At 38.4% G+C, this 287216-nt stretch overlaps 20 protein-coding genes, 1 long non-coding RNA gene and 2 other non-coding genes across 34 annotated transcripts; 11 read left to right on the top strand and 12 right to left on the bottom strand.

Annotated features, from left to right (window-relative positions):
• Positions 1-4765: 4765 nt before the first annotated feature.
• Positions 4766-11035, top strand: LOC122668964 (digalactosyldiacylglycerol synthase 2, chloroplastic-like). The gene is made up of 4 exons (XM_043865563.1): positions 4766-5247; positions 5520-5783; positions 9388-9737; positions 10482-11035. Exons 1-4 carry the CDS (start codon positions 4966-4968, stop codon positions 10993-10995), a joined length of 1410 nt encoding a protein of 469 aa, XP_043721498.1. The 5' UTR covers positions 4766-4965; the 3' UTR covers positions 10996-11035.
• A 7850-nt stretch (positions 11036-18885) lies between these two features.
• On the top strand, positions 18886-21945 carry LOC122667020 (probable auxin efflux carrier component 1b). Its single transcript, XM_043863173.1, has 6 exons — positions 18886-20072; positions 20446-20719; positions 20824-20909; positions 21007-21164; positions 21272-21348; positions 21564-21945. Exons 1-6 carry the CDS (start codon positions 18917-18919, stop codon positions 21628-21630), a joined length of 1818 nt encoding a protein of 605 aa, XP_043719108.1. The 5' UTR covers positions 18886-18916; the 3' UTR covers positions 21631-21945.
• Positions 21946-25146: 3201 nt separating this feature from the next.
• Positions 25147-25218, bottom strand: TRNAP-AGG. The gene has a single exon. It is a non-coding gene; the product is annotated as a tRNA-Pro (tRNA).
• A 5536-nt stretch (positions 25219-30754) lies between these two features.
• On the top strand, positions 30755-32019 carry LOC122669174 (transcription factor bHLH106-like). The gene is made up of 2 exons (XM_043865860.1): positions 30755-31099; positions 31588-32019. The coding sequence occupies exons 1-2, from the start codon at positions 30809-30811 to the stop codon at positions 31987-31989; spliced, it is 693 nt and encodes a 230-aa protein (XP_043721795.1). The 5' UTR covers positions 30755-30808; the 3' UTR covers positions 31990-32019.
• A 4451-nt stretch (positions 32020-36470) lies between these two features.
• On the bottom strand, positions 36471-55982 carry LOC122667871 (CDPK-related kinase 1-like). 2 transcript variants are annotated; one of them, XM_043864322.1, is made up of 11 exons: positions 54682-55982; positions 53310-53440; positions 47740-47781; positions 47538-47646; positions 46838-46916; positions 46462-46758; positions 46261-46373; positions 40585-40692; positions 40435-40497; positions 40166-40333; positions 36471-37011 (listed from the first exon to the last, which is right to left on the bottom strand). In XM_043864322.1, exons 1-11 carry the CDS (start codon positions 55156-55158, stop codon positions 36874-36876), a joined length of 1725 nt encoding a protein of 574 aa, XP_043720257.1. In that variant the 5' UTR covers positions 55159-55982; the 3' UTR covers positions 36471-36873. The 2 variants fall into 2 exon arrangements, with proteins under 2 accessions (XP_043720257.1, XP_043720258.1); XM_043864323.1 differs by lacking the exon at positions 36471-37011 and having other exon boundaries at positions 40172-40333; positions 40422-40497.
• Positions 55983-79313: 23331 nt separating this feature from the next.
• LOC122666692 lies at positions 79314-86896 on the top strand. Its single transcript, XM_043862739.1, has 6 exons — positions 79314-79780; positions 80202-80294; positions 80468-80698; positions 81376-81478; positions 85687-85916; positions 86225-86896. Exons 1-6 carry the CDS (start codon positions 79461-79463, stop codon positions 86445-86447), a joined length of 1200 nt encoding a protein of 399 aa, XP_043718674.1. The 5' UTR covers positions 79314-79460; the 3' UTR covers positions 86448-86896.
• A 777-nt stretch (positions 86897-87673) lies between these two features.
• LOC122666690 (HIPL1 protein-like) lies at positions 87674-90869 on the bottom strand. The gene is made up of 6 exons (XM_043862734.1): positions 90664-90869; positions 89710-90498; positions 89374-89590; positions 88676-88854; positions 88301-88539; positions 87674-88120 (listed from the first exon to the last, which is right to left on the bottom strand). Exons 1-6 carry the CDS (start codon positions 90715-90717, stop codon positions 87718-87720), a joined length of 1881 nt encoding a protein of 626 aa, XP_043718669.1. The 5' UTR covers positions 90718-90869; the 3' UTR covers positions 87674-87717.
• A 5328-nt stretch (positions 90870-96197) lies between these two features.
• On the bottom strand, positions 96198-101803 carry LOC122666689 (HIPL1 protein-like). Its single transcript, XM_043862733.1, has 7 exons — positions 101667-101803; positions 101374-101531; positions 100380-101177; positions 100078-100294; positions 97763-97941; positions 96843-97084; positions 96198-96760 (listed from the first exon to the last, which is right to left on the bottom strand). Exons 1-7 carry the CDS (start codon positions 101755-101757, stop codon positions 96370-96372), a joined length of 2076 nt encoding a protein of 691 aa, XP_043718668.1. The 5' UTR covers positions 101758-101803; the 3' UTR covers positions 96198-96369.
• Positions 101804-104116: 2313 nt separating this feature from the next.
• LOC122670165 lies at positions 104117-104229 on the bottom strand. Its single transcript, XR_006334142.1, has one exon. It is a non-coding gene; the product is annotated as a small nucleolar RNA snoR100 (small nucleolar RNA).
• Positions 104230-112261: 8032 nt separating this feature from the next.
• On the bottom strand, positions 112262-117609 carry LOC122666688 (HIPL1 protein-like). Its single transcript, XM_043862730.1, has 7 exons — positions 117447-117609; positions 117148-117305; positions 115715-116503; positions 115416-115629; positions 113766-113944; positions 112836-113083; positions 112262-112719 (listed from the first exon to the last, which is right to left on the bottom strand). The coding sequence occupies exons 1-7, from the start codon at positions 117535-117537 to the stop codon at positions 112320-112322; spliced, it is 2079 nt and encodes a 692-aa protein (XP_043718665.1). The 5' UTR covers positions 117538-117609; the 3' UTR covers positions 112262-112319.
• A 7042-nt stretch (positions 117610-124651) lies between these two features.
• Positions 124652-125870, top strand: LOC122666694 (F-box protein SKIP23-like). Its single transcript, XM_043862740.1, has one exon. The coding sequence runs from the start codon at positions 124670-124672 to the stop codon at positions 125867-125869; it is 1200 nt and encodes a 399-aa protein (XP_043718675.1). The 5' UTR covers positions 124652-124669; the 3' UTR covers position 125870.
• A 3252-nt stretch (positions 125871-129122) lies between these two features.
• Positions 129123-132605, top strand: LOC122668323 (protein LNK3-like). Its single transcript, XM_043864910.1, has 6 exons — positions 129123-129247; positions 129395-129775; positions 129930-130203; positions 130495-130620; positions 130713-130861; positions 132297-132605. Exons 1-6 carry the CDS (start codon positions 129123-129125, stop codon positions 132565-132567), a joined length of 1326 nt encoding a protein of 441 aa, XP_043720845.1. The 3' UTR covers positions 132568-132605.
• Positions 132606-134199: 1594 nt separating this feature from the next.
• LOC122666691 (putative disease resistance protein RGA4) lies at positions 134200-143228 on the bottom strand. Of its 5 annotated transcripts, XR_006333702.1 has the most exons (4): positions 135569-135930; positions 134917-135201; positions 134626-134810; positions 134200-134290 (listed from the first exon to the last, which is right to left on the bottom strand). XR_006333702.1 is itself a non-coding variant. In XM_043862735.1 (3 exons), the coding sequence occupies exon 1, from the start codon at positions 142936-142938 to the stop codon at positions 141697-141699; it is 1242 nt and encodes a 413-aa protein (XP_043718670.1). In that variant the 5' UTR covers positions 142939-143228; the 3' UTR covers positions 135073-135201; positions 135569-135690; positions 138974-141696. The 5 variants fall into 5 exon arrangements, 4 of the variants coding, with proteins under 4 accessions (XP_043718670.1, XP_043718672.1, XP_043718671.1 ...); XM_043862735.1 differs by lacking the exons at positions 134200-134290; positions 134626-134810 and adding an exon at positions 138974-143228 and having other exon boundaries at positions 135073-135201; positions 135569-135690; XM_043862737.1 differs by lacking the exons at positions 134200-134290; positions 134626-134810 and adding an exon at positions 142856-143228 and having other exon boundaries at positions 135073-135201; positions 135569-135690.
• A 2890-nt stretch (positions 143229-146118) lies between these two features.
• Positions 146119-183788, bottom strand: LOC122667590 (rhomboid-like protein 20). Of its 2 annotated transcripts, XR_006333817.1 has the most exons (10): positions 183628-183788; positions 183362-183462; positions 175589-175729; positions 172294-172360; positions 167282-167430; positions 167076-167177; positions 162539-162664; positions 160042-160265; positions 157754-157757; positions 146119-146128 (listed from the first exon to the last, which is right to left on the bottom strand). XR_006333817.1 is itself a non-coding variant. In XM_043863924.1 (8 exons), the coding sequence occupies exons 1-8, from the start codon at positions 183650-183652 to the stop codon at positions 160095-160097; spliced, it is 882 nt and encodes a 293-aa protein (XP_043719859.1). In that variant the 5' UTR covers positions 183653-183788; the 3' UTR covers positions 159737-160094. The 2 variants fall into 2 exon arrangements, 1 of the variants encoding a protein (XP_043719859.1); XM_043863924.1 differs by lacking the exons at positions 146119-146128; positions 157754-157757 and having other exon boundaries at positions 159737-160265.
• Positions 150111-158484, top strand: LOC122667589 (dual specificity protein phosphatase 12-like). 3 transcript variants are annotated; one of them, XM_043863921.1, is made up of 7 exons: positions 150111-150206; positions 150468-150950; positions 154944-154996; positions 155211-155275; positions 155394-155472; positions 157284-157595; positions 157985-158484. In XM_043863921.1, exons 2-7 carry the CDS (start codon positions 150511-150513, stop codon positions 158137-158139), a joined length of 1104 nt encoding a protein of 367 aa, XP_043719856.1. In that variant the 5' UTR covers positions 150111-150206; positions 150468-150510; the 3' UTR covers positions 158140-158484. The 3 variants fall into 3 exon arrangements, with proteins under 3 accessions (XP_043719856.1, XP_043719857.1, XP_043719858.1); XM_043863922.1 differs by having other exon boundaries at positions 150123-150202; positions 150467-150950; XM_043863923.1 differs by having other exon boundaries at positions 150137-150202; positions 150453-150950.
• A 3442-nt stretch (positions 183789-187230) lies between the features above and the next one.
• On the bottom strand, positions 187231-191825 carry LOC122669240 (F-box protein At2g32560-like). Its single transcript, XM_043865955.1, has 5 exons — positions 190488-191825; positions 190154-190233; positions 189736-189914; positions 189436-189510; positions 187231-187581 (listed from the first exon to the last, which is right to left on the bottom strand). Exons 1-5 carry the CDS (start codon positions 191151-191153, stop codon positions 187394-187396), a joined length of 1188 nt encoding a protein of 395 aa, XP_043721890.1. The 5' UTR covers positions 191154-191825; the 3' UTR covers positions 187231-187393.
• Positions 191826-200173: 8348 nt separating this feature from the next.
• Positions 200174-200980, top strand: LOC122668322 (protein MIZU-KUSSEI 1). The gene has a single exon (XM_043864909.1). The coding sequence runs from the start codon at positions 200174-200176 to the stop codon at positions 200924-200926; it is 753 nt and encodes a 250-aa protein (XP_043720844.1). The 3' UTR covers positions 200927-200980.
• Positions 200868-219888, bottom strand: LOC122667535 (arginine/serine-rich coiled-coil protein 2). 2 transcript variants are annotated; one of them, XM_043863834.1, is made up of 8 exons: positions 219818-219888; positions 219664-219721; positions 213592-213739; positions 206705-207658; positions 206417-206593; positions 201599-201690; positions 201402-201476; positions 200868-201223 (listed from the first exon to the last, which is right to left on the bottom strand). In XM_043863834.1, the coding sequence occupies exons 3-8, from the start codon at positions 213725-213727 to the stop codon at positions 201062-201064; spliced, it is 1596 nt and encodes a 531-aa protein (XP_043719769.1). In that variant the 5' UTR covers positions 213728-213739; positions 219664-219721; positions 219818-219888; the 3' UTR covers positions 200868-201061. The 2 variants fall into 2 exon arrangements, with proteins under 2 accessions (XP_043719769.1, XP_043719770.1); XM_043863835.1 differs by having other exon boundaries at positions 201402-201470.
• An 8702-nt stretch (positions 219889-228590) lies between these two features.
• On the bottom strand, positions 228591-230019 carry LOC122669336 (heat stress transcription factor B-4b-like). Its single transcript, XM_043866084.1, has 2 exons — positions 229667-230019; positions 228591-229178 (listed from the first exon to the last, which is right to left on the bottom strand). Exons 1-2 carry the CDS (start codon positions 229913-229915, stop codon positions 228600-228602), a joined length of 828 nt encoding a protein of 275 aa, XP_043722019.1. The 5' UTR covers positions 229916-230019; the 3' UTR covers positions 228591-228599.
• Positions 230020-238939: 8920 nt separating this feature from the next.
• LOC122668157 (pentatricopeptide repeat-containing protein At1g80270, mitochondrial-like) lies at positions 238940-247308 on the top strand. 3 transcript variants are annotated; one of them, XM_043864751.1, is made up of 4 exons: positions 238941-239104; positions 239744-240146; positions 240177-240374; positions 245846-247308. In XM_043864751.1, exons 1-4 carry the CDS (start codon positions 239070-239072, stop codon positions 247091-247093), a joined length of 1884 nt encoding a protein of 627 aa, XP_043720686.1. In that variant the 5' UTR covers positions 238941-239069; the 3' UTR covers positions 247094-247308. The 3 variants fall into 3 exon arrangements, with proteins under 3 accessions (XP_043720685.1, XP_043720686.1, XP_043720687.1); XM_043864752.1 differs by having other exon boundaries at positions 238942-239104; positions 239744-240138; positions 240172-240374; positions 245846-247307; XM_043864750.1 differs by having other exon boundaries at positions 238940-239104; positions 239744-240374.
• An 8282-nt stretch (positions 247309-255590) lies between these two features.
• LOC122668321 (TIR-only protein-like) lies at positions 255591-259018 on the top strand. Its single transcript, XM_043864908.1, has 3 exons — positions 255591-256081; positions 256186-256286; positions 258996-259018. The coding sequence occupies exons 1-3, from the start codon at positions 255591-255593 to the stop codon at positions 259016-259018; spliced, it is 615 nt and encodes a 204-aa protein (XP_043720843.1).
• A 458-nt stretch (positions 259019-259476) lies between these two features.
• LOC122666555 (NADH dehydrogenase [ubiquinone] 1 alpha subcomplex subunit 6) lies at positions 259477-286571 on the bottom strand. The gene is made up of 2 exons (XM_043862568.1): positions 286276-286571; positions 259477-259820 (listed from the first exon to the last, which is right to left on the bottom strand). The coding sequence occupies exons 1-2, from the start codon at positions 286480-286482 to the stop codon at positions 259635-259637; spliced, it is 393 nt and encodes a 130-aa protein (XP_043718503.1). The 5' UTR covers positions 286483-286571; the 3' UTR covers positions 259477-259634.
• Positions 260160-260844, top strand: LOC122666556. Its single transcript, XR_006333676.1, has 3 exons — positions 260160-260207; positions 260618-260732; positions 260768-260844. It is a non-coding gene; the product is annotated as an uncharacterized LOC122666556 (long non-coding RNA).
• Positions 286572-287216: the final 645 nt, after the last annotated feature.

Raw genomic sequence — 287216 nt, 5'->3', positions numbered from 1 at the left:
GTAGGGGTAAAAATGTCTAAAAAAGTAAGTGTGGGAGGGAGAGACATTATTTTGTCCAGTTTTGTAAACTTTAACTTATTTTTATCTATTTTTGTTAATTCAAACATGGGGTGGACAGTTTTGTAAATAAAAACCCAAAAGTAGCTAATCATGTAATTTTTCCCCTTAAAAAAAATGGGTAAATTTCACCCATTAGGTTTGCAAAAAGGATGTTTAAGATATCTTAAGTTTGAACAATCATGTTTAGGGTTTTTTATTAGCAAGTTTTTTTCTAAATTAGATTTATTTCCAATTTTGCCCATGCAAATCAATATTTGTCTATTTGGGCATTCCAAACACCTGTCATCACCTTCAGAGGGTGTCAATTTTGGACCAAAACCAGTAACTGGACCGAAACTGGCCCACTAGGAATCGGAACCAATCCACCCAAATAGCTTATTGGTCCGATTTCGAATCTATCAATTAGGAACCGGTGGAACCGACAGAACCAGAATAAATTCACATCCTAACCTTAATTTTTAAACCTCAAGGTCATGAGAGCTAAGGTCAAACCCTTTTATTTTTTGGGTAAAGCTGTTTGTAACCAAGGCGGTTACAATGGATTTTTGTAACCTCTTATTTATACCCTTACCCACATCATTTTACATCCTTTAGTAGATAAGGTCATTTTGGTACTTTCATCTTATCTTCTCCCTCTCCCTCTCCCTCTCCCTCTCTCCCACTCTCCAGCGATATTTTCTCTCGCTCTCTACTCTCCTCCCTTGCTTCCCGACCTCGCTCTACCCCCTCCCCAACTCTGCAACCCCACCCCCCACCTCCTCCCTTCAGTCTCACTCTTTTTTGTCCAATGCTTCACCCTCACTCACCTCATCTATTCTGCAAAATCAAAGCCAAATCGACTATTTGACACTCTCAACAGATTCATATTATTCCCAACTTGAACAATCTATTATGGAATGGAGCTAATAGAGCAGCAGCTGAAACAATTCGACCGCTCTAATCGAAGCATACCCATATAGGTCGCGATCAAGGGGAGGATCTTTGACTCGTTCGCTAAGAACTTCTATGGTCCTGGCGGTTCCTGCTACATATTGGATGGTAGAGATGCGAACTGAGGTCTGGCCAAGATGAGTGAGAACGAAGATGACATCTGTGCTTCCCTTGATGGGCTCTTTGAAAAAGAGATGGGAGAGCAGCAGATGCATATAACGATTAATCAAAGCTATGCCTTCACTTTGAAAGAAATCAATTGTTTTGATGCGATCTTAGAAACCACCCATGTGAAGAACGCAATCAGAGAGGGCACATTTACCTTCCATACTCTTTGATTTGGAAATCTGCATCTGCAATTGGGAGAATAAATGAACAGCATGACCTGACGGATTCGTTTGCAACTTTGGTCCAAACCCATCTATCATGCTGATCCGGGATGATTTAAACAGAGTGCAGTAAAGAAAGCAAAGTCGCAACTTGAACAACCTCATCAGAGAGAGAGAGAGCAAGACAGAGGGAGCAAATGGGTAGGACGTTGTCACCTCTACCATCATAACCATCTCCCTATAGCCAGCATCATCTCCTACAACACCTTCGGTAACCCCATCTCCTTGCTACCTGCATCATCTCTCCACCTGGATCACAATCCGCACGGCTACACCTCCTCCGCCCTGCACGTCTCTCGCCTCCACCTCTTGCCGCCCACGCCCATTGAATGGGTTCCCCATACCATTTCGATCGACGAAATTTACGAGGGAGGAAGGCAGCGAAGTTACAATAGTAGCCCCTTTAAATCATTGACACACCGCTTCATAGGGGTTAAAATTGTCCAGTTACAACTCTGTTTGTAACCTTCTTGGTTACAAACAAACGCACCCTTATTTTTTTAGTTTTTCAATTTTGGTTGTTAAAGTTGTCTCATATACTATTTTATCAAAGATTTGGTTGTAAATTTTTAAGGTTCATTTAGGAATGTTAACTTAAGAACATACCTTAAAATACTCCTAACTTATGAGGGTGGCGGTGTTCCTACTTATTAATTAATACCAAACAAGAGGTAATATAGACTAGTTATGTGATTAGAGAAAAAAAAAAATGAATCATATCGCAAGTGATTGAAATTAGTGTCTTATTATAATATTATTAAATATATGTAGCATGTTTTAGGGAATTTAAAAAAAAAATTTGATTGGACTGCTTGGAACCGAAACCAACCCACCCATTAGTTAATGGTCATGGATCTCAAGTTTGAAACCGATTAGCTCATTGGTCCGGTTCTGGTCCTGACCCCTTAGGATTAGAACCGTTAAGGAACCAAACCAATAGCTCTGAACTGGACCAATTGATGCCCTAACCTTCACCACCCGTTGTAATCATCCCTCTATTCCAATCAACGGAAAAAAATTTGTTGGTACACTCATGGCAGGAATGTTCCTGCTACAAGGCTGGCAGCCAAAGAAATTGAATAATTCACTTCCCTTATGGATTCATAAATATCATCATAGGTTTAGTATTTTCTATAATACCCTTTAAAATCCCATTTTGCTTGGGTGCCACCCTTGTGGCATGAACATTCTTGCTAAAAGTATAGCACCAAAATTTCGCCTGCAACCCAACTGCAACTGCCATCAAACATTTGACTACCAATTCCCATTACACATGAGGTGGTACTCATGTGTAATAAAATAATCCAATAGGAAGGGAAGTAAAGGAAAGGATGGGAAGTTGATTTTTGTGGCTCCATGTTGGAAAAATAACCCCCCCCCCCCCACCCAACAAAATCCTACCTAAAATGGTGAGATTTTGGGGAGGGATAGGGTGGAAAATTTGACTACCACATCAGCAGACAACTTTCTTAAATTATAGGAAGTCGTCTCCACATTTCTCCTATCTCAGCAATCAAATAAACATGAGTTTTGATGTGTTATAGAAAACTTACCTTTTTTCTTACCTCTTTTTTTTTCCACCCCACCTTTTTCGCCAAACAAATGGGCCCTTAGGGTTTCTTTTGTTTTGTGAAGCTCCATTAGGGTAGCCGCAGCATCGAGGTTGCTTCTATGAACATAAATGCCATCAAGATGTAGTCATTTTCCCCATTGGCGTGATTCTCTCCACCCCAATGGCACGATTTCTTGTTTTTTTCTTCAGTAATCCTCCCCCTCGCCCGCATCCGAGACATGGAAGAAGATGACATCAAGGTTGTAGCTCTGCCAGTGTCTTTGGATTTCTTGAATGTAACTACAACTGCACCCAACTCCTTCTCTATGAGCATCCTCATCATTGCATGCCCAACCGCTACACCCCTGCCCCTTGTGCATCACATTATTGCTACTCTTGCGCTGCTAAGACCTGCTAGTGCTCCTTCGTTGCCAACATCTACATTAAATCTAAAGCCACCTCTGACCATAAACCATTCCTCATTGTACCAAGTTCCAACACCGTCAGCTCCAGCGCTGCAACAGTCGCACTAGTGGTTTGACTCTCCTTTCTTCAACCTGTGTTACTATTTGGCATCTCACGAAACCATCAAGCTCTATGCTACGTTCATTCTCTCTATCATGGAGAGAAGTGGCAAAAACTTTGGGTTTCCTCCGGTCAACGCTTCCCCTCTTTTTGGGCTTGAAGACTTTTCCTCCTATCAAGGGAATTTGTTGATTTTGCGTATCTTGTATCCTAGAAGACCCTATCAATGGCATGTAAGACAAATTAGAGAGTATGGTCATATTCCCTTTAATCTTGTGTATCTTTAAATGAATTTCTATTTACAAAAAAATAAAAATAAAAATTTGATTATAAATTTAGGTAGAAAGTTTTTTGATTTGTTTGTCAACTAAAATTTTTTTGATAGAATTTGTTAGTCAACTAATAATTGAACAATAGTTTAGGACATCATATCACAAAAATCGAATATTTCTCCTTATGATGTCATTCTTTTGTTTAATAAAAGATGAAAAGCGTGCGGAGTAGAATCACGTGCCGAGGGGGGATTGAGTCATTCGTATTTCATACTTCGCCTGTCAAAACTCCCCGCCCTTTGTAAGATTCTTCAAGCTAACCTCTGCACTTCGCCGAAACGGCACGACAACCCTTTCTACTAATTTTTGTCCTTCCCACCTGACCACCTCCACTGCTTCCCCTCAAGCCTCCCTCAAATTCTCTTCTTCTAATCCTTTTACCTGCGTTAAATTCGTCAAACGACGGAGTTGCAGATTCTGTAATCACGGACGGGGTAAAGATTCATGAACACGCCTTCTAATCTATCTCTTAGATTTATATGAAGCCCAATTCATCCATTAATAGCATTAGCATTTAGTGTCAAGACAGGGTAGGGGAATAGTCTCCCCCAGAAGTTGATGTTTGCATCATTAGAAATTTTTATAATATCCGTAGTTGCTTTGCTCCTTTTCTGTTCTTTCTGCTATTAATCCTAATGAATGTGGAAGGATTTTGGTGAATGATATTTTCTGATGGTCTTCAATTAATTTATTTCTCATATATTTGTATTGCTCATAAAGTCTCTGAATGATGAGGGTATAGACCTTTAATCAGAACCTTTCCTCTCAATATTTATCTAGAGGAAGTGAAAATTTTGGTACCTTGTGTTGGCTTACTAATCCTCTGAAAGGATGGGCCTTTATTAAAATTTGGAAGATTCCAATTTGGTAAAATCTGTGGAAGTTCGTAACATGGACATGGGCTCAGAACCCTTTCTTAACTACATAGTTGGTTTCTTATTCCTTCCCCACCCCCTTCAAGAAAAGAGGTACCAGTTAACTTCATAGTTATATACTTATATCAATCAATTACGCTTTCTAATGATTTCTTCTGTATTCTATCAATGTATTATGAATATCATCTTGTGGTTTTCTTCAAGATTTGGCTTCCTGATTGCATATCAATTGCAGTTGAATTATAACTTACAAGGTAGCTGATAGGCATCCATACCTTCACACAGTTGAACCTGATGATTGAATGGATAGGAAGCAGCATATTGCAATATTTACTACCGCGAGTCTTCCATGGATGACTGGAACGGCTGTTAATCCTCTATTTCGTGCTGCATACCTTACAAAAGATGCAGAGAGAAAGGTTACTTTGGTGATTCCGTGGTTATCTTTAAAGGATCAACAGCTAGTTTACCCAAACAAGATCACATTCAAGTCTCCTACAGACCATGAGGCTTATGTCCGTCAGTGGGTTGAACAAAGGACTGGATTTATATCTGGATTTAATATAAACTTCTATCCTGGAAAGGTAAATTAGAGCTTTACATCTTTTTTTGTTTAATAACTTTTTTCAACATAAACCTATTGTAAATGGTTAAGATTCATTGAATATAGGAATTATTTGACATTTGGAGGTTTGGATTCAGTACAGTGCCTAGCCATTCAGTACACAGTTTTGTCCTATATTGCTTCTTTATTATGTTTTTGTATGCTAGATCAAGTACCTACCAATTTGCCTGGGCTGAATATCTTGCTTGAAGTTTATTTTGTTTGACATTCAGTCATTTTATGAACTTCCAGTTCTCTGAAGATAAAAGGAGCATTCTAGCCGTTGGGGATATTACGGAAATCATTCCAGATGAAGAGGCAGATATTGCCGTCTTAGAAGAGCCTGAGCACCTGACATGGTACCATCATGGACGCAGATGGAAAACAAAATTCCGATTAGTAATAGGGGTTGTTCACACCAATTATTTGGAATACGTGAAGAGAGAAAGGAATGGGTTGCAAGCATTTCTTTTGAAACACATGAATAGCTGGGTTATCCACATCTACTGCCACAAGGTACCTTTTTTTTGTGTGTGTGGGGTGGGGGGGGGGGAAGCTAGGTTCTTTCTATACAGTGATTCATGCTTTCATACTCCTTCAATTGAAATACAATAAATTATATAAGCTGGGTTCTCTCCATACAGTGATTCATGCTTTCATACTCCTTCGACTGAAGCACAATAAATTATTGAACTCCATGATTGTGTTTAGTCTGCAATGTGTTAGTTTTTGCTGGAATGGATAAAGGCGGCATCAAATTGTTTCATCTTGTATTTGGTATGCTGATACTTGTTTGGTATACTGTTATGTATTCATGTTCAAAATTTAAAATTTGTGCTCCTTCAGTTGGTTATAAGGAACTATTACGTGCTGTGGCTTATATCTCATTGATGGAGAACCTCTCACAGTTGATAACTGACTATGAATGGCATTGGATAATTTTTTCCCTTGCAGTTGTGATGTAGCTTTCAAAGGACAACCAGATCCTGTGAATTCAGTACTGGATTAAAGATAATGAACTTTTGATCAAGTAATGTAATAAAATAGAAGCAGGACCTATTAAGGGAAGGGTCAGTTACCATATTTTCGAAGTTGAGGGTTGTGGAATACTGTAATTGAGGCTTTGAATTCTTCAATTTGAGAAACTTGGTTTTTAAGAAATTTTGGAATATGAATTAACTAATCAGTTGCATAAACCAGGTCATTTAGGCTTGTAAAAAATATGGAACAGATGGGTGGTATAGGGCTGGCCAATTGGTGTTAATGCTAGGGAGATGATAATTGGAAGGCTTGCTGATGATTCATTAGACAATCAGCTCAAACGTATCATCTAAGGTTTTTAGTGTTTTGGGGTCTGTACAATTGGGAAAGGATTTAGAAGGTGGTGTATGGTATTGGGAGAAAAAGAGGGGAAAAGTAGTTTTATTGGAACCTACAGGTAACCTTCCCCAAACCCTGATTTGATTAAACCTATCCTATTCCATTCATTTGCCACCTCTTTCCCTAAACTTTTACTCTATTTAAGCACTCCTAGCCCGTGTTTTAAAGGAATGGTGAAACAGCATTTCAGTCATTCAGGTTATCAAACACTGGACCTGGACAATTTGATATTAGTTAGAGCAGCCTTACATGAAAAACGCAGATTGGTCAAAGTAGCGGTTGTCTGGCTGTCCGGAATACACAGGTTTTCTGATCCTCATGTAAACAGTGGGGCAGCAGGAGTATGACAACAGTTTTTGAACTCAAAGCTTGAAAACTTTTCACTTCTCCCTTTGCCATTTCAGTTCCTTGTAAGTGCTTATCATGGGTCAGGTAGCTATTTCCTGGAGCAGTGGAGCATGTAGCCAGAATTGAGAGGTGATCTTAGGTCTTTCTCCCGTACTCTGTTAGTACTCGGTGTTCTCTCCAAAATTGTCATGGCGCCTAGGCGTTGGAGGAGGGGAAAAAAGTAAGGCGACACCTTGACAATTATGGTTCACTCTCTCTCTTCCTCTCTGAGTTCCATATTCTCAGCAAACAAACTCTTTCTGTAACAGTTTTCAGGCTTCAAGAGTCTGGCAGACTTGCTTTTTGAATAATAATTCAAACTAAAGTTGCAGGTGGAAAAATTGAAAAATTTACTTTAATTTTGTAGTCGTTCTGTGATTGAGGGCTTAGTGATTTTCTGTTTGGGCATCTCGGTGTTCATGGTTAATGGTTGAGGGATGTAGAAAATCAAGGGGCGTATGTGACTTCCTGGAAACAGTTGGAAAAGCATTTGGAATGTGGGATGTCAAACCCCGGGCCAGAGAGTTTTAGGATCCATTCTATTTTTAACAACACTACTACTGTTACTTGACTCTTCTTTCCCTGCAAACAGCAGCTTTGAGGTCCTTATTTTCCCAGAGATACTTGCTTTAGCTGCACAAACTGCTTTCCATTCTGTGCAGGCCATATCTACTGTTAACTCAGCAGCACTCATTTCTCATGCCACCACATCAGCCCTAGTCATCCACAGCATTTCCCTAGCGATTTAATACTTCCAAGTGCTGCCTTCGTGGGTCTACATTGCACCTGGATGAATAATCTTAATTGACTTTCTCATCTTGTTAAATATATCCCTAAATCACTTCAAATACATTTATTTCTGGTTTTATCCTTCCTAGTCTTCCTTATGATTAACACCTCAGCGTTCTTATCCTAGCTACAGCCATTTTATGTGTAGGTATTGTTTTTCTTCTGTTTCCTTCTGCTTCATACTTTTGATCATTTACTGTCTTGTAAAATTTGCTCTTTTGTGCATCATTCTAATCTTAGCTACAATCGTAAAGTTTTCTGTATATAGTTTTTTTTTCTTTGGGTGGGGGTGGGGGTGGGTGTTCACCTAGTGTTCTGCTCCATAGAGAATTTCTCATCTTGTACTCATAAAATCCAGTTATATTCTATTAGTAACATCTTCTTCAATTTCTCCTTCCTTTTTTATGATTGAACCAATACAGTAGGGTCCTTGGTCATCAATCTACTTGTCTCCTTTTATACTCTTATTTTTACTAGAATTACACTCCATAATCCATATGTTCTATCCTACTCCAGCTTTTGTCCGTCTTATAGGTAGTTTGTCTCATTAGATTCCAATGCTCATGTCAAACACCAAAATAAATAAATAAATAAAATGAATCCTGTGGTAGATGGTACTGTGCCAGTAATTTGGTCTTAATTTTCTCAAATAAAAATATTGGGAAGATCTTGGATTGTTTGGTAGGTACTTGGAATTGCCATGATACCAAAATTTACAGAAATATGCAAGTTTTGGCCTTTACCATTTGAAATAAACTGAAACACAGACATCAGAAAAAAAAAAAAACTAAGTTTGGACCTAAATTTACAGTTTAATAGCAGCTAGCATATTAAAATTAATTTAACTGGAATCAGAGAAATATGAAGCACAGAATATAAAAATGTCTGTGAGACCTCAAAAGAAGATATTTTGAATTGCCCTAAAAATATAAACCCAAGTAGTTTGAGATGGTTCTGACATGTGCAGGCAAGACCATTGAATGCTTTAGTGAGAATATGTGATACGATGCAAGTTAGAGGTGTTATAAAGGGACCAGGGAGGTCCAAATATGGTATGAGTTGAAGTGGTGATCAAAGAGTATAGTCCCAGGACAGGATTTGTCTAGCCAACCTCAAGTAGTTTGGGATAAGGTTTAGTGGTGGAGTTGGGGTGATCATGTCTTTTTCATATTCATGATTTTAAAAAGTACTCTCCATCTTGAATAGTCTTCAAAATGATACCAACTAATTGCTTTCACTGGTTTCACTTTTCTCTTTGTTGTTAGATAGAATTCATGGACTTCTTTGTATTGTTCCTGATTAGCAACCTAGACCTTGCTTGACATTACTTTCTTTGATGAGCTTTTCGAGCTTCAGTTTTTTCCTCCTTGTCATTCTTGGACTGTTTTCCATAATGATCTCTTCCACATTTATGATATCTTCCACATTTATGATAACTTATTCTCATATTGGTTGGTTGACAATCATTTTTGTAAGGAAACCAAGTGGAAGACAATTCCACATATTTCCTTTGGTCCCCTTTTGCTTGATACTTAGACTTACAAAGTAGCTCCTTCCATGACAGGTCATAAGATTATCCGCTGCAACACAGGATCTTCGAAAATCAATTATATGCAACATCCATGGGGTCAACCCCAAATTCCTTGAAGTTGGTAAGAAAAAGCAAGAGCAGCTGAAAAATGGAAATAAAGCCTTCACCAAGGGTGCGTACTACATCGGGAAAATGGTGTGGAGTAAAGGCTATAGAGAGCTCCTTAAACTACTTTCTGATCACCAGAAGGAACTAACAGGCCTTCAGGTTGATTTATATGGAAATGGAGAGGACCATGATCAAGTTGAAGCAGCAGCTAGAAAATTAGAACTCACCATTAAGGTCCACCCAGGCTGTGACCATGCTCACCCTCTATTTCATGAGTAAGCTCTGAAAAGATCACTAGTCTTTACCTAACTCCCTTCTGATCTTAACTTCAGCTTTCTTGTTCTTAGCACACCTCCCTTCTCTCCTCTCTTGGTGAAAAAGGGGAGAGAGAATTTAACTCTGTTGTTGTAATTGTTTCTGAGAGAAAAGTAGGAATTTGAAGTACACACACAATGCACGGTTTCAGTGATTGAAAAGACACCGTAGAGCTGGCCTAACCTGCTCTTTGGTTTGGGTCAACTGATTGATGGATCCTGCATATGCGATTATCCCCGCAGTTAAAAGTCAATCCTATGGAAGGTTGTAAACATTCAGTCAGTGTGCACATGTCGTTCCTCGCCTTTTTTTTTAAACTGCTTTCGTCTCCTCTTTTTCCTTTTTTATTTTGGGGAAGGGAAGGGGGGAGAAGGGTCAGATCATAATGTAATTTGACTGGGTTGATTGTTAACCTAAGCAATCTCCAAGCTACAAACTTAAAATGGTGGTCAGCTTCACAGCGTCCATTCTTCTATCAGTTTTTTTTTTTTTAATTTATTTATCCGTATGTTATCTGGGCCCCATTCTTCTATCAGTGTGTGCTTAATATTCCTTCGCAGGAATACTGTGGAACATGTCTTAAACACTCTTCTTTCCATTTTATTTAATTGTCAATTTTTCCTTAAATTAGATTTCTTTATTTCATATATCAGAATGCATGAGGTTTCTATTTTCTAGTTCATTTTCTTTTCTTGTTCTCTCAGTTATAAGGTGTTCCTAAATCCAAGCACAACAGATGTTGTCTGCACAACTACAGCTGAAGCACTGGCAATGGGAAAAATTGTCATTTGTGCCAACCATCCCTCAAACGACTTCTTCAAACAATTTCCAAATTGCCATACATATGATGATGCTAAAGGATTTGCCAAACTGACATGCAAGGCACTGGCTGAGGTGCCAGTCCCACAGACTGATGAACATAGACATGAACTGTCATGGGAGGCTGCAACAGAGCGGTTTCTGAAGGTAGCTGAGCTCAATCAGGGGTCCACAAGTAAACCAGAGAAAGCCCCGACAAAGAATTTTATGTCACTGTCATTGAATTTGAGGAGGAAAATTGAGGATGCCTCAGCATTTGTGCATTACACGGCTTCTGGGATTGAAGCTGCACGTAAAGCATTTGGTGCAATTCCTGGAAGCCTGCAACCAGATGAGGAACAATGTAAAGAGCTTGGGTTGGCTGTTCCCAAAGGGAAGCATGGTTCAAAGCGTGGTTAAAGACACTGATACAGTGGATGTGCTCTCTTGCAACTTATATTAAAATTCATCAGGCACACAACAGAATACATGTGTATCAATCTCCCCCTGTAAATTATGTGGCCAAGAAGTTTTAAATGGGATATAAGGTATGAAAAAGTATCCCATGTTCTCTTTCTAAATGATTATTGTATAGGCATGATGTTGATGTAATTGATCATACTACATGAAGTGCATAGGCACTTAACCGTAATTGAATGTATGATAGCAATTGTCAATGAAGCAGGATGTCTGCTTCACTTTCTTGTGTTATGCATCTCTCACAAGTTTCTTGGTTAGCTTCTTAATTGGCTTCTCAATGAGGCTATCTTGACAACAATACTTGGTGCAATCTTATGGTCTGGTTCTTGTTAAACATTATTGATGCAAAGATTTCTCTTGAATGGTTTGATGAAGGCGGAAGACCTTGAAATCACTTTAGGGGGGTCATTCTAAGAGAAGTTGAGAAAACAGAATTGAACAGAGTGTCCTAAATGAGTTCATTTAAAATTCCAACAATATATAGTGTTAAAAATTGTCAAATATACAATGACAGGTTCTTCTTGTTCTTGCATTGATTTAATAGGCCAAGGATTTGGCTGAAGCCTGGGACAAAGTTTGAATTGCCCCCATTTTAAGCACTTATTTTTTATTGACTCCTTTACCTTGGCCACTGGGTTGGACTTAAAAGCCTGAACCCGCCCAATGCTGGCTGAAGATCTGAACCGGTGAATATCTTTAGGCATTAGTCCATATCTGGGCTACTGAAGACTCTAGCTGCATCAGCCGGCCATGGGTCAGTTGTCTTAGCCTGTTTCATTGGGATTCATAACAATTTGGGTCAAGGATACCTGGAGTAGGATCTTGTGCAGCTGTGGCGGGAGCTGCACCCTTCAGCTCGAAAAACCACCCCAAATACAAGGGGGGAGGTGGTCATTTCACATGTGGGGCACAGGTGGGACCCATCTGTGAAATGACTACCTTACCCCTATCTTTGTTGTCGTTTAGCGGTGCTGCACAGGTGCAGCTCCCACCACGGCTGGATAAGATCTTCTTCCAGGATACCTTAGATGTTTCACTTCAATGTTTTCACTGGGCTATTATGTTCGTTGTCAGAAGATACTGAAAAGTTAAACCTTATGATCTAGTTTTAATCGGAAAGCCTCTATTGTTATTCATTGGGGAGAGAAAAAACAAATCCAAAGTTCTGGTTAGAAGGTATAGTCCGAGGATCAAAGATGCAAACCTGCTGTAACCTATCAGATTCTAGCATCAATTACATCTCCTTGTTCTTGTAGATTTTTTTTCTAATGAGTAAATCTTTTTTATTTTTTTAATTTTTATGAAAGTGTAATCACACAAACCACATACCAATCCCAAAAGATTAACCAACTTTTAGGACCGTAGAATGACGGATATACACAACACACACCACACTCATGCACCCAATGTGGTAATGAGAGTAAATCTTGTCATTTAACAAGGTTACTCAAAAATGTGTATGATTGACAATTTTTTATTATGACAATGATAAATCATTTACATATTATTTTTGAAAACTTTATTTTACCCCTGACATAAAGAACAATTAAAAGAAGTGATAGAATTCAGAAAGGCAACGTGGTCTTGTGCCAGCATACACAAGGACCAATGGAAGAATACACGAGAACATCAATAGAGGCAGAATTTTCACCTTTCATAATGTGGAGGGGGTGATCATTTCACACCCCTTGTGTTTCGGTGTGAGGATCTCACTGTCTTTCAGATTCTTTTTCTTTATAAGAAGAAAATATCAAGTTTTTATAATTACAAATGAGTCGTTTATTATTATTTTTTTTCTGTAATAATAAATGAGTCATTTAGACAAGGGTACCCTTTAGACAATCCCTTCGAAAGTTTTTCTCCATTTTAGTATATAGTTTTTATGGTTAAGCTGACAATTTGACATAAAAACGGAACACTAATTCCACCGGCCACCGGTAAATTAATTATGGAAAAGAAGAGAATCAGGTCCACCCTACTGACCAAAGTTCCCCTACTTTCGGTTGTCCTGTAGTGGTGGTGGTGGGCTCACCACCTACCACCACACCACCTATGGGCCATGGCCACTCACTGATGGATCTTTTCTGAACATACCCACAATTATTGCAACACTCTCTGATCATCAAAATCCAACTCAACAATTAATGATTGAATCCCATCAATTTATTAGAGAGAAAGAGAGAGTAATAAGGCGTGAAACACACAACAAACCACACACCCCTGTCCCAAGGGATCATGTTGGGATTGTCATCAGTCTTCTCTTTATCTTTAAGAACGAACGACAAAACGTACACTTTGTAATGACGAGAAGAGAAGAGAAGACTTGGGAAAAGATTCTCACGGCATCTCTAGATCTCGACTGTACGATCTAATTGTTATTGATGAAGTCTGATTTTAGTTTCAATATACGGTTGAAATTTTTAGAGGTTCATTTCGATTTCGAAATGATTTTGAATTGTTGAAAAATGACGTACTTCAGCGTTAAAGGTTTTAAGTTTTGTTGGACTTGTCTAGATTTTTTAAATAATATATTTTGGGATATTAGGTTAAGTTTTGGTCTAACCTTGTCTAGTTTGGTAATTTCTGGGTCAAAGGGTATTTTTGTATTTCTTCGGGTTAGGACTTCTCTATATAATATTTTTATCTTTGAGAGGACTGTAAGAGTGATTTTGTAATATTTTCAGAAATTCGTTCTATTACTCGATCGTGGATATAACTTCTATTTGGGGGTGAACCACGTAAATCCTGTGTATTTGTGTGTGCTTGTTCTTCTCTATTTTTCGTATTTCTTCAGTAAATCCCCACTTCTGAACGTTGTTTTCTTAACACTCATCTTCCATCAATTCATCTAAGAGTTGGGAGGTGCTGGGCCTGGGACTTGGGAGTTGGGACTTGAGAGCAACAATAATATGTGCCAGCCAGGCTTAATGATGAGCCAAAAAATCAGCCCAATTTTGAGCCCATATAATTGGAGAACCTCTATCATTACAATTTTGATTGTTTGGCCTCTAGAAGAGTTGGGTTCAAACCAAACTCCATGCACCTCAAACATTGATCTTCCTCACTCATTTGTATATGGAGATTAGGATTTAATCGGAATTTTTTTTTGCTGTGGAAGGAATGTTTCTTGTAGACTAAAAGCCAAGGAAATGGAATAATTCACTTCCATTTTGGGTTCATAAATACCCTCTTAGGTTATAGTATTTTTTAAAATACCCTTTAAGATCTCATTTCCTTGGTTGCCAACCTTGTAGTAGGAACATTCTTGCTAAGGGTGTCAAAACCTAGCCCGAACCGATCCTTATTGGATTGGTTTTGGATTGGGATATGACGAGAGCGGTTGAAAATCGAATCGCACCGGACCAACCGATAACAAATCAAAAACCGAATCGAATGAAACCGATAAGAAAATAATGAGTATAAGGTTATGAATCATTGAATTGATTTCAATGTTAGTGAGCAAATTTATGGTTGTAAGATAAATTGTTACAAATCAATGAGTATGAGGTTATGAAAATAGGAAAATTGATTTGTAACAATGCTTGTTCCATTGATCTCCTTTTTAAGTGTGGGGCTAATGAAATATTTTATGTAGTTGAATAGAGAAAGAGAAGAAAATAGGCACAAATCGAACCCAAATTGTTTAAAAAAATCTGGTACCAAATCGATATCAACCTGTTATCATAAATCGAAATCGACACAAAATCAAATTGCACCGAAACCGAAACCAAAAAGTTCTTATTGAATTGGTTTCGATTTTTCTAAAAGCCACACTAAAACCGAAAAACCCAAGCCAACCCATTGACACCCCTAATTCTTGCTAAAGGGTAACGCAAAATTTTCGTCTGATTTAATCACACTGAATTGTAATGGACATTTCTTATATCGATTCGTTGGTCAAGCATTGAATTCTACTCAAACCTTTTTTGGGCAAAATAATTAGAAAATATAATAAGAAAGATTTTTTTTTTTTTGGGTAAAAAGAATAAGAAAGAATAAGAGTACCTTTATTGATGTCTATAGAATTTATTTTCCTTCATTTTATTATAAAACTGAATTTTGACAATAAAAATACAAGGCCCTTATGAATCACATGATCCTTATAACATGGCGTCAGTGCCTTAGTGAGTAGATCTGCTAGCACCACCCTACCGCTGATAGCTTCTATGTCAAATATATATCACTTTTCCACTTTATCCTGTATATTGAGATATTTGAGCTCATTATTATTCCACCCAAAAAAATAAAAAACTACATTATCACAACAAATCTTTAGTGGTATTGAGATGTTATATATCACTTAAAGACTTGAAATGAAGTTCCTTGCCAACATAGCATGAGATGTGGTATCATAACAAGCGACAAATTCTGCATTTGTAAACCTGATCACCTCAAGGTTGTTTGTTTGTCTGTAAGTGAGGATAAGATCTTTGGTACCCCTGTAAATAACTCAAAATCTTTTTGGCAGCTTTCCAAGGTTCAATTTCATGAATACTTTGGTATCTACCAAACATACCAACAATAAAAGATATATCTGGACGAATACAAATCTGAGCATAAACCAAACTATCCACAATAGCATGATAGAGAATACCCTTCTATCATTTCATATAAAATATTTCAAACACCTTCTCTATATATGCTTTTCTAAGATAAGTTCGAGACATCAAGTTTTCTCTCTCTATGAATACCAATACTGAGAACAAAATGTTTCACCCATATCTTTAAGTTTTTTATCCTAAAAGCTGCAGGTTTGATATGGCGATCGAGTTTGTCATGGCACAAACATTCAAATTTGGCACCACTCTTAGGTTTCATCCCTCCTAGGTTTTCGTATCAAATCACCTCAACCTTAGAACTGTCCAATACAAAGGGTATCTCAACTTAATGACCATACAAATTGGTCTTGGAATCGGATTCTGTTGGACTCCCTCTTCAGCCCAACTGAAGTTGTTGAGATTATGAAAATTCAGCTACCTTTATTCCCACAAGAGGGTCAAAAAGTATGGGGGAGCTACTGAAAATGATTTTTTTTTTTTTTCTCCAGTCAAGAGCAAGGTTTAAAGTATTGGTATTGGGTATCATATCAGTCGTGTGATTTTAAGAGATGTATTGTATTGTATCGTAAAATGTATCAGAGATACGTATTAAACACTACAAATACGCATAGTAATGGTCAAGATACATATGAAAATATACTTTTGGAACAAAAAACAATATGTATAAGTAATATATAACAAGTATAATGCATAAACACTAAAATGGATAATAACGTATAACCAAACAAGTGCATTAAATTGAAATTGTTACAAAAATGGGGTTTCTTACATGTTATAATCGTCTATAGCCATGCAGAGTATTGGATAATGCAAAGGATGATGTTGTAATTAACACTCCTTGATTCGTTTTTTAGTCAAAAAATGTAAAAAATCAAGATTAAATCTATGATTTTAGCAACAGTTGTTTTTCCCCCTATACATGAGAGGCACTTATTGTTGCATTTATACATTATGCGTCTATAGTGTACCAATGGTTGATGCCTACCGATCGGATTGACTATATATTGGTTCATTCGGCGTGCACTGTATGAATGTGATTGAGGGCAACTCTCAATATGATTTTCACTACTCTTTTAAGGAGAACATCCAAATGAGTGAGTCGTCTAACAATAACCAGTCAAAATCCGGGTCCGTTATTTGCTTTGTAAAGAATATGCAAAATAATTTTATTTTATTATTATATTAAATAAGAGAGAAAGAACGCTACTTGGGTGTGTGTGGTGCACTACCCCAATGCCCAGACATAGGGATGTGCAAAATGACTACCACACCCCCAAGGAAATGCAAAATTTCTCAGAAACGCGATGGTCATTTCGTGCACCCTTATGTTTGGATGCAGGACAGCGTGCCACACACGCCTAGGTAACCTTCTCTTTTCTATTAAATAAATATTATTTTATAAACTATTTTTAAACCCTTTAAGGTCCAATCACAAGTCATGATGCTCCAATAATAATATGTAATGGATTATGATTCAAGGTAGTGATGAAATTCCATATCTAATTCAAGGAGGCACCATTACTATTACTACGAGTCTAGAACCCTTATGACCTTATCCAACATTTTTTTTTCAAAAAGGAACCCTCAAGATATGTGTGCAATCCAATGGTGCAAAAGTAATACAGGCACAAAAAGTGTAAGCACAACTAAACACTATTTTTTGAAGGCAATTTACCTTCATCCACGGTCCCTTGACCCCGAGGGGTTCCAACGGTGTGCAAAGGGTATTAAAGTGCAATGGAATATTATCGACTTCATATTACAAGGACAGAGCATTTATGATCCTAGATAAGTAAGGGTTTTTTCACCCACGTCGTGGAAAACTTTCTCCTTATTTTTTACTTTTCCAATCATCAAATGAGTCTGGATGAGTTTTCTGTACATGGAGTGCAACTATTCTTCACGTACAATTTCGTGATAATAAGTGTTCTTTTTTTTCAACAAATGCCCCTTCTTACGAATGAGTATTTATAGAAATAAAAGACACGGGTTATTTCAGGGTTCAAGAAACGAGAATGGATTCTCGATTTCCACCGTTCATAATCATTACTTCATGAATTGAAATCGGATCGGCTGATCAGATCCTAATCGTTCGATCTCTAATCATTTTCTTTGTAATCCTCGTTGAATTGGAATGATTCTTGAGCCGATTTTATTTTCATTTTCAGCACAAAATATCTTAAAATCAGTTGAATCGGAATTAGCTATATTCCCGAATATGAGTTTTAAGCCCTAATTATGAGATCCAGATCTTCTACTACCAAGCTGTCCGATAAGATCGTACTGCTTAGACACGATGCTGCGCATAAAAATTGCTTTACCCTCACTCAAGTAAGGCATTTGGATAGATGTAAAGTGCATTTTGCACATAACATAGTGTTTAAACAGCACGATCTTGCTGGGCAGCTCAGCAATAGAGGATCCAAATTCCTGATTATGACGGAAACCATATTCACGTACGAGGAGCTGTCCCTCTCCGATCAAGCCCTCCAAATTGGACGCTCCAATATAAAATGGACAAAAGTGGAGAATCAAAGAGCTCTCCCGAGTCCTGCCTGCCTTCTCAGTTCCTACTTTTCGGCTTTTCGATCTTTTCCTTCGCCCTTTTGATACTGTTGGGTCGTTTCCTCTGGCTCTCTGACAGAGACAGAGAGAGAGAGTCTTGACATCGTTAAAGTGTGTGTGGGAGGGTATTTTATGTCTGAAAAAGCATTCGAAACGACCTGGGCTTTTACTCCTTTGTCTGCCATTAAAAACCCTTGAATATAACTCTCCTCCTCTCACAGGTCCCAACTCTACTACCCTCTTTTCCCGGGTTTCAGCTCACAGGGTTGTTTTCCTGGCATTTTGGTGGCCTTCATTACTACTTCCATCCTTTGAGCTTATAAAGCTCTCATTTTAATGTTCATCTCTCACTCCTTAACTCTGCTTGGGCTGATGTGTGCGTATTCTTAACTGGGTTCTTTACTTCATGTCCTGTTCCTACTTGGATTCTCGCTGGAAACCCTGTTCTTCACGGCATTACCTGAGTGACTTTGCTTGTATGAACAGTGCCTCTGCTGTTGTACTGTTCTAGCTCAACACAGTCCTTGTGTCGAGCAAATAAAACCTGGGTTCTGTTTTTTACTGCTTTTCCTCACTTAGGCAACCGTTTGTTTCCATTACAAATCACCGTGATTTAGCTGGTATTCTCTCTTGTACGAACAGAGCCTGTTGAGCCTGCTCTGTTGTACTGTTCTGGAGCAGATTTAATCTGGGAGCCGTGTTTCCTCACTTGGGTCGTCGTTTGTTTCTATTGCAAAATGATCACCGGAACCGACTTGTATCACGTCCTCACTGCGGTTGTTCCGCTATATGTCGCAATGATTCTTGCTTATGGTTCAGTGAAATGGTGGAAGATCTTCAGCCCTGATCAGTGTTCGGGTATCAACCGCTTTGTTGCTCTCTTCGCTGTTCCTTTGCTCTCCTTTCACTTTATCTCCACTAACAACCCATTCACCATGAACCTGCGCTTCATAGCGGCCGATACGCTTCAGAAGATCATAGTTTTAGTGGTTCTCGCCATCTGGTCTCGATTTAGCTCCCGAGGTTCTCTCGAATGGTCGATAACTCTATTCTCCCTCTCCACTCTCCCAAACACTCTCGTCATGGGTATTCCTCTCTTGAAGGGAATGTATGGAGACTTCTCAGGGAGCTTAATGGTTCAAATCGTCGTTCTTCAGTGCATAATTTGGTATACTCTGATGCTGTTTTTGTTTGAATACAGGGGAGCTAAGCTCCTCATTGCAGAACAGTTCCCTGACACGGCTGGTTCTATCATTTCCTTTCGAGTTGACTCGGATATCATCTCATTAGATGGGAAAGAACCTCTACAAACCGAAGCAGAGGTTGGTGAGGATGGGAAGCTTCATGTCACTGTGAGGAAATCTACAAGCTCTCGCTCTGAGATCTTCTCGCGGAGGTCTCATGGGCCAAACTCAGGCGTTTCTTTGACTCCTCGGCCATCGAATTTGACGAATGCAGAGATTTATTCTCTGCAATCTTCGAGGAACCCAACACCGAGGGAGTCGAGCTTCAACCACACTGATTTTTATTCAATGATGAATGGGAGGAATGTGAGCCCAAGGCAATCCAATTTTTGCAATCTAAGTTCTGACAATGAGACTGGAATGACTGGGTTCACAAATCCAAACAGGGCAAATGGGATCTTTTCACAGGGGAATTCCGTTTCTGGAGGTGCGTATCCAGCACCAACGAGTGCCGGAATATTTTCTCCTGTTGCAGGACCTGGAGCTAAGAAGAAGCCCAATGGGACTGATGGAGGCAAGGATCTTCACATGTTTGTCTGGAGCTCTAGTGCTTCTCCGGTCTCTGAAGGTGGGATTCATGTCTTCAGGGGAGGAGAATTTGGAAATGAACATGGTGGGGTACCTCATCCTGTTGACACTCACCCAAAAGGTTAGAAAAATTAGAACACTGATTTAGTTTTTGTCAAATTGTTTGTCTTCTTTTTATTGCTTTGGTTGGTTAATGATCATCCATGAAAAACTTTGGATTTTTTCTGTGTCTGATGTAATTGTATTTATCCTGTTTTGATCTGTTTTTTTGGGGAAGGAACCTTTTATTTATTTGTTTGGTTTCATCAATTTGTCCTTGAAATGGGCTTCTTATAGTGGTTCTTGTCGCCAGATTTCTATTATGTTTTGGTGGCATTTGTTGTAATTTTTTTTTGCAACTCTCCTTGGGAGTGACTTCTTGTTTTGTTGATCTCTCATATTGTTAAAAAAAAGAAAGAAAAATTAACCATTTCTTGATGGTCTGATCATTGTAGAATATGAGTTTGGGCGAGATGAGTTCAGCTTTGGGAACAGACAGGCTAATGAGGGTGGTGACCGAGATGAGCCTAGTTTGTGCAAGCTGAGGTCAAGTTCTACTGCTGAGCTTTACCCCAAGACTGAAGCTAATGGTGGCTCCAAGCCCACATCCATGCCGCCACCAAGTGTCATGACAAGACTCATTCTGATCATGGTTTGGAGGAAGCTCATTAGGAATCCAAACACATATTCCAGCCTCATTGGCCTTATTTGGTCTCTTGTCTCCTGCAGGTCTGCATAACCTATTCAATTCTCTCTTCTTTTGATTCATAACCCAATTTCTATGACAGTGAAAATTGGTGTGCCTCATTGATAGATGATGGGTTGCTTTGCAGATGGGGCATTGTGATGCCGGCCATAATCGATGGTTCAATTAAGATCCTCTCAAATGCTGGGCTTGGAATGGCCATGTTCAGTCTTGGTAGGTTCTGATTATAGTAGGGTTGACGGTTTGATTTTAAGGTTTTGAAACTGTTTATAACTGATGTGCTTTGACATTAATTTTGATGTTGTTACAGGTTTGTTCATGGCTCTACAGCCAAGGATCATTGCTTGTGGGAATTCAGTTGCCTCCTTTGCCATGGCTGTTAGATTCCTTACAGGTCCAGCAGTCATGGCTGCGGCTTCGATTGTTGTTGGGTTACGTGGTGTTCTCTTGCACATTGCTATTGTTCAGGTAAAGTAAAAGGGACCTTAGACAACTGGTTCTAATTATGTTTGAACTTTAAACAATGTTTTTCATACTGAGAAGCAAATCTCAATTTCGCTTTTCAAATCTTTCAGGCAGCTCTTCCACAAGGAATTGTTCCCTTTGTCTTTGCTAAGGAATACAATGTGCATCCAGACATATTGAGCACTGGGTTTGTATCTATTAATCTTATACTCCACTAGACTCTTTCCAGCTAATGACGTATTTATTGTTGAATTTAAAAGATCCCCATAAGAGTAAGAGAGGGTTTTGTTTATCCATCCATGTCACAGGGTTGAGTCTGCCAACCATGGATTAATAATATATATGTATTGTAGTATTTTTCATTTCTCATCATCTTTGTTTTGATGTTGTTGTTGTTTGCAGGGTTATATTTGGGATGTTAATAGCTCTTCCCGTAACACTAGTTTATTACATCTTACTGGGGCTTTGAAGCTTGAAGGAGAGGAGAGCCCACAACACTTAGAAGGCTATATTATGAAGTTTCACCCTTTTTTAGGGTTTTTTTTGCTTCTCTAACAGAACTGCTGAGATCTTCAAAAGTAAAGTAGTTAGCAGACAGAGAGAGAGGGGTCTCTGTGCTTCACTTCAAAGTGCAAAGACTAGAGGAGGAAAGAGGGACATGACCGTTGAGAGTAAAATTTTTGAATATGTACTCTTCTTTTTGTTGTTAATGGTTACTTCTTCCGTTTTTTGAAAAGTGAAGCTTGTTGGCAGGTTTGGAATTTTGATGTTACTATTGGTTGGTTGGTGGGAAAAAAAGGTTAAACTGGAAACTATAGATTCACTTTTCTTTCCCCTTTTGGGAAAAGGTTTTTGGCTTTCACCTATCTCCATCATGTTCAACTTTCAGAATATTCAACCATCAAATAAAAAAAACCTTTCAGAATATTCAGTGAGAGAGAGTGAATCATTTGAGCGGGTGTTTGATGTCAGATTGGAATCAACTAATCAACCCACCTAAGTTTCTTATCCGTTGGATATCAATCTAGTGCTGAAAAAAAAAAGGGTTGCATAGTGAAGGGGCTTTTGTATGTAAGAATTCACATCACTTTTGTTATCATCTTTTAACAGAGCTATATTATCCAACCATGTATTGCAAAATAGGTGAAAAAGAAGAGAACTAAAATCTCTCATCACTCATCATGCATGCTTCTCCACGACTATTTCTAACTCAGTTGGTTTGAGCGGTTCGAATTCATATTTTTCATAGAATTCCTAGTGAACAAAATGATCCAGGAATGCGAAGAGGCATGAAGGCTATGTTTGGATGCCAAGAAAAGAAAAGAAAAGAAAAGAGAAAAACACAATGAGACAAAAATCATGATATGCAATGATTGATGTATGTGTTTCTCTCCTCAAATTCAAAAAATTTTCTTTTGAAAATTTTATCCAAAAGCTTGGCAAAGAAGGATTGGTGGAAAAGAGCTTTAGTTGTCATGAAATAAGAAACCATTATATTCTAATGCATGTATTTGATATTATTAAAAAAAACAAGCATCCACTTTCTCTTTAAAGGATGTGAGTATAAATAAACTGAATTAATGACACCACCATTTCTGGAAACAGCCTCTCTACCTTGCAGGGGTAGCGTACATTATAACCTCCTTAGATCCTGTAGTGGTGGGAACCTCTTGCACTGGATGTGTCTTTTTTAATGGCAACATCATTTATTTTGAGACTCTTTAAATTTCCAAAAGAGGATTTACTATTCATTTTAAGTTGAAATTTTAAATCCACTAATCTTATTCATTTTAGATTGAAATTTAAAACTTCACCAATGAGACAGATGCATGATCCTTTATCATATTGACCTGTCATTAACTCTATATGGCAGGTTAAGAATGGCTGGTCATCTTACATGGCAAACATGAGTGATCAGGTGGTTATCTTACCAATAAAAACCACTGAGTGGGTCCCATGCAACTAGCAAAGTTTGAGCCCTCACTCTTTTTTTCACCAGTGAGATATTAAAACATTAGAGTTTTTGGTAGAATTCATTTAGAATTGGAAAGGGTTTAAAACCTCTTGGTAGAGAGAATCTTAGGGTGTTTCCAGTACATGAGGCTTCCATCATTGAGAAGTCTAGGGAAGGTCATGGTATATGTAGAGCCTTTCCCCTACTTTGAGGAGACTCTGTTTCCTGTCTCTGGAAAAGAAAGTACCCAACAATATTTTTTAGAAGAAAAATGAGTGTAGTATATGGAAAAAAAAATAATTACCAATGAATGCTTAAGAAGCTTTTTGGGTTCTCAGTCAACTTCTTTGTGCTGCTTCTTTTTACAATTATATACCATAGGGAGTATGAATTAAAAACATTTGCTAAACTTTAAGAAAAAAGTTTTAAGCATCCATTCACTCTATTGAGTAGAGAGTGATGGTTGAAATGATGAAACTGCATACTTTTAGATGATCTACCAGACTAGCTACCACCATGCTCATCACATGTGCCTTTCAGGAACTTGTTCCCTCAAAGCTTTGAGTCATAACTTTTACTTTTAGTCTGGGGCTCTCTTCCCTAGAATAGTAGTTTTTTTAAGGAGAAATCTTTTTATGTGAGTGGAAAGTCACAATTTGAAGGGTTAGTCTAATCTCTATTATATAGCTGAAAGTAAAAAGTATGGAACCAACACTACCTATATAAACAACAGAAACAAGTACAAAAGGGAAGCTTACATAAATATAACTTTCAGTTTAATACCCATCTGATTACCTAACAATGTCTCCTCTATTAACAGCAAAGTAACACTATTTTGTTGATCTTTTCTAGCTACTTTTAAAAAAAAAAAAATTTATTTTCCTTTAATTTGGAAAAGAAAACCTTTGTTGGACCTCAAATGCAATACTAAATTATCAGAAAAGTGGATTCACCCATGACTTCTCCCCTTTTGAATGGGGTAAAGTGGGGAGATAGTGGTGGTGGTAGTATCTGGGATTGCTTATTAATGATCAATTATCAGTTCATTTGTGGGGTTTGGGCAGGAATCAAGCTGCTTTCCTGCAAACTCCTTTTAACCTTACAAACACTCTTCAAAATATTAATAGATGGATATAGCTGATTTGTAGTTATTTCCTTCATCTAGTTCTGTTCCAATATATGAGAGAAGCAGGCCTTGGACAGGCTTTCTTAGATATCTTTTGATGTTCAGGCCCATATTAAACCTTAGAACAATCATAAAGCCCAGCCCATAATTAATCTATGCATATCACTCCATGGGCTAAAAGTTACTAAGCAGCTCTGGACTACACCAAACCAAGTTTAGATGTTTGAGCCCATTCATGTAGGAAATAAATAGCAGATCAAGCCCATTGAAACCAAAACAAATCCATGAACAATTGGGCAAAAAATCCAATTAGAGTTACATTAATGCTTCTTTGATAAGGATCTATTATTAGTTATCATTTACTTTCTCCATAATCAATCTTGCTTAGGCATTCTAAATGCCATATTAGTGATATCTAAGCATCATTTAGGTCTGTCTACTTGTCAAGCATTATCCAAGTCCAATCCAGTCTGTATGTAGATCCTTCAATTTTAAAAACTCTACTTTTGACATGTGAGCATGCGAGGGGATAAGTGAATTTACTTTTTTGGATAAAAGCACTAAAATATGTTGAGATGTTCCCCCAGCTCAAAAACTTCCATTCCATGGGTCAACTAAAAGGAAGACAGAAAAAGTGGAAGTGTTGATTTAATTACAATTTAAGTTTGAGTGGGCTTTAGAGGTGAGAAGAGTCCAAGAGTCCAAACACTTTAAAGGAATCAAACCTAACTACCTAAGCATCGGAACTGGGTCATAAGTGAACCTCGAGAGCCCAAAAAGTAATCAAACTGGGTCCGATGAACCTTAAGCCCCCTGAAGATATTTGGGCTAGGCTGGAAGTGAACCTCAAGGGCCCTGTAACATAATTGGGAATTGGGTTGGGCTGATAGTAAAACAAAAAGAAAGGGGCATTCCGAGAATTGAACTCGGGACCTCTCGCACCCTAAGCGAGAATCATACCACTAGACCAAATGCCCAAGTTGTTTATTTTGTATATAAAATAATTTTAGTAGCTTTGGCAGCGCAACGCATGAATTTAATTGGTTAAAAGCGAGAAAAAATTTATTAAAGGAAATCAGCAAAGAAGAGCTTTTGCCAATAGGGGCACACAAAGAAATGAAGGGGGGGGGGGGGAGAGGTGGGTTGGAGGTGGGACCACCAAATCCTACAGAGCTTGATGAACATGGAAGCTCTCAAAGCTATTAAATAAGCTAAAATGATTAAAGGTTCATGGAACATGAATCAAAATAACAATAAATAAAGACGATGAAAGGAAACAATGTTATCCACTAAAGAAGCAGTATACCAATCCAAAGAAGACTCAAGTACTCATATGGCCTGAGGAGAACAGATGGAATTCAAGAGAGGTGCCACACATATGTAATCCAAGAGTGGGACTTACCTCTCTTGGATTCCATCTGTGCGACTTAGGCCATACAAGAATGGTTCTCGTACAAGAAATTGAGCTACACTTGAGAGTCGAGACTCGAGATATGAGTCCATGTAATTATTCATAGAATAAATTTTAAATTGATCTAAAACATTCTCATGGATCTTTGAGAAGTTTAAAAGAAAAAATTCAGTATAGAAGAGCACTTAACTCTTACCAAAAACAACAAAAGAAGAGAAGTCAACATGATTAAATAAGAGCAAGGAAAGATTATTTCCCCCTACTCAAATTGATGTGAAATATATTTTGATAAAAATTACCAATTACTTCCCACCTTCAACTATTGTCGTGGCCGATAAGCAAAGAAAGATTATTTCCCCTTTTTGAAATAATAAATCTTATTATTATTATTATTTGTTGCCTTACATGTCTATAAATGTTCAGATTTTTTATATAGGGTAAGAAAATATATGGAAAATAAAGAAGATATTTTATTGATTTTTTTAACCAATTATAGATCAGAGTGTAAAACCTAACATGATGTAGAGCAGAATGGAAATCGCAAATACAATCACACAATGAGCACAAAGATTTACGTGGTTCAACAAAGTTGCCTACGTCCACGGTGAGATGAGATCTGTTTCACTATCAATGGAGAATAGAGTTACAATCGCTCGTTCCTCACACTTCTCTCAGATTTTCAATGCAGAGAAAGAACTTTCACTACAGATTTATGGTAAAACCCTATATAAAAAATTTACCAAAACACCCATATAGTCCTTAAAAGTCGATCAAGACATCAAAACCTCAACACAGAACAGAGTAGAGAGCATAAGAGGAAGGGTGCACGCCCTGCCTCCCTAGTGTGGTAATATGAGTAAAGGACAGAGAGCAAAACAGAACCAACCATGGCTGTCACCAAACCAAATCATCTCTTCCCAATATAAGAAAATCTTTTGTTGAATTTTGATTATTTTTATGCCTTACATAGCATCTACCTACCACAAAAATCCAATAAAATCTTTTCTTTAATACCTTAATTAGCTTGTCTTACCATTTATAATAATCTTAGAAAATTTCTTTTATCCCCCATATTTATGTTTGCTTATGCCTTATATAACACAAAACTACTACTTATACACCAATATGTACAACCATACAATTCCTAAGTGATAACTCTATTTAGCTATTTAAACCCATACATGGGTAGGGTAAACCAACACCTTTGGTCAAGTTTGAATTACTGCAAACAGGTCCTGTTCATCGCACTTCATCAACTGTTCCTGCAACCAAAGATTGATGAAATGCCCTGAACAGTGATCTCTTTGTAGGATTTTTATTTTTATTTTTTATTATTATTATGGGAGTCGACAAATCAGCAAAATTTACACTTATCAATGACTTATTTTCACTGTTTCGGCCTCTCCAATTTCATTTTACATGGTAAGTGATCTTTAGTTTCTTTGATTTAAATCACATTCTGATTTTCTTGAATCTGATGTTCTGATTTTTTTTTTTTCTTCATCCATTTGCTTTTGTATCACAGTCCACAGTTTTGACAAAGATTTGAAACGAAGAGGGTTCTCTAATTTCTCTTTATGTGGGCGGTTCATACTAATTACTAACAGGTTTTCTCTTTAGTGTGTGCTGGCATCTCAGGGATAGAATCAGAATTTCTGTCTTTCATGGGGGCGGGACGGTCATTTTACCTCCATTGTGTCTGAGTGTGTGGCCTAGGGGTGTCAATTCCAAGCCCGGCCCGGTAGAACCGACTGAGCCCGACAGCTTAAAGCCCGGCCCGGCCTGTTTAAGCCCGACACGTTTAGTAATCGGGCGGTCTTGGTGTGAGGTTCTAGTCCATCGGGTGCCCGACCAAACCGACCGAATGCTACCCCGACCTAGCCTGACCTATTTACTGGTTTTGAAACCTTGTGATTGATTCTAGCCCACTTACCTATGAAGGTTATGGCAGTAGATTGGGTGTTGAGAAGGGAGCCATTCTTGACTGGAGTGACTATTTCTTTCTTCAATACTTACCCAACTCCCTTAAGGACCATAACAAGTGGCCTGCTCTCCCAACTCCGCTCAGGTAAAAATTTTAATTTTAAAATTAACACATTACTGTTGTGTTCCTACTGTACCTACATGAGCTGACCCAGCTTTTTAACTTGACTTATCAGATACTTGGAACTAAATCCATATTATGTCTTTTCTTACTGACCTGAATTGATCAAGACATTTTAACAAACACCCATTAATTGTAATTTTTTTTTGAGTGTAGGGAGAATCGAAGAGTACTATGGATAATTGGTCCTCTATGGCACTTTAATGAAACTCTTCTCCATTAACTTGGATTTGGGAGAAAATCATGTACAGAAGGTGTTTGGAGGAGACGACATCGGTGCGTGCAAGAGGGCCAAACCTCACACTTGGACTCTCCTCCCACTCTGACCCTGGTGGAATGACCATTCTCCTCCCAGACGATTAAGTCTTAGTTTGAGTTAAACATGTCCATAGTCAGGTTAAGGCCCGATTGAGGCCCGGTTAGAGCTAGACATGCCCATAGCCCGGTTAAAACTCGGTTAAGGCCTGATTCCGAATAAGGTTGCCCCGATTAAAGACCGAACATCGATCGATCGAATTGAAACCGTACCATGCCCGTCCAAGACAAGCCCGAATGCTTAAACGGTCGGACACAGTGCAGCCTATAAAATTGGTGAGGCTCGTCCAGGCCCGACTGAGACTGACCGAGCCCGACCGGTTGACACCCCTAGGCCTGTACCCCCCCACAGAGAATATTTTCCCATTATATATTATATATAATATATAGAAATATTACATATATTATATATTATATATTATATTATATAATATACGTTAAGAGAGAGGGTGGGAGCCTGGTTGGGGGTTGGAGAGAGGGGGGCAAAAAAAGCTTTGTTCTAATGTTCATTAATTTTACCATATTATCCTCACTTAAGTAGCAATTCTACACATGTTCATTAATTGTACTCGCATAAACAAATGTGATAAATCATAAACAACTCTTGAGCTTGTATGTTTATATTGATTTATTTTAATGAGAAATAGGGTCATGAATCATATATGGTTTATGTTAAGGCTCTCTTTGGCATAGATTATATTTATATTTATGATATCTTTATGATAATAGGTTATGGGTTATAAACAATAATTGTTTGGTTACTGTTAGATATAATATGTTATATAATGAAAAAATGAAACTTATATTATGTGTTATGATGGGGTAGGATGAGGGTTGGAGAGAGAAAGAGAGAAAAAAATAGAAGTTTTGTTTTAATTTTCATTAATTTTACCAATTTATCCCCACTTAAATAGCAATTCTGCACATGTTCATTAATGATAACTGCATAAACAAACTTTAACATTTTATGGTGACAAATCATAAACCACTCGAATTTATGCTTATTAATTTATTTTAATGAAAAATTAAGGAAAATTATACCAAAAACAAGCCTTAGTATAGTAATGATGAGAATGCAAACAATCATTAAAGTCATAGCAATAAATAGAATTTACAAATCAAAAGCTGCAACTCAATGGGTCAATCAAACCGAGCTACAAGACAGTCATAAAAATTATTACAGTAAAATACCCTTCCAATACCATTCTTGTCCTCTCCTACCTAGGGGTATAAATGAATAGCCGAAATCCGTTTCTGTTTCCGTATCCGTTTGGCATTATCCAAATCTGTCCGAAAGCTAAATGAATGCGAATACGGATAGGCTATAGCTATCCGAAAAGCTATATTTACATGTAAATGGAAAAAATATCCGATCCGTATCCATTTAGCATTATCCGAATCCATCCAATAGCTAAGCGGATGCGGATGCGGATGCGGATATAGCACTATCCGAGCCGAATCCGATCCGTTTACAGCCCTACTCCTGCCTCCTCGGTGAATGAGACGAGGAATGAGATCCCATTCACCGTAGGTGGAGGGAAACTTGGTCCATTTTTGTTTGTTGTTTTCGTTTTTATTTTATTTTTTTCTTCTTTTTACCTGTGTATCAATCATAGCCTTAGTCCCTCATTTAGAGAAGAGTGCAGCTCAGGTTCTCGTACGGCCTCCCACCTCTCATGGATTCCATCTGTGCGACTTAGGCCTGTAGGAGAATGGTTCTCGTAGCAAAACCTGTGCTAGCTTCTTCGAAGAAGGTCAAGAAAGAAAATATAAAAAAATGGAAAGATAATGCCACCTTGTAGCGCATCGCACGCCACTCCTGTGCCCTAATATAGGGCACACGAAATGAGGAATCCGGATCAGCTACCCACATGGGGACGGGTGGGGACAGATCTAACCCCTCCATGGGTAGTGGGTCCCACACCCCCATGGAGGGTTCAGATCTATTCCCACCCGTCCCCATGTGGGTAGTAGATCCAAACTCCGAAATGAGTGCCACATCCTCTTGAAATTCCCAAAATGATTAGGGGTGCGGCAGTCGTTTCGTGCCCGTGTCAGGCACAAGGGGTGACGTGTCTGATGTGACCAGGTGGCCTTTTTTCTCTTCTCCCCCCCCCCTTCGGATTCCTCCCCCCGGATCAGGATCGTCTATGGCCTGCTGCCCGTAGCAGCGCACTAATGAGGTGCAGGGCAATGACTGCCTTACCCCTGCCCGAGCACCTTGCCCGAGCAAGGGTAAGGCGGTCATTGCGCCATGCCTCATTAGTGTGCTGTGGACGCTCGAAAAGGGATAAGGCAGTCATTGCGCTGCGCCTCATTAGTGCGCTGCTATGGCTGCTACGGGCAGGCAGGCCGTAGACGATCTAAATTCCTCCCCCACCCCCACAAAAAAAAAGAAAGAAAAAAGAAAGAAAAAAGGAAGACTTATCCTGATCAAATTTGACTCGGCCCACAAACCAAGTTTTGAAAACGGGTACAGGGAAAATCCTGATTTTTCAATTAATGATGCCCTAGGCCCAAATTTATACTCCATAAATTCAAAAGGGTATAGTGATCTTACACCAGGGGCTGAACCCCTGCAATTTTTTTCATTTACTTTATGGAGTTTATGGGCCTAGCCATATCCCAAACACGATCAAAGACTACAAAGTTGCAGACACGGAAGCCCTACAAAAGAAAAGCCTCACTCACTCAGCTCAGTACAGTCAGTTAAATTGAGCTCTTCAGTCATTGCCACATGCAGTCCAACAACTCGCAGGAAGGTTCAGAACTCTACCAGATTATCACCGGAGCCGCTAGGTTCGACGTTGGGTCTTATGGGTTTCCGGCGAATTATGAATTCACGACAATTCCGAACGTTTCTGGTGGCTCCCAGTCTCAACCCTTGGAAATGTCTAGAATTACAGAGATGCCACAAGCGAGAGCTCTCGTTGCTTCAAGGAATCATAAAGAAGCAGAGAAACGAAGGAGGGAGAGAATCAATTCACATCTAGATAGGCTCCGTGGCCTCCTTCCCTGCAACTCCAAAGTACTCTCTCTCTCTCTCTCTCTCTCAGAAAGACAAACGCAGACGAACAAAGTTCAGGAAGAATTTCATTTATTTTTTGGAAATGAAATGTTTGTTCCTTTTTCCTTAACAAATTTTGATTTCTAGACGATATTGAAGTCTTTCAATTCGATGAGGAAAGGTTTTTATTTTTATTTTTTATCTCAATTCTTCGAACTTTTTTTGGGGAGGTAAATGAACTTCGAACATCAAAGGGCATGAATTTCTTCGAATACTTTCGTTTCTGGAACTTCGAATTCTTCTTTTCTTTTTCTTCGATTTTTGTATGTTTATGTTCTGTTGCAACATTATGCAGTTCTTAGGGTTTATTGACATCTTTAGAGGACAAAAACTGAAAAGAGGATAGATAGATAGCAACCTTTCTTGCTGTTTGGGAAAGTTGTGGAGCTTTTTTCAGTTTTGGTTCGATGATGATTAGGAGGGTTCTTATCTTCCTTTTTTTGGCACAGACAGACAAAGCATCACTGTTAGCGATGGTGATTCAACACGTGAAGGAGTTAAAGCAGCAAACCTCAAAGATCACAGAACTGGAGCTGTTCCCTTCTGAAAACGACGAGATCGCTGTATTTTCAGGTGATTTTTGTGGAAGATCGATTCTTAATGTTACGGTCTGCTGCGAAAATCGATCCGATCTCTTACCTGACTTGATCCAGACATTGAAATTGCTTCGGTTGAAAACTCTGAGAGCAGAAATGGCGACTTTAGGTGGAAGAATGCGAAACGTTCTAATTGTGACCGGAGAAGACTGTAGTAGCGACGAATCAATCGATTTCTTACGCGACGCTTTGAAATCTGTCGTCGAACGATCTAGTTCCGCTGATGTTTCTAAAAGGCGTCGCATCGATCTCTGATAGAAGATGATGAAGATTTTCTGTTCTTTCATTGTTTCCGTATTAATTGTGTTTGTTTATTATCCTTATGAGTGGATTTGATTTGAGTGTTAGGGTTTCAGTCCTTTATTAGTTTTTTCTTGTACAGTTGAGAAGTCGAGCTTCCCCATTTATTATTATTGTATATATTTCGATTCTAAACTATGGAAAAGATGGTATGGGTTTCGATAAATTTGATTCTCCCTGAAATCTATCGAACTCCATCAAAAGCTTTGATTCGAATCAAGAAATTGGCAATCGTGATTCGTGAGTGAGATTAGTAAGAAGAATCGGTAATCTCAACATGAAAGGGGCAAAGAAAAAAGTCAAGGTAGAAGTAGGAGAGAAATTTTCCAACTTTTTAGGAACATGTATGTTATCGATAAACCCAAGCGACGACGTGGAATATCCGTGCTGCTGCACTAGACCAAATTGCATCCGGTTCAGTTCAGCAGGACCACGGGCGTACTCTACTTAGTGTATTATAATTTAAGAAAATATTTTTCTTTGGTGCGTGCGGGGCCAATGAGAGCAGGCATTGAAGCATCTTGGGGGTGGGATTTTCGCCTTTCACAGGCCAGTGAGCGAGGGTGATAACCTCCTCCCCCAATCTCAAGAGAGAGAAATTTGGTCCCATACTTGGACCACTTTCTCATCTTGAAATAATTAGCAACTGGGTCGATGGGTTTTTGGCTCTTGTATGTTATGGGATTGCTAGATAAGTATTACTACAAATACAATAGGTGGTCGGTAAGATTCAAGGCGCTTGGGTTGGGATAAAGCGATCATTTCCCGTCTTGTTGTGTCTCGATAATACCATTCTACTGGACAGCTTAGCAGCAGAGAATCCAAATTACCCCAATTCTTAAAAAAAAATTAAGTGGTTGGTGAATGAATAATTCTTCACCAGGCATAGTAAACAGTAGCAGGACCAGGATCGTGTTTTCACGTAAGCAACGAACACGTGGATGCATGATTTACGGAAGCCTTGAGTGGGAAAAGAATCAAGGCGTGCCTGGAGACACTTTGTTACAGAATACGGCAATGATGGGCGTACAGTGTGATAGAGAGAGAGAGAGAGAGAGAGAGATTGAGCACACAACTGTATGAACTTGTCGTGGATTGTCGGCACGGGTACCCTGGGACCTGGGTACTGGCGGACCTGGGGTTGAGGTAACGTGCGTTCTGTGCGGTGTCGAGTTCTCTCTCTCTCTCTTCCTCCGGAGTTTGGATCCTCTGCCTTTCGTTTACTCTACTTCCTCACCAACTGTCCTCTTGTAATAGGTCCCAACACGATAGTGAGAAAATAGGTAGGATATTAAATCTTAATCATTCAACATTTCATCTCGATTAACTTGACACCAATCGTGTGGCCATTTTTAATCTCAAATCTTATCTATCCTCTGAAACTCCAACCATGAAATTTTACTGCTGTAACTCTATCTCCACTGGCTCGCTACCTCCTTTTCTTCCCATGATTCTCTCTCTCTCTCTCTCCTCCACCCGTCGATTCTTATTTTACCGCGGAACATGCCTTTGAGAAGGTTAGTTTTCGTCGCAAAAGAGTAATAAATTGTATTGATTGTCCTATTTTGCCACGAAACATATCCATGACAGTTGTACAAAAGGCTAATTGTTACTTGGACGGTTCATTTCCATGGCTATTTATTTTTGCTTGCCACGGATATCTATCGTGGCAAATGAAAATCCTCCCGGGACGGCTCCTATCTATCTCAAAAGATGAATAGTCGTAATTTCTGCTATGTTGCCATGGTCATTGTCTGTGACAGATGCACAAAAGGCTAAGGGTGTTAAAATGCAATCAGAATCGGAACCGACCATTTACGATAGATTTGAACCACACCATGGAAAAATGATCCGATTTTGATTTTGTAGGTTCTCTTTTCATTTTGGTTTTGATTTATATCGCAAAATCGATGTTCTAAACCAAATAAGAAACTGGTACCTCTTACTCGAATACTTACCCATGCATCAATTGAATTACTTAATAACATAATAATTAATTTAATAAACATAATTATTGTATCATACTTGAAATATAAAATAAGTAAAATATCATGGATTAACTATATTTATATTTGTTCAAGTATGAATTGAAAATTATGGATGATGTTAAAATAGATTAATAAAGCCCTACTTTCTAATAGAAGAAATAGTTTGTTTATCATGAGAGAGTGGAAAAGAAAAAAAATGGAAAAACAAAGAATAGGAAAAAGAAAAGGATGGGTGAATATAGGAATTTTTTTTTTTATCACATAGGCATGGGAAATTTGATGATTGTGGGAGACCGGGAGAGAATGGGAAAACACGTGAACATAAAAACCCTTGAAAACCGAGGTTTTCTTCATTATTGTTTCCCAAAACCGATACTATACAAACCGTATGTAATCCTATTGTGAATCGGATAACTAAAACCGAATAGAAACCAGTAAAACCGAACCGTATGCAAAACGATTCTGATTTTTATTTTTGGTTGATTCCTATCCGATTTGATTTTGATTTCACCTTATTAAAATGTAAACCACACCGCAACCGAATCAAATAACTAGAACCGCACGGATTGACACCCTTACAAAAGGCTACCTACCTATTACAGGGACAATTCATTTCCATAGCTAGTTGATTTTTTATCCAGGAATGTCCACCGTGGCCAATTAAAACCCTTGTAGGATGGCTACTTTCCATCTCAAACGAGGAGTATTTGTGTTTGTGCTATTTGGCTACGAATATTATCCGTGGCAACTGCACAATAAGCAAACTGTTACAGAGACGGTTCATTTCCATAGCTATTTGTTTTTTTAGCCACGGATTTCGACTGTAGCAAATGAAAATCCTTTCCTACTTTGATGAAAGGTGGTTGGGCGTGGTAATGCATGGAAGTGAATGTCTTTAAAACAATACATATATCACCATGATTCATGAGTTAGAATTTTCATTTTGAACACTAAGTTAGAACTTTCATTTTTATTTAACACCCCCCCCACCCCCCCAAAACCCCAAAAAAAAAAAAAAAAAAAAAAACCGTAAATATTGAATCTAAATGATACAATATTTCTAAAAATCAAGTTTGCAACTAATAGAATATGTGATTGTGTTGGCAAACAATTGAAACCTCATAGAGATTAGCCATCCTAGTTGCTTTTGAGAACAAGACAAGAATGGGATCCTATTAGAGGTAAGTTTCTGCAACCTCCATTAAGTCGTTAATTCTTGTAGTTATTCCCTCCCTAATCATCAAGAAGTAACAGATACTTAATTGGTACGCTTTTGAATGGATGTCAATACTTTCACTTCCTCTATCCTAGTAGTTTTAAGGATCAAAGTCTTCATTTCTAAGGTTCCCGCATTGAAGTTACCATCTCAGAATTGAAATTAGGGATCTATGGGAAGAAGCAGTACTTGAACTTCGATTGCTACACTTTCCCTTCTCAACTTGTTGAGATCCGGAAGGAGTTTCAGTGGAGGTGGTACTTGACTGTTACAAAAGAATTCATCTGCTGGACGAGGCGGGAGTTGGGAATTTCAGTCTGAAAACTTGACCATTACCAAAAAGTTCATCTGTAAAGGATATCATGGCAGAAGGGTCTTCCCCAAACACCTGTTCTTGCTTCTGCTGCTACTGATGATAAGTGGGCAATGATGGATCTTCCACAGCTGACTAGTTCTGAATGCGAAGCCATCAGAATCTGAATAACAAATTCTAGTGCTTGTTTTTAAGCCATAAGATACATGATGTAGTGATGTTTGTAAGTTGGGGTATTCTCTCACTTAATGACCAGACCAAACCCAAATAGACAGGCAAATATAATGGCAAGTTGAGGATGGTTAACAGCATACAAAGAAGAAATGGTTCCTGCAACAATAAAAATATGACACAACAGGTACCACCACGCATGAGCATAGGCATGCCTCGTACTATCGCTAAGCCCACTGGAGGCCACATCACAAGTCAAACATTATACTGATAGATTAAGATGAGCAGTACACAAAGATCCTCTCATGTAATCCAGACACCAAAAACAACTTATACAAAGAAAGTTTCAAAAACAAGGTTTCAAGAATAATTCCAGAATTAGAATTTAATTCTTCATTGCAGCTCCATCGATCCCGGATTCCCGCCTACCATATACTTTTTCTCTGCCCTCTTTGGTAAGCATGTGTTCACTGTGAATGAATATCATGTGGCATAATGCAAACCACTGAAGGATTGTTCCTCGGTCTTTAGTAGCAGTCCCAGAACTAAGGACAACAGAAGCTTATGTACTTCCATGCAGTTCATATCCCAGAATTCCTTTTCACCATTTTTAGTCCAAACTGAACTTCATTGCTTTCAACAGACAGCCCCGAGGGCCCAAGTCTGAACAAGAACAAGAATTGGTGCTTTGATATAAAGGAATCTGTAAGTTCTATACTTGTCGAAGTAACTGTTTATGCCATAAATTAATAATTTGTTGAAGGAACTTATTGACAAACAATGTAATGGGTACAGGTGGAATAAAACCCATGAAACACAAACGCGCTTCATTTTGAAACTCTCATAAATCCTAAAACATTTTGATCCTAATCTCATCTGTACATTCCTTAGAGCTACATGCACAAAACATGGGAAAAATATAAAAAACAAAAAATACATACCGCACATGAGAATATGCCAGACATGGCTTAAACCCCGGCTCAGACAGGCATCAGCTCCATTCTTGACTCAGTAGTTCTCTCCAGCAAGCCTAGAGGTTAGACCCACATGCTTTTCATCAACTAGCACAAGCATGCGTCCGATTAGACTTCTCATCAAAGGAGAATGATAAGGATAACATAGTAAAACCCGGTACTAGCTGGAGTTCTATTTCAAGATTTCTGCAATGCTCGTGAAGACAGCCCGTGCAGGAGTCTGACAAAGCCCAAGAAACTAAGCTTCCCATCTGAATGTCTTATCCAGTCTTGGAGAACCACATGAACAGGTACTGATGGGCTAAGGCCAAGTTCCTGATGAAAATAAATTATAAAAGGTTTAGAATTTTGATACAATTAAGTGGTGCCAAAATAGGGCTGACAAGGATTCAAATAAACACACGAAAATGGAGGAGCTTTCCAACTACATCAAACAAATAAAATCAGCATGATGACCCAGAAATGTTTAAGAAATTTCCAGGACACCCATGCACTATTGTCCAATAACAAGCGGCATGTGGCTGATAAAGTTGCATTAGACACTGATCCCGCATGGAGACCCAGGCACAAGCTTGGGAGGCCCATAAAGTTCTGGTGGAAATCCAATGGGCTGAAAACAAGCATAGAGTAATTTCTTGGAACTAAATCTCGGTTGAAACTGACCGAAATCTCTGAGCTGTCTCGGTTTTGGGCCTGCCCAAAACGAAACCCATGGTCCAAACCCAAACCCAAGTTTGGGTTTCGACCCTGGTTTTCAAACCAGGGAGGCCCAAGAAGGTTGAAACCTCGAAACGAGATAGGCCCAAGGTCGAACCCAGTGTCGAAACCTTGAAACAAGATCCAAGACATCTCGGTTTTGGGCCTGACCGAAACCGGCCTCAAAACCGAGATTTAGAACCTTACGTAGTTATGGTGTAGGTTGGGCATTTTATTTTCTTGGTTCTCATTTTAATGGGCCTAATTAATAAGACCCTAAAATGGCGATAAATATAGTATATGACCATCCCCAGATCCCACAGTGGCGGAAGCCTCGTACACTAGGATAAAGTGGGGATAAATATAGTATATGAGATTAGTATGTAAGTTAAGTGTTTGAATAAGATTAGGATACTTAAAAACTTTCGAGAGTTCTGTTTTGAGTCTATTTACTTTATTCAGTGTGTGAAAGTGACAAGGAGTCCTTTTATGAGTCAATTTAGGTATTTCAGAAGGTCTTATATATGTAGGCAAAAAGATCCCTACAATGTTGGACTGTAGATTCCATCCCACGCCTGCCCTCATAATGACCTGTGGGGCCAACACTAACATTCTCCTTCCACAAAATGTGGGCCTCTAATGGACGAATCCCTGGAAACCTCTGCCCAAGTACATAATACAACCTCATCAATTAACCATGTTTTAAGTGATGAACTTTGAATTATTTCACGGGTTTTGGAGTTGTTGAGCTATGCATACAGGATAGGTATTCCAGATCTGATCTCCCACATTCCTTCTTCTACCCTTTTACTATTCTGAGATCAAATGTGATCTTTCGTCCCTCTTCTTTGTTCTTCTTATTCTCTAATATCTTCTTCTAACTCCTCTAATTTCTTTTAATTTTTTCTCTCTCTCTAAATATCAATTTATAGTTTGAGCTATATATCTGTCGAAACTAAATTTCTTCTGGCATATTTGAAGTTCTGCAATTCATTAGACTGACCCCAGTTCTGTTCCTTAGATCTGATCTGATTTTCTAGACTTCAAGATCAATTGATAGTCAATTCTGTCCACAACCTGATTCTATGGACTTCTATATTGATCCTGGTTGTAGTTCTTGCTTTTAGATTCCTTCCAGAACCTTGAACTGCATTAACGACACACCTTGACAACCATTTTCAAGATGAAATGTTTTTTCCTCCATAAATATGTGCACTTAAACTGATACTCATATCATATGCTTCTATTCTAGGAACTACTTGATATAGCGAATTACAAAACAGACAGCATAGCACCAATACATACACCAACAGATGTACTAACTAAACATGCGCACTACAGTAAAATATATGCCCTTGAATGGAATTACTTTCCTATAAACAACTAATAAACTAAATTATTTTCCCATAGCTATATTAAGAAGGTAAGTTGTGAAAAAACAGTGATTGATTTTGCTCCCTTATAGGAAGTTCTTATACAATAAAATTTTGCAAAAGACCCAAAACATAAATATGAGAACTTGTCTGCGAAAAGTACATTTTCAAAGACTTTAAAGGCTTTTCAATCTTAATACTTTTATCTAATGATGGAGCTAATATTTTAATACAGTAATCAGATCTAAGGATGTAGAGGATCTAAAAAGGTATAAATTTGCTAGAAATGAAGCTAAGATTGTGGGAAAAACAAGGGCAAAGAAATATGAAGATCTTTATAACAATCTAGGCATAACGGAAGGGGAAAAAACTATCTATAAGATAACTAAAATGAGGGAAAGGAAGAGTAAAGATCTCGACCATGTTAGATGTATTAAAAGTGAAGATGGTAAAGTACTAATAAGGGATGAGGACATTAAGGGGGAAAGAGCATTTTTGCAGCCTACTGAATGAAAAACACTTCGAGTAATAGCGTCACGAAAGACTGCATTACCCATCAAGACATCATATTACGTAGATATATATGAAAAATTAGGGTGTCTGAAGTAAAAGAAGCTTTAAGGAGCACAAAGAAAATGCCAGATGAATGGAGAAGAAGCATTGTGGTTCCGATTTACAAAAATAAAGGTGATATTCAAAGTTGCAATAACTATAGAGGCATAAAACTAATGAATCATACCATGAAATTATTAGAGAGGGTTATTGAAACCCACTTGAAACAAAAAACTACAATTATAGAGAACCAATTTGGTTTTATGCCAGGAAGATCCACGACATAAGCAATTTACTTACTTAGGAGACTCATGGAAAAATTTAGAGAAAGTCATTTGAGGTGGCATGGCCATGTTCAACAGAGGCATTTGGATGCTCCAGTACGGAGGAGTGGTTTGATTCAAATTAAAAGAACTAAAAAAGCCAAGGGCATACATAAAATGACTTTAGGAGAAGTGTTGAAGAAAGACATGCATAGCCTAAGCCTTGTATCAAGTATGACCTCGAATAGAGTTGATTGGAGGGCAAGGATCCATGTAGCCGACCCGATTTAGTTGGGGTAAGGCTGAGTGGTTGTTGTTTGTTGTTGTAGTAATCAGAACTACTCAGTGCATTGGGACATTCAAAGGCAATGTCCAATACCCTGTACTTGTCTGACTCCAGACAGCCATGTTTATTTTTATTCCTGAGCCGACATAAATTCAAAAATTATCCTATATTTCTTTGTGCAATCTAGAAGCATCAAATTAATAGTATGAACATTCATTATCCTATATGCTTTTGAATGCAGCCACAGAGCACACAAGCAACAGGCACTCGCATGCAAGCACCAGAAAATTAAAACATACCGAGGCAAGTTCCTCAATCATTATCGGTCTGTTCCCATCCTTCTCAAAATGCTCATATGCAGAACATGCATGTTGTTCCCAGCTCTCAAGTCCTTCCAGCTGATACACACTTATGGCAGCAGCGCAAAATTCTTCAAAGTCTAATTTTCTATACTGAAGAGAACTGACCTGCAAATGAACGTGAAATATTCAACATTTTTACCAATTTAGGTGGTAACCCACTGGCTACAAACGAAAAGGTAAACAGCTAAGAAACCTGGGATCACTACCATGTAAATATAATCAATAACCCGAGAATCCTTCATGGCATCAGTGGAGTTCTTCATCAGGGCCTGGCAATTCTAGCATCAATTAGAATGACATAACTACTGAAACAGAGAAACAACAAAACAAAGAAATGGACCAAAAGTAGGACTTACTGTCTTAAAGTTCTGCATAGAGATGAATCCGCATTTATTTGGCCCCAACATTGTGAATTGTTCACGGAGATAAGTTAGCTGATCCACTGTCAATGTCTTTGAAAGAGCCTGTCAGAGAAGCTGAACTATATTCAGTATGAAATTCTTTCCAGGATAATTTGAAGACTATTTTGTTATAAATATGACTGATAAGATCCATAACCCTGTGGCCTGTGCAAGTTCCGCTTCAAGGGTACTGACCTCCTTAGAGAGGTGGATAGGGGTCAGTCCTAACATTTGCCATGTTTTGCACAAAGTAGCCCCATAGTAAGCTCTTAACAGTGGGAAAAAAGAATTATTTCAAAATCACCCTCTTGAGCTGATTTGGTTTGATTTCTATTTCAATTTCATGGGATCATAAATTGAAATTAGGATGTTTGGTATGATTTTTTTTACCTTATTTATGAGAAAATGAAATTAGGGTGTTTGGTATGAATTTTTTTACCTTATTTATGAAATATTGAAATCGATTTCACTCTTGCTCTTTAATGAGAACATGGATAATTTGATAGGCAAAGGAGTAATTTCATATTAAAAATAAAACACCACCCTTCTTCTCCTGATGGTCTCACCACCTCCATGCCCCCATCCCCATGCCACCATAACCACCCCATCACCGCCATCGCCACCACCACCACCACCACCACCACCACCCTCTCCCAAAGAACTATAGAGAATTATTCCCAGAAATTGAACTACCAAATGGTATCTTATTCTGGAAATATTTCAGATTAATGCAACCAAAACAATTTCAATTTCTTGACCGTGCTCCAATCCTCTTACATTTATTGGTGCGGCATCTTTATCATTCCTAAAGCCACCATCAAAGCTATGGAATCCCTTTTTGCCGCCTCCCTTTGGAAAGGGAAGGAATCCACCAGATTTCTCCACCCAATCAGTTGGAAATCTATTTGCCTTCCCAAATCCGAGGGAGGTCTTGGCATTCGCCGTATCCGCAACTCCAACACTGCCGGGACTCTGAAGCTTATTTGGAAAATCTCCACTAATCATGACTCCATTTGGGTTCAGTGGGTCTACTCTCACCTCCTAAAAAATGACTCCATCTGGACTGTCCCCATCCCCAAGGATTCCTCCTGGATCTGGCGCAAAATTCTCCACCTTCGCCCTCTGGCTCTCTCAGCCATCTCCTCCTCCATTTTTGATGGATCATCCACCTCCTGATGGCTCGATCCCGGGCACCCCATTGGAGTTCTCTATAACTACTTTGGATCTAGGGAAATCTACGCCTCCAAGATACCAAAATCTGCCCCTCTCTCAACCATAATCTCTCATGGCAATTGGTCCCCCCCTCCCCCCTTACCCCCCTCTCTCCCTGATCTGGGCCTCCCTCCCCCCTTCCCCCTTCCCCCCCCCCGGGTCTTGCGGACAAGGTCTGTTGGCTACCCTCCAACAATGGCCTCTTTAGCTTTAAATCTGCTTGGAACCTAGTCAGGCCTCAAGCTCTTTCTGTCCTTTGGCACAAGCTAGTCTGGTTCAAAGGCCACATCCCCCGCCACAGCTTCCTTGCCTGGAGAACCGTTAACCATTGCCTCCCAACCCAAGCCTTCCTATCCCACCGAAGAATCCCTGCCCCCCCCCCCCCTCTTGCATTTTCTGCTAGAATGGCTCTGAGGACATTGACAACCTTTTTTTCGCCTGCCCATTCACTTCCACCATCTCGAAAAAAGCCCTGTCGTTCATCTGGCCTCGTAGCAGGAGTACTCTTCCATTCGCTATAGAGTGACTCTGGATGGTCATGACGTTCCCTGGATGCACCACCTGCGACATCATTGGCAAGCTTGTGTTCAACGCTACTCTTTATCACATTTGGATGGAGAGGAACCTTAGGAGATGGACTTCCAACTCTTGTTCCTTGACTTAATTTGGAAAGCCATCTCTTGGAAGGTCTCCTCTAAGCTTAGTCTTCTGCCCCACAAGGCCTTTTTGGATTCCCCAAGGAACAAGCATATTATTGTTTCCTGGGGCCTAGATAGTGCTCTGATGCTCCCCCTTCCCCCTTAGCGGGGCCCGGGGATTCCCCCCCTTCTTATCCCCCTTTGTACATTCCCCCCCCCCCGCTTTTCCCTCTCGCCCCTCTCGGGCTTTGGTAATATAATTTTTTATTCACCAAAAAAAAAAAAATTCTTGACCAAAAATCTATTTGTTGACTATTTCATGTAATAAATCCGAAATTGAAATAGAAATCATACCAAATCTGGCCTTGGAGAATCCGAAATCCTTTTTTGTCGTTTTAGGGGGGGGGGGGGGAACAGAGCAGTAGATTTAACTGAAGTTATTTTATTTTTTATTTGCCGGGGGGGGTTTATATTGGTTGAGATGTGAAACCCATATCAGAGATTTGTTTAAACAACACAACCTAGATATCTAACCAAGTCACCCTTTCTCATGCAAAACCACTACTCAAATTGAGATTCAACACGGGCAGGTTGAGTTAGTGAAGGTCCACCACAAGCTCAAACCTGAGTTGAAAAGCCAAACTATAACCAATCAAACTGAGATGCTCAACCCAATAAAAATTGGGGCTTCAGCAGGCTAATCAGGTTATTTTGGATAATAAGTTCCTATGAAATTTAAATGAAAAGTAGTGGAAAGAATATCCTAATAACTGAACTCAAATTTTCAGTCTCAGTTGTGTAGGGTTACCAAGGCCCGAACTGAATCCAAACCCAAATTTCATTCTTTCTTTTAATTTGTCACCAGCTCTTTTCCTCAACACAATCCAGATGGAAAATACATCTAAAAAAAAAACCCTTACTTCCCCCCCTCCCCACAGAGTTCCAACCTACCAATACAAAAGGCCTTTTCCCCCAAAACCTATGCTTAAAATCTTAAATAAGGGTTCCAAGACTAAGGTTATGGAGCAAGTGAATGGTTTCCATAGGTAGGCTTTAGCATTTTATTCCAAAAGCTAGGAGTGGAAGTTCAATAATTCTCAAGTCCTAAAAGGAATTGGAAAAGTTAGGCAGCAGAGAGCACACCATCCAGTCCTGGACTTTAAGAGAGAGGATGTGAAAAGAGTAAATTTTGATGAGTTGAGAGAAAAGCTTACAGGTGTATAGGATTCAAGGGTCTCAGGACCATGCAAGTGCTTGACAGGGAGTGAACTCTTTATCATACACTACTGAAGTCAAATACTGTGTCATTTACATGCCAAACCACAACAAATCTTCAGTGGTATTCTATGTAGCTTCAAACGTTAAGTACGATACTGCATTTGTTGAGATTGGTCTTGGGCTCCATCTACGTAAAACTGTTAGTTTGTGATGCAAACCAGTTTGCATCAAAGAACCAATATTGCTTTGATGGTTTCAAGCAAAAGGAAGAGAAGTTGATTGAAATGCGATATAGGGCAGAAGTAAGTTAATTCATGGAGTTCTATGGGTCTAATCAATTGGAGAAAATAGAAAAATACTTATAAAGACATTGGTGGATGTTTGAGACCAAGAGAAATATAGGTCAGTGGCAAGGATAGAAGTCTAAGAATCAGCAGCAAAGCAATCCTTTATTTTTATTTATGGCTGATTTTGGGTAATCAAAATTATCTGTTTAGCATGATTTTGGTTCCGCTTGAAACGTTTTTCAATTATCCCTCCAACGAGACCAAGAGCGTGCAATTCCAAGCTGTATTAGGAAAGTTATGACTGATTTACCAAAAGGGGAGTCAATTTGTGATGGAATTCTATTTTTTGGATGTTTAGTTAGCTTAAGAATTTAAAGAAGGAAATTTTGTCATTTATTTTATTTATCATATGGATCTATAGTAGCCATGAGATTACATTAGAATAGAGGATCAAGTTCAGTTCCTAGTAGGGTTCTTCTTATATTGTAATGACCAAAAGCCTGGATAGTTGTTATTTTCCTAATATATTGCAGAGATTTTTTTTTCCTCATTTGTTCCTCCCCACCAACTTGAGTTACGAAATTTGGGTTCTACTATCAATTAAATTCCATATTATTGCAGATTTCCTTGGTTCCCTTGTCTGTTACACCTACTATGCTTATCTATCTTGAGTTAATTTGACATTCCAATTCCGAACTATATGTAGTCTGTGGAGGTAGAAGTGTACCATCATTCCCAACAATCAAAGAGTGTGTCAACCATAATTGTCTTACCACAAGAGAAGAGAAATGATAATCAGAAGACGTTCAGTTAGGAGATTTTAATGTTGGAAATTTAAAAAATGTGTTTGGAACCAGGGGCTTTGTAGGAGTCCCATTGCATCAGGTTACATCAGATTCACCCTAGACCAAGAAACATGTAAGACACACGATACAAGACATTACAATCCCATACATTACTCTTGTACACCTGTTCTTATCTCAATAAGGATCTGAATGCCTTTCTTACGTTACAATTGTGGTCATTGGAAACACAAATATTGAACAATTTTGTACATAATTTGGGTTAGATTAAGGGTAAATAAGAAGGATACAAATTAAAAAAGGAAATATCTATCATTAATTGTATAGTATAAATGTGAGTCTTCAAATATTTTTAAGTTTCTTGTTCAGTTGCTAACTTAGAATCTTATTTGGTTTCTAATTGGAGTTATTCAATATTCAGGAATATTTCTCATCTGACTCCTTCAATCATTGTTTAGTATTACGATTTAAGCAAATTAGGTTTTTAGGTCAGTTATCATATCTTAATATCATAGTTGTCACGGCATCTCAGCGACCCAAGGCATTGGAGAGAGCCCAAATTCAAGGCGGCACCAATTAGGCGGCCAAGGCGCCTGGATGCCTAGGCATCGACTAGACGACGCCTTGACAACTATGCTTAATATTGGTGTGTATCCAACTTTTTAAGTGAGAAGTGACTACACAATTTTAGTAGTTGAAAGAGTCCCTTCCAGAAAGTCAAACTCAGATTGGAGTTTTTCACATTCAAGCTGAAACTGAATGAGGTCACAGCTCTTCCCTTAATAAATACCCCTGCATTCCCTTATTCACAAAGTGAAATGGAGAGTTCCTTAATTGGAAGCCAAGAAGACTGCTAGGAGTCATTTTGTGCTTGTATACAGACTATGAAAGCAGAAGTAATGAGCGATTCAATCTCATATCATATTTGGTACTTTCTGAACCAGTATTTATTTCTTCAGGTTGCAATTTAAATTAAATTCACAACTACCCCAATATGAAAACAGTTTAATTGAACCCTAGACCAATCATTCATCTACCCCATTATTCTGTCCCACTAATCCCAACTTCAGTCCGAAAACCATGTTCTTCCTAGAGAAAAACTTATATGTCACATAATTATTTTTCCTGCCTGTCACATTAGTACACCCTATATGTCTTGCAAATTACAATGATAAATACTTACATATATACATATTAAGGAAACAAAAACAAATCAAAATGTTTTCTTTTATTCATTAAGAGGATTATTGATGAGATTTCCAAAAATAAAAAGACTTTGGGACACAAACACAGAAATTAATGTAGCCATAGTGAAACCATTTAAACCATTTTGCCCTTTTGAAAACATTTTCGTTCATGATATCTTAAAAATTTTATTACTTGTTGGCAGCTATATATTCTGCACACAATTTTCATTTCTTTCCTTTCAATAACCACATACGCCAATTATTCCTCATAAACAGAGTGACGTACCCTCAAAGCTGCTTTCCGGAGAGATGATGAGCATATATAAGCTTTCACAAGCTTATAAACTAAAATATCCAAAGGGATCTTTATATCTTGATGATTCGACAGCCATGGATGACCTAAGCACAGAATTAGGCAGCAAGCATCAGAATTTCGAAATTTTGAGAATAATTTTCAACGATTACTTAGAGTAGTTCATTAACTTACTCAGAGCCTGAGCAGCAGTAAGTCTCTTACGATAATCCTTGTTCAGCAATCTCTTCACAAAATCTTTTGCTTCAGATGACAAGGAAGGCCAGGGGGCCTCTTCAAAGCTGGGATCTGCTTTCAGAACAGCTCGGAAGATGCCAGATTCTGTTCTGGCCCAAAAGGGGCGGCTCCCACATAAAAGAATATAAGCAATCACACCAATACTCCACATGTCTCCCTCAGTGCCATATGATCTATGCAAAACTTCTGGAGCTACATAGTATGCACTTCCTACAATATCATTCAACCGTTCATCTGCACAAGGCCAAAGAAGTCAGACAATAACTCAAATTCAGGAATTAAAAAAGAAGAAATCCCACATAGTAAAACTAACCTGGCTTTACAAAGTCTGACAATCCAAAATCAATGGCCTTCAGAGGAGACTCCTCATCTTTCGTACTAAAAAGAAAATTCTGCAGCAACAAATAAAGTATCAAGTTAGAGATAAGTAGAAACATCATGATAGAGGACTAATATTCCAAGAAAAATATTTTTGAAATTATTTTCATGAATGATGTCATTTTTTACGACCACCAGTAGAAAGTAACTGTCAGCTAAGAGTTCTATTTCCATTGTAATTCTGTTTTACTCATTAATATGAAGATTCTCTCTCTCTCTCTCTCTCTCTCTCTCTCTCTCTATATATATATATATATATATATATATATATATACTGGTTCTCTAAGGTGCTGATATTATCACAATTATGTCCATTACCAATCAAAACAAATTTGAATTTCATAAGTATTATTTGTTCAACAACAATGATAGAGAAACCATGTTGCACAGGATGTACTGAGATAATAGATCTAAAGTGGTGTAACAATGATGAAATAGGAGGAAAAATAGCAGGAGCAAAAGAAAATTTTGTAGAAGTATAAAAGCTGCAAGGATTTCTTCTATGGCGTTGCAGCCAATCTAGGTCACATTTGGTCGAATTATATCCACAATTAAACCACCATGAAAGATACTCAAGTATAACATATTATGAATTATTATTTGGATAGCCTAAAAAGTCAAGCTATGGCAGTTACCTCTGGCTTGAGGTCACGGTGAACCACGCCTTGGAGATGACAGAAGGAAACAACACTTAGAATCTGAATCATGATAACTTTGGCATCTTCCTCTGAGTATTTTCCACCCCTGAAAATATTAATGGAATTTTTTATTTCACATTAGAAAGTGGTGGTTTCTGAGTGCAAAATTTTAAGATCAACCCTTCACAGCCCAAAGTACCTTGACAGTATCCTATCTAAAAGTTCTCCTCCCTTGCATAACCTGAAAAAAAATTGGACAATAAGAAAGGTTAAATTTAGCTGTTGACTCCCAAAAATATGATTCAATTAAATCAAAAAATTGCAAGAATCAATATGATCTCTCACAATCCTCTGAGTAGAAGGGTCAAGACATTCCAGACAGTCCAGAGATAACAGAGTGGATGGCTATGAAGAACATGAAAAGTCAATTTACTCCATTCATTGGTTTTAACACTCAATTTATTTATAAAAGAAAAAGTGTTAAAATCAATTTTATTAAGAGTTTTCAACTTGCCTAAGAACTGATGTTTTCCCCAAATGTCTTCATATTCCATGAGTTCCAACAAGAAATAAGGTAAACTCCAAATAACAATTTAATGACAACAGGATTTTATCCTCCTTTTATTTTCACTTTGTTACTTTCTTACTCTTTCTATATATTTTCTAATTCTACACTTACACTCCTAGCTCTTTTCAGGTTTACGGGATTAGTTAAGCATTCTAAGAGTATTTGTCATGGGCACAAATGGGAAACCCTGGAGAATGAGCAGTGGTGGGAGACGGGGGTGAGGGACAAATGGAAACAGTGGTACCGATCTTATTCCTAATCCATAGAAGTATGCACTTGCCCATACCCCTGCTAGCGCATTCAGATGGATAAATCCCCATGTTTGTCTTTTTTTCATTTCAATAATGTAGCCTTCTCAATGAAAAGAAAGAGGAAGGGGATTGAGACCCACAGATTGGAAGCAAGACATGGAACTACATGGTGTCAGCCACATGGATCCTTGCTCTCCAATCAGCTCCATTCGAAGTCAAACATGATACGAGGCTTAAGCTAAGCATGTCTTTCTTCACTACTTCCCCCTTGGTTATTTTAGGCCTGCCCCTGGCTCTTTTGCTTCCCTTAATCTGAATCAAGTCACTCCTTCGTACTGGGGTATCAGAAGGCCTTCGTTGAACATGGTCATACCACCTCAAATGACTCTCTCTAAGCTTATCATGGATAAGAGCTACTCCCAACCCAGTTCTAACATGGTCATTCCTTACTTTATCCTTCCTAGTTTTCCCACACATCCATTTCAACATCCTCATCTCCGCTATGCTAAAGGTTATTAATATGACACTTCTTAACAGCCCAGCTTTCCGAACCATACAGCATAGCTGGTCGAATAACAGTCCTATAAAAATTTCCTTCAAGCTATAAAGGAATACATCAATTACACAATACTCTGGAGTTCGGACACACCTCTCCACTTCATCCACACTATTTTAATCCTCTAGGCAACGTCATCTTCTATGTCATCCTCCTTATTTACGATTGGTCCCAGATATCCAAAATAATCACTTTGCGATATCTCCCTCTCACCAATGTTCACCACCTCATTATCCGTCCTAGTGTTGATCCCATAGTTCCACCTTATAATCAATCTTAGTTCTACAAATATTCAGAACTTTTGATTCCAAGGTTGATCCCATTGTTCCACCTTGGCGTTAATCCCTGCTTTTGGCTCATCCACCAAAACAGTATCATTTGCAACAATCATACACCACAGAACCTCATCTTGTATGCCTCTAGTTAAGTCATCAATGATAACTGATAAGAGCAAACAAATAAGGGTTTAAGGCTGATCCTTGATGTAACCCGATTGAAATTGGGAATTCACTGCCTTGGCCCCCCGCAGTTCTCGCACTAGTCACCACACCGTCATACATATCTTTAATTATGTCCACATATTTACATGCCACCTGTCTCTTCTCCAAAATATTCCAGATTAACTCTCTAGGCACTCTGTTGTAGGCTTTTTCTAGGTCTATAAAGACCATATGGAGATCCTTCTTGCCTCTCTGCATCTTTCCATGAGTCTCCTAAGTAAGAAAATAGCCTCCATCATGGATCTTCCTTGCATAAAACCGAATTGGTTTTTTGAAATAGTAGTTTCCTTTCTGAGGTGGCTTTCAATAACCCTCTCCCATAACTTCATTGAATGCTCATTGATTTTATGCCTCTATAGTTATTGCAGCTCTATATATCACCTTTGTTTTTGTAAATCGCGACCGCAATGCTTCTCCTCCATTCATTTGGCATTTCCTTTGTGTTCATAATCTTGTTATAGCTTGGTTAGCCACGATAAACCACAGATCGTTGTCATTTCAGGGCGTGATAGTACAAGTTTGCTCAAGTTTGAAAGCGGAAGGTCCTTCCTACGTTCCACACCTCAATAGGGACCTCGTCTGGGTTTGGTGCCTTGCCTACTTTCATCTTTCTTATAGCTTCTTTTACTTCAAACATCCTAATTTTGCATATATATCTATGCTAAGTGGTGTCCAGATGAGTAAAGTTGCCTTCCACAGCCCTATTATTTGATAAGTCTTCATTAAGAAGGCCGTAGAAGTACTCGTTGGTGCAATCCGGGTTGGATCAACCCTTATTGGATCACATGTGGGCCCACCCAAACAATAGAACTCAATTAATTCAAAACTGATGGCAATTTTGTAATTAAATGAAATTCAAACAAACAAGAGAAAAGGAACCATGCATGGGTGGAGGTGACTTGCAAATAGGAAGGGCAATTCTGGAATAAAAATTGAAAGAGATACTGAATGCGATTAATAATAACTAAAGGGCATATTTGTAAATAGATCAATGGGGCTTTATTTATTATTTCAAGAACCCATCTTTTTAACCCTCAATGAACAGAAAACCAGCGTACCAGGAATCACTCTGATTCAGTGCTCTCCTCTTTGTGAGATTCAATCGATTAAATGCTTCAAGCATCAAATCGCTTTACTAAGCCCTATTGAATCCAGCCAGATGTAGTTCCAATCATCAACTATCAATTGACTGGTAAACCCTGAAACCATGGACTGGCGGTAAGCTTCACACCTGAACTGGATTTTGTTAGGAATCTCACACAGGAGGGGTTTTATAGGAAGAGATGCCAAAGATTTAGGTCGCCTAGAGGAGCACAACCAGTAACCAGATTCTCTAGTTGAAGAAATGACAAATCAAGAGAGCTCAATTTCACTTTCACTGTTCTACAACCCACGCCAGAAACAGAACCGCAAGCAAGACATAAGGGAAGAATAAGAAGAACAAGAATAGAAAAAGAGGAGGAATCGCAGGGAAGAGGGAGAGAGGAGAGAAAGGGCAAGCGGAGAAGAAGAAGGGAGGGGGGGGAAGGAATCGCACAAACCAGGACACGCAGGCACACAATACAAACTCAAACTTCACTTCATTCTTTCAATCAAAGTTCACTTCATTCTTTCAATCTTTTCTTCCAATCGTCAGTTACACGTCTATTTATAAAACCCAAAAAAAGAAAACAAAGACTCCTAATTGCTTCCTAAAACTTAGACTAACAAAAATAGAAACTCAATAAAACTCAAATCTAATAGCTACCCCAAAATAAAAGATTACATATCTTTCCCAAATATAATAAATCCTAAATATCCTACTAAACCAGAACAAGATTGGGACCCGCCGACCCGGTTCATCTTGGTCTTGGTTCTCAAACAGGTTCGGCCCGGCCCATGGAACAGTTCCTGCATCATTCTTTCCACCTCTCCTCAATGTCCTCATCTCTTATTAGTATTCTATCATCCTCACTTTTAATACATCGAACATGGTCAAAATCTCTAGTCTTCCTTTCTCTCATTGTAGCTATCTTATATATAGCTTTTTCCCCATCCTTTATGTTCAGACTATTATAAAGATCTACATATTTCTTCACATTTGCTTTCCCCACAATCTTCTTAGATTCTTTTTTGGCGAATTTTGTATCTTTTTAGATCCTCCACCTCTTTAGTCATTTGTTATGTCTTCAAACTAGTTTTCTTAGACTTCATGGCTGCTTGGACCTCATCACCCCACCACCAGGTCTCCCTAAGGTCAGGTCGAGATCCTTTCGATTCCCGTAGAACCTCTTTAGCAACCTTCTTAACACAGATTACAGGCCATCTCGTTCCACATCGTATTAGTGTCTCCCTCCAAGCCCCACTTTCCTTGTTTGACCATGTTATCAGTAAATGAAATCAAGGACTCTCCTTTTAATCTCCACCACCTTATCTTAGGGCAAATAGGCTCTCCTATCATACACCTCTACGGAATGAAGCACATGTCCAATACCACCAGTCTATGCTGAGTGGTTAGGCTCTTCCCTGGAATAACCTTAAAGTCCTTACAAAACAATCTGTCATACCTTCTTGTTAGGAAGAAATATATTTGGCTGATATGATGCCCACTTTTATAGGTAATTAAATGCTCCTCTCTCTTTTCAAAAAAGGTGTTCACAATGGATAAAACATAAGCTACTGCAAATTATAAAATTGATACTCCTCCTCAATCCTTTCTCCTAATCCCTAGCCTACATTTACACCTTCATAGCCTCTGCGATCTCTCCCAATATGACCATTTAGATCACCCCCTACAATAGTATTTTCTCCCTGACTAAAGCCTTGCACTAATCCATCCGTGTGTTCCCAAAAATGTAACTTACTACTTTCATCCAATACTACTTGGGGTGCGTCGGCGCTAATTATGTTGACAACCTCTTTCTCCAACACAAACTTGATGGATATAATCCTATCTTCAACTCATTTAACATCCACCATATCAAGCTTTAGATCTTTGTCCACTATTATACCCACTCCCCTCTATTACTTTGGTCTCCCATATACCAAAATTTAAAGTCATCCAACACCTTAGCTTTTTTACACTTCCATCTTGTCTCTTGAATACAAGCAATATTAATCCTTCTTCTCCTCTTAACATCTACCAACTCTAGACTCTTACCTGTTAAGGATTCAATGTTCCAAGATGATAGTCTAAACCTACGGTTTTGAACTAGATTCTTAACTCACACTTGTCCACTGTGCGAGAGCCCTTGCCTGCTTGTCACCATATCCAGATGGCAACGCAACGCATCGCATACAGGGGATGCCTTAGGGAAAGGTTGATAGGACATTATACTAAAATAATAAAATACTCATGAAATACTTCGCCAAAAAAAAAAAATACTCATGAAATAGGATTCATGCAGAAGGTGATTGGCTGAATATAATAAGTGGTGCCAGCTGCCTATTTGATGCACCAAGAAAATTAATATAAATATATATCAGATAGATAAAGAATATAAAGAAAGGGGCACCTAATGCATTAAACAGATAATCTCAACACATGAAATAAGGCACATAGCATGGTTTAAAAGAAAAAAAGATGTCTCATAACTCATGTAAACATATAGGAAGGTACTAATATAAGTAAACTAAAAACAATTCAGCAGAAACAGTAGAATTCTATCAGAATTGTGCTCGAGTGAGACAATGGCGCCTAAAAAGAAAAGGCATTAAAAAAGCCTTTTTATTTTGCTGTTGGCCAAGTCACAAACTGAAACCAAGTTTTAATCCTTGACAGATCCCTACAACCAGCCCCAACCCTGCCATTTTGTTTTTCAATATCATAAAATCATGCCATTGGAAACTTCTACATCTAGAGCATCAAATATAACTCTCAAACAAGGCTGTAGCACTGAAGGAAAACAAACTTACTCCATCACTATATACACATTATCCTCATCTTCATAAGCATCGTAGAACTGCACCAAGTTCTTATGTCCTGTTAGAGCACGCAAAATTTTCACTTCTCTTCTTACATCCTCTATAGCAATAGCTGTGGTCATCTGCAAGAACAGAAAAACACACCATATTAGACAAAAGCTGCTCTGGATTTCTTCCCTAAACACATTTGCAAGAATAAAGATGCATATAGATGGAATCACAAAGCAAAATTGGATATATATATATATATATATATATATATATATATATCTTTCTCACTAGACAGAGATATTAACTATTACTCCACAAGACCAATGAGAATAATATATTCCTTTAATAGAACAAATAATTTTTAGGAAGAAGATTCTCTGTGGAGAGTATCGGCCACGCCTAGCCACAGGAGGGCAAAATGACTGCCCCACCCCCTATAAAAGGCAGAAATCCTGCCCCATGATGCCAACGTGCATGCTCTCATTAGCCCCCCGTGCACGCGCAGGGGCCACGCTCCCCTACAGAGAACACCGACCCTAATTTTTATGACTTGGAACCTAATTACCAAATAACTTAAAAATTCATAAATCTATAATACCGTAATAGTTTATCTCAACATAAAGGACACAACCAGAGGGCGGGCCTTGGTGCAATGGTAAGGTTACTCCATTGTGACCAAGTGGTCACGGGTTCGAGTTTGGAAACAGCCTCTCTGCGAAAGCAGGGGTAAGGCTGCGTACATTATGACCCTCCCCAGACCCCGCAGTGGCGGGAGTCTCGTGCACTGGGTACACTCAACCCTTAGTAAGAACTGTATTCAAGTATTAATTGTTAAAATAAATGGAAATACACCATCGAATCCCATAAACCTATTTCTCTCAATAATTGGATCCTGACAAACGCACAAATGAAACATAACTGGCTAAATACAAACTTCCTCAATCTTGAAAGAAGATAACTCCCACAATCCATGACAGTACCAACATGGTCCTAAACAGTTACACGAAAATGCAATGCGAACACAAGCAATATTGGAGACCATTTAGATTAATAGTCAAAATCAGGAACAAATACCATGACCAGATTTTACCAAAACAACAAAACCATTAGGTCAAATCTGAAACAGTAGGTGTACAACAAACTAAAAACAATTCCAACAGAACCTTGGGTGGATGAGAGAATTCCTAACCAAAACTTCCCAGAAGATCGAATAACAACCAAGTGGAAAAACAGAAGTACTCAGAAGCAAAAGTCGCATGCTCCTATGGTAAACCAGAAGAAATTCAATGAAAGCTTACATTGGGCAGACTTTCTAAAACAGTAGATAAGCTTACTGAGCAAGACCATTAGAGTTAGGCAATAAAAAACAAACCTTTGCTTTGGAAATAACCTTGACAGCTACTTCTTGCCCCTTCAATTCCCCCTTCTTCCCCTTTGCAGTACAAGTATAGCCGAAATGCCCACGACCAACCTCCTCTCCAAGCTCATATTTTGTGGAAACCTGCTTCAAGAACCCGAAATTCTTATCCAATCCAACTTCACACTCACTTCCTTCAGGGATTGTGGCTTCATTCGGCTTCACCGAGCCATGCCTGCGAGCAAGCAATGCTTTGATGTGCTTTGCAGGAGAAGGAGGAGGGAATGGTCGCTTGAAGATCCGCAAAGGAGTTGAACTCACACTGGAGTTCGCAGGCGAGTTCTTGAATCCACTAGGCAATGGACTTGGGCTGTAGAAGGGGAAGTTTGAAGTTTTAGTGGGTTCAGAATTGGCACCAGGGACAGCATCTTCAGGAATTATTGGATTATCTAAATCGTTCGGAGGGAGGGGTCTTCCATGACAGAGTCCCATGGAAGCCAAAAATCAACAGAGGAACAAAAGAAAAGGTCACGAAGCTCAGAAATCAAAAACCCAGAAAGGAAGAATAAAAATTTAGGTGAATATTTAAGTCAGCAGAAGAGGGTACAGAGGAAAACCAAGAGATCAGAAGGAAAAAAACCCACAAACGGTAAAGCTCAAATTTAACCAACCCTAAGTTAAAGTTCTAAATTTAAACCTTAATTCAGAAATTTAAGCGCCAAGAAAAGAAATCGCAGACTGAATTTTTACACTAGATATAAGCAAACACGGGAATGAACCAAAATCAGGAAAAACTAAAAAATAACAGAGAAAATTCACTGCCCAAAAAAACATCAATTCTGTGAAAGAAACCTAAAACCAGAAAATACCCACTCACTAGAACTCCCAAAGGACTCCAATTTTACAGTCAAAAGAAGAACTTGGAACCAAAAGACCTTAAAACTATGGAAAGGAGAATACAATTTAATGATCAAGCTAATAAAGCCGAAGAGAATGAACCCAATAAAGATCTCTGATAAGAGAATCAGATTCAGTAGCAGCAAGAGAGACAGAAAACCAGGAGCTTGAAGCAAGAATCCTAATAAGAATAAGTCCAACAAGAAAGAAGAAAAAGAGAGGCCTCAAAGGTAAGGGGGGGAGAATAAAGATGCTTGGCAGAGGCTGCAAGGAAAGCAAATAAAGCAGGAAAGGAAGGAAGCCCACAGCTTCTTCCTTTTCTTGCTTTTTAGCTTTTCTGAAGGATCTTGGCTTCTTGGGTGGAAATTTTTTAGCTTTTATTACAGCCCCTCTAATAATGTGAGTTTTGGAGTGGATGCTCGTCCTCACCCAAAACCAAAAAAGACTGGATGCTCGTCCAGCCTGTCGCTTTGATCCCCAAAGAGAACCTTACTAAGATTTTATATTAAATAGAGGAACTACCTAAGAACATTTTATTACATTTTAAAGCTCCATTTCTATACGTCTCTCTATTCTCTCCATCTCAAGTTTGACTTGCTTTGGAGCTTGAAAGGTCCTTTCTCACTTGTAGGGATTCCACTTCTAGTTTATATCCTTGTATTGTAAGGCATGGTGCCTTTGATATTCATATTTAGGTTGCCATTTAGGTAAGATTAACTAAATTAAACTAATCAAGAAATTCAATGACAAGAAGCAAATGTTATTTATTAAAGTATATCTCATTGTCCATCAACTTTGACTCATTAGTACGTTTCCTCATGAGGGAGACAGCTAATCCTCCAAATACATATGGAAGAAGTTTTCTTCACCAACATTAATGGCCATAAAATTTACCCACATATTTATGAATAGTCGAACATACCCCCTACTATGCGCAATTTTCCTATGGACATCGATTGGATTCATGGATCAATGAATAACCGATTTGTGACTGAAGGAAAACTCGGTCCAATAAATATTATATGGGAAGATGGTTTTCCGACAACCAATGATCCCTAATTAGTATGAATTTGACAGTGAGCTGATGATCCAATCCTCTCATCAATATACAATGGGGATGGTGTTCACTTAAAATAATTAGTGAATTCATGTTTATATACTATAGCTTTAATTTAATATGGTCATCAATTGCATTAGTAACCAACTACTCATGATCTCTCCCAACTAAATAAGTTGTTAAATTGTTAATGAATAGGGTCAACTGGGTTACAAAATGCATAGGCTGGAGCTGTGGTTTTTTAAGCAGTAAGGTGTACATTCCTGTGCTGGCTGGGAATTAACCTAACTGATTGAGAAAATTGGGCTACCTATAAGAAACCGACAGGTTTGGTAAATGAGGCTAACCTAAACTCCCAAGCATATCTTAGTAAATAAAAGAACTTGCCAAAGATTGAACCCTAAATTATGACTCTTATGGTGGGTTACCTACTTAAAATCCCCAATGATTTGTGCTATAATTTTGAAAAGTAGTTGAAGCATGCATTCAAATTTAAAGTACAGTTATTATTATTATTATGGTAAAGTTTAATAGTTCTTTATATATAAGCAACAACAACAATAATTCCGCCCTATCCCAACTAGGGGTGTCAAAAAAGCCCGCTCGGCCCGAACCCGCCCGAACCCGCCCTAAGCCCGGCCCCCGACCCGACCCGATTTTTAGCCCGAAGGGCGGGTCGTGGTTTAGAAATAGCTTGACCTGGCGGGTCGGGTCGGGTCCGGGATAAGGCCTCGGGCTTAGCCCGGCCCGGCCCGGCCCGACCCTATATTAATATAAGTATATAATACTATATATATCTAAGACAAATTAAATAGGAAAAGACGAAAAAGTCCTAAGGGCAAACCCTAAATGGCTAAATCTCTTTACAATTTCATTTTCTATCGAAGCATCCTAACACTTAATGGCTTAAGGGACTTAGGGCGCCGCTGCGTTGCGGTTGCCTTCCTCTTCCTCCTTCCCGAGTAGTGAGTAATCGGCTTAACGCCTTAACCTCGATTCGTTGCCGGAGATGTCGTCTGCCTTCCCTACTACTAGGTAACTCCTGCACTTCACATAATCACATCTCAGGTTCTCAGATCTTCCCTACTACCTGATTTGGGGTTGCTTGCAATGATAATGTCGATAGAATGAGCCTTGAAATGCTCTTGCACTGCAAGTACTCCTTGGCAATGTACATCTGCATACCAAAAGCCTTGGTAATTGCAGATAAAATTTTCAAATGCTGTACTTTCCTCTTTTGGAAGGCTTGAAACGATTTCTTTGTACCTCTGGAATGTAATCTCATTTTCTTCCTCTTGTTCTCTGGTTTTGCTCACAAACAAATTTCTGTAGGAAGAATAGTCTGCCATTGTTGGTGTAATAAGGTTGGTTTCAGTTTATGTCTAAAAAGGGTACTACGTGTCGTTAAATGATTGTTGTTGATTTCAATTTATAGGCCTGGAGTGGTCATGAAGAGACTTGATTTGCGGTGGATAAGGGATAAGGAATCGGGCTTCCCTTCCCTTCCCGTAGGCCTACACTCTGGATTTTTCTTTGTTTTTGGTAGAACCCACACTCGGATTGAAGCACGAGATATGCGAGTTAATTAATTTCCAAAGATATCATTGAACTTTTAGTCTTTTAGGAGAAAGCTTTTTGTGATTTGCGAAGCTTTTGAAGCTTAATTAGCTTTTTGAAAGGGATGAAAGCTATGACAGTGCCGCGTACGGGCTTTGGATCGTCGATCTCTATTCCTCTCTTTCGTTTTTTTCACGTCGCCGCGTTTTGCTCCACCGCTCGATCGTGGTTTGGACTTTTTGACACTTTTTAGAGTTTAGTTTAATAAGACCGTTTGTTGGGGCCTAGAATTTTCTTGGCCTGCCAGTGTCGGGCCGGGCCGGGCAGTTAGGAAAACCTTGGCAGGGGTCGGTGGTCGGGGTTGAGGGTTTCTTGGCCTGCCAGTGTCGGGTCGAGGTCGGGGTTTAGGTTAAGACCTCTAGGGTCGGGTCGGGTTTAGGCAGGCCCGGCCCAACCCGACCCATTGACACCCCTAATCCCAACTAAATAGGGTTGGCTAAATGGATTTTTATTCTCCAATCAGTTCTATCTAAGGTCATACTGTACAAGGCTTAAGTTATGCATGAGTTTCATCACTGTTTCTCCTAAGGTCATTTTAAGTCTGCCTTTGGCTCTCTAAATTCCTTTGTTTGGAATCAAATCACTCGTCCATATTAGAGGATCCAATAGCCTTTGTTCAACATGGTCATATCACCTATTGTGATCATGTTTAATGAATAACTTCTTTATAGGACAGCAGATTCTTAAGCTCTTCCACACTTCTATTGGGACTTCGTTTGAGCCTTGTACCTTACCTACTTTCATAATCCGTAAAGCTTATTTATTTTAGACATTCTAATTTTTCGTATATATTTACAACATATGGTATCTTAATGGGGTGATACAGTCTTCCCATCAAGACAAAACAATTGTTGATCTAGATTGTTAGTAGAGGAGGATGGACCACAAGAAGTAGTTAGCTAGAGGAATAGGTGTTTAAGAAACAAATGATGTGCAAAAGCTATTTGGTATTTTATGCTCTATACTCTAATCCCTTCAATGGGGTCTCTCTTATAAGTTCTAGAGGTTAAGACACACACTTCAAACCGACAAAAGAAATTAGAAGACAAACACATCTATATAAAACCCTCTCTATGGCCCTCAAGAAATGGTGACAATTTGATTGAAAGGGAAACTTCTGAACTATATGATCAACCTGACCAAAGAAGATTTTCTGCAAGGTCTTCTTCTTCTTTAATTTGGCCCCACCAGAGATAAGGAACACTCTCCAAACCTTTTTCTTCTCAACATTGAAAAAGAGAGATGCTTTATCTATATGATTCCCCTTTACGAAAGATTGACAATGGTGGAGAGATAAAGAATTCAATTCTTTGACATCCATTTGTTCCCTTACTACTCCACCTTATTAGGGTTTACTTCTTTTCATGGAATAAAGCTAATAATTAAACAAATTAAGGGTGGTTGAGCATGGAAAGAGAAATAGTACCCTCTTTTGTAATAGTAGTATTAGTAGTTGTGAATAAAAAAGATTTTGTTGAACATGCAAGAACATGGGATACAGGTTCTTTCTTGCTAACGCAAGAAAATCCTTGACTAAGAGCTCTCAACAGCCATAGATGTCAATGTTGACGCAAATCAAGTGTAATATTGGCTGTTTACACTATTCTCTCCAAGGAGGTTGGACAGGGCAAGGGCAAGCTCTCTCTCTCTCTCTCTCTCTCTCTCTCTCTCTTGTACATATAACAATGAAACTTATTATGAGAGATAAACTTACCTTTGCACACCAAATGGTCACAAACAGAAATTACTACTATATATAGTTGTTAAGACGTCTAGGCGAATCAAGGCAGTCGAGAGGGTAAAAAGCAAGACGCCACCAACAAGACGACACCAGAAATCAAGGCGCGAGTAAGGTGCCTGGACACTTAGGCGACGCCTTGACAACTATGTTCACGAATAGTTTTATACATGTCTACTACAATTAGTCTCCAAGATAAAACAACCGCAATCTGCCCCTCCAGTAGTTGTTGCATGCACTTATATATATTGAGCCACGTTCAGATACACTTAATTGGTTCATATTCAATCAACAAGACATGAATACAAGAACACTTCTCAAAATAATGAAAACTGTAGGCAAACCAGATGATGTGAGTGAGAGAGTTCAGAAAATTTAAAATAATTATTGATCCAAGACGTGCTTTATTTATAGACGAGAGATGCCCTTTGGAAACAAAAAACTAGCCATTGCCGACATCCAATGTATTATGGATGTCACAATTCAATGGAATATCATTGACGCTGATAAAGCCTTGTTCAACATTACCTTATCCAACTCAGTGAAAGAATATCCAAAAACAAGTCCGGTGGTAAGAAAAAAAAAATTCACATAGTAAGACCACACAACACCACGCCATGACCCAATCCAATCTGATTCAATGCACAAGTGTGAAAATAACCCTCAAACCCCCCCCCCCCCCCCCTCTCAGAGACAAGTGAGCATAGTGAGACTTTCTTTTATAGAACTCTACCATTGTAGTTCCCACTATACAATAATATAAGCTTCACTCTACTCTCTTCCATAAGCAATGTGGAAGTAAAAGTTTTCCGCTCCTTTGCTATACTAGAGGCAACATCGAGTAGATCATGAATTCAAACCGAACGGGAGGTGCAACAACCAAAACCCTTTTAAAAATGGTATAGAGGTATTTGAAACTTTATTTGCATTAAACACAACAAAAAATGAGGAAAAGATTGATAATGTAATTTTGTAGACTCTTGAGTCCTCCTAACTCCTAAGCCACCATTAAAACATGTCAATTAGTCCTCTTTGACATTAAATCTAAATTGTGTTTGGTAAATACATCTTTGACAAATTGATATCGTATCATCACCGGCATATATATATTCACTAAAATTTGATTTGGGCATTTTGGATACTTTTCCTTTCATGTGACTTATTAAGCTTCACAAGACTAATTAACACCTACAAAGAAAATCATAGTCTCCAATCTCCATGGTATCCAACAACCATGGAGTACCACAGCAAAAAATATAAGATTTTTCAAGTTCTACATATATCCAACCACATCAATCTAAATAGATACCGAAAAGTTTGAAATTTTTATTTTGAATAGTTGGTGTTGAATTGTGTATGAACCCACAACTGTTTTGCCTTTGTTCAAGGATTTGAAACTTTTTTTTTAGGTATCTATTCAGTTATTCTATGGGGGATGGAGGGAAGATGAGAACCAAAAGGCTTAAACCCAACACCTACTGCTAGAGTAGGTTTTACGCACCACACAGTCTATCAATTGCACTAAGCAATTGTTCTCGGAGATGTCACTATTACTTGTTAATTAGGTGACCAAAACCTTCATTTTTTGTGTGAAGAAGTGTAGAGAAAAGTCTAAACTTCCAAAAAAAATAAAGGAGGCAGTTTCGCTTAATCCACGGTAATCGTCGATGGGTCTGGTTGTTTTGGAATGGACATCAGGAACAATAAATATTATTGATTTTGTACAGTTAAGGAGACAGAGTAACTATGACCCTAGATGGGTATACTTTTATTTCACTCACGATCGAAGAAAAAAAAAACTCTCCAAAAATAAAAATAAAAGATGCAGAGAAGACCATTAACCAAGTTTCGCGGTTTTAGATTTGTTAATTAGTGAGTCTCTTGATATTGCTAGGGTTTTTCTATGGGATCCAAACCCAAACCAACAGATTATTAAAGAACCTAACTGACCCACTTGGTATCTTGTAGGTCAGGGTTTGAGTTGTCTTCCCATGGTTTTTCATATTCTGATCAATGGATTGACCTCACACTGACACTCTCTCTCTTCCCACATACACCAAATAGACTCCAAGCCTATCTAAGAATCTAAGACAATTAAGCATTACATTTTTTTTTCTTGGATTGGGATCCACTGGGTAGTAAGTAGTATACAACATGATCACTTAAATGGGGTAGTTCAGTACTGTTCAAGTTGTTGTTGATTTTATTCTTTGTATTGCAGTAAGATAACTAAAATGTTCAGTAACCAAACTGTTGTTTAGTTCAACAGTTGTTGGATTTTCTCCTGACACTATAAATGGGTCACAATACAGTAACTAAACAGTTTGATTTTCTCCTAATTAACTTTATAAAGTGGTAACAGTACAGTAATTATTAAAATGTTTAGTACAAAAGAGAAAAACAACTAATAGATATTTGTTTTAGTTTTCATATTATTGGATCATCCATGATCCAACCCTAATCCTTAAGCCATTAAGTATAGATAGCTTGAAGTTACCAAGGGCGTGAACCAATCAATGTGGAACTACTTAAGTTTCAGCTTACAATAAGCATGCAAAGAGTAAAAGAATGCACTTTTAAGTATGATAATTTACAAGAATACCATTTTATTATTAAGGAATCTAGCAACTTTTTATAATTTAGTATCGGTTTAAACTCAATTTTAACCCAACGGCCTCCTACTTTGTTTTAAATTGAATTTTGACCAATAAGATGGTTATGAATCCTCTATCACATGGACGCACCCGTATACTACCAATGTCATAGTTTTGTGAGATGAGATACATCAACAAATCAATATTTAATATTTGAAAATGGGATTTCAAATATAGGAAGGCATTTAGGGCAGCCCACATATTTACCATGTGGCAATTCAGTCGTGACTCAAATTATGTGGACATGTAGACCCCAAGATCTCCTTCTCACATCAAATTTCAGCATCAAAAGAGTTTGACAAGTGACAAAACAAAACCTTACAAAAATCAGGACTATGGGAGAGAGCATAATAGTGGTTGGAGATCCATAAATGTGTATGGACATAAATGGAGATGCATATACAAATATGGGTGGCGTTTGATTGAATTTAAGTTTTGAAAATGACATGTGACTAACTTAAATCATGTCCCAACTTTTCAACAGTCATAACAACCTATTGTATTTTTAAATACTATCTTAAGTTTCAAATTTTAGATTCTCTTTCACAAAATGTTTTGTTCTTTTCTTTAGTTTTTGAGGTTTGATCTCAAAACCTTTTTCAAATTCATGAGCAAAGAGACCTTTATTTAATCCCACATTAGGGTAAGAAGGATGACTTGCTCATATATGGAAGAGGGTACATAGGTTTTTGAGGTTCCTTAGAGAGAGGTATCTCTCCTCTAGGATGTTGGGGTTGGGTATAAGGTGTTTTTCACACACACGCATGAACCCCAAGCTGCGTTGGGCAAGGTGTGGGTATGAGGTGCATGTAAGATTACTTATGTTATAATTTTATATTGGGAGAAAGTTCTCTATCCGGGAGTGTGGCCTATGCCAGCACTCCCATGAGTCTATCTCTCTCCTCTCCATATGAAAAGACACCTCTGCCCTTTTGTTTTGAGGAGGAGAGAGATAGACACATGGGAGTGTTGGCGTAGGCCACACTCCCGGACAGAGAACTACTTCCCTTTTATATTTTTATTTTGTAAGAAAGTAGGCTTTGTACAGGAATATGTCAGGGACACGTCTATCTTTACAAATACATCCGTACGTATAGGGATTCACAGTCATACCTGTACATATACACCTTTACATACAATCATACCTATATGTGTACTATGTATACCTCTTCACATTCGATCATACTTGTACAGTTGTACATATACACCCCTTGTAAAACTATAAATACCCAGCTGAGATTGGACCATTAATTTGATGGAAATTTCCTCACAACTCTTGCCTTGTATTCTCACCGTATAAGCACTGTATTTCTGTATTTTGTGTTTGTTTTTTAATTTTGGGCATAACTTTCACATTCTCTAGTGATCTAAGGTTGAGTACAACAACACTTTGATTGATCTCAGAGGTTGTTTTATCTTGGAGGTAAAACACCAAGACACCCTTTGACCTGAAATAGAGAAGTGTTTCAAACCGTAAGGAAAGTATCTATTGGTACAATTCAACCTATATTTATTACAACTAGATTCTGTTTAGACATGATCAAAAGACTATAATAAAATGTAGGGAAGCAGTTTTCTGCACGGGAGTGTGGCCTACGTCAGCACTCCCATGTGTCTATCTCTCTCCTCCTTAAAACAAGGGGGCAAAGGTGTCTTTTCACATGGAGAGGAGAGAGATAGACTCATGGGAGTGCTAGCATAGGGCACACTCCCGGACAGAGAACTTTTCCCCTAAAATATATTATATCACTTATTTTCTATATGATATAACAAAATGTGGGTCACATTTAAAGTTTATAATATATAAATTATATCAATATATATTTAATAGTATAACTTAAAACAAGGTCGGGTCGGTCCGGGCCAAGCTCAGGCTGACACCTCAACCCTGACCCGACTTGACCTTGACTCAGGGCAAAAAATTTCCAGCCCCGCCCTCAGGGCCAAGATATCTCAACCCAGACCCTGTTCGGGCTCAAGGCGGGTTCAGGCCGATAGAGCCAAACTTGCTCCCCTAATTAAAACGCAACAATGATGTCATAGAGTTGTCTCACAGGTTTTTAGAGCTTTCTTTTCTAATCTCTAAGGTGACCTTAAGCATGGGAAAACCTTTATTTTATAACTATGGGCGTTCTAACCTCTTAGTCATTATTTTACAAGAAGTCCTATTGAAATCCATTGGATTCGGTTGAGAAGGGAGATAAAATCCCTTTGGCTTATTAAGGGGAAAATATCTCTAGCTACTTGGTGTTGTTTCCTACGCCCTTTCACAAGGCACCGTGAAATGATGCCTCTACCCCCCATTGATCTAGACTTTTGTGTAGAGACCATGCGATCAAGTAGAGATCTCTTGCTCTAAATGTAGAAAAGATTTTGGTTAGTCCAAAACGTGTTTAAGATAATAATAGAGAATTCCTTGTGTTATGTTTGACTAGATAAAGTGTTGGGACCCATTATTTATCTCCAACAAGAAATTGGCTCAGGACCGATTCTCTTTAGCAGCCTTCAAGTTATGGTACATTTGGCGAGCTAGGAATGAATTAATTTTCAATAATCACTATTGGAAGCCAGAGAAGGTCATCTCAGTTGCATGTAAGGCTCATTCGGAGTTCTTCGAAGCCACTTCTACAGGTAGCTATTTCAACCACCCGGCCAACAGTTTGGTTCCTTCTTCCCATGGTGCTGTAAGTACTACTTGGACCCCTCCACCTCCCCTATGCATCAAGGTAAATTGTGACACCGCATGGAACCCTGATTCGGGTTATGGAGGTATAGGTGTTGTGCTGCGGGACCATTTTGGAAAGCTTGTCTCTACTTATTCCTGTGGAGTTCAATGTGGATCATCATTGGTGGCTGAGTCTTTGGCGGTGCGAGCAGGGCTTCTTCATGCGATCAACAGTGGTATCACTGAGATTATCATCGAGTCTGACTGCTCCTCACTTATCAATCAACTGAACTCAAGCTCCTTTGACTTCGAGATTCTTAACATATGCAAGGATATCTCCCACTTACAGAAGTCATTCTCCTCTTGCATCTTTTTGTATGTTCCGAAGTCCGCCAATGTTGTGGCGGATTCCTTGGCTAGGTCTGCCTTGTTGGCCCCATCCCCGATTATTTGGCCTAGTACCACCCAATGGCTTATTCAGCTTGGTTTAGCTGATTCTACTACTTGTATGGATGTTGTTCTTCAATGAACTTTCTTTCTATCCAAAAAAAAAAAAAAAAAACTCAAATCGAAACTCTAGAAGTAAAAAACCGCAGTAGTTAAACAAAAGCATGTTTATGGGGAATCTTTAGATGGGCCTGGCCCGCCATTGATGGATGGGGCTAACCTTTCCGCCCAATGCATCCTTGACATATATGCTCATTCGTATCTTGTGTTGGCTGACCCACACTGAATATTGGCAGGGGTCAGCTGGTCGGTCGGACGAAATTGGATTGGGTCAGCTTAAATATGATTTCTTTTTTTCTTTCTATTTCTTCTTAATTTAATTTTACCTTAAAAAAATATCATAATCTTCAAACCATAAATCCAAATTTCGTGATCGTTGGAAAGTTTGTTACAAGTACAAATCATTTTAAACAATTTTTAAATACAAAAAAAAAAAATTTATTCATGATAGAATACTGCTAACAATAAAATTTAGACCAATTTTAAGGTTGTTTGACCAAATTTTGGCCCAATGACCTTTCTAGGGGTACAAAATTCCATTTGGGACCACTAGTAAGAAATTCAAAGCTAAAAATTGGGCCCCACACTTCGTTTTTAGGATACCAATCATTATCGTTGTGCACTCCTCCAAGGCAAAAAAAAACAAAAAAATGACATGTCTATATTAAGGACTCCTACTCACATGTCAAGTTTCACCTAAATCTAAATTGTCAACAAGCAAAAATAAGGTAATGAGAAATAATAAAGGGTTGCTAAGGGATATTATCATGAGGTGCATGGACATACACGGGAGGGTATACTTACATATTAAAAGATACATTGAATTTCGATCCAAAAATTGACATATAGTCAATAGAACCACATCATTTCATAAACATCTAGTGGTCAAATTTGCTCGATCACTATTTCACACAACAAATAATAACATGGGCATGTTGCTTTCTATTTTTTTTGGGGGAGGGGGGGGTAAAAACATGGGCATGTTGATTTACTTCTAGGGTGAGTGAATGTTGTAATATTTTTTCAAATTTTCTATTATCATTTTGACTTACGTATTTATTTCATGGGAAAAAGATCTCTACTTGGTTGTGTTTCCTAAGCCCTCTAATAGGGCACTATGAATTGATGCCTCTACCCCCTGGGTAAATTCCCAGGCGTGCTCCCCCATTGACCCAAGCACTTGTGTAAAAACCATACGACCAAGTAGAGATCTCTTGCCCTTATCTAATTTATATATTATGTGGGGGTGATGAGGTATATAGCTGTGTTACAATCTACCATATTAATCAATATTTTTATTTTAATTTTGAAAAAGATGTTTAGAAAAAAAAAAAAATTTGTTTTGAATATGATCCAAATGGAAAAAAATTTACAGAATAACACATCAAGCAGCCACTCTTGTTTTGAAAACTAAACCACTTGTCCTTAATTACATATTACTTAGAACAAAGATCTAGTTTATTAAAATTAGATAGTGGAGACCATTATGTCTAAATTTCCATAAGATCATTCTATGGTCATAGCTTTAGTACCCTCGTCAAGATTTCCACCTTGTAATGGTATGGAAAATGTTAGTCTCCTGAGCCTGATCGAGAGACTCCAGAACCTGGCCTGAGGAGGGCCTTGGGCTCATATTAGATTATGTTTAAGTTACCAATTAATCTTTAAACTTAGTGTATGTACACAAACATGCACATTCCCAGGTGTATGTGTCTGGCGTGCTGTATAAGTGTACCTTGGTAGACAGATGGGGCCAATGAACTTTTGAAAGTTTTTCCCATATAAATACATAAGGCAAAAGGTTTTATGCACTTAGATGGAGGAGAGAGAGAGAGAGGGATATGTAATTACACTTCTATGACTTTTAATAGATCGCAGTTGCCTCAATAGGGTGAAATAGAAAGCCAATAAAATCGGCGGTTTTCTAATTACGAGATTGTTGGTCTATCAATTCTGAAATCCAGAAAACCCCGAAGATTCAAGCTACTGTATGAATTGAATTAAAAAAATAAAGAAGGAATCCAATTATCCTCCCATATGAGAATCATATTTTGCTTTCTAATTTTTCATAGCAAACCTGCTTTAAGAACCTTCATCCCTTTCAAAATACTACTACGCCACGCCCATGATGGTTGGTTACCCTATGTTGCAGATAGAAAATCCCTTAAAAGGTGTAGATAAGGGCACTGTTCTGGGTTTGTTCAAATATTCAAAACACAAAGACAAACGTATACTTGGGTCATCATGCATAATTTACTAGGACTCCATGATTCAAGGAATTGTGAGCATTATCTATTACTAATGATTAAATGTCCTAGTGATCTAGCTAATCAACTATATAAATATTTAACACACACATACCATCCCCATGGAATAAATTAATTAATTTCTGATTTGGTAATTAATGTGTTCTTTTAAATGTAATATTAGGTGGGTTTTTAATGGGGACCCATCCGAAAGTAAGGATTCCCCTTAGATTGGGAGTAAAATGCGCTTCATTCTGTCTCAGTCTCATAACCAATCACCAAGCTGAAGCTATCCCTCTTGTTTAAGGTTTTCCAAATTATCTATAAGAGAGGCTTCCCTTCCCCACTTGGATTATAAGAGCAAAATGTTCTTCAATCCATCTTGTTTAAACACATTTCTACTACATTCTCTTTTCTCAAGAGTCTAATAATTAGCTTCTTCACCAATGGATTTGGTGTCATGTGAAAGCTTTGGTGTTTCTTCCTATGTTAGTGCTCCAACCAGTCCAGGGAGAGCTACTTTAAGCAATGGGGTTTACTTCTACAGTGCACCAACTAGTCCCACCTTATTTGATTTGGAATCAGAGCCAGGTACTGATGGCTTTGAATTCAGAACTAATCAACAGCAACAGCAGCAGCAACAGCAACAGCAACAGAAGGAAGAACAGAAGTGTGGGGAAGATCCTTCTGCCAAAATTATGGCATTTGCAGATGAACTCTTTTGTAATGGTAAAGTACTACCACTGAAACTCCCTTCTCATAACAGTCAAATACCTCCATTAAAACTCCCCCCACGTCTTCAACAAGCTGAGAAGGGGAAGTATAGCAATCGAAGCTCAAGTAATGCTTCTTCCCCTAGATCATCCCCAAGTTCACTTCTAAGAAGCCCCTTTTTGTGTTGGAACCTCAGGAATGAAGATTTTGATCCTTTCATGGCTGCTCTACAGAATGTAACAGAGGAGACAGTAAAGGAAGTAGTAACATCTACCCAAAACAAAAAAACTCCTCCTCAACAACCTGTGCAGCATCAAGAATTAATTCCAGGAGAGGCCACAGAGATAGTGAGATTGGTCTCTGCTAGACTGGTTGGGCACTCAAGGTCGAGCCATGGTGGTTGTATCAAAGCTACCTTCAGAACATTTTCTGATTCAACAGAGATGAAGAGCAGTGAGTCCCTTGGCCAGTTTGGAGGATCTCATCATAAGGTTTCAGCAAAACATAGAATCAAGAATTTTCTTTTTAGTTCCTTTGAAGGATGGGTAGGCAAAAAGGAAAAACTGAGAGATCATACTACAGTCCTAAGAAAATCCAATTACCTCAGGAGATTCAACTTTAGATCTATTTATGCAACTCATTACAGTGCAAAGAAGGGAGTGTATGAGGAGCTTTAAAAACCATCAGACCTTACAAGGGTGTTTGTTGAATTAAAATCCTCTGCAGTACCGGTGGGGCGCCGGTGCACATCCCACGGTATATGAAGGCATTGAATACATATGTTGTAAGGAGGGTTACTTGCATTTCTACTATGGTTAACCAGTGTAACGAATTTGGTGTATTTTTTTTCATAAAGCTACCGTAGCATGCTACCAAGAACTATGGGTGGCTTGCACCTTGCCCCTATCCTCAAATGAGATCAGCTCCCAAATTTGATGGATAGTTTTAAATCGTCGAACCCAATTCTTAAGATTCCACTTCATCCAGATATGGTAAATGACTACCCCAAACACAATCTTACCAATCGAATCCAATAAAGAGTTCCCTTTAAATTTCTTCTGGACTATTGGATACCTAACCGATGATTTGGATATGCTATGTGCCAATTTTTTCCCCAAATTTAGTCATAGACCCTCTCATATAATGTATGTCCAAGTCTACTAATACTTTGTTTTGCAACTTCTACTTGGACCGAAACTTAATACGACTTATAAAAAGGAAAAAAAAAAAAGTTTTTAATACGTGAGGAAGGGACCTTGGAGTTTACCCGACAAATATAGGTAGGATCGAGTTTTCCTTAAGCCATGGTGAATGGATTCCCATTCACCACAAGCATTCAGATGCGCATGGGACGGTATCAGGAAGATATTTTGCGGAACATACTGAACCCTATAGGTCTGTGAACCCTAAGATGGTGTGATGAACTTTCACCAGTGTTCCTTCTCCAATGACCACAACCCAAAGCTTGTGCCAAGCAGAAGAGACTATCTCTTTCTCCCCAATCTTGTAAAAAAACACATGTCTCTCTACAAATAATTCTTATAGATGTAGAGATTATTTCTTTCTCTTCCAATGTTTGAATGTGAAGAGACATTCTCTACGTACAACATTTACTACATGAATGTGAAGATACATTCTCTATCACATCCACTTCTATTACTTCCACTTTCATGAAAGTTGAAGAGATATTCTCTACCACTTCCACTTAGAAGTTGAAGAGACATTCCCTACAACCTTCACTATCTTGGAAGTGTAATTAGGGTTTTGACCTTAGCACTTATTAATAATAAGGCAAAATAGAAGAGCATACAAATTAACGATCTAGATCATTTCTACATTTTTTTTTTATAACATCTAGATCATTTATACATGATGTGATTTTAGGAGGTTTTGATACACTAACCAAGCTTCGAAAACACTCTTAAGTGAGCAATGTTGAACCGCCAAAGCAAGGTTGGGAGTAGGGGTGTAAATTTGGTGGCCCAAGCCCGCCTTGAGCCAGAATACGGTCTAGGCTGGATTTTTCAACCTGAAGGCAGGTTAAGGTTGAAAATTTTTAGGCCGGTCTAGGTTTGAGGCCTCGGGCTGAGCCTGGTCTGACCCCACCCTGTTTTAGGTTATGCTTTACCTTTTACAATTTTTGTTTAGAGTGTAATTGTCTATTGAATGAAAGTTTGACAAAAATATTGTAACATTTTAAGTTTTAAACCAAAAAAAAGTCTAATAATCTAAGTAAGAAATCCATAGACCTCCCTTCTTTTTCTTTCCAATCAGTGTTATCGAGAATTGAGTATTCATTAAGAAAACCATCTCACATATAAGATATCCATTATTTCATTACCTGGCCTCTCCTTCGATTTATGGGAGCCATTGTCATCCAATTTCATGTCAAAAGTCCCATTTGAGATGGTTTATACCATACCTCAGTTCTACAAATAATTATAAAGTGATTGTAGGACATGGAAAGTTAGAGATGTGTCCTACAATCCAGATTTGACAAATATCAGGGTCAATCAGGGCCAATCCGGCCCAGACAAAAATCAGGGTCAATCAAAGCCAACCCGACCTAGGCCAATCAGAGTTGGGTTGGGCTGGGCTGAACCCAACAGGATTGGGTTGGGCTGAGTATCTCAGCCTAGGCTTCAGGGCCGGTTGGGCTTGGACTGAGCTGAGAGGACTTAGAGTTGGGCTGGGATTTTAAAAAACCTGGCCCAGTTTCACCCCTAGTTGGGAGTGTGTGGGGCTTTTTAGAATCATTATTCCCTACAATTCCCTACTCGTCCATTTCTTGCAATTCCTCTCATAGGGGGCAGAAATGACTACTCTACCCCTTGCCTGAACACACTGCCCGGGGTGGGGTCCACCCCCTCTATTAGAGGAATTGCAGGAAATGGACCGGGCAGATAATTGCGGGAGATAATTTTCCAGCTTTTTATGTGTCTGGAAAAATAAGGGAAAATATCACGTACCTCCCCTGAGGTATGACTTATGTACACTTTTACCCGTGAGGTTGGGAAATTCCACGTACCTCCCCTGCTTTCCAAACTAAGTAACATAAAGGCCCACTCCGTTAACTATTCGTGTTAGTTGCGAACGATAGGCATTTTTAGATCTTCTTATGACCAATATACCCTTACAAGGGTTGGAGTAAAGAAAAGGCTTCCCTCTTCCATTTCTCGACTCAAACCCCTGCCGCTTGAACGAGCACCTGCAACTGCTCAAGCACACCTGCAAATCCTCAAGAACATCTGCGATTGGTCTTCAACTGCAGCAAGAACTTCTTCCATTCCTCTTCCACTTTTCAAGAAGACCTCCAAATACCGCATCGTCGCGCCATTTTTGCACTGGAAGCCATTATCTAGATATTTGCTCTTTGGAAGCTACCCATCACTGGAGGAGTGATGATTTAGCAGCATAGGTCTTCATCACAACCTGGAAATCTTCGACCAAAAACACAGCAGCACCGGAATAGAACTTTTCTAGGTAAAACCCCATCCATTAATTTCAGTTTTGTTAGTTTACTTCTGCAACTTTATATCGAATAAACCCTAAACCCAAAAATTTTGATGTCTTGTACAGGATTCAGTTGCAGCAAATCCTCATCACAGCCTGCATTTCATCTTCGTGAAACCATCTCTGCACCAGAAGTCTTATTTGTAAGGTAAAACCCCAAAAATTGATTGGGTGAAACCATCTCTGTTATATATTTCACACCCAAAATTTAGATATTTCACACCCAAAATTTTTGAAACCATCTCTGTTATATATTTCACACCCAAATTTTTTTATGTCTTGGCTCTCATCTTGGAATTCTGTTTATTATATAGGCAGTTGTATAATTTCCATTGGATTTTATAGTGTTATAACATTATATATACTATCTATTGGATTTGTTTAGTAACCATATATATATATGTGTAATGATGTATTTTATATACTGTATTTGTACCATTGGTTGTGTTTATGTTGACAGGCATAATTGTGAAGAATGGACAGAACAGTGTGCAAAATAGTGTATCACTATGTCAATGCTCAGTCTCGAGTGGTAGATGTGGACAGATTTGGCTATCTTGAGATGATTGGTGACATATATAACACAGTACTAAGTTATATACCCAAAGATAGATCAGTGACTTTTTCTGTGAAATATATAACAGCTGATCAGAAAGAAGTAACCATGGAGACTGACAGGGATGTGATGAGGATGTTTGAAATGGTTGCCAAGGAATTGGATGACCTCAACCTGTATGTGTACGATGTGGTAGTTAGTGAGCAAACTACAAGTATTAACATAAATGGACACTCACTTTCAGTGATTGGTGGTGATGTTGTAGTTGATAGACCAGAAGCTGGAGAGCTACTAGTTTCTCCTGTTGATGAAGAGCAAAACATAAGTAGGCTTGGTGCCAATAGGAGATGAAAAGCAAGTATAAGGAGGGGTGGTGCTACTCTACATACACCCAACTTAAGTAGGGAAGCTGCCAGTGCTAGTACACCAATTTAAAGGAGAGATAGTGTCAATACATCTGGAAAGAGAGATACTAGTACCTCTTATGTAAATGCGGGAAATACTACTGTGAAGGCTGATTTTACTCACACTGTTGTGCTTGGGCCAAGGAATGGTTCTCCTGATGGGGTTACATTTTACAACAAGAGCACAACAAGTATGATGGAACAACATATGTCATTTGAAAAGGTTGACATGTCTAGTAGATGTGTAGGCATGGGTGGTGGATTTATTAAAGCTTCTACCATTGGTTCTACCAGTATTGAGGAAAATAATGCTTCACCTAGCAAGATGTCTGTCAAGGATAGTACTGAAGTTCAAGAGATGAGTGAGTCAACAGATGAAGATTGGGAGGTTGGAGAATCAGATGATATATCTGAGAGTATAGATGACAGTGGAGATGAAGGAAGTGATGATGATGTGGAAAAGGATGAAGGAATAGAGGACAATATTGATGAAGATGATGATATTTCAAAATGTCAATCTGAAGGAAGAGATAATGGAAGTGATGAGGATGTGGACAAAAAGATCAGATTAGAAGTTGGTCAAGAATTTAAGAATGTGACACATTTTAGGGAGGTACTAGTTGATTATGAAGTGCAAGAGGGCTTCCATGCATTGAGACAAAAAAAATGAGAAATCCAGGGTTACTGCAATCTGTGAGGGAAAAGGATGTACATGGAGGATCCATGCATCACCTCTGGCTAGGGATGGGATCACATATGTGATCAAAACACTTATTGATAAGCACACTTGCAAGAGATTTGGGGCCAACAAGCATGTAAATTCGGTATGGATAGCTAAGAAACTTGCTCCCAACCTGAGGGTAGACCCAGACATGAGTAACCAGGTCATGGAACACTTTTTGAAAGAAAAATACAATGTGGAGTCTAATAGAATGAGACTATACAGGGCTAAGTGGAGAGCAAGGGAAGAAATTGAAGGAAGTCATGTAAAGTCCTATAAGAAGGTGGAAAAATATGGGGAGATGGTCCGGGAAAAGAACAAGGAAAATGCTTATGTGATCCAATACCAGAATGGATGCAAATCTGGACATGAGATTGGTGGAGTCCCTGTAGTACTTCCACAGTTCAAGCGTTTGTTTATATGTTTTGATGCTTGTAAACAAGGCTTTTTGAAGGGTTGTAGGCCATTCTTAGGCCTTGATGGTTGCCATTTGAAGGGGGCATTTGGTGGAGTGTTAGTGGCTGCTGTTTCAGTTGATGAAAATAATGGCATATTTCCTGTTGCATATGGTGTTGTTCAATCTGAAGACAAGGACAGTTGGTTATTCTTCCTCTATCACTTAAGAGAGACCCTGGAGAGGAATAGAGATATAGTCACAGCCCCTGATATACCAATCACATTTATGACAGACAAACAAAAGGTATGATTCCAATTTATTTCATTAGGTCACAAATGTTTAAGATTGTTTGTTATTCCAATTACAATTGGTTTGTAATATGTTGTGTATTATTCTGGTTTATAGGGTCTTATTGAAGCAATATCAATCTACCCTGAAGCAAACCATAGACACTGCAGTAGACATTTATACAATAACTTCAAGAAGCAATTTGGAGGTGGGCCAGCATTGAGGGGTTATTTCCGGGCTGCCATCAAAGCATACAATGTGTATGACTTTCAGAAAGCTATGAATGGGATGAAAAAAGAAAAGAAAGAAGCTTATGATTGGTTGATGAAGACTCCAGTTCAGATGTGGGCAAGATATGCATTTGATCACAGAGCCAAAAGTGATCACATAACCAACAATATGACTGAGTCATTCAACCAGTGGATTGCACCCATACGGAGCAAACCAATCCTTACAGTGATTGACCAAATTAGGCTGAAGTTGATGTGCAGGCTACATAAAAGGTTGGTGAATGGCTGCAACTTTCCTGATGTCCGGACTCCTAGGAGTTCCTCTAAGCTTGAAAGTTTACAAAAGAATGTGAGGTTTTGCAGACCATCAGTTGCTGGAGGAGACAAGTATGAGGTACAAGATGGCTCTCATAGGTATGTGGTTGACCTAGGAAATCTAACATGTGAATGTGGGATCTATATGGCAACTGGGTTACCATGTAGACATGTAGGTGCATGCACTCAATTTAGCAGGGTTCCAGTCCGGCACTATTGTCATGCATATTACACAACAAAGACATATCTCTTGGCTAATGGGGGAGTAATTGATCCATTTTCTGATCCTAATACTTTGGAAGAGACTAATCTACTTCTTCCACCACTGAAGAGGTCAATTGGCAGACCAAATAGATCAAGGAGGAGGGAACCTGATGAAGCCCGTAAAGAAGATATAAGGAAGAGGTCCACCACTGTTAGATGTAGTAAATGTCATTCCTTTGATCATAACAAAAGGACGTGCAAAGGAGGACCAGTAAAAGGCAAGAGACCATCTACTTCAAAAACTATTGGTGTCAAGGTACCCAGACTAACTAACCAAATTCTATTTCAATTTAAGTCTGTTTATTTAAAGTTAAGGTATCCTTTTGATTATTTGTTTTGTTGATGCAATTGTAGAGGAATGCAAGTACTGATATACATGCTGATACTACACCCTCTCAGAGGGTAACCAGATCATCTCAACAATCTTCTACATCTGCACTTACGACTGAACAAGATAAGGTTCAGAAAAGAATGGAAGTCAAGGCTTCTAAACTGAAGGCAAAGAGAGATGGCCAAACAAAGCCATAACCAAGGTGGCTACTTTCCTGGAAAGGTACGGGTATGACTTTTAATTGTTTCAATAATGAATTGTTTCAAGTCTAACAGCAAAGATTGTGATGTTAATTTGAGGTATTACTTCCTTGTACAGAGATGGAAGTGATTTGCTAAGATTGCCATCTTCAAGGAGTTAAGTTGCTTGATCTGCAGAGTTCTTGGTTTCATTTGCTTCATTGCTGAGTTGGTGATTTGTAGAGTTGCTGAGTTCAAACAATGAAGATGGATGTTTAATGCTTCATTGCTGATCATGTGCTGATGTTTGGAGTTATTATGAAGGAATTTAGGAACTGAGTTGGTGATTTATGTGTTAGAAAACATTAGTCTAATTTTCTGTTTTAAACAATTTGGTTGTGGATGTAAGTGTTTGAGAATCTTGATCATCAAGGGAAGTGAAAGAGAAGGGCGTTGTTTCATGCAATTTTGGCGCCTGTAAGAGAAAGCATGCATGGAAGGAAGAGTGTGAGAATTGAATGATGATGGAAAAGAGTTTAATTAATTACCTCTCAAGGAAATAGGCTACAGGGCCTAACAAGAGCATCATGACAATTAGGTGTCTGTAGACTATAAAGACAAATTGACTGAGTCCCTTGTTGATGGCAACCTTCATGAGGATGTTGGATCCACCATAACCGAATTGTACCACCACCATGGCCATGTAAGAACTAAATGTACTTAAAATTGCCATAACTTATTTCTTCCTTGGTCCTTGTTATTTCAACTAAACATTTATAGACAAACACAGAAGTGACATAGAAAGAGATTGAATAAGTCTCCAAAACTTATAATGGAGCAAAAGAGAGGTAGTGAATAAACTTTGCTGTAGATTTTACTATTTAAATGGAATATCAGCTTTGGAATTGGGGTTTAATAGTAATGGAACATCAACCTAAACCACTAAAAATAAGTCTCAGCCACTAGAAACACATTCATAGAAGGCTTTAATAGTTATGGAGCATCAACTTAAGCCTTCAACCTTTGGTAGTGAATGTGTGTCTGTACCTTTTTGTCTGGAATACATTGAAGGATCACACTAATGCCACATTGCCACCTTTGGTTTTTTTCCCCCCCTAAATTTATGGAAATTAACCAAAAAAAAAAAACAGAAATGTAATCAGCCAAACATTGATCTTCCAGTACAATGGGGCCAAAATCTTTTTCCATCATAGCTTTGGAAGCATAGTGCGCAAGCTTCACATTCCATTCTACTTCACCATAAAGTTTTAACATAAAATTGTCCACTCCCCTTCCCAAACATACATCACTTCTTCACAACAATTACAACCAAATTGAAGACAAACAAAGCAACCATTATTAGACATATTGTTTTCATTTCAGCATTTGATTTTTCCAGGGCCTTCACTCTAGTCTTCAGACTACGTAACTCTTCCTTCCTTTGTTGTTCCCTCCTCTGATTGTCTTCTAGACTATTTTCAGCCACAATATTTGGTGCATCATTGGTGTTGGTCACTCTTGGTTCATCCATGTTAGTATACCATTGGAAGAAGTTGCAGCCACCCTTGTTTTTGTCTGCATAGTTGTAATAAAGCCTATTCGGATTGTCTGTCGAGTTTGAGATCCTCACAGCAGCTCTTTTTCTACAAAAACCCTGCTTGTTTTTCAAACCTCAAGTACCTTGAATTGCTCTCATTCACACTGGTAGCAGACATCTTACCTGCAAAAAAATACCAATTTCAAACTTCAAGTACCTTGAATTGATCGTTGGGTATAACTCAAATTGTTGTACACAAGAAGCACTAAATATTTTCTACAAGTTTTGGGAGCAGGGGTATAAAGCAAATGAACATCAATGGGAGCCATAATAAAATAGTTTACCTTTTCCAGAATATTAGGGGCTTTTTTCCAGAACTGAACATTGCTTACAAATGTACAAGATGGGTTTTGTCATCTTGGGGCAAGTTGTTTGGATTCTCTCTAGCTAGCTAATTGGTCAAGTACTCATATCAATAATAATGCAAGGGATTAATAAGCAACTTAACTCATGACTGTATTTGTTCATTTAATTTAGAATGATGGTTTAAAAGAACCACAACCCTTTTCCTAACACTATAAGGCATTAATCAGAGATGTTTATTCACAGCTAATATGGATCTCCACAAACCCTATTTCAATTCAAGTGAAATATCACAATTGGTTGAAATACTTACAGCCAAAATCCTTTCAATTTGCAGGTGCCAAACCGAAGTTGGAAGGAGTTGCTGCAGCCAAATCGAGATTTTATGAGTTGCAGTTACCAAACAAAAATTGGGAGTTGTAGGTGGGTATGAGTTGGAGGTGTCAAACCTAGTGAGATTGCAAGTAGGGATGAGTTGGAGGTGCCAAACCGACTGAGGTTGCAGGTTCCAAACAGAGGAACGAGTTGTAGGTGACTAACGCGATTCCTTCAAAGGGCACAAATCCAGGTTGAATCCAGGCTTTCCTCGAAGGTGTAGTAGCAGCGGCAAAAAGAGTATGTTGTTTAAGCTCGGTGGCAAGAAGCTCACCATCAATGGTGGTGCCCTAGGTGGTGTAGCAGCGGCGAATTTTAGTCCGTTGTGAAGAATGGAGCTCAACAGAGGAAGTAATAAAGAAATAAGGGATGAAACTTTAACGTTTAATAAGGGCATTTTGGTCAGTCAAAATAAAACTTTAACGTTTAATGCCCTCAGTTAACGGAGTGGGCCTTCATGTTACTTAGTTTGGAAAGCAGGGGAGGTACATGGAATTTCCCAAACCTCACGGGTGAAAGTGTACATAAGTCATACCTCAGGGGAGGTGCGTGATATTTGATACCAAAAAGATCCTATATGCTTGCTTTTATTTTAATTAAGAAGAAGAAATCCAACAACGAACCAAACAAAAATCAAACTTAAATTGAACTGAACCAATTCAGTTTCGTTTTAGAAAATTGATTCAGTTTTGATTTCCACATGCTGAATCTTCAAACAAACCGATACCGAACTGATTGACATCCATAGACCCCACCCAAAATAATAATAATAACCGAACCGGTCCATTGAGCCGGTCGAACAAACGAAGTGTCTTCCACTGTCAATTGAGCTTGGGCCGTACTGGGGGCGGTCAAGTGTGCACCGCCCATGTGTGCACAGTGGATCCCACCGTGCACACATGGATGGTGCCCAGCCGCACGATGGCACTTGATCGTCCCCAGTACTGGGGCGATAAAGATCCCCATCTATACTCTGCCTCCCCTAGTCTCCTGTATTGTTTGAGAGTCTTGAGACGAGAGAGAGAGAGAGAGAGAGAGACAGCGAGGGAGGTAGGTGTGGCACAGGATCTAAATTCTGCAGGGCGCTCTAATGGTAACTTCTGCCTGGCTTGGTACACCTGTCTAGAAGTACTTACTCCATTTGGACATGCGAGCCCTCAAAGCTCTTCAACTTTTCTCCTTTCTCTTCTTTGTTCTTCACTCTTCTCCTGTCTGCAACCATAGTAATGGCTATTCAGAGGAATCCAAAGTACAATAAATACAAACCCAGATCCCCATTTCTCATACTAATCATCTCTATTGCTTCCATTTTGTTTCTCTACCTTCTCTCCACTTCAATTTCTATTGCTGGGTTCTCCTTCCCTTCTGTAGGAGCCCTAGGGAAGGTCGTGAAGAGTAGGTATCACAGGCATCATGCATTGGAGAAGTACTTGTACTGGGGTGACAGAATCGATTGCCCTGGCAAACATTGTGATTCTTGCGAGGGTCTGGGTCATCAAGAATCTAGCTTGCGTTGCGCTCTTGAAGAAGCCATGTTCCTTAATAGGTAACTCCATTTTCTGGGATTTTGATTTTCTTTCTTTTTTGCTGCTATTTCTTAAAACTCTACATTGAAACGGCTTTATGGTGTGTTTAGTCTTCAGGATTTGGGCATGCGGATTCCTTTTTCTTTTACTTTTAATTGTATTTAACAATTGCTTGATCCGAAGGAGAAGAGATCGGAACCCATTTCCATGTTTGCATGCTACACATTCTGTACTCTTTTCGAGCCTACTCCCAAAATTTCCCGTTGGTCTTTCCTTTGTCTACAATATTAGTTATAGATTTGTTAGAGCAGCTCGACATTTGACATTGAATGCATGCAGAATCAAAAGTTTACCTATATAAAGGGGTCGGTTGTTCCTTTTCTATTTTTTCCCCCTTTCCCCTTGTTTTGTACGTAAAATAAAAATCCTTCTCTGTTACAGAACTTTTGTTATGCCTTCGAGGATGTGCATTAATGCAATACACAATAAGAAGGGGATCCTCCATCAGTTCAGTAATGCAAGTTCAGAGGAAAGGTAGGTTTTGTTCAGAAATCTCTCTCTCTCCATTTCTGTGTTCTAAATTGAACCTAATATGTAGAACAGCTTCCACTATTTTCCTGTTTGGAATAATTTATTAAATTTTTTGATCCATTCTTCGATGTGGGTTTTGTGTCTGCGATCTGAAGCTTTCTCATATTATCTGGTAGATGGGCGGGGAGCTCCTGCGCTATGGATTCATTGTATGATTTGGACCTGATATCTGAAACCGTGCCTGTAATCCTTGACAATTCAAAAATGTGGTACCGGGTACTCTTAACAAGTATGAAGTTGGGGGCTAGGGGGGTGGCCCATGTGGAAGGACTAAGCCGGGCTGAACTGAACAGCAGTCAATATTCAAATTTCTTGGTGATCAATCGTACCGCGAGTCCTCTTTCATGGTAAACTATAAATGGTTCCTTTCTTAAAGTCTAGTTATTGTCATAATTTACAAGAGCTAGACTCTTGCAACATGAGGCCAATGATTTAGTTGTCAGTTTTACTGGAGGATCATTTTATTAACTTCTAATTACATAATTTCTTGGTTAATTAATACAATCACAAGTCAACTTGACTTAGTTGAGACAATTTAAATTGGGAAAAACTCATTTGAGCAGCCCGGCCTTGATAAGCTTATCAAAGTGGCCCATCTTTATTGTTCCACATGGAGTGCTGATTTGGCAATTCTGACTGTCAAATAAATAGACACATGGCAAACCTTGTGTGGGCTGAAATTTACATTTGAGCAAGGGACCTACGATCTACCTGGCCACAAAATTTGGATCTTATCCAATCTGCTACGTGACAGATATTTGGGCTTCCTTGATAAGTTTCTCAAAGTGGGTCATTCTGAAAAGTTTTACCCATTTAAGTTCAACTGACTGACATTGCACTTGTTGTGACTATGATGATTTCTATAGACAATTAGACACATTATGCTGATGATTGTTGTAACCTCTGGCTGAGACAAGAGTCAAATAGTTTGTCCTCCTTGTGCCCTTAGAGACAGTAGATGACTTGCCAAGATGTTAAAATCTTGCTAGTTCGCGAATTGGTCCTGATCATAGTAACCATCCAGGTTTATGGAGTGCAAAGATCGAAAAAACCATAGTGCTATAATGTTGCCGTATTCATTTCTTCCTTCAATGGCAGCTATGAAGCTAAGAGATGCCGCAGACAAGGTGTGTTATCTTCAAACTAACTTTCAAGTTCTAAATCATTGTCAACTCTTTGATATAGCTGTACAGAGTTTAATCGGCCCTATGGTCGCTTGCTCTTTGAATTTGCTGTGAGGTGTTTTGCTTTGCTGCTGGTCAAACTCTATTTTAATAAATGAAGCTGGTTTTATGTTGCATTGTTAATGCTTAAGGGTTCATTTCACCTTTATTTCCTATAAATTTTCATTGTGTTCTTAGATAAAGTTGTCTGCACAGTTGTGAGTATCATTAGAAGGAATTTTTAGGGCGAACTTCCAAAAGCTTGTGACTAACCATGTTTTTGGAAGCTGGGAAAAATTAAATTAAAAGGGTGGTACCCCAAGGGTATGACAAAGATTTGGTCGTTAGGAATAAAATCACACCATTTAGGGGTTTAAGGTTTGCTATTCAGTAAAGATCTAGAATCTTGGTATCGAGAATTAAGATCGGGGTTGGTTATAGTAAACGATTTAAATTAATAGGAGAAGGAAACAAATACAATAGCACCTAAATTTGCAAAATGTGATTTCCAGATCTGGACGCCTACACAATTCAGAATTTCATAAATCAAAACCATTCTCAAGTTTGTACTGATTGCCAATAAATCATTTGTTATGACTTTCATCTTATTAGAAGAGGCGGATGTCGTAGTACTTCCAAAAATATCTTTCTTCAATGAGGAGCCTTTTCCATTTTGTAGTTGTTGGGTTGTTAATTTTTCTGTTTGGCCTTGGGCCAGTCTCTTTTGTTCTTGTCGTACTCTATCTCATTTAGCTTCTTGCTTTAATAATTTTTTTTTTGTTTGTGAAATTTTTGTTTATACGACTGAACTGTGCTGTAGTAAGAAAACCCGATTTAGTAAAACATATTTACTTCCTATACTAAAATAGTAAAAATACAATCCATGTTTAGTAAAACAACAAAAATTGTACTTATTACTGAACATTATTTTTTTCTTAACTTATTAAAATAATAAAAGACCAAGTTATTAGCTTAGTAAACAATGAATTTAGTAAATGGACAAGGTTAACCTAAAACCAAGGTTCAAGATTTCGGTTTGACCCGGCTTCGAATGAAACCAAAGTTTCGGTCAAAACCTGAACATTTTTTGCCAGCAAGTTTCTATGAAGGGTTTTGAGGCCCAAATGTCAAAAGTACGTCCTGAAACTTCTAGGAACCTCTATTTTAGGCTCTCTAAACATAGTGGATTCCTTAGATTTTAAAAAATCACGCCCAAAATGGTGGTTTGACTTCGGACCCTAGGTTGTACGTTGTATTTGACCTATACCTCATAATGTATTGATGTAAACCCGAATGGGTAAGCAAGCCAAGATTGAATTCTGGTAGAGAAGAGGGTAGGGCAAGGCCACGGTTCAGGGGGCTTAGAAAAGAAAGGCTGTAGGTGGAAAGGGAAAAAGAGAAGTTGATGAATAAAATGATCGCATCAAGTTCTTGCTAACCTGTTGAAAGGAGTCGGTTGTTGTTGAAGTTTGATGACTGATTGTAGATGATAGGATGAATAACTTAGACAACTAGAGTCCCACTAGTCTCCTAGCCGTAGGAGTCCCACCTAGGCCCGCTGTAGGAGTCTCACCTAAGCTCGTTGTAGGAGTCCCACCTAAGCATACTTGAGTTACACAAGTAGTCTCACAAGAGAGTAGAGTTTTTTTTTAAAAAAAATTGTAGCTGCTGAAAGAGCCTCCACGATTTCAATATATAGAGAAGGAAGAGGCTAAATAACCTCTTGGATACATGAATTTGCAATAATGAGACTGTTGGAATTCCTAAGTCAAATGGAATTCCCAACACCTAGAAACCAAAACCAATGCATAGAAATTAATTCCTAAACTTAGAAACTAGACCCAAGAAATAGAAAAATGTTCCCAAGACTTGGGAACTACAAACAAGGCTAAATAAAGGAAAACATTAAAGCTGCATAGGTAATGTAGTCCTAGGTAGGAGTAGTCCCACTAGGAACTAGGGTAATAGGATCACCAAACAAGGCTAGCCGATTGGGACAGCTTAGGCTTATTAGGGCAGAATTAGGGTTAGGGTTAAGGTTTCGAGCTAGGGTTTATTTGGTAATGATGTGCAGGTTTTTAGGAGTCTATTGGTGTACGTTTGGATTGATTTGGATGAAGTTGGAAATCTAGGGTTTCGGGTTAGAGGCCTTGTAAAAATGGAGTGTTTTCAGGATCTAGGGTTTAGAGATGGATTTTGGGAAAGGGGTTTATAGGGTATTAATGGGCAGGTCTAGGGGGTTATTTTGGTATAAAGAAGTTAGGGTTTGGATGAGTTACGAAATTCTGCAATTTAGGGCAGAATTGGATTTAGGGTTTTGATGGACAGATTGGGCTGCAACTGAGATCGAGTGGAGGGATAAGGCTGGATAGATTTTAGAGTGAGGCTAGGGTTATGGGAATCGATAAGGGTTAAGTGGAGGATTAAGAAGAGGAATTAAATTGCAGAATTATAAAACTACTTACTTGAATTAACACTGATCTCCAACAGTAGCAGATTGAAGAAAAGCTAAGAGAGGACCTCTCGATCTACAAGATGCAAGGAGTCACTGGGGATTCCAGTCCTTCAACCTTGATATTACTCACAAGGGGGGGTCTTGATATGACACATAAGACAGTCTCTGAAGAGAGAAGCAGCAGCAGCAAAACAATATTTTTTATTAATCAAATTCGTGTTCAATGCTGGCCTCCCTTACAAATTTATATAGAAGACTCAAAAATAGACTTAGACACTAAAAAGGAATGGCCTAACCCTATCCTTAACCTATTAGGTAACTTAAATTGACTAGGAAACTAGAATACTAAAGGAAATAGACTCAAAACATGGCTGGACTTATAGAGTCCTAATCCAGCCCAACTTACATCACATGACCACTTAAGTTGTCACATGACCACTTAACCAAGTCACATGATCACTTAAATTGAACCAATTGGATGCAACTAATTTGAACCGGTTCAATTAAAAAACATAAAAATAAACTAAGTATTGGGCTAATCCCGTATGCAACCTATATACCCCTAGTTTAGGCTCATTAAAGTGGCCTAATACATAGAAAACCCGTGGGAACAAAGGCCCAACATGTATATAACCCAACCCTAGGCCTATTTCTAAAGAAATAAGCCAATTCTTATGATGAACCTGCATCACTAGGAATATGAAAAGACACAAGATAATGCTAGTCCTTGTGGGGCCAGACTTGACTGTCCGAAGGAGTCCACGATTGGGCTGGAATGGCCATAAATGAAATCAGTCCAGGTCTGGACTGGTCTTGAACTTGGACTGGGCCGTGGGCTTAGCCAGGGACTTATAAGGCCTGGACCTGGGCCTAAGCTGGTACCTCAGGGGGTGCTTGACTGGTACTGGCCTGGGCCTGGTAGGGGCTGCCGATGGCCCTGCATCATGTATAGTACTAGAAAACATATAGTTCAAGTAAAACAACTGAAATATGCATTAAAAATGAAGACATTAAATTATTAACCATTTCATAAATCGTACATTATTCTTTGCTGCTGTTGGTAGGTTATTTCTAGGGGTTTGAAGTGAATCCAGTTCTATAGCTGTATTGCTAGCTTTAGAATGCCCGATTTAAATTCTACCATTCTTGGTTTGAGATTCTAGGCCTCCCTTGAGTAGTTATACGGTTATACTTGCTGTTGGAGGTAGGCTGTCCGTGATCCGGGGGGGGGGGGGGGAGGGAGGGTTTGAGGTTTTCCACCCCAAAAAAAGAAAAGAAAAAGAAAACCCTTTGAACTGCTAGTTCTTTGTGCCTTTTTGAAACCTTACATTCTATTGAAGTCTAGACCTAGTGACTCCTTTGCTCACATTAGCCAAAGGTGGCCGTTGGGATAAAACTATTCCTGCTTGCCAGATTGTATCTCTTTTCTTTTTTGGTTCTGAATAAAGTCAGCACTTCCTTGTACTTTTTAAAACTTTTGAGTTTGAATCACTTGATCAATTTCCAAGGTTTTGATGAATTGATTGACTTGTTGAATATGTGGCATGCTAGTTGACATATCACATTTTTTATATCTGGATGTCGATGGCGCAGTCTCATTATTGGTATTACAGTTTTCTGTTTACATGTTTTGTAGTCGCATTTTGAGTATGAGTTTTAACTTTCTTTTGCCATTGTTATCAAACGTTTCATTTCTCAAGCCATATTTATTCTACAGAGTAAGGGTCTTCTTGGTGATTATGACGCCATCCATGTGCGTCGAGGTGATAAGATAAAAACCAGAAAAGACAGATTTGGTGTTGATAGAAGCCTCCATCCTCATCTGGACAGGGATACCCGTCCTGAGTTTATCCTCCAGAGAATTGAAAAATGGGTGCCCCCAGGACGAATTCTTTTCATTGCTTCAAATGAGAGGACTCCAGGATTCTTTTCTCCGCTCTCTGTCAGGTATTTTTCTTAAGTTTTGTATTTAGCTGTTGTTCTATGTCACAGATTGGCTGAATTTTGGTCAACTATGATATGGAAGAATTTATATTCTTTACTTTTCTAATTGTTAGATGGATCATTCTATTGCGCCCCCCCCCCCCCCTCCCCCTCTTTCCCACCCAATTTTTTTTTAACTGAAAAGAAAACGATTTCGTATACCTTCTTTTTCTTATGTTACTCTTGAAGTTCTTGTTTTTATAGTCCGTGTACAAATGCTTATAAGCACGTATAGTGAAATTGATTTTGAGGCCACACACTAATTTATACAGGTACAGATTGGCGTATTCATCAAACTACAGCAACATATTGGATCCAGTAGTTGAGAACAATTATCAGTTGTTTATGATAGAGAGGGTAATTATGACTGGAGCAAAAACTTTCATTAGAACATTTAAGGAAGATGATACTGATCTCAGTTTGACAGATGATCCAAAGAAGAACACCAAGATTTGGCAAAAACCTATTTATACAACGGATGAAGAGGGGAGCTGAGTTTTTGAGTTCGTTTCATCAAGCCTGTTTGATTAAGATCTTATATCTTTCGGATTCTTTGCTCTCATTGCCTTCTTCCTTGAAATTCCCCAAGTCAATTGGATAAAACAGTACTAAACAGAATTTCTTGTCTTCTGTGCTGAGGGAAGGTAAGATGGGGAGAATAGAAAAGCAGTCCTGCGGTTGATGTTGTAAAGTATAATCTCATGCTGTCTATTGGAGAAAGCTTCCATTGAAGCACACCGTCAAGATCTTTCTACATCCTTGTCCTCCAAATACTTCATAGGTTTTATCACTTCATTCTGTTTCTTCTTTTTAATTTAGTAGTCCCCATTTTTTTTGTAATATATCATTTATTTGTAGTTAACACAACATTACTATGTATTCTTGAAATACCAACTGTTTGAGCCTGTTGTGTTAATTATCCAAAAATGCAGTTTTGAGGGTTATTTCAAATATAAAAAAAAAAGTACAACATTTGGTTATGATCGAGGATCAAATCTCCTGATGATACACAAGTTTGATTGCAGGGCTTCTTCCTTCTGCATCCCCCTCCCCCCCCAACCCTTTTTTTTATTTTTTATTTTAGGGAATTTTTGGCTGACACCTCGGGAAGGTGTCCCTTAATTGTCACCATTCTTTTTTGGAATTTGAGGGGTAAGTTGCTTATTTCTTCCCTCATCTTTCATCTCTTCCCTATGCACAATTCCTGGACTCTGCAATTCTGTCACAACTCACTCCATCCCTCCTGTCCTACATGGATGACAACGGCCACTGAAATATCGATGGTGATGGCAAGTTTGATGATGATGGCGATAGCAAGCAACAACTTTTGCAACATCAGCAATGGTGGGAGGTGAGATGATTTCGGCAACCCTTCTCTTTTTGGTGTCAGTTTCACGATCTTAAGTTCTCTATTTCATGGAGAATTCAGCAATATTTCTATTTTCCAGTAAGGTTTCTAGGTTCATGGAAATTCCAGCAAGTTTCATTGTTCATGGAGATTCTGGCAATATCAATTATTTTCCTGCAAGAATTCATCATTTCGTAGTTTCTTTTTTTTTTTTTTCTTTCACTTTTTTCAGTTTTGATCAATAACCATTTTTACCCTGGAATCGATGTGCTTTGAAAGACAAAGGCTTTTAAAGCTGAAAGCTGAATTAGGATCTCAGTTTTGAGTCAGCACAATCTGATAATTAATTTGGACAAATTTAATCATGGAATATAGTATTCCCTTCCATGCATATAGAATAATAAATCTGGGAGCGCTTTACAACATAAATCCTATCATAAGCAACAACAAAGAGAAGAAAGCTTCCAGAACATAAGGTTGTCTTCTCAACTCAGTCCCAGATGAAGATAAATATGAAGGACTGGGTGCTGGACTCCACGCTGCTGTAACCTTTTCCTGTGAGCAAGCATAGTTGCAGCGGCTTGGTTGAACAACTCTGAACACACCGTTGCTGGATAACATAAAAATATCCTTCATATTGTCCTCCCCAAATGAGAATACGAAACCCAAATCAGAGAGACCATCTGATGTGGAGCCACATTTTATCGGAGTATCATGAGCACAACTGAAAGGAAGCTGATTACGAGTGAAGTTTCCACTGTTCTCTGGGCTTTCAATACCCGAAAAAATAGCAGTACCATATAAATCTGCAAACAAGTACCTGAAATTCCATTGACAGTCAAGATAAGATGCACATATATAGGTAAGCTATTTTGCGATTCAAGTGTATATTCATATTATTTTCAGATGAAAACTTGGTGATTTTGAACAGAGAGCTCCAAACTTGTGTAGTGTGCAGAGCAAGACATTAATTGAATATGATAGGAACAACTGAACTAACCTTCCATGCATGCATGGATCAGCCATAGACCGATAGAAGAAGCCACCCATGATAGATGCTGATCCGTCGTTTTTATTTACCTCAGAGAAGCTGTATCCCGTTACAGGGAATATGACATTTATTGAACGGGCTGATGTATTTCCTCCAGGTGATTGCTGAGGATTGAAAATATAGGTACCCTCGTAGGTACGCCATCCATAGTTCCCTCCCTTTGTTATAATGTTCACCTCTTCATAGTGCTGCAAGATTCCAACGATACAATCATCAAAGATTGTTTATAGACACTTAAAACAAATACAGAATCAGAAGAATGATAATAGAGAAGATGCTTCTGTCATTTCTACATGATTACAAGAAAACTAATTAATCTCTCACCACGCCCTCATCTGTGCACATAAAGTAGGAAGGCCTTTCCACATCAAAACTGCAACGCCAAGGATTTTTGAATCCCAAGGCCCAAATTTCAGGTCGCAATTGCTTATCTTCTGAAAATGGATTATCTTTTGGGATAGAATAGTTTCCCCATAGACCAAAGTCAGTCATTTCTTTTGCACCTGGGAATGCATAAGCCAGAGTGAAAAGTTAATAACTATATGGTTCTAGGAAGTGCAAGAGAAGACTCAAGTAGATAAATTTTTCTGTTTTAACTCACTCCTGTTGTTTCATAAGAAAGAAGGGGAGACAAAAGATCTATCCTCTATCCTTTAAAGGAAAATACAGTACACATGATGTTGGAGAGCAGAATTACAAATTATGGGAAGGCATATTGTACTATTAGCAGCCTAGCTGATAGATCGATCAAAAGCAAGATGACACAATTCAACACTCTTGTGGGATGTAAGTTTTGAGATCTACTACTGTGCACACACCTAGAAAAAGCTGAATTGTAAATTACAAATAAGATTAGAAAAAAAAACTGAATTCTATTTGTTTTTGTGCTTCACTTTGTTTGCTGTAAAATTGCGACACTTGCTATTGCTGATGGAGAAAGGTGAATGCAGGAATTAGATAGTTGTAACAACATGAGAAAAGATCAAATCTACAGAGGTTGTTCACTAGTAATTTGTACTCACTTGGAACGTTATCGACATCAAGCCTCATAATCTTCCCAAGCATAGATTTCTTGTTTTGGGCAAAATTGTAGGGATCATTTCCTCCTCCACCATCTCCCATCATAAAGTATAAATATCCATCTTCTGGTCCAAAGAGAATCTGGCCACCATGATGTTCTGTAAATGGAAGGCCCATGGATAATATCCTTCTGACTTCTGAGGGATTGCTTGTTTCTGCCTGGGAAACAAAATCAAGATAGAAATCTATCAAAATTATCCCCCAAAAGTGAGAATTTTTGTGATGAATGATAATAATATTATCATATCATGAGGAGCATGAGGAAGAAATGTATGTACCAATAAGGAAAGCAGCTGTGCACTGGTGTCGTTAGCAGTGAATTCTGAGATAACAGTAGAGTACTGGCATGGGTAGGAGCCAGCATCAAGACCAAGCTTAGTAGGATCACAATTCACCTCTGAATTACATGAACATCTTCCAGAGCATCCAGGCCATTTAGTCTTATCACAATTGAATGAAACGAAGAAGCGGCCATTGTTCACAAAGTTTGGATGAAATGCCATACCCAGCATCCCAAATGAATTTTCAGAATGTACTTGACTGGATATATCTAGAAATGGATTCAATTCATCGAGTACTATCGTATTCCCAGAACCCATATCAGGAACATTTACTAACCATATTCTACCTTTTTGGTCCGACAAGAAAATACGATTGGAACCATCAGGATGAGGAGCCAAATTGATGTAGGATCCATTCCCAATTAGCTCCAGGCAAAGACCATTTGGGGCAGGAGGCAGAATTTCAGTATTCTCAAGTGAAACTGGGTCTCCACCGAAGCATACCGATTCATTACTTGAAGCTCCACCATATAAATTGCAGAATTCACTTTTCGACGACCAAAAATCAGTTAGTTTAGAGGAGTTAGTTGAATTAAGTCCTGAAGCAAAAGGGGAATTCAACATAGTCACATTATTGCATGTATCCCATACTGTTCCACAATAGTCATTTGCAGCAGAATTGTTTGATTGGGTTGAATCCAGTAAGATGGTGGAGTTGCATAGGACAGGAACTGTTCTAGCTCCAGATTCAATTGTGAATAGCTCAGCCGAGAATGGATCACAAGACTGCAAACAGAGCATGTAAATCTGAATTATTACAGGTAGGGAAGGATGTCATGAAAACAGATCATATATCACATATAGGAATTGATAATTATGCTCTGGGAACAATTTATGTGTTATCCTTAAAACTTCTTCACATATGAAAATCAGTCAGCAAAGAGGACTTACAGCACAGACAATCGATTGCATAAGAGAAGCACAGGCTTTATCTGAGATCCTCATTGACAGAAATTGTTTGTGCAACAGGGAATCCTTGATAGAGTCACAACAGACACTTCCATTGTAAGGACAGAAGGTGAGAGCACTCTTTGCAGTAATTGGTGCCCCTGTTACAATTACAGTAACTTAGAATGCAGCTTGGAAATAAATAAATTAAAAAGAAAGCAATTCAACAGATTTATGAGGAGAAATAAGAGATACCCACAGGAGTCAGTACATAAGGGATGGGAAGAAGAAGGTTGAGGAAGAAAAAACAACAAAGGAAACAAGAAGAGTATGTCAAGAATTCTGTCCATCTCTTCCTTTAAGAAACAGGTACCATTAACAAAGATATCAACAGAACACTTCTTTTATATGTTTCAACTTAAGAAGGGTTTAAACTAATTCTCCCTCTCTCTCTCTCTCTCTCTCTCTGTGTTTCTGTTTGAAGAAGTAGGAGAATATTATAAGATACAAGAAGAGCAGAAGTAAATAAAACCCACTTGCTATATGTTATTGCAAACGTGCAGACCTCATTCAGCAATGAAGATTCATTTTGCATTAAATTCTCCACCGGGAAACGAGAGATGGTTGACATATATATATATATCTATATATATATATATTTTGTTGGGTTTTGGGTTGTACCCTTGTACTCCCATTATTTACAGTAAATCACATGGTTCTTGGGTTAACTCATTTCATCGGTAGAGGTTTTGCTGAGTTCCTTCCTGCATCAGTTCATTGCATCCTCCTTGAAATTGAATAAAGAATGTCTGGGATTTTGAGCCTTCTTAGTTCTGTCTATACTGATAAAGTCTGTTTCTCATTATGTCTACAAAGGTCTGACCTCAACCCAATCCAAACCAAACCAGGCAAAAAAAATTTCTCCCTCTTAATGCAAGAACTTGATCACTTTTCACTCTTCCTTCCTTGATTATTAGGTTAATTTTTGGTAGGAAGAGCAGTTATCTAGTTATAAAACTGGTTTACATGTTTCGGCTTAAGCGAACCCGGTCTGACCAATAAACATCACCTGCTACTGTATTATAAAAAGATGCTAATTCATGGCAGCACGATCATAGTCTCTTTATTATCTAAATGAATACAAATAAAAATAAAATTAGTTATCCTGAGGGTGGAGTAGATTCTATTTATAAATATAATTCTGATTTTTTCTGTATAGGTTCATTTAGTAGTCTTCGGGTGGCCATATATAAACATTAAACAACATGCTTAACAAATCTTTCAGAAGTAAGGTTGGAATCAGAAAAAAATAGAACCTGTCTCCCTCATCCCCTCATCCCCTCCAGGCTCTCCTCCTCCATTCTGCATGTTGAAATTGGATTTGTGCTATGACCATATTTGTTCCCTATGGTGCAGTAGGGTAAATACAAAACGATCTCCTAAATATAACAACCACATGGCTTCCAGCAGTAGGCATGTACTCGATTACTATCCCTTCAAGTACGTTGGAGTTGTGCTAAAATCTAAAAAGAGGGAACACACCTTTTCAGACACACCTGCTTGAAGGGTTGTGTCTATCTATTTTGTACGCTTAGGTTTAAATCTTAATAGAAGATCTTAAATCCTTGATCATGATTACACCTCTTAGTACATGTGCCTCTTAGTATAGGCACAACCTTACGTAAGGACACGTCTATTGTACATAGAGACATGTCTTCATACCCCTCCAAGTATGTAGAGATGTCTCTCCACCCACATACGTAGGGATGATTCATATCTCTTTGTACATCTAAGGGTCAATCCAATAGTCATGTGACTCATGTCTATTGCCCGTACACTAATGGATGTAACTCATCCAAGAGTCATATTGTTTGCTAGGCAGTGTTTGGTATGCATTCTTGGAATGCATTCTAAGTCAATTTCGCATTCTCGGATGATAAAAATTGGTGTTTTCCTAGCAAATCTATCTTGAATCCCAAAGTCATGACAAAGCGAGGATCGTGGACATGGAATAGCATTGCCAGTAGGCTTCCTACCTTGAAGAAAATCTCCTTCCCGCCGTATAGGTAATGGCCACAATTCCTTCTTCTGGGATGACCCATGGATTTCCAATATTCAATTGTGTTCTTTACCATCTTCTTTGAATCCAACTCGGAGGAACGAAAAGGTTAGTTATTTCTGCACTAACTCAATGGAATAATGCTTTACTTACTTCGGCTGTTCCCTACTGGTTTCTCCCAAAAATTACTAACATTACTTTATCAGTTGCTGATGATAGTTGCTAGTGTACCCTTGCCAAGGATGGCCGATTCTCTACGCGTCGAGCCTCTCACTTTTTTATGCTTAATACCTGTCCCGCACTTTTCAATTCAAAGTTTACCAAATGGTGGCGATTTTTTTGGAAGTTGCCAATACACCCTAGGTTTATAATATTCTTTTGGCGTGTTTTACATGCAGGTGTTCCTACTCGCAACATCATAGCAAAGTGGAGTCCAGTCGACTCTGGTTGTTTAATGTGCGGGAATGCTATAGAATTGATTTGGCATATTCTCTTGGCCTGCAGCTGGGCTAAGCACATTTGGGCAGCGGGCCCTTTGGGTTTGAGAACTGAATACTTGTCTTATCCTCTTATGGAAGTTTTTTGCTCTTCTTTTCTTTCTCACAGTAATCTTAGCCATCAATCCCTCACTTGGTTTTTTTCTGTATTCATTATAACTTGCTATTTTATCTGGGAATCTAGAAATAGGGTTGTTGTAGGGAAGGCTAAGGCTGATCCTATTAAAACATTGACTCAAATCAATACCTGGATTACTGATCTCAGGCTTAATTCCCCTTCCCTTAATGATATTACTACAGACACATTCATGGCTACTGATATACCGGTTTCTATTAATGTTTTAACTTTACCTTACACTGATGATCCTATGTTGATTTGTGCAGGACTCTACCACCCAGGCATAGACTCCTCAGGTTGAGATTTTTGTGTAGTGTTTCAGGGCCAGTTAGTCGTAGCTCATGCAGGTTTTTTGACGACGTATTTTGAGTTGGAGTCGGCAGCAACTGCTTTACTTTTTGGTTTACAGCAGACATCACACAAGGGGATTAAGATCAAGGAAGGCTGGATTTCAACAAAGGAGCTTCTTCAGCATCTCCCACAACCATCCGCATGCCCATGGCCGTGGGAGATGGTGCCTTTGTTGATTGATCTTAATGGGTATCTCAAAGACAATGTACCTCTTTTTGTAATTAAGGATAGCTCTATCTTGTTTTGGTTAACTAACTTTGCTAGGAAGGCAGTGCAATATCATAAGCTCTTTAAGTATGGCCCTGATGATGTAAACAGTTTGCTTATCCTTTAATTTATGAAGTTTCTTTTTTCCATCAAAAAAAAAAAAAAAATAGGTGTTTTTAACGTCCAATAATGCAAAATCAACCTAGAGTGCATTCCAAGAATGCATACCAAACTAAACATACTAGGCCACCCAAAAGGAAAATATTCATGTACTTGCACCTCATCTCTCACAATGCCACAATACAACGTGACATGATGGCAAAAACCAATCAAAACAAAAACAAATATTTTTGAATCTTTGATTTAAGTTCACTTTAAAACTAACAGTTCCCACACAAGTTACAAAATACCGGCAAAATACAGAGTAGTCAAGCACATTTGAATGATAAGCACATTGTTGTTAGATGTCTTCTAGACTTGAATCTAGAATAGGTTTGATAAGTCATGCTACAAAGTACGAGTGAAGTGTCTTCTAGACTTGAATCTAGAATAGATTTGATAAGTCATGCTACAAAGTACAGGTGAAGTCAAACCATGAGTCTGGAAGAATCACCCGATTCAAATCGGAATCGAAATCAGAACCAACATGACCAGGTTTTGAAACCTTGGGACTTGAGTGTATCATAGAAGGCTTAGTGGCTGGACTATGGAGATAATAGCTTTGGCGGGTTGGATTCAGTACAAATTTTGGCTACAACGAGAACCCAATTTGACAAATGAACACTTCTCCCATTAATGATTCAAGTAAGCAGAATCGGCATCAGAATCGGTCTCTGCCAATTTCAATTTTGATTTAGTCAAAATCGGCCAAAACCCTAGAAATCGAGTATGAATCGACTGATTCTGATTCGATCGGAATGAAAGATCTAATTCTGATTCCAATTCCTCAAACCATGAGTCCCATTAATAAACCAGGAGAATCTTCTTCCAATTTTTTATGCACACTTAACAATCTTGGAAAGGTCATCAATTACTACCTCCTTAAACAATATTATCTTCTACCAATTTGAATATGTAAGGTAATATAAAAGTGTTATGGCATATAATTATTTCATAGATATTCAATAATTTACATGTGTCAAGGTTCCATCAAAATTTTAAACTGGACACATTGAATTTTGGTCCTATATTAACTAATATACGCACATGCGATGAGAGTAAAAGAGTAAATTTGGCTAGGCCTTCAATGTGAAATGGAACAAAATTAGAAGGTAGCCTTTTAACTCCAAATTTCATGCTCCTTTAAGAGGTTCCTAGTTTGTTGACTTCTGTGACCGAAGTGTGTGTTTTTTATTTTTATTTTAAATGAAGTTTCTGTTACTGGAGTTTGATTTGTTGAAAATAGTGCTCAAAAAGGCAAGGGGGAGGCAGATTTAAATCCTCTCCAATTTGCTAAAGGTGTAGTTCGGGGATGAGAGCTCGACACCAAATAGGCACAACATCCAACAGTCCCAACTTGATTGACCTAGTTTTTTTTCTGGCACCATTGGATGTCACGCGGCTCACGCCTGAGAGTTCCCGAACTGCATCTTTAGGGAATTGGAGAGGATTTTTTCCGGGGAGAAGGAGGGTGGAGGGATTCATCATATGCATGTATCTCATGATACTGAAAATTTGAATTTTGTTGAATGGGTTTCACTTCCTAGACTATGGATTAAATAATGATTATTAAAGTTAAGATCAATCCAATGCAGGCTGTAGTAGTCCTTCTCAATGCACACTTATGTGAATTTAAGGAATGCCCTAAGCTATACATTGGTCTTCATGTCTTATCTCTGGAGGGGAGAGGGGGGGGGGGGGTGTGGTTTGGAAACCAATGTAGAATCTAACGCTTAGGTAGAGAATATCACAGTAGTTGCCTTTATCAATTCCCAGAGTCTTATATTTATAGACTTTGTATATAGCTGTTGGAGTGTCTTTATTCCTTAACGGCTACATTCTACAACTAAGAATCACCCTCCCCTTTTATTCTTCATTGGTGACGCAAAAGAGAACCCTCACCAACAAGGTGGCCTAGAGGGGTGTTGGTGGGGGAAGAGTGTTGGAGGGTTGAGGATCTCAGAAGGGTGGGGGATGCTACCTCTTCAAAATCACTTTTCTAACGTCTTACACAACAATTCTCACCTTACACATTTTAATTCCAATAAAACACTCAACAAGGTTCAAACCAAAATCGCCAAACAAAACTTTCAATAAGATTGTTTGCCAACTCTCATAGAAAAAGTAGAAATGAAAAGGGAACTCCTAATCAAGTTGGGAGTCACCATTCCCCTTGCAAGCAGACCACATCCTTCGGGTCTTCCAATGCCTGTAGATTTCTCCACATTTTTTAAGGCACATCGATATATATATATATTTAAATTTTTTTCTCTTCCACAAGATTCTCCTGGTATAGAAACAAAAATCAGACAAGAGGCTCAGCATGTAAAACCTAGTAGAAACATCAATGAAGAGACCAAAAGCACCAGATCATAAAATTGTTTCCTTAATGGGATCTTAGATGGAGGGGAATTTGAAGTACTCGGACTCTTAACATTTTCCTTTGAGCATGTATAGTTGCAGCGACTTGGACTTGAAAATCTGTACACACCGTTGGTCGCCAGAATATAAACATCTTTTCTATTATCCTCCCCAAATGAGAATATGTAACCCAAAGTAGGGATATGACTTCCTTCTGTGGAGGTGCATTGGATTGGAGAGTCATGAGCACAACTGAAAGGAATCTGGCTGCTACTGAAATTTCCACTGTTCTCTGGGTTTTCAGTACCAGCCCAAATAGCACCCGCATACAAATCCGCATATATGTACCTGAATCATAATTCAGATGAATAAAAGGATAATTCTAGCCACACAAAATCATCAAATTGGATAATAGAAAAACCCAACTTACCTTCCATATGTGCATGGATCAGTCAAGGACCGATAGTAGTAGCCACCTATGATTGCTGCTGATCCGACAGTGTTATTCAAAGCAGAGTGATCATAACCCATTACAGGAAAGATGGGATTGATTGACTTGGCAGATGTATTTCCTCCAGGGGATTGTGGAGGATTGAAAGTATAGGGACCCTCATACACACGCCATCCATAGTTCCCACCCTTTGTGATAACATCCACCTCTTCATATTTATCCTGTTAAGACTCCAAGTTGATTTCATGATTAAGAACTAATAAATCATTCAAATCCTCAAGAAGAAGCTGATGGGACATAAGCAGTTGGATAAAATTTATTAGAACTTGCTAACCAAAAAAAAACTGTTAGAACTATATGCAGTACGTGTGACACTGAGAGACGACAGAAATGACAACTTTTTCTCCCTAACAGCTGTTCCCTTCCATTCACGCAAGCTGCAACTATGGAGTTGGTATCATGGATTTTAGAAAGGTAAACTTCACTTGCCTCCCTGAGGTTTCTGACAGGAATTTTTTAGAATCCACTTAAATCCCCTTAGCCATCAGCCTATTTTCCTTGCTCTTTTAAATTTCAAGCCCTTAAAGTGATGGGAGAAACCTTTCTGGATCCCTGGTGTCCCCTTCCCCCACCCCCTCCTTTAGAAAAGCCTGTGTCAGACCTTTAAGGTAAGTGTGCGTATACCCTTTTGAGAAAGATGGATCAGATAGGCCATCTGTGAACATCTAATTCAACTATATGCAGGAGAATCATTTTTCTCATACTGAGAATAAACAACAAAGTTTGCAGCGGGAATTATATACTTGTCTGAAAATTCAAAGGAGAATCATAAGAAAGAAACAAAACAAAAGATTTAAGTCAGGGCATGGAAGTAAATATCAGAAAAATAGTTTATGAACCTGGCCATCATCTGCACAGATAAAGTATGAAGGTCTTTCTGCATCAAAACTACAGCGCCAAGGATTCCGTAGGCCCAAGGCCCAAATTTCAGGCTGCAATTCCTTGTCTTCAGAAGCAGGATTATCTTTGGGGATAGAATAGTTTCCCCATAGATTCAGATCAATTATATCATTTTCACCTGTAAATATAAACCCAAAGTAAGAAAAGAACGGTATAGAAAGTATAAGATATGTTCCAACCAGTCACAATAGTTCGTTGTCCCTGTTGCTTCACAATGAAAGGAGAGAGAGAGAGACACACTTCTGTTCACAGAGGAGAAATATGGTACTGACAAGGTAGACCACAGTATGATATGAAGAGCCATTATCAGTCTAGATCACAAGGATATAAGTGAAAAATCTGATATGCCCAAAATAAATAATAATAATAAAATATCTATGAAGATAGTAAATTTACTGGTTAGTACATGCTACGAACCAGTTTCTTAGATTTTTCCTAAACCATTAAAAAAAACCATGGACAGGATGATGGAGTTTATTATCTACTGCGGTGACTTTCATATACCATTGATCCTAGTCAGCTGGAGCTAGTCATGTGTAATTTAATACCATTAGAAGATTATAAACTGGCAGAAACTTTTTAATCAGCAAGAACAATAGAAGAAACAAATCCGTCGAAATTAGGGACAACGAACAGATATGCAAAACTGCCAGTTCAAATTAATAGAAAATGCAAACCAAGGGAATTATATCCACTGGGTAGTAACTGTTAAAGAGTTACAAGAAAACATTTCTGTTTATCAACATGTTGCATACACTTTGCAATAGAGACCATAATTAAGAAAATTGAGATGGAAAAACAAAATTTGTTTAAAATTTCCAAAAAGAAACACTAAAGTAGCCTGCAAGAGGAGAAGAGGAACGATAGAATGAAAATAAACTTCCCTAGCAGGTTCTCTCTGCATTAGTGCACATACAGTAGAACAATAGATTTATGGGACTAACGATGTCTCTTTTACATCATCAGTTTCTCTTCCTCGTAAACAACATAATTAAGAAGAGGACAGTCAATTACTGGGCATCCATCCAATTCAAAACTAACATTAATGTGTACAAAGTGTCCATATTAGCTCTGGAGAAAACAGAATGTGTTTAGGCTCCAATGATATAGTTAAGCATTGCCTTTCTGTTATAAAGTAGGGATAGAAATTATGTGGGAAATGAGAATCAGATTTAGGAAATATCGATGGCTTATGTTCAGTCAACAATTATGTCTTGATGGCTCTTAACAGCAGTTCATAAATAACAATCCCATGTTCCACAAGGTAAGCAATGTCAATCTATACAGTCTAGTAACTCTCATTGAACTTCAATAATTCCTATTTTGCCATGATTAATTGTAAGTTTGTAAATTTCTGCATGTTGAGATCATCAATTCCAAAAGTTGGAATAATTGATTAATTTCAAGCCAGAAATCATATTTTGGACCCTTTTTGACTAATGAATCATACATTAGTAACAATTCTACACAATAAATCAACTATGTCAATTGTAATTCACCTAGATAAGGACTCTATGGGTGACTTTTGCTGTAATCTGTCCCTCCCTAAGGATAATCGTAACAATATAAAGTTGTCTGAAGTGAGTAAACATACCAATGAACCAAGGGAGAAATCTCTTGAAGCAGATAGTTGGAAAATAAAGAAATAACACATCCATAGAATAAACATGGCCAATATGAGAACATATGGATGAGTGCATAGCCTAACAGTGAAAACTCATATAGGTCTGCATCTGAGGAAATGTAGGTGTGATGCCCTATTAGGTGAGGGAATAAGTTACAGCAAGTTAATGCTTTCAAAGGACATATACAAGATATGATTGTTCATTGACTGGAATAGAGGTACAGGGTTCATATTGCCAACCCAAATAGTTGACTGGAACCTAAAGTGGTAAACCCGCTGAAAACCATACTGCATTATTTGTGAGTGGGATCCCTCTTCGAACCTCAGTTCAAAGAGACAAGCAGTTTCCATTAATAAGCAAAATAATAGTTACAAACAATATCTGTTAGATGGTACACTGAAGACACCTCAACTTCACAGTTTAGGACTGAGATCCTTCTAATACGTGCTTTCAATGTGCAACCAATTTGAAGCATAATGGAAAGAGTGAAAAATCCAAATATGCTTTACAGTCAATATCTGGACCAGTGATCAAATCATCATTGACAGCAAGGGAACGTGGGAAGAAGAAGAGAGTTCTAACAATGGCAAAGAAGGTGAACTACCGAGAATGATGTTAATGATACTCACTTGGTATATTATCTACATCGAACCTCATAATCTTTCCAAGCAAAGATTTCTTGTTTTGGGAAAAATTGAAAGGGTCACCAACACCCCCACCATCTCCCATCATAAGGTATAAATATCCATCAGAGGGTCCAAAGATAATCTGGCCCCCATGATGAGCTGCAAATGGAAGACCCATGGTAAAGATCCTTCTAACTTCTGACGGATTGCCCCTTGTTGCCTGGAAATTGATCATCATAGAAATCCATCAGATTTTCCATGGTAGCAATTGTGTAAATATACATGAAAATATTATAGAAGCATACCAAGGAAAGCTGCGATGTGGTACCATTAACAGTAAATTCTGAGATAATACTATAATACTGACATGGAGCATCCCCTGCGAAAGAAGCAAGAACTGAAGGATCACACTTCACATCTGAATTACATGAACATCTCCCAGAACATCCACCCCACTGAGCCTTGTCACAGTTGAATGAAACAAAGAAGCGGCCATTGTTCACAAAGTTTGGATGAAATGAGATACCCATCAGCCCTAATTGGGTATCAAGATGTACTTGATCTGATATATCTAGAAAAGGACTTAATTCATCAAGTCCTAATGTTCCCCCAGATCCTGCTTCTGGAACAGTTGCCAACCATATCCGACCTTTTTGGTCAGCCAAAAACACACGGTTAGAACCATCAGGATGCGCAGCCATATCGATGTAACTTTCATTTCCAATTTTCTCAAGGCACAGACCATTGGGGGGATGTATGGTTCCAGTATTATTCAGTGAAACCGGCTCACCATTAAAACATACTGAATCTTTAGCAGAAGGTCCACCAAATGCATGGCAAAAATCACTTTTAGACTGCCAAAGATCAATTAATTTGGAAGAACTGGTGTTCACATGTACTCCAGCACTACCTTGCAATGCAGTAGCAAAGGGCGAACCCAACATAGACACTTTTTGGCATGTATCCCAGACATTTCCACAAAAGTCATTTGCTGCACTGTTAGATTGGGTTGAATCTACTGATATGGTGGAGTTGCACAGAACTGGAACTGACCGAGACCCAGATTCAATCTTAAATAGCTGTGCAGAGAATTGATCACATTTCTGCAAACAATGTAAAATGAATTATTAGAGGGAGGCTGGTTTCTACATAAATAAATAAAAAAAAATTCAACAATCAAAACATGTTTGATTGACAGTTTAATCAGTACAGACTACAGAACGCCCAGGAGTTTTTCAAAGAACAAATTATAGTTTTTATCATAAGCAATCCTACAGGGCTACTACTAATCAACTTTACCGCACAAAGAAGAGATTTCATCATAGAGGCACAGGCAGGATCTGAGATGTTCATCGATTGAAACTGTTTCTGCAACTGACTATCTTTGGCAGAATCACAACAGACACTTCCATTATAAGGACAGAAGGTCAGAGGTGCCTTCAGAGTAAAAGGTGCCGCTAAAAGAAGCTCAACATTCAGGTTCAGAATAGAAACAAAGTATCAGAAACGATTCGCAAGAAGAAACAAAAATTACATTAACAAACGATTTGAAAAAAAAAGTTAAAACAGAGAAAGAGATAAGAAATACCCACATGAGTTGGTGCATAAGGGATGAGAAGAAGATAGCCCAGGAAGCAGCAGCAACTGACAGAAAAGGAACAAGAAGTAGAGTAAACTGCCCATCTCTCAACTGTCTCTACGGAGGAAACAAAAACAACCAAGGGTCTGATCCCTTCCCTGTCCCTCCCTCCTCTATCTTCTTCTTGAAGAGGGGGGATTCACTTAAATAAACTCAAACTCAAACTCAGACAAACCATCATCATATTTGTCCTTTATGCAGACTAATATTAGTGAAAGCCTAAAAGCTTTCTGGGTTTAGAAAGTCTGAGCTAATTCATAAGTGCCCATGTCCACTTCCACCATTCACTCTCTGGAAAGTGAAGAACAGTAGTACTCTGTACTAAAAGCAAATGGGACCCATTTTGAAATTGCCTCAGCCCCGGTAAGAGATAAATATCATTTGGAGGACCAATTCCAGGTGGTTGAAAAGACCTGAGAGCAAATAAAACAAGAACAGGAAGAAAACGAAGAACAAGTTGCAATCTGGTTGTGTGATGGTCGTTTTTCACACGAAGTGAGTTAGATATGGTGGTTTTTACACTTCTAGGATGTGGGTCTGTGGGGGGACTGGGGGAGGGTTTACAGTTGGCCCAAAGTTGGGATTGCGGAGAAAGACAAATTTTATTGATTTCATCCGTGACTTGGGTTTGGTACGTATTTCCGTGAGAAAGCACAACAACAACAAGTGGTAACTGGTAAGGACAAAATGTCAAAATGGCTTCTAGAAAGCTAAAAAGAGATCTGAAAAATCCATTAAAAAAAAATCTCATTTCTCCTAACATCTGACCGAAATATCAAAATGCCATGGCCCTCCATTGACTTGGGTGATATCATCATTGGTCCATAAATCAATTTCTCTCTCAATGAACTATCTATTGTGAAAAAAGGTCAATCAATTTCGATATCTTGATTTACCTTTCTCATTTGTCCATTATCAAAATTTTACTAGTAGGGGCAATTACTATTAGTATCCTACACTTAGCCTATATTTATTAAAATTACCTGACCTTAAATTTTTTTTCTAATACTATCCTGCTTTTAAACTTTCTTCTACCCTCATGTTTTTAAATACCCAGACTATTCTTCCTTTTCACCTTGTAACTTGCTAATCTATTTAACTTACCATTTATCTTCTAATTTTTATTAATTTTATCATTAAAATAGTAAAAAATGAAAGCACCCACCCGCTTCTTCTCTCTCCCGTTTTTTACTCCATTTGTTTTTTTTTTTTCTTCAATTCTCTATTTAATTAAATTTTCATTCAACATTTCATCCTCATTTTCTTCTTGTAATCATTCAACATTTCATCCTTTATCGATAGCGTCGGATAGGGTAAATTGTTAGAAAACTCATTTTTAGGAGGTTGAATAAAAAATTAAGGGAAATTTACATATACTACCCCTAAGGTTTGACGAAAGGATATTTTCACCCCCGGTTTGGAAAATTCTGCGACCCTTTAGGTTTTCAACAAGAATAAATAAGCTCATTCCGTCAATTCATGACTAACATTGTTAAAAATTAAACATGAATTGATGAAATTACCTTTCTAAGAAGAATCCAAATAAAAAAAGGTGAATGGACAAAATTACCCTTACAAAAGAAAAAAACACCTGCAACTCATCTTCCCAATCGAATTGGGGAAGATGAGTTGCAAATTTCAAAACCATAAAGGTTTTTTTTTGCTCCTCGATTGCTCCGCTGCTTGAATCTCCAATTCGAGCTCCCCTCCCTCCAACGCCAATTGAGGCATAACAGTTCAGATCCATTTCCTATTGGCTGATTTATTATGCCAAATATCTTGGTTTCCATCCAAGTTCAGAAGGAATCCGATTAATTGTGGCCAATTCTACAGATCCATTCCAACTGATTCAACACAAAATTAGATCAAACTGACAAGATCCAATTCAGATCACACTTGCAACAAGTTAGCCTTTCTCCCAATTAAATGGAGTCGATTAAATGGGATCTCGACCATGTGGATGGTTGGTCTGGAGCTCTCTATTCGAAGTCATCAAAGATTCGAACTATTGATGTCTTTTATCACCAATCCACAGAATTTGCATCTTAAAGCCTCCATTGAAAACTTAAGACATAGAATTGGATCAATAAATCAACAGATTCAAAATCAACATATGAAATCTAATGATTCATATTAGACTTTCAACAAACAGATTCACACACAAAAACCCTAAAAACTCTATTTTTCTGGATAGAAGATTTGATTCTAAGGGCCTTGACTGAAGTCAGTCAGTTTTATAGACCCAAATCAATGATCAAAAACCCTAAAATCAATTCTCATATCCAAACTCCATTGTTTCTTGGATGTAAAGAGTGGCGATAGCCAATTTTAGTTAATGAAGAAAACGAAATCATGAGCAAGTCTCTGTGAAGAAGAGAAAAGGGGAAAATAAAAAAACGCTAAGAATGTAGGTCGGCTCCAGGCCCACAAATCATAACCACAAAGGATACAATGCGAGCAGACATGAGGACCTTGTTTGTTCAATCTCTGTGCACACTACCATGCTTAAAACACTCTTTTCGCAGCTCCAATAGAGTAGCTTCCTCGGCTATTCTAAAAACTTCCGCACGATTCTCAGATTTCCAGTGGCGTTGGAGGGAGGGAGCTCGAATTGGGGATTCAAACAGCGGAGCAATCGAGGACCAAAAAAAAAAAAAACCCTTATGGTTTTGAAACCTGCGACATATCTTAGTTGCAGGTTTTTTTTTTCCCCTTTGTAAGGGTAATTTTGTTCATTCATTTTTTTTTTTTTTTAAATTCTTCTTAGAAGGGCAATTTCGTCAATTCATGTCTAATTTTTAACAGTATGAATTGACGGAATGGGTTTATTTGTTATCGTTTGCAAACTTCAAGGGGGTATGTAGAATTTCCAAACCTAAGGGGTGAAAATATCATTTTGTCAAACCTCAGGATAGTATGTGTAAATTTCTTAAAAATTAATTAAATAGAAAAATTAATAAAATAAACTGAATAGAATAAACAACGGGAGAGAGAAGAATCGGATGGTTGCTTTCATTTTTTACTATTTTAATGACAAAATTAGTAAGAAGTAGATGATAAATGGTAGGTTAAATAGATTAAACAGGTTATTAGGTGAAAAAGAAGGGTAATTTAGGTATTTAAAAATATGAGGGTAGAAAGAGATGTAAAATTTAAAAGCAGGGTAATATCAGAAAAGAAGTTTAAATTAGCATAATTTTAATAAATATAGGTTAAGTGTAGGATAGTGATAATAATTGTCCCCTTACTAGTATGGTCCTCACTCAATTTTCCAAACAGATAATAGTTTTTGCATTGGTTTGGTCGAAGAATAGACCCCAAATGGTACTCTTAGTCAACTCTAATGCACATATACATTTCAGCAAAATAGGAACACTTAGACACTACTCTTGCCCTTCTTTTCTCTGCCAAAATTCTTCTATTTTCCTGAGGTAAAGCTATCCTAACCTGTGTCTTCACTAGCAACCGTACTCCATCTCTAAAAAATCACCCATACATCTCCCTACACGGCCAAGCAACGATTGTTGTCTAGTTATGTAGCACCTACACTCGTGTGGGGGGCCAATAAGAGTGTGTGCAAGAGCATATATAACAAAAGGGCAAGAGATTATTGTCTAGTTGTGTAGCACCTACACTAGTACTGGGGGTCAATAAGAACGCATGCAAGAGCATTTGATTGAATGGGATTTTTTATTTCACTAGGGGTCAAATGGTAATTTCACATGGTCTTGCATTTGGACGCAAAGAACTTCATTAAGAAATCGCAATTAAACAAACACACACACACACACAAGAAAAAGAGGAAAAAATGACTTTATCCCAGAGCGTGGTTCCTATACCTAGACACAAGATGGATAAAATGACTATCCCACCTCCATGAAAGATGAAAATTTGGTCCTTATTGATGCTTCTGTGCGTCCTCCCATTGATCCATCACTAGTATAGGAACCATGCACCCGACATAAAACTCTTCCCCCCAACAAAAACAAAAAATTTAACAATGAGATATTGATGGGCTTTTTCTTCTATTTTAAATAGACTGAGCTGTTTTTTTTTTTTTTTTTTCATGTAGAATATAAACAGCTTTTTTAAGGGAAGCCCACCTTCTCGTGTTCCATTCTTTTTATTATCTTCCTGGGAGAAGGATTTACATGCCACCAGCTTGGAGGGAATCCCCAAGCAAATCAATACGGGTGTGCAATGGTGGTTCTTTCATTAGGAACAAAGAGAATACAGGCGAGAGAGTTTGAAAAAAATATATATGTTTTAAAGATAGAGATGAAAGGGTGCAACCAAGCTGTGTGTGGAATATTTTCCCATCTTTTAAATGCATATGATATTTATGATGTGACTTGATAACTTCCACTTCGCCCACTAAAGACTCCCAAGATTCTAACCCAAGAGATGACTTTTGAGTTTTGACTGATCAACATGTTAACTACTATAAATTACTATTATCAAATGGGCCAACCATTAGACACTTGAATTTTTCTGTATGACCTCTCATTTTTTACAGGTTAAGAAGTCCTAGTTGAACAAGACTTTCCTTCTTCCCAAAACCTAAAAAAAAAAAAACTTTCCTTCTCTTTTTGCCGGAAGCTTTCTTCGTGTAGCGAGAAGACCCAAAACCCTAGTACAAAGGTGTTGAAGTGTTGGTTGCAGATTTTTTTTGGGGGAGGGAAAATGACTTTCCTTTTCCTTTGGCCGAAGGCTTTCTTAGCGTAGCGAGAAGATCCAAAGCCCTGATACAGAGATGCTGGTTGCAAATTTTATTTTATTTGGCGGGGGGGGGGGGGATGGTGGGGGATATCTAATAGACAATATCCTCCATTTGGTCGATTCTCATCGACATCGGCAGAGATCATGTAATATGTAAAATTTCTTTGTAATAGGTTATTGTTTTAAGGATTAGGGTTGGGGTTTGAATTGATCCTTGCTCAATTTCACTTGGATTTGGAGTGGATAATCCAATCCACCAATTAAAGCTGATGATTCTACCAATGCATTAGATGACCCATTGTTTACCTTCCTTGGAAAGTTCATGCTGATCACTGAATCCATAAAATAAGATGCCAAGTATTTGGTGTTGTGCACAAAAGTCTTGTTTATGCTTCTGATAAATCCATCTGTCGACTATTCTTCTCTTTTCCATCAAAATTGCAAAATTCAACGCCACCTAAACTGATCAAACTGTTAAACAAGACATTCATAACACATAGAGAGAGAGAGAGAGAGAGATAGTTTGAAGAGGTATATCACCGGTAAAGAGAGAGAGAAAAAACTAGTTTGAAGAGGTATATCACCGGTAAAGGGATACAAATCTAACCTTGATATACCGAGATTGAAACGATCAGAGAAGGAAGAAGAATCGCCAAAAAAAACATATTCCCGACCATCAATGAGATGCAGGACCTTCGATGTTCGATGACGATAAGGTTTTTTTTTTAATCGTAATATTGCTCCACTAACCGGTTAAAGGTTAAATTATTGAACGGTTAGGATTTTAAAGTAGAAATCAACTGTTGATTCTGAGGTGTTGCATTTAGAAGTCGCATTGCAAACCTTAGTGTCTCATTTTCTCTAGCAATTCTTGATCAGAAGAATATTCTGATCTTACTGCTTCGAGGTCATAGGAGAATTTATAGACATCATCTTACTAACCTCTTCACGGCGGGAAAGTGTACACCACTTTTAGGGGAAGACAAAGTAAAGATAGAAATGTTGAACCCATGACCTATTGGGAGTCTGCATTCTTCTGGCAAAGCACCAACCACCTTACCAAATAGTAATTTTTCTTTTTTTTGTGTGGATAATATGCAAATCTTTGTCTTCATGTCTCCATAGTTTAAACAGCTATATGACCAAAACTACAATCCCCCCTATTGCATTAGCACACGCATCAATCCCATTATTAGATGCATTGTATTCTAAAACAAACTTGGGTTTGAGTCCACTCCCGCACACTTGGGTGTCAGCCATGACACCTCCCTTTCTTGATCTCCCCCCCCCCTAGGAATCGGACTCCTCTACTTCCGCTTGCCCGGTACTGCCGTGTGCCCCCACACACAAGCACGGTGGAAAGTACCGCCTTACCCCTGTTCGCTCAGGCAGGGGTAAGGCAGGGGTAAGGCGGTACATTCCACCTTGCTTGTGTGTGGGACACACACGACAGTAGGGGCAGGTGGAAGTAGAGGAATCGAACGCCCCCCTTAGGGTCCCATTGGGCACCCAATCCCTCCCTGGGCCACCATAGGATGGGGCCACTTGGCACAAACAAAAAACGATCTTATAATCAGGAAGAGATAGCCATAGCCATTTTGATGAGATTATCGAAAGGCGACTTTATCTTCATGATCTGTCTAGATAATGAGCCTGGGAGTTACATAATCTTGGACAAACACTTCTTATAAAACCCAAATAAGGCACTAAAGAGATTTTATACTGTTAGGTCTGACAGTAAATTGGGCATGGATTCATGCATCTAACTTGTTGGGTTGTACTTCTTTCCTTTTACTTTTATCTTTCATTTTTTTTTTTTTTTTTACATTATTCATATGTTATTTTCTAATTTTCACTTCTCATCTCATTTCCCTTCCCTCTTTTTTTAATCTTCTCATTTCTTTATATTGTCTGATCCTTAGTTTTACCTTTGTTTTTTTTGGGATTAAGAGCTTGTATAATAGAGGAGAGGGGGAATTAGGGGATGGGGATAGTCCCCAAGGTGGTTTGAACTCATGATCTCTTATTTGAGGAATTGGTCTTTTGCCAACTGAACTGACCCCGGGTAGTTTTACCTATTTTATTTGTTCAGATTCATGTAGCCCAACTCAATCAGTTGGGATAAGGTTGAACTTCTTCTTGTTGTTGTAGGTAGTGGGTAGCTCGTTAAGCTTTAAATTTGTTGTCTGGCTCATCTCCAATTAAAATAAGATACATATCTTTTGGATTATCTGATGATTAAAAAATAAAAACAAATAATATATAGAATCAATTAAGATGATTTAAGGGTACCCCACTCCCACCGCCTAAAAATAAGTAAATAAATAAATTAAAAGTCACCAAAATCATAAACAATCCATGGCATCGTTTCTCACTTCTTACCTATACTCTACCAAAAGCCAATGGCATTTGAAAATTTCTAACCATTAGATGAATAAATTGTTTTATTTTTCAAGTACTAAAAAGTTCATTCTTAGTTTCGGAATTCTATGTCAACTAGAAACACTTTCTTAAACACTCATTATATATAAATCATATAACAGTTAATTTTGTAATTAAATTCATTTAACATATTGTTCATGTAATTATCTAAATAAGATGATTGGATCAAATACAGAAACATGCATTTTTTGTTTTTTTTAAATCACTAAAAGTTTCCTCTAAAACATCGAATGGTGTACACCTTGCAGGTCTGAAGCATCGATCTACCACTAAAGCAACAATAGAAGAGAAAAAAAAAAAAACCATTGCACCAATTAATGCTCTTGATATTTAATATTTTACCATTTTATTTAAAAATTTTTTAATTTATTTATTTGTTTAACTTTTTTTTACCCTAAAAACTGGATGTGTTCCTATTACGGTTTGATACTCATTAAATTATTTCATATGGCAGCAAAGATTCCAAATGTAGTAATGATTTATTTATTTATCTCTTTTTTTTGGGAAAAAAATCTCTACTTGGTGGTATTTTCTATGCCTTCTCATAGGGCACCGTGAGATGATGTCTCTGTCCCCTTGGTAGATACCCAGGCTTGCTCACCCATTGGCCTAGACGCTTGTGTAAAGACCATGCGACCAAGTAATGATCTCTTGCCGCTTTTGTAACATATAACTAGGTCCTCACTCCTCATAATCTCAAAGGGAGAAGCACCAAACCCATTTAAGGAGAGAAAAAAAGAGAACCTTACAAATTTTTTCCAATATAGATTCAAATAAAAGATGTTTGAAAACTTTTCTCAATATAGATTAAATTTAAAATGTTTTGAGCAAGTCCATACATGGAAGTACATTTATTGCTCTACTCGTTTGGCTAAAATAGTAACATGGGACATATAAAAGAAGAATCAAATGGCATTCCCTTTTAAATTAAACAAATAAACAAGAAAAATCTTGTCGTAGTCAAGGTTTTTTTTTGTTTTTTTTCTTTTATTTTGTTTTTGAGTAAGAGGAGGGGAGAGGGAAGACCCACAATGGGGCTATACAAGGTACCCACTAAGAAGGGGCCAGATAGAGGACTCACTGATTGTTACACAGGATCGTGATTTTCTACTGTCGAATTGTCCGACAGGACCGTGCAGTCTAGACATAATGAGGCACGCAATGACCCCCTTACCCCCACTCGAGCAAGACATTTGGGCAGGGGCAAGGCGGTCACTGCACGCCTCACTGTGTCTGGGCTGCACGATCCTGTCGAACAGCTCGACAATAGAGGATCTGAATTGTTGTTTCACTACTTACTATCTACTATTTTATAGAGGATAGGGATAGGAGGATCAAACACTCGACCTCTTCCTAGACTCCACTAGCTAGTTTGTGGCCAATGAACTTAAAGCTCATCCCCAATCGAAACATGTTGTAGCCAAGGTTGGTGAAATGAAAATCTTAATCTTATTTTTTTTGTCCTTTTAATAAAAATATATGTATTCAATGAGGAGGATAAATCCCATCATTTCAAATCTTCTAAAAAAATGTGCAACTTTTAATAATGAGAATTGACAACTCACTTTGAAATTAATGTAAAAATAAATTTTTATTCGTACATTAAGTAAGACACAAAGACAATCAAAAGAAAATTACGAGATTTTTATGCTTACAAAGTTAGTACATTAGGGTTTCAAATTTAACACATAAAGCAACTCTCATTTTCTAGTGTACATATATTCGAGGAAACTGTACCATGTAATAGATCTATTTATTTATTTAAGATCCTAACACAGATATACTAAATCGATGGTAGATTTTGCATGTTTATAACACTCCTATCCCATATACACGCATGCCTTTTCGGTTTGGGCCAGGTTGGACTTGAGGCTCAACCCAAAGCCCATCTCTACCAAGCCTCGGGCCCAGCCCAAGCCCATAAATTTTGGGCGCTCTTGAAACCGATCAATCGAGCAAGCAGTTGTTCACAATTCAGGACTTAATTCAATCAAATACGCCCGTGTACCCAGATTTTAAGAGCTTCATTTTGCTACTTGGTGGACTCTATCTGGGCTAAAACTAGACACATAAGATGGGGACCTTGATTCTTCCAGATCACAATATTTGAGCCTCATCCAATCTACCATGTGGCAGAAATTTGGGTCATTCAGACAAGCTTATTTTTTTTTTTTGGTTGAAATTCGGACAAGCTTATTAGGACCTTAGTTAATAAGTTTGCGTATTATACGCATATTCGAATGTTTAATTCAAAAAATATTATATGATATTATTTTGTTTATTAGGTAGTGAATGTCTGTTGCATAGTGAATACATGCTCGTATTTTTGCTTAAAGAGTGGCCGTGTTAAACACGTACCGTATCATTGCCGTACGTGTTTTATTATGCCGAATTTTTTAAAAGTGCTATTTCTGTCTGATCCGTTTAATTGTCGTATGTATCTGTACCCGTATGATTGCCATTCCCGAACTTACTAAATAAGATCAGGACAGCCTGTCTTGAGTAACTTAGCCATTTATTTTCTTTCCATTAGAATGTGAGGAGTGGTGTTAAAGATCCATGTATAGAGGGACATTATTCAGGTTTTTCTTTGGGTGCAAAGGGTAGCAGATGGTTTGTTATGCGATATTGGAAAGTGAAGACTAGTTCATAAATAATTGCTACTTTGAGAAGTATTTGTTACACAAATGTGATCAGGAGAGTCAAACCCATGACCTCCTAGGGGGCAAGCACTTCAACTGGCAAGCCTCCAATCAACCGAGCAAGCGGATGTTCACATTAGTATGATTTCAATGTGGTTGAAATCACACCTAATGAGATAAGATCTCAAAACCCAAATTGGTATCACATTGAAGTCACAACTGATTAGTGTATTTTGAAAACCAAGGAGACTTGACAGAAGAAAATATAATCGTTTTCTCCTGAATACATGTCATAATAGCAAATAGATCTAAAGGAAATTTTGGTCCAAGAACCCACCCAATACTACATCTTTACAACAATTGCAAAACCAGTAAGCAACCACCATCAACTTCTTGATCATCTTAGCACCCAACACGAAGATAAAGAAAGATTATACTATTTTCACTCCTGAATACATGTTACAATTGAAACTTTCTTCACAAGAATTATCATCAAAAGGAAATTGAGTAGGAATAGCAAGACAATACATCATTTTACAGAAAAGGAGTAAAAAGATGAAGAAAATAAAAAATGAAAAACTCTCAATTAGAATCTGAAAGACATAACATCCCCTCACCATGAACGTGAGCTCGGTTCCCTTTACGCATCCGATCTTCCAGTTTATGAAGATTGTGGATATAAGAATAGATTGATTAATTCATTGAAATAATCTGATCTATTCCCCCCCCCCCCCCCCCCCCTCCCCCTCCCCCTCCCCCTTGCTACAAGATTCTCCATATAGAAAAGAACATCAGCAAAGAGCTCAAAAAATAAGCCCCACTAGAAGCATTGATAGAGAGAACAAAAGCACCAGGTCATAATGTTGTTTCCTTATTGAGGTCCCAGATGAGGGGGAATGTGAGGGACTTGGACTTGCAATGGATGTAACATTTTCCTTTGAGCACATGTAGTTGCAGCGACTTGGACGAACAATTCTGTACGTACCACTAGTGGTAAAAAAATAGACATCCATCTTATTATCCTGCCCAAATGAGCTAAAGTAACCCAAAGCAGGGAGACTATTTCCTTCTGTGAATTTACATTGGATTGGGGAGTCATTAGCACATGTGAAAGGAACCTGGTTGCTGGTGAAGTGTCCACTGTTTTCTGGATTTTCAAAACCAGCCCATATAGCTTCCGCATAGAAATCGGCATATATGTAACTGAAACTCAATTGAGAATACATGAATAACAAGGATAGATTAAATTTAAAGCAACACAAAATCAGTTCATAAATTACTTTTAACTAATCAAACATGATAGGGAAAACCCAACTCACCTTCCATATGTACATGGGTCGGACATGGACCGATAGAAGTATCCACCTATGATTGCTGCTCCCCCTGTTTGTAGGTTCTTATTTATAGCAGAGTGGTCATATCCCATTACAGGGAAGATGGGATTTATTGAGTTGGCAGATGTATTTCCACCAGGAGATTGTTGAGGATTGTAAACATAGGGACCCTCAAAAACACGCCATCCATAGTTGCCACCTTTTGTGATAAGATCAACCTCTTCATATAAATCCTGTAATATTCTAATGAATGTGAGTACAAAAGAGAACTCACAATTAAGATATTAGTAAATCATTGAACTCCTCAAGAAGAAGCTTAGGACAACAAATACAGATTTCCTGGAGGCATCAGAACTGTATGCAGCTTACTTTGAACCCAGAAAATGAGAAAGATGAGTAAAGTTTTCCTTCCTGATAGATGTTCACTGCCATTGATGCAAGCTACTATAGCCACACATTTTGTTAATAGTTATCAAGAAGGATAAACCTCACTCACCTTCTCAAGATTTGTTACACATTTCAAGAACCTTCCCTGGAATTCTGACAATTCACTTACTTTCCCATTTGTAGATATCCCCTTTACTCACCTCCAGCCTTGTAAGAGATTTGATGCACATTAACCAATTCTGTTTGGTGGTAGGGAGTTAGGGACCATTTCAACCCATCAAAGTAAGTGAATTGTACCCTTTTTAAGGAAGGGAATCAGTCAGGCAGTCAGTGACCAGTACAATTTATTGGTGTCTCTGATCATCTAATTTTGAACCTTAGCTGATCACACCTTTTTTTGTCACATTGAAAATCAAAAGAAAGTGCCTAGAAGAAAATATGTACTCAAATTCTAACACAGGGTCACAATAAAACAGAACAAAAGCTTTAATCATGTCAAAGCAAGTAGAAGAAAATTAATCTGTGAACCTCGCCAACATCTGCACAGAGAAAATAGGAAGGCCTCTCTGGATCAAAAGCACAGCGCCAAGGATTTCTAAGCCCCAAAGCAAAAATTTCAGGCCGCAATTCATTGTCTTGAGAAACTGGATTATCTTTTGGGATAGAATAGTTTCCCCATAGACCGAGTGCAGTTATTTGTGTTGCACCTGGAAACACAAGAGCCAGCGTGTTAAAAGAATGACCTAGAAAGTACAAGGCAGACATGAAGCAAATAAAGATATTATCTTGTTGTTCATGCTACTTCATTAAGGAGTTAAACAACTATACCTGTCAAGGGAAAGAAAAATATAGATATGCATTCACTGTTCTTTTCTTCTTCTTCTGTTTTTTGGATGAAATGCTTTAACTGTTCTCAAATTTAGAGAAAATGAACACGTTTTCTAATAAATCTCTAGGTAATCAATCAACTCTTAGCCAATCTCAAACTAACATTACTTCATCCACCTAGATATAAAAGTGTGGTTTACACCCCTATAATTTCTACCTCCCTTTGGACAATTTTACCAAGAAAATATAGAGTCAAGTGATTAAATATACCAATGAAACTAAAGTTTGGATCCTACAAGAAGGTAAACAAGAAAACATTTGAGGGAGCATAAGGTGAGTATTCACCCCCAAACCCCCCCCCCCCGCCAAAAAAAGGACATAAGGTGGCATTCTTCGGTAAAAATTAAGGTTATGGCAAGTTGAATGCAATATGAGGACAAGGGAAAGTTAATTCATACTATGGCTGTTCATTTAGCCAACGCAAACAATTGAAACCTCAGTGCCTTGTATCTCTATATAAGGTGACCTGACCCCTGCAAAAACCTCTTCCACAGTTAGGGAGTGGAACCCTTCTCCGAATCTGAGTCCAATGAGAGGAGTGTCCAATTTTGCATGTTATCCTTCCATAGTGGAAAGAGTTATGAGTAATAAACAATATGTTTCATAAGGTGCACAGGAAAACCTCAAGTCCACAATTTAGGAGTGTGATTCATCTCCAAATCTAGTTCTATTAGAATGGGAAAATACTTCACAATTCCTAGTTTCATACTGGAGAGTAAAAATGAGTAAAAAGTAGTATGAGGTTCAATTGTGTAAACAAGTATCTGTAGAACAACTTTGATCAGTTCTGTAGAGTGACATGAAAAAACATAGTAACAATTAAGGGTCTTAATAAAAATTTACAGGAAAAATACGAATAAAATAAATTACATAAACAAATAAAACTGATTAATAACTCATTGTGTTGCAGTCTGTCGCAGATTTTCACACACACACATTCTCTGTTCAACTCCCAGTTTTGGGGCCTTTAGAACCAGAGAGAAACAGATGATAATGGTGATGAATCACCTCTTCAACTAAGAAAATAGATTCTTACAGATTCTTTAATCACACTAGATCTTCTTTCATTCAAATGTAGCTGCTCTATGTGAACCCAAGAATGGAACTCAAAACTAGGAAATATAGGAACCAAAATGGAAAGAGCAAAAGATCCAATATGCTTAACTAAAATAAAGATGGTGGAGCATTGGTCAAATATCCTTGACAAAAAATAGAATGCAAGAAGCAAGATACAGTTCTAACAACAGGAAACAGAACAAAGCACCCAAGGTTATTCGCCATTCTACTCACTTGGAAAGTTATCCACATCGAACCTCATGATCTTTCCAAGCAAAGATTTCTTGTTTTGGGAAAAATTGTAGGGGTCACCAACACTCCCACCATCTCCCATCATGAAGTACAAATACCCGTCGGGTCCAAAGAGAATCTGACCCCCATGATGACTTGTATAAGGAAGGCCCATAGTAAATATTCTTCTAACTTCTACTTGATTACCATTTGTAGCCTAGAAAAAATCAAAACAATAGAAATCAATTGGATACCCCCAGAAAGAATTATAACAGGAATACAGAAAGTATCAAGAAGCATACCAATGAAACTTGCGACGTAGTACCATTAGCTGAGAATTCTGAGATGACACTATAATACTGGCATGGAGAACCCATGTTAGAAGAAGGAATGTTTGAAGGATTACAATTCACATCTGAATCACATGAGCACCTCCCAGAACATCCATCCCATATAGACTTTTGACAGTTGAATGAAACAAAGAAGCGGCCATTTTTCATAAAGTTTGGATGAAATGCGATGCCCATTAACCCTAGATCGTTAAAAAAAGATACTTTATCTGATATATCTAGAAATGGACTCAGTTCACTAGGTTCTAATGTTCCCCCAGATTCCACATCAGGAACAGTTGCCAACCAGATTCTACCCTGTTGGTCAGATAAGAAGACACGATTAGATCCATCAGGATGACCAATCATATCTATGTAAGTTCCATTCCCAACTTTCTCAAGGCACAGACCGCTTGTGGGAGGCAAAGTTTCAGCATTATTTAGTGAAACTGGTTGACCATCAAAACATACTGAATCTTTACCAGAAGCTCCCCCAAATGTTTTACAGAATTCAGTTTTTGACTGCCAAAGATCAGCAAGTTTGGAAGAAGTGGAATCCACATTTTGACTGCCTTGCAATGGAGCAAAAGGGGAATTCAACATAGACACATTATAGCATGTATCCCAAACTATTCCACAAAAGTCATTCGCTGCACCGTTAGACTGTGATGAACCTACTGAGACGGTGGAGTTGCATAGAACAGGAACTGACCGAAGCCTAGAATCAATTGTAAACAGCTCGGCTGAAAATTGATCACAAGTCTGCATACCATGGAAATCTGAATTAGTCTGACGGAAGTTGTTAAACAGATAAAAGCACTTATAACAATGACTACATGCAATGGCATGTAGAACAAAACATGTTAGGCCCCATTTTAGTTTCACATTAAAATATCAAGTCAATAAACTTCCAGAAAGGGTTTTGAACTGAAAAAAAGAATTGATAAATGTTGTGAAAAACAAACATCTTATATAATCGTAAAGCAATAGTTTCAATCACAGATTCAGCTATTGTGATTCTTCCTTTCATTAAATAATGATCTAGGACTACCTGATTTTCAATTTCAGCTTATATACAACATAATACTTCTCTTGATAAATCTAAGCTGGAATTTGATGTCCTAAAATTCAGTGTAATTATAACTTTGCTAAAATTTGTTAGTGAACTTGGCCTATAAGTTTGAAAGTTGAGAGTTGGTGGAATATTTCTTGCATTATTTCCTATTGGGTAACATGTGAAAATGAAAATTTATACTTGGAAATGTAGGCACCATCAGCAATCCAGATGGTATGTTTTATTAGTACAGATTACAGAATGCACTGTAAATAATTCGAAGTAGAGGATTAACTATCTGCATCTTATGGGGCTACCACTAATCAAATCTGTCTGGCCAAGAAAGGCTTACCGCACAGAGAATTGCTTTCATAAGAGAAGCACAGGTAGGATTTGAGATGTTCATAGACTGATAACGTGTCTGCAATTGAAGATCCTGGGTAGAATTACAACAGACATTTCCTTTGTAAGGGCAGAAGGTGAGAGGTGTCTTTGGAGTCGAAGGTGCAGCTGTTACAATCAAATAAACTCAGAATTCAGTCATAAGAGTAGCAAACAAAGCATTAGAAAAAGGTTTGCAAGGAAAAAGAAGAAAGTTAAAAGAAAAGATAATTATAAAGCAGAGAGAGGGAGAAAAAGAGGGAGACCCACTTGAGTCAGTACATAAGGGATGTGAAGAAGAAAACCCAGGAAGCAATAGCAATAGCCCAAAGAGGCAGAGAATGCCAAGTACACAATTCATCACTCAGTCTCAGTGGAAACAAACAACAAACAGAAAAGGCTCACTCTATTTCTCTCTTCTCTTCTCCAAGAGGGATTCAAAAAGAACACCTCAGACAATCCATCAATGCCTTTGTCTTCCAATATATAATTATCTGGTGAACAAATGATTGGAGATGAAATGCTCTGCGTTATGAAAGTCTCCGCTAATGTACAAATCAGACAACCCATCATTCTCTCTCTCTATGAAAAATGAAAATTGAAAAAACCATATTTTGTTATTGAGGGGACCATTGAGTTGAGTTGATCTATCCAAAGATATTCAGTAATTAGTGGCCCAACTCCCATGTCAGTGTGGCTAAGAAGACATCAGAGCTTAAACAAAACAAGATCACTGTGGGCTCGTAAGGGGTTTCCATTAGAAAAAAAGAATGGAGAGAAAGATACTCAAAAGTAGACATACTCAACTGGAGGAGTCTCCAGCTCCAGCTAGTTCCACTTCCACTGGAGGAAGAACAAAAGAGATGGCAAAGGACAAAAAGCAAGTCATGAAGGACTGACTTTTGAGTAGCATCAGCACATACGTCTGGCTAAGACTTCCCAATTTAATATCAAACACATGGTATTTCAGACAGCCCACATCAAATTTTGTGCACAAGTAGACTCTCTATGATCTCAAATCTCCCTAGAGAATTTCAGCACTATCTAAATTTTTTTATATATGAAAAAAAGCAAGTCAAACATAAGAGCTACAATTATCTGCCGGCCAAAGTATATGGCAGTAATTAAATACATGTTGGATTATGATTGACTTTGACATGTGGTTAATTAATGTAAGATGGATTGGGATGCATTGGTAAGCTTGGCAACACACTAGTACAGTCATAATTTTTTTTTAACTTTTGGTTTCCCCCCTCCTCAGGGCAACAATAAGATTGCTCCATTGCGACCTAGTGGTCGTGGGTTCGAGTAGGGAAACAGCCTCTATATGAAGCAAGGGTAAGATTGCATATATTATGAACCTCCCCAAATCCCGTAGTAGCGAAAGCTTCATGCACTGGGTATGTCCTTTTTGGCTCTTTCCGCCATCCCCCCTCTCCTCTCAGCTCAAGGGAAAAAATGTATGAATAGAAAATTTTCATCTAAAGGCCCTAAAGGCCCTATTTGTTTCATTGTAAGTTTTTCCTATGAAAATGACATCTTACATGAAAATTTTTCCTGCATGTGTACTTTTTTCTCTTTTTCAATGATTATTTTTTCTATTTTGAGAAATAGAAGAAAATCTTATTTTATAGGAAACTTTCCTTTTCAATCATTTACATGAAACAAATGGAGCAACAAGAAATCCTAGAAAATGAGGAATATTTAATTTTCTTAGAGCCCAAGTAGCACTGTAGCAGCCAATGTTATGATATATTGATGTCACCTAGTAGTCCAAAAATGATCAATAGTAATGTTCCATTTTGATTTTCCTGTGAAAAGCTTAGAGTTTTTAGGCCATGTGAAAGAACTTTAGAGAGGAATCAGTTTTGAATCATTTTGATTCGATGAATCTAAACATTTGAACTACATTTGTTTTTTTTTTTGTAATTATTTTCGGTAGGTATACTCTATCCTATTCTAAGGAGGGGAAGAAAGATGAGAACCAAGAGGCTCGAAAAAAAAAAAGAGAATATTTATTTGATTTGATGAATAATCTAAACATTTGAACTACATTTCTTCTCTTTTCTTTTTTGACTTAAGGCCAGGGGGACTAGATCATTTTCTAAGACTAATCTTCAGATTAGAAGATCTGATAGTGGATCTTGCAAGACATGTGCATTGGATTTATGCTTTTTGCGGCATGAGACAAAAGGGTATTCATTGTTTCGGAACAATTTTTTTTTAGGGAGGTGGGAGGAGGGGGTCTCAGTTAGTTGGTATATATATTTTAGATTTTTACACGAACTAATTATCAATGATCAGAAAAAGTTTCAATCTTTCCCTTCTTGGATGTCTCTCCCCTTTTTTTCGGCCTTTGCTTATTATTTAGCATAAACATAAAGCTACAAATTTTTCTTCTTTTTATCCTTTCCTGTTACAACATAGTGCTATAACACATCGTGCACCGGTTGTAGAGGCCATGTGCACCATGTGGGACCCGCTATACCACATGGCCTCTGTAGTACCGCACGATGCAGTACAGCACCGTGCTGTAATAGGAGAGGATAACGATTTGGATAATGGTCCCTCTTTGTGGAGGGTTCATAAAATATTTTTCCAAATATACTAACACTTAATCTTATTAAGATGACCATATAATAATAGTCCACTAAGAAGATATATATATATATATATATATATATATATATATAAGATTTTTCTGGTAGTGATACTGCACTAAGTAGATGTGATATTAATACATATATCTTTCTCCTAGTCTTAGATGCTCATTAATTGCATCTTCCCACTATATAGATAACATATTATTATTTGTGTTTCTCCTTTGTTTTAGATGTTCATTAATTGGCATCTTTCTTCCTTACAATTTAGTTTTCTAATGGTTGACATCTTCACTCCTAATTTAGTTTTCTAATGGTTGCCCCTAAGAGATTGCCTATAGTACATACTTAAGAGTGGTTTCCATGTCTATTTTTAAAGATCCATTACAAAAAAAAATATGTCAACTTTACCATTCAAATGTTGCTATTACCATCTACTTGATTGTTTCAATTAAAAAGTAAACAAAAAAAGGAGTAAATTACACGTCACCCTCTGGTTTTTCCCTGGTTTTTAAACGAAACTCAAATCACTCCCTGGTTTAGACCCCAATATGACAAATTAGTCCCTACTGTTAGTTTTATGCTGTTAAGTGATGATGTCAGCCAATTAAATAAATTTAAATCCCTAAACTACCCTTGACCAATGTTGAAGATGAAGGAAGGGTAGTATTGTAAATTTAATTTTAAAGTTTTAGTACAAGGGTAAAATAGTCTTTCATACCAATAACTAACAGCAGACTAACACCGTTACTGTAGAGGGGGTGATTTGAGTTTTTTAAAAAACCAGGGGGTGATCTGAATTTCTTTTGAAAATCAGGGGTAACGTGTAATTTACCCCAAAAAAATATATATAGAAGATAATGAAGCTAGTTGTGCACAAATTTGAGTGCCAAGTAGACTCCCATGTGTTAGATATGGAATCTATGGGTGAACATCTAATTAGGCCACATAACAAGTTGGATAGAGGAATTTGAAGGTCCCATGCTCTTTCATATATTGAAAGGTTAGAAGGAGAAAAACCAACTAAAATGACACAAATGAAAGAGCAAAAACATGAAGTCTGAACATAACCTTTACATCAAAACAGAAAAAACTATCTAATCTCTAAGAGTTGGAATTATTTATCTCAATCGGTTAGAGTTTCCAAGCGTCTGATAGAATTTTTACATTGTCTGATTTGTCTCTCTAAATGCCTTCAAATACCTTAGGCTACGTTTGGTTGCAAAGGAAACTAAAGGGAAGGAAAATGAAAATTTTCAAACTTAAAACAAAAACTTTTGTAATCATTATCCCGTGTGATTGTATATACTACTTAAATTTCTTACAGTATTTAGTAATGATACATTTTACATGTAATTTTTATTTTACTTTTTAAACCAAAGAGAATTGGATGCACATGTAGTAATAATTACAAAAGTTTTTTTCTTTTTTTTAAGTATAAAAACTTCTCTTCCCTTCTTTTTAATTCCACTTGAAACGAAAGGAAGCCTTACGGATTCAACATATTGCATTTCTGCCCGCCATTAATAAATTAAATCTTTTTCAAATTTGATATACCCACCGACCAGATAAAGGTAATTGGAATCACTTCTGAGCTAAGAACCACAATCTATTTGCAATCTTGTCTATGTCCTCTCACATGGGGCAGTGAAATGATCACCCCACTCCTCCCCTCATGCCCGTGTACGATCTCCCATTGCCCCCCCCCCCCCTCACTAGCACATGGCTACATAACCTGACCTTGCATGATAACACTTATGTTTCTGGGTCATGTTTCTATTTCATAAATGATTTTTGGTATTTCTGTTTCTGCACTAAATTTCTAGACCAAAAAAACACATTTCATAATGGTAAAGTAATTTTTATATATGGGCTAGAAAAGAGGCAAAAACGTGTTTGTTATGGGCCATTACATTGGCATTGGCAGCCCACAATTACCTTTAAACACCCAACCCAACCCACCCACCTTGCCGTTTCCCACTGCTGTATCTCTTATCTTACTGTTCCCCCTAGCTCTGTGGCATGTATATATTTTAGGTAGAAGTTTGGGTAGACAACAGCTTCCAACAGCTTCTATACCCATCAGCCCCCAGGAGGCCAGGACCGACCGATTATATACCCGACCTAAACTGACCCGTTAACCCGACCCTTTAATATTGTTTGAAGTTCTTATTTTTCCCTCCAATGCCCATAAACGAAAGATTTCAAACACCAAAAAATGCATGGCATGTGCAACTATGGTTGCTAATCCTTAATGCAACCCATCATCATGTTCCGATACTTGACAGGGGAGAAATACTCTCTCAGTGTTCATTAATATTTCATAGATTTGTCATAGTATTTATTAGGATATTAAACAATTGTAGTCTTATACTCTATAAAAACCTTAAGATCTGATGATAGGTGGATCTCAATGAAATTTATGGTCTTCATTTTATTGGTATCCCCGTTTGACCCATTTTAGAGACCAATTTTAGGGTTGCACCGTTTAGAACCCATTTAAAGATCGTCTAAAGTTAAACAGGTCCATAGCCTTCTTAAGGCCAGGTTAATGCTTGATTCTAGTAGCCCGATTATAGCCTGAGACCGATCGACCGATCGACCGACCGTATGTAAACTGTACTATGCCCATCCAAGCAAAGCCCAATTAGCTAAATGGGCGGTCACAGGGTTTGAAATTGGTTAAGCCCGATTAAGCCCGACTGAGACCGACCGATTGACACCCCTGGTATAAACCATAAGGCATGGACAGGGTTTTATGAATGTGGTCAGCAATTCCGAGTACAAATATGGTGAAGAGGATTCAAGTACTGAGAACCTTAAGATCTATTTGTCCATAAAATTTGAGTCCCATTTGACCAGATATTGAGTTGTTCAGATAATAAGTTATTTATTTCTCATAGTCCAACACAAGATCATGAACCTCATTAAAAAGCCCATCAACCTCTAGGAGAAAGATTTATCAGCTCTCTCATCCAGCCTTTCCCCTCTTTCACAGCCAGACAGAATTTTTACAAAGACACATTCTAAAGAAGCATGGAGCAATGACTAATCTCTCTCTCTCCTCAAAATATTAAAAAAAAAATTATTATTTTTTCTTTTCTTGACATCCAAACATTGAAGTGTTTCACTTGTTTTCTATGGATCACAATGAATTTACTTCGACTTCATTTATTATTAACAGAGAATTAACTGTGTAATTCTCATTTTATTTTATATTTTTTTTTTCTCTACTCCAATCATTGATATCCTTCTTTCAAACATGAGAATGTCATAGAACTTCAGTCAACTAGCATTGATTCCAAGTTTACTTTATATACTTTAGTTGATTTTTATATAATAAATGATAGGTTTTTTTTTTTTTCTGTCAGAAAATACTAATCCATTGAATATTAGAAGCCTTCAAACTTCAAAGTTCAAAGCGAGTGCACTGATAAATGTAGCCACTTCAAATGTTTTGAAACTGCAAATCTGGCATCTTATCCCAACCCTAATTAATTGCCAGGTAAAGGTGAGGAAGACTTCTTCAGAGAAAAGAAAGTCTTCTTCAATATATCATCCATTAATATTGTTATTGTTTCCCCAAAAATGGAAAAATGATGTATTTATGTCCATTTAACCAACCATAGCTTATCCAAACCACTTAGAGACCAAGAGCAAATTTCTTATTCCTTTTTTTTTTTCTTCCTATTTTCTGTGACTTTCATTAAGATCTCATTCTCCAAAGACTGAAAAAATGTTGAAATTTTGATATGGAGAATTCTGAAGCTGAGTAAGTATCATTTGCATTCTTTAAAATTAAAAAATCCTATCCATATTAATGCCCCTTTGAATGCTCTCTCATTGGCCCCCATGCTGGTGCAGAGGCTACACGATCAGACAACAATCTCTTACCCACTAAAGAAAAAGATGTGTCCTTCAATGACCACATTTTTTGTTGAATCCTTAAAGTATTATGGAGATAATAAATTGATTTCAAGAAATGACATAGAAGGCTATCCGAATTTGACCAAAGATGCCAAACAATCTTGGAAAGTAAAGTAGAATTATGAGTGGAAGGGTCACGGGAACCCAAGCCTCTTCTCTCCTTGGATTGGCATAATCATTGCCAAGAAATCCAACGTAGTGGTAGATGATCTTGTGTATCTTTCCAAAAAGAAGGTGCTTGTGATATGAAACAAGCAATCTAAAATGTATACAAACATAATTAGACATAGAAAACACAACTTACTTAATAAAACCTCTTTTTCAGCGTGTGAAAGAAGTTTTGATCTTTACTAAAAAAAAAAAAAAAAAAAAGTTTTGATGTCCTATCCCTTGCATTTTATTATCTACCTTTGTTGAAATACCTTTGAACAACGAGGATATAGGATGTCTTTTTGTAATTTTGACTGGCAAATGGCAATGCCAAAGCTAAAAAAAAACATTTGCATTTTTTTCCCGCTTAAATTTTTTTTTAAAAATGGTCCAATGAAGTACCTGGTATTTTATGGATTTGGATCCTCTGCAGTGCGATACAACATGTAGTACACCATCTGACGATCTGCAGCGCATGGGCATGCAGCCCAACACACAGGTGGATTGTTGGGCTGTGTACCGGTACGCTGCTGCGCTATAGAGGAGCCCCACACGTATTTGATATAGGAGGCTCAATCAGTCAAGAATCAAGACTCAAGATTCAATGGCATCTAATATGTCCCTCAATCACCACCCACACAGTCTATAGTCTCTTCCTTTTGCCCTTTTGCCCTTTTGCCCTTTTGCTTTCTTCTTCAATACCCCACCTTTGTTTTATTGCTTTTGCTTCAACTTGGTGTTTTTTATTCCCTTCCTTCTCTGCTTCCCTTTCCTTTTTTCTGAAACCACATCTCTCTCTCTCTCTCTCTCTGAACAATGAATACACATACAGGTATGGCATCAATCCAAAAGTGGTCAGAGCTTCCAGGGGAGTTGTTAGACAAGATTGCGAAATCCCTTCATCTATATCCAGATTACATTCGATTTCGAGCGGTTTGTGTTTCTTGGGAATCTTCTTTACCAAAGACTCCGAATCACTTACCTCGCCAGTTTCCACTGTTAATGCTTCCATATGATCAGGAAAACGATAAGCCCTGTGTTTTCTTCAGCCTTAACGAGAACAAATCCTATAGCCTTAATTTTCCCCTTGAGTTCCATAACAAGTTCTTTCGTGGAGCCTGCCATGGTTGGCTTGTTATTGTAGATAAAACTCCCTCCATTTCCCTTTTCAATCCTTTTACCAACACCCACATTGAGCTTCCACCCTTGTCCCTTAACTCAAAAGGGTTTGAATGTTTGTATAAGATAGTGTTGTCATCAAGTCCTAATTCATCTGATTTCATGGCCATAGCCATAATTGGGGATCGTAAAAGATTTCAATTTTTTGGTTGGAGAGATCGTATGAAACTAGCATTTTGCAGATATGGAGACAATAGATGGAGTTCATTGAAGGAAATGCCTCGAAGTACAGGTAATGAATCTTCATACATAGATGTTATATTCTATAAGAAGCAACAAATCGTTGCAGCAAAATCAAATGGACTTTTTGTGATTATGGACATTATTGGTGGTCATGGAAATTCTATTCCTGAGATTAAGGTAATGCAGACTCTGCAACCACCGGATTCAGTGTGTCTTGATCATAATTTGTATCTGGTGGAGTCTAACGATGAGTTATTGATCGTAAATCGGTCAGTGGAAGTGTTAAGCTTTGATAATTGCAGAGATTATGATTACAAAACAACTGGTTTTTCAGTTTATAAGCTAGATTTGATCAAGAACAGCAGTGGCAGCTACAGCTGCAAGTGGTCTGAGATGAAGAGTTTAGGTGACCAGATGGTGTTTCTGGGTTTGGATCCATCTTCATCTTTCTCCACCAGTGAATTCCCTGGATGTAAAGGGAATTGCATATATTTCACTGATGATCTGTGGGATAGTCAATTGGAAGGTGGTAGCAGTAGAGGATCTGATGTTGGTTTGTTTGATATGAGTGAACAAAAAATCAAGCCATTGCACTGCGATCCCAGAGAACTCAATTGTCTACCACCAATTTGGATCACACCCACTCCACTTTAATCTAAATTTCATTAATTGTGGATAGATGCAGAGTTATAGATTTGGATATCCTTTCTGTTACTGAACATGTCTGAAGTCTGATTCATGTTATGTTAGTGAAAACAAGAATGCTTGTTTTCAAATCTGTACAGTTATTAGAAATGTGAATGATTTGGGTGATAACAGGGCTGTTGTCATCTCTTATTACATGTTTAGTACTTGTATTAACAGGAAAATTGCTTTTGGAAGAGGATAGCTTTGGGAATTCTGTATAGATTATGGCCTAAAATCAGAAGGATTTCTTTTTTGAATCTTTATGCATGCAATTCCTTGTAAATAAAAAGAACTCTGTCCAGGAGTGTGGTCTAACCGCAGCACTCCCACGAGTCAATCTCTCTCCTCTCCATATGAACAGACATCTCTACCCTCTTGTTTTTAGGAGGAGAGAGATAGACACATGGAAACTACTTCCCATACTATAAACACCTCGACTTTTAGCAACCACCAATTTAAGAATTGGAAAAAAGAACTCTATGGGGGAGTGTGGTGTATATGTCTAGACAGAGAGGGAGGCAAAATGACCACTCGCCCCTTATGAAAGTGAAGATACCACCCATGTTGATGTTGTTGCATGTGTTCCCATTGGCCCTAGCATATGCTTAGGGGCCACGCTCGCCCAACGGAAAACACTTGCTTTAAGAATAAAAGCATCCACAATGTAAGAGATGAAATTGCGGATCAAATGAAGCTCAAACTTTGTAGGCACTTTTCTGCTGATGCTACTTTAATTGGATCCGGCTCCTCTCCAGGGAGGCCAGCGCCAAGGGTGTGCCCAGGGGGCATCCAAGGGTTGGGCCGTACCGCACACAACTCGGCGTATGCCTATGGATGTGTGCCTAAGCGTGCTCGGCTCCCTGGAGAGGAGCTCAATTCCTTTAATTTCATGTTCTCGGCTAAGGTGTGAAATAATTTATAATTTTATTTTTGATAAAAAAAATCGTTGCTTGGTCGCATGGCCATTGTGCCAACAGCTGGGCCAATGGTAGTGAACGCATGGGCATCGACCAGTAAGGGCAGGATGGTCTTTTTGTGTACAAAGATAAATATGGTCATTTCACATTTTTTTTCTTCCAATGAAGATAAATATAGTCATTTCATATGTGGACTCGAAGAATGTGAAAAACAATGATTGATTTTGATTATGAGACAATGATAAGTCATATTTCAATTATTTTTGAAAATCATCTAATATCTTAACTTTATAAAGGCAATTAAATAGATAGAATATCTAAATCACACCTCTATAGGTATATTTAGAACTTGACACCATCTTTTAATTGCCCCTTGACACCATCTTTTAATTGCCCCAATCTTATTCTCTAAAGATTTTTAAGATAAGATTATAAAACGGTTCACAAAATAAAATTGAAAGTGACATATCATTACGTGAGAATCAAAGGATATCATTGCCAAATACATAATTTTGGATTATACATGTGAAATATTATTATTATCTTCATCAGAAAAAAATAAGGTCTCATACCAAAAAGATCAAAAAAAATAAGATTATAAATTATTTGACACCTTGAACTGTAGATAAGAAAATCCATTGTATCAATGTCAAGTTCTAAACACACCTATGAAGGTGTCATCTATACAATCTCATGAAGTCAAATTATTTAGTTTATAAATTATTGCTAAAAATAAGGTTGGGGGGAGGGGGTACCACGAATTCTAGTACATGGCATAGTGCCCGTGGTTTGAGGTATCGTTGTCGTATCACTTGTATCAGGCAAGACATATCGATTTTTGCTAGTTTTTTATCTTGATACTATGCCAATATCGTATCAGTGACACGGTACGAATAAGAGGTAAAATAATCAAAAATCCATTTTTAAAGAGAAATCAGAGGCAAATTCGTCTAATACAATATCGATACTATATTGGTATCATATCGGTTTTACCGGTCTCCGATACCCGATTCGATACCGTGAACTAAAAGTCTAAAACCAAGATACTGCCGACCCGTGAGTCGTGACCCATACACTTTGAGATTCTCATCCTCTGCAGAGACATCACCCACGTATTTGTGTTCATGGGACGTCCTGAGACTCTGACTAGTGACGCTCGAGTCTTCAGGACTTCTTCGATGCTACGTGATATTCCTCGGCCAAATAACCAGGAGAAAGTTTCTCAAAATAGATCTCAATTCACATTTTCAATCCTATACTTGATATCTCCGCACTTGGATTAGAATCTTTGATCATAAATAACATCACTACTAATAATACATAAAATCCCATAACAAAATATTCCAATCCAACGGCCAATACATTATTCTTTATCCAGATCCTCCTTCTCCCACCGTGACTCTTGTGGGACCGAAATCCTCACCTCACGTCTTGCCTCTTGGTTGGTTTGGAATCATCCCTACCGAATCTCCTGTCGTCTGAGCTCTGATGGTAAACTTGGATTTAAGTCAAAATTGGATCAGCCACGTGTCAATCACAGAATCAAACCTGTGAAATGGTCTGCACCAAGTCGTGTGCATGCTCGCCACGTGGCAGACAAAAATACGCACCATGGCGGCTAGATATTTCATATAGAATAGTCTTAACAAAAAATGACAGACTGTTTAGGACACGTGGCGTAGTGCGATTTGGTAAGAGAGAAGGCGTTGATGTTAACGTGCGCCGTAGACTCGACTATTATGATTAATGGTCTCACCTAATAGCATATAGCAAAACACGTGGACCAATAGAAAGAGAGACAGACTTAGCTGGAGAGCTCTCAGCCAGGAATTCCAACTATAACTTCTCAGCCACAAAAGCAGAAAACACCATTTATTTCTTACACAGCAAAGAGAGCTCTCAGTCTCAGCCACACTCTTCTCTTAGATAGAAAGTTCAGAGAGACAGCAAAGTCTATCAAATTCAAAGCAATCTTCTTCACTGTGATTTGGGTTTTCTTAGCTTGAACCATTTCTCTATTGATTATCCACAACAGGGTTTTTTTTCAAAGACTTTGGATGTATCAGAGGTGTGTTTTTTATTGATTTTCTATGAGATTTATGTTTAAATCTAAGCTAGGAAGTAATCATTAAAAGATGAGTATTTCGCATTTTAAGATTTGCAGAGCTTTTACACTCTTATGTTTGCTTGTTCTTGAAAGACAGGTTTGATTTTGCATATTTACTCTCCATCTACAGTATTCGTTTGAAGTTAATGTTCTGTTAAAGTGATTCTTTCTTTGTTGGGGCTATTGATCAGTAAGAATGATTCTTGATGTCTGTTGTAGTGGTAAAGTAGCATTTGTAGATACTGATTTGAATGCTTTCATGATATTCTTGATCAAAGATTTACTGTTTAGCTTTTTGGGCAAATATCTTCAAATACTGAAGTAATTGTTGGTCTATTTGTTTGTTATGTTCATGTAGTTGTTTTATATCCGTTCAGGACTACAAATTTCACATTGTTTCCAGTGTTGGCCAGGGTAAGATATGAAAAAATTCTGGGAATGACATCTCTTTAATTATTCTCTTTTCAGAAAAGATCAAATGGACTGCTATGTTGGAGTAGAAGCTGATATTGTTGTTGTTCCAAAGCGTCAACAACTATCATTTAGATTTCCATCACCAGACTATTGTTTGCAGTGGGAAGTGGCTAATTCCGAAAATTTTTGGTCTGCAAATGAGAAATGTGTTAGTGCAACAAATGTGACAAACGGGGAAGGCTCATGTGATGAAGTTAAGGTCCAAACATCCATTCATGGAGAATCATCTACTGATTCAAGTTGGTGTGAAGAGTTACCATTTTTTGATCAAAGCCCAGCGAATCCAGAAGCTTCTCTAGACATGATCAGACCTCTAGGCAATGAACCGGATTACCCGCTTGATGACACAGTGGATCAGCCGGATGACATTTTCTTGTACAAGCATTACCTCTGGCGTTCATATAGTACTTGATTTAATGCCTGTATGAAATTATGTAGCTTACTAAAATGCTTAATTTGTTGGCTGTGCTAGATGTATTACTTTTTTTTTCGCTTGCATCTCAGTCCTCATCTTGTTCTCTTCTTGCAGAAGGTCAATACTTGAAACTTCTCCTGGCATGGAAAATCCATACAAACCTGTTAGCATGCATCCTTTGCTTGATCGCAGCATGATGCCATCTGAAAATATCTTGACGGACATGATAGCGGAGTTGCAAAGTATTTCAATGAACGTATCTACCACAAACATCTCAAAGAATCTTAGTATTCATACCCCTTCATCAGGAGACTGGGAGAGAGTAGAAAATACACCACATTTTATGCCATTCGATTCAGGGGAAATGAAAGATTGCTCAATGACAAAGGTCGGATTTTTTATTCACAAACAAATTGGTGAAGCACTATAATGCTATATTTTAGTTATGTTTTTCTTTAAAATAACTTTTCATTTTCTCTGAGGCTTCTGATTCCTTTCTCTTGGTAAGTGATTTTTTTGAGAGAAAGCTGTTGAGATTCTACTTTTCTTTTTGTTGAATTAGTGAAAATACTATGTTGTATACTTCCTTTTCTCCATGTATATTCCATTAAGTTTCTACTTAAACACCAAATTTTGGATGACAAGGTCAATTAATTTCTGTAATGTTTCTACCTTTTAGGAACCAGTAGTACCATGCTTGATCCCAGCTGAACTAAACAGCCCTCACAAAGTAGACAGACATTTGAGTGCTGGAGGATCTTTAGAGGAATCTGTGTTGCAGGAGCTTGAAGTGGCTATGGCACAGGTTAAAGTAGGAATCCTGAAAGCTTTAACAAATCCTTTTTTATTTATGTTAGAAATTAAATTGATGATCCTTTTTTTTTTCCTTTTCAACAGTTGACCAAGAGCATACGTCTTTGCTTTCGTGATGCCCTGTACCGCCTTGCCAAGGGCTCAGAACAATCACATATAGTAAGTCAAGCTCGAAGTGGAGAGATTACCCAGGAAAAACACTCTTTGTCAACAGTTCATTACAAAACACCCAGGTACACTTTATGACTGCTTGTAATCAGAGGATTTCCCTTTTATTGCTTAACATTGCTATCATTAAGAAAGAGAATGACTAGAGATGTGCAACGCCAAGGGCTCAATCAGACACAGGACTAAGGATCAGAATAAATGCATGAATAGGACAAAGTTCAAACTAATCTGAAATCTCTATACCTAAAGATTGGGTGGGGGGGTGGGGGTTGGTGTTCACTAATTACATACCTGACCCTCTTAGATATTGCTCAACCTGGACTCATCCTGCTCAACGAAACATCCATAAGGCTCACCAATTTTACATGGTTAAGAGGTGAGCAAGTGTGGGTGAAGTGGATACCCAGAGCTTGTCATTTACCTTACCGGACCTTTACCCAATTACATACCTGACCCTCTTGGATATTGCTCAACCTGGACTCATCCTGCTCAACGAAACATCCATAAGGCTCACCAATTTTACATGGTTAAGAGGTGAGCAAGTGTGGGTGAAGTGGATACCCAGAGCTTGTCATTTACCTTACCAGACCCTTACCCAATAGGGTCATACCATATCATAACCATATGGTCCAGGGTCGGCCCCAGTTAATCCCACCACATTAGCATGACTATTTATATCCCCATATGAACCTAATAGCAGCACTTTTGGAAAGCTGGTCTGTAGCGTCTTTGTGAGTGTGGTCCACCTCCAATTATAGCAAGATATTCAACTTAGAATCCACAACCTATGACTTCCTGAGGAGTTAAGATGTGTCCACGGACATGAAGTTGGGGAACTACTCCAACAATGACAAACAATATGTATCTAATCAAACACCATCATCTAGTCGCCCATAGTAATTAGAACCTCATGCACCAACATTGTGTTGAAACTACAGTAAATCCAACTCTCCAGCCGGCCTTAGTAGGCTAATGGAATTTCACCACTCCAGACTTTGAGTACTCTACTTCCTGCTGGGTTTCCCTGAGTGCACACATGATTAGTTTTCCCTGGTCCAAAGGGATGTGGGGCCATTGGCCAGAGTAGCTAAAGAGAAACTGACTAATCCAGAAATTTAAGTTACTGTTCAAACCTTGCTTTCCTAATAGCATCCAGAAAGATAAGTTACTGTTCCCTGATCCAGAGGGATTTGGGAAAAGGATGTCCTGAATCCAGATTCTAATGTGGGCTCCTTTTGTCTGTTATGTGTCTGGCCCAGAGAGGTTGTAAATGGAGGTCAGTTGCATGAATATCTTGACCCAAGCCTTCTCTCTTACTTCTGCAAGATTTGTTTCAGACCCATTAACAAGCAATGAACTGGATCATGTCAATCATATGCAATTCCGTTTAAGATATCCAAATCAGGAAATTTTTGTTTTTAATCATCCTGTATATGTATGCCTTTTTTATCTCCATCTTTACTGCATTACAATCCCTCACACAGGCGGACTTAGTTTCAGGTTTGGAAGGGTGAATCCTACAGACTATCAGACTAATGCCATCGATTGGACCATTGCGAAGCTCATGTTTGAAAAGATGGACTGTGACACGCATGGTATTTCTTCTGCAGCATCAGTGAACTTAAGCAAGGAAACTGTCATGACAGATGCATCACCAAACTATGGCTTGAATCGGACACCAGTGCCTCTGTATCCTCGTTGCTCACTGCTACCACATGATGCTGGTGTTTCCATGTTAGGTGGAGAGAACAATATAATGATTGATTTTTAATGAGATTTAAAGCCCAGAAACAGTATTAGGATTGGAATGTAAATCTTCTTTTTTTATTTGTTGAGCTACAAGAAAGGTGGATGTGTTTCGTGTGTGTGTGTGTGTTGGGGGGGGGGGGGGGGGTTGTCTTGTGGGATGCTGAAGACAGGAGAATCCAACCCTTTGACTTCGTAGGAGCCTGTACTCTACTGTCAAGGCACCAACCAACTGATTATGAAGTTATCTTCGTGTAAATTAAATGTAAAGATGCCTTAAAACCAAGATGTGGCTATAAATAATGTCTTCTTGTTGCAGAGAAAGGTTTTAAAATTTTAATCCAAGATTTAATCCCCATTTAGCCATAGGATATTCAAGATATAATCTTATTTGTTTATATGTTTAAGATACCAAAATCCTCCTTTTATGTGAAGAGTTCTAATTTGTATAGAACTTTTCCTTTTTGTATCACAGTTTAAGTAATTGAACTCTTTTTAAATTCTATAAATAAATTACCAGAGCCTAAGCCATTCATTCTATGCTGAACGGCTAGACATTCTGATCCATGAAAATGCACATGGTATCAAAGCACTAAATATCATAATAAAAGGGTTTTTGGGCTCACTTGGATCGAACATTTCTCTCTTTTTTTTTTTTCTTCCCTTTCTTTCTTTCTTATTGAAGCAGAGACAAACTGAGTCATACATTTTTTAATCTCCTCCATCTTAGTTTCTCGATGACAAAGAAGATGATAAATCTAGCTTACGGTACCAACAAGAAAGAAGAGACTTTATCAACTCTTGGATTCATGGCCATCTCTCAGAGATTGTTCTTTGTGTCATTACCAGTTTATCTACAGTAAGAGAAATCCAGAGTACATTAACTTGGTAGACACGCAGTCAGTTCATGAGTGCTCTTCATAAGCATAAACTTGGACTTCAAGCCTATCTTGATGGAAAGAAAGAGACAACCAACCAGAATCTTACCTTTTTGTTGGTCAGAGAGGCATTGAACAACAACATAAGAGGAAATCAATGCAATGAAAATGGCTATAATCCTTTTAAATGAAGTCCTTGATCTATCCTAGAAATATGATGGAATTGATAAAATTCATATTAGTGATATGGTACTAGTCTGTCTATTTCTCGTTAGGGTATAAATGTACATTATATTCTTTAATTTCAGATTCTAACGCCTATATTAACGGCATGAACTTACATGACTTTAAGTTGAAAAGTAAGGGGTGTACGTGATATTTTCAAGGGGTACATGTGAAATTGTCAAAACCTTAGGGGTGCATGTGGAATATTAGGTCCATTTTAGGGGGTATGTGTATTTAACCCAAAAGAATTTATTATCATTCAGTCAGTTCACCAAGGATGATCATGATTCATGACTGCATATTTGAATTTTCTTCAGATGGTTTTTTTTTTGTTTTATTATTAAGGAAACAGTAATGGGAAAGCTGATAGTAATAGGGAATAGGCATGTCAACCTTCACAAGCTGGGTAGTGGCTGTCTGCAAGCTTTGGTAGCCTTCAGATCTAGAAAAGCTCCAGAAGAAGTTAGGCCTGTCCGACTGGCTTTTATTTCAATTAAACAAAAATTTCTGATTTTTCCTTGGAAAAGATTCATTGCATGAACCTTGTTTGAGGTTTTCTTGAACAGAGCCAGGACTTCAACATCGATAACATCATCATATCACCAATCAATTCAAAAAGATGCACAGTAGGAAATCCAAATTCAACTGTTAACGCAAACATTAAGAAACAAAACAGATTCAAGCAAAGATGACACGGATTTAACGTGGTTCACACACCAATTAGGCGTGCTATGTCCACGGGAGAACCTGAAGATGATTCACTATGTAATGAAAGAAAAATACAGTGGAGATCTTTCTAGAACACTAAAAGTCACAGCAAGAACTCTTCCCAAAAAACCCTTACATGAAAATCCCATACCTCCAGGCTTGGGCCGACCATTACAGACCTCACAAAGTTTCCCCTTCAGGTTGCCACCAAAAATGTCGGAGCAGGGCATACTTCGAAACGGGTACAAGATTTCAAGACACATAATATCAACTTGGATAAGAGGCCCACAGTTGCTGAACCCACACATAACACCACTCTTTTGAGCCACTATGACTTTGTTTCAAGAAGCTTGCCTTGCTCTTCCCCTCAGAACCATAACCATCTCTCAACAAGCATGGTTGATGTTTTATTTCTCCACTTTTGTTTCAAACTTGTAAATTTGGATGGTTTTATCAGCTGCAAGCATCAAGCAATTATACATATGTATTACCATCTCTTGTAAAACAATAAAAGCAACATCTTTAAATAAAGGATAAAAGATACTAATAAACTGAAACTCTACCTTCAGCTGCACTTGAATGCATTATGAGGCTTGTAACTTTATGTTGATGTCCAGAAAATTGTTTCATCATCAATTAAGAACAAAGCTCAGTTAGCAACCCCATTTTTAGTTCATAGAATGCATGAAGTTGCTAAACCCAGACATAATGCCTCTGTGTAGCGATTACGATTTGCTGCCACAGCTTGCCTCGCTTCCCTAGGCACCACATCCATCTGTCAAGAAGGGTGGTGGATAGTTTATTTTTCCACTTCCATTTCACACTTGTAAAGCTGGATGGTGTATCACCTGCAAAACATCAATTGATTATATATAGTGAAATCAGTATAAGGAATCTGAAAAGTCAAAGAGCAGACCTATGTATTACCATGTGGAAAAAAATAACAATAGTAATGTCATTCAATAAAGGCAAACATTTTTTTGTCGCTCCAAATCTCTTCATTCACCATGATGTGACCCTATAATTGGACTCTTGAGCAGGTGAGTTTCATCATTAAATCCCATCCCCTATTGAACGAAGTCGAAACTAACCTTCCCCAGTCCAATCCAAGGGTCAAATTTCGTGGATTAAGAGGCTCTCTCTCCATCGTGGGTGAAGGGAAACTTGGTCCTTATATAAATGATAAAAGATACAAAACGAGAATGAGACTTTTACCTTCAACTTCAGTTAAAATGTATTATGAAGTGTTGTAACTCCATGTTTAGAAAATTGTTTCGTCATCAAATAGCTAATTATTCACCTTGCCTTGTGATTTCCATGTAGATATTATGTGAAACCTACAAATATAAGATCATCAGTCATAATGCATACGAATGTGGATGCTCAGGTCAATCAATATATGAGAAAAGGATATATTACCTACAGAGAGAGAGAGATTGAACTGAAATGTGAATTCTACCTCTCCCATGAATTTGGAAGAATCTAAGTCTAAGTGATTTTGAGAACTAAGCAGTAAGTATCATTAACCAACTTAAATGAACACAAATATATTACATGTTAATAAGAAATCTATGAATATAGAATCTTTTAGATGAAGACAAGGAACATAGTAGCAATTAACCAGATAAGTGGGTAAAATGAACTAATAAGGAGCCTAAGTTCAAGAAATTCCTACTAACATCTAACAGTTTATTCAACATAATGGCATTCAAACTCTAAACACAACGTGCAAACTCTGAATAACATTTACAATCTGAGGTAACATATACAGCCTGAGAGCAGAAACCAAGTCCAGTCAACATAATGAATGCACTATCGCTTTAGGCTTGGAAATTTTGAGGTTTCTGAATTCTCTCTGCCAAGTGAATACAGAGTTGTCAGATTCCTTAGCTCCTCTACCAAGGAAGCATTACACATTCTCAATGAACCCAAGCACAATATCAATCAGGTAACCAAAATTTAGTTGACCAGTACTGTCTTAATGATTGTAAACTCTTCAATTGGAATCAGAAGTCAGAACAGAAGCTTCTTATTAGGTCAGCTACCCAAATATTGGCTGGGAAGTTAGTTGATCTTATTCTAGGTGTATCCTCCCTTTCTATAAAAATCAAAGGTACAAATCTGCCTCTATATCTAGACCTCCTGCTTTTAATGAATTCCAATTAAGGTAGTTGACTCGTAGTAGGAAATCAGTAGGTAGAAATCTACAGAAGATTCTGTTTTTCATCATTTTTTTTCCTCACCTCATTTTTTTACTTATTCACCATTTGACATTTCGAATATGGTTCTGACCCACACCTATTAGCATCATCAACCATTGTGTCAAGCAGCAAGGATGTGAGAATATGACCATTGTCTTGGAAATCACAGGAAACTTCACCAGCTAGGAAATGAACCTGTTTCATTGGAATCATATTTCAGTTGAACCATGAATGATTAGAGTTTGCGGGTTCAAAACTTGGAAACAGTTTCTCCAGAAGCAAGTGTAAGGCTGCGTACATTTGCCACTCCCAGACCCTGCAGTAGCAGGAGCCTTGTGCGCTGGGATGCTCTTTTTGTGAATGATTAGAGTTTAATACAGAGGCTTCAGCTTGGGACTACACTTTTAAGGTGATTTGAAAGTCAATTGATGTCTAGATGGAATCTCCTAACACTCTTTTGGATTTATTATCATATTTACCCACTGCTTCAAAAGATATATTCATTAATTCTAACTTTAAGTTAGGGTAAAAAGTGTGTGATTTATGTTGTAGCACACAATAATTCAAATCCCAACTCAAGCTACATTTTCTGAGCATTAAAGTACAGGATTGAATCAAATTTGATTGGGTTTCATCGGGTAGCTCTGACTAATAGGAGCTAGAGCTACAATTTAGAAGATGCCAGTGTAATCATACACTCTAGACCTGGCGTCTAATCCCATCTGTGTTCCTCCCCACCCCCCACCCCACCCCAACCCCAAAGAAAAAAAGAGACGAAGAAAATCTTAGTGGATACCTTAAAGGATCAGGAAAAAGTTGCTTTTCAAGTTTCAACCACTGGCCTTGGTGTCACTGCCAATACACAAATGAGATAAATTTAAAATCAAAATAGTATTAATAATGGTAGGCCTTGCTCTTTCATGCGATTAAATAGAATGTATATCGTAGTCTCTTTTACCTATAAAAAGTGAATAAAGTTGCACCACCAAACACATAATAATTTTAATATGTTCATGAATCATACCCATACTAAACAACAGGCTTGATCATGCAAACAGCTCGCTATAGGAATATATCAACAGCTCTGTATCGGGCTTTGGATCACCTCAATACTCAAAAACGAAAAATCCATAAGCGATAAAATGAGAGCTCAGTGCATTATGCTTGTTTGCTGAACCATCTTCTTTCCCATTAGCTTGCACTGCAAACAAATCCTCACACAGGCCTTCTTGGTTCATGAACGAGATCCTACAGAAATTTAACAATGTGACCCATATACCCGTGAATCAATTCCCAAATACAAGTGCGCACACACAAAAAACCTGATCACTTGTTCCTTACTGAAATATTCCTTGTTCTCCCACTTAGACTAAGCAGATTCTCAGCAGCTTGAGTTGTATAGACTGGTTAAAACTTGAACAGATGATCCAGTACGGCTGAGCAAGGATTCAGAATATTGATGGCACATCTGCCGGTGTGCTTGTTACCTAGTCAGTCATTAGCATATAGTTAGTTCGCTTTTCATTAGACATCAAAATCAACATTTTTAAACTGGGTTAGATGAACATTGATTTGGACAACTGTAAAATACCTTTCATCAATCAAATGATATGGATATATGAAATTCATGAGATGTCAATAATAAATGCAACAGGAGATCAGATTTGGCCCTCGATTTTTAGTGAGAACCAATTTAAGGGAATAACTTGGGTCTGGCCTACAGAATTTGTAGAGCAGATTGGGGTCATAATGACTTGCCATGTATTAAAAAATGAAGGAAAAAAAAATAAACTAAAAAAATATGACTTACATAAATAAATACAAAAAAAGAGTGTGCCCCTGTGCACGAGACTCCCGCTACTTCAAGGTCTGGGAAGGGCAAATGAATGCAGCCTTACCACGTTTCACGAAGAGGCTGCTTCCATGTTTCAAACCCACAACCTGATGGTTGCATTAGCATGCCAAGGCTCGCCCACTCTAATAGTAAACAGGATATAGAAGACTGTGTTCGAGGTGGTAAATGCAAAAAATAAAAAATAAAAAATTGGAATATAGTGGTGGTGATGTTGTGGATTCCTCTGCCACATCTCCCAAATTTCTCCAAGAAGAAAAAAAAAAAGAGTATCCCAATGCACGAGACTCCAGCTATTGCAGGGTCTGGGAGGCATCCACAACATTACCGCCACCATATCCCAAATTCCTCTAAGAAGCAAATGAGATAATTACTAGAAAATTTTAAAATTAACCAAGGAAAACAAAAGTAACTGCTAAAGAAATAGGTATGGTTGTAGAAACAACTTAGTTGGTTAAACCATGTAAAATTGGAATCTTGAAAACAAAAAGGTTAGTGAGAGTTGTAAAGAAGGGCATTCTTAAACAATAACCAAGTAAAAAAAAAGAGAGAGAGAGAGGAGCGGACCTGAAGAAGATGAAGTGGAATTTTCTTTCCACATACAGTCTTTTGGTATCTTTATTCCTTCAAATAAAGAGGATTGAACCCAATGGAGTAGTAGCTCAGTTGACTTGAATGGTAGGAGCTGCCACCAAGGAATCTGAATCTTTTACAACAAGAACTCAGGAAATCCCAAGAAAGAGAGAGATCAGGACAACCTTAATTTTCAAGTACACGCTGCGAGGTTTCCAAGCCCATTGAGTAATATTCTCAAACCTGGACAATTATCAATTCTCACTACTTCAAGTGCAATGAGGTGCTGAATCCCAAGGAAGACAGATGAGGACAACCTAAAATTTCAAGTACACGCAATGCAAGGTTTCCGAGCCCATTGGGTAATGCTTTCAAATCAGGGCATTTCCGTACACTCAGTGTTTCCAGTGCAGTGAGATGCTGAATCACTTCCGGTAGAGATGATAAATTAGAGCAATGCTGAGTTTCAAGCACTTGAAGCGATGAAAGGTTTTCCAGGCCCTTAGGTAATGCTGTTAAGCCTGGACACCCGAAAATACTTAGCTGTTTCAGTGCAGTGAGGAGTTGAATCCCTTCCGGTAAAGATGTCAACTCCTCACTACAATTCCGAATTTTTAACTCAGAAAGTGACTTGAGATTCTCAAAGAAGCAGTCTGGCAATCTCACTAGACTTGGACAGCCATCGATGTGTAGCTCTTCTAGTGTTGAAGGAGCAGGGAAATCGGGCAGAGACAACAATCTTTCAAGACCATCGATGCGCAATTTTCGGAGAGTGGTGAGATGTCGTATTCCCTCTACCGAAAGCATTGACACTGTTGTCAGGTTAGGGCAAGAACGTAAGGACAAGTCCATGAGATGAGGAAACATCGAAGACAACAAATGCAAATGATTATATTGTCCTTCTTCTGCTGCTTCCGATTCTTCTTCTTCTACTGAGATTGTCCATCTGTCCAGATTTCGCAAACGCTTGAAACTAAGTTCTTCTAGCAATGGAAACAGTACCATTAATGGTTTTCCTTCTCATCTTCTCTTATTTCCCCTCACCACCATTTTATTGCATATGGACTCCAGGGCAACTAAATCAAATAGTTGGAGACGCCTAAGGCAGGGGAATTCACCATTCAGTGGCAAACATTTGAGATTAGAACAAAACTCTGTACAAAGTTCCACCAGATTTGGGAGGAGGGAAGAAGAGAGTATCATCCAACGTGGCATCTTGACGTCTTCATACACCCCTTCTTCTGAGATTGTCCAACTCTCCAGACTTGAGAGAGACTCAAGAATAAGTTGTTCTACTGATGGAAATAGTACCATTAATGGTCTTCCTTCCCCTCCCTTGTTGCCTCTCACCACCACTTTATTGCATATGGACTCCAGGGCAAATAAAGACTCTAGATGGAGACGCCTAAGGCAGGGGAATTCACCAATCAATGGCAAGCATTTGAGATTAGAACAATTCCCTATACGAAGTTCCACTAGATTTGGGAGCAGGGAAGAAAGAGAGTATCATCCAACGTGACATCTTGATGCCTTTGAAAGACCCAATTTCTTCTCCTCCTCCTTCCACTGAGATTGTCCAACTCTCCAGGCTTGACAGAGACTCCAGAGAAAAAGTTCTTCTAGCAATGGAAATAGTACCATTAATGGTTTTCTTCGTTCCCCTCATCCCTTATTGCCTCTCACCACCACTTTATTGCATATGAACTCCAGGAATATTAAAGAAATTAGACTGAGATGCCTAAGGCAAGGAAATTCACCAATCAGTGGCAAACATTTGAGATTAGAACAATCAAATATTTGAAGTTCCACTAGATTTGGGAGAAGGGAAGAAGAGAGTGTCACCCAACATGGCATCTTGACACCTTCGTAATAGCAAATTTTCAGCTCCTTGAGATTTGGATGTGGTTGGAGATTCCCCAACACTTGTTCGTCTTCTAGCGGTAGCCTACTGCACTCTGTCAACCAACACAATTTCAAAGATCGAAGATCCAGCCATCCTTCAACATTGCTTCCTCGGCATCTCTAGCATCTCTCACATTTCCAAGCCCATCAATGCATAAAAATCCCTAAAGCTGGTTTAGACCATGCAACTCCCCAAGCCCACCCATTACTTTTTTTAATGATCTTTTCCTACTATCATTTGAGTCACCCACAATGAAATATCCCAAAGTCTGAAGAGAAGCCAGCTGCCCCAACCCACATGGCATGTATTTCAGAGAAAATTTGTTTTTCAATTCAAGATGTCTAAGGCAAACCAATTTTGTCATATCTCTGGGCCACTCATTAAAACCTGTACAATATTGAAGTCTTAGTGTTTGCAGATTATATAGCCTGCAAATAGAATTAGGGAGTGCTTCAAAATCATTGTTGGAGAGGTCAAGGTACCTTAATTGTTCCAAGTAACCTATGGAACTTGGCACATGTCTCATTCCTAAATCTCTTAACTTTAACATGCGCAAGCCTCGCAAACTTGAGACAAATCCATTGCTAATTCTCAACTCAATGAACTCATCACCTTGCGAGTAGAGTGTCCGTAACTTTTCGGGCTTGTCAAAGGGTATCGAAGTTCGATGATTTAACATGTCTCCCTCTTTTCCATGACCCACCATGTGTCTGACTCCCTCGGGCATCGAAATTGGACCATTTCCCGAGTCTACATCCGACCATTCGATCCTTGCAACGCATCATGCAAGACTATGCACAAGGTCATGCATTTTTCATTCCTTAATGTTGCCAAATCTATCTTCTCTTACCTCTTGAAAGAATGATCTCCATAATAATTCCCTGAAATACCTATTTCCAATGTCTTCTAACATTACATGACTTCCTCTAAGTGCTGGTTGGATGAACCCTAGTGCTGTCCATTGATGGTTCAAATCAATAACATCAATTTCATGATCTTGTGGGAATAAAGAATAATAGGCAAAGCATTGCTTCAAATGGGATGGCAAGTGGTTGTAGCTTATCCTTAAAGCAGGTAGAATTTCTCTTTCTTGTTCACCTAAGTTCCAAATTTCAGTATGTAGGACACCCAACCAATCCTTTTTGTTTCTTTTAAGGCACAACAAACTTCCAAGTACCTTCGCAGCCAAAGGCACTCCTCCACACTTTTTCACTATAGCCTTCCCTATCTCAACTAGCTCGGGATGGTTTGCCTCTTTTCCTTTCCCAAATGCCCGTTCATTGAATAATGATTCACAATCATTTTCATTTAACCCTTCCAAAAGGTAAAATGATTTAACCGGGTGCATGATTGATGCAACCTCTTGACTACGTGTAGTTACCAAGATCATAATTCCACTTGCCTCACCTATTAATAATTTTCTTAAGTCCTCCCATTTGCCAGGATGTTCATTCCAGACATCATCTAGGACAAGCAAGTATCTCGTTTTGGATAGTTTTACCCTAAGTAGTTTTACCCTAAGTTCTGACTCTGGTTGATTTTCCAGAATTTTATTAGCAAGGTGCTCAACATTAAAATCAAACGAGACACAGACCCATATTCGCAAGTCAAAATGAGTCTTGACCCTTTCATCATTATACACATACTGAGCAAGTGTTGTCTTCCCTAACCCACCAATTCCAATTATAGCAATGACCATGACATTCTCTTGATTAACACCTGAAGTTAACAATTCTACTAAATTTTCTTTATCCTTATCTCTTCCCAAGACCTCAGATCCAATTACAAAAGAGTTGGTATGTCTCCTATGGTTATCATTGATGTCCATATCTATACTTTGAGTTGTAAATTGAGATTTAGCTCGAACATCATCCTTTTGAATACGATCTAACCTCTCCATGATATCCTTTATTTTATGAGCCATTTTGGAATGAAATACAAGTGGATTTGAACCTGAAAAATATTTTGAGTACCTGTTTTGATACCATGTTGTTTGGAAGCTCCACTTTCTGTCGCAAGGCTTCCGTTGCGAATTCATCCAACACATCTTCAGCATCGTAAGCTACATCCTTGAGCTTCCTCAACCAATCTTTCACCTCATGGTTCATTGAACCCTTCATTTCTGCATCTAATAATACGGCATTGACTGTGGATAAAGACTCCTCAATCTTCCTCAGTTCCTTTTTTACTTCAGATGCAGGTCCAATTTCTTGGATGAGGAGAGAGCCTAAACCCAGTAAGATTTTGGATGCAAGAGGTTCGGCCATCCTTTCTTGGTAAGGAAATCTAAAATGTTCTTGAATTTTATTGAGAAGTTAATGGCAGTAAGAGAACCCTAAGAGGATGGCAAGATACTAGATAGATCACAAATAGGAAATTTATAGTGGAGTAACTCACAAAGGGTAACTTATTCTTTACGCGGAGATTTGCAATCGGTTGATTGCTTAATTATAGGGGACCACCACCACCGACACAGTGAGGCAGCTCACATGATGAAATAAAAGGGTTGAAGAAAAAACAATGGTTCTGCGATTAGGCAGAAGACCGACCATAAATCAAAGGAGGCGTTTTCCTCAAATCAGAAATAGTAAGGGGTGTCAATCGGTCGGTTCCGTCTGGGTTTGGTGCGATTTTTTTGGTTTGATTTTTAGAAAATCGAAACGAACCAATAAAGATTTTTTGGTTTTGGTTTCAGTGCGATTTAGTTTCATGTCGATTTCGATTTATGATAACGGGTTGATAGTGGTTTGGATTCGATTCGGTATCGAATTTTTTAAAACAAGTTGGGTTCAGTTTGTGCCTATTTTTTTCTCTTTCTCTTTTCAACTACAAAAAATATTCCATTAGCCCTACACTTGAAAAGGAGATCAATGGAAGAAGCCTTGTTACAAATCAATTTCCCTATTTCCATAACCTCATACTCATTGATTTGTAATAATTTTCCTTATAACCATAAATTTGCCCATTAATATTGAAATCAATTCAATTATTCATAACCTTATATTCATTAATATTTTTTATCGGTTTCATTTGGTTCGGTTTTCGGTTGGTTAACAGTCGGTCCGGTGCGATCCGATTTTCAACCGGTCCCATCATACCCCAGTCCAAAACCAATCCAATAAGGATCGATTCGATTCGATCTCGGGTTTTTTGGTCGGTTTTGATCGCTCTTAATGGTTCGGGCTAGGTTTTGACACCCTTAAGAAATACTATGAAGAGATAACTCACAAATTGCAATTGCCCATTGTGAGTTCTTCCTCCATGCGGGAAATGACCGCCTTACCCCCACTCGGGCAAGGCATTCGGACAGGGATAAGGCGATCATTTCCTGCCTTGTTGTGTCTGCGCAGCACAGTCCTACCGGGCAGCTCGACAGTAGACTATCCAAATTATGAATGATGTAAGAGTAAAGGCCCCCTACCTCCTTTGTAGGGTATTACCTGATCCCACCCAATCCATTGCTACCCTACATCTCCGACTAAATCCTAGCATGGTTCCTTCAAGGCTGAGTTAGAAGTAGGTTGCGAATGCCAACTTGCTCTAGTGGTATGTGCCATATGTTCCATACTTGTTGCAGTAGGGTCTTAGGCTGGTCTTGTGTTCGAGTCCCCCTACCACAGGATTGAGCTCCTCTCCGGGGAGCCCAGCACACCCAAGGAGCATCTAGCCGTTGGGTTGTGCTGCACACATCCCTAAGCATTCACTGAGATGTGTGCGGCACAAGCCAACCCTTGGATGCCCCCTGGGCACTCCCTGGGTATTGAGCTCCTTGGAGGGGAGTCGGATCCTCTATAGATCGTTATCCTCTTTTGTCCGTTGCCCGAATAGCACCTGTTGTCCCCTCACATGGGGGTGAAATGACGACTTAACCTCCCTGCCTAAACACACTGCCCGAGGGAGGTTAAGTCGTCATTTCGTGCCCCATGTGAGGGGACAACACTGTACTGTTCGGGCAGCGAACAACAGAGGATAAAAATTTGATCCCCTACCACATTAGTCTGGTAGGCGAGCGGCCCCTCACCCCCTCTCAAGCCCTTGGGCGTCCGATTCCCTATCAAGGTTAGATTACCTGGTGGGCCACTGATCCAAAATACCCTTCCCACACACTTATCTTTCCCTTCTTAAAGTAATTCATTACCTTTTATTTTGGGCACAGAGCCACTGTAGTGGTATCCCATCACTTGTGGGGTCATTTGAACCCTAATCAGAGCATTGTAGCAACCATTAACGCTTTGATGGTGGCCCCACGTTGATTGCCGTTAGGTCAATCTGGTCATTTTAACAGTATTTGGCACCATAGACATGTGGCATATGATTATTGGTAAATATTATTATGGGCCCCTACTATTATTCCCCGGTCCTTGATTTGCACTCTAACGTGTTCAACTTTGTAACATCCTTAGATAATGGACAAACAATTACCCAAAAAAAAAAAAAGATAATGGACAAACGAATATTCGTTAACGCTCCCCCTCCAGCTGCCCTCTCCTCGGACGCCTGAAAGGGACGTTCTGTGTTTTTGCACACCACGTAAGGGAGATCAATAGTTGTGCTGATTTTTTGGCAGAGTTTCTTCATGCCCCTCGAGTGCTTTTTTTTTGTATAGATAGTCTCCCACCGGCACTCTCCGAGCTAATTAGGAATGATGCCGCTAGGAAGAGATACCTTAGATTGTAATCTCTATACTAGTCTTTCTTATTAATATAAGCTCCCATTTTTCAAAAAAATAATCGACACTAAGCTATGTTTGGAATTTTGGATGTCAAGAAAAGAAAGAAAAAATCTAAAAATTTTGAATTTGAGAAAAGCCTTAGATTTTTATCAATTACTGCATCATGACTTTTGTCTCATTATGGTTTTTGTTTGTTTTTGTTTTTGTTTTTTTTTTTTTTCCTTGACATCCAAACATACCTTAAACTTTTCCTCATTGTTGTATCGCGAAAAAATTCAATTTACCATGACTGTGTGACACTACAATCTCGTAAAAGGTCTAATGGCCTAAGAAGGCTTGAGCTTGGAATTGACAATGGGCTGAGCCCACGTCGTTTTGGATCAAAATATTGGGTCTACATCAAATATGTGCTTTTGTAATGATTGTTTTGAGTCCCCACTAACCATGTAACGGCGGTATCTCAAGCTTTATCACAACTAAATGGAGTCAACTGCATGAATCTTTGCTCTTCTATTAACTCTATTTCAAGTCATATATGATACAAGTCTTGTGCTAAGCATGTCTTTCCTCACCACTTCTCTTGATTAATTTAAGTCTACCCCTAGTTCTTTTAATTCCTACAATCTAAATCAAATCGCTTCTCCATATTAGAGCATCCCAAGGCCTCCATGGTACATGGCCATACCACCTTAAACTACTTTCTCGTAGTTTTATCTTGTATCAGAGCTACTCCCAAAGTAGCTCTAATATGGTCATTCATTACCTTATTTTTCTTAGATTTTCCATACATTCATCTCAACATCCTCATCTCCACTACACTTAGTTTATCTGTTTTATGCTTTTCAAGTGCCCAACATTCCGCACCATACGTCATAGCCGGTCGTATGATAGTTTTATAAAATTCTCCTTTAAGCTTTAAAGGAATACGTTGATCATACAACACTCCACATTATATGAGCAACATCATCCTCTATATCACCTTCTTTATTTGTGACTGAGTCTAGATATCTAAAATAATCATTTTGTGGAATTTCCTTCTCATCAATATTTACCACCTCATTAACCGTCTTAATGTAACTAAAGTTACACGCCATATACTCCGTCTTTATTCTACTTATTCTAAGACCTTTTGATTCCTTTACCCAAAAAGAAAAATCTTTTGATTCCAATATTGATCTCCATAATTCCAACTTGGTGTAATCCCTATCTTTGTTTCATCCTTTTTTTTTTTTTTTTCCCGGTAAAACTATTTTTATTTCATCTACCAAGACAATATCATTAGCAGAAACCATACATCAAAGAACCGCATCCTTGATTAAATCATTCATAATAAGCACAAACAAATAAAGGCTTAAACTTGATCCTTGATGTAATCCAATTGTAATTGAGAATTCACTACCTTGAACCCCCACAGTTCTTATGACTAGTAATCATACCATCATACATATTTTTAACTATATCCACGTATTTACTTAAAACCCTTCTCTTCCCCAGCATATGTCACATTAACTCTCTAAGGACTCTGTCATATGTTCTTTTTGGGTCAATAAAAACCATATAGAAATCCTTCTTGGTCTCTCTAAATCTTTCTATGAGCTTGCCAAGTAAGAAAATAACTTCCATCATAGATCTTTATGGCATAAAACCAAAATTGGTTCTCCAAAATAGTAGTTTCTTTTCTTAGGTGGGTTTAAATAATCCTCTCTCATAACTTCATAGATACCTCTATAATCATTGCAGTTTTGAATATCACATTTATTTTTGTAAATTAGGATTACAATTTTTCTCCTCCATTCATCTGACATTTTTCTTATGCTCATAATCTTATTAAACAGCTTGGTTAGCCAAGATAAACCGCAGATACCTAAAGCTCTTCCACACTTCTATTGGGATCCTTTATGGACTTGATGCCTTGCCTACTTTCATCTTTCTTAAAGTTTTTTTTATTTTTTTTATTACTTTAGACACCTTATTTTTACGTATATATCTACCACTATTAATGCAATATATTTTTTTTCTTATCAAATCCTACAACATCCAATAAAAGAATATTTGAATTCAATTACGATTTACAACATTAACTATGGACCTTGAGCCTATTCTATAACAACCCTAGGTAATAATTCAAAGATGGTAATGCCAAAAGAAATAAAAAAATAGAAAAAGGAAAATATGACGTTTCATACTGAACATGTGAGCCGCATTGAAAAATTTGACACATATATGAAACAATAATTTGTAAAAATAAACATGAGAGAGTGTTTCCTGTCTGAAAGCATAATTTACGTCGACAGGAAACACCCAATGAGTGTCTCAGAAAGGAATCATTTAAGGAAAAGAGAGGAGAAAGATAGACACAAGGGAACGTTATTGTAAGCTACACTTCTAAACAGAAAACATTTTCGATATAAATATGTTACATCATTCAAAATATATATAATGGATGAAAAATACAACAGTTCTTGAATAATATGGTAGATGTATGAGATACATGGTCTATTTGTATGCATAGGTTATTTTCAAAATGTGCCATATCTTTTGCAAATTCCTTGTGTTAAGTATACCAAATTACTTACCCAACTATCTCTTTCTCTCTCTCTACCCAAATCAAAGTGGGTCAATGTCAATCCAACTTGCTTGCCAAACTTTGTTTTTACATTACCCAAAATCGAAAACATTCATGACACCCTAGTAAAAAGGTCTAATTGTCAAAAACTAATAGCATGCCCATCCCCACCTTGGGTTTTGGCCCATAATTGGAAAACCTGGCCCAGCCCAACACAACATTTACTCAACAATTCCAAATTCCGATACCAAACGCCACTGCTTTACACATTACACAATAACACTTGCAGTATTGCATAGTCTTCCACTTTACTTGAATTATTACAACTTATACGCTGCATCTAGGGAGGACCATGCTTTTATGCTTCCATCCTGTTGCATGTAGATCTTATTTGAATGTAGCCACTGGCATTTTTATTCTCGCATTCATTCTTCGTAATCTTGGATCGGTATCGGCCTAGATTGATCCCAAATGATGATCGATCCTCCCCGGTATTAGTGGATCACTCCTTGGATTGATTTTTTTTAAAACCAATTTTTAGGATTTTTTTTTTTTTTTTTTTTCAAGAAAAATTATGCTCACCATCCAAGGAGTCTAGCTCACGTTCACGTACATGAGCGTACGAGAACGGCTCATGGTCGTCAAGATGGAATCCACCTTGTGAGAGTTTAGGGATCTAAATGGATCAGATTTGGCTGGAATAATACTGTATCCGCATCTGCATCCGATTAGCTTTCAATGACGAAGCCGATAAATTGATATTATGCAATCGTTATTATTCAACTTCTTGTACAATTGAACGTTTGAAAGGGCCCTATGACTGCCCTACCCCGATCAATTAGCAACGTAGAAGGTGGGAATATTCAATCCTAGGGAACCATCATATGGATGTAGGATTACAAAAAAAAGACCTGCACATATAGTATGAACTAATAACTATATAACTTTTAATTAACTCATTTATTTTGTATTATCCAAATCCAAGGAAGCAGTCATTACATGATTTATCGATCATTTTAATATATTTTTTATTACCGATCCAGTAAAACCCATTTTTTGGCCACATTTGATTGATTTGGATCAATTTTGATCGATCCAAATCGATATCAAGCTTAGGATCTTTATCCCCTTTAGTTTCCTACCTGGCCCAAGTTCCCCAATTCCTCTAACAAGAGGAAGGTGGGGTTGAAATGACCATCTTATTCCTGCACGAACACTTTGCCTAGGTGGGGTCCTCCACCTCCTATTAGATGAACTAGGGAACTGGGCTAGGTAGGAAACTGGAGGAGATGATTTTCCATCAGGCCTATCGGCCTTTACCAATCCCAAGATTACGAACCATGCTCGCACTAGGACTTTCACTTTTGATTGGTGCACCACATGAGTTCAATTCCTCTGCATGTACCAATAGGTGAATGTACATGTGAGAATCAATCATATTTTAATTTCATTTTCATAAAAATCCCTCCTCCCTTTGTAAATGGCAAAATTAGGACATGTGGTTGGTTCTCAGATGTACGTTCATCTGTTGGTACATGCAGATGATCCATTCTCGCACCACATAGGATCCGGCATCCAAGGTTACCATGTTCAACGGTCATCCAGCTTTCTATCATACATAAGGTTACACAGCATCATCTCTTCTCTCCTCGAATCAAAGGAATAATTTCAATGTTTGACCCACACGTCCCATACGGTGCGGGCTTGCTTTTTTAATTCATTTTTTTTCCTTATAACAAAAGGCCTTTTCTGTCATGTCATCAAGTACGGGCGAGAAATCCAAACAGTGGTCATCCAGCGTGTCATACACGTGGCCTCCATATACACTTAATCTCTCAGTTACACACGATCAACGGATGAGATCAAGCCACGGAAATCCACGCGATTCTTAACTTCAAACTGAAGGTAACAGTGGGTCCCACCTCTCTCAACTCAAACCTTATTAATGGAACGTCACGCAAATCTGATCTCTGTCTGCTATACACCATTTGCTCTGTCGTTGCGGAACAGGAGAAGATAAGCAGAGAGAGAGAGAGAGAGAGAGAGATCGATCTTTGGTCATAAGAAAAGATCAATTTTAAGGTTCGATTTCTTATACTTGGGAAGAATAAATTCTGATCTTTTGGTTTGTTACAGTGTTGATTTTTCATTTACTTCAAATTCTCGATAGAAAATCTGAACTTTTTTCGCATCCAGAGAAATCCGTTATAAAAGAAAAGCGATTCCTATTTCGGGATAACCTGCTTTTACTGCAACTTTTTGTATTTGTAATGGAAATGAGTTTAGCTTGGAAGCCTTAGATCAAAGAATCGTTTTTTTTTTGCTAAAAGAGATGTTTCGTTGCAGGGTTCCTTGTTTTTGGCGGGAAACAGATTAGGGATTCGCCGGTCATGCCGTATCTTGTGCGCGATGGTTTGTTTATTGGCAATATCGGTGACGCTGCTGAGATTCTACAGAACGGGAGCACCGAAATAACACATATTTTATCGCTTTTAAGCTCTGCTTCGATCTCTTTCTTTACTGAATGGCGCTCTAGTATTTCTATCCCTACAAAAGAAATCCGGAAGGTCTTTAATGGAGGATCTGGTAGTGGTTCAGGCTCTGAGGATGATGCCGGTGACAGTTCGAAGAGGGCGCTGGGACCAGATAAGCTGCTTTACTCGCTTGAATATGCTGGGAAGGATTTGAAAATGGTGAGAATGGCGGTTCCTTTGAGAGATATGGAGAGTGAGAATTTATTGGATTACTTGGATGTGTGTTTGGATTACATTGATGAGAGTAGAAAAGAAGGATCAGTTTTGGTGCATTGCTTTGCAGGTGTTTCCAGAAGGTATTGATGTCAAAATCTCGTGATGTATGTCATTTCATTGTTCCCTATGACTAGTTTTCCATTTATAGGTGCTTTTTTTACTCACTGTTGTTATCTTTGGTGTTGAGTAGTCATTATGCATCGTATGCTTATGATGATAAATTATATGATAATTTTATTAAAGGAAAGAAAAAATTATGGAAAGGAATTTCAGTAGGAATGAACTACAAAAGAATCAAGTATCCCAAAACTTGAGCATCGCCAACAAGAAACGAGGTTATAATACACACCTCAAGTCCTTAACAGTAGCTCTTCAAAGGATCTCGAAGGTAGATTCCTGTCACCAGAAAATTAGATATGGAAGCAATACAATTCCTCAGCCAGCATTGCATGAGACCATATGGATCCTTGTACTCTTCCATACTAAACTCAGGCATACCAATTGTGAACTTGCCAACCCGTTGTGAGAGGTCGGCAGGACCTCTGTGAAATGCCCTTTTGCTAGCCTCCTCCATAAAGCAGGGCCCAAGTGAAATGCCCTTCTCTAGCCTCCTCCAGAAGTTGCTATGAAGGGAAATGAAATAAATTCAGAAAGGAAAAGTGAAACTTATGTAATCATAATATTTAATTAACTTAAAATCACCATAAATGGCAATAAAACTTTCCAAAGTGGATTTCTTATTTTCCTGTTCAAATTCAAATAATTTGATTGTAAAATTAAGAAAAATCTAGTTAGTATATTTTGTAAGTTTTTGAGTTTGTTACACAATCATTTCTTCTAATGATTAGAGAAATTGTTATTTTAATTTATAAGTTCCGTTCCCTTCACTTCACTTCCAACCAGTAAGAGCCAAGGTGAATCTCTACATAGTCTAAACATTGTCTTGTATTCCTCACTATTTGTAATTGAGGACTTCGATCTATGACATTCCCTGGAGATTTCATAATCCACTGTGACTAGAGGTTCAGCTCAAGTCTTTGGCTGTTCTTTCATCGCAATCTATTCTTGCTTCTCAGAATGTTCCCACAATAATCATGTTGAATTTTCAGATTGGGTATTTCTTTATTTTTTTCCATTACTTTCTATATTGGCACGTTTTCATACGTTTTGTAAAGAGAAGTACAAGACATTGGATGCTCCCAAATTGATCTTCCATCTCAGATATCTATTTCCTAGGTTTAAGTTTTGCAATAAATAGATTGCATTATTTATCAAACTATAATCCAATCCCTCGATTTTTTGTCACAAGAAGTGATGGTTTTCAGGCAGCACCTATTTATCTTTGTTGAATATTGGAATTGGCTGAATTATATGTTATGTGAATTTGTAAAATTAGAACTTTTGTTAGGGGGAAAGAAAATCTTATTATCCCAACTACTTGTGGTCAGTTATGCGACTCCTGTTCCACCTTTCAATTCTCTCTGTTAAACACTTTCTTTCTTACTATTTAAATCCAAGTTCTTTTACTTTCTTATTGTTTCTCTAGTTCCTTCAACTTGGACTATATGATTTCTTGATCCTGATTCACCTATTTTTGTTTTGTTTTACATGATTGAACTCTCTTAGTTTGTTTTGCTTTGTTTTGCCACTATTAGTGCTACCTCTGGGTTCCTTTACTCTAAGGTTTTAAGTATCCTTTCATATGCTCCAATACTAATCGATACATATCGTATCTTTAAGGTACCGAGATGATGCCTAAAAAAATTTGGTATTAGTACATGTAAGAAACCTCATCCTTTATATATAACCAATTGAGTGCATTTGTCTCACTGTACTGTATATTGCATGTATCCTAAGCATTTCCATACGTTTCTTGACCATTTCCATACATATCTTTAGCATATCTTGCATCTCTCCAATACGATACCCGATACCGATACTTTAAACCTTGCCTTAATGTCTTGTCACTCATCTATATTATCATTCTCATCTCAGTTATGCTCATTTTATGCATGTGTTGGGGATGCTCAGCATTGTGCTCCATGAAGCGTGAAATTTCTTATAGCCATATGATAAAATATTATCTTTAACTTTCAATGTTTTGTGTCAATCTCATGGCACAAGTTTCTATTATTAACAAATAAACAATAAAAGGATAAGTAGTAACTAAATAGTCCTTACCAGATAGAACATCATCTGAAACAAATGAATAATATAATAAGACGAAAACGACTAATTTGGTTGCATTATTTGGAGTGGCATAAAATTGATTATTTTAATATTAGTATACTTCATGCCATCAGGTCCGTCACCAGACACCAAATTGCTTGCTTGAGTTTCTACTAAAATAGTTTCCATTTAAGATATGGGGGCAAACTCCTAATGATTTCCACTATTTGGAAGTTCAGTCATTTCTAATCCTTGACTGGGAAGTTCCTGCCTTGGCCAGGGTGGAGCTACAAATTTTCCCTCGGGTCCCACTTTACATTGTGTACTCCTTAAGTACATGGTTGAGCCTCATTATGCAATTATGTCCTGAGCATGATAGCTTTGTGAGCTTGTTATTAGCATTTCAACTAGATGTATTGAGGTTTAAGTCGAATAAAATAGAAATAAGTTTGGGAAAAAAAAAGATTAAATTTTGTGTTATCATGGACAACCTTATTATCTTGTTGCATGAAAGTTGATTCTCTTTCAAGATAGCAACTTTAATTTTTAACATCTTTAGGAGTTGTCACCTCTATATTAATGGTATTTTCATCTTTCCTAGCAACAAGAATGTTATATCCTTAGATGCACATGCAGTTGTCTATCATCCATGTCATATCAATCCCCAAGACAAAGGTTTCAACTGATGTATTTTAGTAAGAGGAAGCTGTCAAAGAAGGGAGGAGGGGGGGGGGTGGAGAACATGAGAAAGGATGGATTTCTCTTCTTCTGATTGATCTCACATATTGTATGATGAAATTTGGTGAGGATCAGTGGCACTGTCTATTCCCCATGACTTAGCAGAAAAGTTAGCCATATCTATGACATGGCAGCTTAGCTGACACAACCAAATCTGCTGCACTTGTAGCCCCCATCCTCGCCTATTCATGGGTATCCGTAACTGTTTAGGCAGTCTTCTTTTTCTATCTATAAAATTTTTCCCATTAAAACTCTATCTACAAATTTGTTATTTAAAAAGAAAAATCTATAATACATTCTCAGGAGGTTTTTAGTCCTTATTGTTTCATGCTCATGCATAAAGAGCCTAGAATGATTTCCGAGTTCTGACATCCTGTCACAAATGCTTATAACAGTGATTTCTTTAGTCTTGGTTGTATGCACCAATGTGGGTAATTTGGTATTGAAAATACACTCTTTTCATCTTTCTTTTCTTATTAGTTCTCTGGTTGTGTGACCAAAAAATTTTATGCATCTAGGTTTGTTAGGAAGAGGAATGGGGACGTTTGTTACTTTTTTGCTTTTTGTTGATACTTCTTTTTTATCTCATCATACCTTGGCCTGATATGCCTTAACCCAACTTGAACTGAGGAAGCTGGCAAGGGCCTAGACAGGTTGGTCTGGAAGGATCAGGAGATGATAGGAAGAAACTTAAAAAAAAAAGAAGAAAAAAGAGTAAATGAATAGAAGCTATGAAAAGGCAAAACCTGTAATAAAGGTCACTTTTTTTTATAGTCAACGATCAACGTTCCCATGAGAACGCATTATTGGGTTCACAAGATGAAGCCACAGCACATAAACCTCTTACGTATGTTAAATCTGCCCCTTAAGGGTGTGGCGTGTTTCCCTTCTAACCTGCAATTTTGTCATCATTATTACCCATGCACAAAAATATATTTGACCAGTTTGTAGAAGTCAAGAACCATATGAGCAACTGTTTATCCTTTTCTCCAGCTTTCCCACATTAAATTTCCATCTTCGAAAGTGTTATTTTTTGTTCCTGTTTATCAATGTTGAGATTTGATGGCATGGAGTTTAGCAGAACAGACCTGCCTTCATAGCATACATTTTTCAGTCTATATATTTCTCAGGGTTTACACCCTTCTTTGCTTGTTTATTCGTTGCAGTGCCGCTATCATTACAGCATATCTGATGAAAACTGAGCAACTATCTCAAGAAGGTATTCAACAGATCCATTTTTGCAGTATTTTCATATGTTTTACTGTACACATTGTTTCTGGTTTTGGGGCTTTATTTTATTTATTTATTTTTTATTTTTGTTATTGTAAATCTAACTTTTTGCATAGTGATGAAGTAGGAGGGTTCAACAGTTAGATTTCTGTATTTGTTTCATCATTTTACTTTACAATGTCGTTTTCTCTATAATCCTGCAGATGCACTTGAATCTTTACGCCAAAGCTGTGAGTTTGTTTGCCCCAATGATGGTTTTCTGGAACAGGTGATAAGAGGGAGTGCTATCCTGATTTTATGTTTTGCAAGGCAACACTGAAAGAATATTGAAGCCCATTGTAACATTTTTTTTATGTCATAGTGATTTGTCCCCCTTTTACATGCAGTTAAAAATGTTTGAAGAAATGGGTTTCAATGTTGATCCCGCAAGCCCCATATATAAACGATTTCGCTTGAAAGTATTGGGTAAGTATTGTTTCTGATCTTGCTTTCCTCTCTAAATAAGCCCCCCCCCGGTTTCCATTGTTTTTTATGTTGGGTCAAAACTGAGCTTTAGTTTATTGGATGAAATGTAAATGCTAGGCAAACCTCATTCATCAACAAGAACTCTTTACACACTTAATATTGTCATACTACCCTTATGTTCTAGTTTTGAGATCTTTGATATCTCAACTATAAAGCCATAATGTCTTTATTGTAAAAATAGCAAACTGAGTTTTGATGCTAGGATCATGTGGTTATATTGTTTCTTAGATTGCATTTCTCTTAGACCCATTGGTGAATGTCTTGGATCGCGAAGAAATGGGCAAAGCAATGGCCATCTGAAAGAGCAGATTATGAGGAGTGGTTTAGTGGTGATTGTTTATGGGAGAAAGTGGGTTAATAGGCAGGTAATGGAACTGGTTTAAGTTCTACTTTGCTAAACAAAATGACAGCCAGTACAACCCTAATCTTTAGTAATCCTTTGATTGTGTGAGTGATCATTTTTCCCCTAACAGCATCTATTTTCTCTTTACAACGAGGTTGATTGGTGTTGAGGTTCTGTTTTAGCTGTCTTTTTACTCTTTGGGGCAAATTTTTATGACAGGATAGTAGGATACCATACCGCATCATAGAATGGAGAGCTGGAAACCACATAACTTTTAGTTATATTCATATTCATGTGTACTTATTGCTATGCCATTATCATCCTTTTTTCTTTCCTTTTGTTGACTGTTGTTCTTATGGAAGTGGATTGCCTCGATGTGGTTAATCATTTTAGTGCCTTCCGGCTTCATCCTTCATGGTCACCATGACTCCTGAAAGACCTGAAAAAAGATGATGACCATGATATCCAAAGCTTCAATCAGTTACTCATCATTTCTTTACAAATTCTACTTTTCTTTTTTAACAGAGAACCATGTCCAGAAAGAAGAGGGAAGCTGGTTAGCATCATAAGAACAAAAGATTTCGAGGTGTCAATCCATTAAGTGAAGGTCCTGAAACTCTACAATTCTAGGTTGTAGTTTGAATTGTGCTTAAGCTGAAATAGACTTACCTCAGTATTTAAGTATAGTGTGTTTGACATGAAAGAATTTCTTTTGGGCTTAGGATGAAGCATCGGATGACCAACCAAAAGAAATTATTAAATGAAACATGCAGTCGGTTCTACGTTAATCCTGTTACAAGTACAATAAGATGCACTGTTGTCGAAGGGGGAGAAATGGGAAAGGATGAGTGGGGAGAACGTTGGGTGTTTTTTCCATCCAGAACGCTGCCGCTGACATCGGAACACTAGTTGGGAGACTAAATAAAAGAGGAAAGGTCAGGATTCCCTTCCAACATCCAGTCATCCTAAATAACATTCACAATACCGTCCTGATGTTCTTTAATAAAAGTGAGGAGATGTACATTTTTCTCATTTAGCTGCATCCCCTCCCCCCCCCCCCCCACCAGTTCTCACCCCGGGGCCTTCACTGGGCCAACCTTAATCCTGTTAGGTTTAGTACATTTGACATGGGATTAAGTTGAGCTCCTGAGGTTGATTCTTCAGTTAGATGGGGTTAAACAGCAATATTTCAGTTACTAGGGTTGGATCTGGCTTGGTCCGCCTGACCAAATTGCCACCTTGGATAACAATTCATTATTGCATTCTCTGCTACACCATTTCTATTTGGTATCAATGAGGTACCTTGTGTTTGTTGTATTGATCTATATATTTACTCTACATTTATCTTGACAACTCTTCCAAGTTTCTGTTTTGGAGGCTCTATGTTCATATCAATTGGCCATTTCAGGTGATTTGTATAACCGCGGGGAGAAGATTGACAGCTCCAAATTTGGGCCTGATCCTGGTGTGCCCTCCTCAGAAGTAGTCTCTTCGGAGGTAGTAGAATCTCCAAATGGAGAAGCTAAATCCACTCCGGCTTACCGCTGTAAAAAGTGCCGTAGAGTTGTTGCATTGGAAGATAATGTTGTTAGTCACATACCAGGCGAGGGTGAGACATCCTTCGAGTGGAAAAAGCGAAAAAGTGGAAATCCCTTTAACAAGTTTGATGAGCATGAGTGCTCATCTGTCTTTGTTGAGCCCCTTCGATGGATGACTACAGGTATGAACTAACTAGCCTTATGTCAAAAATTTCCCATCTTTAGATTAAGGCCTGTTCGAATTAGTATAACTTTGCATTCACCTATGGCCATAAGGTCCATAACTTTTGCATACGCCATTACAGCTCTCCTACTAGGGTTAGGAAGTTATATTTGTGACAAATCTCTCAAGTGGATTGGTAATATAATGATTTTCATATTTGCACTCCAGAATTTCTTTTTTTTTAATGAATTTTTATGGTGATACATGTCAATTGTATCTTTAGGTGAAACCCAATTAATGGTAGTATGTACATCTATGTCATGTTCATTTACATATGTGAGGTTCGTGAATTCTTGAAATTATTTACACTTTCATTTGTTCTTGAATTTCTTATCTTTTCTCATCTAGTTGAAGAAGGTGGGATGGAAGGTAAACTGTCATGCGCTCATTGTGAGTCTCGGTTGGGTTACTTCAACTGGTCAGGCATCCAGTGTAGCTGTGGGAGCTGGATTACTCCAGCCTTTCAGATTCACAAAAGCAGAGTAGACATCAGCACTGTATAGTAGCCCCTAGTGGAAAATATTAGCCAGAGGTTATGGCTTTGTGCTTCAACTGAGGTAGCAAGGACAAGCCTAGCCCATTCCTCATACACAGCAAATAGAGGAGGGCTAAATGGAGCAATCAAGTTCGAGAGCATTTTCTGAAATAAAACCTGAATTTTGCAATATTCAGAAAACAGCCGATGTAAAGAGTCATTGCTCAACCATCTTTTTATGACCTCTTCTTGTATGATGGAGATATATGAATAGCAGCTATAAGTACTGATTGATGAGACATTGTCGTGGGAGATTGCAGTTGAGGTATGGTTTTGGTGCTTAAATAACCAAACCAGTTTCTTCATTCAGGTTTTTGGTGTTTTAAAATTGAAAAGTGGATTCTGGTTGTTGGAAACCTGGAATGCATTGATGTAAGACAGATATGAAGGTGGAAATTTTGATTCAATGAGGCATGACGCTTTCTACTCTTCTCTATGGAGTATGGACTTGTACTTGGGTTAACTTTAAAACCTTGAAAATAGTGTGAATATTTAATTGCTTTTAGTACAATATTGTCTTCTCGAAAGAACTGCTCAGAAGTTTTCAAGCTTAGGGGCAGTCTAACTTGAAGAATAAATCTTGTTCTGAAGGGATGGATTAGGATTAGCGTTTGAAATCCTCACATCCATGGTTTTAAAAATCGGGAATAATGGTTATGAAGGAGTAGGGTAGGTTTCACTCGAATTTATTTACTACACTAAACCGATTCCAATTTTGACTGATCAAACATTTCCAATTCACACTCAAAACCCTAGAAATTCCCCTTTTTGGGATCTGTGGACTGATTCGAGAGTTCTTGAATCTGAATTGTAAACAGTGCTCACATCGTCCCCCCAATCTTCACATAATAAACGTAGGGAAAATTATAAATATTTAATCAGTATAATGGTTTACGGTCACCTATCAATTATTAGACTTTAAAATCAAAACAGAACCGTTTATTAATGGATCAGTTCGGTTCAATTTTAAATAACCGTATTCTACTTATTGGTTCGGTTTGTAATTGACACCCTTACGTGTCGGTTGGGGTACTTGATGCAACAATAAAGTCCTCCATCAGTCCATTGTGACCAAGTAAGTGGTTATGGATTCGAGTCTGGAAACAGCCTCTTCTTTGTGTACATTATGACCCTCCTCAGACCTTGCAGTTGTGGGAATCTCGTGCATCGAGGACACCCTTTACTCGGTTGGGGTAAACTACCATATTTGGAAACCCAACAGCTAGTAACACCTCCCTCCTCTTTCCTTTTGTCCATTTTCTTTGTGACAAAACAGCTCGTTTATCTCTAAGGACGAAAATGAATAGTGAAAGTCACTTAATTAACTACAAGAAGTGTTTTCCTTTACCCTTACTATTTCAGTCTTCAGTTAATTTGTAATTAGTACAAAATGTCCTTGAGACATGTACGCAGTTCCTTCTTAAGATCTCTAGCTGGTCAGCAAAAAGTAGGAGTGGAGATCATCCATTAACTCTAATACAATAACTCTTTACTCTTTTTTTTTTTTTTTTTCTCAAATAATATCAGAAGAGAACCAGTGACCCATAAGTGGACAGCTGCACATATTTTGGAGCTGAAACTATACAAAGCTTTTGAGTGCATTTAACTAAAAATGTGCAACGCAAATACACCGTAAGCAAAATGTACAGGCTCATAATCTGACAGTTCCACTAGTGTATAATTTAAATAACTCCAAACTAACAGCTCAGGATGGTGACAAAGAAACAAGAAAAATAAAAAAGTCCCACCCGTTCCTTGTCAGCTTCCTGATAGCAGATTTGATCTGGGTTTAGGCGGATCGTTAGTTAGTCTCCTAGACATTTTCTCCCTAGATGGATAGGTGATTATTAATCTTCAGTTCCTCATCAACCCAGCTTCCTTTTTTTTTGTTTTTGTTTAGTAGCAAAATTTCACTGGTTTCAATCAATGGCCCTGTGCTTCTAGTAGGATGTTTGTCGCCACATTTATGTCATTTCTAGCCCGCACGAGAGCCTGCCTTGCTGCATGTCTGTCAAACCCCATTGAGACAAGAGTAGCGATGGAGTCCTCGGGTGGTTCCATGGCGGATGCAAGAGGAGTAGAAGGGTAATTTCCCTGAAAGTGAGGAGGAAAGGAGAAGTTACTTTAGAGGCGATTAGTACTAATGGAAACACAATAACTTGCAACATTCCAACCACGAAAAACATAAGAACGAGTTTTATGAATAGGTTTTTCAGACAAATGCATGGATCTGCATCTTGATTTCCACATAAGAATGAGATCTATGATAAGATGAAAAACCTGAGATCTATGAAAAGATGAAAAGCCAGAACTGCTAAAAAGATTTATGTTTCTGAATTGCAAGGAAACACTTGTTCTTTTCTCTTTCCTTACTACAGTAAAATTTATTTGAGTAAAAAGGTGTAAACCCAGACAAAATGTTAGAAAGATGGGCACAAGCAATTCTGTTGTCCTTGCACCAAGGCAAGCCAAGGGGGTGGCCAGCGACTTTTAGGTTTAGTGGAGGCCTAGGCGAAATAGCACACTGGCTTTGCTCTTTACTAACAGGGTAGCAAAGCAAGTGGTGAGAAAATACATACAACACAACCACATAATACGGAAAGGAACCACATTGTGGATGGAATCCCTCCCCCCCCCCCCCCCTCCCTAAAAAAAGGGAAAGAAGAAGAAAGACTGATGACCAACTTTTTTCACTGGCAATAATGCCATTAGATGAAGATACACTTCTAGGCAGTGATAGGGGTGGGAGAGGGATACACTTCTAGGCACTTTGCCAGTTTTTTTGCTGGCAAAACTATGTTCCGACGAGAACTCAAACTCAGTCAAGACATGTACCCAGCAGTACATTAGTTGTCAGTGGCTGTCACGATAAGGGGGTTTGTCCGTATTGCATTATGAGTTAGTTTAGTTAGTAGTTGAGTCTTTAGGTTAAGTCTAGTTTAAGTCTTATTTTATTTCTTATTGTAACTGTACTTTGACTCTGAGTAGCTTCCTACTAAGAGTCTGGTTACTCTCCTATAAATAGAACAGAGCATCACCATGATAGAAGGACTGAATCTATTGTGGTTCACCACATCATCTATCTTCCCTTCATAGATTCTGGTTTGCTTTCTCCTTGATTGTCACAAACTCAATCAAGTTGGTGGTATGATGTCAAACTTTCTTTTCATTGCTAAATGTGTGGTTTGTACTCTTGGACCAAGTTAGATAGCCTCTTTTTTCTTTAAAATTAGTTACTCTGATGAATATTTCACTCACAGCATTTTTTGTTGAATAAAAAGAATCATATTTGCTTTTATTCAAATTAAATAGTATTGTTGGGTCCCACATGGTTTTGAAATTAAAATATTATGGCCCCATGTAGTTGGACATTGGGGGAGGGAAGTAATGTTAAATTTTTGAGGGGCTTATGGAAGTAATGATATTCTCTTGATAACATTGTTTAGCAATTTTTCCAACAATCACAAATCCGGATATCCAAACATGCCATAGGGTGGTTAAGTGCACCTTCCCCAAGCCAACCAAACCAGCAATGGGGTAAAAAAGTTACATTTTTCCCACTTTACATCCCTATCATTCACCTCTCCAATGTGAGGGGCCCAATTGTCCTACCCACCCTCCCTCCCCGCAACCAAATGGGGACTTAGAGTTTTCCTGTCAGATTTTAACCACTGTTTGGCCTGTCCAAAACCACTACTCAACTGGAGTTTCATTCCAGTTTGAACTGTAATTCTGATCATATAAATTTTCTCCCATCCGAGCCCTAACTCTGCCCTAGGTTCAGTTCTATTTGAATTTCTTTGTTTCTGTCCTAGGTGTGATCACTGTTTGTAAATATTGATCAATTTCAGTCCCTGATTTCAAACCCTAGGCCCATTACTGCAATTTGAACCTAAAATTTTGCATCATATCTAAGGGATTCCTTGGTTTGGATCGAAAAAGCAATGTCACTCAATAATTACATTCTTTGGGTTACTGTTCCATATTGCCACCACACCATCCCGTACGTTTCAATGCTTTATTTTGCCACTTGGCAACTTTTCTTGGGCTGAAACCGGATACATGAGTAAGGGAACTTGGGGTCTACCTGTCCACAATTTCAGCCTCACCTGACTTGCCACGTGGCTAAACTAGGTGCGTGTCCATAGATATGTTACATGGATGGCCATCCATAAAATCCACTCCCAAAATCCAAATGAACAAACAAAACTAGAAGTTTTAAGCATGGAGGTTTTATTTCTTTTTTTCTTTGGGGGTGGGAGGGGGGGAGGGGAAGCAAAAACAAGCTGTCAGAAACAATCTGAAGCAAATATTAGCACTCTTCAGAAATGAGAAGCGAAACTAAAAAATTTAAAAAAGATACTTGCCTCCACTGGGCGGCCTGCGTAAGAAGGCATGTTTCCAATAATATTCCCACTTGATGCCGTAGGAGATGAACCTCCAGCAAAGGGCCATTGCAGACGTGAAAAGAACGATGCGACACATTCAGGAAACTGCAAAGAACCAAAGGTGCAAGGTCCCACTTGTCAAGAAATGCCAAAATCAGACCTAGCAAATTAAAATGTGTGAATGTACTGTTGACAATTTAACGTTGCCAAAATTAGAATACTCATTCTTCCTGAAAGGAAACCTTTCGGAATATAATTTGTTTCAAACTAAGTTCAAAAGCCTCAATACTTCTACTCAGAGGTAGCAATTACTGACCCACCAACCACCTGGTTTCTTCCGGGTTATGCCCTATCTAAAATCCAAACCAAATTTTAATTGGCGTACGGTTACCATATGGATAAAGCTCAAGTTGTAGGGACCAGATCCAAATTGGGATACTAACAATTGAGTTGCGTCCAGAATCATCTATTAAGAACCCATTTGAAGAACGCATTTAAAGTTCAGGTCTAACTCAAGTAACCTGGTGAATACTAGTTTCCTAACGAGTAACAAAACAAAAAGGGCGTACCCAGTGTACGAGGCTCCCGCCACTGCGGGATCTGGGGAGGGTCATAAAGTACTCAGCCTTACCCCTGCTTTCACAGAGAGGCTGTTTCCAGACCCGAATCCATGACCACTTGGTCACAATGGAGCAACCTTACCGTTGCACCAAGGCCTGCCCTCTACTAGTTGCCTAACGAGTAAACTACAGTATTAATGAGTTATTATTAAACTAAGTACACATAAATTAAAGGAAGGAATTCCTGACCCAACCACCAACCCTGCCTAACGGTTTTCAGGTTTTGATTTATCTAAACCATGAGGACTTGAATCCAGACTGGAGGGTTGAGCACCCCACAACCAACCCAACTTATCATGGACCTGATCCAACCAAGTTTTATACACTTGTACTGCACAACATACATTCTTCCCAGGCTATGGTTGGCACTAGGAGGATTTTTTCACCATCAAGGACCCAAATCAATCCACTGCACTATCTATGAAACCTGCTTTCCCAAGTTTGAGGTGGCCAATCACACCCCTCAATGGTCAACTCATGACCCAACCAAATAGCCACCGCTACTTCAATTAGACCAAATAACCAAAGGGGAATGCATTGTATTTCGTACAGAGACAAATGTTTTCACTGTGTCATTAAACAGGACATCTACATTTCAGCCTCAGCAAGGATTTGTTACATAAGGGAGACAAAAGTGATACTAATAACACATGATTGCCTGATTATCTGTACCAGGCATACCAGATTTAAGCAAATAAAAAACATTGAGTTTCACCAATTGAACAACTTTTTTCTACTTCAGTTTTTATGTGTTTTAAGGTGCCACCGATTGTTTAGTCATAAATCATACTGATGTGCCTGGAAATCAAAATTATAATGCCGTCATAAAGTTTTTAGGGCAAGATTTCTACAACCTATTCCATTTGGAAATGCAACATCATTGCGTTCCATATCGGAACAACAGCATAAACCGAAATGTATGGAGGTCACCATGAAGTGGCAATGTTGTTGGACTTATCATCAACAAAGATCTCCTAAAATATGGGTATTAATCGATTATTATCTATGTGTGATAAGTTCCATAAGCAGAGAGACTCACAATAAATGGATCTAAAAAGATGGATCTTTAGTGATTCCCAATAATATGGATGACTCAGCTCACAGGAATCATGACAACGAATGTTGTATCAGCCAGCTCAAGGAGCAAAATGACAATGAATATCAGGAAGATTGCCATTCGAGCTAGGGCGGGCTTTCAAGTCCATGAACTTGCACTCTTTTTAATAAAGATTGTTGAAGTACTGTTCATGTGACACTGTTCACGTGAACAGTGATTTGGTTGATATGTGTATCTTCTTATTTCCTAGTCCTAGTTGGAGTCCTCGTTTCTAATTATGTCAAGTCCTAATTCTACTGTGAGTTGCTAGTCTTAGTTTCAGTTTGAGTTGTTGGTTCTAGTTCTTTTCCTATTATAACTTGGAATCCTATCATGATTAGGAATTCCTAATCTGATTAGGAGTTCCCCTTTCTATTGTAATTTTCCCTCTATTATAAATAGAGGGGCTTACCTATCAATTAAATAATTCAAGCATTACAATCAATTCTTCTTCCATCTTCTCTTCTCTCTCAAGTTACTGGTTACAGGTCCTAGGTTTTCTAGAAAGATAGTACTTTCGAGAAGATTGTTAGTGTATAGCGTGGGCTGCTAGTCCATGGACTTTTCCATGGAGCAGTGTACTGTGGGATCTTAGCTTAGTTAGCTTAGTCTTTATCTATTAGACTAGTTCTTATCTTTTATCTCTTTTATTGTTTCGTTTTGTAATTAGGACTTGGGCTTAGCTAGTTGTTTATGTTAATTGTAATTCAACTTCTTTCCTTAGTAGGATTCCAATTTCCTACTAAGGCTATGTAAGCTGAAAGTTATATATTGTGGCTGGTGCGGTAGAAGTATACACACTTCTATTGCCTCTCTCTCTCTCTCTCTCTCTTCATCTTCTCCCTCTCTGGTTTGCTGGTTTACTAAGGCTCTCTTCGGTATCATTTGTATTTCTTATTTTCACCTAACAAAAATCATTAATGAAAACCATCTTTTGTCAAAACATAAAAATCGTTTGGTAACCACTACACAGAATAGATTGTAGACAAAGAAATATGTTTGGCATACCTATGTGCATAATAGTTTTTTGAAGTGGATGGGTGGAGAGATGCCACCTTTACCCATCTTCCTTCCCAAAGCATAAACTCAGAACCGAGTTAACAGCCCCTCAGCCCCTCAGCCCCTCTTTTGAACACTTGCAGCCATGGCCAACAAGCACGGACCAGCCTTCACTGTCCGATTTGGTGTCCATTGGACTCTTGTCATCAGCAACTAGGAGTTGGCCAAGGAGTGCCTCACCATAAACGACAGGGCTCTTGCAAGCCGTCCAAGAAGTGCTTCAAGCAACCACTTGAGCTATGATTATGCATTTTTCGGTTTGGCACCCTATGGACCTTACTGGCATGATGTACGCAAGTGGGTTGTTCTCGAGCTACTCTCGAACCACCGGCTCGAGTCACTCAAGCATGTCAGATATGCAGAGATCGACAATTTTATTAAGGATTTATATGGGCTTTGGGTGAGAAACATTAACAGGAATCAAATTAAGGTCGAAATGCATTGAGTGTTTCGAGATCTAACCATGAATATCGTACTCAAGATTGTTGTGGGAAAACGATATTTTAGTATTGTTCATGACGCGAACAACGAAGAGGTCCACAGGATCCAAACTTCCATAATTGATTTCTTTAAATTCATAGATGTTTCGGTTGCATCAGATGTGCTTCCCAGCTTCCTATCATGGTTGGATTGAGATGGAAAACAAAGGGCAATGAAGAAGTATGCTAAGGAGTTGGACGTGCTCGCTGAGAGCTGGCTTCAAGTGCATCGTCAAAAGAGACTATCCAGGAAGGCTGATGGGGATGATGACCAAGATTTCATGGATGTGATGCTTTCAATTCTTGAAGAAGATGCGGGTGGAGTTCAGGAAAAATAAGAAGAATGGGAAGTGGCAAATGGGGTCGTAGGAAGAAGAGGGGGCGGATGGAGTTGCAAGAAAAATAAGAAGAATGGGAAATGACAGATGGGGTCGTAGGAAGAAGAAGAAGAAGAAGTTGGAGGAGGGTCGATATTTCTAATTAAACAACGAAATGACGCTCTTACCCTTCAATTTTGAGACCTATGAGCACATGCTCATTAAAGTCCCCGCATAAATGGTCAAAAGTGATTTTTGGCCAAAAACCATAAACAGCTTTCAATCTATTTTTGGTTTTTGGTTTTTTTCAATCTTTTTTAAATAGAAACAGGCTCCATAAACGATACCAAACGCAACCAAAAATGTTTTTTAAGGTAAAAATAAAAAATAAAAACTATACCAAAGACGCCCTAAGCTCTGGTTATTACGAAGATATTATGCACTAAGAGGTCCTTAAATAATTGGCACGACTACAATGATGACAATTAAAGGCTGCATGAAATAGGGTCTAGTTGAATGAGCATGGGGATAGAAAAAGACATTTATTTGCTATGGAATAAGAGACAACAACAAACTTAGCCTTGTCCCAACTTAACAGGGTCAGCTACATGGATCCAAACAAAACAAAGTAGGGAAAACTGAATTCTAACCAAAAAGAGAAAGAAGAGGTGGGAAAAGAGGGATAGGGACAGAGATGAAAGATGAAAAATGGAAAAAGGAAAAAAAAAAAAAAAGTAAGAAGGAAACTCTACACGACAGTATCGTGCTAGTACTCATTGCAACCCCTCAAATGCATGTTAACGTATCACAAAATCAAACACCATGCAAGCATGCTAATACAGCACAGAAAATGTAAGCTTTCTTTATTCCAAACAATAAAGAATACAAACCATTACTAACCTATCACAAAAAGCAGAAATGGCTAAAAAATTAAAATAAAATAACCTTCGTTCTGCGAATGCGAAAAAGATTCATGCGATATAGGATGCCAGCAAGAATGCCACCCAAGCATGGTAAGATAGACCTCTTCCAAGATGATAAAAGAAGCTGCATGATTGAAAGTCAATTTTGAAATCGAGAAGATAGGAATTTGTAAGAAATAGTTCATTCAAGTTTGGTATCTGACCCAGCAAAAACAGATAATTGTTTACCTGAAAACCAGCTAAATATATGAATGTCTTATCAGAGAAGTGAATACCAAATATACCAAACCGTGTTGAAACGGGAATGTCAAAGAAAAATGGCACAAATGAGGAAAATATAAGACCATAGGGCCCAGATACTAGCACTTTAGACGGATCTGCAGAAACAAAGAACCAAAATGAATTACTAGTAAACAACTGAATGACCACAACGACAACAACAACAAAAGCTTAAAAGTGTGGCAATGTGCAAGTTTCCACATCAAGATCATATCCGTGGGTGAAGAGCCTTAAATTTAATTCATACTTACAAAGACCACCTACAATAACAACACTCAAATTTTGTACAAAACAAAGAAATGGGTGCTACCAGATAACAAAGTGACCAAACTGCTCTTAGCTATGAGTTGCTTGCAGCTGTTTCAGCTTTTGCTACTAATAATTACCTTCTAAGAATTACCACATACTGGTATACTATTTTTTTTTTCCCAATCCCCAAATATTATCTGGGACCCGGGGGAAGCCCCAAAATTTTATTAATAATGGAGAAAAAAAGAATACAAGGGGGGACATAGCCGCCTTACCCCAACCCAAGGAGAACCAAACTCTCATCTCAAGTACTCAAGATAACCCATCCCTTACATCAGAAATTAAAAACAAAGAGACTATTTGATTGCTGAGATGTTAATATTAACTTCAATAGAGCCAACATTTTTCCAAAGAGTACCACGATATAAAATTGATGAAAATCGCGGCCACCTCACAGTAGGTTGTTAGTTCACTCCACTTTGTATAATTCATGAACACCTGTTCTTAGATCGTAGGCTCATAAAAAACAAGACCCTATCAGTAAGGCAAGCAATGATTGTGCCACTTTTAACTTTTTCCCCCTAAAGGAACTCCAAGCAGTAGAATATTGACAACTACTATAATATATAGTTGGCCCTTACAGAGCCAAAGAAGTAAATAATGTGGCGAGCGTATCATGCACTTTGACGATAGCAAACCAAGGTTTGACAAATAATACACTCACACACAAAGCATTTAAAAAAATATTCCTTTACCAGTTAAAGCATCACCATATAAGTATTCAAATCCTGAAACTTCATCGATATTCAATAGAATGTATTAAATAATGAAATTTGCTTTCTGCAAGGACCACAAGTACAGACCTAGTATTTGCCAAGATCAAGCAGGCCCCAATATGTAGCCAGGTGTAAGGCCCAGGCTCCCTGGCTCAAATGTCAACTTTCAGCTTTAATGGAGTTGACCATGTTGTGAAATGTGGTTTTAAAAGGGCATTATAAAATCTTAATTCATGTGTCAAAATTGTAGTCTTAAAGGTACTAACTTTCAACTTTTGGGAAAATGGTTGAAAACAAATGGACAGCTTAGAATTGGACTATGAAAAATTTAAAAGTGGTGAATACAGATAGTACCCGATAGACCCAAAAGGTGGGGTTGCCACATCACCAGTCCACGAATAAAAAACTAGGTGGCCATATTGGAAGCTCTTCTATGCAAGGTTTAAAGTATCGGTATCGCGTATCGTATTGGTCGGGTGAATTTAAGAGACATATCGGAGATTTAGAGATATGTACCGAACACTATAGATACGCATGGAAATGATCAAGATACACATGGAAATACACTTTTGGAACAAAAACAATATAAATAAGCAATATATAACAAGTATCATGCATAAACACTAAAATGGAGAATAATGTGTAACCAAACAATTGCATTAAATTGAAACTGTTATAAAAGATGAGATTTCTTACATGTTGTAATAGTCTATAGCCATGAAGAGTGTCAGATGATGCAAAGGATGATGTTGTAGCACTCCTTGATTCGTTTTTTAGTACATAAGTATAAAAAACAAAGACTAAATGTAAGATTTTAGACTCCCGATTGAGAGTTTTCCTTCATTATTCCATAAGAACAGCAGTTGTATTGAGTCTGTCAGTAAAAAGGGCTTTTTTATGGAATGTATCAACCGTATCGATGGTATTGGTATGTATTGAGCCGTATCGGCTGATACATATCAATACGTATTAATGCACCCATGAATACATTTATCAATTGTATCGATGGTTTCGATAAGTATCAATCGTATCGTATCATATCGGCCAATACAATTCGATACGATATAATACAGTACGTTTTTTACAAAAGAGACGTATCAGTATGTATCGTATTGGTACCGACCGATGCGAAACGTATCGGCTGGTATGGTACAGACCAATACTTTAAACCCGGCTTCTATGTGGGTCTTGCAAAGAACCTATTGTCTAAATAAACATATAAGAGAATAAATCAAAAAGTCCATAACATAAAAGATTTATTTTATCATAAATGATAATTCTTTCTAAAGGAAAAAAAGAGAGAAAATGTACAAATCACCAGATGGATAAGGGATCAAAAAGACGGCAAACACTCAAAAATGCAAGCCCACTATACTGGACACTTCCAAATCATACTTCTTGCTAAGGAGTTGACTAGAGAATTGATTAATCTTGGCGTCCAAGGACTCACCTCACTAATCAAAATTGAACCTCTCCAAGATGACAAAGTCTAACTAGGGGTGCAAGTTTGGGCCGGAGAACCCAAGCCCTAAGTCCGGGCAGGTTCTCTCTCTCTCTCTCTCTCTGATGTCAACTTTTTATAGTAGGCATCGAGGTCCTACTGCCCAACAAACTCAGTCCCGAGGTAATTCTTATTATGTCTTACACATTGACTTGCTCACCTCATACATGGGAAGGACTGATGGCCATGGTGAGTGTTGTCAGGAACAGCATTTGAACATCCAACCTAATTTCTTCGTTGAGCCCACTTCATAAGCAGCTTTACCAAATATGCTTCTGAGAGACCTTGACTTTAGTTCAGACTTGAGAGTCGCTTGAACTCAACCTAGTACTCATGGACAGTAGTGGTTTACATAAGCTTAGATAATTTTCCACCTTGGTCCTTGCATAGGTCGGGACCAAAACATGAATCGAGTGCCTCCACTAACTAGTCCCACGTTGGAGTTGGCTGGTATTCAAGGTGCCATTGGTACCATTGCAATATAATGCTTCACCTTCCTCTTGAAAAGAAACAATCGTGAACAAATATTCAGGTGGAATTTGGTGATAAAGAAAAAATTTCTTGGCCCTAAACGGTCATCTAATGGGGTGGGTTGTTGACGCCAAAGCATGGAAAATCAAGTTTGATGGTGCAGGTTGGAATGCCCCTGTGAAGACCAAAGGAAGTGGCAGTCCCTCCAGGATTTCCTCTAGCATGTTCCCTTGCCTCTGAAAAGTCTTCGAAAGCTCCTTCTGTGATTTCTGCAAATTTCCTTTTTGGGTTTCTTGAAGACTTCTCAGTCATTCTTCAACAATGTCTGCTCTCATTCCTTCTGTCGTCCCAAAATAGATTGGCTTTGATACCAGCTGATAAGAAAATCTGATGGGGAAGGCTGTTTCCTTTCTTTGGTTCGAGCAATGGTTGCCTCAAAATTGAAGTGTTAACTCTTTTGAAAAGGGGAGATTGCACTTTTTATAAATCTCTTACAAGAGGGAGATCACGCCTATGGAATGGAACCCAAAAGAACGAGCTTCAAGGTGGAGAGGCCCTTCCCAGCCCCAGGATCATAATCCCAGCAACCACAGACTACCTGACCGATGTGGGACTAGCCCCCCACCCCCCATTCCAAGCCATAGAGCTGCACTCACTGCATCACTCTAACATGTGATTCGGTGTCCCTGATTTAAGCCTGCCCAACTGGGAGTTTAACCCCTGAAATCTTCAAATCTGTTATCATTGGTTTCTGTATCTCTCTCGCCAGCAGCTCTTTAGATTTCTATGACTCTTCTGAATAAAGGTTTTCAATTCCTTCATTCTGTACTTGATGGTTTATGCTATATTAAATATTAGTAATAAACCCAAAAGTTGTTTTTCTTGTATTATTTCCCTTGGTTGCTGGGTCTGCTCTTTTTAGGATCATTTGGTGGCGTTGCTGTCTGTGTTTCTTTCCCTAATTTTATTTTTATTTTGCTCTCTCTTTGTGATGCTGCTAAACGAGTAATCATTAGGTAATTGTAGTGTTCACAACCTGGCATTATGAGCTTTTAGTTTGCCCTCTGCAGATAGATTTGTGCTTTTATGTGTTTACTTTGTTTAATGACTTCCTGGGTTATAATTATGTTTCGAGTTTCGGTTTTCTTTTAAGGTTGGAAAAGCTTACTTGTGTCTCTTTGGTGGATGTGAATAGAGATGGGCTTGATCAGTTGTCTATTCATATTGTTTTACCGATTCTTCCCACTGGTTTGCAAAATGAGAGTTCAAATAGTAGGAGGATTCTGGTATTGCTACGGTTTAAGAGAGAGAAAAAATTAATGTTGTATAGACTTATTTGGTTTGTTGGAGATTAGTGGATCATTACAACCCTTGCTGCAAATCATATTTGAAGACCTTTAAATCTCATTCTTTCAAAACAAATCAATGTTTCCTTGTGGATACCTGTTAGAAAATCAAGGAAAAAATTGATTATCAAACAAATTAGCAATATCCTCCGATCAGGGTCAATTAAGGCCAACCCAGCCCAGCCCCACCCAATCAAGGACGATCAGGGCCAAACCGGCCCAAATCAAGGTCAATTGGGGCCAGGCCGGGCTGGGCTTGGGCTGAGATATCCCAGCCTGACCCTGTTGCACCCCTACTACTAACCCACCAAACAACCATAGAACAATCTCCTTCCACCAAATTGTTAAAGAGATCCATAATCAGAAAAATCTCAAACCCTGAAGGACTGCAATCAATTTCACTCCAATTCCAATCTCAAAGGAAGAATTTTTTTCCCCTTTATTTTTACAAATAAATGAAAAGTACTGCAGAAAGATACAGCGAATGCAACGATGAACAAGAAAAATTAGAAGAACTAGAATGCAATTTCAAATAAAAACTGAAAAATAAGAGACACTAATAGTGCCCCTGAGTAGCGGGAAAGAGACAACATTTTGAAATTTAAAAACAATGAGTACCTTTTAGGAGAAACAATAGTAGGCCCTCATAAAGCAATGAGACTATTATGGAGAACACGATAAAGACCTGCGATAATACGAGAATAAGCTAAGCAACCTAGCAATAACTATATGATTTCTCAGTAAAAGAGGATTAAGAACAACTAATAAATCAATGAAGAATTATGAGTGTCTCCATTACCACACACAATATTGAACCAGATACAAGATCAAATAAACTACTTTGAAGCTACCACTTATCAACAAAAAAGTATCTCACTTTGGTAGCTTTACCATGCATCGATACGGGGCACGGATAATATGAAAAGTTGGAACAACTTTGGGTATGTACTACTAATTGAAAGAAAGCACAAAAGTGTACTATGTATGAATAATTTACGCAGAAATTTTATCCTGTTCACTGATGAGTAAGAATTAAAGGGTCGGAACTTGCACAAAGGGTATGAGGCAGTCTTATCAAAGCATCAACTGAGGAAGCATAGGAGTTTTGAGGCATGGACCAATTGACCCATGCATATATTGGGGGCTAGTAGCCTGTTGATCACTTAGGTTTGACCATTCAAAGTGTTGGGGTCCACAGTCTAGAATAAAGTCTAGAAGATCAAAGACATAGGGAAGAGGGACCACACTTAGGACCAGGATCTGATTGAAGGATTTGAAGAAAACTGGGAAGTAAAACAGATTCCAGAAATTTAATGCAGTTCTCACAAATAAAAAAAGGATTATTCAGGATTACCAAACACTACTCAGAGGTTGTACTTAAAGAGCAATTGTCTTACTTCAGAAATCAAAAGGGAGAAGTTCACGATAAACAGGGACTAGAACCCAATGCTGGAACTTAGTAAATAGGGCAGCAACTCCAGCTACAAGATCACTTGGGTCTACTAATGATTTTCAAGCCAGGAAATAATAATTTAGTGAAGCTGTAAATGGCGCGAAGGGTATGTTGCATAGAAAAACCAGAAGCAGAGGAGATAAACAGAAGCTGAGACTTGGAGAATTTAAAGCTGGATTTAATGACCAAAACTGGAGAAATCTGATAATGGTATTTTAAGTATAAAGTTATAGCTTGAAAGGAAAAGATCAGCATGTAATAGACAGAATTATTTAGCTGAACAGGTCTAAAACAGAGTATCACATGGTATGAAGAACAAAACAAGAAGAAAGAGGAAAGGAGAATAGAGAGAGAAGTTGGGAAGAACACCTGAGATGAGAGAACCAGATCTGAATCGACAGAGAGTGAAAAGGAAGAAGAAAACCAGTTGGCCAGCAGAAAATTTTAATTCTATTCATTCATTCTAATTGATGGGGAAGACATAATATCTATAGACTCTTCAAAAGGATTACTAATCAGAATCTAAAACTGAAACTTAAACTCCTAATAGCAACTATCGATAGCTAACTCTCTTGCAATAAAAGATTTCAGTTTACAAAAATAACCCCAAATAAAAATAAATTCCATGACTACCTCTGCTGGAACTAATGACCGAATTTAGCTTAGTTCTCTTTGCCCTGGGTTTCCAAACTGGGTCTTGTTTGTCCGGCCAGGCTAGTGCAACTGCATCATCAAGTCAAGTCATGACTGGTTGATGAACTTTGAGGTTTACCATTTGGGACTCAACTAGTTATTTTGTTAGAACGGTGAACCTTTTCTGCCATTGGGCATGGACATCCATCCACTAAAACATAGTTGTGGTCTTCATTTGCTATCAGTATCAGACACCAACCTTGAATTTAAAAAAAAAAATCATGGTCTTTTTCCTTTTCGTTTCTTCTCTGTTAGTCATTACTTCAGTATAAACCAGTCAATGCTTTACCTCAAAGGCCCAAACGCCTGGGCATCAACTTGCTGCTTTGAGAACTCGCTATGGAAATAACTATGATCAAGAGATTGAAGTGTGTTCCCTAGAAGCTACTAGCTATTTACTGGACATTAGGAAATAAGCAGAGATTGATACAGCATCCTCCTAGTGACTGGATTAGCTCCCAATACAGCTCCATTAGTATGGAATTTGATCATTCAATCAGCATATTGTAAGGCCTCCACAATTTCCATAAGGATGGAAACTGTAACCCACAGTTTTCTGAGGTTTCAGTTGGTATATTCTCAAAATCTCCCAAATAGAACCTTGAAGACGAAGCTGAAGACATATCGAACTAGGATGATCATAGAGCCAAGAAAACCATGGGTTTCATTCCTAAAATTTAAAAATAATTTTGCTTATTTTAAATTTGGTATAACTAGGAAGTTTATGTAGGTTTGATGCAGCAATTGGCAGGAAGAGAAGGAGGAAATAGCTAATTGACTTCCCCTTGATTTGGCCCAGAATGGATTTGATTTGGATCCAATTTAGACCTTCATTTAAATCTGTCTAGTAATGGTAGGTCCTAAAGATGCTGATTTGATTCTGTCCAGTTTTCTGTCCAGTTTTTTACAACATTAGTTTCTAGAATATGCCAGGCAGCAGCAGATTGTGGTAGATCTAGTTTTATTTTGTTTCTGTTTTTGTTCTGCAGATCAAATTTAACTTTATTTCAGTTTCAATAGTCCGTTAACAGGATAGGGTTAGTTTCTGTTTTGTTATTGCCACCTAAGTTTGGAATCATTGTACTTGTTATGCAAGTGAGGAAGCCCATATCAACCCCATCAGTTGTACACAGATTATCCTCTGAATGAAATTGCTAGTGCTTAGTTAACTACTCTATGGATTCAGAGGAGTGGATTCTCCTAGGACCAACAGGGTGGATTCCCAAGGCCTGAAGGTGGGGTTGAAATATTTCTTCTAGAGACTCACTGATCGCATAACTTCTCTGTTTCAGCAGTTTTGGCACAATTCAGTCCATTTTCAGGGGTGTCCGCTGAAATGAGTAGAAATGGTAGATTTGTAATCTTTCTCAAATTTTCAGGTCAAATTTATTAGGTTTTCGAAGGCTAAAATGAAAGCCTATTTGCTTATCGAGAAGAATGAAAACCCATCTAACTCGATCCAAGATAACCATTTTTTTAGCCCATTTGAGGGGGCTTGACAAGGTCCAACTCCATGTTCTTGAATAGTCAAATGTTGTGTTTAGGTTACTATGCTTAATTCAACTTACCAAAAATATTGTTGTGTCCACCATAACCTATTTATCCATATATTAAAATTCATTTACATGTACCAAAAATATTTTACCGCAATCACCGAAATTCTGAAACATTTCATTTTGGGACCAAACCGAAACAGCCACCAAAAATGAAATTTAGAGCTAAAATTGGTAGTCCTACCAAGTAGTTGAGGATTGACAAGTTACTTACTGAGTATTTATTGGACCCTATCTGTCTCTCAAATACTCTGAAATAGTAGAGCAAATACAATCCAAACATCATTTCTGGTGTTGATGAGAAGGCAAAAACTGATGAAAGTAACCTCCAAAGGTGAAACTTTCTGAAAATATCCTGTCATGACAAATAAGGATGGATATAACTTATTCACTCTAGTTATAAACTCAGTTCAAAACAGTACTTTTCAATTTGCAAGAGAAAATCCTCTAATAAGGTGAAATTAAGAAAACAACATGATTCCCAGTAACTTGTCTGGGAAGGTAGCTAACAAAACTTTTAACATTTTATTATGCAATATCCTTTTCTTTGAAAAGTAAGGATGTTAATATTTTACCATTGAAAGGGAAGCCCATATCACCAAATGGCCTTACTACACAAGACCAAGTAGCAACATACAAAAACTAAACCAAAAGTTGTTAATGAGACAATGAGTAAAAGAAAACATGTTCTTTTCCAACTTGATTGTTTGCACATCATGAAATACTGTACAAGCCCCTTCACTAATAAAGTCTTGCCCTACTAGCCACCTGAAAATGTCTCTCTGAATGGTTATGACAAAAAAAACCCACCGGTTACACCCCTTCAATGTCAACAAGCATCCGGGGTGGAATCAAGAACTTATTTATGAAGGGCAGCACTCGACCAACTACTGAAGGTGTAAATGGGTGATCATCCTAGCTCACCCCTGCTATCAACAAAACACTACCACCATATTTTGCAGAAGCAAATCGTATTGCAGTTGTGTTCAGTGATTAAATCAGATACGATACTTTAGCTGATCATGAAGGAAAACCAAGAAAATAGACTAAACAAAAAGAGGATCAAGGAGTCCACCTTCAACACAACAAGTCCACACTGAAAATGCTAATATTTCAGCAGTAAAAACTGAGGAAAACATACCTGTTGGAATATGTAATCCAGAATACTGTTGGGGTATTCTGGTCTTTTTGGGGGTAGTTTTATTCTTCTTATGTTATTAAGTGTAAGTAGGCTATGTGGGTTTTAGTCTCACATCGCCTAGTTTAGTCTCTTTGTAATTTCCCCTCTATTATAAATAGAGGGGCTTACCTATCAATGAATACAACACATTATTTTCTCTCATTCTTTCTTTCTAACCCACGATTTTGCCAACATGGTATCATATGGTCTGATCTCGGTTAGAAAAAGAGAAAAAACCCTACTCCATCTCTCCAATCGACCTCTCCTTCTTCTCTCTCTCTCTCTCTCTCTCTCTCTCTCTCTCTCTCTCGGCTTCTCTTTCTTTGGTTTTCTTCTTCTTCTCCTTGTAAGGGGGCAGCACTAATGAGGTAAAATCCCTGACCAATGATTTAGTTGCTGCCCTCCTCCATTCTATCTACTATTTTATAGTAAAATACTGCTGGAATCATCTTTGCGATTTGGGGTTTTCCAGAATTCTTTGGAGATCGACTTCCTGTTACTATTGAAGGCTGACCTTCCACCATTAGAACTCCCTGTGCGCCCTTATCCAGCTCCTTTCTATCCTATTCCATTATCCTCATTCCCTATTTCCTTTTTCTCCAAGCTTTAATTAATTCCAGCCACCATACCCTAATAGATCTCAACTTGTCAGGGTTTTTCAAAACCCAATCGATTTTGGTGTTTCCTTTTTCAGATACAGCTGACCTTTTGGGGGTGATTCCCTATTACTACAAGCCCTACTCGACCTAAGTTTGGACCCTTTCTGATGGCTGGATTTGTTTCTACAGCAAAAAATCCTTAACCTGCTAATTTGGTTACCCGCCAAAACCCTAACTTTAAGGTTTCAGTTTTTGCTAATTTTTGGAGGGCTGATTACTCCCACTTCAAGGACCAATCGACCTCAATATTGCACATATCCAAGTTTTTTGAAGACCCCTACCCCAATCGATCTCTTCTTTTGAAGGTTTTCCAAAACCCTGATAAAAATCGATTTGGGCTACTGATGTTTGCTGCTGTTCGAGTGCTTTGGAGGTGGTTCTAACATTAAAAGAGAATTCTCCTTCATCAGTTCAAGGCTTGAAGAAGGTCCTTTATGCTGGTATAGTGCTGTAATGCTGCCCTGCTCTACTTCTGCGATTTTTTGGAGTCTCTCCCCTTTGAAGATCAGGTCTCACTCTTACTGGAGATTGATTGTTCATCTTGGAGGTTCCATTCTAGCAGCCTTGGTTAGCATCTATTACATGTCTACATCAGCAATTACAGCCCCCTTTCCCTAAATCGATCTCAATTTCAGGGTTTTCTAAAACCCTGACAACAATCGATTTTAGGGTTAGGGTTTTCTTATCAAGCTCATATTTTGAGGAGAGTCTTATAGATATCAGAGGAGTATTCAACCCATATTTCAACATCATTCATCAGTTATTTTTGGAAAAAATTCAAGTTCATTCTTATGGCTCGATTTTTCCAATTATCAACCTATTTTCCTTGTTCTTATGTGGCTGGCTGCTTCAACTACCTATTGGATCTACTGAGTGATTATCTTATATTTGCTGGTTCTATTGAGCTTTACTACCTACCTTGCTGGTTCTATTGATTGGCTTCTGTAAGCATGACTGGTTGACATGTTACTACTGCCTTTATGTGGACTACTGCTGCCCTATTATTGAGACTGAGTATCCTACTATTGGAGATTGAATTTCTTTCATTATTGAAGACACGAATCTACTACTCTGGAGATCAGCTTACTTGGGATTCCAACAGTGTGTTCCAAGGTTATTGGTTGCAACTACGAACCTATTCAGTTATGTGAAACTTTTTTGGTTCATATCCGGCTTACTTTGAGAGCTTGATCCTAGCCTTATTCACTAATTCAGATCTGATCCAAGTTTTTTGTTGAAGCTTCTTACATCCATTGCTGTCCAGATATCTTCGTCAATTCTATTTAGCATGTGGGAGTTTATAGTTTGGAATTTTGCACACTAGTTCTTCCTTATGTGAAGATCGATCAAGTTTTTGAAGAATGGTGCCTTCTCCTTCTAAAAATCAGACTTGTTTTTTTATAATTCAGATCTGATCATTGGAGATTGGTGTTTTGGAATTAGTTTGATCGATTGAAAAAGGTTGAAGATTACTGTGTTGCATTGTTTTTGCCCATGGTTCATTATTCCATTGCTCTTTTCACTTCACCACCTCTCAAAACATACCTTTGGCATATACCCATAACCCCTTGGAAGTTAATGGTATTCTCTAATTTGCCATTTCTTCCTTTTCCATTACCCTTAGCACCTCTTGGAAAATTCTGGAATATTATGTTTTTGCCCTCTCTCTTACATCATCTCTGTTATGTCCACGTGTACTACACGTGAGGGGGGGATTATGTACAGTACACATGCAGGCATTGTAGAAGCAGAACCTGCAGGAACACTTGGTGCAAAACATAGAAGATCGGAGTTTTCACCATTGCCAATGGTTATCTACTTTGTTATGAGGTTGAGTTTGTCGTAAGGGGGAGATTGAAGTATTAAAGTATTGAAGATGTTTGGTTATTGCCTGCCTATATGAGGTTCTACAGTTGGGTTAATTTTTTCCGCTGCTTGATCTTTTCTGCTGCTTGATTAATCTGTTTGCTGCCCTAGTTGCTTATCTTCAAGATTATCAGTCAGAGATTCATCACTGGACAGATGTTAAAGATTGGTGAAAGTTTGCAGCTCAAGTCTGCCCAGGTTTTGAAAACCTATTTTTTTCAAGTTCTTGAAGGTTTATTTAGGAGTTGCATTCATTTGTCAAGCTGAATTCTGCTACAACTTAGTTTTTTCCCCTTTTTTTGTTCAAGTTGGGCATTAGTACCTTGTATGCGCCAACTTGAGGGGGAGTGTTAGCATTATTAGGAGTTATTTTTTCTTTAGTTCAAGCTGGATCTTCTTTCTTTGCTTATTTGTATAATCCAGCTTGAGGGAGAGTGTTGGAATATGTAATCCAGAATACCGTAGGGGTATTCTGATCTTTTTGGGATAGTTTTATTCTTCTTAAGTTATTAAGTGTAAGTGGGCTATGTGGGTTTTAGTCCCACATCGCCTAGTTTAGTCTCTTTGTAATTTCCCCTCTATTATAAATAGAGGGGCTTACCTATCAATGAATACAACACATTATTTTCTCTCATTCTCTCTTTCTAACCCAGGATTTTGCCAACACCTCTAAGCCTTTGTAGACAACTTGCCAAGACTGACTCCAAGTGGAACTAGGACAACTAAATATATAAATTTACTCACCATCCAGATCTCAAGAACACATCAAAACACTGAATACTCCCAAACGAGTCAGAAGCACTTAACGAAAGAATTGGAAAGTATAAAATACGAAAACTTCACCAGCAATACATACTCACGGAGAGAGGATGATACCCAAATGAACAACCAAAGACACAATCTGCTTCTACTATTTTTATATATTATCCCAATAAATGAATCTTAGCTAAGGTTGTCATGGTACTTTCTTCTGGTCTATTTTTCCCTTCTTTACCTTCCTTTGCAGAGCCATATCTGCCACTGATTTGTTCAGCCTCTAATGATTTTTGAGTTAATATATTTCCCTTGCTTATCAAGGATTTTTTTTTTTGTTGGGGGGGGGGGGGAGAGGGGATAACAGGTGATCACATCAGTCCCTTTAGTTTTTTCAAATAGATTCCTTATCATTGATCAGAAACCAAAGTAGTAAAAGAGAACAGATGTTCTGCTGGACCACTGACCATATCTTGGTAGTCCCTAAATAAGTTAGGGTGAGGTTGAATACTCCGTTCATCACCAGCAGTAGACGTTTTCTTCCTTCTTCTTTTTTTTTGGGGGGGGGGGGGTGAGGAGAGGGGAATAAGTAACAATTTATTGATAAAAGAAATGATAATGATACAAGACTCCAAACACAGAAAAACCAAAACCCACAACTAATAGGGCAGCAAAAATGGGAGGCACCAACAAAAGAGTGCAACAACAACAACTCATCCTTATCCCAACTAAATGGGGTTGCCTACATGGATTCTTGCCCTCCAATCAGATCTATTCGAGGTCATACTTGATACAAGGCTTAAGTTATGCATGTCTTTTCTCACCACTTCTCCTAAGGTCATTTTAGGTCTGCTCTTGGCTCTTTTAGTTCCTTCAATCTGAATCAAATCACTCCTCCGTACTGGAGCATCCAAAGGCCTCCGTTGAACATGGCCATGCCACCTCAAACAAATTTCTCATAGCATATCATGTATTGGAGCTACTCCCAAACCAGCTCTAATATGATCATTCCTTACTTTATCCTTCCTAGTTTTGCCACTCATCCATCTCAACATTCTCATCTCCACTATACCGAGTTTATCTATATGATGCTTCTTAACTACCCAACATTCCGCACCATACATCATAGCCGGTCATACGACTATCCTGTAAAGTTTTCCTTAAAGTTTTAAAGGAATAAGCTGATCACACAACACTCTGGACGCATCTCTCCACTTCATACATCCTATAGTTCTCTGTGAAACATCTATAGCACCTTTTTTATTTATGATTGACCCAAGATACCTAAAATAATCACTTTGCAGAATCTCCCTCTCATCAATTTTTACCACCTCATTATCCATCCTAATGTAACCAAAGTTACACACCATATACTCCGTCTTTGTTCTACTTATCTTAAACCCTTTTGATTCCAAATTTTATCTCCATAAATCTAACTTGGCATTAATCCCTGCTTTTGGCTCATCCACCAAAACAATATCATCAGCAAAAAGCATATACCAAGGAATCTCATATTGAATGTCTCTAGTTAAATCACACATGATAAATGTAAACAAAAGGGCTTAAAGCTGATCCTTGATGTAACCCAATTGTAATTGGGAATTCACTACCGTGGCCCTCCATAGTTCTTACATTTGTCACCGCACCATAGTTGTCACGGTGTCCCCTAGGCGTCCAAGCACCTTGGTCGCCTTGTTGGTATCGCCTTGATTTTGGACCCTCTCCAACGCCTTGTATTGCCTAGATGCCGTGACAACTATGCACCGCACCATCATACATATCTTTAATTATGTCCACATATTTACTTGAAACACTTCTCTTCTCTAGTACTTGCCCGATTTCTCCAGGGATTCTATCATTAGCTTTTTCTTGGTCAATAAAGACCATATGGAGATCCTTCTTGTAATCTCTAAATCTTTCCATAAGTCTCCTAATTAGGTAAATAGCTTCCATCGTGGATCTTCCTAGCATAAATCCAAATTGGTTCTCTGTAATAGTAGTTTCTTGTCTCAAGTGGGTATCAAAATCCCTCCCCCATAATTTCATGTTATGACTTATTAGTTTTATGCTTCTACAGTTATTGCAGCTCTGCATAACACCTTTATTTTGTTAAATCGGAACCACAATGCTCCTCCTCCATTCATCTGACAGTTTCCCTGTGCTCATAATCTTATTAAACAACTTAGTTAGCCAAGATAAACCACAAATTCCTAAGCTCTTCCACACTTCTATTGGGGTCTCATCTAGGCCTTGTGCCTTGCCTACTTTCATCCTCCGTAAAGCTTCTTTTACTTCAGACACCCTAATTCTTCATATATATCTACAACATGTGGTGTTTTGATGGATAATGCAGTCCTCCGAAAAACTATTACTTGAAGTGTTTTCATTTAGTAGGCGGCAGAAATAACCTTGTACTACACAAAGTGATGTAGCTTGACAAGAGGGAGGCACATTGCGGACAAGAGGCACAACACAATCTCAAGTCTTGGTGATGACAGGCCAGACTTAACCAGTTGAAACAGCCAAAACTTTTATGGTACTGGACTTCTTAAGAACCCATCTTAGACGTTGGAACTGACAAAATAGGAAATCTAGCCACCATAGTACCAATGACTCCTAAAAGAAAAAGAACAAATGTTCACTTAACCCAATTTTGGGAATAGAATGGTGTCAAGGTTGTATAACCTCATTGAAATAAAAGGAAAAAACGGAAGTAAAAAGGAAGTACCAAGAAGTACAATCCATTCCAACAAAAGCCCGTGGTATATTGAGAGAAGAGTTAAAGCACCGAATTTTCCATGAGATGGATATCCCCATAATTACTACAAATTACAAAAGAATTAGATGATTCAACCAAAAAATCAATTAGAAAGTGTGATAAAAACAAAATTATGATTTAAAAGAAATAATCAACTTTAAATGCCGAAGGCGGGCCTAGGTGCAACGGTAAGGTTGCTCCATTGTGACCAAGTGGTCACGGGTTTGAGTCTGGAAACAGCCTCTCTGCAAAAACAGGGGTAAGGCTGCGTACATTATGACCCTCCCCAGACCCTGCAGTGGCGGGAGCCTCGTGCACTGGGTATGCCCTTTTTTTTAATCCAGTTTGAATGCCACTCCCAGTAAAAAACTAGTGACAGAAACAATATCCAATTCAAGTAACGCAGTGAGAGAAGCATATCCCTCATCAGCGCATATCCCTCATCAGCTACAATGCATAAAAATAGAGCTACAAATTGATCGAAAGTGTAGCTACAGACCTCAAATCACTGATTCAATCAATACCCAAATCACAATAAACCGTATCACACCGAATTACAAATCAACAACCCCAATACGTAAAATGTCGAGGAAATTTACCAGCAGAAACAGTTAAAATTAGAGAAAAAGAAAAGTGGGCAATAAAGTACCAAAAACAACTCAGGCAATCTCAGCATCAACACACGCAACCCAACTCTCATTCAAACGTAAACACGATAGTTCATCAACATCTCCAACGAAACACCAATAGGGTCCAAGAAAATCACAGTACCTGATAAGATAATCCGAGGGTCGACGAACGGCCCTGAATCCCAACAAAGACTGTAAAGAGGGCACACACAACGACGAATGCTTTTGTGACAGGAGCATTGTCTGAGAACAAAAATTGGAAATACCCATCGAAATATCAGGTTGAAAGTAGAAGAAAAACAGAGATAAAGATCTACAATAATGGTTTTTTTTCTAATTCTTATATATTTTGATTGATCCAATTGGCAGAAGAAGAAGAAGAAGAAGAAGAAAAAAAGAAATACATACGAAAACCAAATGGGCCGCCGTTCATCTTCAAGGAGAAGCAGAAACGACCAACCTTCCTTGCCTTTCTTTGAAAGCTCAAGAGGAATGCAGAGACGAGTAACAGCGAAGAATAGGAGTTTGGGGGTCTTCTTCTTGTCTGTAAATTGTCTACCCTTCGTACTTTTTTTTTATTATTTTATTTTTTTAATAGCAGCCTTAATAATAGAAAGTAGGAGTATACTGACATCAGTGGTAACTAATCTTGACCGTCCATATGATGACGACAGAGAGTTGCTCTGGGGTGTCAACCGGTCGGTTTCGGCTGGTTTCGTTTGGGCTCGGTCGGTTTACCATTTAAAACCAATTATGTAAACGGTAAGGGAGAGAAGGATGTCAGACAAGACGGTTCTGGGTAATTGGGATGATTCCTTACTAGTTCCGATCCCAATGGAACCAATCTCAGAACCGGCCCATTTATTTAATGGTCCTAAAACTTGGTGTATGCAACATATATCTAGAGATATAAAACTCTTAACCAATGAAAGGATCCCGAGATATGGAAGTATTGGAGAGTGTCCTTGACTCAGGAGAGAAGCTAATTCTTGTTGCCAAACACTCAAAACTTGTACAGAAATTAAGGTTTCAAGCTAATTATTCTCTAATAGACCTTTTGTTAACTAAAAACCTCAGATAAAGATCTAAAGAAGTTCCCATTCACTTAATTTTGATATTGAGTTGAGAAACATCCTGGATGTAACCTCTAAAGGTGAAAGGATATTCTTGAGAACCAAAGAAGACCCTTTATTAAGGATAATGGATGAGGGTTTGGTTTACAATACAAGATTTAGGAATTGTAAGAACCACCCTAGAATCAAGGGCAAGGCCCTAAAGACAATCCTAGGATTATAAGTTGGATAGTTCAACACAATATTATTCCAAGGAATGGTCATAGCAGGGATGATGTGATCCTTTTTTAGGCTTATCTAAGTTACTGTGTAACAGTGAAGTAAGGAAGTAGGTCTTCCTTTATCTTGCATATTGTAATGAGTTTATTTCTATATGGCATAAGTTGTGGGAGAGCTTTTGGTCTATTTCCACACTTGTTTTTCATCACCAAAAAGTCCAACATATCTTGGTTAACCAACTCTTAGACATATTGATAGACCCTTGGTAAGCCAAATGATCAAAATAGTGATTTTTGACTTAAAACATACTTGGCAATGTATTTGAAAAAGAATTGTCAAAAAATCAGATTTCAAAACTAGCCTGATCAACAACCGGCTGGTCATTCTCGAGAGCACTGAGGTCCACCAACCGATAGAATTGGCTCGATCATCAGTATCAACTAGCCGATGGTACCTGAGAGCTCCGTGAATCTGTCGGCTGATATAATCGACCGTTGGATAGCAACTAGTTGTTCACCAATCAATGTACGGGGCAATTGGTGAGCGGTCAATTACTGTTCAACGACTATAAAACGGCTAATTACAATAACAATCATTGACAAACGGTCAAATCATTAGTGCAATCGGCTTGTTGATTGGGGGAAAAATCCTTTCCAATTCCCTAAAAGTGCAGTTCGGGGCTGAGAGCTCGACACCTGGCAGGCGTGACATCCAACGGTGCTGAGCTCTAGAAGAAAGAACGAAAAAAATTGACTCAATCGACCTCGGACTATTGGATGTTGCACCTACCAAGTGTCAACCTCTCAACCTTGAATTTCACCGCACTCGGCGATCAAGGAATTGGAGACGATTTTAAACCTAGAGATTGTCTTCAACCTAGTTTTTAGGCCATAATTGAGCTTTATAAATACACCAAGTTAAGGCCCTCTCAACCACCAATGTGCATACAGTTGAATACCATTTATTGTGCCTTAAGTTCCTTCTTAGCTGAAAAATCATCAAATGCTTACATCTTGCATTTTTCCTTCGTAGAGGTATTTTCATTTGTGTTTTACCTTTGCATATTTGTCTTTTCATCTCAACTTGTTTGAATTTGTAAAAAGGTTGGTAGTGGTGAGCCTAAAAAAACCACTAGGTTTGAGTGTGAGCCTGAACACTTTAATTGTTGTTGGAACTCAGAAAAGCAATAGTGTTGGTTGATCTTTGTTTGATCACAACATGTAGAAATTCCACGAGGGTGCCTCTTGATAGTGGATGTAGGCAATTACTGAACCACTCTAAATTGATTGTGTCATTCATTGCTCCTCACCCTTCACAATTCTATTTGATCACTCTCTTTTATTTACGACTTCTTTCTTTTGGGTAAACAAGTTTTTGGGTAGTGAGATTTTTTAACTGTCCATACTTGGTCCAATACCCAATCCACCCCCTCTTGGGTTGCCTCGATCCAACACCCATCGCAGGCAAGAAAGATTCCAACAACTTTGGCTTCCTCGTTGACGATGCCGACAATGGGGTGAACAGGTTGTTGACATCGTGGAATGGGACTGGGATTGGATGTAGTGTTGCACAAAGGAACAACTGGAAGCCCTAGTGGACTCAAGATTAAACCCTGCTCAAGCTAGCTCAACTGCTGAAGTGTTGCAAGCCTTTGGTCTGCGTTGGAATGAGAAATGCATGCTTGGAGCAAGCATGCAATGAATCTTCCTCCTTTTAGATAGTTTAACATTCATGGCCTCTTGCTGTCGATGTCACCCATCCCACAATTGAACCTGAATCCCCTTCAAATAAATGCACCTGATACTCAACCAGTACCACAACTTGAAGCCCCACATAGCAACACAAAAATCTATACTTCCATTAAATCTTCATACCAATTCGACCAGCATAAAAGTCTATTTCCCCAAGTGATTCTGGAAAGTTGCACCACTGTCCACTGAGCCAGGATTGCTGAAGGAGTATCCATCAAAATTTAAATTGGGTTACATTTGTTGGAGGGAGTTTTTAAATCTCATTACTATCAAACTATATGGACAGGAGTGAGTAATGTTCCTCCAATCTTAAAATAGTAAATCTGTATGGAAGTGGAGGCCAAGACATGAAATTTGTTAGCAGTTTGTGATAGCTATGCTTGAGCTGCAGAAAGTAGAACAAAATCTGCAGCTGAAGGAGGGGAAAGAGATGACCAGAGTATTCTCTTCCTTGCCAATGTCAAAAAATGATCCAAATATTCAAAATTGTTCACATTGTTCAGATAAACATGACTGAAACTCCAGGACTCCAACATAACAAAAGAGAGAGATAGAGAGAGTAATTTCCATTTGAGTCCTTGGAAGCACCCAAACTGCTATGTGCAAAGTACATGATAAACAGGCTTCTAGGCCTCTTAGTCTGAACAGCATATACCGTAACTCCAGGACTACAACATATCAAAAAAGATGTTTCCTTCCCCTCAAGAAGACTTACAAGCAACAGAACTTATTTTGCTCTATCGTTTATCAGTAGTTCATAAAGGGTTCTAATTTAGCAGAAGATTAGGTTATATATTTTGAGCGTAATGAAGGAATAAGATTTGTACAGGGAAAAGTTTCAGTCGATTCCATTGTTGAAGAGTAACACTAGATTTTTATAGTGGTAATATGGTACATTTGTATTTGCAATGAATTTAAGACCAAGGATGAAGGGACATCAAAGCACGGATAGGACCCAGAAATTTCCACTGGCCTTCGGAAAAAAAAAATGGCCACCACATCCATCCATCTAAAGCCAACACCTATCCTTCATCTTCTAAGGACCAATTTAATTAGTCATTAAACTTTTGCAATTGCAGTTCAATCAAATATGCTCAGATATGCAGTTAATTTTCTCTAAGCTATGGCAACCTATTCCAAGACTTCAGTTGGCCAGAGCCGCTTCCACATTGCAATTTCCTCATTGCTGTAAAGTTTTCTGATTCCTCCATAAAACCCATCTGCTTCATTCCCTTCATCCCGGTGATTTTTCCTGCTGATGGAGCTTCGCCTCCATCGTGATCCTGGGGTGTATTGGTTGAACTCCAAAATTACAGTATCTGTCAGCATAAGTTTCGTGTGAGAGAGTTAATTGACAATCAACTGAATCACAATTCAGATACTTAACTGGAAAATTATGAAGTTGCAGAAGGAAATGGACTTATTTCCAATAACATCAATACCATTCAAAGTGAACAGAAGAGAAATTTTTGTTTAACTAATCGGATGGTCTTCTGGGATACAGCCCTGGAGGATGGTTCTTAAATTCAACAGTGACATACTGATAAATGTGAAAATGCATCGTAAAGACCCATCATGTGCTGTATCCACCTAGGGATATCCTATCCTATGCAATGATTTGATTAAATGACCATAAAAATGTGTGGAGAATGGTCGATAAGAACTCCCATGGGAATGTTGTCTATGTCATGAGAAGTAGTTCTCAGTACCTAACTGGTCTACTTACATTTAATCTAAAAAAAAAAAAAAAAAGGACTAACAAATCAGGTAGACCACTTAAATCTCCTTTTAGCAGCCATTGGAAATTTAGCATCAAAGAGGGTTTTTTGGTATTGTGCTGATCCCTAAGTTTGACCAAACCACCCATTCACTGAGCCTTCAACTAATAGAGGAGAGAATCTGCAAGTGGAATCAGTTCCAACTCGAGTTTTGGTGGTGTAAGGATTTGAAGATGTCCTTTGGGAACTTGCACAACCAAGCAACCCTTGACTTGGTGTTCTCTACCATGTCAAGTTTATAAGCAACTTGTATTAACCCCCTACACCCAAGCAGCTAGGCCAGAATAATCAACAGTTTTAGTAAAAGTTGCCTTGTTAACAACTACGAAACATGTAAAGAAAAGAAAATTCTGAAGTTACATGGCTTCCTTTTTTGTTTCCTCGAAGATTTTAACATGGTCATGTCCCAGAAAGGGCTTAGTTGCATGCCTAGGGTGCTAGAAATGAAACATAAAGTAATTTTTAAGGTCTTTCACAGATTTCACTATGAGTGGACCAAGATCCAAGTCTATATAGGTTTCCAGAACAAATAAAGATTTCAAATTGTGCGAGTATCAAGTAGAAGTTATCTCCCGAACAATGTAATCTGCAAGCCCAACAGTAAATGCATCTAAAGAATTTATCAGGCACCTTAAAGTTTATTGAAACATGGACTGGTTCTCCTTGTCACATTTCTGGTAAAGTTGGATACAGTCAATGCTGATTGAAGCCAGAGGATGGTAGTGAGGCATCCTGATTGGTTAGATAATATGGCTTTTCTTTTTTCTATGCCCTGATTAGAGCAAGGATTCTAGTCGAACAGAACATAGCGAGTTGTTGGAGTTGTAAATTACTTTTGAGACGAGAGAACTGCCTGGAAGCTAAGATACATTTAAAGAAAGAAAGGAGGAATATTTAGGCTTGATCCAAAACAAAAGGGCATACCCAGTGCACGAGGCTCCCACCACTGCGGGGTCTGGGGAGGGTCACAATGTACGCAGCCTTACCCCTGCTTCGCAGAGAGGCTGTTTCCAGAGACTTGAACCAGTGACCACTTGGTCACAATGGAGCAATCTAACGTTGCACCAAGGTCCATCCTCAATATTTAACCCAAAAAAAAAAAAAAAACATAGGAGGCATCAAAGAAAATGTACTAGGGATTCTTTGTTCTGATTCAAATAAGCCTCCAAAAGCAAACGTACTAGGGATTCCTTGTTCTGATTCAAATCTTATTTGCATGTCTATCTTTTCAACAATTTGTACTTGATGAAAAGAAAAATAGAAATTTATTTATCTCCCAAAGGTTCTATTGAAATGGAAAAGCGAAAAATCAGATAACAGAAAACTTTCAAAAAAATTTTTGTGAGTATGGGGGGTGGGTGGGAGGGGAGCTAACAGAAGTATTCAGTTTCTCACCACTTTGATGACAATGACAGAGATTCTCATTCCCACTACACGTTTCTAGATGACCAATGACCCCATACCACCAACCTGGAAAGACCATAATTAAGTCATGTATCTAATTATTTCTCAAAACAGATTAGAATTCATGTCTAAATCTGCAGAAAAAAGCCATACTTGATTAAAGAAGAATAAGATGAATGAACAAGCCAAGCTTTCAAAAGGTTGAATCCAAACTTAATCTAGCATTATGATATTGATAATAAGTGGGGTATTGCAGAAAATGTAAGAGAGGTAAGGTCTTAAAGAACACACCATAGGGGAACTCTTTATTTCTTCTCCACTGAATCTCAATATGATCACCAGGGCATAAATCATGCAAACAATCAGAGACATGAAGATCATGAGAAAGAGTATCAACAGGTGGTGCCCTTAATCTGTGCCACTCAACTCCTTCCTCTATCACAATGGTCCGCCGTCCATGTGGTGGGTACCTACAAAAGAAAAACCACTGGAGGTCAGAAATGGAGTAATTCCCTAGCATATACAACCACAGGCACTAATTCCACTACAAAAGACCTGATATCCACAAAAAAACCACTTCCCCTTTCTTTGTAAACAGAAATAGTGAAAAGAGATGAAGAATCAAGTTCTTGTTATTCCACAAGATAAACACCCTGAACAAAGACAATCGTCCAAATTTATGTTTTAAGAAACCAATCTTGCTCATTACCTTGCATGAAAGGTGTCTGTGCGGGAATCATAGCTGAGTTCTGCATCGTAACATGACAACATAAACCCCACATGCCCATTCTGCAAAAGAAGAAGCACAAAATCCTTAGTAATTTGTCCTGCAAAAAGGATAGCAGTTTTTTAAGTTACATCAACATTGAGAAACTCATACACCATAACCAGTTAAAGAAACAGGGAAAAGGCCTTCAAGAAAAGAGAAATTTATCACATTTAGTACTAAAATCCATTAACTGCATAAAATCTCAAAAATAAAGAAAATTAGAATATGGAAGACAGGCAAATTAAAACTGTCTGTGTATCTAAAAATTTAATACCTCACGGTTGTAGACCTGGGCTGGGAACCAGAACTTGCCATTCTCAAGAGAGAGATACCAAGACATCATTGAATCAGCAGGCAAGTAACTCGTTTGCTTGTTACTGGTCTCCATCTTGGATTTGATCCATGAGAAAGGCCAAGCACAAGATAGGGACTTGACCAAGCGCTTCCGACCGCAACTTTCGGAGACACCCAAATCCTTTCTACAGGCAATACGCCATTTCCATTCACGATAAGCTGCAGGGCCAATCACTCTACTCCATTTCTCCTTCATGTGCCTCTTCCACAGGTAGTCACTTCTACACCTATCCCTCAAAGAACTGCAGACCGCCGCCATATTACATAATTCTTCAGGAGGAAGCTTCCCAAGAATGCATTCCAAAGCCAATTCTGGCAAATCCAATACAGAGGTCCGCTCTGGCTCCTCCACATTCTCTACTTTTACAGAAAAACTCTTCCTTTTCATGGACATAGCTGATGGGATTTCAAACAAAACACCACTTAGCCAAATCTTTCTCAACCAGGAAACCCAGAAACAAGATAACTCCTTCCAGAACCAGAGAGAGAGCAATCTCATCTCACTCGCCCATGGTGGGAGAGGATTGAGAGGGAGGGACTTAGAGAGGAGGACAAAGGAGAGGCAAGATATCAAGAAGAAAAGCATCAGATATGAGGAATTCTCAGATGGGTCGTTTCAAATAATGTTGCACAAACGCATAAAGAAGATGAAAGGAGGACCCAATTGCCAAAAAGCAATGGTGACCATATATATAAGAAAAAAAAACCTGGAATCTCCAACCTCCACAAGATACCTTTCACCTTTCGATAATTGAGTTTAATTCGCTCGACAAAACCCACTAAACATACTAGTGGGCCTTGCCGAGGATTTATCAGAGAATGGTATATATGTAGTAGATGACCCAAAAGACAAGACTTTGATTATTGGTAGTTAAGGTTAACCAATATCGAACACACAAACCAATCAAAACAGCTCCTTCTTTGATCAAAGTATCCTCTACTTACAGTGGTCCTCAATCCAGGAACTGAACCGTACAGACACAGCCACCAGATGTCCGTAAATAAAGAATATCTAAGGAGAGAAAAAGAAGAAAATTAAAGAATGGGTACTGTTAGATGCAATCCTGCAATGAAAGGAAGAAAGGATCAGATCTGTAACAGGTTTTTGAAGCATGAAAATCTGAAAGAGATGAGAGATCTAGATACAGATACAAAGACCCATATCTCTGTATTTTTAAGGAAGAACAACACAGATCTATGGAGATTAAAGGATTAAAAAAAAGGGAAGAACAGATAGGGGTAGTTGGGGATGGATGGGTGAGTCTCAAGTAGTTGCAAGTTGCAACTAACACCTTTACTAAATACAAACCAATCAAAAAGAGCAGATAATAAAAAAAATTGATAGAAGAAGAATCAAGGTAAAGAGAGAGATCGGAAATTGATGAAGATGAAGATGAACGTGGGGTGGGTCCTCTTTCAGTTCATCCAAATCTTCATCAAAACCAACCTCCCTTGTTGCTCTACTTGTATTTGTCCCTCTCTCTCTCTCTCTCTCTTTTACTCTCTGAAATACAAAACAAAGAGAAATAGAAACAAAATGGAAATGAAAAAACTTTATTATCAGGAAATGGGGCTTTTAAGCCATCAGGCAAAGAAAATTGAATTTGGAGTTACTTTTTTTTGGCCCTTTTTTAAGGAGAGAGAGAGGATACCTCAAAACTCACCCAATCCAAACCTGATCTATCAATTTATTGCTAACTTCCACCAAGTACCTGTGTCCACACAACAGGTTCGCAGGAAAACCCGGCCACCCTTAAATTAGATCCGTTAGTATAACCATCCATATCAAACACTGTTACTATTGTCTATTTAAGATGGTTAAGAATCCTCTATTTAAGATGGTTAAGAATCCTCTCCAGTCATTTTAAAACCATTGGTTGGAGCCCTTGCAGCTCTCCTCTGTTTTGTTTCATGTTTACTTTCTAGTGACTGGAGAGAAAACTCACCCATTTGAGATTGGAGCTCCCACTTGTGCACATTGTTGATTGTCCCAATGGGTAGTTCCAAAGCACCTTTAAAAACAAATTTGTCAGTAACGATTCCAATTGTGAGGAATGTCCTTTTTAGCCTTTGGATTGAAATCTTATACATAACCATCATCCGTAATCATCATTTGGGATCTATCCTCTGAAACCAATCTGGCAGCCATGGATGGCCTTATTATGGTTCCAAAGCCCTCTATTTTACAACAATGATTGACATGAAGGGCTTGTTTGTTACTGCTTTTATATGTTTTTTTATTCTTAAACCTCAGAGAAAGATTCTAGTATCTGAAGGGGGAGAGGGATTTGAACTCTCCTGCAAAAAAATTGATACCAAACACAACCCAATTAACCATCTTATCCATTCAATCTTTTAAAAGGTTATAATGGAAGTGACACAAACTGGAACAAATTAAGAAGGCTTTGTTTGGATTAAAAGATCATTAGTTAAGACATTACATATACAAATTATTGATAACAATCATAGATGTTGTATTAATTTAGAATTGGACCAAATTCAGATCCACCAACAACCTGATCTGAAATAAGATCAGATCCCATTTTTCAGCTGTAAGGGGATAAGGCATCAATCATTTGGTGGAAGGTATATAGACATCAAAATGGGTGGCACGTGGGTCTCTTCAGCTTTTGAAGTGCTAGTCATAAAGATTCTTTAAAGTAGCATCATATATTAGCCAGTAGCCTTTATGGTGTGTGTGCACTTGCAATTTGTTTCCTATCCACCATTTGTTTTGATGGGCCTGATGTTCTCTCCTGGATTAAAAGGGGAAACAAATAATGTATTAGGTTCATTTGATGTTTTATTAAATCTTCTTATTTTTTAGTGATTAATGCAAGTTTATTGGACAGTAAGAAGAGCTTATATGAAGAAAGATCATTTCTACCCTCTATTATATAGGTTCATGTCTCAATATTTTATTTATTTATATTTTTTAGTGTTAAAGCCCCTAAAAGAAGGTGGGGGGGAGGGGAATCGGGTCCTCTGTAGCCCGACACAGTGTGTAGCGCATCATCCGATGACCCTGTGTGCTCGGGCATGCAATCCAACACACAAGCAGGGTGTTGGACTACATGCCCAAGCACTCAGGGCCGTTGGATGTGCGCTACACACTGTGTCCCGCTACAAAGAGCCCAACACAGTGGGGGGGGGGAATTATTGGTCCACAAAAGAAGAAATGGAATTTATAATGGGGAGGAGATCATCCGAAAAGGGTGGCATCCATTGTCAGCACTTGAATAGCACAAAGACCATCGTGCAAGAAAATATGCTTATAATTTCTCACATCTACTAACATTGAGTTGGTAGGAAAGTTCTCAAACATAATCTTGCACTTCTCATAATTGAAAAAAAAATCTTATATTTAAACTTTTTTATTTTTTGGTAGAATATTATATTTGAACTACTACTAAGACAAAGGAGTGTGAAATAGGAATAACTGTTTCCAATTATATATACATGTTTTTCTACAAATCTCTTACAAAAGTCCTGATTTAAGCTCTTGTAGACTTGAGACTAGTCGACTCTAAATTCCTTACACTTTTCACGAAAGTTGTAGTTAGGTGAATCTTCTTTCTTTTGGTTTTTATTTCATCCATTAATGATTGACCCTGAAAAACTCGAACCCTACTAAAAATATCCCAATTTGGGTTGGATTTGTTTTTTTGACCAGTTAGCAAGGCTCGGCTTTTAAATCCTAACCTGATATCAAGCCAAGTTAGACTTTGGGTTGAGGTATCAGTTGAACCCAATCCGACTCAAAGCTACATGTATGCATATAAGGTAGGTTCACCACATCATATTGCTATGTATATACGAAGGTCACCATTGATTTAGCATATCTAATGTAGGCAGCTAAAAGCCTAAATCTCAAATTTTAAAATTTTAAAACTAATACAAATTCCAACTCCCAAATAATATTTTCTATTAAAAAACAGCTTCATGTTAACATATAACAAGTAGAAAAATAACTGCTTGTTCAGTTGATTAGTATCTTACCTTTAGAGTGTAGGCTCTTAGGAGGTCATGGGTACGTTCAACGTTTCTTTCTTCACATCGTGCTATAAAGCACTCCCTTTTTTCTCTTTCCCCACCCACACACTTGTCTTCAGTCTCATGTAGTTGTAGTTAAAATCCCATTAGATAATAACTCTTAAGAATAATATAATGACAAGTATGCTTTCAATTGTTTGAAAACCCATTTTTACCTTTAATATAAAAAATAAAAAAAAAAACTTTTGAAAATATAACAAGGGACTATAAAAAAATATTACATATTCCAAATACACCCATGGAAAGTACATTTCTTGTCTCTTAATAAAACATAAGTCCTCATTGGTTCTGATTTAAGAAACACTAGTATAAGAGCTCAAAACCCATGTTTGGAAGATGGGAAAATGGATTTGGTAAGGAGATGAATACAACTATCATCCAACATTGTCATAGATGTTCTTTTTTCTATTTGTGACTTATGAATACTTAATTTTATTCCCTCTCTGTCCAATGTCCACACAAGTAATTTGATATAGTTGTTTACATTATTGTGGCCAAGGTTTTGAATAGAATATTAGTTTGAAAACCCTTATATTCTAGACATTAAGAGATCCTCCAAATCTTTGTGCACTAGCTTTATGGTCCCTAAGCAACAATCCCAATTTTTTTAACTTTATAAAATAAAAGTAACCTCCTTAAGTAGAGAGCACAACCTCATTGAATAAATTCCACCATTATTGCTCATAGGGATTGGTGTGATGTCAACATTACTAACTTGGAATCCATAAAAGTAAAGGTAACCCATAAAGCTAAGGCAAGGGAAGAAGTGTCTGGTTTTCTCAAGTCAGTGAAATGGGGTCTTAAAAAAAAAAGATATTATGCCCAACACATCAAGTGGGGCTTATTCAAGAAAAAGGAGGGAGGGTGTTTGGTTATGGAGACTACAAGTGTCAAGAACTACTTGAATAATGCATAGTTGGAAAATCATGTTTTGAGTAGAGTAAGTCATTCGAGTCGAATAAAAATATGAAATCTAGTCAGGTGAAGATTCACATAGGTCTAAGAAATGAACAAACTAGGTCTGAGTTAGACCGAATTTTTATTGAATCGACGTTTTTGTCTGACTCGTGTGAAACTCATCGACTCTATTTTTTTTTATTGAGCCATATACTATTCATAGACTAAACAAAACCTTAGAATTTTTTTTAGTTTTTAATTTTAATCCATTTTTATTTTTTTGTCATCGTGAAGCAACCATAGCCTCAATCCCTCCTTACTAAGAAAAGGAGAGAAAAAATATGAATTTCTCTGACTAAGTTTGACTCGCCCGACTCACTAAGTTATGAAAAGAAAAAATCCAATTATAAAACCTAATTTTCCAATTATGAAATTATGTAAACGAAATAGTAAATCACCACTCACCTTTCTATAGGGAATTCTTTGTTTTTGCCTTTTTCTCCTCTTTTATGTTGGTTGGTTTCATGGGAGTCAAGTAGGATAGGGGTAATGAATTAAGGGTTGTGGATGAGTTGGGTCAAACAGTTGTAGTTGGGGTAGGTGAAGATAAGGGGGGATTTTATTGAAGAAATGGGTGTGTAGGGGCCCTGGCTTGGTCCACTGGCAAGCTTGCGTGTCCCTGGAAAGCACAACACCCCTTAAAGCTCCAATCGTTTTTGGTCGGCATAGTGGGGTTTAGGTGGCCAGAAGAGTTTGGATTGTTGTGATCTAAGGCTTCCACTCTAGACTGGATTGTACAAATCATCCAAAGTTATAATTGTCTATTTTTAGGTAAATTGGTTCTATCAAAGTTTATGATATAGGTAAAGGGGTGGGGGTCTCAGATTTTATGGAATGATAGGGAGTAACTTTAGCCATTGGCATCTGGCACTTAATCTGATCCAATTAGATTTGCTTTTTATGAAAGAGAAAGAGCAAATAATTACATTATTCTTCCTTCCACTCATAGCCCATATGGAAGTATCTTCATATAAAGAAAGAAATTGCTTTTTCCCCAAAATCTCCTCAATATGTATGTGTCAATAGTAATATAAAAATGGGCACTCAAAAAGATTTACTATGATGTCTTTCAGGTATTTAGTATGTGTTGAAAACATTGATTGTTCTTCCTTACCTTACCCCACTTCTCTAGAAATTTCTAAATGCTTCAATGCTTGTCTCCCTAAATTTAATCATCTCTCTCTCTCTCAATTTGTATTCAATGCACCTGGACCTAGACCTAGACAGACCGACCGACCGACCTATCTCTCTCTCTCTCACAACAAACACATGGATCCAAAAAAGTAAGAAGAATCATGCTTGGGGAAGTAGCTGGGTTTGGAGTAAGTCATATGCTAGGTGAGGTAGGAAAATGACAATTCACAAAATTGGTTCTAACCTAAAGTATCATAAATTCAGAGGGGGAGTGTTCTCTGAGTGGGACGCAGAGGCCACGCCGCGCACTAACACATTGGTGGCAGATTTTCCACCATTCATGGGGGTGCGTCAATCATTTCTGCCTCCATGTATATGGGTGTGACCCCCTGTGTCCCATGCTAAGAACATTTCTCCAAATTCAGTTTATTGTATGGGAGAGGGTCTCTGAAAGGCATCGTTCTCTTAGCACACAAGGGGAAGGGGAGGATTTTCATGTTTCATGGGGATGGGACTGTCATTTCACGTCCCTCTATGTCTGGGCATAGCCGCATAAGGGCCATGTTGTCTTTTAGGGTTTTTTTTCCCCCTAATTGTATTTAGGAAAGAGTTTTATTGCACCATCGTGGGGAAGTAATTACAATCAGGGTTCTTATTTGAGTTTAACTTGTTATTTGTAAATACAAGTAATTACCTAAACGTCTCACTTTTAAGTAGTTATTAAAATATTTATCAATAATTACACCCCTAAACGGAAATAATGAAAACCCCATTAATATGACCAAAATAATTATGTTAAAGTTCATCTACTTAACAATATAACATAATAAGCTTACGGGTATCGAGTATAAACACGATAAAAAATCCTAGGCAGTTAAAATAATTATGTTACAAAATCTTGACCACTGATTGAACATAAAACTTTTGGAATTTTTTTTAAAATATAATTATTAATAAATAATAATACTTAAACACTTTTGTAAACTCTTTAGAGAACTGCCATTGAGCTTTGGAATTTCGGTCCAATCACAGTTGTATAATTTTCTCAAGGATATTTACCTTATTCGGGAAGTAAATGGTATCTCTTCCATTAACAAATGAATATTGTGAATCTAACATATCGATATATATTTGTGTAGGCATTAACATTTGGTACACCAAAACACACAAGGTGCAACTGCAAAGGTTAGTACCTCTCCGGTATGGGGACCAACAACTATCAAAGAGAATCTTGTTACTCAATACAATTAACACTAGTCCATTCAAGATTCTCAAATGATCCAGTTTGATGTAGATACAATATGAATACTCACATCTATAATTTTGAATTACATTCCAAAAATATACAACAAAGAACCATACGAACAAAATACCCAATTATGTCCTTAATTGTGAACACTTTAGGGTATGTAACATTTGGACAATATATCACATAAAAAATTATAATGAAAATTAATTTAATCTAATCAGTTTAAATTGGTCTGATGGACATATAAATCTAATACACATATACATCAAAGCCAATGTCCTACTTATCTAATACCTATGTTCTCAACATGTCAATCGAATACAGCTTGTGCTACTAGTCCATTAGTCAAGTGATCGAACAAATTTTCTACAGTGTCAACTTCGGCAATATAATTATCATCATGTTGGATATGCCAATTTTAAGCTTAATTAAACTCACTTGTCTAGTTTCTCAGGGCTTCTATTTGTTCATCTCTTTCCTTTGACTTCATTATCATGTCGTCCATATAGACCTTGACTTTTTTATCAATCAAGTCATAGAGGTCAATGCCGAGCAAGCGATTGGTAGTACACCAGTCCTTGATGAGGTGGCAAAGAATGTGGTTAGAGATGAGGATGAAATTGGATAGAAAGCCTAAGGGTTGACCGAACAGTTGGTGATGTAGCGGCTAACAAATATTTTTTATTCTTTTCTTTCGTATGCCAATCAAACATTCAGGAAAAAAATATATATATTCTTTTCTATTCCAATTTTTTTTTTTTTTTTGGGGAGGGGGGGTGAAACTCTATTCTATTATTTTTCTATCAATCTTTAGGCAAACAAACATAACCTAAAAGCAAAAACAGAATTATAAAAATTGAGAAGACTTTGACTTGCAACACAAGATAATGCTAAAATTTTAATTTCCCATGTTTAAAATGAGAGATTAAGGGGAGTCACCCCTAGACCCGTCTGCATGAACCTGCTGCCCACTATCGCATGCTCTCACCTAACACCACTCCCACAATGGTTTCATTATCAATTTTATATGAAGGGAGAGCGTTTTCTTAGCAAGCAGCATGGAGGAGGAGCACATCAATACGCTCAGAGAACCTTTTTCCCTTATATAAAATATCAGATCAGAAGGTTGATTTTAATGTTTACTAAAGGTTGATCAATGTATGAGCAGAGAATAGTGTGATCAAAACCAGACTAGTGGAGGAAATAATTGAGGCAGAACGGTTTCATCCAAGGAAGGATATTTACTCAATTTCCCTCTCACCCCTCCCCCTGCTAAGTGAGGTACACCATTAATTTCCTTCTCATCCCTCCTCGACTAAGTGAGAAATTCCATTAGTTTCCTCTCACTCCTCCTTCCCCTACTAGGATCGCAAAAATTAGTAACCCTATCAACCCAAAACCTCTTCAACCAGCAGAAACAAAACTGAGCACTCACTCTCGTTATTCCAAACGCAACCTAATTCTTCCTACTCCCAATACATATAGCAATACTTCATAGATAGAAGACCTTCAACCTCTCTCTTTATGTTTTGGGAGGGTATTTGTTGAGATGTCGTCACACAAGGGAACACTTGTAGGAGAACAAGAGGAAAAAAGGTTTCTTTGGGCAAGTTGGGAAAGACTTCGCTAACAAAAGAGAAACAATCAGGACAGACAAGAAGTCAAGAACAAATCTGTAATGACTTCACAAGTTGATTTAAGAAACCATTTATATAACAACTTTGTCTCTTAAACCTCAAGAATCATGGAAACAGCTCCTCCTCATACCCATTACATTCACATTGATCCTGGACCTGAAACTTCAAGGAGACATGCTTGGAATAGAATAAGATTATAACAGATAAGGTGTCGACAGATCCACTCAAAGTTCTCGAACTCTCCAGCACGTTTGGCTGAAAAAGCCAAGCACTTTTGGCTGGAAATTAGACCTAATGGAGGCCAAATATGAAATACCCCTCAAATACAAGCAGAGCTAAAACCAAGCCTCCTAACCACCTTTCCGGCACCCAAAAAGATTGTTTTCTTATTAAAACCCTCTTACTTTCCCATCTTAAAATAATTAAAGGAGATAAAGTAATTAAAACCAGCAAGCAACAGCCAAACGTGCAGCCCATAACACCCCCTCTTCAAAAACACCATCACCCCTTCTCCAATCACTCCCCCCATCACAAGTTTCAACACCAACGATCTCAGCTTTAACCAGCACAGACAGAATGTCAGCATCAATAGCTCAGGATCTGCAACAGCAGCAGCAACCGCAACCGCAGCTACAGTCCCAGCCAGTAAGCCCACTTGCGACACCATCACCCTCGCGTCCTCAAATCTCTCTTCAACAGCCTTCAAAGAAGAGCAAGCCATCCAAACCAGGGAAACTTTACAAGCAAGTTCGTTCTCTGTTCAGGGCATTCCCCATCATCACCCCATGCAGGGTGCCTGTTCCTCTACATGGCAACAAGCCCCAGAACGGCCATATACACGGCGGAACCAGAATGACAGGCACCCTATATGGCTACCGGAAGGCACGTGTTAACCTAGCCATCCAGGAAAACCCAAGATGTCTTCCCATGCTAATACTTGAGCTAGGGGTCCCAACAGGCAAGCTCCTTCAAGAGATGGGAACAGGCCTTACGCGAATAACACTCGAGTGTGAGAAGCAAGCAGTCGAGAAGAAAAAGCTCATTGAAGAACGTCTCTGGACCATGTACTGCAATAATCGCAAGGTCGGGTATGGCACCAAAAAGGAGCCAACTGAGGAAGACCTGAATGTTATGCAGTTGCTCCATGCTGTGTCAATGGGAGCCGGTGTATTACCTACCGAGAACACAGACATGCCTGATGGGGAACTGACATACATGAGAGCTCACTTTGAACGAGTGATTGGGTCCAAAGACTCGGAGACTTTCTACGTGATGAACCCGGATGGTAATAGTGGTCCCGAACTAAGCATATTTTTTGTGAGGATCTGAATTTTTCAGTGAAAGATGTCAACCAAATGGCAAGAGGTACAGGTTCAGATAAAGCAGAATCCAAGGAGAAACATAAATACACAAAAATGGTACCAAACATCTTTGTTTGAGTACAGAAAGGAGCAGAGAAGGCAGCTAGAGCCCCAGCCCAACAGTGCGACCATCTCTTCGTCGGAGTCCAGCAGTATAATGCTTCTCCAAATCCAGCTCGAGTTCTTTCTGCTTTTCTGATCGGAAAATCCCACTTCCATCTTTCTCTTCGGGGTTCTGCTCCTGCTTTGCATCTCCCTTTACACCCTACAATTGGCCATAGGTACCAAGGCAACCTCAGACTCTAAAACAGTGTTAGTAGGGGTTAAGAAATTCTGACATGAATTTGTCATTCAGGATAAGAGCGGAATGTAGATATTTTACCATCTGTTGTAGACATCTCTGACCATCAGAACTAGATTAGAGTAAAGGAAGCAGTAATTACCATGAGTTTGTTGAATTTCTCCTGTCGTTCTCGGTCTGGAAACAGTGGCAAATCCCAACGATGCCCAGGCTGCAATAATTTTAAAGGGAATATAAGGCAAAGAGAAAACAGGTAAATGACGGGTAAACCAACATTTTAATGAAATCACATGGCCTGAATAAGTTATAGAAAAGCATAAAAGAAAATTTTATACATACCTCGTCGCTAGCAATATTCTTTTTGTTCCCCCACAACAATTTCTTCTTTTGATCCGTAGACATGTATCCACTACCAATTAGGTTCCTGTTTACTGTGATATGTATATTGCTTGAACATCAGTTAAAATATCAAAAGGACTGACAGACTGCAAAGACATTCACTAAGTTGAAGCCTTGGAGCGGAATAAGGAATCAGCCAACAGCAGAAACAATGTCAAGATTCATAACCATCAGTCATGCAACTATGCAAGTAACATCCAGCACTGCAGACAGGCTATTAAGGACCTCCATTATTTGCCATACAGACAAATTTTAATTGCTAAAATAACAAACTGCAAAATGCATACCTCAAGAGAATAGATGTCTTTCGTAAAAATATATGTTCCTGATCTACAGTGCTCATAACTGTGCTACTTAAAAGTACTCCCTAACGTGCAGAAAACTATTAACCAATGCTGTAAAACTTGAAAACAAATCATACCCTCCTCTGTAAGGTCAATTTATTTACCTTCAATCAAATAAGATATTCTATGTGATCAACGGAGTTGAGCATTTCACCACTTGGACCATCAAGAATCGCTGGGATCAGAATTGATGATGAACCCATACTCAGAGACTGACATCTCATACAAAAGTTCTAAAGATTGCCATAATTTTAGCATAAAAATTTCCACCAACATAGAATACCAACTTCCTCCACTGGATTGCTAAATCAAATGACAACCAGTTCTTCCAATCTTAAAGTGAAGGATGGAGTTAATGCAAATTGTAACTTTCAAACCCCAGAATTAGAGTTCAGAAGAGTCTGAACTGCAGAGAACTCTAAGAACAAAATAGGGATAGGAAACTGATAACAGATTTGAGAAAAGACTGGAACTAAATAGACAGAATATAAGTGGAATTAAATAGGATTCAGAACTCAGAAACTTGAAGAAAAATATTAGAAAATGATAAAAACACATTATAAATGACAAGGAGAAAACTGAACTCTCAATAAATAATGATCACACAGCATCATACTCAGGTCAAGTCCTCTATCTTGTCAGAACTATCAGATAAGAATTCTCAGAATTCTAAAATAAGCTGTGGGGTGCTACAGTTAAAGGTAGCATGTAAAAAACGAGGCAAGGGTATCGGTTACTGGAAACTGAATACTAAAATCAGATTATAAGAAAACTAAATTGTAGATATTTAACTACCAAATTTGAAGGCAAACTTTTGACACACAAGTGAGAGATGAACAATTTAATAACAAAGAAAAATAAGCTAAAATATGGGTGCCACTAGCTACTAAAGAGAATACGGACCTGAAACTGAAGAAATTGAACTGGAAATAAAAGGAGGATAGGATAGGAGAACAGGACTTCACCGGCAAGAATGGCCGCTGGAATCCACCAAGGAAATCTGCAAGAATGACCCCTGGAATACACCAAAGAAACTTGAGACTCCACTCAAGTTGGGTATAAGTCGACAACAACACAGAACCGAATTAAAAGAAGGGAGAGGGAGCGACCTTCTATTGCATAAAATCCTTGGGGGAGGACAAAGGCCTTTACATCTATTTATGGAGTTCAGGAGAGACCCTTTTCAACACCCAAACAAATAAAAAACAATATAAGAAAACTAAAACAAGACCCAATGTCATTGCTAATAGACAATCCTAATAACTCTATGACTTGACTCTCACAATTACAAACATATAAAAGAAAAGAAACTCGACTCTAAACTAATCCCACAAAATTTACGAAAAGACTTCTACTTGGACCAGGGAAACTAGCACACACTAGGTCCTACCCTTTCTTCCTCTTGCTCCTGGCTAATGCTGCAGCAGGGAAGTATGGAAAACCAGGACAAGATCAATGAAGTAATGTGAAGTCCTATCAATCTATTTCTCCACCAAAGCAGTTTGGAAATCCATCCCAGGTAAGACATTCCTTTAGGTCCTTAATTTCCTTTCACCATCAACCATTATAATATACATACAATACAACAGACCCTAAGACAAATAGGCAAGAGCACAATAAGAAGTCTTTCATATTCTAAACCTTGGTACTGAATCTGGCAATCCTAGCAAATCCAAATACATAAGGTATTTTAGAAACAGATATCCAAATTATGACCATATCATCAAATTCATTAAATGCAAACACTGAAGTCATCCATCCATTGAAATTGTGCAGCACCGCATCGCTCTTCTTCTATACCTCAGGCCCACAGTCATCACCCAATGGATATAAGCTCAAATACATCTAGTTCTGTGTGGTACTTTGAAAGATCACATTTGAGGTGTATATGCCACATGATCTACCCTATTTTGATAAAGTGCAAACATCACATTGACCTTCTTTTAAAGAAAAATAACCACAAACGGGGCAGCAAGTGGGGGACCGATTTCAAGGCTTGTCTATCGAAACAAAAATGCTTCAAGGAAAAAATGAACAATTAAGATCCAACTTAAATGCCAGTCATATAAAGAGATAAACCATCAGACAGATCCACGTAATCCACATAAAATGAGCAGTAAATATTAGACCATCCTGGTTAGGTGAAAGTGTCCAGTTCCTTAGAGTAGGCAGCCCAAATTCTCCTATCATCACAAAGAGGCCCTACTAAGAAAAAGCTAAGAAAATCAGCCAAAATCCCCTTTTCCCAATTATTCAAGTTGCACCTGAAAGTGGAGTAAAAGTCATCAGTCCATTCACCTCCATAATAAATGTGTCTTATGGCAGCATTCTTGTCCACAGCTATGCTATAGAGATCATGAAAACCGCCCAACGTCCAACCCTAAAACATTATCATCCTAAAGGCTTATACAGTCACCTTTGCAACCTTGCATGCTGCCAAGCATTTCAATTCTTCAATTTCCTTGAGAACCCTTTACAGAAATCTTGACACCTAAATATCTTATTCGTGCAGACCTGGAGTTCCTAATTCAACTAGGACTAGGAATTCTAGCCCCACCAAGGCTAAGAATGCCAAATCAAATAGATATAGAAAGATAACTGAAATTAGCAAAAAGATTATGCAGGAATCAGGAAAACAACTGAGAAACTAGAATCGAGTAACAAAAGGAGAAATTTCATAGGTCAAATATAGCTGTTGGTTCAGTATGGACTATGGAATTCTGGTCAAATGACCAGAACAGACCAAACTCTCAACCACGGGAATTGATCAAATTTCTCCAGTTAATAATGGAAGGTGTAGGTCTAATCCTGAATATCTTTACTGAACCAGAAAACTGAATTACCAGATGAGAAAAAGTTCTCAACTGCTCAGAATCGTCTGTTACTAGATTTCAGAAGCTAATAAGTGAACATATGATTGAATATGAAGAGCACCAACAGCAATGAGATTGCTCAGGTATTAAGAACTGAAGCAGAGAGCTCAAGTATTAACCTGACTGTTTATATAAAACTCTGCATAGGATGAAGAAAATCCGAAAACAGGATAATATGAAGAAATAACTTGGGAATTCAGTCCCAAACAGTAAAACCACCAAAAACTACTGGAAAACAGAAAACTCAGACTATTATTGCAGAGTACATATCTTTATATACAAGTATATAACATTAAAACCTAACTCCTACTAATAGGGCATACACAATGTACGAAGCTCCCACCACTGCGGGGTCTGGGGAGGGTCATAATATACACAGCTTTACCCCCCGCTTCACAGAAAGGCTGTTTCCTGACTTGAACCTGTGACCACTTATAATCAAATCTGAATCCTACTATGACTAAAATTAGCCTAATCCACTTCAATGATAAATAAAATACTAATAACACTATGAAGCAACTCCTTAACTGACCAGGCAATTAAAGACTAATAACTTCTAGAGAAATCCTAACATAACTAGGACACTAATCAACTCTGGAACTCTTACAACTGGTATAACTTAAATAAAAGACCGAAACCAAACCACCTTCACAACACCAATATATGCCCTCTTTTTGGCTATATTTGATCATTCCCAAGGGGGTTACTCCTGCGTTGTTTAATCAAAGCAGTGCCCAATATGCCTCTAGCGAGATCAGCTCCTCCTGCGTTGTTGTAATCAAAGCAGTGTCCAATATACCTCTAGAGTCTAGAGAGATCAGCTGGTGTTGAGTGCTGCATCACTTATCCCTCAAGGCAGAAAATTTTCATAGTCGATGAAAAAAGGGGTTAGTTTCATATGTAAAATAAATAGTCAGTGATGGGAGCATACATATGATCAGCTGCACAGAAACCTATATGCCAAAAGAAGGATCAAGGATCCAGTAACAAATTTGTTCAATTTGAAGATCTGGAAAGGGCGCACGAGCATACAGGTGGAACTTTGTTGAGCATATGACACATCAAACAGCTTAGGAAGAAATGGAGCCGTCTTTCTTCTCTTTCCATCTTCTTCCCTAGTTTTATTTAAAGGTTCCTTTTCTTGGGGTAAGAAGCGGGAGGGGTTGGCAGTCAGTATATTATTAGCAAAAAGAGGGAACCCAAATTAGGAGTTTTCATAAGAATGGAGAAAACAATATATCCAGAAAATTGTATCAGCCTAGGTACCCCTCTCACCAATGAGATAGCTGGAACCACCTTTGCATCTCAAGGATTACAAACTGAATTTAAACCTATCTCAACGTTAAATGTAAATATTCAAGATGAATCAGCACATATTATGGTACCATCATATTCAACTACACAGTTCAAATTTATATAGGTAAATCTCAAAACTAAGATAAAGAAAATATTATCACCGCATAATATAACAAAAAAAAAAGAATTATAATCAAATAATTTATAAGGAATCTATAATTTAAAAGAGCAGAGGTATCCCATACCAAGTTCTGCAGCTTTCATAGCCGCAACTTTTGCTGCATTTAGATCAATAGTTGCTTCAGCCTCACCAGCTGAAGAATGAGCAGGTTCTTGATTCACTTTATCACCAGTCTCCTGAACTTGCTTCGAACTTGAAGGAGGCGGTCCTTCATCCAGTTCAGATGTCATGGACTTCGCAACTAATTGTCATGATAATGAGAGTCAAGTTAACGGCACGTGCGAGAGAGCGTGCGCACACACACACACACACAAATAATTAAACATAAACAAACCACAACCAGAGGCCTCACCTGAATTAGAAAACTTTTGCTTTTTGAGCGAAGAATCTTGATCCTCGATTAGACCACTGGTTTTATCTTTAACATGTTCATGTCTCCCATCTCGTTTTCTGTAACCTGAAGAATGTCTAGAATCATTTTCAAGATGCTCCTCTCGTTCTCTATCATATTGCTCCTTATGCTTTTCAGGTTCTCTGTCATCTAATTTCCTCTTTTTGGTTGCAACATCTTTTTGTCCATCAATCTCCTTTGGGTTGCTACAGTGAGTTTCTTTCACACGACTACCAACACTGTCCTTTCCTGGAGAAGAATCTTTTTCATATCCTCTAGATTCTTCGTAGGAGGATGTACGATCATTCTTATGGTCTCTTGAGCTCCTTCTGTGGTCTTTTTTATCATCCCAACCTCCTCTATCCCTACTATGTCTATCCCGATCCCCACTCCTCTCTTCCATGTTTGAGCTAGTATATCTCCTACCAGATACAGCTCTATTAGATGATGGATCCTTACTGCTATATTTCTGACGCTCCAGATCTGTGGTTTCTCTCTCTTTGTCCTTAGTGCTACGGCCCACATCCTCAGGTTTATCCCGGGAATATTTATCCACATGATGCCCATAATCTCTTGACCTATCATACTCACTTTCATGTCTCATATGATCAGAACGACTGCTCCCACTTGTTTCCCTACCAGAACGTGATGACATTCTCTGATAGTCTTTATCCCCTTCAGTAGAATATTTGTGCTGTCTGTTATGGTCATCATGCCGACGGTAATCAAGTGAACTTCCATGAAACTGTCTACCATAATCTCTGTATGAATCACCACCTTTCCCATACCGACTTCGACCAGCATCCCTATCTAAATCCCTCCTATCATCCTTCCTTCTACGTCGATCATCAGATGTTTTTGTGGTATCCTCCCTGGAATTAATTGGACTGCGGCTTCTCCTGTGCGAAGGACTCCCTGTCAAGCATGAAAAGTCAGTAAATTAGCACTGCAATATGCATACTATTTTTTTTTGGGGGGGGGGAAATAAAAGTAAAAATTTGACATTGAATGTGTATCTCTAATAATATTTCCATCTATCTTTCTATTGGATAATTCAGCGTAAGCAATAAGGGTGTCCACTTGTCCTGAATAATATCCATATTGGCATTATTTCATACTAAGAACAAGGATGCCTTTCTTCAGAATAATATCCATCTTGGGTTACACTTTATTGCCAAAAGAGAGAGAGAGAGAGAGAGAGAGAGAGCAAAATTCATTATTGCTGCAGATAAATTCTACTCCAAAGTCCAAACAGTACCATCGCAAGAAGTGCGGGACCGGACCTAAACTAAGTTCAGTTGGTTCAGGCCAGACCCTACAGTCCTAAATATTCTAGCCCAAGTTTCAGTTAACTCCAGTCAAGATGGGTCAAGATGGGTCAAGAGTAATTAATGCATGTGTGCTGAAAAAGAGATCAATTAATTACAGTCCAACTCTATCACAAAAAAATTAGTTCGAGTCCAACACTTAGTCAAGAAGTTTCAAAAGCAATATTGGCTGAAAAAGAAAAGCATTAATTAGTCAATTGTAACTCGTATCTAAAGTAATGAAGTCTTATTTCAGTCAATACGTCATTTTTCTTGTTAGTTGTGAAAGACCTTGAAAATGTAAAGCTCATTAATTGGTCAAAAAGTCTAGGAGGAGATCCCCATAAGAGTCTAGAACCCTCCTAGCCACTCTATATAAGGAGCTGCCTGTAAGCTAAATGAAACAACAGATTTTGAATGAAATCCTGGTTCTTGTTTTTGCCAATGGCTGTGAGAAACAGTTTAGGAGAGTGTCCTAAGTGAGGAAAGAGGATTAGGTGTGAGTGAGAGACTCTACCATGTATCCCATCTTCTTCCCCTATTCTCCCAATTGATAACCCTGTTTTATTTACTGTTCTCACTTCCTATGATCCTATCTCATAAGGGTTCTGATTTTGTCAGCAGGACCAAACCAGCAATGTTTTGTTCTCTTAAAGCTAGCTGAATGTGAAGAAAGTATATGGTGTGAAGTGATTCCCATGACCTTGACTGATGTATTACATGGGAGACCTTGGATGTATGATAATGATGTCATTTTTTTTTTTTTGGGGGGGGGGGGGGGGGGTACCAAGAACCAATGTTATTTTGGCTTCAAAAGTTAATCCATGATGCTGAAACCTTTGAACATACCAGCTGAAAAGAAAAGGTTGCATTCTGATTTCTGCCAAGGTACGAAGGAAACAAATTCTTCAGTCCTTGGAAAAAGAATAGAAAGGGAGTTCAAGTGCAGCCAGCATGGGACATGTGCATAAGCAGTCCAACAATGGACAGCAAGCGGAACAGAAGCTCTTAGCACTACCACAGTGGGAGTTTCTTGAAACCAGCAAGGAAACTGGTTTAATATTTAGCCCTTGTAACCAAAGTAGTTGTCCCTACCCCTGAAGCTAACTTTCCCAAACCTATAAGAGATTTAATTTCTGATTTTGCAGATTTAGTTCCCGAGGAGCTGCTGCACAACTCCCACTAATGACGGACATTCAACATGCCATCGACTTAATGCCGGGGTTGGTATTTCCGAATCTGCCCACTTATCACCCCAACCCTACTGACCATGCTGAGCTCAAGAGGCAAGTGGATGAGTTGCTCAAGAAGGGGTTCATAGAGCATGTGTCCATGTGCCATACGGCCCATACTAGCCTTACTCGTTAGGACGGATCGTGGCAGATGTGTATTAATAGTCGAGCAATAAATAAGATCACCGTCGAGTATAGGTTTCCTATTCCTTGACTTAATGACATGCTTGACATGTTGATGGGAGCGGTTATCTGCTCAAAGATTCACCTTAGGAGTGGCTACCACCAGATTCGTATCCGCCCCCGAGACGAGTGAAGACAGCATCCAAAACGAAGGAAGGACTATTCGAATGGATAGTAATGTCCTTTGGACTTACTAATGCCCCTAGTACTTTTATGAGGGTTACGACACAGGTTCTTTGTCCTTTTATTGCCAAGTTCCTTGTTGTTTACTTTAAGACATTAATTTGCAGCAAGGCACAAGATCACCTTGACCATTTGAGGTGCGTGATGAGGGTGGTCCTACAAGCTGAAAAGCCCTATATCAACCTCAAGAACTGCTCATTCATGCTGCCCAAGGTTGTCTTCCTTGGCTTCATCTTGTTGTCAAGGGACATAGAAGCGGAACCGGAGAAGGTTCATAGCATCAAAGATTGACCAATACCACAAACTCTTACAGGTTCGGAATTTCCATGGACTAGCATTGTTCTATAGGATATTCATTCAAGGATTTAGCACTATCATGGCACTCAATGATGAGTGCATGAAACAAGGCAAAGCCTTCACTTTTATCAAGAAGATGATGACAGAGGCTCCGGAACTACGCTTAACGAATTTTGACCACATGTTAGAAGTTTCCACGGATGCTTCTCATGTGGGTATTGGTGGTGTTCTGATGCAAAATGGACATCCTATCACTTTCTATAGCAAGAAATTGAATGATGCAAAAAGGAGATTAATGTAAGACTAGAACCTGAATAGGTCTAATCCCAGACAGGATAAAAAAAAAAATCTCCAAAGAACAAGAAAGAGAGGAATGGAAACAAAAATCATATGAGGGAACCAAGAGAACAATGGGAAGTAAGAATAAGGGAAACAAGAGAACAATGGGAAGTAAGAATAAGGGAAACAAGAGAACAATGGGAAGTAAGAATAAAGGAAACAAGAGAACAATGGATTTTCAAATGAGGGAGCAATTTCCTTGGTTGAAGTAACAAATAAAAAAACCACCAATTTGTAACCTGTTGAGGCAGCAATATTCTGAATGTGATAATCTTCAAGAAATCAATGTGACAATCAGTTGAAAGAAATCCCAGCAACTTGTAGCACTCTTGAACTCGATTTGAACAAAATTAGGGTTCGGATTCAATAACCAATGGAAGGTGATGGTGGAAGGGGATGGGGAAGGGAATGGGCATCTCACCTAACCTATCTCAGGATTTTAACAAAGGCTAAAGCCAATATTTTATTAATCAAATTCGTATTCAATGTTGGCCTCCTTTACAAACTTATATAGAAGACTCAAAAATAAACTTAGACACTAAAAAGGAAAGGCATAACCCTATCCTTAACTAATAAGGTAACCTAAATTGACTACGAAAGTGTTCTAATAAAGAAAACAAACTCAAAATAGGACTCTAACTCTAAGGAAGTAAATCCCGATTTCCTATTTTCTACCCATATTTTAGGCCAATTAAATTGGCCAATTACAAAATAAACCCATGAGATCAAAAGACCAACACATATATAACCCAACCCAAAGCTTATTTTTAATAAAATAAACCCTCTAAGTGACTTGTTTACATCAGAGATATTCTACTAACGACCTTGAGTTGCACAAGTGCTTAAGCATTAAAGGCACTACCTAATTGGTAAGGAGTTTACTCTCTTTCCGGACCATGAGGTGCTTAAACACTTGCATTCTCAAAGGTCAGTAAGTCATCGACATGCTAAGTGGGTTGCATACCTACAAGAGTTTGTTTTTGCCTTGACATACAAAGCTAGAAAGGAAAACCAGATTGCTGATGCATTAAGTAGAAAGGTGCTTACATGGCATACCTTTTTCAACCCAAGGTACTGGCATCGACCACATAAAAGAAGAATACAAGACTGATGCTAATTTTGCCAGTGGGCATCAGAATTTACAGCAAGGCGGTACAGAGACACCAAGTTGCAATTTACAACAGACTTTGTGGTTAAGGACAAACAACAAGTTGCAATTTTCTATGGCTTTTCACCCAAAAACGGATGGACAAACAGAAGTTGTGAATCGAAGTTTAGGCAATCTCCTACGGTGTCTTTTATGACATTACGAAAAGACTTGGCCGTCAATACTTGACGTTGCGGTGTTTGCCTACAATAGTTCTGTCAACCGCACCACGGGCCGTACACCTTTTGAGATAGCACTTGGAATTCAATCCAAGAGGACCATGGATTTGGTACCTCTCCCTCCTCATGTGCGAGTTAGCATTGAGGCTGATGAGTTCATATCACGCATCACCAATGTTCACACCGACACATTGCAATCAGCAATGATGTGCACAAGACTGCAGTTGATCGTCATTGCCAATTCGTTGAGTTCCAGCCGAGAGACATGGTTATGGTACGGATTGCTCCAGAGCGGTTTACACCTAGAACCAATACAAAGTTATACCATTGGAGGCACATTCAAGGTGCTAAAGCGAATTGGACCCAATGCATACATACTTGAGTTCCTGCCAAACATGTCTATTAGCAACATTTTTAAAGTTGTTGATCTAGCCCTATATGAGGGACAACATTCCAATAAGGGTGATGTTATTGGTGAAGCCTGATCTCAGTTTATGTCTGTGTGTGTGTGTGTGATTCTTTTACATTTTCCAATTGTTGTTCTGTTGCGTTGTTCATTCCTAACTACCGAGCATACCCTTCGATTGCCTCAATTTGCTTCATCGGATGAGGATGAAATTGAAAACATCGTCGACAACAAGTTTACCAGCTATAACTCTTTCTTTGTCAAATGGAAGGGTCGACCAAGGCATGAATGACTATACATGGATTCATGGAGATGATCTCAAGCGCATCAACCTGGACCTTTACGAGCATTATATGTCATTTCTGTATTTGTTGGAATCGAATGATTTCAAGCTGGGGAGAGCTGATGCATATAAATTTTACTCCAAATAGTACCATCGCAAGAAGGGAGGACCCGAGCCTAAACTAAGTTCAGTTGGTTCAGGCCAGACCCTACAGTCCTGGATCAAGAGTAATTTATGCATTATTAGAAAAAGAGATCACTTAATTCCAGTCCAACACTTAGTCAAGAATTTTCAAGAGCAATATGAAAAAGAAAAACATTAATTAGTTAGTTGAAACTAGTATCTAAAGTACTGAAGTCTTATTTCAGTCAATAGGTCGGTTCCTTGTTAGTTGTGAAAGACCTTGAAAAAGCAAAGCTCGTTAATTGTCAAAAGTCAAGGAGGAAGTCCCCATAAGAGTCTAGAACCCTCATAGCCACTTTATATAAGGAGTTGTCTGTAAGCTAAATACAACAGGATTTGAATGAAATCTTGGTTCTGGTTTTTGCCAATGGCTGTAAGATAGTTGAGGAGAGAGTCCTATGTGAGGTGAGAGACTCTACCATCTATCCCATCTTTTTCCCCTGTTTTACTTACTGTTCTCACTTCCCTACGACCCTATCTCGGTAGGGTTCTGAATTTGTCAGCATGACCGGACCAGGACCTCATCAATTATTGGTTATAAAATTCTCAATAGCACACAGTTGCAGATAATTGGAACTCAAGTTGCTTGCCATTTGCTTTAAGTGGTTTTTTTTTTTTTTTTTTTTGGAATTGGGAGCTTTAAGTGGTGATTTTTTTGTGAGTTAGATCAAAACAGGCAGCCTAGATGTAAAGATCCTTGATCATCCTATAGGACCTTCCATAATTCAGCAAAACCTATGAATAGATTAGCGCAAGATGCTAATTGCGAAGGCAAAAAATCAAAGTTGTCAAGGCGTTGCCTAGGCAGGCACCTTAGACACCTTGGGTTTGGGCCCTCTCCAACACGTTGGGTCGCCTAGATGCCATGACAACTATAGAAAATATCTCAAATAAGAAGCTGTTGGGAACCATCCATAGATGCTTCCAGGATGTCTGTCAAATCCATTACTCAGTAGCATCCAGGATGGTTACCAAACACTCTCAAACAATTAAAATGCAATATCTCAAATGCCAAGAGCTCAGCAGTATTCTGTTTCGAACATGCTCAAAAACCAGCATGGTCAAGCAATGAAGACCCAAAAAATGGCATGCTATAATGATGAACTAACCTCCAGATGAAGATGAAGCTGATCCACTAGGAGAACGACGCCGATACTTCCTATTAACTGCATCATTGGAAGGCTTACGAAATGATGGTTTCATATCACCTTTATCTGGGGACTGTGAGTGCAAGTTTGAATCCATGGAGTTGAACACCTGAAAACACCAGATATCTAAGATGGAAAATGCAACACACATCACAATGAAAATTACAAATATGCATTTACATGCTAAGCAAGTACATCCATGTGTATGTTTGTGGTGCTATATCAAAGATACTAAACTTCTTAACCAACATTTTCTTGTTTTGTAACAGTTCCTAGTAGGTACATTTAAGCGCTTTTTCCAGCATTTCCTAAAGTATCATTAAAAAGAGATTCTAAAATTTCATTGGATTTTCATGGAAATTTACTGTTCAGCAGTTCAATTAACTCTCATACACTTCTTGATGTAATTCAACTTATTTGTGGACCATAGTATAAGGCTGAAACCACAATAGAACCTTGGTTAACTATGACCAGAGCAAGTTGCTAAATTGAGTGATCCCTCAATACTTCCTGAATCTAGGATAACCAGCAATTTTGAAACCCCTGCTGCTACTGGAAATTCAACTTCAGTATTGAGAATGAACTGTTCTTCCATGTTTAACACCCCAAGGGCGGTACATTTTCTCTGATGAAGAGAATAGGAACAAAGATGAAACAGAACAAAGGTGACAGGCCAGCCCTTGCAGCACCATGAACACCAACAGTCCCAAGATCGGAACATACAGTTTTTGTAATGTTTCCATGAGCAAATACAGTGTTCTCTACTGTAATCCTATAATCAGCAATTTGACGCACAGGAAAAAGTTCAATCCCTCTTATGTAACTATTAAAAAAAAATATTACAAAATAAAAAACTGTCAAAATAAAATACTGTATACGAATTAAAACAATGCAAAAGTTGATGTAAAACATTATCAAGCAAATAATCTAGACCAACAGAAAAGAATCATTATGTAAATTACTGGCTTACTACCACATTTACATTAACCTCACATGAAAGGTTTCTGTTAGCACCCCTCCTAAACCTAAATGGCCCAACAAGATAGAAACTCCTTCTGGTAATGGAAATTCAAACTTCAGGGCTGAATATGATATGCTTTACCAAGTTCATCTTCTTTATGTGAAGAACGAACATGACAGACCAACCCTTGCAGCAGCACAAAATTCAAGTCTGAAGATCAGAACTATAAGATTCTCTCGTCTACTTCACAAGTTCACATGACCAGATAATTTGTGTAGTCTTCTCTACTGTATGCCTATGATCAAGGTTCAAGATTTCAATTTCGACTGGGATTTCAACCCTAGTCAAAACCAAAATATACCACAAAAATAGCTGAAATGGTAACGAAATATGGTACATTTTGGTGGAAAAACTGAAACATTGAAGAGCCCTCAATTCGCATGCCATTTTGATTCGGCAAGTTTCAAAAACGATATAGAAATTTTGACATTTCAGTAGAAATTTTGATCTATGTCCATGGTTTAAAGTATTGGTATGTATTGTATCGGTATCGAGCAGTACCGATACAATACATACCAATATGTATCTTTTAAAAAAAAGGTATATCTAGATTAGTATCGTATTGTATCGGCCGATACGGCCCAATATGATACAATACGTATGTTAAAGGGTTTTGTGAGAGTATCGATACATATCAGTATGTATCGGCCGATACAGTCATACCAACTGATATGGCCATTAAAAGCCTATGTGACTATCAGACTTGATACAGAGAGTCATTTGGCAGAAAAAAGGGAAGGAACTCCCAACCGAGACTCTCAAAACTCGCCTTTAACCAAGTTTTTTCAAAAAATTGGAGTTGCGGGTTCTAATCTACACTAAAAACGACTCAAGAGGTGCTACAAAAACTTAGTTTGCATCCTTCAACAAGCTGAGATCAGAGGTTGAAGGAGATTTCACAGAAAAAAAAGTTCGGTTTCAGAAAGACTTGAACTTTATGTTTAAATCATGGTTTTTAATCCTATTTTTTGCTATAAATCGATAGATTCAGGTAAAACTAAGTTAGTTAATGCATCAAACTTGATCATTTGCAAAGATTTGAACTCAAATCTATAAAAGTCACTTGTCTCGTTATACGTTGTTCTCCATTTTAGTATTTATGCATGATACATGTTATATAATGCTTATTTATATTGTTTTTTGCTCCAAAAGTTACAGTTGGATTACATCAAGGATCAGCTCTAAGCCCTTATTTGTTTGCGATTATCATGGATGAATTAACAAAGAACATCCAAGACGAGATACCATAATGTATGCTCTTTGCCGATGATATCGTTTTGGTGGATGAGACAAAAGAAAGGTTCAACGCTAAGTTACAGTTGTGGAAATCGACCTTGGAAACTAGAGGCTTTAAGATTAGTAGATCAAAGAAGGAGTTTATGAGGTGTAACTTTAGTCACACTATGACGGATGATGATATGGTGAAAATTAAGGAGAGAGAGATACCGCCAAGTAACTATTTCAGATATCTGGGGTCTATAATACACAAAGAAGGTGGAATAGATGATGATGTTTCACAAAGAATAGAAGTGAAAGTGGAGAGGTGCGACTGGAATACTGTGTGACCGACACATTCCTTTAAAGCATAGAGAAAAGTTCTACAGGATTGTTGTCCAACCTGCCATGATGTATGGGGCGGAATGTTGGGCATTTAAGAAGTTCCATATGGCGAAGCTATGTGTTGCAGAGATGAGGATGTTAAGATGGATCTATGGCAAAACTAGGAAGGATAAATTGAGGAACGAACATATTAGAGCTGATGTTGGAGTGGCCTCGATCAGCGACAAGCTCCGAGAATGTCGTCTGAGGTGGTTTAGCCATGTGCAACGGATGTAATGTAGTCCTAGAATAGGAGATAATCCTACTAGGAGCCAGATAAAAGCAAGGTCTGGACAAGCCTGCTGTTTGGGGCTGATTAGGGGCTGTTTTAGGGCAAAATTAGGGTTTAGGATGGGAATTTGGGAATGGGGTTTATAGGGTTTTAATCTGCAGGTTTAGAGGGTCATTATGATATAAAAATATCTGGATTTGGGTAGGTTTCAAAATTCTGCAGATTTAGGGTTAGGGTTCCGGGTTTTTAAAATTAGGAAAATAGCCAAAACTGGGGTTTCCAGTAGGATTCAGGGGCAGGGCTTAAGGTCGAGTGTTAAAGGGACTAGGGGGAAGGTTCGGCTGCAGCAGGGAGGTTTTCTGATGGCTGAATATGTCCCAGCAGAAAATTAGGGTTTTTTAGGGTTTAAAGGATAAGAGGGATTTTAGGGTTTGGCTGGATAGAATGGGCAGCAAGTCTGGTCGAGTGGGGGAGATGGTATGGGAAGGCTGTGCTCTGATTTTGGTGTAAAACAGAGGTAGGATGATGGCTGGATAATGCCTAGATGATCTAGGGTTTTGGAAATTCAAATAGAAAAACAAGAGGGATCGAATGGGGGAGGGAAGGAAACTAAAAACAGAAATTTAAATCTCAACTTACTATAGGATTCCACCGGCAGCAAGTTAAGGGATGAAGGATGAAATCACCTTCGAAGAGAGACCCTCCCAGCCGTCACGGCGTAAGGAGTCGCAGGATTCCACCCACCCTTCCACCTTGATAACCCACAAGGATGCACACACTCTTGAAGAGCAAGGAGCAGCAGCAAGACAGCCACGAATTCTGTATTTTAATTTCAAATCTCAATGTGGGGGAGCCTCCCACGGTTGCTTTATTTATAATTAAAGGCCAAAGGCCAAATCCTAATACAATCTAACTTCCTCTTCACTTAAAATCGTGGAAGAGATCTAATTACAATCAAATTACTAATTTAAAACAGTAAAATATCCTAACTACCCCTACTAACTTAAAATAAGAGAATCTAACTGAAAAACAACTAATTTAAAGTAGATCCCATGTTAGCCAATAGGATATAAGGACCTATTGACCAATAGGAACACTTCACTTAAATTGGACCAATTGAACCAATTGGATGCAACCAAATCTAAATCGGTTCAACCTAAAAACATAAAAATAACTAAGTACTGGGCTAATCCCGTATGCAACCTAAGTACCCCTAATTTAGGCTCATTAAAGTGGCCTATTACATAAAAACCCTTGGAAGCAAAGGCCCAACATGGTTATAACCCAACCCTAGGCCCATTTCTAAAGAAATAAGCCCTATTTGGTGATCATTCTGCATCAGGATGCCTAGGGACGCCCCAGCAAGGAGAAGTGATCTGATGTCGATTGAAGGAGCTAAAAGAGCTAGGGGCATGCCTAAAATGACCAAAGGTGAGGTTGTGAAGAATGACATGCATAGTTTGGATCTTGTGCCAAGTATGACCTCAGATAGAGCCTATTGGAGGGCATGGATCCACATTATCGAAACCACGTAACTGAGATTTTCCTAATTTTCTGGGCTATATTCTTTCCTCTTACTTTCTTTTTTCATTTTCCATTACTCACTTTTCTTATTCCATTTCTTCACTTTTACTCTTCATCCCTCTTACTTTCCTTTCCCTTTTGGGAGGACCTCAATTTTCTCTACTTTGTTTTGAAAGGGGATCCATGTAGTCGACCCCATTTAGTTGGGATAAGGCTGAGTTGTTCTTGTTGTTGTTGTTGTTGTTTTTGTTGTTTTTGCTTCAAAAGTGTACTTGCATGTGTATCTTGACCATTTCCATGCGTATCTTGCATATCTCCGATACAATATGATACGTCTCTTACAATCACCCTTCCGATACGATCCCCGATACTTTAAACCTTGACTATGCCTATGATGAGCAAGTGCATCCACAAGACAAATGATTTTTTTTTTCTTTTTTTAATTTCGATAAATAACAAATATCTAGAAAATAATAAGGACAAGGTGCAAACTCAAAGGGGATACAGTCAGCAAAAGTCACCCTTAAAGTTCAAGAAAACTAAACATAATAGAATCATCCTTTTAACAAAGATTGCAATTTTCCAACAGAAGATTAGTTCCAAAACACATACTTGGCATTGTAAGCTCCACAGACGTCTCTTAGGTGCATGCCAGATTCACCTTAGGTGAAGGCATCCAGCCTGGCAAATCCGATTTGTACAACCCCTGAAAACATCAATGGCCTCCAATCCATATAAATCAGATTTGCCCTATTATTCCCAAAAGGTCATCTGCTGCTGCACACCCAACTGTTTCAACCATGAATCTTATCAACAATTACCTCACCTCACACTCTCACAACAGTGGTCCTCAACCATTATGGCAGTGCATTCATTCATAGCCACCAAAATGATGATACAATCCTTATATAAGAATATCCTTCTGCTACCAAAAGGAGCCATAAGCCAAAACCATTTTACACATGACACGGAATTTCTATCCCCCTCAATAAAATCAATCACCTGAGGGCACACAATAGAGGAGTCCAGATGCTTCATTTATACTAGTCAGTAAAAAGATAATCAAGTGGGTACTCCAGACAAATACCAATGAAATACATGGCACTCCAGTAGACTGCAGAGAAAAACTCAGGATCAAATGGGTAAGTGCATACGCTATCCTCCTTTAAACCCTTTCATTTAATAATACCCAGGTCAATGGCCCAAAAAAGATAATTTCCAACTGTGCCTCTTAATGCCCATTTCCAAATGACACTTAAATAACACATTTGGTGGAATAAAAAATACAGCACTAACTTAACTAACAGAAAATTTTAGAGCAACAAAGAACCCCAGGTAGGAATTGAATAAATAGCTAACCAAATAGAATAAGTAACAATAACATATCTTAAGTATGAATCAAACAGAGAAGAACAAGGTCTAAAAAAGAAAAGGAAAGAAGAACAATACAGTCAGAAAATGAAAGACAAACATATCAACGGATACAACCTCCTCGTAAGATTTAATAAAAAGTTCCTAACAAAAGTTAACCGGGGAGAGAAGAGTCGGCAATTCACTTCCGTCAATTTCCAACTTTTCGATTACATTCAGACATTCAAAATTAACAAGTCTAAACTTTCTAGCGCTTAGGGTAGTAGGGTTCGTTTTTCCATCGTACCTGAAGTAGTAACCAGAGCGAAAGAAAGCCAGATCCAATTTGATTCAGCAAACAAACCCTAGAAATGAATTCAATCGATCCTTCAGAAGAAGAACCCAGAAAAAAAAAATACAAACGGAAATTTGTGAGATTAATCCAAGACTAAACTATACACCTTCAAAGCTCCAAGAAGATGGAGACAGAATGCCAAACCCTATAGGGGTTCTCTGTGTGATATCTCAGAGTGGAGAGGAGATTTTTTTTTCGATTTGGTGTCTCACTTGGGGAAGTCAGATTTAGAAATGATCACGTGTCAAATTTAATATAAGGAAAAATATCATCCCCTTTCCTTTAAGTTTGCCTAATATCAATCCAGTACCCAAGTTTTGAAAAATATCTAACCCTCCCCTACTTTATAAAGATTATATCAACCGTACTCTAAGTATGTAAGAGTGTTAAAAACAACCTGTGTAAAGACAAAATTACCCTTTTTAATGTCTATTGGGCATGTCTAATTTTTTTAAAACCCCAAATTACCCTTTATAATTTAATTCCAATTTTACCCTTTCATTCCAAGAACCCCTCTTTCATCTTTTTCCCCAAAACCCATTTTTCTCCTCTCTATCTCTGCGTTTCTTCCTTCTCTTCTTCTTTCGCCAGCACCACCCTTTTTCTAGTTTTTATCATCCTAAGCTTTTTTCCAAATGTCTTCCCACAGACCCACCATTCCATAAACCTGCAACTACTTCATATTCCATTTAACAGTAAGATTTCCCATATCGAGAAGATTAAACGAGTAAAACCCAGATCTAAGAAACATTCCAATGATGAAATTCTGGATCGAAAGAATTGTCTATTGGGTTATGAAAGTGGATCAAATAGAAACAGAGATGTTCCATTAAGGGCAAACCCTGATATTTAGGGCTTCTTTTTCTTCTCAATTTTTTATTTTGAAATCCGTTGCAATGGAGGTCTCTGAAGGGATCCGTGAAAATCTTTGCTTCCCTTATATTTTTCGTCCCTTTGCCTTTGTTTTCCTCTCTCTCTTTTGGGTTTGGTAGGAGTTGTTAATTCTTCGTTTGCTCCCATTGAATTCTACAAAAATAAATCTCCCCTGTTTTTGACCCTATGAAGAGATTTTGGAAAATGCAACAGAGATTGAAGCAGCCGCAGCAAGCGTTGCTACAGCAACCACAACCTCTTATGCAGCACGCGTTGCTACAGCATCAGCAGCTCTATCACCCAGGTGTACTCGCCGGTGCTGTGTCGTAGGTTCAGTTTTTTAGTTATCTTCGCTTTTCCTGTTACAATCCATTTGGTGCTTGATTCATCTAATTGTGTCTGGCTCGTTAAAATATATTTGTTTGTGGTTTGAGGGAAAATAGCCAGGTGTGCACCATTTCCGATCAGTTCAATAGAAGCAGAGAAGAAGGGAGCGATGGAGGGATTCGGCTCCTCTGCGCCATGGTCTTGCTCTCAGTTTTCGGAAGAAGAGAGGAAGGTCGGTTCGATGGAGAGGTTGTGCAATCGATTTGGGGATTTTAGTTTTCTCCTAAACGACTTGAATCCAACCCTAGACATGAGTGTTGATGGGTTTGGATTGAGTGAAATGGGTTTAATGGAATCCATGGCCGAAGAACATGATTACGAAGAAACTGTAGCCTGTGATTTGGTCCAAATGAGAAAATTTGGGAAGATATAAGAAGAAACAATGTCAATTCGAAACCAACTTTCTGTTTGAACCTCTTTCTCGCTCTTCTTGTTTTTCACTGTCTTGCTGGAGAAGATACTCTCAAACGATCCTGTTCCTGTGTATTGTCCATGGGAAGATGGGTGTTGCAGCTACTGCAACCTGCTTTGGGGCATTGTGGAGGAATGGTGGGGAAAGTGGTTGCAGAGGGTGGTGATAGGGATGGTGGTGCGTTGTGGAGGAATGGTAGGGAAAGGAGTTGCAGAGGGTGGTGGTGGCGATGATGGTGGTGCTGGCGGAAGAAGAAGAGGAAACGGGAGAAGAAGATGATTGATTTTGGGATTGGAAGGGTAAAATTGGAATTAAAATAATTTAAGGGTAATTTGGGGTTTTAGATAAATTAGACCTATCCACGTCATCAGTTAATGGTCGTTTTTAACGGTTAGGGTATGGTTGATATAGTCTTTATAAAGTAAGGGAGGGGGTGGATATTTTTCAAAACTTGGGTATTGGATTGATATTAGGTAAACTTAGAGGGGAGGATGATGATATTTTCCCTTAATATAAACTAAAACAAAAAGAGTTAGGATCACGTTCACATACGATAATGGTTCACAGCCGTTCAAATGGAATCCACTCTATGGGACCCATATGGAGTGAATTCCATTTGAACAGATCTGAGTCATTCTTAACGTGAACGTGAGCCCAACTCAAACAAGAGGACCCTTGCCCCTCCAATCTCCATGGCTCCATTTATCCTTTCTCAGTTCTCCAACTATAATAAAAACGAAAGGGGAAAAAGATCTATGTTCGGGAGTGTGGCCTACGCCAGCACTCCCATGAGTCTATCTCTCTCTTCTCCCATGTGAAAAGACACTTTTGCCCCTTTGTTTTAAGGAGGAGAGAGCTAGGCACATGGGAGTATTGGCGTAGGCCACGCTCCCATACAGAAAACTGCTTCTCAAAGGAAAGGGTTGTCTAAACCTAAGGCGTTGAGTACGCCTACACATATTCTTGTTTTTTATTTAAGAGAGGGTTTTTTGAGCAAGCAGCATAGAGGGGTACACCAATGCGGTGCAGCAAAATAACATCTCACAATAAAGAGTAAATTGGTCATTTCATTTGAGGAGGAGAGAGATAGACATAGAAGTGTAAGCGTTCTCTACCCTAGCTTTTCAAAGAACAATTTCCCTCTTTATTTATTTATTCAAGAAGAGAGAAAAATAATAAAAAATAAGAATGTATGTAGGCGTAGAGTATGCCTTAATCTTAGACAACCTTTTCCCACATTAAAAAAAGACCCCTCGCTACTTCGCTACGAGGTCTGATGGCGGGCAAATATTTACATCATTTTACCCAGCAAAGATGTTTTTTTCTTGGGTAATGTACACGTACCCCCTAGAATGCACCCAATATTCCTCGTAGCCCCCTAAGCGGCTCAATATTCCGTGTACCACCCCTCAATATTCCAGGTACCACCTCTGCTTTACACCTCAAATGCCACATAGGTCCAATCCGTTAAATACCACCGTTAGATGATAATTTTTTGACCGTTTTACCCTTTGCTTCAATTTCTTAAATCTAAAAAGACTTAAATACCCTCACTTATTTGTTGCCCTAAACTAATTGAAAATGACCAATTTAACCTTTGTTTTATTTTCATAAATGAAAAGACCTAATTGCCCTCACTTATATATTACCTTAACCTAATTTGAAAAGACTATTTTACCCCTAAATAATTTGTTCCTAAAAACCCCAAAATGCCCTCATCTTCCCCAAATCATCATCTTCTTTTACATACCCACCACCACCACCATGCTTCGATTTTCCCAATCGTAAAGCTTTGTACACTTCGGTGATGGAGAGGAAAATCTCCTCCACCTCCACCTAGAGACGGCTCTCTTCGTGGAGAAAACCCTTTTCTAACCCACGTAAGAAAGTTAAAGAAAGTCTGCAAATGTAGGGATGTTTAAGGTAGAAATTCAAACCCTAACCATCTCAGCAAGAAGCAGTGTCATGAGGGAAAATGAGAAGGACATGAAAACGTTAGGAAGAAAGAAAGCTTAACCTGCTACGTATATAGATTTTGCTTTTTCAAAGCGAATAGTGAAGTTGATTAGCAGAAATAGAATACAGAAATCAAAGAAATAAGTGAACACTGGTGAGAAAAAAATCAATAAAACCGATTCTCATAGACAGCAAACTGCGAGAGAGAGAGAGAGAGAGAGAGAGAGAGAAATCCGTACCTAATGGTAACTGTGGATGCAAGAAATCCCGCCAATTTGTCTGCTCGGTGTGAATTGTCTACCCGGCGTCAAGGGTTATCGTTCTCCTCTCTCTCTTGCGTTTTCTTCTCAAGTCGTACCAGAGAGGAGTAAGAGGGTTTTGGAAGATGGACGGTTTTCAAAATTTTCAGATTTGGACTAGGGTTTGGATTGAAGGGCCTTGAAGGCATTTTTTGTTTTGATCACAGAAGAAGAAGGTGAAGGAAGAAAGTCCTTAGTGGTGGTGGAGGTGGAGGAGATTTTCCTCTCCATCACCGAAGTGTACAAAGCTTTACGGTTGGGAAAATTGAAGCATGGTGGTGGTGGTGGTGGTGGTGGTGGTGGTGGTGGTAGTGGTGGTGGGTGTAAAAGAAGATGATGATTTGGGGAAGATGAGGGCATTTTGGGGTTTTTAGGAATAAATTATTTAGGGGTAAAATAGTATTTTCAAATTAGGTTAAGGTAATATATAAGTGAGGGCAATTAGGTCTTTTCATTTATGAAAATAAAACAAAGGTTAAATTGGTCATTTTCAATTAGTTTAGGGCAACAAATAAGTGAGGGTATTTAAGTCTTTTCAGATTTAAGAAATTGAAGCAAAGGGTAAAACGGTCAAAAAATTGTCATCTAACGGTGGTATTTAACGGATTGGACCTATGTGGCATTTGGGGTGTAAAGCAGAGGTGGTACTTGGAATATTGAGGGGTGGTACGCGGAATATTGAGCCGCTTAGGGGGGTACAAGGAATATTGGGTGCATTCTAGGGGGGTTCGTGTACTTTACCCTTTTTTCATATGAGAAGCAAAAATAAATTAGTCATCGATTGTTTTGTAGAAAAAATGTGATGTGAAAGGAGATATTTTAGGCCTCACATGTAAAGAGGTTGAGTACTAGGAAAGGAAATGATGGTAAACAATGGAATTTCATATATTTTTTCAATGTATATAAAATTCTGAGCCCCGTCTATGATAAAATCATTTCTCTCACTTTTTCATAAAATTCTACCCAAAATAGTGGGACTTTGGAGACGACTGAAGTGGGATAAATGGATTCCCACATAAGTAGATAGGTTTCTTTAATTTATGAATAGTTATCTACTTAGTTTAAAAAACAATTATGAAAACCCTACAATTATTCCACCCACTTTCTTCTTAACCCACTATTTTCTGTCAAACAAACAAGGCCTTGAGCAAATAAAAACAGTTCTACATTCTCCTCTATAAACATAAATAACTTACTTTTTTCGGTAAATACATAGATAATTTACTCTAGTCGTATTAGGTATCCCAATTTTTATTTTTATTTTTGGGTGAGGGGGGGGGGGGGTGTGGTGGAGAGGGGCGGTAAATTAGCAACCTTACTAGCTACAAACATCATATGTTGTTACTTACAAACTAAAATTATGTTCAATTGAGACATACTTACAAATATTTTTAAGAGTATATCAAATAAATCCCAATGCCACCCCCTTCGGATTCCCCTATGTCAACCAAGTTCGAAGATATTCACTATCGAACCACACCTCTACCTGCCTGAATCCTTTTGCCACTATTAGGAGCTGACCTGCATGACACTTCCAGTCTTAAATGCCAACACATTTCCTGAAAAACTACAACTTTTAAGAAAACATGGTGAAACTTTGAGATTCACAATATTTTCTTGTAAATCTTTTAGTGGTAAGCGCATTACTTAAAACGTTCAAAAAACAACTCCTTGAAGGTGTAGTTTAAGTCTCCACTATTCCATATGACTCTCTGGATTTTTTTTCACATTGGGAATATACAATCCCTAAATCAAATATATATATGTATATTTTTATAAACGATTTGAACCCAATACATTTGCCAATAATACACATTCTAATTTCATACTCTTTGCCTCCTTATAATCCTCTCACAGTCTCTCTTCTCTCTGATCATGTAGGCCACGGCTGGTCCTCATTATATGGATCGTGAGGCACTCCATTCCTGTATTCATTGGCTTGATATAGAAAATGCCAATATAAGGGGTTGTTTGTAGATCTCTCCCTAAAATAAATAGATCATACGAGAGTGTTAAGCAAAGTGTGTGCCATTCTTACGTACTTTGCATTTTAATACACAAGCAATATATGTAAAAAAAAAATTTTCTTTATGTTTCCATGGATAGCTCATACCAAAAAAATTCATGGACAACACACTTTTTTTGTGCCACATGGAATGTGACGTGTCAATTCTGGCCATTAGATATTTGGGAAATGGTTTAAATTGACTGTGTCAAATTTCAAACCCAATTCTAATAAAATATTATCTCATGTATTGACATTGGGGACCTGATTTTTAATTGAGGCTTCTGATTTGAAAATTATTAAAAATATTTTGTCAAAAACCAGGGAGAAAAAAATCCCTTGCTTTGCCGAAATTTAGGCAACTAGACTAAGATTATTAAAAGAAGCAGACTGGAGTTGTAGGGGAGCCAATTCAAAGGGTATTGCAAGGGCAGTAACAGGGGTGGAGGTTGCAGGGGAGGGTGGGTAGTGGTGGCATGAGCGGGGGCTCTATTGCAGTTGGGGGTCGACACTAGGGGGAGGGTTGCGGTGCAGGGAAGAGAGGGCAAGTGGTGGTGTCAGGGGTGAGGAGAGGTGGGCTTGGTTTTGGTTGCAAGGTGTTTTAGGAGGAGCGGTTGGGGGTTTTACAGGGATGGGTCATTGTAGGAGAGGGATAGTGGTGGTGGCGAGGGGTGGGGTGGGGTGGGTTGGGTTGCGGGGTGGTTGTGGTAGGACGCAGGGGTGGGGATGGGGGTGTTGGGAATTGTTAGAGATAAGAATAAGAAAGTAATAAAATTCTCTCTATTCGACTACAAATATAAAGGGTTAGACCCTGGGTACAAAAGCAGAGAAGGTAGATTTGTACATAGACTGATTGTGGTTGTCATCCATGGATATGATTGCGGGGCTGGGTGGTGGTGCTGGGTTTGCAGCCTTGCAGGGGTGGAGGATGGTGGTGGCGAGGCTGGGTTGGGCTAGGAAGAAGCGGGTGGGGGTTGTTGCCAAAGCTGGTAGGGCTGGTCGGGTGCATTTTATTAATAAATTATTTTCTAATAGCGCCAGTAAAATAGCCACCACTAATATAAGTTACTTTTATTAAAAAAATTCAGCAGCGGCTTATATAACCGCTGTTAAAAGAGATATTTATTATTAAAAAAGATTATTAGAATAATTAAACTTCATTTAGCACCCTTAAAAAAAATTTTGGTAAGAGCACCCTTAAAAATTACAGCCACTAAAAGTAGAACTTTAGGAATCTTTTATTGTTAAATAAGTTCATTTAACAGTGGTAATTCTGCTGATAGTTCCAAATTTGACCCTTGTTAAATGTAAGCAGCAACATGGTCAAATGTTCGAACCACCAGGATTAAATAGCTGCGGGGTATTTTGCGGAAGTGGCAGGAATGTTTCTCTTACCCGGTTCACAGCCAAAGAACAGAATCTAAAAGGGTATTTTGAAAAATACTAAAACTTAGAAGGGTATTTATGGATAACCAAAGAAATGGCATCTAAAAAGGTATTTTGAAAAATACTAAAACCTAAGAAGGTATTTGTGAACCCAAAGGGGAAGTGAATTATACGGATCAGGATCGTCTCCAGGGAACAGGGAACACCCAAGGTGCTGTCAGCCGTTGGGCTGTACCGCACACATCCCTAGACATGCATCGAGATACGTGTGACACAGCTCAATCGCTGGATGGTTCTTTGGCTGCAAGCCCAGGTAATTGGAATATTCCTGTAACTGGAGTAGCAGCAAAATTTTTTCCTCGCTGTGAACACTGTTCTTGTAGTGTGAGTAACAGTTCATGAATGGTGTAGACTGTAGATATTATCAAGGAGAGTAGAGAAAATTTCTAGAAAAGGGTAAAGCCGAAAGCTATCACAAGAAGAATTTAACAAAATCGAGGAGTCTGAGGAGATGACAAAGAAGCGCATAACATCACAATCCCGAAGCAATCTTTGCCATCTCTTCTTTTTCTCTCTTTAACTCTTTATTGCCATCCTCTAACAGCTACTGTTTGCTCCCTTTTTTGAAAAGCCTCTCTTCTTTTTAGAAACGGAAAGAAAAAAAAGCAAGAAAATAATAGATTCCACATGACAAATATGTAAAACACAGTTTTAAAATTGAAATGATTCTCCAATACTTTCTTTATTTCTTACATTCTCTTCAACAATCATTTGTTGTTTTCTTCTCTTTTTCTTTTCTATCATGTCCTTCAATTCATTTTGTGATCAGTACTGGAAGCTCTAATCTCAGGCTTTTCAGTGTACAATCCTTCAGTCAGTCTACTACTGTATGTTGGAATTTCAGTTGGAATAATTATCAACCCAAAGAGAGAGAGAGAGATGATTTAGATGGAAAATCTAAATTGGACAGTTAGCTAAAACTATTTTCTAATATTCTTATATGATGAGTGATGATCATGGAGGCTCAAATCTCAAAATTTCTAGCAGACAAACCTAGGTGGTAACACTTGGATCAATGTACCCATTACCCATTTAACTATCTACATTTTGATTTAGTAATTAATAACATGCTTGCCTCTTTTCAATTGGGTTTTCTTTCAATTGGTGGAAAACCCATCAAAAGCCATGAATTCCACATTGAAGGGCAATAGAAAGAAAAGCAGGGTTTTACTTAGAGATTAAAGGACATCATATCTGTTTATATCACATTTCATTCCTACTTAGTTGGTCTAAGATACCATTTTGGAAGGCAAATCTTAGCTAGTTTCCACTTTCCAATTTCCAATATTGATCTTTCTGATCATCACTCTTTATATTTTCTTTGTTCAGAGTGACATCCATTGTCCCCAATTCCTTCAAAGCCAAGCAGAATTTCATGCAAAGATCAAGATTATGAATTCGAGGAAGAAAGAGAACAAAAATTTCCAAGTTAATGGTATCTAATGTTGAAACATTTTCACTTGGTCTAAAGCTCTAACCTTCACTTACTATTTACAATGCAATAATCTCCTCATGATTCTTCATTATCAACCATTCCTGTGTGCAGTCTCTTCTTGCCACAGAGAGGCACCCCAAATAGCTTGACAGTGTCATTGGGTTCTTCAGTTAAGGTCACAGAACAGCTACCTGAACCACAAACTTTGAAGGATTGAAGTCCATAAGGAGTTTGATGATACTGAGGAGGGTCCAGTACTTCTACCACCTTATAAGGCCCTGGATTGATGGACCTTTGTTCTGCTGGTACTGGTTTAACATGGTTTTGAAGGAAGTAGATAATGTCATTGTAGAGCTTCTTCATGTGTGTCAGTTCTGATAAGAGCATGAAGTTCTTCTTTCTCAATCTCTGGTTATCCTCAGTGAGAACTGATAAAACATCAGCTTCTCCATTTGGTGATGGTAATGGAGACTCAATCCAACAACCACTTTCATCTGGATGAAGGAATTGGGGTAGTGGTTGGTCAAAGTACTGTTGGTGATGTTGTTGTTGGGTGGTCTTCCTTCTATGGATCTCTGATAGCAAATGCTTCTCTCCTTTTCTGAAGAGTTCATTTGCAAACTCCCATCTATCTGCAACTATCTTCTTAAATCCCTGCACATATAATAAATGAGGAAGGAAAAATATAAAAATCTCTCTGTCAGGTTGCATTTCAAGATCAATTACATTTTCTATGGCTAGGGACAAAGAAAAAGAAACAGGGAAAATTATGTTCTTCGTACCAAACAACTTATCAAGAAAAGAAACAAAAAAATCTTTGTTCTTACAAACTAAAGAAAACCCATCTGATAAAAGTTCTCTAATGAAATGATTCTGGTCAACTTTACTCAACCAACTCAAGAAAAACAAGTATATCATGAGGTACAGCCTTGAATATAATCCTAATTAATGAGTATCTTCTTCTCTATCAATAATAGTCATTTTAACATTGCCTTTACAATTCAAACTGCATGAAAGGCCCCAATGCACAACCATTCATGCAAAGAGAGAGAAGGAGAGAGATTGAATAAAAGAAACAGAAGCAACTCATAGTGCAAGAAACAGATCAAGAAAAAAAAGGGGAAGGAGTTTGAGATGCTCACATAAGTATTAAGCTGCCTAACAAAGCTTGAGAAGTTATTGTGTTTGAAGTAGTTTGGAAGGAGATCCCTTGCAAACTCAGGGGGTTTCCAAACTACAAAGGTGGTTTCATCTTCACCCCAAGAAACAATGTGGTCTGTGCGAGGATCATCCACAAGCTGGTAGGTCTTAGTCAGGAAAGGAGCAGGAACTGGCTTCTGAGAATCCACAGACAACACCATCTCCTCACACCTCTCAACTGTGAACTCCATATAAAAAAAAAAACAAGAAGGAAAGAGAGGCTTCTTCTTCCCTTCTACTTCCACTACTCCTGATGAGTCCACCCACCACCCACCACCCACTTAAAGATGTAATACAACACCCCCCTCCCTCTCACTCTTATTCATTACAGTTTTCTAACATTAAGAAACAGAAACATATGACAGTATCACTAAAACAAAAGCTAATAGTACTCTCTCTCTCTGAATTTTGTAACTTTAAGAAACATATGACATTGTCAGTAAAATATTGGGTTTTTCCAAGTTTACTATTATGAGATCCCAAAAGTTATTAATATCTATTGATCTTCTCCAAGTGTGGTGATAGTGGTTGGTCTCTTTAACCCTTATACTAAATTGGGCCCACTTATGAATTGATCCTAACCTTCCAATTTCTACATGAAAGAGGTCTAAATTTAAAGAAAAAGGTTTATACATGAACCATTTCGAAATGTCTGATCGGATCTTAGCTATATATGCCCCCTTCCAAGATGAGACCCATTGATGGATTGGTCCATTGAAGCAATTTGGATCCTCTACTGCCACTTGCCCGTGCTGTGAGCATGTTTCCTCCCACAGGTAGGGGCGTTATAACCGACCTACTCACTGCCTGAGTGCCCTGCCCTGATGGGGTAGGGCGGTTATTACGCCCCTGCCTGTGTGAGGAAGCACGCCCGCAGCACGGGCAGTAGCAGTATTGAAGAGGATGGGCCTCATCTCTCTCTCTCTCTCATGGGTTTATGAGAAATTGGTGGAACTGGGAAATGTAAACTTTTTACAGTATAATATAAAATTTTTTGAACCTCCATAGTTATGAAATTGAAAGAACATTCTTCTAATCTTTTCATATATTTAATTACTTTGTAAATTCCAAGGCATTCCCGTGAGTAAGATGGTATGGGAAAGAAGTTCAGTGGAAGGAACAATTTATTTATCCTCTGATAGATATACTTTTCTAGTGAAAATTCATTTTCTATTTCCCTTCTCTGTCATTTTTCTGTGTGATGGGTTGCCAAAGCTGTTTCTTTCTATAAATAATTAAAAAACATTTTTTCTACTATTGTAATGATATTTTTAATCTCTAACCATGTGAGAACACCTAGAAAAACTAGAAAAACTATTTTCTTTTTTGGTCAATCCAACCAGAGTTGAATCCAATACATCAGCTTTGATTTTTTGGCCCAACCCAAATCAAACCGGGCTTGGACCTTATGGAAAATGTCACTTTCCCTTTCCTTCTTTTTTTTTTTTTGAAAATTCACTCTTTAACATTTTTCTTCCGACAAGTTATATATTTAGTATAGTCAAAGTAGACAACAAAAGTTGCTCCCATTTTAGAGTTTGGTCATGACGCAATCCATGGATCAAAGGTTCTTTTCAAAAGCCTTAAAAATGGAATAATCTTTATGGTATCTGTAAGTGGCTTTGCATCAAGAAAGGCAGAATGGATAAAGACACTTATAATTACATTTGACTAATCAAAAAGAAGCTTTATTAATAATTGGTGCAATAGATTTTGGGAGAAAGTTTTCTTTCACCGCGTGGTAAAGGTTCATCACATCATCCTAAGATTCATAAACCCCTATAGGATTTTAGTATGTTCCCCAAAACATCTTTCACACGCATCTGAAGGAAAGCTTGATCCTAGGTTTTATAACCCTTGAGACAGGATTATACGATACTAAAGGATCATGGGTCCTTCATGAAATCGTACACAATTAATTGGATCACATTATATTGATTCAGAAATTCTGGACCATCATCGGATTGCTGTCAATATCGATTTATATATGAGCATTATTAAGTAGATTATGATCCAACATTAAGGCTGTGTTTGGTATGCATTCTAAGTCGATTTCGTATTCTCAAACGATAAAAATAGTTGTTTTCATCGTCTAAGAATGTGAAATCGACCTAGAATACATTCCAAGAATGCATACCAAACGCAGCCTAAAAGTGCTCCTTCACTTGAAGGTCCCCTTATGACCTCATTGGATCAATTTCCAAATTGTTTTCCATGGTTTAACTTTCTGTAAATTAAGAATGGAGGAGAGAAGTGTGGAGGTTAAATATTGATGAAGATTCTATTCCAAGGACATGCCATAGGAACATTACATGAGCAGTCTCCCAAAGATGCATAAAATTTTCTCTGAGACAAATAAACTCCTTAATTTAAGAGTTAATTAATGAAACCTTGGAGGAAAAGGAAACCCTAGAGACCCTTTTCCTTCCATAGTTAGAAAACCCATTTTAAAATATGGATGTAATTTGGAATTAACCCATTCCTGTTGAAGTTGAACCTTTTCAGCTATTGAAGTTTTTTTTTTTTTTTTAAAAAAAAAAATTTCTTATAGAAGGTCTTGAAATTGCATTACCCATGAGCTAAAGAGCCCATGATTAAAATCACTGGAACCCTAAAGCTGTAAATCACAAACCAAGTTTTTAATGAGAAACAAACTAAAATGTGAAACCAATCTAGACTTTGGGTTGCCCTAGAACAGCTTTAATAATAATGAAACAGGCAGGTCAAGGGATTTTAATTAATTATTTCAATTTTCTATTAACTTGTCATAATCAACTTGATAATAAAAAACTATATATATGTTCCCCTTCAACTCACAGCACAGTTTCCAATTGTTACTGACAATGATTCTTATTCGATGAATTCGTCTATAGTAATCAAATTAAGGAATCTTCATCCCTTAGGTCTAAGCTTAGATGGTTCTTCAGTAATCACAAACTTTTAGTCCTAACAAGTCCAAACAAGTACTGATCAGTCTCTCTTTACTTGTCTCATTTAAGCACAAATCTAGATGCATTACATGTGACCACTGACTGTGACCCCATTTAAACAAGTTAATTAAGAAATCAACTTATAGGGTAATTAAGATTATTAGTAAAGAAGCTACACCCACCACTTCTTTCTGGTTAAATCATGAAAATGCACATGGGAGGATCTAAATTACTTTACATGATAAAGGGATTTGCTTCTTGGAGTTTTGCATCATTACCTCTCATGGCTTTTTTTCTCTTTGAAACAGAGAGAGTTAGGCAAGGGGAAAGAACCTAAGTTTAATAAGATGATTTATATTCTAAAACACACCATCTGTCTCTAGACAACTGGGTACCTCTCTAATTTCTAGTATATTCAATCACTAGTCTATTAAAGCATCTAAAAGTGAGGTTGAGATGCTTTAGGATATCAAAGAGTGGTTAGTAACAGTAAACTTTTATTGGAAAAGATAAAGGAGGAGAAAAGGAAACCCTAAAAAATTAGGAGCTGGAAAGACAAAATATACTTTAGAGAGGAGCTTCTTCCTCTTTTCACCTTAGGAAAGACAAAAGATGGGTCAGGCACTGCAAAGCATTAGAATATTAATTCATGGTTGTCTACACAAAGGAGAAAACAGGGCTATTTAGTATTGCTTTTCCACCCTAAGATGGGCTCATAATTTACTCTCTCTCTGTCTCTCTCTCTCTCTCTCTCTCTCTCCCTCTCTCCCTCTCTCTCTGTGTGTGGAGGGGTGGGGGGTGTTCATGGTTCATGAATATTGTGAAAACCAGCTGGTTTGATGCAGTTTTCAGGGTCTTTGGACCATGGAGGTGCCCTGTTCCAGAGTGATGCCAAGGGGACCACCCTTTCCTAGTGGTCTTTAGAGGATCAAAATGTCTTTGAGAATGCCTCAAAATGGTCCCCTTAGCATTCACCCACTCCCCTTTTTTTAGAGAGAAATTCATTACTGTCTTCCCCCTCAGTTGGAGGATCTGAAATATAGTTTTAACCTAAATTTAAAGCTGATGATCAGACGATACTTACTATATATTTTCATTGTTTTGAGTTCAAAACTCTTAAGCATTTTAGAATAGAAAATTCTAATTGATCAGTAATGTTGGAGATATGCTTTTAAGGTATAATTCCCCTTTCCATAATTTCCTAGTTTGGACTTCGTTAGTTCTTTGTATTTCTTTCCTTCTAGCAAGAAGTTATATAGGAAAGAAAAGGTGCTTGTCAACCTCTATTTTATTCTTTCTATGAGTTCTCAAGCTCATAGATGTCTTAGTTCTAATACCACTTGTCTATGTAGTTTTGGGTCAGTTGGGTGCAGATTGAACTGGCCCAAATTACACCGTAGGGTTTTTTTTATTTTTTATTTTTTTATGATGATGAAAGGTTAGGAGAAAGTAACTGTTGGGGTACGATATCTTGTATTCTGTTACTTGCACAAGTGGGTTGTAGGCCTTAAGGCCCAGAGGAATTAGCCCACCTTGCACGTTTATTTCGTTCTTTGGGGTGTCTAATGAGGCTATGACATGTCTACTAGGGCTGTGTTTGGGATGTAATTTTAGAATAAATTCTGCGTCTAAAACTCATTTTGGAATGAGAAATAGATAATAATTGGGCTTCAGAATGTGTTCTAGACCCAAAATCAATTCCGAGAATGCATACCAAACACAGCTTAAGATTCTAGGCTGGCCTGCCCAGATCAACCCACAGGTTTGAACTTGGAAGAGAGGGCCTAAGCTTTGAGTACCAACTAGCGATGCATGGGAATGATTATAAATTTATATTTCCAATGGTTTGTAATCTCTTCACATTTGTTTTAATGCATTTCTTATTGGATGCGTCTTTTTGTAATCAAGAACGTAACAAAATAGAATTTGTACCCAAGGTTCATTGAGTTCTTTTATTTTCACTATCTCAATTGCTTTCCCAGGTTGCAATCAAACCCTTACAGTAGTTTTCGTGGCTCTTTACAAACTCTGGTGTTTTTCTAACTCCTCACAAGAAACTTACAACACTTTCTCAAGTGAGAGAAGAAACGCTAAACCTTCTAAGAAATTAAGGTAAATTTCATAAATGAAGCACATTCGCTCTCACTCTAAACAATAAAGCCCAAGCTGGTTTAAAATGATACTCAATTAAAGCTCAAGATCATACAAAATGTACCTAGTGCACGAGGTTCCCGCCACTTCAGGGTCTGGGGAGGGTCAAGGCCACACAAAATGTAATAAATATGAAATTAAGGTAAATTTCATAAATGAAGCACATTCTCTCTCACTCTAAACATGAGGCTTATCTCATGTTTGATTTTGTGATTTACCAAATTCTGTGTTATTTGCTTGCAAATTTAAACAATGCTTTGAAGGAATAAACGTTTGTTTTGCCAGAAAAAAAGAAAAAAGGTGCAGTTGGGCTGGATTTGGACCCTGTCAAAGCAAGCGGAGGCCCAATCCAAAAAATTTAAGGAGTTGGTCAGAGCCGAGTCCAACTAAAACTCATGGACCCATCAGCTGAGTTAAAGCGGAGCCACGGCTAAGTATGTAGCTTAATATAGGCTAGTTAGTGTCTAGTATAACAATATTAGAATTTTGTTTGCTAAATAAAAATAGGGAAATTATCAGCGTCACCCCTGAGATATACCATTATTTTTAGAGAAAATTACTCGGACACCCCCTAGATTATGGCCTAATTACTTACTATCACCAACGTTTCAAACAATTACTTGACACCCCCTGAAAGCTGACGGTGTTAGTCTACTGTTAGTGTATAATTAGAAATATCCATTGTACCCTTATCACCTATTCAATAGAAAACAGTTAAATTGATAGATTTACCCCCCTTCTCTTTCTCCTTCTTCTTCTTCTTCTTCTTCCCCACTGCCCCTACCCCCTACTGATTTCAAACCCTAATTGATTTCAAATTCCAATCGATTTCAAAAAATTTCTCTTTTCATAAACAAATTTCAAATCAAAATACACCAAAACCCTTAATCGATTTTCAGATTCAAAATCGATTAAGATTCAAATCCTTAATGGTAACTGGAATCAAATTTATTCACCCTAATCGATTTCAGAAAATTTCTCTTTTTTTTTTTTTTCTTTTGAAGAAGAAGGGTAAATCTGTTATTTCACTATACCTTAAGGGTAGTTTAAGCATTACAAAAAATTTAACTGATGACATCATCACTAAGCTAACGGACTTGACCAACTTGAAAGAAATGGTAAACTGCAGGGATGTTCAAGTAATTATTTGAATAATTAGAGAAAATAAGTAATTAGGTCATAGTCTAGGGGGTATCCAAGTAATTTTTTCTTATTTTTACACTTCTATACCATTATTTTGTATAGAAGGGTAAAAAGGAAAGTTCATTTACATAAAAGGATAAAGTTGTCATTTAGAAATTTAGGTCCAAGATAGTTAGTAAGTTCGGGAACTGCAATAATACAGAAACGGACATGTACGACAGTTAAACGGATTGTACAACAATAATACTTTTCCAAAAATTCGACACAAGAAAATGATACGTGTTTAATACGGTTGCTTTGTAAAAATCCAGGAGCAAAAATACGAGCATATATTCACAATGCAAAACCAGTTTACAGACCAAATCTGCCCCTGATCAAGGTAGCAAATTTTTTAAGGGGGAATGTTTGACTTGCAACAAGTAGCTGCTTAGTTAAATCTTATAGGGCTCTGCTAATTGTCTAATCAGAAAATAAAAAATTAAGCAAATTAGAATGGAGTAGAAACGAACTAGGAAACCTAAACCCCATTCCCTCTATCTTTGGTTTCTTATTCTTTCCCCTAGTGTTTTTTGGATTTGACAAAAACAAGATGAACCCAGTGGAAGGAAAAGAGGAAATAAATTACATGCGATCCAGTGTTTTAAAACCCAAAAGCACTCCTCAACTTGAAACTCAGAGATGGAGAAGAATGGAGGGGAAAATACCTTAACGAGTTGCTACTGCAAGTGCACCGCTGCAATCATCGGCCTGAAGAATGCAAGAAGTACTGCTGCAATCGCCGGCATGAAGAACACAAGAAGCACCGCTGCAATCGCCGGCCTGAAGAACGCAAGAAGAGGAAGAAGAGACAGAGAGGAATGGAGAAGGGGAACCAGTCGCTGGAGTTTCTTTGGTTTTCCGTTGGAGAAGAGACGAGGGTTTGAATGTTTGGTTAGTGGTAGATTTTAGTTTAATTTTAATCTAACGGTTGGTATTAGATAGGTTTAACAGTTAAGATAGATTTTATATATATATATATATATATATAAGCAAATGTATTATTCGTGTATGATATGCGTATTATTCGTGTATAATATGTCGACCCTTAACAGTAGTGTATTTATTCGATTTTGAAGTATTATATGCAATACGGCATATTTTTTATTCATACGTTCGACTAGGAGTATAATACACGTATTGTCCAACCTATGTTAACAACACTTAACCGTAGACTGTTAACAAAGTGGGCTAAACTTTAATTAACTTATTAGAGTAGGTGAATACCGAGTAGGTTTTAAAATCATGGGGCGTGCGTTGTGTTTATGGTATAGTACAGTACAGAGGAGGTCCGTGTAATTTACTTAAAAAAGAAAAATGAAAAACTCATGAATGATAGAATTATAATTACATTTAAATCCTTCTACTTTGACAATATCACAAAATAGACATTGAGGTATGAAAGTGATACTGCCAAAAACCTTAATATATTGTAACAATCATTACAGAGAATCTCGACCAAAGATTGGACATAAAACATTTTATTAAATCTTTTGAAATATAATAATAATGTTTAAATGCATTTATAAATAATTTATAAAACTACCACTAGAACTGAAGTTTCGTCCAATCATTGTAAAAAAATCCTCTCAAGATAATCTCTCTAATTGAGAATTGGATTCCATGTTGATCATCTCCTCCATTCATGGATTCACATTGTGAATCTGACATACTGATATGTAGCCAGAGAAGGTATCAATAATTGATATGCTAAGGCACAAAAAATATAATTACAACAATAAAGACCTCTTAAGTATAAGGATAGGAATGACTATCGAATACTCTTGTTGCATAAACAATTGGTAGTGATCCATATAAGACTCTCAGAGTCTCAATATGATAACAAACACACAATATGACTGCTCATACTTATATTTTTGAATCACATTCCAAAAATATATAATATGACAACTTCATGAATAAAATGTCCAATCTGTTCCGAATTGTGAATATTTTAAGGTACAACTGAAAGACAACATGTTACCATTTTAAAAAAAAATTGTAAGACAAGATATCACATGTAAAATGACAATCCAAATGTTACGTTAGTTTGGTCATGTTGGGACCTAAGAAAAGTAGAAGCCCCCAACCATGTTGATAGATTCCCTCTAAGGCATTGCCATGGGTCTTACCATACCATTCAACTCTCGCCCTCTAACCCTATTAATTTAAGGGATTGAGTTCCCTGTCTGGTTGCATAGCGTATTCTAGCACCTCCCTATATCTCTCTCTCTCTCCTCCCACAATAGGGAGCTAGACATAGGGAGGCGCTACCATATGCAACACAACAAGGAGCATTCTTTCTCTCTTAATCAATTTAAGGGAAAAAGAATGCTAACCGGTCGCATGATTCCTACGCCTAGACATAGGACCACATGAATTTACCATTTAGTCCCCAATTAAATTAAAAATCCCATTCCACTAGATCCCCTTATATGCACTCTCATTAGCCCCCACATTAGTGCAGGTGTTACACGATAAGACAACGATCTCTTACCTTTAATTGAAGGACCGAGTTTCCCTCCACCCACGGTGAATGGGATCCCATTCATTACGAGGTGGGAGAAGGTGGGAGGGGGTATTAGGAGGGCATATTGGGAACATACTAAAACCCAAGGAGGGGTTTGTGAACCCTAGGATGGCGGGTGAACCGTCCTCTATGGGTGGAGGGAAACTACTTAGTTCTTAATTAAAATACTTTACATCGGATTTGATTGACAAACATATCCACCAAGAGTACTTAATAAAAGGGAGAGGGTTTCCTACGAAGGAGAGTGTCATTGTTGGCGGGCCATATGCTTCCTTTTCCCTTGTGAAAATGTCAATGGTAACCTAGCTATAAAGCCTGAAGGTTTTTTGCCCAAAAATAAAAGCCTGAAGGTTTTAGCTCCACTGTGGCCAATAGGAAATTTGTAAAACGTATTTTATAATGTTTGGGCTGTTTAGGGTTTTAGGCTTTTATCCGTAGATGAGTTCGGTATGCAGCCTGCACATCAGTGAGAACCGACGGGCATCATCACTGACCTCTAGTGTCTGAGGGGTTTAGGGTTTTTGATTTCTTATCAGATACGGTTGAGTGCTCGTCATGTGGGCACTTGGCAGAGCTGCTAATCCTCTCAGGTAATGATTTTAGCTTCATTTCTTGTTCTGTTTGTGGGTTTCTATCTTCTATTACAAATGAATAATTGATGAAATCCCTTTTTTCCTCAGTTTCGTCAGTATTCTTAGATAAATGCAATCTCTCTATCTCTTTTCGTGTGGCTCGCTCGTTTGGTCTTCTTTGAGAAACATTTTGAAGCTTATACGTTTGTGGCAGTGATTTATGAAGGGGCGCCCTTTCCTTTCTTATGTGTTTTCCCAATCTTATGGCTTGTCTGCAAGTGATGTTATTATCTTCTACTTGAAAACACAAACTGTCCTGCTCCTCTGGTTCTGTTTGTATTTTTTATGCTTGCTCTATGTTCATGTGTGTGAATGCAAGTAAAGGTTGCTGATAATTAAAAAAAAAAAATAGAAAGGTCAGAAATTGTTTCTCTGTGACTGTTATGCTGTGCTTGCTTTAAACATTATTCTTATACGTGACCCTTTATATTTTCCAATGAGTTCTAGAAATGATTTGCTATTTTTGTTGTATTTTTCATTTGAAGGATGACCGTTTTTAGATGTTTTCTCTCTCTACCCCCCTGATGGTATACGGGTAGAATTGTTGTAGATATGTATAAATTTAGTCAATCTAATTTTAATATTTCTTACACTCAGGAGTCAAGGATGCCATGTAGGGGCCTTTCGAGCTTGTTGCACTAAATTCATTGTACAAAGTGATTATATAGAGAATGCAGTGGGTATCACTGAACCTGCTGAATTGGTAGCCGGTGCGCCTCTTCTTCCAAAGAGGCTTTATCATTCTCCATCTATTCATGTGTACCTTCATCCAGGGAGTCGTAGTCTCTCGTCACAAGCTGGTGCAAAGAGTAGTGGGGATGAAGAAGAATTGGAAGATGGTTTTTCTGAACTTGAAACACCAGCTAGCATAGATTCCATTGAGGAGAGCAACACAGGGGAGGAAATTGACGAGGAGTTAGTGTCTGGGCCAGATCTATCGGATATTGATTCTGTAGAGAGTTTAGCTGAAGCCTCTCAGAATGAGCTTGACTTGTCCGATGCTGATGCTGATGCTGAGGCTGAGGCTGAGGCTGAGGCTGGTGCAACTGATGAGGAGTCAAAGAAGAAAAGGTTTCCTCTGGATTTATTCCGGGCAATTATGAATGCTCCTCATGTTGGAAGTGCCCTCGATAAGTGGGTTGCAGAAGGGAATCGTTTGGGTCGGTCTGAGATATCAGTTTGCATGATTAATCTTCGGAAGCGCAGGATGTATGGAAGGGCCTTGCAGGTATGCTCTACTTGATCCTTCTTTTATATGGATAATTTTACAGCAACTCCCTCTTGAATTGATCCTCATTTTTATGAATATATAAATTATTTGTTAATTGTTTTTCTCAGTGACTGCTACTGACTTTTATACAAGAGCAAAAAGAAGAGAAAATTAAGTTTACATTAGACTTCCCAAGTCACTCTTTTTCTTCCTGGGTGAGTCGCTATGCACATATATATGTACATAAATTCTATTGATAGATGTAGATAGGTAGATGTGCTGAGCGGTTCATGGGGATGGACTGTAAATTTGTCGGCAATATGTATATGCTATAGCATGAGAAGTTTCATGTCTTCTAATTTTAGGTTCAAATGGATCATATACAAGTTATTACGTTTTGCAGTTACCCTACATTTAGTTTTCCATTGGGACATTTTTTTTAAACTTTTATTCTCATTTCTAGTGAGTGTCTGTTCAGCTTTCGTATTCTGTTTTTTTGAATGTGTTTTATGCTTAGGTTACATCAGGTGAGGAAGTTGGGTCTGCCATATTTAAAACTGAGAAAATGCAAGTAACTGTGCCTATATAAAATATAGGATATTATATTAGATTTTAATATTGTAAGATCAATAAAATGTTTCCAAAAAAAATATCTGATTCGTGACCCTGCTCCTTCTTTGGTAACGATTTTTGATAGTCTTGGCCTTGACAAGGAACCGGACTTTTCATTAGTTTTATGACTACTTCATCCCTACTAATGTGAAGAATCCTAGACAGTACCCACTTTCCAGTCTAATTCCTTTTAATTTGTTATGTTCCATCAATTTGTAAGTGGCAACATTACTGTTTACACATAGGGATTGGCATTTGGATTGGATTGTAACTTTTCTAGATTTCCTTGTGATATTTGTATCCTTTATTACACAATGTAGAGCATCTACAACAGAGTGTAAGTTATATTTTTATGAAAAGTATAACATACTTGATGCAGGAAAGTTACATACGAGTTTATTGCAGTCACAATGAGTACTGGGATGGGCTAAACATATATTGGGCATATGAAATTCTTTGATGGGCCTTGTAGGAAATAGGAATATTAGTTTGTTTTATTTAAGTGTGCCAGTCTACTTTGTATTTTATTTTTGGTTCTTTTTATTTTTCCTAATAGATTAGGAATTGTAATTCTTCTTAATGTAAGATTAGAATCTGAATAGATCTAATCCCAGGCAGGATCAAAGAAAATATCCAAAGAACAAGAAAGAGAGGAATGGAAACAAAAATCATATGAGGGAACCAAGAGAACAATGGGAAGTAAAAATAAGGGAAACAAGAGAACAATTAATGTAGTCCTAGATAGACAAGGGGTCTACTAGGAGCCATGTAAAACTGGATCTGCTAAGCTACTGGTTTGGAGGGGCTGATTTGGGGAAATTTGTCAAGACTAGGGTTAGGATTGGGGAATTGGGGGTTGATTTTTATGTAGTAAAGCAGGGCAGGTGTAGGGGAGGCTAATAAACCAGATTTGGAATGATTTGGATAAAAATCAGAAAATTAGGGTTTTGGATTTTAGGTTTTGAGGAAGAACATGAAGATTTTAGGGCTTTTAATAGAGGGTTTGATGCAAGGTTTGGATCGAGTTTCCCAAAGGCTGAGAACAACACTCGGCCAAGGTTGGGTGGTTGGAAATGGCTGAGTGGAAATTTAGGGTTTTGGGGTTGGAGAAGGTGGTGATTTTGGGGAAGGAGAAGGTGGTGATTTTGGGAAAGGAGCATAGTTGTCACGGCGATCCAAGTCAATGGAAGGGTGTCACGTTGATATATATATCGACATAACGCCATGGCGAGCATGTCGACCATGTTTAATTTTTTATTTTCTCTATTTTTAATGTCATTTAGTATGCTATAATATATGTCCTATAACATAAAAAATCAACATGAAAGTGTACTACACTACTACTAATATACTATGCCACTATGGTTTAATTCATGAAAGTGTAACTAAAGTCACAAAACAAAAATAACAATTAAACTGGTTTTTAGGCTGAACTAAAACACAAAATCAAACTATCAAAGTACTGGTTTTTCTGCTATAACATTAAGTTGAAGGGGGAAAAAAAAAAACTGAATTATGGACTAATGGAGTTGAATATGTGCTGCTGTTGTGTGTGGCTGTGTGCAGGGTAATATGTTTATTGTTTTTAAACTTTAAGATAAATTGATAATGTGTATTGCAGGTGTATACTTTTAAGTTACACCTCCAATAGACATTAATAAAAAAGCATCTAAGCTATTAAATGGTTTTAAAAAAAAATAATTTAAATCTAACTTTTATATGTACAAATATCGACCGATATGCCAACATATCGTGGTATGGCGTCCATGGCGACGCCATGGAAGCCATATCGAACGATATATTTACATCCACCATGGCATAGCTCGATATGCCACCTCTCCCAGTGCCAGGACGCCATGACAACTATGGGAAGGAGAAGGTGGTGAATTTTGGGAAGGAGAAGGTGGTGATTTTTGGGGAAGGAGAAGGTGGAGAATTTTGGGAAGGAGAAGGTGGTGAATTTTGGGGAAGGAAATGGGACAGAACTTAGGATCGAGTGGAAGTGTTGATATGAAGGAGCTGTGGTTGAGAGATGCAAGGATTCTGATGGTTGGAAGTGATGGACAGAAGTTAAATCTTAAGAAAGAAATTGCAGAAAAACTGTTTAACACTTGCTGATTTGCAAAGAGTGCAAGACAGCAGCTTGAAGATGAGCTTGAACAAGACCTCCCGATCTGAACAGATGCAAAGAGTCAATCGGAGTCCACCGATTCCTTCACCTTGAGATCCACAAGGCCTTCTTGAAGTAACTCTCAAGGAACACTCACAAAGGGAGCATGGCAGCAGCCACAATAGCAAAAGCTGATTCAGTTTTTTAACAAATCAAAAGTGGGTGGTCTCCCATGATTCTTTTAGCTAGTAATGAGATGGCTAAAGGCCCAAACCGTAATACAAGCTAAGTAGATCCTCTAAGGACCAATAGCAATACAAGATCCTCTAAGGACCAATAAAAATAGAAAACATAACTTAAACTGGACCAAAGCTGAACCAAAGGTTGAACCAGTTTGGTTCAACTTAAAACATTTAAAAAAAAAAAAAACATTTAGCTAAAAAACTAAGTATGGAAAACAGAAAATAAACTAAGATTAAAAATAACTAAGGCCTAATCTTAGGGCTGTTTTCCAAGATCCCACTCGATTCCAGAAGCCCGTAGCATTGGTCCTGATAAACCCCAATTTATTGCTTCTCGAGAGAATAAGAGAACAATAGCCTGACAAATATTTGGTTCGGCCCGATTCAGGTGCCAATTTCGGCGCCAAATAAAACCGGCATTGATTTGATATTTTATGAGGTGAATACTCAGCCCATTCAATGTTAGGCATAATGAGTATAGGGACCTCAAAAAAATTTCTTTTCGTCCTATGAACTTTAAGGTGTATGAAGTTTCATATTTGACTCTTTGAGCAGAGCAATAGAGACTCCATTTAACTGATGCTTGGATCTGCATCAACAATGGGAACTAAAAATAAGGGAAAACAAGAGAACAATGGAAACTCAAATGAGGGAACAATTTCTTTGGTTGAAGTGACAAATAAAAAAAACCACAAATTTGTAACCTGTTGAAGGAGCAATGATTTTGATGTAATAATCTTCAAGCAATCGATGTGACAATCAGTTGAAAGAAATTCCATCAGCTTGGAGCACTCCTAAACTCAATTAGGATTTGGAATCAAGAACCGACGGAAGGATATGGGGGAAGGGAAATCAGCCTAGGCATCTCACCCAACCTATCTCAGGATCTTCACAAAGGCTAAAGCCAATATTTCATTAATCAAATTTGTGTTCATGCTGGTCTCCCTTACAAATTTATATAGAAGACTCAAAAATAGACTTGACACTAAAAAGGAAGGCCTAACCCTATCCTTAACTAATAAGGTAACCTAACTAGGAAAGTGAAGTAATAAAGAAACAGACTCAAAATAGGACTCTAACTAAACTTATGAACTAAATCCCGTTTTCCTACCTTCTACCCATATTTTAGGCTCATTAAATTGGCCAATTACAAAGTAAACCCATGGGATCAAAAGCCCAACACACATATATAACCCAACTCAAAGCTTATTTTCAATAAAATAGAAAATAGAAACTAAAATCTATCCTGTAGCTACCTAATAAAATAAAAACAAAAATTGAAAGTAGAAACTACTTAAAAGTCTCCAATGCAAGTCACATAAGGTGGACCCTTAAATGGGCCCAAATCTGGCCCATTATTTGGGCCTAAGACGTAAGCTACAAGAGGCTTTAAAAACTGGCTCAATGGACTTAATTGCTGGTCCATATGGGGCCCAAAGATGGGCTGTCTTGATGGGGCTTCAAGACTGGGTGTTGCTGGTTCTTTCTTCTCTTTAATCTCCATTGATCTACATCAGAATATTTGGGTCCTATTGTAGAAGGATACTCAATCAAAGCTGAAATGCTTTCGCTTAAGTTAGGGCTGGAGTTGGTGATAAGAGAGTTTCAATGACATAATATTTGAGGTTAATTTGGTAAAGCCATTATAGTTTGGGATAGAAGTCAACGGAAGGGCCACGGAGACTCAGTATATGATTAGGTGCATTATGTTCCTGGCTTCTCAAGTGAATTGTGCATTCGTTTGGAAGTTGAGATCAGCTAATTATTTGGCAGATGAATTGGCCAAGGATGGATTGCGTAGGTTAGAGTGGACTTCAGAGAATTCTTTCCCAGCACAGGGGTAGTGCTTCTTTTGGGGTTTTGGTGCCTACAGCTTCTAATGGGTTCTGATAAATAACATCTACTTATTGAAAAGAATTGAGATAGAGGGGCAGATCTCTGACAAGGCCGAGCACAAATCTCTGTGCTTTCTGGCAATTACTGGTTGTGGAAGAGGGATCTGCAATGGTGTGACAAAGGAAGGAAGATTGTGGTTATGGGGATCTGAATCTCATGCAGTATATGGAATATAGAAGGCGAATAGTTTGGTCTGATTTGGTGTGATATTTTCCGTTTTCTTCTGTTTCGAGACTCGGCTCTGGTTTGTAAGTTTTCAAGCTTGACAGAGCTATAGGTTAGGGTCTCATGCAAGCTTTTTTGGGGGTGTGCTCGGGCCTTGTTGGAGTCTCACTCATTCTGTACTTGCAGTTTTTCCCCCCTTTCCTGGTGAGGGAGAGAAAATGAATCTTAACACTAAATTGGGTCGGTGGGTCCATTAAATTGAGAAGCTTTAACATGAAGGATCACAAATCACAATTGTAAAAGGTCAGTAACTTAAATAGAGAATATATTAAGTAGCTACTTGACTCTATTTTTGTCCCTTTATGGCATACTTCATCTATATGCTTATGATCAATTCCCATTTCTCTTATCTATAAGGATTTGATTTCATTCTTAAGTATGTGTTTTTCATCTCTGGTTTGCAGATCTCAGAGTGGTTGGAGAAAAACAAGCAGATCAAATTTGTTGAACGAGATTATGCTTCTCACCTTGATTTGATAGCCAAAGTACGTGGGCTCCAGAAGGCTGAGCAGTACATTGGGAAAATCCCAGAATCGTTCAGGGGTGAAATAATTTACAGAACTCTTTTAGCTAACTGTGTTGTAGCTACCAATGTAAAGAAAGCAGAGGAAGTGTTCAACAAAATGAGAGACCTGGACTTTCCAATCACAACATTTGCTTGCAACCAGTTGCTCCTTCTCTACAAGAGGTTTGACAAGAAAAAGATAGCTGATGTCCTATTGTTGATGGAGAAGGAAAATGCCAAGCCAACTCTATTCACATACAGGCTCTTAATAGACACGAAAGGGCAGTCCAATGATATTACAGGTATGGAGCAGGTACTAGAGACCATGAAGGCTGAAAGGATCGAACCTGATATCTTCACCCAATTTGTACTGTCTAAGCATTATATTAATGCTGGCCTCAATGAGAAGGCAGAGGGAGTTTTGAAGGAGATGGAGGGATGCAGCTTAGTGGAGAATCGTGGGGCCTGCAGGAATTTACTCCCACTTTATGCAGCTCTTGGCAAGGCTGATGATGTGAAGAGAGTCTGGAAGGCTTGTGAGCCGAAACCCCAGCTTGAGGAGTGTGTAGCTGCCATCGAAGCTTGGGGAAAGCTTGGGAAGATAGAGGAGGCAGAAGCAGTCTTTGAGAAGATGTGCAAGACTTGGAAGAAGCTCCCTACGAAGAACTATACCGCACTATTGAGAGTTTATGCAGACCATAAACTGCTGTCCAAAGGAAAGGATCTTGCAAAGCGGATGGCAGATAGTGGATGCCGTATTGGCCCTTTGACATGGGATGGGCTTGTGAAGCTTTATGTGGAGGCTGGGGATGTGGAGAAAGCAGACTCAATCCTGCAGAAGGCAGTTCAGCAGAGCTCATTGAAGCCGATGTTTAACTCTTATATGGTAATCATGGATCAGTATGCAAAAAGGGGTGATGTCCATAATGCAGAGAAGATGTTCCACAGGTTGAAACTGGCAGGATATGCTGGTCGGATCCGGCAGTACCAAACTCTTCTCCAGGCCTACGTAAACGCCAAAACTCCAGCTTATGGGTTCAGAGATAGGATGAAGGCAGACAACATATTCCCAAATAAAGCAGTGGCAGCACAGTTGGCGCAGGTAGATGCGTTTAAAAAGACCGCAATATCAGATCTGCTTGATTGAGGTTAGGGCAGAGTGAACTCTGATCTCATTATCCGACCAGCTTAGATGTAACCATGTTCTCTTGAGACAGTTTTTTTCCCCGTTGCTGTGCTATTCTGATTTCGTATTATGTCGTAAGTGTTCACAAGTTGTAGGTTTTCAGTTTGAAGAGTTAGGTCTAGTGAAGATAAAGAAGCAAGTGGTATTCTTCCATCTCACCTCTACAATTTTTTGTTTTCTTTTTCCCTTCTGTTAACCTGATATGTTCAACTCTCTTACTGTTCTTTCTGCCTTGGTCTCCGATAGAAAAATTACGAGTGATTAAAGTCACAGTTTATCGCATCTCTGTGTGTGTGTGTGTGTGTGTGTTCTATTTTATATTTTATGGTGAATGTTCTCTGAGCAAGCGGCATAAAGGAATGCACCAATGAGGGGTCACTGAATGGTTTTAAAATAGGTATAGTGAGGTCATTTTATGTGAGGAGAGATAGAGATAGGTTGCTTAGAGAACATTTTCACATTTTTGATTTTTTTACTTCTACAAGCAACTGGTAGTGATCTGTATATTTGATCGATCACTACCAGAGTTTGAAGAATCGGGATTGAAGTGGTTGAATTGGATTGGAATCGGTCGGCATTAATCCTTATTCCTACCATTTTAAATTGGCCCAGATATCTAATATGGCTTGGCTGATCCGTCCGGTCTAGCTGGTTCGACATTTGCATGATATAGAGTTACGGACACATGTTGGTTGCACTGAAAAAAACCCACAGCAAAGCGAATCGTTATCCTCTGCTGTTACAGCACGGTGCTGTACTGCATCGTGCGGCGTTGCAGAGGCGATGTGGCATAGCAGGCCCCACATGGTGTACATGGCCTCTGCAGCCGCTGCATGATGCAGTACAACATCGTGCAGTTACAACTTAGGATAAAAATTCCAGCAAAGCCTCATGCAAGGCTTTCGGAATCACCAAGTCGGAGGAGGAAGCCGGATGGGTAGGTGAAGCCAGAGAGGGAGAGAGAGGGGAGGGGAGAGAAATAAAATGGGGGCAATGCAAAGAGAAGTGATGCAGCCGGAGGAGAGGGAGAGAGAGAGAGAGATCTATTACCAAAGATAGTAAGGTTTACTTCTCTTTCGAACTGGTAATTGTCGCCATGTTAGAGCTTGAGGGAGAGAGAGAGAGAGAGAGGGGGGGGGGGGGGGAGGTTCTGTTACAATCCCATGCTAGTCATATGAGGGCTAATCCCACATTGGTTATGAAAGAGATTTGGTGTGGGTTGATGTGGTCTTGGGTTCTCTCACGTTTTAAGCCGGTTTATAGGATTGAGTTCACCCAAAATTCGTATTAGTAGTATCAAAGCAATTGATCACCAATCCTAACCCTCGCATGGAAGGGGCAATTTGGTGCTAGAGTGAGGCCGTTGACCCAGTGCCAGAATGAAGCCATTAAGAAAGGGCTACCTGTTGTTAAGCAGAAACCCTGGAACAGAGTGGAGCCCAGCTTAAAAAGGCTACCTAATCCGGAGTAGGCCACCGTGACATCGGTTCGAAAGCATGATGGTAATGTTATAATCCCATATTAGTCATATGGGAGTTGATCCAGGGAGTCAGAGTGGATTTTGGAAGAGAGAGAGAGTTCGAAAGACAAGTGTTTTTCAGATTTTTTTTTTAGTTTTATTATCGATTCCTTTGGTTGATTCACTTAACGGTGTAAGTAAAATTACGAAATTCTTCATGGTTTCGTATTCTAAGTTGCATTTTAAAGTAAGGGACACCTTAGTAAAAAGATTCACAATAATAATAATGGAACCATTTCATTAGGATCTAGTAATGTTCCTCCCTTTTCTATAGTGCCTAAAACCATTTAGGAATTGGTACCATCTTGTATCTTTGGTACCCGTATCAGTATGGACATGTCCCGAATATGGGGAAATGTCCCGATTGACTCCCTTAATTCACTAGCCGATTCATACTAATTCGTGTTCGATTATGAACCAATTCAGATCCCAATTCTGCTCTTTAAAACCTTATTCACTTACCCCCACCCCCAAATTATTTTTTTTGCGAAGTAAGAAAGATGTACTACATTTTATCCCCCCCCCAAAGGCTGGATTCAATCTCAAACCTCGTTAAACTGAAGCCCTATAAGAAAAAAACAAAACCTATACGTCAGATATAGAACAAGAAGGTTCTTTGTATGTTCACATATGGCTTTTAATATTGAAAACCGATGGAACAATTTTGACAGTTTGGATTGAGAAATCGTGGTTTGGCCTAATCATTTTTCTAATTCTAAATGCAGATATCATATGAATCGGCATTTTATCTTCCATTTAAGCCGACCTCTTGATGGATCAAACTTAGACAAGACTGACCTACTCAGTAAAATTCATTCTTTATAATGTTGGGCCGGGCTTTAGCCTGTCTCCAAATTGGGCCCAATTTACCCAAGTAATAGTCTATATGAAATAGGGATGTCTGTATTGATTTCAATTCAATTTTTTTTTCATGGAGAACTACAACACTTTTCCAAAAAATGAAAAGTTTGGATTGGTCACATGTTAAATTTCATATTCAAATTCAGTCATGCCTATTGGTTTGCAGGTTCAAAACTTGGAAATGGCTTCTCGCGAAGCAGAGGGTAAGGCTGCGTACAATTTCCCCTTCAGTAGCGGGAGCCCCGTGTACTGGGACACTCTTTAAATTCAATCATATATCTTCTGAATATAGGCATTGCATCCTATATAGGTCCATGCATCCTTCATGTATCATCATGGTAGTCTTTGATATTTTAATGTTTTTCTTTGTTACTTGGCCAACTCTAATTAAGCTGAAGCTTGACATGTGAACACGGTAAAATCAATTTCCCATTCAAAGATTCCATGTTTAAGACTTTAAACTAGCATATGTGAAAACCATTAAAAAAAAAAGTCATTTACAAAACTGATGCTGGATCAATCCTCATGTAACTGATATAGGATCATAAAAGACCACCATGCTTTTAAATTAGCATCCACGACGGCCCACTTCAGACTAGGTAGCCCTTTCCAGTAGGGTCTCTGTCTGACAAGAGGTGGCCATTTCTTAATTAGTTCCACCAAGTCTTGATATGGAATCGAAACACCCTGCCCATATAAAAAAATATTAGCATTGAGGGACAAGTTGCCATGCAACGCAATGGTTGATGTTTGATTATAATAAGAAAGGGAAAGGCTGGGCACACTGTTTGTTGTGTCTATCTTTCTCTTCCCCCTGTGAAATGAACCCTTGCTCCTCCTATATGATGCCCCATCTCACGCCCGCATTGGTGCCATCCGTTATCCCTCTCCTTATAAGAAAATTCTTTACAACACGGGAAGGCCCTAAGAAAAATTGAACTCGTGACCTTTAGTGGAGGTGAAACCCAAGCTACATTTTTTTTTTATGAAAACATAAAAGATTAATTAAACAAAAATCATTCTACATTAATGTCCTTGACCATGGCTGAGAGACGCAAAACTCTAGCCATCTTAGCCATCTATGAGCAATCGATATTACATTTTTATCCATCTTCATAATTAATAGAGACCAAAAAGTTTTCATGAGTTCTAAAATGTCATAAAATATATTATAAATTTTCCATGGCCACCCTTTAGAGTCCATCCCCCTTTGATTACCTTTACAAGAGTAATAGGATTAGGACTTCTATGCTAAAACAATATAGAATTTCGAGTTATCTAAAGAAAATAGAATGTAATAGCAAACACAAAACAAAGGATTTTGAATAAAGGAGAAAAATATATCTTCAAGAGAAAAAAATTTAAGTGTTCAGACCTCAATCCCAGAGGTCCGAATGTTTGAATCCTTTAATTTGAAGTCATATGATAAAAAATATGTGTCATTTTGATTCAATTTCTTTTTTATAAAAGTAACGAAGTGAATCAATTTTCATAAAATTCAACAATTTACTTTTAACACACATGGCACCAACTAACACTTTCCATTGAAAAACACATAATTTTGAATAGATTTTTAAATGCTATATAAAATTCTACAGTTTTCTAATGTAAACATCATTATAAACATGATTACAATGAATAATTAACCATTTACTAGTCATTTAGGTAGAGAATTTCCTACATTTAGTAATAGGCAAAACCAAAATCCTCAAAAGGTGAAACACTTAGTGACATTCAAAGAATAGCACCGACAATAGCATTTGGAAATAAAGCATATCCGAATAAACTCATTAACATTAGAGAAAAGAGGATTAATAGTTACAGTCGATTCAACTAAATCTATAACTATATCCACAAAGGATATCTAGGGACCACTCCACTTTCACAGATATAATAAGACTTTAACAATGTTATTCCAAATAGTTGATTCTTTTTTAGACTTAAACGAAACTTTTCATTAAAATATTTCCCTTTCAACATCTTAATCTATAATAGATGTGGTTGAGTTAAAAACTCCCTATATCAACTTTAGCAATATTGCCTTATTATGCACTAGAGAAGCCTAAACCCCAACCCTAAGGACTTGACTCTTGTGCAGTCGTGGCAGGAGCTGCAAAGGGAGCTACATAGATGCAGCACGAAAACTACCCCAAATACAGGAGTGGGATCCACCTATAAAATGACTACTTTATCTTTGTTTTTATTGTCGTTTAGTGATGCTACACCTGTGCAGCCAGTTGCCTGCACAGGATCTTTTTCCTAACCCTAGCTTCCATGGAATTTGGGTTACAAATTCTAACCCAACTAATAAATTTTAAACTAAACTAATAGGACACCACTTCAACACTTTGGACTACTTTAACCTAGTGCTAGTTTGCAAGTTGTTACAACTTTAACCTAGTGGAGGTGAAACCCAAGCTGTGTGTCCCCTATACGTCATTGTGACACGTCACCTTAATTTGATCCTGTGGCTAAAACTACTTGTGTTTGCTTCCATCAAACAAAAAGAAAACCCAATTCATCCCTATTTTAACATTTGCTCTCTTGCTTTGAACAAATTTTCAAAGTCAAACAAATTTACTTGACTTTAGTCTGATTTTCTCAATCCATATATATAAATTTTGATTGGATGTGTATAAATTGTTGAGTAGATTTTAGATTTTGATTGGATGATAAGAAATTGTTGTCAACCTAACGCACGCTTGGCTACCTTTGCCTTTAGTTTCCAAAGGGAATTTTTTGTGATTTGGTCTGTCTTCCCTAATTTGACTGCTTTGGACATTCCTTTTGCCTTGTATGTTTCTTCTCACCATAGAATGTTCTTTTGGAAGACTTATCATCTAGGGAGGTATTCCTCCATAACTCTAACTTTTGTTATATGGGGCAATTACTATTACTACCCTACACTTAGCCTATATTTATTAAAACTATCCTACTAAACTTTTTTTCTGAAACGATCCTACTTTTAAACTTTTACATCTCCTTCTAACCTCATGTTATTAAATACCCAGATTACCCTTCTTTTTCACCTAGTAACCTACTAATCTATTTAACCTACCATTCTTCTTCTATTTTTTACTATTTTTGTCATTAAAATAGTAAAAAATGAAAGCGCCCACTAGCTTCTTCTCTCTCTCTCTCTCGTTTTTTACTCCATTCGTTTTTTTTTCTTCAAATTTCAATTTAATTAATTTTTTAAAGAGAGTCGATTTGTTCCATGGTTTTAGTGCACGGTATCGGAATGGGTATCGGTAATCTGCAAAACTGATATGATACTGATATGGTATCGGCCTAGATCGGCTGTATCGGACAAAATCACCCTTGAATCTCCTTTAAAAAATGAGTTTTCTGACCATTTTACCCCTTATTCGTACCGTGCTTTCGATATGGTATCGACACGGTATCGGTGACTAGCAAAACCGGTACGTTTCTCCCGTATTGAGCGATACGATACTGATACTTAGAACCACGATTTGTTTGAAGAAGAACGATGAGGATGAAATGTTGAATAAAAAATTAATTAAATAGAAAAATTGAAGGAAAAAAAAAACAGAGTAAAAAATGAGAGAGAGAATAAGCGGGTGGGTGCTTTCAATTTTTACTATTTTAATGACAAAAATAGTAAAAAATAGAAGAAGAACGGTAGGTTAAACAGATTAGCAGATTACTAGGTGAAAAAGAAGGGCAATCTGGGTATTTAAAAACATGAGCGTAGAAGGAGATGTAAAAGTTTAAAAGTAGGGTAGTTTTAGAAAAGAAGTTTAAGGTAGGGAAGTGATAGTAATTGCCCCTTGTTATATTTCTGTGAGGTGATGTGATAATTCGAACCATTGATTTATAAGATGATACATACTTGGCACCTTTTCCCTTAATGTATTCTATTAAAAAAAATGTATTCTTAAGGTCAATAGTCCTTTGTTTCAGTGGCCGGCGACATCATAGTGTATCGCAAAGTTCTTGGATTCGAGACAGTCCAATAGCAAATGGATATTACTAACCAATGGTTGATGTCAAGGGGTCAACTATGTAGTTCTATATTCTATATAAACTACATTGTGTGTGTCTAGTCAAGGGTGAATGGAGCTAGGTCCCCACCTCCAGGTTTGACTAGTTTGTCTAGTTTTATATATATAAAGATATATAAGGTTGTAACATTAGTTTTTTGCCCATTGTCTTATTCTCAAAAGTTATTTTAATCATGGTTAAAAAAAGATTTTCAAGTTAAATTGAAAGTAATTTATCATTATATCATCTTCAAAGATGCCATTGTCTATATGAAATGACAAGATTATATATACATTAAATAACTTTTGAGAATAAAACCGAACACAAATAAAATAAGGTTTACAACTTCTTAATTCACCTACTTGGTGACAACAAGTTGCTTATATTGACTCCTTCAAATTAAAAGCTTGGAAGAGAGTTCTTCGTTCGGGAGTGTGGCTTACTACGCCAACAGTCCCATGAATCTCTCTCTCTCCTCCCCATATGAAAAGACACCCCCGCCCTCTTGTTTTGAGGAGGAGAGAGATAGACACATGGGAGTGCTAGCGTAGTAAACCACACTCCCGGACAGAAAACTACGTACTTCCCTAAAAACTTTTAATTATAAATATCTCATGTCTGCTTCTCGTGAAAAAAGACCAATTGAAGTGGAAGTTTTCTTCAAACAACAAGGAGATGAGTCAACTATTCAATCAAATGATATTGAGCACGTTTTCCTATTCTTCTCGAGAAAGAAGTGGGGTATTTCTTTACAAAATTGTACTCAATTTTAGTCCTAACTTCCTACAGAAGAGTTGCGTGTCAAACCCTTAAACTCTAAAAAGAAAGAAAAACAAAAGTTGGGATAATATTCATGCAATTTCATGCTCAGTTCTCCAATCTTGCATTGTTGATTGGTCTTAAGAGCAGGAGAGGACAAAGGTCAAAACTATAGGATATGATGGTCTTCATTGAAGATGCTATACTTTTTCTAATTGTGTACATGCGCCATTTTTTATTGGGCTTAAGAGCATTCAACCAATAAGAAATTAAAGAAAAGGACAAAGTTCATTGGTGAGAGTTTTCCTTGACATGTAGAATAGGGTTCAGCCACCATCTTAGGTAGTGTGATAAAAGAACCTTATAAAACTATATTTATCAATTTATGGCCCCCAAGAAGATTGTATGCCCAAAAAAGAAGCAACAGTGGTCTAGAAAGTATATTTGGGAACCCATTCGTACAATGCATGAGTGGGAACCCCACGTGCAATGCTTGAGTGGGGTTCATTTCTAGAATAAAAGGGTAAATGATAGTTGGGATATCCCAACATTTAGAAAAAATACACATAAGGTACCTAACGTTTTTTGAAAGTATATTTGGGATGTCTATGATTATATTTTCAATTATACCCCAAAACATAATTTTACACCAACGCACCACTGTCACCTCCCCCGCAACCCTTTAATAGACATACCTTTCAAGCTATCCTTCCATTTCCCTCTTGACTTGGGTCTTTGTTAATTGGGTTTTGCAGAAGAGGAAGAAAGATCGAGATTATTGGGATATGAGAAATATTAAACAATCACAGAGTGATAGGCAAGAGACATGAGAGTTTCTCTTTCAGTCGTTCAATTACTCCCGTCAGCCCGTCCCATTGTCTAGCAATTCCCTCTACTGTAATAAACGATGAGTGATGACCTCGTTTTGCATAATTTTGCTATCATCTCTCCACAATTTCTCTAATTTCTTTGAAAATTCCGCCAAAACCCCATGAGAATATGAGATTGTGGAAATTTGTTTAACTACTGGCCGGGAAAATGTTCTTTGTGGGGGGTAGGGGCGGGAGGGCAGGCGAGCCATGTCCAGACACTGTGGGGGGCAAAATGACCGCCCCAAGGCCCCCACCCCATGAAAGGTGGAAATCCCGCCCCAAGATACCAGTGTGTTTTCTCATTGACTGCCGTGCACGTGTGGCCCTTGCTCTCCCCCATAGAGAACGTACTGTTCCCCTAACTATAAATAGTAAGACAATTTAACCACACCCACAATCCAAACTTTGCTTCTAAGAGCCCGACCACATTGTCATTAACACCATGCATAATTTGGGTTGTAGTAGGCTTCTTAGATATCAGAAGCAAACTCACACGGCGACATGCCGGAATCCGCCGCCTACGCCACCTTACGATGTATTCATTAGCCATCAAGGAAGGGACACAAAGCGCAACCTAGCTAGTTTGCTCTACGATCACTTCACTCGCCGAAACCTAAATCCATTCTTGGACAACAAGAGCATGAAACCTGGTGACAAGCTCCTAGACAAGATTGATTCTTCAATTTGGGCTTGTAAGATCGGAGTTTCCATCTTCTCTCCACGTTATTGCAGCTCTTACTTCTGTCTTCATGAACTGACACTAATGATGGAATATAAGAAGAAAATCATCCCTATCTTCTGTGATGTCAAGCCCTCAGAACTTCAAATCGTTTTGGAAAATGGAAGATGTTCAACTAAAGAGTTGCAGAGGTTCAAATGGGCAGTTGAAGAGGCCAAACACACCGTAGGCTTAACATTCGATTCGCGAAATGGGTAAGGAATAAGAGGATTGCTTGAGTTCTTAATTTATCGATCTCTTATTATAGCCAATGCTTTTGTTTCTGATTATTTTGGTTCTATGGTATGTGTCTCTAAAGGGACTGGTTGAAACTCTTAAGAAGGGCTTCAGACACTGTGGTGGAGAGCTTGATGGAATTAGAGGCAGATGGAGACAATAACCAGTGCTCCTGCACTCCCAGTACTGTTCAACTGTTATCAAACTATCAACTTGATCAATTTGATCGTCTACAGCGCAACTGCCTGTCCTGCCTGTGCTGCGCAGACACAGGGCCGCGTACAAAGATCGCCTTACCCCTGCCCAAGCGCCTGTGCTGCAATTCCAATTTGATGGGCGTTTATATATAGTGAAGAAAATTCTATAATATAAAAAAAAAAAAAAACTAATTAGAGGGCAATTGTGGTACAAAAGAAAACAACAAATGGAGGGTTACGTACGTAGTCATTTTCTTATATTGTATGGAAAAAATACATAATTTTTCTTATAAGCAGCTTAATTATCAAAAAAGTCCACCATTTTGAGCCAAATTGATTAACTAGACTGTGTTTGGTATGTATTCTGCAATGCATTCTAAGTCAATTTTGCATTCTTGGGCAATAAAAACAACTAATATTTTTTTTTCCATTCAAGAATAGGAAATCGACTTAGGATGCATACCAAACGCTGCCTAAATGTTGGATGAGTTGTACACCTTATTATAGATTGGCTAAATGTTGAATTTGAGATCTTGCCTCAATGGCTCACTGTATGTATTAAGACTTTAGTTTACCCTTGTATCTCTAATGATCAAAATAAATTGCTAAGAGAGATAAAAATTTCAACCAGTTTTCAAAGCTTTATATCTCTGCATAAAAAAATTGGATGAGGTTGAACTTACTTGGCTATTATGATGGGGGTGAATGTTCACGTAGTGAATGTATGTGAACGACTCACAGTCATTCAGATGGAATATTCCCACAGATTGGATTCCATCTGAACGGTTGTGAGTCGTTCACGTACATTCACATATGTGAACATTCCCTGCCCACATTATGATGTGGACACAACACACACAAAATTTGAGTTTGTTAGTAAGTTTATTAAGATAGCCATAAACCTAGGTGTGGTGATCATCATCTAAAATCACACATAATAGCAAATGCCCTACTTCGAGGATGTTGTTGGAATTCTCACCATTGGATAGATATGTTAAGATCTGATAGGCCGTATGTCAAATTTCAGCATCAAATTCAATCTTTTACCTTCCCATATAATAGAGTATTAATGATCCCTAGGGCTGCAAATGAACCTGATATTATCTGGATCCATATTGGATTTGGTATCTTTATCCTGGATATGGATGGTATCCTATCTACTTATGATATATCCAAGTAGGGAAAATGTTCTCTGTGTGTGTGTGTGTGTGTGTGTGTGTGTGTGTGTGTGTGTGTGGGGGGGGGGGGGGGCACAGGCCACCCCAGACACAGTGGGGGGCGAATTGACCGCTCCGCCCCCATGAAAGGCGAAAATCTCCCCCCCCTCCCGAGAGACCAGCATGTGCGCTTTCATTGGCTGATGTGCGTGCGTGGCCCCTGTGCTCCTCCTCAGAGAACACTCCCCCATCCAATTTAATAATCAGTTGGACATGTAAAGCCATACCTATTCCAATTAATGTCCCATCCATTAAGATTTATTATATATGTATGCAAAATATGTGATGAAAGGGGGATATATATACACATTAGCGTTGAGTAATGGAATATTACACACTAGCATTTATTGATCGCTAGATTCTCCTCTTTGTATCTTACGAAGCCACTAAAAATTTGTCAGTTGTTGTAGCCCTATATATTCTCTCCACGACCATTGCACCCTCTATCTTTCCCACTCGTCGCTGCAACTCATCTCTCTCTCTCTCTCTCTCTCATCCAACCTTCCTTTTGGGCTACAATACTCGAAGGGATATGCAAAATGCTTGTTGCTTCTACCATAGAAAACATATATTGGAGAAGGGAGGAATGCCATATGTTCATCCCTTTGTTAAACATCTACCACGCACTGAGGTACAGCAGGTTGGGAGCTTTGAATACTGTCATTTGTCAATGTAAGGACAGACCCAAGCATACTTGTAAATGTCAGTAGAACTCCCATCATCAATTCTGCATTGTAGGCCTAGGCAAAGGAGTTCTCATCCCTTGGGCGGGCTTCGCCAAGCCCATGAACTATATTGTTGGGAGTGTTGTTGGTATCAAAAAAATTAGTTAGGAAACTATCTACATTTAAGGACGCTGGCCCAAAAGAGCATCTTCATACACTAAAGTCACCAGCCTTGTCTTGCCAATAAAGCCAAGTTAAAGCAAGCAAAATTTCGAAAACCCAAGCCACTGAAATCCTAGACCCATACCTACCAGTTTTGATTCCTGGAAGAGAATGAAGCCTCTTAGCTTGAAGGAATTGCGATGTGAGGGTTTCTTGATAGATTAGGAAGAGATATGGGCTAAGTGGGCACCCTTGTCTAAACCCACGTTTTTGAGTGATGGCGTATAACAGAGCCATTGCCATTATTAACTTTAACATGGTATACCATTGTAGTAACGCACTGCATGATCCAATGCACTAAAGTGCCTGCAAAGCCCAACTTTAGTAACATTTGCTCAAGAAAAGTGCATTCACTGTTGTCGTAGGCCTTATAAAGATCTAACTTCAAAACCATAAGACTGGATTTACCTTTAAGGGATCGCATAGAATGCAATAGTTCGTGAGCAACATATATATTATTAGAGATTGCGCGACAAGGACTAAAAACACTTTGATTTGGGTTTATAATGGAGTGTTAGAATGGTTTGAGCTTGTTACCCCATACATTGTAGTGCTGGTTCCTTTATTATTTTTGCAAAAATTCTCTTGCAGCTCAAGCCAGCTTTGCGTATTGACCTGGATTATATTCAATATCATGTACCCATGTTCCTATACGTATACCGACTAATGGTATGCAATTTCTTATTTGAGAATTTAGATCAAGTATCTTGTATCTATAAACAAGGGGGGTGGCCAAGAAACAGTCAGCTGACTGCCTCCTTCCACCTGGCCTTTATTCGCTATGTGAACAAGGTCTTGGTATGTATGGGCATTCTGGGCAGATCACAAGAAGCCAGTGGCCGAAGGTTTGGACCAATCAGAATTCATCACCATCTTGCCTGCTTCTAATTGATGATTGGCTATTATATAAGTGTTGACCGAAAAGCCCGTGTTGGGTCTTGGCTCCCAAAGCTGCGTCATACAGCTCTTCCAAATAAGTTGAAGCAGTTTCCGCTCAATTTGATAAAGTCTCTCCAACCTCTCCTCAATTCCTATATGGACAGCTTGCCCTGTAACTTAAAGCAGATTTGGATTAAAAGAAACAATACTAAATTGATCTTAATTCACAAAAACAGAAGTTACAAACACAAGTAGAGCCAGTTTCAACTCCTTATTTCTGAATGTTGTCTGATCCAAGATCAAGACCCAGTGACATACACAGCCGCCAATCAAAATGAACTATACTATGGCTCAGAAATAATTGCTGGTGTAGAATTTTTTAAGGAAGTCGGAACTTCCTGGGTCCTTGCTGCTACGGTCCTGTATCAGTCCTTCATGCCCTATCACATACTTCCCTATGATGTGGTGTCGCTGCTTTGCATGCTGTACGATGTTTCCTAGATCCTCCATTGCCTTGAAAAGAAGCATGTCAATCACCTGCAGATACACAAATGTATCATAAAAAAACCAAATAATATATTCTTCAACACCACTGAATTTTACATCCATTAAACATAATAGTGTTCATAATTAAGTAAACTGATTCATGAACTAATGAGAGAAGAAGCTTTTCAAAAACACATTTGCAGTCCTTTAACTTCACATGCTAAATGGCACGCATCTATTCTACAGCATATTTTATAACCAACATGCTGAAAGAAAAACAGAGAGAAGGGTTTTCTGCATTCCCATTCACCAGGACCTGAAAGACACCATTAACGACAAGGGATACACTCTTAGTGGCAGACCAAACAACAACAGCCCTTTGTTTCATCTTGCCTCTTCAACAGTCAATGGAACTTTTACTTCTAGAATTAGCTCTAGGTCTCCTCTTTTTCTTTCTTGAGTTAAAAATATACCTATCAATTCTATTTCTTTATCACCTGTCAGTGCGTCGCCCTTCTGGATTTGGAAATGTTGTAAGTAACGAAAACAAATAGGATGATCAGAAATTCCATCTTTAATTTCTTTATCACCTGACAGTGGACGGGGTGAAGTATCCAGTGATAGCTACCATAATTGAGGCGGAGCAAGAGAAGTTGGGACATATGCAGAGTCCATATGTTTCATTCACAAGGGACGACTATTTCAGAGCCAGGAAGTGAAGATGGAAATCCAAGAACTAAAAAGAGGAATAAAGAAGAAATTAAGTCGAGGTCATAAGCTCTCCACAAGTTGCAGGAAGCAATTGTAAACTTTTTTACTTTATGGGACCCATATGAGGAATCTTTTAGGGTTAAAGTTTCTATTAGATAGGTGAGAAAAGTAGTAAACTGGATTTACAATATTCAAATAAGTGAAGAAGCATCAGGTGATGGTCAGTCCAAGTTAGTTTTCTGTTACAGTGGGGTTCTGTAATAAAATTCTTACAGAAAAAAAAAAAGGTTCTGTAATAATTGTAAGTGGCTTATGGGCCTTTGGCTTGTTTATAATACGACTCATACGAGCTTTACACGCTATTAGTGAGCTGAAATGTATTTTCAGAAACCAAAAGAGAAGAAACAGAAAGGAGGCTAACATGCGGTTGTTTTCTAGCTTCAAGAGATACAAAAAGTGCCTAAAATGTGTAAGAGTGAGGTTATTTGTTTTTAGCATAAATGTTTAATTTATGTTTGAAAAAACAATACATATATGGCTGCACGTAGGCACAAATTCTAACACCAATTAATCCAAATTCTTTTTAATACCACCACATGGATTCACAGGCCCATTTGAAGTGGATCCTTCAAACCCTAGGTGCATTCCTAGGTAACGATTTTCTTGCTTGTTCTCTTCTATCATTCTTTTTTGAATAATTTTTCTCCTGTTATTCTTCTACACTTTTACTTTTTATTGTAATTCTCCGTTACATGAGCCTGTACAAAAGATACAACCAGACTTGCCAGACTCTACCCCTTGATTTTAGCACCAAGTGATGCGGAACACGGGTAACAATATCCTGATTGGGCAAAGCCCACACAAGCTATTAAAAAGGGGATACCCAGTGCACGAGGATCCCGCCACTGCGGGGTCTGGGGAGGGTCATAATGTACACAGCCTTACCCCTGCTTCGCAGAGAGGCTGTTTCCCAACTATGAAGGCAAAGTAAACAGTGGTGGCAATATTCTAATATACCAGATTTTCCAAGGTATAAATAGGTTGGTAAAGAAGAGATGACATAACAGGTATTAAGATTTATAGTGTAGGGGGTAAACTAGGAATGGAAGTTAAAATAAGGATCAAATAGGATAACAGAAGAAGGTAAGGGCAGAACTGGAAAGAAGGACGGATTAAATAACCGACAGAGTCATCTTCCTAGCATCGACCAGAACCAGCAGAGAGCTGGTTGGAGTCAAGAAGAGAGAACTCCCTCCCAAGACTTTGGATCGACCTAGAAACTGGCTGGAGAATGGCAACTCAATGCTCTCTCTGTTGAACTGGTTTCAGCACTGAGAGGGGGGGGGTGAATCAGTACATAATAATTTTATCCCCTTTTTCAAACTCTGTTCCACACTGCACCAATTGTATTGACTCTGAACTGACCCTGAAACTTACAAACTATGTGGGCTACTGTCACTTTGTAGGCTGTCACTGAATCAATACCATGCAAACACTACTGGCTGGGCAACCCCAATTTTACCAGCTACAGTTTGTATGCCTTCCCGCACTACAAACAAGATTGGTCAAGCCTACTAGAAGAGACACACCCACTCTGCACACACAAATGCACTTCTATATCCAAGCAATCACACACAACACTAAATATACGGAAGTCGGCAATTTGCCTACATCCACGGAGCAATATCCTTTAGGATTTCGTATTTGCTCAATACTCAACTAGGTTCAACTGTAACTACAGTCTAGGACACTCTACTGCTTCTGTCCTTGATCATACAAAGACAAAGGGTTCTATCTACCTTGTTGGTGACTATGGTTGAACCTACAACCCAGGATCACCCTATCTTGCTTCAACCCTTGGTATACAAAGGCTAGGGTCTGTCCCCCCACAATTTTCACAGCCCCTACTATGAGGATGTTATAACACCCCTCTCCAGTACTCTACTGGGCACCCAACACAATAATAAAGATGGGCTTATGTATTGTCCTACAATGCAAGCACCAATCCCAATGCAAGTCCCTCTCTTACACATTTACATTGACTTAGGTACTTTGACAAGCACCTAACCTATAGTCAATCAATCCCCCAACAACTACAATGCATATGGCTATACAAATCCCCCAATTACACTACTAGCACACACATGGGCATTTTCACAAACACCTTACCTAAATGTGACATAAAATAAAAATGGGGCTTAAAAATGATAGAATAGTGTACTTGGATCAACCCTAAACCATCCTAATGCTTCCCCTTTAGTTTTTCAGCATTCGGGGACTCTTCTTAGCTCCATTAGCTACCATAGGCAGTTCTGGGACATTCCCTCGTCAAATGGAGAAAACTGCAACTTAAATGGGCAAAATCGAACTTAAAATGAGCAAGTTATGTTCATTTGAAGTTTCAGGGGCATATTTGTCATTTTACATAATTTTTCGTAAACTACCGGTATGTAACGAGCCCACTGGCTCAATCCTAAACCGTCAGATCATGGTTCAATTTGGCAGGTTAGATTTCGGCAGTTAGATCAGCACGAATCTGGCAACATAAGCATACAGCAGTGGGGCTCACTACAACAACAACAAACTAAGCCTTATCCCATCTAAATGGGGTCAGCTACATGGATCCTGGCAAATCAAAGTAAGAGATAAGAAGTGCCAAAAAGAAAAATGAAAGTAAGACAAAAGAGTCCCAGCCCACGGCGTTAGGAAAATCCCAGCTATATGGGATCAGCAACATGGATCTTTGCCCTCCAATAGGCTCTGTCCGAGGTCATACTTGGTACAAGACCCAGACTATGCATGTCATTCCTCACAACCTCTCCTATGGTCATTTTAGGCCTGCCCTTAGCTCTTTTAGCTCCGTCAATCAGGATCAAATCACTCCTCCGTACTGGGGCATCCCCCAGGCCTCCATTGAACATGGCCATACCACCTCAAACGACATTCTCAAAGTTTGTCATTGAACAGGGCAACTCCCAAATCAGCTCTAATATGTTCATTTCTTACTTTATCCTTTATAGTTTCGCCGCACATCCATCTTAATATCCTCATCTCTGCAACACATAACTTCTCTATATGATACTTCTTAACTGCCCAACATTCCGTCACATACATCATAGTCGGTCGAACAACAATCCTATAGAACTTTCTTTTAAGCTTTAAAGGAATACGTCGGTCACACAGTATTCCGGTCGCACCTCTCCATTTCATCCATCCCATTTTAATTCTTTGTAAAACATCATCACACCTTCTTTATTTATGGTTGACCCCAGGTATCTAAAATATAGCTACTTTGCAGTATCTCTCACCCCAATTTTCATCATGTCATTATCCATTGTAGTGTGACTAAAGTTACACATCATATACTCTGTCTTAGATCTGCTAATCTTAAAGCCTCTTGATTCAAGGATTGATCTCCACATCTCTACCTTAGCGTTGATCCCTGCTTTAGTCTCGTCAACCAAAACGATATCATCGGCGAAGAGCATACACCACGGGACCTCGTCTTGAATGCTCTTGGTTAGTTCATCCATGATAAGTGCAAACAAATAAGGGCTTCGAGCCGATCCCTAGTGTAACCCAATCGTAATTGGGAATTCCTTGCCCTGGCCTCCCACAAATCTCACACTAGTCACCACGCCCTCAAACATATCTTTAATTACATCAATATATTTACTAGACACCCCTCTCTTCACAAGAACATGCCGGATTAAGTCTCTAGGAACTCTACCATAGGCCTTTTCTAGGTCAATAAAGACCAAATGGAGATCCTTTTTGCTATCTCTACATCTTTCCATAAGCCTCCTCAGTAGTTAAGTAGCTTTTGTCGTGGATCTACCTGGCATAAAACCAAATTGGTTCTTCAAAATATGCGTCTCTCTTCTCATCGGGGCTTACTATGTCCTATTATATGGTATCTTCTGGTGGCGTATGGTGCACCTATGTTGCACTGGAACAAAGGACTATGGGGGACTACGATCTGCATCTCTGATAGCCGTTGGATTGTGGCCCGAAAACGCCCGTCGAATAGTAACCATCCAATTGTGATATAGCCAATTATCAAGGCTTTGTGGGAGTCATTGTAGCCAGTTATTTGGAATCTAGGATGGGCGTACCATCCTCCTGAGATACATGGTAAAATGCACAGGGTCGGCATCAATTATGACCATTCGATCAGAATCCAAGATGTCTCTGCTATTCTGTTGTGTCCGATCATCGAGAGTCCGTTAGGCACAAGCGGGGGCATTGCTGTCCAATAAAATGAAATCCCAATGTTGCGTACGGTGCCATTTCGTAATACGAAAACAAGCATTAACCGTGGCTCGAACCTCCAACGTTGGATCATAATCTGAAAATGCAGGACGATTCAATGAACAGCGATTGGAATCTTCTGCGACAGCTTGTTGTACGCACGAAACATGGAAACAATATCTAATCCAGTGCAATGCTCAACACTGAAGCAGGTGCTCTCAGCCAATAATAACATGCTTGATGGAATCTTTTCTATCGGGTATCTGCGTCCTTATGTGTGCCTCAAACAGCAACCGATTTAGAATCTTTTGACATGGCTCAATCCTGGCCACAGGAAACTGATATGGTGTATACCGAAGCATCTTAGTTCAGTACACCTATCCACTTGGTATCTAGGCCATATCTTTTTCAATAGATTGAATTTTTTTAGCGCGGTTTGCGGCACCAAGCTCGTGACAAGGAGGACCTTAACTCTACATATGCAATCTCAGGAAAAACTTCGAAAATGCAACTTAAGAATCCAAAAACTCTAACATTTAGCTTCCTTTTTTTTCTGCATGATGATACGAAAATCGCAATAACTTCTTGCTCGGTACGAAACGACGCAATTCCAGTGGCGTTGGAGAGGTGACTCGACAAACTATGTTTTCCATGTAGATCACTCTGTCCAGTTCTTCTATTAAGGGCCTGCATGATAACACTTTTGTTTCTCTATTTTTTTGTTTTTTTGTTCCTGGGAACCAAAAAAATAACAGAAATCTGTTTGTTAACACCAGTTCATTTTTTTAGTTCCTAGGAATGAACCGGGGCAAAAAATGTTGCTGAGAAATAGAAAAAAAGAAGCTCCAATTTGAAGCTTATCCGTCCCAGAATTAAAAGGAAGAAATAGGGGGGGGGGGGAGTTGCTATTTAATGAGCACAGGGTTACTTTGATGGGCAAAGCAGAAATTTCATGTTCAAAATAAAACACCACCTCCAATGCAACTTCAACCACTAGAAGCAATCAAGCAAGCAATGTACGAAGAGCAAGTTGAAGCACTGATCACATCTGTTGAAATAGGCTGCTTACACGATTGGAGTAAGCAGTCCTAGTTTGATTAGGATTAGTCCTACTAGTCCTAGCTGATTAGGATTAGTCCTAGTCATGTTAGGAGTAGTACTAGTTAGATTAGATTCTTTTCTTTTATTTTATTTTTATTGTTGTACCCTCAGCCGAGTCCTATTCTGGCATTCCTAGTTGTATTAGGAATTCCTAGTAGGACTAGGACTGAGGTGTTATTATTCCTATTCGTACTTTAATCAGATTTACTTCAAGTTATTATAAATAAAGGGGCTTGGGTGATCGATTCTTATCACTCAAGCATTCATATCAAAGCTGTTTACATGGTATCAGAGCCATCTCTGATCTGAAGAGCAGCCTCCCCCTCAATTTTTTCTGGTTTTCTTCTCCAACTCTCTCGGCTATTGGTTTCCTTCTTCTCCAACTCTCTCGGACTCTCTATTTCATTCAGGGCAGCATCTTTGAGGTGATTCAATGAAGAATTAGCTGCTGCCCTCAATGACACCTCACTGAAGATTATACAAACACTGGGGTGATCTGAAATTGCCGCAGGTTTCCTCCAACCCTTCGAGATCAAGCTGCTACATTATTCAAGCTGGATTTCTGTTTTTTTTTTTGGAGATTGATCCCTGCACTTGCTGATCTACACCTTACATATTTCAGATTGCAGATCTGAATCCAATCCACATCTGATTCGAACCTGCAATTACCTACATTCAGATATACCTAAAATTTTTTAAAATTTAGGGCTTTTTATTGGCTCATCCAAAGGGGCCAATTTTTGGAGGGAATCTTCTCCACGACAAGGGAGATACTCGATCCTTGTTTCAGCCTGTTCTGACGGCTGAAACTCATACAGTTTCAAAACCCAGGGTTTCACTCGATACTGTAACCAGCCCTATTAGGGTTTCTTATTGCATCATCAGAATTTTCTGATTTTTTGCAGGCTTATTCTCCACCACTTGTAGGGCATTAGATCCAAGTTTCAGCCTATTCTGACGGCTGCAATTGCTGCCACTTCAAAACCCATACTTCAAATCTGATTCAGTTTTTTGAAGATTTGTTTTTTTGTTCAAATTTGTGGATCGGTTTCTACCTGAACTATGGGAGATTCAGAGACAACTACTGCTACTTCTGGAGGGGATGGTCAGACTAGGAATGACTTCCTTCCCTATGCTGTTGCCATCAAGCTTGATGGTATGAATTATTTAATCTGGGCCAAATCACTATCCTTGACTGTGGCTGGTAGGGGATTCACTGGCCATCTTACTGGCACCATCAAACAACCAGTTGAAGAAGGTGCTGCCCGTACTAAATGGGCTGCGAACGATGCTATAGTGATGTCATTTGTTTTAAATTCTATGACCACTGATCTATCCAGTCAGTATCTCCTCCTTGACACTGCTACTCAGATATGGACTGCTGTCAAAGGAACTTATGGTCGATCAGGAAGTGATGCTCAGGTTTATGAAATCAGGAAAACACTCCAAACCACTACTCAAAAGGAGATGTCTGTTACTAAATACTATGTTGCCCCTCAAGTGTTTATGGCAGCAATTGGATCATTATGCTCGATTCCAGCCTACTACTACTGCTGATATTACTGCCTACCACACCTATGTAGACCAATTCCGTGTCTATGATTTTCTGGCTGGCCTCAATGATGACTATGACCCTATTCGGGTGCAAGTTCTTGGACGGGTTCCTTTCCCCACTTTAGAGGAGACTTTCTCTTATGTTCACAATGAAGAGACACGAAGGGCTGCCATGATGATGACTCCTAAAGTTGAGAGATCAGCCTTACAGACTATTGGTCCCACTCCTGTTGCTTCTTATGATACTGTTGTTGCTTCCGCTACTACTACCAAAGAGCCTGTTAAGTGTGAGCATTGTCACAAACCATATCACACTAAGGCTCAGTGTTGGAAATTACATGGGAAGCCAGCTGATTTTGAGGCCAAACGTGGTCGTGCTAAGTCTAAAAGCAAAGCCAATCATACTGAAAGTGTAGCTCCAACTCCCACTGCTGACATTGGTTTCTCCCAGGAAGAACTCCAGGCTTTGCGTTGTATGTTGAACACATCAATTGCCTCTACTACGTCTGCTGCCAATTCAGGTTCCTTCTTTACCCGTACAGGTATTTCTTTTGCTGGTCATTGTGCATCAGTAGTATCCACTCCATGGATCATAGACTCCGGTGCTACTGATCACATGACAGGTTCTTCTAGCCTTTTTAATACATATTCTCTTGCCTCTGGTAAGGATAAAAGTCAAAATTGCTGATAGGTCCCTCTCCTCCATCTCAGGGAAAGGATCCATTGGTTGTTCTCCTACCCTTACACTGTCATCTGTGTTGCATATTCCCAAATTTACAACTAGCCTTCTTTCCATTAGCAGTATCACTAAATCCCTGAATTGTAAAGTGACCTTTTTTCCCACTCACTGTGTTTTTCAGGAACTGAACTCGGGGAAGACGATTGGATCGGGTAAAGTACATAGCGGATTGTACCTGCTTGATGGCAATCCTACTCGGGCTTTACCTTCGGCATCTTTCTCTTCTGATTTACATAAATGGCACTCTAGACTAGGTCATCCCCCCTTAGGTACTTTATCAAATTTATTTCCAGCATTAGTTAAAGACTGTAATAAGGAAGAATTTTTTTGTGAGCCTTGTGTCTTGGCTAAACAGACGCGTTCAACTTATCCTATTTCTAACAAAAGATCATCTTCCTTATTTCATATTGTTCATACTGATGTGTGGGGGCCTAGTAGGAAAGCTTCCCTGACTGGCCATCGGTGGTATGTCACTTTCATTGACTGCTATTCTAGGTTCACTTGGGTATACCTTATGCACACAAAGAGTGAAGTTTTTTTATGTTTTCAACATTTTCATCAACTGATTAAGACCCAGTTTAATGTCACTCTTCAAATTTTGAGGAGTGACAATGGGAAAGAGTATATGGAAGGTCAGTTCCAAAAATACCTTGCTGCACATGGAATCCTCCATCAGACCAGCTGTGTCGACACTCCAGCTTAAAATGGTGTAGCTGAGAGAAAAAACCGCCACCTCCTGGAGGTGGCTAGGGCCCTTATGTTTGCTCGCAATGTCCCTTCCCTTTATTGGGGGGATGATGTCCTTACTGCAGCCTATGTAATTAATAGGCTGCCCAGTTGGGTTCTTCTTTCAAAAGCCCCTATTGAGCTATTACTTGGCTCTTTTTCCTTTATAGTCCCACCTAAGGTGTTTGGCTGCGTTTGTTATGCTAGGGATACAAGGTCCCCTGGTAAACTTGACCCACGTAGCCTCCGCTGCATTTTCTTGGGTTACTCTGCTACCCAAAAGGGGTACAAATGTTACTACCCTCCATCCCGCAGGACTTTTGTCAGCATGGATGTTGTCTTTCATAAAAATGTTCCATATTATGTGTCCCCACCTCTTCAGGGGGAGAGTGTTAGTGAAGATGTGCTGACTATTGACTCTCCACCTCCACTTCAGTCTGTTTACCATGAGTCTGAACCAGTTCGGCCTGCCCCTAGTACTCCCCCTGAGTCGGGGGGAGAGGTTCCTATACAGGGGGAGACCATTTCTATTCATGGGGAGCAATCTACCCCGGTCCAGACTCCTATCCAGAGGACTATTAGTGAATTTTAGAGGAGGATTGATGCCAGTAATGTGAAGACCTATGCAAGGAAACATAAGCAGGTTCAATCAACTGTTGCTCAGCACCCATCCAATTCTGAACCCGGATCCGAACCCGCCTCTCCACTTGGTAATGATCCTGACTTACCTATTGCTCTTCGCAAAGGTGTCAGAACTTGCACTCAGCATCCCATATCTCATGTTGTTTCTTATGATTCCCTTTCCCCATCCTTTCGTGCCTTTGTTTCCTCTCTTTCTTCTGTTCGTATTCCTAACAATTGGCAGGAAGCTTTATCAGACGGAAAGTGGAAGGCAGCTATGATGGAAGAAATGGACGCCTTGAAGAAAAATAACACATGGGAGCTTGTGGTTCTTCCACCTGGGAAGAAAACCGTTGGATGTAAATGGGTGTTTGAGGTGAAACAGAAGGTGGATGGCACTGTGGATAGGTATAAGACACGACTCGTGGCCAAGGGGTTCACTTAGACATACGGCATTGATTACCAGGAAACTTTTGCACCTGTTGCAAAGTTAAATACTGTTCGTGTGTTATTATCTTGTACAGTCAACCTTGGATGGGATATGCAGCAGCTAGATGTAAAAAATGCCTTCCTAAATGGAACACTGGATGAGGAGGTGTATATGGACATTCCACCAGGGTTCTCTTGTGACAGAAACTAAGGAAAAGTATGTAGACTGAAGCGTGCACTTTATGGTCTGAAGCAGTCACCTCGAGCATGGTTTGGCCGGTTCCACAAGGCCATGATTTATGTGGGCTATAAGCATAGTAATGCTGATCACACACTCTTTATAAAGAGGGTTGGTGAAAAACTCACTGTTCTTATAGTCTACGTTGATGATATAGTAGTTACTGGCAATGATGGTGATGAGATCAGATGGTTGAAGACCTTCCTTGGACAAGAATTTGAGATTAAAGATCTAGGTAAACTACGATACTTTCTTGGGATTGAAGTAGCCAGATCTTCTAAAGGCATTTTTCTCTCCCAAAGGAAGTATGTCCTAGACTTATTGGCTGAGACAGGGTTGCTAGGCTGTCATCCTTCAGATACTCCTATTGACCCTACTGTTCGACTCAAGGAGAAAGATGGTGAGCCTGTTGATAAAGGCCGGTACCAAAGACTTGTAGGGAAGCTGATTTATCTTTCACACAAGCGTCCTGACATTGCTGTCGCCGTGAGTACTGTGAGCCAATTTATGCATGATCCCTACTCTTCTTATATGGAGGATGTTCTTCGTATCTTACACTATTTGAAGTCAGCTCCTGGAAAAGGAATTCTTTTGTCTACTCATGGTCATCTACGGATAGAAGCATACACTAATGTTGATTGGGCTGGTTCTGCAGATCGAAAGTCTATTTCTGGGTATTGCTCCTTTGTAGGTGGAAATCTTGTCACATGGCGTAGCAAGAAGCAAAATGTGGTTGCTCGTTCTAGTGCCGAAGCTGAGTTTCGAGCTATGGCACAAGGTATTTGTGAGTTACTATGGCTTAAAGGTTTGCTACAAGATCTTGATGTTCCTATTTGTCTTCCTATGATGCTGTACTGCGATAACAAGGCTACCATCAGCATAGCACACAACCCAGTACAGCATGATCGCACCAAGCATGTTGAGGTGGATAGGCATTTCATCAAAGAGAAGTTAGAAGTCAGCTGATTTGTATTCCCTTTGTGACATCTCATGGATCAACTTGCGATATCTTCACCAAGGGATTGTCTGGAAAATTGTTTCATCCCAATCTAGTCAAGTTGGGCATGATCGACATCTTTGCTCCAACTTGAGGGGGAGTGTTGAAATAGGCTGCTAACACGATTGGGGTAAGCAGTCCTAGTTTGATTAGGATTAGTCCTACTAGTCCTAGCTGATTAGGACTAGTCCTAGTCATGTTAGGAGTAGTACTAGTCAGATTAGATTCTTTTCTTTTATTTTATTTTTATTGTTTTACCCTCAGCCGAGTCCTATTCTGGCATTCCTAGTTGTATTAGGAATTCCTAGTAGGACTAGGACTGAGGTGTTATTATTCCTCTTTGTACTTTGATCAGATTTACTTCAAGTTATTATAAATAAAGGGGCTTGGGTGATCGATTCTTATCACTCAAGCATTCATATCAAAGCTGTTTACAACATCATACAAGCTTCACCAAGCCACAACAATTCAAGAATTGATGAATTCCATGACTTGGAAGAAGCCTTGTGTGTCAAAGGATTGAAGTGATCAAGTTCAACCTTCAAGAGCTCATAGGATTAGGAGTTTATTTGTAATTCTATTTATAATCCTATGCAACAAGTCCAGCAGCCTAGAAGGCCTTAGAATTGCATTATTGGTCAACCAAATTAACAATCATATAGTGAGTTATCAAAGAGGGTGGTCGACCTACAGCAAGAAATAGTCGACCAGCATGTTTGGCCATGACTAGCCTTAAATAGTTTTTCTTAGATGGATGACCATTGGATTTAGATAGACGACTGGCTTATCAAACGGTCAACCGGACATTTAAATGATGTCTCACGAAAAACTTCCCAAGAGCATCCATCTGAGAACTGTAGGTGATTGACTGTAATGCCCAGACGGTCGAGGCCAATTTATCCGTTAGGCTAAAAGAGCCATTTGGCTCTAACTGCTAAGCCAGCATGGTAGACCAGGTCCGTTAGGCGGTTGACTGTCCAAAGCCCAACAGCCATAAATGACTAGTTTTCTGACCATTATAAATTTGGCTATAAATAGGGGCTTCATTACTCCTCTCAACCAGCCTTACTCAAGGCATTAATTCATGCATTAACTAAGCATATTGGGAGGGCTTATAGGTTGGGGGAATTGGGTATAGCACTTTGTCTTGTATATCCACCCTAGATAGAGGGTTGTAATTTGTGCTTGATTTGCATATCCGCCTTTGTAGAGGCTTTTGTCTTTTACTTGCAAAACTCAAAAACACTTGTTGTGAGCCAAGGAAAACAACCGGTGAAATCCTGACCATGGAATGGGAAGGGTTAGTTGTAAGCCTTTGAAAAAAAATTGTGAATTCACTACGTGGAAGGGAAGGGTTAGTAGTGAACCTTAGAAAACAAGAAGTGGTTACCTACCTTGGAGCTTGGAGTGGCAGTGTATAACGGTTTGATTGGCACCAAGGACAGCCTAGAGTGGGCACCTTTAGGTAGTGGACGTAGGCAGAGGCCGAACCACTATAAATCTGTATCTTTCTGTTTGCATATTTTGTTACACACGATTGCATATATCCTCCACATTTGTGCTTAAAAGTTTTATAATTTCCAATTCAACCCCCTCTTGGGCTACATCTTACGCTCAACAATCTCATGGATTGCATGACTCAAGGTCCATAACCGGGTGCAAATCCATTTTCGTAGGGTCTTAGGAGGGGTTGATTAGGGTCAGTCCTAAATTTAAGCATTTTTTTGCATGGAGTGGCAGCCCAAACTCAAGCAGTGTCTTCATCCTGGCAAGTGGCAACCCAAGCTTTTATCATCACACGAAGCCGCAACCTTAATTGGGATTGCATGACTTTGGTTCCATGAACCAACCAGTAAATCTCGTCAGGTCAGAGAACACATTTTACAAGGATAGAGAATGTGATAACATTCAGAGTTGATTTTAACAGTAAATTAGGTAATGCAGATTGATAAGAGGATATGCTGGTGGTAGGTTTTCTTTTACGATAGAAGGAAAGAGGATGCTAGCAAAGAAGCCGCAAGGATAGGGAAGAAAGGGAATTGCAATGATGAGGGTAAGGGAGAAGTCATTGGGAAGAGAGAGGAGAGAGAAGGGATAGAGAGAGAGGCAACAACCTCAATATTAACTAAATCAAACAAATTTTCCACTCCAAATATCAATAAATTTGTGTAGGATTACAACCCCACTTATAAAGGCTAAATAAACTAACTTGAGGACTCCTAACCCAAATAACCAACTATCCCTTCAAGTTACCTAAACAAAAAATAACTTAAACTGATCAAATACTTACTATTAAAGACTCCAAACTACAAAAATTACTGACTAACAATACAATATAAAATACTAAACTAAAAAAGGACTCCTTCTAGACTTTAACAACTTAGGGAACCCATACAATCTTATCTATATACTTAATCCTGTGTACAGAATTAAGACTCCAAATATGGGCTAATAAGAGATGCGATTACATCAATAAACCCAAAAATAAGAAGCCCAAGGTACATAAAACCCAAGTGCGGGCCAAAATAAAATCTTCTGAGGCCCACCCAATTGAACAATCTTAAATGCATCACTAGGGCTCATGAATATAATGTACCATTGAAACTGGGGCTTCATAGTTAATCCACCAAGATCTACACCAGTATCTCAATGCAACCACCGCCCCCCCCCCCCCCCCCAACCAAAAAAAAAACAAAGCGAAAAAATGCACAGCAGCTTTGACATGAATATCAAGCATCAAAGGCTTGATTAATGGATGGCTAGGATTAACAAAAAACAAGACTTGAAATAGAGTCGAATAGTGAAACAGTTTCCATAGCTAAACTGCTTCGGTTGGATAATGCTTAGTTGAGTTCAGAAGCTTGTTAAATGCTTCATTCTACAGTGAATGGATGAGACCTCAATTTTTCTTTCGAGGCCGTGTTTTGTTGTTAAGAGAATGTAAGAGAAAGTGTCGAAGTAAAGGTGAGAGGATGTGAGCTAGTGAAGTGGATTAGTGAAGTGAAATAAACCCATTTTGATGTTTGATTGGACCAAGAAAGTGAATGGATAGGGCAAAAAGTGGGTGGGGACTCGTCACTTTTTAATCTTTCATGTGTTCTCTTACAAAATTCTACCAAATTTACTGGGTTCTGTAGTAAGCCTATCTGTCAAAATGAAAGAAAGTTGTTGAAAGGTGCAAACTCCAAGACAAATTCTCAGGACAACTAAACACTCAAAAAATGCAAGAAAATAGGCAAAAAGTGTACTTTCCCCACAGTTTCAAATGTTCTGTTATATTCTCTGAACAATCGAGCACAGCCTTAGTAAAACTAGGCTTTAATATAGAAACTCTCCCATAGTCCCAAAGGAATTTCTCTGACTTTCTAATAAAAGAGTGTAAAATATGTAAACAACAGTAAGCAGCAATATTTACCAATAAAAGAACAACATTAAGCAGCAACTAGTAGAACTTTGAAAACAGGGGAAAAAAAAAAAAAAAGGAAACCAAAGCAGACTACAGTGGCATCCAATATGCAAATCCAGAGAAAGAAGACTGGTCTAGACATAACTTAGCAGCATTCCTACATAAATGCCCATACTACATTACTTTCTGGGCCCCAGAACTATGTTTAGCATCTCAAGGGACAGTAACATCAGATAATAAGAGGACAAATCTACCCTGCTAGGACCCCACAATTAGGTTTGGCATTTCATGCCTGATATGGAATAGGGCAAGCTAAACCCTAAATAAGAGAAATTGGGGGAAGGCTCGCTGGATATAGAACCAGATATGAAAAATGAAAATTTTTATGTGAAACTAGTATGTTATTCAATTAACTAATATCTGAAACTTCAAAATAATATAAAACAGAATCCAGATATCAGTTTTTAAGAGAAAATCAATAGTGGTAGACAGAATAGGTAATTGTGATGTAGAATAGAGAAGCAAATAAACAAACAGGGGGGGAAATGGAAAGAAGGAATTTAACAAAGAGGAGAAGAAACATAATACTTCAATATTGGATGAACATGAAAAAACTGTTATCTGACTAAATACTGAACAGAGGACCCTGAAATTCGAGTCGAGTACTACTTGTAACCAACCCTCTCAAATCTGGAAATACCTCAATATCTATCCCAAATATTGATGGGCCATTAAAGGGAAAACAAGAAAGCAGGGCAGGTTTGAGAGATAATAAGATATAGATGATTATACTAAGAAACAAGGACTGAATTTACAATAAACTGTTAACAAAAACCTAACCACCAATTTTGTAGCAAACAGAGTACCATTTTAAAAGATATGATCAGATGAAACTAGCAGAAATTGAAGAAAATAACAGGGGCACTGCCTACTATAAAGAAGAATAGGGAATAAGAGAAAAGAAGAAAGATGAATAGAAAGTTACCAGGGATTAGATGAATCGGATTGAAAAAGAACTAGATTAGAAAGAGAAGGAGAAGCAAGCCGGAAATCAACAAACACAATGGTTCTAATCAGCTAAGCAGCCAAAAATCAGAATTTCATTACTTTCAAAACCTGTAATCGACTAGACTTGGTAACATATTTATAGATAACAAACTTAAAATCCAACTCATGTGTATGGACGTTTAAGCCACAAACTAACCTGAGACTGACCTTTAAGACTCAATTCCTAACTCAATTGACATAAGGAAACCCCCTCCCTTAACACCTGGTAACGATTTCTACCAAAGCCTAATATTTATAATTCTGTAAAATTACAAATTTACCCCTGAAAAACAAAATAAAAAAATAGATTGAAACTAGTTTTAGCAGTGGGTGCCCAAGTGGACCCAAACTCGAGCCCAAAGTCATGGGCTTTGGGCTATATTTTCTCGCGTTGGGCTTACATATCCTTTCATGCCTATTCAGCCAGAAAATAGCCTCCACCGATGCATCAATGCCACATTAATATAAGATAACAAAATATACATCTACTCCAAATATGCATACAGTTTTGACAAGCATCATGCAATCCAAGTGACAATATAAAAGATATATAAAGATTTTCAGCCTGTTTTTCCTAAGCTCAAGTATTGATTAGTGATGTTGATAAGTGATGTAGAGGCAGATAATGACATTTGTACGAGGCTAACGCCCTCATCAAAATGATAAAACAACATCTCATTTCATTCTAGGAGGTCCTTAATTTACATGTAACTTTAGACAGGACAATCAAGATACAGATAAGATAAGAAGATAAACAAAAATAAACTTAATTGATGTATATTCCTGATAACAAAGATTTTGAAGGAAATAAAATTTCAAAAGTTTATGGAAAAGGATATTGCTGAATTTGGGATTCAATTTTGCAATGTACAAAAGACAAATGGCAGTGGATAGATCTTAAAAAGATGGATTTATAGTTGCTGGACTGAGAAACTAGCAAGGATTTAAGGAGTGTTGATATTGGAGTTTGGGTCTTTCCTGACCCATACCAGTGGTAATTCGTTTAGGATTAACCAAACGAAGGATTGACTGAAACAGTGAGCAAAAGCCTGCTACTACCACTGGATCAGTCAATCCACAAGGGTATGATTATGGAACTAAAACTCGGGAGATCTCGGTTTTTTCCATGGTCGAGACGAGATGTATGCCGAGTTAAAAAATTACAATATCTCGGTCGAAAATCTCAGTCGAGTCAAAATCTCGACCCGACCCAGATTTCGACCCTTTTGCCTTTTAAAAGTTCCCGAACTCGACAAAACACACGAGTTCTCTGTCGAGTTCCAGATTTCAACTATTTTTCTCCCCTGTGAGCTGCTATTGCCTTGGTATACAGACACAGGACAAACACTTATTTATGGCTAATCTCATTTACTTAAGATATTATTCATAAATAAGCAAATACCCCCCTATTTGAATCCAATAAAAATAGTTAAAAAATAAAATTCCAAAAGGAAAAAAAGTCAACCCCTCAGTTCAAGAACAAAAACTAGATCGATAGGTGCAATTTTCAACTTTCTAATGCTGGGGTTTTTCTCAAATCTAAAAATTCCATAAATCTTAATATGGTAAAACATTGCTAAAAACCAAAAGTGCGGTAAAATATTCATTTGTTTTGATGTCCAAAAAAATATTTTCATTCAAAGCGATTTTGACAGCATTCGCGCACACCAAATTAAGTTTGACCGGTACATAACTCCTTCAATATAAGTCAAATTTAAGCAATCTTGGACTTGTTGGAAAGCTTTGTTTAAGTAAATGAAATACAAATACAAAAACATTTACTTAAATGATATTAGGCATAAATAAGAGTCTGTCCTGGTTTCCCACTAAGTGAAACTCCTATTTGGACTTTGTTTTTGCAAAATCTAATAGTGCCATTGTGTGTGCGTGTGTTTTTGTTTTGTTTTGTTTTTTTTTAGAGTCATTGTGTTTAAATGGCCTAAAATAGGTTGAGTACCAAGTTTCAGACCCAAACTAAGTCTATAACCCACCGAAACCAGCCTTCAAGTTGAAAAAAAAAACTCCTATTTGGACTTTATGTTATTTGATTAAAACAAATGGCTCAAAAAACAAATTATCATGACTATAACAAATTATGTTATTTGGACTTTATGTTATTGCTCGTGATCTTGCAATAATCTAAATTGTGAACAATCATGACTATAACAAATTATTCCTCTTTAGATTATTTGATTAGTATCTTCAATAAAACTCCACTTCTATGTGTTGGTTAACAGTCCTAAACCTAAATCAAGCAAAAGCTCAAAATCTACCAAGGGCTATAGTCATAGTGATCCTCCTATTCAACTACTTCAACCATTTCCGAACACTGCATAACATTAGAATCTTCGGGACATATGTATCAGGTTGGCAATGATATGAGAGCAACTTCAGCTATAAACAATGACAATATTTCTTTGTGATACTAATATTTTATTCAAGGAAAGTCATGCATGTGTGGGTCTGCAGGAGAAAATTCTTTTGGTCTGTTTCTGGAAGACTAAAACTAGTCCACTTGGAGCATAATTTGTTGCCATTTAAAAGCTAACTTAGGAAAAATTTCCATGAAGACCAAGATCTTACCTTTTTAGCTCTTCTGGTGATATTCTGGCTAATATACTGAGTTACTGATAAAGTGTCAGGCTTTGGCTTTGTAACAAGAATTATATTTTGGAAATTTTAATTTGAGCAAAAGCTCTAACTTAGAGTTTCGTTTTAGTTACATTTTTTGTTGTTTGGAAATGGGGTAATGCAATCTGAATATCCAGATTTGGACCTTAGACGCAAGCAGGCCCAATAATCAAATCTAAGATGAAGGAAGCAACTGCACTGTTAGGGGAAGAAATCAGAGCGATGGAAGGGGAGGGAAGAGAGATGAGATCAATCTTCTTGGGAGGAAGAAAAGAGAAAGAAGAGCACAAAAGAGAAGAGAAGAAATCAGGTTTGGAACACCAATCCCATAGGCACTGCTCAACAACACCAAAACTCTTAGAAAAAACTCATACTCTTTACTCAAATCATCTCTAATTGATGGAGGATGCATATATAGGCCTTCTAAAATTCCTAATTTGACTCATAAAAGGACTCCTAATCACTCTAATCCACTCAATTAAATAAATAAACTCAAAACAGAACTCTATAGCTATTAAATATCCTAATCTAACTCAAACATTCAACTTAACTACTAATCCTATGTGCTAACTTTATCCTCCAATGTTGAGAAAAACTTGCCCCTTATAAATTAGGCCCATTACATCAATAAAACCAATAATAAGAAGCCCAAGGTCGCTAGAGCCCAATCATGGGCAAAAAAAAAGTCTTTTGAGGCTCGATCCGATTGGGCATAACTACATCAATTCCCCAGGTGTTAATAAAAACTCGCCCACGAGCTTTGTAGAACTGTAAAAATAAAATCACACGAATGGGGGGCTAGTTGCTCCTTGTCTGCAACTCAAATAAACTCCAAAATAGCTTTGATGTTGCATGTGTCTTGATATATGTGGGGGAGAACATACTCAATATGAACATCCATTGTTGCAGTTGCCTCACCCAAAATAACCTTCTCGTCTCCCTTGACCCTAACTTGTTGTCCCACATCCAAGCGGTCTTCCTCATGTGTTGACTCGTTCAGCTCGTCCTGTGGTTGCACTATCAGTATCACTTTCCTTGACTCTGAGCATTTCGTCAACTAATCCATGAAGAACGAATGGCTGGAGCATAATAGAAGGTTGTAGGGTGCACAAATTTTTGTTGCAATCAACGACACCTCTTTGTTCTTCCAACCACTCTCGACCCAAATTAATAATGCGTTGAGGAGAATCAAACACTTCATAATAAGCACCATCACAATACTGACTTACTGAGAAATGGAGAATTCAACGAAAACATCATCCTTAGACTTAATGATGATCTGGTTGGTCTTTGAGATAACATCTCCATCAAAGATCGCGAGACGAAATTGTTGCTTTGCCCTTCATCAATAAACGAAATAGCTAGCTTTCCATTGGGCAAGAAAACTCTAAACTTGAATTCAAAGGAATCCATGACCAGGTTTGCTTTGATACCAATTAATGCAATCTGAAAATCCAGATTTGGACCTTAGATGCAAGCAAACCCAATAATCAAATCTGAGATAACGGAAGCAACTACGTTGTTAAAGTAAGAAATCAGATCGATGGAAGGGGAGGGAAGAGAGACGAGATTGATCTTCTTGGTAGGAAGAAGAGAGAAGAAGAGAAGAAATCAGGTTTAGGATACCCATCCCGTATGTACTGCTCAACAACACCAAAACTCTTAGAAAAAACTCATATTCTTTACTCAAATCATTTATAATTGATGGGCATGTATTACATATATATAGGCCTTCTAAAATTCCTACTTTGACTCATAAAAGGACTCCTAATCACTCTAATACACTCAATAAAGTAAATAAACTCAAAACAAAACTCTATAGCTATTAAGCATCCTAATCTAATTCAAACACTCAACTTAACTACTAATCCCATGTAATAACTTTATCTCCACTTTATGGGCTTATAAATTAGGACCATTGATGCAGACCCAAGCCTCCTCGAATTGAAGAAGCCACCCTAAACCTAGGGTTTTAGTGGGAGCCTTAGTTTAGTAGTTTATTTCCATACTTAGTTTTTATTTTGTGTTTTTAATTGAACCGGGTTAAATTGGTTGCATCCAATTGGTTAAATTGGTTGCATCCAATTGGTTCAATTGGTATAATTTAAGTGAAGTGATCCTATTGGCTAAGAGGTCTTTATATCCTATTGGCTACTAGGGAATCTTCCTTTATTTCAAGTGAAGCGATCCTATTGGCTAAGGGGTTCTTATATCCTATTGGCTACTAGGGAATCTTCTTTATTTTAAGTAGTTTAAGTTGTGTTTAAGTCATTAGGGGTAGAAGAATCTTTTCTTTTAAGACTTTAAGTTGTTTTTAAATTGGTCCTCTCTCCACGATTTAAGTGGGAGAATTCAAATTGTAATACGCGTAGGAATTAGGCCTTTGGCCTCTTTATTTAATAGAATCGTGGGAGAGGCTCCCCCCACCTATTATGTTTTAAAATTTTCGTTTCTCTATGCTGCTGCTATGACTGCCGGCTGTTGCTCTTTGAGAGTGTTCCTTGTGGGTAATGTCAAGGATCCCCTTGTGAGTAATATCAAGGGCTAGGGCTGGAGGAATCCAGCGACTCCTTGCATCTCGCAGATTGGGAGGTCCATCTTCTCCTTCAATCAAGCTCTTCAAGGTTGCTGCCATTGAAGTTCTGCAATTCCAGTAAGTTTACAAATTTCTGCAACTGTATTCTTCCTTTCTTCTTCCTCCATCTAACCTAATCGATTTCCCCAAACCCTAGTTTCTCTAATTACATTCCAGCATTCATCCCTCATCCATATTCATCACAAATTAGACCATAGCCTCCCCATATCAGTTCCTCCACTCGACCCAACCAGCAGCCACAACTGTCCATTAAAAACCCTAATTCCCTCCCTCACCATTAAGACCTAAAACCCTAAAACCTATCTAGACCTAACCAGCCAGCCAAACCTCACCAAACTCCAACCGAACCACCTTCCCCACATCTGTGACACTCTGCCAGAAGCCCTTGACCTGTTTCCCCCCAGAAACCCTAAATCCCTTCATTCCTTTCATTCCCAAAACCCGAAACCCTAACCCTAGAATTCCAGAATTTTAATTTCTTATTCAATCCTAATTAAACCTTTACCATTAGCTTCCTAAAAACCTGCATGTCATTACTACATAAAGCCCTAACTCAAACCCCTAGTTTTAACCCTAATTCTGCCCTAACTTAGCCTATGCTGTCCCAATCGGCCAGCCCTAGTGTGTGACCCCATTCCCTGGCTCCTAGTGGGACTATTCCTACCTAGGACTACATTAATTGATATCAGAGCTATGGAAGGCCAAGGCATACCTGTTGTTGATCCACCACGACCACCTCCACCTGATCCAATGGCTGCCATTCTCAACATGCTCCATAAGATCAGTGATCGGTTACAGATTGTTGAGCAAAGGCAAGCTGTGCCTATTGTAAACAACCCTCTATACGTAGAGGAGGATAGATTCCAAGTCCGTTCTGAAGTACATGGAACTCTGGGAAGGGATGACAATCATAGAAATTATCCCAGACGTCACAGGGACCACAGAGACCATTCTGGACATGACAGAGACTACAGGGATCGACGTCGGTATGACAGAGATGACTACAGAGAAGACAGGGACAGAACTACTGAAGCACCTCGAAGACCTAATTTTGAGGATTATTTGAGGTCCTACTTCACTGGAGATGAAGCTACTAACCGGCGGTTCGATACACAGAAGGTCAAACTAGAATTGAAAGAGTATGATGGGCATGGTGATCCACAAAAATTCTATGACTGGCTTGCTGCCCTAGATGACTACTTTGACTGGTACGACCTGCCTGAAGACCGAAAGATGAGATTGGCCCGTACCAAATTAATTGGCTCTGCCCGAGAGTGGTGGCGTAAAACAGAGAGGGACTTGGAACGTGAAGGTAAAGCACCTACCAACTGGGAGGATATGAAGTATGATCTGACAGAGAAATACTTGCCTAGACACTACAGAGCTCAGTTGCAAGATCAACTCAACTCCCTTCGGCAAGGGAATATGACCGTAACCGAGTACATGCAGCAATTTGATTCTCTTTCTTCCCGTACCGATACTAGAGAGAGTGTCACCCAGATGTTATCTCGATTTCGGTTGGGATTGAGAGCTGATATTGTTAGGGCTATTGGAGTTGTTGATGTTCTGGACATCAAGGACTGTTTTGAGAAGGCATTGAAGGCTGAAGAATTAGTGGCTGGGAATAGAAGATTTGATTCCCCCATTGAGGGTAATGTCAAAACTTTTTCAGCATTCAAGTCTACTACCACTGGTCACAATCGAGCTGGAAACTCTACTGCTGGTCCTACTCGCTCAGGCTACTCTGTTGGTAGTTCGTCTCGCTCTACACCCCCTCCATGTGCTGATCATAAAGGTAAAGTTCCCATGGACAGCAATGAACCCCACAAGTGTTTCCACTGCAATGAACTTGGGCACCATGCCAAAGATTGCCCACAAAAGCATAGACCTGTTAATGTGGCTGCCAAGGCAGAGGAAACCTCTGAAGAGCACGATGAGAAAGGCATATATGCACTACCCCCTGAGAGTGAGGACGACTTAGACCGTTACATTGAAGATCTAGATGGCGGTGCTCAAGGTGTCCATACGATTGCTCCTCATGGCTGATGTGGTTGATTGTGACAAGGTAATTGGGAACATTTCACAGGGAGACAATATCAAGCAAGTTTCTGTTCTTGAAGATGTGGGGCTGAATGAGAAGGTTATAAATATCGAGGACCCTATGGAGGTTGAACACATTGACTTTGTGATGCCCCCTTGGTTCTTCGAAGAGAAGGCCCCACGACTTGAAGACCATATTCCCCCTGTTATAACTTCAACAGAATTCTGCCAGGGAAGTGTTGAAGCTGCTGCCCACATGTTACTTCCTCCTCCTCATCACAAGGTTCGTGGACGAGTTTCTTCACACAAGCATGGTACTTGGACTCCCATTCATGAAGTCAACAAGCACAGCCCCAAGTTACTAGAGTGTTGCGTGGATTTCACCCATTCATCGGAGATGAATGTTTCTAAGTCGGGGAGAGTTGATGCAAACCAAGCCTCCTCGAATTGAAGAAGCCACCCTAAACCTAGGGTTTTAGTGGGAGCCTTAGTTTAGTAGTTTATTTCCATACTTAGTTTTTATTTTGTGTTTTTAATTGAACAAGGGTTAAATTGGTTGCATCCAATTGGTTCAATTGGCTATTGCTAATTCCTGTGAAGTGATCCTATTGGCTAAGAGGTCCTTATATCCTATTGGCTACTAGGGAATCTTCCTTTATTTTAAGTGAAGTGATCCTATTGGCTAAGGGGTTCTTATATCCTATTGGCTACTAGGGAATCTTCTTTATTTTAAGTTGTTTAAGTTGTGTTTAAGTCATTAGGGGTAGAAGAGTCTTTTCTTTTAAGACTTTAAGTTGTTTTTAAATTGGTCCTCTCTCCACGATTTAAGTGGGAGAATTCAAATTGTAATAGGCGTAGGAATTAGGCCTTTGGCCTCTTTATTTAATAGAATCGTGGGAGAGGCTCCCCCCCACCTATTATGTTTTAAAATTTTCGTTTCTCTATCTTGTTGCTATGATCGCGTTGCTCTTTGAGAGTGTTCCTTGTGGGTAATATCAAGGATCCCCTTGTGAGTAATATCAAGGGCTAGGGCTGGAGGAATCCGGCGACTCCTTGCATCTCGCAGATTGGGAGGTCCATCTTCTCCTTCAATCAAGCTCTTCAAGGTTGCTGCCATTGAAGTTACGCAATTCCAGTAAGTTTACAAATTTACTGCAATCGTATTCTTCCTTTCTTCTTCCTCTATCTAACCTAATCGATTTCCCCAAACCCTAGTTTCTCTAATTACATTCCAGCATTCATCCCTCATCCATATTCATCACAAATTAGACCATAGCCTCCCCATATCAGTTCCTCCACTCGACCCAACCAGCAGCCACAATTGTCCATTAAAAACCCTAATTCCCTCCCTCACCATTAAGACCTAAAACCCTAAAACCTATCTAGACCTAAGCAGCCAGCCAAACCTCACCAAACTCCAACCGAACCACCTTCCCCACATCTGTGACACTCGGCCAGAAGCCCTTGACCTGTTTCCCCCTAGAAACCCTAGATCCCTTCATTCCTTTCATTCCCAAAACCCGAAACCCTAACCCTAGAATTCCAGAATTTTAATTTCTTATTCAATCCTAATTAAACCTTTACCATTAGCTTCCTAAAAACCTGCATGTCATTACTACATAAAGCCCTAACTCAAACCCCTAGTTTTAACCCTAATTCTGCCCTAACTTAGCCTATGCTGTCCCAATCGGCCAGCCCTAGTGTGTGACCCCATTCCCTGGCTCCTAGTGGGACTATTCCTACCTAGGACTACATTAACCATTACATCAATAAACCCAAACATAAGAAGCCCAAGGTCTATAGAACCCAACCATGTGCCAAAATAAAGTTTTTTGAGGCCCGATTGACCCAATTCGACAATCGTAACTGCATTATGGGGTCTAGCACTAGGACCAATTGCTTGTATTATAAATTTATAATAGGCTATAGGAGTCAAATAGGAGTCCTAGTTTATTTCAAAATCTAGGAGAGATTAGAGTTATTTTCTAGTTTTATTACAGTAGAATTAAAGATCTATTAAAAGGGGTACATAGTGTTGCAAAGAGAGGTTTGGATTTATAGACAAACGAATAGGAGAGTTCCCACAGGTTATCTCTTCTCCTTGATATTGCTCCTCTGATGCTCTCATATTTTTTTTTTTGGCTGCTAAAGCAAAATCCTTGTAACTATTTCTGCTTCTACATAAGATCGTAGCCATCTATTTCTGGTTCTAGTAATATTCTTGGTATTCTTTTTTTGTCAAAATTTTTTTTAAAGTTTTTCTCCCTCAGCCACAGTTTAGGGAATCAGAATGGGATTGGACTGGCCAAATTGGCCGCAGCCAATCCCGATCCAGCGATTTTAGCCAGTTCTAGGTCATTTAATTGCCAATCAAATTGGTACCAGATCGAAATCGACAGCGACAGATTCCGGTGCCAATTCAGATCTCTTGAACCCTGCCCTAGTTTCCTTTTTATTTTTACTCTTTATCACCTGATCCTAGCTGTAATTCTTTCCTTCATTCTAAACCCCATTTGCAACTATGTCAACTTGAATCCTTATTGGGTTTTACTGTTTTCTCCTGAAAATTCTTTCTTTTCTATCTAAGAGCGCTTTGTTATTCCTTAAGGATCAACTGTAATCGTAAAAGAGCATGGTACTATCCCAAATTAGAAAATAAAAGTCCTTCATTAGATAAGGCAGGGATTATTTTATTAGGTTTCCTATTCCATACTAATGAAGTGAAGGATCTCCAAACCATCAAACAATAAGAAACCGACATTAAAAAAAAAAAAAAAAATTTGACAAAGCCCTAGTACATGGATACTCAAATTTGGTAGTTTCAATATCAATTACTTGGTATAACGCTTAGCTGAGAATCATCTCAGAATTGCATAACATGATATGTGATTTGGGACAGCAAGTATGAGAAGTTAGATGTTTCACACATGAAATAGACACTTGAGATCTGAAGATATTTTGATCCTCTATGGAGAAACTATTGATTTTTCCTTTTTTCCCCCTTTCTTGATGCAACTTACAACGAGAACAAACAGTTAAGTGCACAGTAATATCTCATATGCCTGAATATAAAAATTTCAGACCTGAATAACAAAAAATAATAACCTTCCAGAATATGAGTTCATGAAGAATCCAAATACTCACAGTAAATTAACAGGAAATTAACCAAGAGTTGGGGGGGGGGGGGAGGAGGGAATATGATAATTACGCCAGATACCCAATTCGAAATCAGAAAATCCAAGCAACAAATGAAGGGGGACGAAACCACCGTTTACTTATCCCACCATCATCCCGAAAACAATAATGATATATAACACAAACACTTAAACAATCCAGAATTAGAAATCGCGAATCTGTAATAGACAAAAAATCAAATGCCCTATGAAGGAAGACAAAATAAACTAAGTAGATTCCAGCACCTTAGGATCTTTGACGTGGGCATTTTTTCGGATTTCAGAGGAAACTGTTGAACGTAGCTGCGCTTTCGTGGCAACGTCGTCAAGATAGTAGATGTCCATAATTGTTGGGATCGATCGACAAGCTTCCCTGAAGAAATCTAAGACACGGCCTTTAGCCTCCTGTAGGGTTGCAGAATTTGGTGGAACCTTCACTCCTCTGAACGACATTGTTACCCTGCAAACGCTCTCTCTCTCAGATGAGGAATTTCAGCTCTTGGTTGTGAAATTTGGATTGTATTAAGACCTAAAGCTTTGGATGCAGTGGACTAGTAAAGGAGGGTGGGCCGGCGAAGGGAAAGGGGGCTGTATGTGGTCCGGTTCAAATTGATCGACCCGGGATGAGACATTTAAACCAGTCCAACCCGGTTGAGACTCGAATCCAAGCCCGCTGCTCATGTCCAATCCAGATTCTATCTGTGAATATTCAGCCCTAGCCCAAATTGTTGCAGACCGACCTGACTTGGCATACATCGGGATTTGTGCATGGCAGTCCAGCCATTCGGTGTCCCTAGGCACTCCCAGGAGAGGAGCCAGATCCTGGTTTCAACCTATTTTGATACCGATAATGATACAGTTTAGATGAATCGAGGAGAATTAAACCAATTCCCCTCTTTAAATCACTTTTTGGAATCAAATGATGTATAAATAGGAATTGGTAATTTTGTGCTGAGTTTTCCTCAAGACACGGTGAAGGGAAATCCCTTGATTGAGGTTTTCAGATGGGCGGAAGAGGGTATCACACAACAGGGGAGGTAATATTGATTTCATCCAATATTAGGGGGTATGTTTTACTGTTTTAGGACCCTAGGATGGTGGTTGAACTCTTCCCATGCAGTCAAGGAAAAGTTTCTCCATAAAAATTTACCAAAAGAAGAAAAAACCCTGATGTCTTCCAGCTTCAA

Source organism: Telopea speciosissima, chromosome 7 (genome assembly GCF_018873765.1).
Source record: "Telopea speciosissima isolate NSW1024214 ecotype Mountain lineage chromosome 7, Tspe_v1, whole genome shotgun sequence".
Taxonomy (NCBI): Eukaryota; Viridiplantae; Streptophyta; class Magnoliopsida; order Proteales; family Proteaceae; genus Telopea; species Telopea speciosissima.
Note: the sequence above shows the minus strand (reverse complement) of the source record. Positions and strands in the feature narration are given on the sequence as shown.

Bases quoted from the DNA above. Each gene is read 5' to 3' on its own strand.
- LOC122667871 (XM_043864322.1), bottom strand. From the start codon at position 55,158: ATGGGACTCTGTCATGGAAGACCCCTCCCTCCGAACGATTTAGATAAT. The intron at 46,374-46,461 runs GTAAGTTAATGA...TTCTGTGCTTAG, and splicing joins TACTGCTGCTCAGGCTCTGA to GTCATCCATGGCTGTCGAAT. The intron at 37,012-40,165 runs GTATGTTTTAAT...TATTTTCATCAG, and splicing joins TGATTGAGGAACTTGCCTCG to GAACTTGGCCTTAGCCCATC.
- LOC122669240 (XM_043865955.1), bottom strand. From the start codon at position 191,153: ATGCTTTTCTTCTTGATATCTTGCCTCTCCTTTGTCCTCCTCTCTAAG. The intron at 190,234-190,487 runs GTATTAAATTTT...CTTCTTTTGCAG, and splicing joins CCCAGGTCTACAACCGTGAG to AATGGGCATGTGGGGTTTAT. The intron at 189,915-190,153 runs GTAATGAGCAAG...TTTCTTTTGTAG, and splicing joins ACAGACACCTTTCATGCAAG to GTACCCACCACATGGACGGC.
- LOC122666688 (XM_043862730.1), bottom strand. From the start codon at position 117,537: ATGAATTGTGTACTTGGCATTCTCTGCCTCTTTGGGCTATTGCTATTG. The intron at 117,306-117,446 runs GTGGGTCTCCCT...TGATTGTAACAG, and splicing joins TCCCTTATGTACTGACTCAA to CTGCACCTTCGACTCCAAAG. The intron at 113,084-113,765 runs GTTCACAGATTA...AGAATATTACAG, and splicing joins TCTGTGCAGATGTTGGCGAG to GATTTATATGAAGAGGTTGA.
- LOC122668964 (XM_043865563.1), top strand. From the start codon at position 4,966: ATGGATAGGAAGCAGCATATTGCAATATTTACTACCGCGAGTCTTCCA. The intron at 5,248-5,519 runs GTAAATTAGAGC...ATGAACTTCCAG, and splicing joins TAAACTTCTATCCTGGAAAG to TTCTCTGAAGATAAAAGGAG. The intron at 9,738-10,481 runs GTAAGCTCTGAA...TTGTTCTCTCAG, and splicing joins GCTCACCCTCTATTTCATGA to TTATAAGGTGTTCCTAAATC.
- LOC122666689 (XM_043862733.1), bottom strand. From the start codon at position 101,757: ATGGGCAGTTTACTCTACTTCTTGTTCCTTTTCTGTCAGTTGCTGCTG. The intron at 100,295-100,379 runs GTATGCTTCTAT...ATCAATTTCCAG, and splicing joins CCACATCGCAGCTTTCCTTG to GCAACAAGGGGCAATCCGTC. The intron at 96,761-96,842 runs GTAAGTTGGGTT...ATTATGATTCAG, and splicing joins GATCCATGCACATATGGAAG to GTACATATATGCGGATTTGT.
- LOC122667590 (XM_043863924.1), bottom strand. From the start codon at position 183,652: ATGAACGGCGGCCCATTTGGTTTTC. The intron at 167,431-172,293 runs GTACTCATTGTT...TTGTTTCTGCAG, and splicing joins ACTATTGTTTCTCCTAAAAG to ATCCGTCTAAAGTGCTAGTA. The intron at 162,665-167,075 runs GTTATTTTATTT...GGTTCTTTGCAG, and splicing joins TTCGCATTCGCAGAACGAAG to TTTCCTGAATGTGTCGCATC.
- LOC122669336 (XM_043866084.1), bottom strand. From the start codon at position 229,915: ATGGAGTTCACAGTTGAGAGGTGTGAGGAGATGGTGTTGTCTGTGGAT. The intron at 229,179-229,666 runs GTGAGCATCTCA...TTATATGTGCAG, and splicing joins TTAGGCAGCTTAATACTTAT to GGATTTAAGAAGATAGTTGC.
- LOC122666690 (XM_043862734.1), bottom strand. From the start codon at position 90,717: ATGAGGATCTCAGATAAAGCCTGTGCTTCTCTTATGCAATCGATTGTC. The intron at 88,855-89,373 runs GTGAGTACAAAT...ATGCATTCCCAG, and splicing joins TGATGTCGATAACGTTCCAA to GTGCAAAAGAAATGACTGAC. The intron at 88,540-88,675 runs GTGAGAGATTAA...GGAATCTTGCAG, and splicing joins TGTGCACAGATGAGGGCGTG to CACTATGAAGAGGTGAACAT.
- LOC122668323 (XM_043864910.1), top strand. From the start codon at position 129,123: ATGATTCTTGATGTCTGTTGTAGTGGTAAAGTAGCATTTGTAGATACT. The intron at 130,204-130,494 runs GTCGGATTTTTT...TCTACCTTTTAG, and splicing joins AAGATTGCTCAATGACAAAG to GAACCAGTAGTACCATGCTT. The intron at 130,621-130,712 runs GTTAAAGTAGGA...CCTTTTCAACAG, and splicing joins TTGAAGTGGCTATGGCACAG to TTGACCAAGAGCATACGTCT.
- LOC122667535 (XM_043863834.1), bottom strand. From the start codon at position 213,727: ATGGATTCAAACTTGCACTCACAGTCCCCAGATAAAGGTGATATGAAA. The intron at 201,691-206,416 runs GTATGGGATACC...TACATATCACAG, and splicing joins TATGAAAGCTGCAGAACTTG to TAAACAGGAACCTAATTGGT. The intron at 201,224-201,401 runs GTAATTACTGCT...GGCCAATTGTAG, and splicing joins AGAAATTCAACAAACTCATG to GGTGTAAAGGGAGATGCAAA.
- LOC122666691 (XM_043862735.1), bottom strand. From the start codon at position 142,938: ATGCTGAAGATGTGTTGGATGAATTCGCAACGGAAGCCTTGCGACAGA.
- LOC122669174 (XM_043865860.1), top strand. From the start codon at position 30,809: ATGCAGTCCAACAACTCGCAGGAAGGTTCAGAACTCTACCAGATTATC. The intron at 31,100-31,587 runs GTACTCTCTCTC...TTTTTGGCACAG, and splicing joins TCCTTCCCTGCAACTCCAAA to ACAGACAAAGCATCACTGTT.
- LOC122666555 (XM_043862568.1), bottom strand. From the start codon at position 286,482: ATGTCGTTCAGAGGAGTGAAGGTTCCACCAAATTCTGCAACCCTACAG. The intron at 259,821-286,275 runs GTGCTGGAATCT...GTGTATCTGCAG, and splicing joins CCCACGTCAAAGATCCTAAG to GTGATTGACATGCTTCTTTT.
- LOC122667589 (XM_043863921.1), top strand. From the start codon at position 150,511: ATGCCGTATCTTGTGCGCGATGGTTTGTTTATTGGCAATATCGGTGAC. The intron at 154,997-155,210 runs GTATTCAACAGA...ATAATCCTGCAG, and splicing joins TGAGCAACTATCTCAAGAAG to ATGCACTTGAATCTTTACGC. The intron at 155,276-155,393 runs GTGATAAGAGGG...TTTTACATGCAG, and splicing joins ATGATGGTTTTCTGGAACAG to TTAAAAATGTTTGAAGAAAT.
- LOC122668321 (XM_043864908.1), top strand. From the start codon at position 255,591: ATGCATAATTTGGGTTGTAGTAGGCTTCTTAGATATCAGAAGCAAACT. The intron at 256,082-256,185 runs GTAAGGAATAAG...GTGTCTCTAAAG, and splicing joins ACATTCGATTCGCGAAATGG to GGACTGGTTGAAACTCTTAA. The intron at 256,287-258,995 runs GTACTGTTCAAC...ATTCTCTTGCAG, and splicing joins CCAGTGCTCCTGCACTCCCA to CTCAAGCCAGCTTTGCGTAT.
- LOC122667020 (XM_043863173.1), top strand. From the start codon at position 18,917: ATGATCACCGGAACCGACTTGTATCACGTCCTCACTGCGGTTGTTCCG. The intron at 20,910-21,006 runs GTAGGTTCTGAT...ATGTTGTTACAG, and splicing joins AATGGCCATGTTCAGTCTTG to GTTTGTTCATGGCTCTACAG. The intron at 21,349-21,563 runs GTTTGTATCTAT...TGTTGTTTGCAG, and splicing joins CCAGACATATTGAGCACTGG to GGTTATATTTGGGATGTTAA.
- LOC122668157 (XM_043864750.1), top strand. From the start codon at position 239,070: ATGTGGGCACTTGGCAGAGCTGCTAATCCTCTCAG. The intron at 239,105-239,743 runs GTAATGATTTTA...TCTTACACTCAG, and splicing joins AGAGCTGCTAATCCTCTCAG to GAGTCAAGGATGCCATGTAG. The intron at 240,375-245,845 runs GTATGCTCTACT...TCTGGTTTGCAG, and splicing joins TGTATGGAAGGGCCTTGCAG to ATCTCAGAGTGGTTGGAGAA.
- LOC122666692 (XM_043862739.1), top strand. From the start codon at position 79,461: ATGGCTATTCAGAGGAATCCAAAGTACAATAAATACAAACCCAGATCC. The intron at 79,781-80,201 runs GTAACTCCATTT...TCTCTGTTACAG, and splicing joins GAAGCCATGTTCCTTAATAG to AACTTTTGTTATGCCTTCGA. The intron at 80,699-81,375 runs GTAAACTATAAA...GTAACCATCCAG, and splicing joins ACCGCGAGTCCTCTTTCATG to GTTTATGGAGTGCAAAGATC.
- LOC122666694 (XM_043862740.1), top strand. From the start codon at position 124,670: ATGAATACACATACAGGTATGGCATCAATCCAAAAGTGGTCAGAGCTT.
- LOC122668322 (XM_043864909.1), top strand. From the start codon at position 200,174: ATGTCAGCATCAATAGCTCAGGATCTGCAACAGCAGCAGCAACCGCAA.